The sequence below is a fragment of the Mirounga angustirostris genome, unplaced genomic scaffold, assembly GCF_029215605.1.
Source record: "Mirounga angustirostris isolate CCGP_5_RB_7025 unplaced genomic scaffold, mMirAng1.0.hap1 SCAF_10, whole genome shotgun sequence".
Taxonomy (NCBI): Eukaryota; Metazoa; Chordata; class Mammalia; order Carnivora; family Phocidae; genus Mirounga; species Mirounga angustirostris.
In genome coordinates, this window is record NW_026991718.1 from 127,268,120 (window position 1) to 127,552,469 (window position 284,350).

The 284,350-nt window shown below is 51.6% G+C and overlaps 3 protein-coding genes and 2 long non-coding RNA genes across 8 annotated transcripts in view; 3 read left to right on the forward strand and 2 right to left on the reverse strand.

The window, feature by feature from the left end:
- Window positions 1-534: 534 nt before the first annotated feature.
- Window positions 535-32,103, reverse strand: UBE2V1 (ubiquitin conjugating enzyme E2 V1). Of its 2 annotated transcripts, none has more exons than XM_045885954.3 (4): window positions 32,027-32,103; window positions 13,063-13,211; window positions 3,571-3,696; window positions 535-2,349 (listed from the first exon to the last, which is right to left on the reverse strand). In XM_045885954.3, exons 1-4 carry the CDS (start codon window positions 32,046-32,048, stop codon window positions 2,203-2,205), a joined length of 444 nt encoding a protein of 147 aa, XP_045741910.1. In that variant the 5' UTR covers window positions 32,049-32,103; the 3' UTR covers window positions 535-2,202. The 2 variants fall into 2 exon arrangements, with proteins under 2 accessions (XP_045741910.1, XP_045741912.1); XM_045885956.3 differs by lacking the exon at window positions 32,027-32,103 and adding an exon at window positions 12,876-12,927 and having other exon boundaries at window positions 13,063-13,150.
- A 9,107-nt stretch (window positions 32,104-41,210) lies between these two features.
- PEDS1 (plasmanylethanolamine desaturase 1) lies at window positions 41,211-63,602 on the reverse strand. 2 transcript variants are annotated; one of them, XM_045885952.3, is made up of 6 exons: window positions 63,380-63,601; window positions 55,420-55,539; window positions 46,984-47,075; window positions 45,807-45,951; window positions 44,270-44,482; window positions 41,211-42,304 (listed from the first exon to the last, which is right to left on the reverse strand). In XM_045885952.3, the coding sequence occupies exons 1-6, from the start codon at window positions 63,501-63,503 to the stop codon at window positions 42,183-42,185; spliced, it is 816 nt and encodes a 271-aa protein (XP_045741908.1). In that variant the 5' UTR covers window positions 63,504-63,601; the 3' UTR covers window positions 41,211-42,182. The 2 variants fall into 2 exon arrangements, with proteins under 2 accessions (XP_045741908.1, XP_064429408.1); XM_064573338.1 differs by lacking the exon at window positions 55,420-55,539 and having other exon boundaries at window positions 63,380-63,602.
- A 22,717-nt stretch (window positions 63,603-86,319) lies between these two features.
- On the forward strand, window positions 86,320-88,383 carry CEBPB (CCAAT enhancer binding protein beta). The gene has a single exon (XM_045885957.3). It carries the CDS (start codon window positions 86,710-86,712, stop codon window positions 87,748-87,750), a length of 1,041 nt encoding a protein of 346 aa, XP_045741913.1. The 5' UTR covers window positions 86,320-86,709; the 3' UTR covers window positions 87,751-88,383.
- Window positions 88,384-102,275: 13,892 nt separating this feature from the next.
- On the forward strand, window positions 102,276-231,723 carry LOC129046144 (uncharacterized). Its single transcript, XR_010405924.1, has 10 exons — window positions 102,276-102,416; window positions 126,030-126,198; window positions 126,406-126,565; window positions 129,438-129,552; window positions 154,338-154,436; window positions 154,814-158,509; window positions 164,251-164,366; window positions 221,544-222,075; window positions 229,444-229,674; window positions 229,899-231,723. It is a non-coding gene; the product is annotated as an uncharacterized LOC129046144 (long non-coding RNA).
- Window positions 231,724-269,584: 37,861 nt separating this feature from the next.
- Window positions 269,585-284,350, forward strand: part of LOC123851892 (uncharacterized) — a 15,585-nt gene continuing 819 nt past the window's right edge. Inside the window, exons 1-7 of one of the 2 annotated variants that reach the window (XR_008506946.2) lie at window positions 269,585-269,759; window positions 269,852-269,923; window positions 276,206-276,311; window positions 277,842-277,935; window positions 278,876-278,975; window positions 279,749-279,930; window positions 280,017-284,350. The exon at window positions 280,017-284,350 is cut by the window's right edge and continues 819 nt beyond it. This is a non-coding gene — a long non-coding RNA (uncharacterized LOC123851892). The remainder of the gene's footprint in view (window positions 269,760-269,851; window positions 269,924-276,205; window positions 276,312-277,841; window positions 277,936-278,875; window positions 278,976-279,748; window positions 279,931-280,016) is intronic. The other variant, XR_008506947.2, reaches the window with a different exon arrangement.

Here is a 284,350-nt window from a genome sequence, read left to right on the forward strand (position 1 = left end):
AGACTCCCCCGCCCCCGCCCTTTTCACCATAACCTTGTCAGACAGGGGTTGGCAAACTGTGGTCCATGGGCCAAATCTGGCCCACTGCCTGTTTGATGAAGCATGACTTCTACAGATGAACATTTACAACGGACTTGATGTATCACACAATGGATCTGATAAATCATACAACAGATTTGATAAATCAGGAATACTAACTTTAAATTCCAGTAAGCAAAATGTTATCCTCTGAAAAAAAGAATTCCATTTCTCTCATTAGTTGACCTGTAACATTAGAAAAGAACTATACTCAGTTACTAGATTTTGAATTGCATCAATAAACAATCTTCTCTCACTATATAAATATTTACATAGTACCTTTGATTTTGCCTCTTGGCTCACAAAGCCCGAGTATTCACTTACTTAGGCCCTTGGAGGAAAGAGGTTTGCCGACCCCTGATTTAGGACATCAGTTTGAATCCCAAGGCATCGAAAACATCCAAGTCTGTTCCTAAATTACATGCCAAGAGGAAGAAGGGCACAGCTTCTTCAATATTAGCGCACACTTTTTTTTTATTATGTTAAAATCAGGCCACGGTCTGACAATAAAAAGGCTGCTTATGGAACACTGTTACGTTCAACCTTACTTACAGGATGTTACATCCTCAGAACTAAGAGCTTAGAACCCAGGAAGAGACTAATGGGAACATCGACTGCTTTTCAGACTTGACAGCTGCTGCTTCAAAGGTGGTTTTACGCAAACACCAAATTAAAGAAAAAAAGCTCCAGAACACAATGAGTCGCTTTCGTCTCGGTATGCATCCGCACCCCAGCATTTAGTGGTCCTGAACAGAAGAGTGGACAGACGCAGCAACCTGCCAGGAGGTCAAGCCCGCCAGTTCCGGGGATCTGCTGTGCACACCGAGTTCGCTCCCGACCCTGCGGAGGACCGAGGGAAGCAGCAGCACCCAAGCCGAGGTATGCACCGAACCCAAGGTTCTTTCTCGTTCCAGTCGGCAGATTCCAAACCAGACCCAAATGGACTGTAAGGTGACCACGTGAGAACCCTGTTTAAAACTCCAATCTTTAAAAGCCAAAGCAATTACAGGAAAAGAAGACAATTCATTCAGAGGGATCGTGTGTGCTTACAGGTGTCTTCTGTGGCCTTTCTCCAAGTTTAACCACCAGGCACTCTGAGAGCCGGCAGGTCTGAGTACCCCTGGTGCCTGTTCTTTCCACTTTATCAAGACCTGAGCTAAAACACCGCATCAGCTGACGATGACAGCAGAAGGTGGCAGGGCTGAGGACCCACTATGCATTCCCAGGCTGGTGGAGAGTGAGTGAATGTGGTTCCAAAACCAAATGAGGGAAGTCAGAGGCTCTTTCCAACCTTACCTGATGGCTTCCGGCCAAAGCAAGGAAGTGTCGTGGACAGTGTTGGGTGGTAATGGTGCAAAAAGGGTCTTGAGGAGGAGGAAGGAAAAAGCAGCACCCCTCGATTAAGGTGGGAGAGAAGATATGGGAAAGCCCTGAATTCCTCACCAAAGGCCAATTTCAGAGGGGAGCGGAGGGGGTTACAATCTATGCTTCGGCCAAGGGTGGTCATGGGAAGTGGAGAAAGGAGGATGGCTTAGAGGGGGGAGGGCATCATTTAAGACTTAAAAAAAAGAAACCAGGGGTGCAGCTGGAGCACCCCCGCACACCCAGCAGTAGTCCCACAGGCTGCGACCTGAAACCTTCACACCTACTCTAGCAAGCCGCCCCAAGCTGGAGGGCTGTTGCAGGGATGGAGGGAGGGAGGGAGGGAAGGAGGGGAGGGGGCAGGGAGGCAGGGGGAGGAGAAGGGGAGAAGGCAGAGACCCCAGGCCATGTAATCAGCAGCAAGGTGATTGTGTGATGTGTCTTTTCACAGTTGAGTTAGATGTGCCCCACCGGTTATGATGGGAATCAATTTAAATATACTTTCCTGATCCCAGAAGTTCAACTATGTGGACAGTGGTTACACTTGACAGGATGATTTGTTATAGCACAACTTATATATTTCAAATGGACAAAAAAATTAGTATCGTTTACAGTATCTTAAGATAAATTGCCTTTGAATGGGAGCTTCCTTTCCAGTACTTTGAGGTCTACAAGACGTATCTAGAAAATGTACTACTGTGGAAAATGACTGCTTAAATCGAATGGGGGGGAGGGGGAAGGGCCTGTGGTTTCTCTTTTTGATTAATTGCTGTAACACTGTCCTTCAGGCGGCTGAGGGAGTTTCATGTTTTCTTTAGACATCATTAGGCGCCGGAGCTCTTGCAGGACAACTTTGATGCTATATGAATTCTGCCATTTTGCTAGCACTGATATGGCTCTTGGGTCCACCTACGAAAAGGCAAACAAAAAACTGTCAGGCTCTCAAACAAATGCACTGCTATGTGCTGGAGTAAAGCTGCAGATAGGAGTAAAATGCATTTTTCTGGTTGAACATGCCCATCACACAATGGTATCTGACATGCAGAAAGTACCTGCGTGATCCCTCCCTCCGGTCAGTCTGTGTTTCCTGGTTTGTGTCCCAAACCCTCACCATTTGGGAGAAGGAAACTATGGATAAGTAAAGCCACCCTTAGAGAAACGGCCCTGACACTTGGCAAGAGTCCAGCTGGCTCTAGAACAGTGACCTGCTCTCCTGGACAGGCTGCTATGGCTCAGGGTCCTTTCTCAACGCCACACCCAGGTGGTGGATGCTAATGGCGCACAGGGCAGTAAGGAGCAAAGGCGAGCGGTGGCCCAGATCCACGCTCTCGTGACAAGGACCTGCCTCCGAGTCACACTCTCAAGTTTGTGCAGCAATTCCCAAAAGAAATCTCCCAAAGTGTGGGTCGAGTTCTGGGTTCAGGACTTTTGGTGGAACTCAGATGCAACATGAAACACTGAACACACAGCAACGAGGCTCATCTCTTTTTTGCTTTTCTTTCAAGTCTTCTGAATATCTCAAAACAAAGGCTTAGCTCACATGATGCTTAACGTGTAAAACCCTTCAACGCTCGCTGATCTCCCCTTTGAACAAGAGAGCAGGTCTCAAAGGCTCAACGCCTTTGGCAAGAAACCTCTGGAGGAAGAATTTATTAGCATCTCTTCGATTCTGTAGTATTTACTAGTGCCACTACTGCCTTCTTACGTCAAGTGAGACTGGTTTTCCATTTATGGTAATAAAAATAAATTTAAAAAGCAAGGCCATTAAAGGAGGAAAAATAGCATGTATCGTAAGTAAGGCTCGGGAAGTAGGAGTATGACCCTGGACAGGACTTTGCACCCGCAGGCTCCTCATCTCTACCTCATGAGGGTGCATCATGAAGACAGAATGAGCTCCTCTCTCAAGAGAGCCGCACGGTGTTGGCCTGGAGTGAGTGTGGCACGAACGATGATTTAAATATAGCTAAGGAACGGGCCCTCACCCCGAGTCTGCGTATGTTCATACTGCAGTATATTTCAGCATCAAACCACCAAGAAATATATGGACTTAGGGCCACAGCGCCCCTGATGTTTAAGTACAAAGCATTTCTCAACCCAAAGGAACAAGTATGGGCAGGAAAAACAACTTACCACTCCATTAGAACTATTAACTCCATTCATATTAATTTTTGTTACAAATCTTACAAAGGGGGGTGCTTCTGGGTATTTAGGTCCACATTCTATTTTAAGGCTGTATATTCGGTTTTCATAAATTGTCTGGAAAAAAAAGGTACAGAGACGTGAGGCAATTACAAACTATGAATTCAAAAAGGCAGATCTTTTGAAACCCCATTTATTCCTGCCTGCAGAACTGGTGCACGTGCTTCCTCTACACAGAGGCTGTCTACCTGTTACCCGTGAAGTCAGTAGTAACTAGTCCCCACACTAGTGTCTACGAACTCTTACCTCGGAGAATACAAAGAAAATTTACAACAGTATCACTGAAATTTCAAGTTAGTGCTATTTAAGTCCAACCAGATGGACTTGTTTGTACACTAATTTCTCTACTTTGCAGACCCGTCCCGTGCTCTGGGCAATGCTGTGTAAGAGGCATTCTTTACTCTGGGAAGCCACACTAAACGTATACTCACACCAGGGTCACCAGCCAATGCATTCACTACCACCACGTGCAAAGCACAGAACAGGCGGCTCTTTAGAAGAACTTCAAAATGAAACACAAGTTAGGGGGTGTGGGTGCAGATACGAGAGCCGCTTTCCCACTACCTCCTTACTCTGGGGCTGTGTGCCGCACCATCTCTCCCTGCAGGCTTTACATCGACCTGAGAGATTACAGGCATGTAGTGGGTGAGGCGGGCAGCCACGGATACCAGGCCCGCAGAGGAAAAGACTGTCCTTCAAATGCCAACCGCGGCTCTGTAGAAAAAACTGGAAAGTCCAATCCCCCACGGCAATGAACTCTTCCCTGTAACTTCCACCCGATGAGCAGCAAAATGTGCTGCCGGTAGCAGGCTGTTCCATCTGCCTAGAGCGCCCTGCCGCCCCCCCGAACTACTGCACATCCATCAAGACCCAGCTCAAACATCACCTGCTCAAACTTCACCCAGTTCAGTCATCACACAGGTTAGTCCACAGCTTTCTGTCCTCCATGAAGTGGCAATGTTATCATTTACATGTCTAAAGACCACCCTGAAAGGTGACGTGTCCCCATTAGGTTGGCCCCCTCGAAGGCAGGGCAACCCACCCTCCAATGGGTCCCCGTCCAGGGCACCAGTGCTCCCGCCTTCCTCAGTGCCACCTGCACAAGAAACGGCTCCTGTGTAAACAGCGACATCTAGCTGTCTTTGGGGGGAATCAATTACAGAAGATGTGATTTCAATCCTTGAAAACATTCCGTCTGAACAGTGGTCTAGCCCTAAGAAAAACACTGGAACATATTTTAAGATTCAGAAGGCATTCATAATACACCCATAGAAACCTTTCACATCCACTTAACAGGTACTCCAAACTGTGACAAACCTAAACTCAGTTCTGGATTTCCACCCACCCTCAACCTGCTCTTCCTCTCTTCTTCCTTTATAAATGGCACCACCACCTAGCAGTTAGTTAAAGCAAAACCTAGCAGCCAGCCACAATTCCCTTTTCTCTTACCCCCTACCTTCTAATCAAAAGATTTTAGCTTCCACCTCCAAGAGAGATCCCACACCCACCCACTTCCCTCTACCATGCCCCTCGTCTCAATCACCCCACGTCTCTGCTCTTTCTTGCTCCCCCTACAATCTATTCTCCATACAGCAGCCTGGCTGATCTTTCAAAACCAAGAACTTAACCCCTCCAATGGCAGCTAGTGACCCGAGAAGGAAGTCCATGTTCTTGGATCGGACCCTGCGCACCCCCGCCTTCCTCTTGTTTCTTCTTCTTCCTCTCCATCTAGCCCCAACTTCTCTCTACCTTGGGGCCCCAACACCAGTTGCTGTTCTGTGTCCATCCTGCAGCTCTTTGGCTCAAGGGCACCTTCTTCTCAGAAGTCCTCCTGATCCCATCTGAAGTCTTCTGTCAGACCTCCCTTGATAAACTAAGAACAAGGAGGGTGGGGGTCTCAACAGAACTGGTACTCAAATGTTCCTTGACTCGAATATTGCTCTTTGCAAGTTTATAAAATGAATAGCTTGCTGCAACTAAGGTGCTCCCTCAGAAGACAAAAATTCACTGCGTCAACACGACAAGAAGGAAGCAAACAGGGATTTATGGAAAATATGATAAAAGGTCTATATTCAGCACCTAGCACAGTCTCCATCAGCAACTATGCACTCGGCAGTATCTGTTGACTGCATGGATCCCAAGTTCATCTCTGGATGTCTGTCCTACATTCATACTCAATGGTTTTGTCACACAATTCAGATAGAATTTCTTTTTTTTTTTTTTTAAGATTTTATTTATTTATTTGAGAGAGAGAGACTGAGAGAGAGAGCACATGAGAGGGGGGAGGGTCGGGAGGGTCAGAGGAAGAAGCAGACTCCCTGCCGAGCAGGGAGCCCGATGCGGGACTCGATCCAGGGACTCCAGGATCATGACCTGAGCCGAAGGCAGTCGCTTAACCAACTGAGCCACCCAGGCGCCCCCAGATAGAATTTCTTATATAAAATAGTCCCTGGGGACATGGGCTTGTGGTAAGTATCAAAATCAGTAAGTCTTTTAAAAAATATTCGGTATCACATTTTGGAGGTTCTGATGCACCAGTGTATTCACCTGCCAGTATGCTCTGTGGTTTATCAGTCTCGAAAAAATTTCACTAATCATTCTATTAACAACAGCATCAAAATGGCTAAGAAGGTGAGCAGCTTGGTAACAGGATTCTGATTACATATTTTAAATCTTATCACTTTCGACACTATCAAGTCTAATTTAAAAATGTGCATTCTATGACTAACTTCTTAGAAGGCAAAAAATACCAAATTTCTGACCATTGATGTTCAACTGGCAACTTCACTGGAACACAGTAAAAAATGCCTCAAGTCAAGTGAACATAAAGACACCTGAAGGATCATTAAAAAGTACAAAGCAAGACTTCTGTAGAAAACAGGGTTCTGGTTTTCTTCTTTTGTTTTGTTTACTAGTGTTCCAAGACCTGCTTTGTAAAAAGGTTTCACCGAAGAAAGGAATTATGCCTGAAGAAGAACTGCTAGAGCATTCTGTCTATGAGGAACACTTCTCAAGATTCATTATCCTGCCTTCCTACAGGCAGACTTGTACTTATGAAGCTTGAGCTTCATGGGGCAATTTGGCAGCACCTATCAAAATGTGAAACAGGCATGCTTAAACCAGCAAGACTATTTCTAGGAACTTCCTACAGGCAGACATGCACAAAAATGTGAAGCATTAAAAAAAAAGTGAAGCATCATCTGCAATAGCAAAAATAACTATAAACAATCTAAATGTCCACCTGCAAGGGACTGACTGAACAAATATGGCATATTCCTAAAATTGGATACTTTGTAGCCTTTTCAAAGGCTGAGGCCCAGACACATACATGGAAAGACTGCCAAGACATGGGTCTTGGTACAGCCAGCCAGTTGCAGAATATGTACAACCTATAAAAGCAGACAGACACCCCCCTCCAACTGAGGCTACATTAATGTGCACACACGTTGTTTCATCCACTAGACACTACAAGCCTGCAGCCTAAAGATGACAAACTTTTCCTGGGCCTAAAATATATATATGAGAATCCCAGCCGAATCATGATGAAAAACGTCAGATAAATTCCAATACAGACATTCTACAAAGTACCTAACCAGTATGCCTCAAAATTGTCAAGGGCAACAAAACCAAGAAAAACCTGAAATTGTCACAGCCATGAGAAGCCCAGGATATGACAATAAAAATATAATGTAGTATCTCGGATAGGATTCTGGAATCGAAAATACACACGAGGTAAAAGCTAAGAACACCTGAATAAGATACGGACTTTAGTTAATAGTAATGCATCAATATGGGGCCACTGGTGGTGACAAATGTACTATCCCAATATAAGATGCTAACAACAGGGGAAACTGGGGGAGGGGTACACATGGAACTTTCCATACTACCCTTCCACTTTTTCTATAAGTCTCAAAGTATTGTGAAATAAATGTATCTTTAAAATGTAGGAGATATGAGAACAGGAAAAGGTACTGGTTGCAAAAACGAGAAAATCACAACTGTCAGTATATAAAAAGGTGACTCAGGTCAACCAGATGACCGCTACTCAAGTGAAATCTTGCGCAGGCGTACTTAACTTATGTGCGCTGTCCAAGGTGGGCATGTGCTGTGTGAGAACAAGGTGTGGGCCCTTCAAAAAGTGAGAAAGTCTATATGGCTCTGGATGAAGACAGGGAGGAAAATGCACAGGAAGAGGTGTGGAAGGAGATGGACCGGATGCTGCTCACAGTTCATCTGGAGAGCAGGGATATGGCAGTTAGGGATAAGCCAGGAAACAAGACAGAACACTAGGCATTTTAACAGAGAATTTAACATAGGGAATTGGTTAAACAGGTGTCACTGGACTGAAAACACAAAAAGGGAACCTGAGCTAACACAGGGATAACCTGCAGAAAACAGGTGGCACCCCTTAAGGCTGGGGGAACCAAGGGAATAAGCCAGTTTTTCAGACCTAGAGGCTCAGGGCCAGAGGTCTCTAGAGTTGAACTCAGATCTCTGAGGAGGGGTGCCACAGGCCGGCTCTGGGAGTGCCCCCAAGAGCTGGAGGCTGGTGCCCACTGCTGATGCTGGGATGAAGGGCCATTACCAGAGTGGCACAGAAAGAACAGGCAAACAAGCAGAAGCAAGTCCCTTCTCCTTGCCTCTCAGGCGCTTTCCTGCGTCCCTGACTGGAGGAACCTAATAGGGCACCAGCTGGCAAAGGAAACCTGTAGTTTGCAGAGTCCCAGCCCCAGTATCCAAAAGCAGAGCTGAGGAAGTTGGGCTTGGAGCTTAAGTGGGCACCTGCACACCCCTCCAGACGGTGACAAGACACAATTTTCCTCTGTACAGAGCCTCTCCCTCTTGCCACCAGTCAGGGTATCCTGCTGAGTGAGCCACCAGACCAGTCTTCAGGCAACATTAACTATTCATTTCTCCAAGTCAATGCTAGTGCCACTTAGAATATTCTAGAACCGAAAGACTAAATTGTCCAGCTAACCACACAATCCTAATATAAAATACACAGGAGAAAGGAAGCACTTATTCCTTTCCATTCGCTTTCTGTTCCTGTCACGTCAGCCCGCGTGCGCCCCTCATCTAGGCCATGAGAGCTGCTCTGGTTTCCAGCGTCTTTCAGTGTCCCCAACATTGTCACTGCCTCCTGGGACCACTCCTCCCGGTGCTCGGTTCTGATGGCTGTGCCCCCCCCCATGTCCTCCCAGCCCCAGGGCTAAGCTGTTGTTTCCTGCAGTGTTATCTCTGTGGTCCCACAGTGTGCCTTCTCTGCTTTTTCAGGCCAACACTAATTTGATCAACTTCCTATATTAAATTCTCTCTGTTGAAATACATAGCATGGTTTCTCTTTTCCTGACTAACACAGAGTTAAGGGGAACAAAGTGAACTTCTTACTTTACATACTCTGTATTGTTCGAGAATTTTTATGAGGATATATTCATGTATCAGACATGCCACATAAAGCTGTTTAAAAAGAGATCAATATGCACTGATATGGAAAGACATCCACCATCTGTTAACCATCTGTTAAGTGAAAAAAATGAAGTTACAAAACATTATGCATAGCAAGGTCTCATTTTTATTAAAAAGGATATGTACTTATGTTTGTGCACCCAAAGCAAAAGCCGGTAGAAACACACTCATTCTGTGGGGAGTATAATGAAATAGGGGAAGGATCCCTTCCTTTTACCTCACACATTCCTGTAATTATGTTTTGTTCTTAAGCATGCATACAGTATTTTTAGATAAGTACGTGTATAAACACACACCCATGCTCTAACCCGCACCTAAAAACATTATCTTGGACAACCCCAGAGACACAGTGTTTCTCAACCACAGCAATTTCTGCCCACCCGCCTCAGGGTGGGGTGGGAATTAGGCAACATCTGGAGACCTTAATGGCTGTCACAACTGGGGGAGGGAGGTGCTACTGGTATCTGGTGAGCAGAGACCAGGGATGCTGCTAATCCCACAAGGCACAGCACAGCCCCACAACAAAGATTGATCCAGCTCAAGATGTCAATAGCACTGAAGCTGAGAAAATGCTCTGTAACCTGGCTATTCTTAGCGCCTCTGGGGTCAGAGTAGAAATAATCCACATCTAATGCTGTGGACAACTGGACATTTGCCAGAATTTTGCAAAGGGCACTTGGATGAGAAACTTACTTTTAGGTTTGGAGAACTTGCTTTCTTAAAAAAAAAAAAAAAAAATCAAATAGCTAACACATATAATTAAAGCAACTCAGAGTACAGAAAAGGTATATGGTAAAAAAATAAGTCTCCTTTCCACCCTGGTCCCAGCTAGCTAGATCCCTTTTGAAGAAGGCAACCACTGTCACCAACTTCTTTCATGTTCCCCCCAAAGTACTGTAAACACAAAGAAGCACAAGTATATGTATGACTTCTTCCTCTGCCCCCCCACTCCTCCCCACCCCAGTGGCAGCATATCCTATACTGCTTTGTACCTTTTTTCACTTAAATATCATGGAAATCATTCCATTTCAGCACATATTATATCTGTCTCTTTCTTTTCAACAGCTAAACAGTACATACTATGGTCTACTGGAAGACTCTGAGGTGGTTTCCAGTATTTTGCTACTACTGAAAACACTGCATTTAGTAACTGTACATACAGGCCTTTGGGTAGCACATTTAAAAAAGCTGAGTAAATTCCTAGAATTTCTGGATCACTTTTGATGGAGGATTTTGAGTTATACAGTCACAAAAATACAATAGGCAGATGAGTTACTCAAGTGCTCTATTTAGATACTTTAATAATTACGCTGATATTCCAGAGGCCCAGCATACACCTTGTATGTTAGTCATAAAGCAGACTGGTCACAGGAAGCACCTAGAAGCAGACAGTTTTCTTCTTTGCTTTTAACCTTGGGGAGCCAGGGCAAGCATAACTATAGGGGTAAAAAAAAAACAGTCAGTGACAAGCATTGGTGAGGGTGTGGAGAAGCAGAAACCCTCATGTACTGCTAGTGGAAACATAAACTGGTGTAGCCGCTTGGGAAAACAGTCTGACCGTTATTTAAAATGTTAAACATAAAGTTACCATATGATCCAGATGGTTCAACTCCTAGGTATATACCTAAGAGAAATGAAAACATATGTCCATACAAAAACCTGTACACAAATATTCATAGCAGCATTATTCATAATAGGCAAAAAAATGGAAAAAAATCCAAATATCTACCAGCTAGTTAATGGATAAAGGAAATATGGTCTACCTACACAACAGAATATTATTCAGCCATGAAAAGGAATGAACTACTGGTAAGTGCTAGAACATGTATGAACCTTGAAAACAGTAAAAGTTACCACAAAAGACCACATGTTGTGTGATTCCATTTATATGAAATGTCCAGAACAGACAAATTCATAGGGACAGAGTAAATGAGTGGTGGTCAAAGGTGAGGGAGGGGGGTGGGGGACAGATTGGGAGCGACTGCCAATGGGGAAGGAGGTTTCTCTCTGGGGTAATGAAAATGTTCTGAAATTAGTGACAGTTGCACAATTCTGAATATAACAAAAACCACCGAACGGTACACTTCACAAGTGTATTCTACAGTAAGTGGATTCTACAATATGTGAATTACATCTCAGTAGAGCTACCATATACATGTATGTATAAAGAACGTGTGGAAAGCAACTTGCATACTGTAGCTGCTCATTAAAAGGGAGCCCCCTGTGGAAAGAGTTAAGATGAAACCCAGGGTAATCCAAGGTGTTGTAGGTAGAACAAAATATTTCCAATGGAATCTGGTGGTTCATTTTGTTTGTTCATTTGTTGAAATGTACAATTCAGTGGTATTTAGTGTATTTGCAATGTTGTACACTGGTTCATTCTTAATTTGTTAGAACCTGAAAATCAGTCTGCTAATGAACAAATCTATTGAACAACTACCCCATGCGGAGTCATTTCCAGGTGCTCTGGTGAGTTAGGAAGAGGGAAGAATGGTTCTCATCCTCAAGAAACCTGAACCATTCTTAGGCAGAGAAGAAATGCAGTGAAGGAAGCCATCACCACACAGTGGACTTCCAGAGATGGCAAGAAATGATCTCCACGAAGAAACAAGCTTTCGAGATCAAGTTTTCCCCAGCATTTAGTAGATCCAGAAATCCTGGTTTTCAGAGATTTTTTTTAAAAAGATAAGGAAATGAATAAAAACAGCAAATTGAGTATTTTTCTTTAACCCAAAAAACAAAACCGTGGGATCAAAGATGACTCAAGAGGTAACGTTAAATGGCAAAGCCAGTCATTCACCAGAGTGTTTACGATGGTCCAAGATGAACAGTAGATTTTCCTAACACTTAATGAGCATGACCTTGTTTCAGCCGGGGCCACATCCCACATGTCTGTCTACTTCCCACAGAGCTGGTGTAGAGCCTGCACACGCAGTGAAAAGAATGCATGGCTACCATCATCTTCGAGCACAAGCACATACAGGAAAGGTCCTGCTACATTCAGGCAGAATCTCCCATTGTCTGAAAAAGTGTCACATCATGGGAATCTATTTCTGTACTCCTACCTCGTATTACTACTTAACACTCTGGCTAATTCTATAATGGGAACAAATGAAATCTCAAAATCCGAACAGAAAGGAGATAATGTAGCACAGGGTTAGGAGCACAGGTTCTAGAGTCAGAACCCCCTTGGGAATTATCAGCTATGTGACTTTGGGCAAGTAACTTTACTTCTCTGAGTCTGTTTCCTCACCTGTAAAATGGGATGTGATGACACAGTAGTAGCCCCTAACAACAGGTTCTTGTGAGAATTCAATGACATTTCTTGGGGGTTCTACTATGTACACTAAAAAGTTAGCTGGCATTATGAAGCCTGGGAACTCTCACAGATCACGAAGCTCTAAAAGAGAGGTCAATTTTCTCATCCCCCTTGTCTTCTGTCTTCTATGCAAAGGCCTCTGGGTCTCACAGTGCTGCATGCAAGAGACCAGTGCCAACCAGACAGGCAATCGCCTTTGCTGAACAGCCCGATTAATTAGGATATGGGTGCGTGGTAGACCCGGGAAACCGTGAATGAAAACCACAACCATGAAGGCTTTCCAAGTTCATTTGGACGCTGTCTTCAGAACATTGGCTGTATCTGGAGACTTATTATTTGATAAGCCCAAGAGTTTGTTCTAAAGTACACGTGAGGGTGCAAGGACCTCACACCTCCCTGTCTACATTGCCATGTAAATTCACACTATGAGTCTAAACAGGTTTTTGCTTACCATGTAGAGGGATTAAACAGCATCAGAGGAGGTTCAAATACATAAACTGAAACTGGTCAAAAAAGAATAGCCACATTTCAGAAAATATACCATTGGTGAGTTTTTTCCGTGATAAGGCTAATATTTCTTAAAAGGAGGCACAGTGAATTTAAGACATTGACATTTATAGCCGTAGCTCGACGCTTACTCTTGGAGGCCCAATTATCATCCCTGTCCATCTTGTAAGTGTCATGTCTTCGTCATCTTCTAGACCCCAGCTAACTGTGCCATCTCCTACTCCTTTCTGGCCTTCTTCCAGTTCTTCCAACAGTCGAAAATTGCGAGGGACTTTTACTCCTAAAATAAATGGAAAGAAATTCAAGATACTAGCAACTCCAGGGGAACCTGTAAGGCTAGATCTGGCTGCTCATTATTACTAAGTGGAAATAAAGATGCTAACATGCAAAAAATGGCTGAAAGTCGTCGTCCCTCAAACTTGCTTACAGAGCTTCCGGTACCGACCAGCGCGCCCACAAGGAAGGGCCACGTGGTTTTATTTCAGGTGAAGTGACCACTGAATCAAGTCTAGAAAGACTACCTCCCCCAACCCTAGCCCCACAGCTTTGATAAACTTCATCAAGAGTTTACGTGTCAAAATGTTGATCAATTTGGGTCCATAACAGATGAAAACCACCAATATCGGTATCATGAGTAGTAAGTGCCTTGGAAGAGAAGAGGCTACTGCTTTTGTTTCATTCTTATTACACACTTCTGAGGCTAAGGGTGTGTGCATTTGTTGGAATGACACTCAAACTACCTCAGGAGGAAGAGCCAGCCGCCACGGCCACATGAAATAAAAATGGTATCCTCTTGATCAGCTAAGACTCAAAACTGAAGGCGCCAAGGATAAAATTTTCAATTACTTAAGCCATAGTTTCTCTCTTATGAAAAAGCCGAAAGAGGGTGCTCATTCTCTGATTTACTTGTTTCCAAAAAATCCCAAAGCCTGGCAAGTAGCTCATGGAAGAAATCACACAAACACATCTCATAGGTTCAAGCTACTATACCTGAGTTCAGATTGAGGCTTGAGCCATTTCTGGGTGTTTTCCAGAACAGAACCGAAGCATTGGGGCCAGGTGGGGGACGAGGCTGTGGGAGGGCAGGGAGAGCAATTTTCTTCCTGTGCTTGGGCACCAAGCAACTCTCCCAGGGATGCGCTCCCAACCAATCCTACCTGCCTCTCCCCTCCTCCAACTCCCTCCCTGGCATTTGAACAATCACCTCTTGGAAAAAAAACTCAATTTCAGACAAATTATAAGCTCTCTTTTGCCTTGAATGCTGAGCCTCCAACTGGCCAGACTCCCTGAGGCGAGTAGCACTTACCACGTAGCCGTGGAGAAAAACCCACTGGAGGGACTCCAGACTGGGAGGTGTTCCCAGTATATCTCATTGTTTCCCAAGGTGGGACTCCTGCTACTGTATATTCAACTGGAGTAAATACCTGAGCATCTGCTATAGGTCGGGAACTTTTCTAGGCAATGGGGAATAAGCAGTGAACAAAACAAAAATGCCTGCCCTCGTGGAGCTTACATTCTAATGGGAAACATATAATCACAAAACAAAAATACGAATTATATAGGATGACAGCTGGTGGAGTTCTGGAGGAGTAGGGGGGAGTAGCTACAATTTTAAATGGGGTGATCAAGGAAAGCCTTACTGCGACCAGGTGTCATGAGTAAAGACCTGATGTGAAGGAGCATGACCTATGCATAGCTGAGGGGAGAGTCTTCCAACGAAGAAACAGCAAGTGCTAAGACCCTCAGGTAAGACTTTGCCTGGAATGTCAAAGAACAGCAAGATCCCAATTCAGCTAGAAGCGGGTCAGTGAGATGGAAGAGCAGTGGATGGTTAAGGAGTCCAACTATTACTGACCTGAGAAGACAGTGGAGTTGTGAACAGAGGAGTGACGGGATCTGACTTGCTTTTTTAAATAGGATCCCTCTGACTGCTGTGTACAGACTCCAGTGAAGGGAGCTACAGCCTATTGTAATAATCCTGGCAAAAGAAAATATGGCTTGGACCAGTGAAGGTGGTGAAAAATAGTACAATTTCAGATATTTGGGAGGTATACACTGGTAAGATTTGCAGCCAGACTGCCTGAGAAGCACGAAAGAAGAGGAGTCAACTACTCTGGCTTCCAGGCTTTTGTCTGAGCAAGTGGAAGGGTGGAGTTGCTAGTGGTACATTAGAGAATTTTAGGTGGCAATAAGTGAACACTTTATAGTTCTGTATTCATTTTTAAGAATAATTTAAGGCAAGTAATACTATACTAACTTCCCATGTACAATGATGGTAAAAAATTTCCTTTTACCATAAATGTAAGCAAAAGAGTCGGTTGATTGAAGATAAGAGTAAATGACACAGATAGTACTTTAAAGGAAACAGAATAAACTGGAAAGCATACTTGAATGGCTCATTTGTAAAACACTGGCATTTTTAAAAAAGATTTTATTTATCTATTTGAGAGAGAGAGAGAGCAAGAGCAGGGGGGAAAGGTAGAAGGAGAAGCAGACTCCCCATTGAGCAGGGAGCCCGACATGGGACTCGATCCCAGGGCCCTGGGGTCATGACCTGAGCGGAAGGCACACGCTTAACTGATTGAGCCCCCCAGGCACCCAAAGACTGGCATTTTTAATCTAAATAGTCAACTGGATTATTCAGCTATACTGGATTGTGTTCTCTAGCAAACACAAAACTAAAGGATGTTTGTGATGTTACAAGCAAAATGCCAGACAATACAATGTCTTTTGTCCAGAGAGAGTTAAATCTGAATCTTAGTAATCCTAACTAATTTGCCTGGGCAGCAGAGCAGGGAGGGGGTTCACCTCGTAGAACTACTGCTGCGACTACTGCTTACTGTGTAAGCCTGCACGAACAAAAATGAATACCAAAGGAACACAGAATCATATGGAGAAGAGACTGATACATATCACAGATGGTGTAATACGCTGAATTGTGTCCTTGCAAATTCGTATGTTGAAGCCCTAACTGCTAGCACCTCAGAACATGATAGTATTTGGAAATAGGGCCTTTAAAGGGGTGATTAAGTTAAAATAAGTCCATCGGGGCACCTGGCTGGCCCAGAAGGTAGGGCATGTGACTCTTGATCTTGGGGTTGTGATTTCAAGCTCCATGTTGGAGGTGGTTTACTTAAACACACACACACACACACAAATAAAATCTTTTAAAAAATACAAATAAAAGGGGCTCCTGAATGACTCAGTCAGTTGAGTGTTTGACTCTTTTGGCTGGGGTCATGATCTTGGAGTCATGAGATCGAGCTCTATGTGGGGCTCCTCGCTGGGCGGGGAGCTTGCTTGGGGATTCTCCCTCTACCCTCCCCCCTCCCCCCCCCCGTGCCCATGCTTTCTAAAACAAAACAAAACAAAACAATACACACACACACACACACATATATATAAATGAAAAATAAAATGAGTCCATTAGGATGAGCCCTAATCCAATTTGACTGGTGTCCTTGTAAGAGGAAATTCAGACACACAAAGAAACAACAGGGATGCACGAGTGCATGGAGAAAGACTGTGTAAGGACACAGGGGGAGGGCAGCCCTCTGCAAGCCAAGGAGAGAGGCTTCAGAAGAAATAAACCTGTTGACACCTTGAGCTTGGACTTCTAGCCTCCAGAGCTGTAAGCAAATAAATTCCTGTTGTGTAAGCCACCCAGCGTGTGGTACTGTTACAGCAGCCCTAGGAAACTAACACAGATGTTAGGTGACATTTTAAAAGAAGCTTAACAAAGTTGAAAAGGTTAGAGACCAAGACAGTAACAGCGGTTATCTCTAGGTGCAAGGATTATGGGTGATTCCAACCCCTTTCCTGCATTTTCTTTTTTTAATCATTTTATTTTTTTTCATCATGGTAAGTGTACTCTTTAATTCCCATCCCCTACCTTTTCTGAATTTTCTGATTTCTTTTACCATGATTTCATTATCTGCAAAACAGAACACTTAGGAACTATGCCAACTATACTCAAGACAAGGTCCTATGTCTGGGCTTTCACATTTGCTGTTCCCTTTGCCTGGGACACTCTTCCCCCAGATACCCATCAAGCTCCCTTACCTTCTCAGGGCCTCACTCATATGAGTAGGAATCTCACTTAATGGTTTTCCCTAAGTGACTAATTTTAAGTGATCCATGTTTTTTAATATTATTAAAACTTGTTTAAGACAAATGCACAATGGCAAAGCACAACGGCTGCCATAGCTAAGCCCTTCCTTATTGAATGGAAGCTCTGTGTGTGACCTCTATTTCAAGTTGCTCTTTTTGGAAAGATGAAAAATGTGCCTTCTTGTGTCAGGTATTTAAATCAGGCTGGATTAACTATTTCTGATATGACTATTTCTCTCGTAAACTTTAGCAAAACTTTGTGGCTGGAAATATTACCTCTTCATTAACAACCAGATCTGATTAGGGAATCCTAATCCAAAGATCACAAGCTCATTGTATTAGTTTCAAACAGTGAATTCAAGTTTTATATATATATATATATATATATATATATATATATTTTTTTTTTTTTTTTTAAGATTTTTTATTTATTTGACAGAGAGAGAGTGAGAGCAGGAACGCAAGCAGGGGGGGTGGGAGAGGGAGAAGCAGGTTTCCCACTGAGCAGGGAGCCCAACACGGGGCTCGATCCCAGGACCCTGGGATCATGACCTGAGCCGAAGGCAGATGCTTAACAACTGAGCCACCAAGGTGCCCCTCAAGTTATATTTTTCTGATGTTTGATTTCTACTTGTGAAATAGGGAAAAATATCCTATTATTTAATCCTATACTTCCAACAGACATTTCTATTGGATTAGACATTCAGTTAAAGCCCGTGTACACAACTGAACCAAAGAAATAAAGAATCAGTTCAACTTATTTTAGGTTAGCATTTGGAACAGTCAAAGAGCACCACACAGGACAAAGCCGCGTACAGTTCTTGCAGTACTGACATTATAGGATCATTCAATTTGATTCAAGCTATAAAACAGGATTCAGAAACAGTTTAAGGGGCGCCTGGGTGGCTCAGCTGGTTAGGCATCCAACACTTGATCTCAGCTCAGGTCTTGATCTCAGGGTCGTGAGTTCAAGCCCTGTGTTGGGCCCCACGCTGGGCGTGGAGCCTACTTAAAAAAAAAAAAAAGTTAAAAAAATCAAAAACTGGGCGCCTGGGTGGCTCAGTCGTTAAGCGTCTGCCTTCGGCTCAGGTCATGATCCCAGGGTCCTGGGATTGAGTCCCACATCGGGTTCCCTCCTCGGCGGGAAGCTTGCTCTCCCTCTCCCACTCCTGTTGCTTGTGTTCCTGCTCTCGCTATCTCTGTCTCTGTCAAATAAGTAAATAAAATCTTTAAAAAAAAAAAAATAAAAAAAATCAAAAATCAAAAATCAAAAACTTAGGATTGGCTAATATCTATTAGGTAGTCAAAAAATATTCCAAGCGGGAGTTGGAACATATATATAAATATCAGAATAACTATACCATATACTGATTAATTACAATAAGTATTCATTCCATTTGAACAGCAGTTCTCAAGTTTTTTGGTCTTAAGACCCCTTTACACTCTCTTAAAAATTATTGAAGACTTCAAAGAGTCTTTGTCTATGTGGGTTACTGCTATTGATATCTGCCAAATCAGAAATCAAAACTGAGAAATTTAAAAAATATTTAATTCATTTAAAACTAACTACAACAAATCATCACGTGTTGAGATAAATAACGTATCTTATGAGGTAACTAGTTTCCAAAGAACAAAAGAAAATTAGTGAGAAGAGTAGGATGGCTTTACAAATTTTCTTTAATGTCTGGCTTAAAATAGGGAGTGTTAAGAACTGAGGTGAGCTGGAGAATACATGTCCTTTTCAAAGGGGACAGTCACTCCTTTGGTCTAACCAAGTATCTGTGGGTCAAGTTCTGCTTATGGACCACCACTGTACATGTGGGGACACCTAACTGTTCTCAAGAATCTCTTTGATCCCTAACATCCTAGATTCAGCTCAGAAAGTATTTAAAACCCTTTGTTCTGTCGAAAGGGTAAGTAAAGATTGATAAACACTGTGCTAATCTGGCATTGGGTGGTTAAATACTCTGTTAACCTTTATTTAGCTAAACATTGGAGAGTTTAAGCCCACAAACTCAATAGCTTTAAAACGGAACTGTCACTTTGAATTCATTTTTACTAAGACATAGACTTTTATTTTTACTCGAAAACTGACTAAAAGTAGAGTTTGGAGAATAATAACAGCTAGCAGAAGTCAGGGAATTATAAAATTACGGAGTGATTCACTTAGTTTTTTTCTGATATTTACACAGGAGCGGCTAATTAGCACCTAGTTAACTGGTTTACTGAACTCTATTTGGTAAGGCACCATTCTGGGGTACACCATGTTTAATGTGTATAAAACTCAGCTCACTCCACACTTCCAAGCAAAAAATCCACACATTTCGTAAGGCACCATTCTGGGGTACACCATGTTTAATGTGTGTAAAACTCTCACTCCACACTTCCAAGCAAAAAGTCCACACATTTCAGGACTGCAATTTAAAAAGTTTGCTGGGGGGGTGGCTGGGTAGCGAGTCGGTTAAGCGTCTGCCTTTGGCTCAGGCTGTAATCCCAGGATCCTGGGATTGAGTCCCTGCTTCCGGCGCCCTGCTCAGCGGGGAGCCTGCTTCTCCCTCTCCTTCTGCTTGTTCTCTCTCTCAAATAAATAAGTAAAATCTTTAAAAGAAAAAAAAAAGTTTGCTAGGCTTTTTACCTGCTTGTCAAAATTTCCCTATACATAAATTTGTCAGTAACATATACGTACACAACTTCTTTCTGTGCAATAATACCCAACACTTATCCAATACCATGCTAGACCTTTGAGGGGCTATGAAAGAAATAAAAACAGGAGTCTCCCAACTGGAGTATAAAGTCTCACTATGAAAACAAGATACAGGGGCGCCTGGGTGGCTCAGTTGTTAAGCATCTGCCTTCGGCTCAGGTCATGATCCCAGGGTCCTGGGCTCGAGCCCCACATTGGGCTCCCTGCTCCGCGGGAAACCTGCTTCTCCCTCTCCCACTCCCCCTGCTTGTGTTCCCTCTCTCGCTGTATCTCTCTCTGTCAAATAAATAAACAAAATCTTAAAAAAAAAAAAAAAGAACAAGATACACACATACAACGCTCAGTAGAACAGAACAGTATCAAAACTGGATGAGAGAAATATAACCTATCACAGGACAATGTTTCTTAACCTTTGTGAGGGTCCTAGACCCCTATGAATCTGATGAAAGCTAAAGAGGTGGGGCCACGCTACCAAGAGGGACAGGACTTTATCCCCAGGGTCACTAGGCAGGAGCCGCAGAAGGCTCCAAGTAGGACGAGAGATAAGGTGAGTCTCCTGAGTAATGTTCAGGGTGGGCTGGGAAGGATGAGAGGCCAGGTTAGGGGTATGCAACCATCAGCGTCTCAGGATGCAAAGCCAGAAGCATTTGCTTAGAGCAAATATTGTGGCAGAACATCTTATCAAGGGGCCAAGAGATGGGAAACTGAAGGAATGTTAAGAGGGGCGCCTGGGTGGCTCAGTTAGTAAAGCGTCTGCCTTCAGCTCAGGTCATGATCCCAGGGCCCTAGGATCGAGCCCCACATAAGGCTCCCTGCTCTGCAGGGAGCCTGCTTCTCCCTCTCCCTCTGCCTGACCTCCCCCTGCTTGTGTGTGCTCGTGCTCTGTCAAATAAAAAAATAAAATCTCAAAAAAAAAAAAGGGAATGTTAAGAGATTTAAGGCAGCACATACTAATTTGCATGACTGCGGTAGTGGTTCCCATTCTTACAATGTGACATAAAAACAACTGGCCTGGGCGCCTGGGTGGCTCAGTCGTTAAGCGTCTGCCTTCGGCTCAGGTCATGATCCCAGGGTCCTGGGATCGAGTCCCACATCGGGCTCCCTGCTCGGCAGGAAGCCTGTTTCTCCCTCTCCCACTCCCCCTGCTTGTGTTCCTGCTCTCGCTATCTCTCTGTCAAATAAATAAATAAAATCTTAAAAAAAAACAACAAAAAAACCCCCCAAAAAACAACTGGCTTGTCACAGCAGGCTTTACATAAGTATTTGTTGAAAAATCCATAACTAGAGGTAGGGGGAGAGGATAAAACGGTATGCAAACCCCATTTTATAAAAAATAAGCACACAGGCGCCTGGGTGGCTCAATCAGTTAAGCGCCTGACTCTTGATTTCAGCTCAGGTCATGTCAGGGTCTTGAGATCCAGCCCTGTGTCCGGCTCTGCGTTGTGCACGTGGAGATTGCTTAAGATTCTCTCTCTCTCCTGTGTGCGCACTCTGTAACCGCCCCCCCCCCCAAGAAAAGCACAAGGTCACCCATGCTTCCTTGCATGGTATAATGATCTTTAGATGTCACAAACATACAATCATGAGGATACCTGGTCTACCATTCTAGTATTTATTTTTTTAAGATTCTATTTTTATTTATTTATTTATTTTAAACTTTATTTATTTGACAGAGAGAGACACAGCGAGAGAGGGAACACAAGCAGGGGGAGTGGGAGAGGGAGAAGCAGGCTTCCCGCGGAGCAGGGAGCCCGATGTGGGGCTTGATCCCAGGACCCCGGGACCATGCCCTGAGCCAAAGGCAGACGCTTAACGACTGAGCCACCCAGGCGCCCCAAGATTCTATTTTTAAATAATCTCTACACCCAACGTAGGGCTTGAACTTGCAACTGCAAGATCAAGAGTTGCATGCTGTACTGACTGAGCCAGCCAGGCGCCCCATACCATTCCATTTTTTAATGCTCATCAGAGCAATGGCTAAGTTATCTCCCACAAAAAAGAATCAGAGTGCGCTCTAGAGAAAATTCTATAATCTCTCCACAGAGGATTAAGAGCAAGATCTGGGACCAAGTCCTGGCTCCACAGTCTCCTAGCAATCTAGCTGTGTGGCTGTACCAGCTACCTTGAGCCTCGAAAGAGGGATACCATCACTCCCTGACGCTATGGGGGGCAAGGAAGAATCGATGAGATAAAACCTATAAAGCACTGCGTGTAATACCTGGCAGAGTAATTTTTCTATCAAATCACTTTCATTAACACATTGTATCACCCATCATAAAATAAAAACCCAAACCCCTCACCTGATCCCATACCCCTTCCAGCTACCGTCTCATTTCTTTGTTCCTTCTTAGCAAAAAAACCTCAAAGGGGTTGTCTAGACGCCTTGGCTGTCATTCTCCACCTTACCTGCACCTATCCTAATCAGCCTTTCTGTCTAGTCACGCATCAAAACAGCTCTGGCCAGGGGCACCAGGGGCACTCTCTAGGCCAAATCCTGGGGCAGATTTCAGCCCCCACTCCAGAACTCCAGTGGCAACTCCAGGGGCTTCCCTGAGCCTCAGGTTCTCTTCTTACCTCACTGGGTCCTTGGCCTCCCCTCCCTGACCTCCAAATATTGACTGCCTGGCCTCAGGGCACAGTCCGCACACCTTCCCTTTTCTGTCTATTCTACTCCCCCATCCCCAAGCGATTTTACCCAGACCTAGGAGGCTGGTAGTGACTTTACAATTTACATTTCCAATTAACTGCCTCCCTGACATCTCAGTTTAGAGGCCTATGAGGCCTCTCCAACTTAAAACACTTCCAAACAGAACTCCCTTGTATTCCTCAAAAAAAAAAAAAAAAAAAAAAAAACCTACCAAAACCACCCACTCCCCAGTCTCAGTATATGGCACAAACATTTACCAGATTCCTCTGGCCAAATATCTTGGAGTCAAGATGAGAAATCTTTCCCTTACACCCCATACTCAGTCCATTTCCAAATATATTCCAAATATGGTCATTTTTGCTATGTCCACTGTGATCCCTGTCGTCCGTGCTCCCTCAGCATCCCCACGGGTTGCTCAGCCTACTGTCCTACACCTACAGTCTAGTCTCCACGGTGAGCTTTTTAAAGTAAGTTCGCTCCTGTCACTCTCCCAGCCCTCTCCTGGCCCAGCACACACCTGACTCCTTAGGGTGCCTCCTGAGCACCACCTGTGTCTCCAGCATTCCCTGCCACCCACTCCTTTGCTCCCTGTCCTCCTTCAGCCATACCCACCTTCTTTCAGTTCCTGAAGGAACTGGCAACTTCACTTTCTGCCTCACCCTGGGATTCTCTGAATGGCTGGTAGGCTGGCTCTCTTATTCCTCACTAAGGTTGAACTTCCCATTCCCTTATCTTGCTTTGTTTTTCTTCACAGCATTGGTTACCACTTGACATTTTAAATATATTCATTTCTAATTCATTAGCTGTTTACTGTCTCTCCCATCTGAACATAAATAAGCTCTGTGAGAGTAAAACTTCATCTCTTGTTCACTGCTAAATCTTCAACCCCTCAAGGGTTGCTTTGCCAGAGTATGTGCTCAAATGCTTGTTGACTGAATGGGTGGCTGGGTGTTAGCGAGGGATCCTATTTCAGAACGAATAATGCTCCATGTCACAAAATTCTAACTCTGGTTTATTTCTGAAAATATAGCATGGAAACATTCATAGCACTATTAAAAGAAAGCCTTAATATTAGAAAGATTATCAAAGTATGGATTTTAAGTAGCTGAAGGAAAGTTATACACTGAATTCGGAATGATCTTGAGAAGAAGTAGAAGTCTTAATTTGGAAGCCACGCAGTCTACAGAGGTCTTCTCAGAGTGCTCCTCCCCCACATCCCTTTACCCTCACCCAATGTCTGTGCTGGACCTTTTCTTTTTCTTTGCATTTTATTTTCTTTCCTTTTTATCGTCTGACTCACTCTTGAAGCTTCTCGAGCTAGAGTTGTGACTCATTCAATCCTGCCTCCCCAGAATGTGGTGTGTTACCTGGCATACAGTGGTGCTCAATAAATGTTTCCTGACAGGAGACACAGCACTAGCTCTTCCTTTCCTACTATAAACTCTTAACATGGTCTACTGTGGCCAAAACACTGAACGCTGATACCATGTAACTGAGAAACCTAATGTCTTTTATTTTGAGATCATTAAAAATTGATAACCAGTCTTATTTTTTTAATCAAGTATGATAGGGACTTTTAGAGAAACCTACATTTTTTTTAAATGACGGAAAACTGGTTTTTTACTCAAATCACACAAGCCAAAGGATTCTTCACTACAAGATGACCTTTGTTTTACAAAATATATATGAAAGCATGTTACTGATATTCTACGCTGTTTAGGAACTGTATACAAAGTTAATACATCGGGCGCCTGGGTGGCTCAGTTGGTTAAGCGACTGCCTTTGGCTCAGGTCATGATCCTGGAGTCTCGGGATCGAGTCCCGCATCGGGCTCCCTGCTCAGCGGGGAGTCTGCTTCTCCCTCTGACCCTCCCCCCTCTCGTGCTCTCTCTTTCTCATTCTCTCTCTCAAATAAAAAAAAAAACCCAAAAAAACAAAGTTAATACATCAATATTTCCTACAAAGCAAGCGCATTTAACTCCAAATGGCCTGACTACATCCTAGTGCTAGAACTTCAGGGTCTATACAGGGACACAAATCCAAATATTGGTGGAGTTCAGGTGCCTGGCTGGCTCAGTAGGTGGAGTGTGTGAGACTCTTGATCTCGGGGTTGTAAATTTGAGCCCCACATTGGGTGTAGAGATTAAAAATAAAATCTTTAAAAAATATACATTAGTGGAGTTCAGAGATCCTATAGACCTTGTATCAGTCACAAGTTAGGACATCATCCCACCTGAACGGAAAGCATAAGCTTAAAATCATGATACATTAATATTAACAAAAGATTTCAGTGAATATATTTAAAAATTAAATCCACACATGCCAAAGAACAGAAACATAACAAGTCAGAAAAACTTACGAATACTCCAATGTAATCCCTATGGCACTTTAATCCACTGAATCAACCTCAATTTTAAGATTCCTAATATTTGTGTGTGAATCTGACACCAAAAGGCAGCTGGAGAAGCAGCTTCAAGGGACAATACAGAGGATGTAAAAATGAACTCCTGCTAATCTTAATAAACTATTAAAAAGTTAACTATGAAAATGTTAAGATAACTTCACCAAGGTGCTAAAATATCACAGTAGTCCAAGATTTTTTAAAAGAAAATATTTGTCCTGTTACTTCAGAATTCTTTCCAGAAAGATTTTTCCTGGATCGGTGTCAGTATCAAAAGTCAGCCAGTTTTTCTTCTGGCTAAATATAAACTGAAAAGTCAGCAGCTGCAGGATATTACCGAAAAAATATGACAACCAGGTTGAAAAGGCATGACTATCGGACAGGGTTTTATACCATGTCATAGTAAAACATTTAATGCAGTAATCCGAAACACAGCAACATATTAAAGTATTTGTGGTACAAAATGGATGGGACGCCCTTTAAAACACCTTTTGGGAAAGTCATGGCTACAAAGCAGCAGCTACTAGAGCGCACCAATCCTGGAAAACCCTGGCCTGGCTGAGCCTCAGAGGTTTTCTCCTGAGAAGAAAGTTGCCAGTTAAAACTGGTTTGGTTGCCCACTTAAGGAAGACAGTGAACTCAATAAACTAGGAGTCTGGTGCTACTCCCGTTTTTGGAAAATAAGGAGACCTGGATGGTGATGCACCAGCTTCAATGTTCCTGAAAAGCAGATATAAAGTCAGGGGCAGGTAACTTTTATTTCTGAGCAACTGGCAAGTGCAGTCTGGCTGTGCCTGCCCAGAGGAGCAGAACTGTTCTCTCCTCTACAGCAATCATCCTCCAAGGATGGTCCACAGATCTACAGCATACACATGGGAACTTACTAGAAATGTAAATTCACAGGCCCCATCCCAGAACACCAGAACACACTACAGAACTACTTACTCTGGAACTCTAAGGGTGGAGGCCAGCAATTGAACAAGCAATCCTGGAATCTGGACACTAGTTTAAGAGCTGCTGATCTAGGGGAAGAAACAGTGGCAATCTGTCTTTACAGTCCAGATGATGGGACAACAAGAGCTGATGACAAAATGTGAGACATTGGGTTTCTCTGACACTAGGGTGACCAAGGACAAGGATCAGATTTCCTCTGATGGGTGGAGACAAAGAGTAAGATGTGGGTATCAGGACAGTTAGGGAAGGAGAGGACAGAGTTAAGTCTAGCTAAAGTCCCTCTAGAAATACCAACCAATCAGGATAAGAGCTTTCCTTTTTGAAAAGCTGAAGAGTCACTTTTGCTTCTGCCTTATCAGACACATTGTTTCTCCAAATATGTCAAATTTATATATCTGGCTACATCAAGGTGAGACAGTCAACAAATATTTACCGAGCACCAACTATGTTAGGGACTGAGCAGGGTGCTACGACATAACAGTGGAGAACACGAAAGAATCCTGCCTTCGTGGAAAAGCACAGAAAATATGCAAGAAAGCAAATAAGAAAACTTCAGAGAAGGTGAGCGCTTTAGAAGAGAACAGAAAAGAGACGTAATAATGACTGAGAAGACTATACTGAATGGGGTGGTCAGGGATGTCCTCTCTGCAGAGCAGAGACCTGAAAAACGGGAGGCAGATCATTCCCGAAGGGGTTAGAGCAGGAGCAGAGGTGTGCGTGATACCATGTGAGGTTAGGGGGCGGGCAGGACCAAGACCACGGAGGGCCTTCTGGGCCCCAGAAAAGAGAATGATTTGATTCAAAGTGCAAGGAGATTTCATTCTAAGGGCTTTCTGCAGTGGAGTGGCAGTTTCTGTTCTCAGTCTGCAAAAGATCCTTGTGCTTCCTCTAGAGAACGAACTGGAAAAGGGTAAAACTGGAAGCTGGCTTCTGCAGTCTTTCAGACGAGAGATGGTTCTGGTCCGGCAGGAATGACAACAGTGGAGATGGAGAAGAGGATTTAGCACCTCTTGTTGGGTTATACCTATTGGACTTGTGATGGGTGGATATGAGGGTGAGGAAAGGACCCTACCCGAGGGCCCTGACTATCCACCGTGAAAGAACTAATTGGCCAAGTCAGAAATGTCAAAAGACCTGCCAGAGACTGAAGAAATGTGAGATGCCTAGCTGGAGAGATGCCTAGCATTGGGGGCTGGAAGAATGATAATGTGGCCAAGAGCACATGCCCTGGAGCAGAACTATTCTGCACCCTAGCTCCACAAGTCACTGGATCTGCACCTGTTTCTCACCTTCACGACAGATGCCTGTCTCGAAGGACTGCTGTGCGGAGTAAGATCATTTAATATGACTCAATTTAATACACTGACTAGTACATAGTAGGCCCTAGAAGTGCACTTTAAAAAGAAGTCTGGGGGTGCCTGGGTGGCTCAGTCAGCTGGGTATCTGACTCTTGATTTCAGCTCATGTCATGATCTCGAGGTTGTGAGATCAAGCCCACGTCAGGCTCTGTGCTGGGTGTGGAGTCTGCTTAGGATTCTTTCTCTCCCTCTGCCCTTCCCCACCCTCTTAAAAAAAAAAAAAAAAGTCTTAAGGACTTGCATGTAAATGAAGACAAGGCCCTACTTTGTAAATGACACGAGAAGCCCCAAGCCCAGCGAGTATTGAGCTTCCTTAAAAATGAACTTCACTGGGCGCCTGGGTGGCGCAGTCGTTAAGCATCTGCCTTTGGCTCAGGTCATGATCCCAGGATCCTGGATGGAGCCCTGCATCAGGCTCCCTGCTCCGCGGGAAGCCTGCTTCTTCCTCTCCCACTCCCCCTGCTTGTGTACCCTCTCTCGCTGTGTCTCTGTCAAATAAATAAATAAAATCTTAAAAAAAAAAAATGGACTTCACTGTCACTGGACAGCAGGTTACCCAGAATGAGACAAACAGTGGCCTGGACTGCTATAAAAAGGGTCCCTGCTACAGCTGGCAGATCCCTCTCATTAAAGCCCTTTCTCTCACGTGATTAAACACTCCAATACCTAGGAAGAGCATATGCCAAAAATCCATGCCTTTCCATTTCTTTCCTAAGATACTGGAGCAGGCTGGAGAGGGAGGCGGAGCCAAACCCCCTGGGCTCTAGTCTGAGTGCCACCACTCAGCCACCCTTCTCCCTCAGTAAAACTTCCTCTGGTTAGCTCACTGGGCTGTGGAGAGTTGGAGGAGATGACGTAACAGGTAAGTCAAATTACCTGGAAAACTCCAAAGTGTTTTAGAGTGTTAAATGTTTACTTCACCAAATATACTGCTCTGTACTTCACTGGGCCTTTCGGAATTTAACAGAGGATTCCTGACTTCACATGTTGTATTCCACTTTTATCAAAGTATTGTAGCTACAATTCAGGTGAGAGTGAAGGGGAGGGAGAAAGAGAATGTGGTGGAGTGAAAAGCATGGTTTGCAAGTTACCACAAAGGGGAAAATCATAATCATCAAAATTAACCTTGGGAATCCTTGAAGAGGGCAATAGGTGGTACTGGACCAACCTCCATCACTGGAGCAGACTGTTCCAGCTGAGCACTAAGTACATGAGGCAGTTCTCTGGAACGGAGGGCCCACGTTGTACAAAAGGCAGCTGGCTACAATCAGCACAACAAGACACTCACAGGGTGAGACACACAGGAACAAGACCAACTTCACAGACTACAGGTTCTCATCTCCCATCTCCAGCTCTCTGGGAACACCCTTGAATGGAATGGAAGACTACTTAACCTCCACTGCCCATATGGTTAAATTTGCATATGCCGAATGTGTACAGGAGGCCACTCCAGTGAACGCAAATTTAAAATCAGGCCCAGCCAGGGCTTATGCTTCTGGCACTCAGGTCTCTGGTTAACCGTCAGGAAAGCCTGTGGGATGCTGGGTGAGAGGAAGGACCTGGCAACCAAGGACTTGAGGTCCTGCAATCCTGGCCAAGACAGGAGGAAGTCACCTGTCACAGCACCGGCATCCTGAGGGATTCTCGTGGGCTTCTCAGAGGCCACCCTCTAGGATCTATGCAGAATTCACACACTGCAGAACCAAGGGAGGTGGCAAGGTGTTGCACCCAAGTGTTGAAAGCAGTGGTGACCATTAAAAAAACAAACAAACAAACAAAACAACAACGAAGGCCAGCCCTTTACAGGAACTCAAGGACTTCAGAGCTGTTTCCTGGCAACTAGAGGCACAGATTAATCAAGTGGCGTGTTCTAAACCTGACCAAGGAAGGCTTCAGGGCCCCTGACCAACCTGAAAGACTTCTCAGGGTTAGAAAGCAGAGGCTTGAACATTCATTTCGATTTAACCCACTTAAGGCCCTTCAGCTTCGACTCTCAGTAATCTGCACTCCTTCACTACATAGGGGCACAGGTCAAATCTTGTCATTCCCCTCTTTTTCTTTTCTTTTTTTTTTAAGTAGGCTCCATGCCGAACGTGGGGCTTGTACTTACAAACCTGAGTTTGAGAGTCGCATGCTCTACCAACTGAGCTAGCCAGGCACCCCGTCATTCCCGTCATTTTCAGACTCATTCATTCAATATTTACCAAATGCCTACTTCATACCAGCCACTTGGATGGCTTCCCTCCACACTGAATAAAATCCAAAGCCGTATCTCCCCAACTCATCTCCTTAACAAGCCTTTCATGCACAGTAAGGACTTTAATTTGTTCTTTCAACATACCACGCTTGGTCCCGCCACAAGGCCTTTGCACTCACTGTCCCTACCCACCCTGCCTATGATACACACTGCAGGCTTGGCTCCTTCCATCATTTATATCAGTTCAAATACCATCATCTTCTCAGAGAAGCCTTCCCTGATCACCACTGCACACACTCTAACTCACATCACACAATTTCCTTCGTAGCACTACTGCTGTCGGAAATTGGCTTAATTATTTACTCCTTTAATGGCTTTCCTCCTGACTAGACTGGAAGCTCTTCAAGGATAGGGGCTATGTCCATCTTGTCCACTATTCGCCATGGGACATAACAGGCCTTCAATAAATATCTATTGAATAAACAGACAAAGGACTTTTGGGAAGCCCACTATTTGGAGCAACTTAAAGCCCGTTCTATGTTACCTGAACCATGCCAAATGCTCTTGACACTAGACAGCAGCTGATGACGTTTTATCTGACTACATTAGCATTTATGAAGCACTCATCAATTGGCAGGGCTTCAAGAAGTTAGAATTAAGTAGCTGCTACAACAGATTGTAGGCAGCCAAACTCAAGTGACTGCAAACAGGGCTGATGTGCAATATGACCATAATGCTGGCTGTGACAGGCACACTGTACCCCCCACTTCAAAGCAACCTGACAGGGGTGCTGTTATCGGGAGAAGTTTCCCACAGCAGTCTGGCCTGACTCAGCCTCTCTCTTCTGTGGCAGTATCTTAAAAAATGAATTGACTCAGCACTATTCCAGCTAAGACCAAAACCTAGGAAAAGGATGTGTGGTCTCCTCTATCCCTCGTGGGGGACCCCACTGCTTTAAGTATAAAAGGCAGCTTGTGATAGGTCACTTTAGTCTGATCCCCTACAGCCAATTCTATTGCCACTGTAACAGATAAGGCTGGCTCCTTGGGATACTGCAGGAGCAACATCCTGCAAAGATAGACTCCCCTCACCCTGTTCCCTTTAGGTCACCAAGCCTCTCCTAACAGTGCTGATGCTATGGCCTTAACTAGCCAGAGGATTTCAGTACCCAGGCTGGTGGCCCTGTTTGCTTCCTTCATCAGAGGTCACCCATTGTCACCCTATCCATGAGGACTTCCTTGGCCAACATCACTGTGAGGTATCTCAGGGTACAGCCTCCTCACCATAAGGGGGACACTCAGTCTTCCCCCAAAACTTGCACTTCCAGAATCTCTCTTGCCTTATCAGCCCCTCTGGGGGACCTCTCCCAGCGAATCTTTACCCCACCCCCTCAAGAAGGCCATCTAAGTCCATCTCCTGATGCCCATTTGTGGAATGTTAACTCTGAAACAGACCCTTCAGGATTTGATCCTCTGGCCCATCTTAGGAGTGCAGAACAAGGAATCAAGTCTCAAAATAAATGCTGCTTCCCTTAACCTACAAGGGACTGAAGGAACTCCCCTCCCGCAAAGTATAGCTCCCTTATTCCGTCTTCTGAATCCTGGAGATGGGGGTTTGCTCAGCTTTCCTGCCCAAAGTCATCCAGAGTTCTCATTTCATTTATTCCTCTCCCCATGCCCATCCACTCAATGGGGAACTTCCGAGCTGAACCCACATATCTTTTACCAATATCCAAAGGAATGCTAGGAAGTGACAAGCTCCTTAAAAGACACTTCTAGGTTATGCTTTCCTCACCCAACAGAGGCTATTTTTCTTCTCTAAAAGAAACATCTCTGAAACAGGACTTTTTCCCACTCTCCCCCACTGCACGGCTTCCATCAGTTGACCCTCCCGCCCCAAACAGACACCTTCAGGGCTCCCAATTTACCTGTTCTTTACCTAATATCGAAAGCTTCCACCACCACCCCACTCAGATCTTGCCTCCTAAAACCTAACATGTCTCTTCAAATAAAGCCTGATAATGACGGGGTCATCTCCCTTTGGAATACAAGAGATCGTTTTTCCCTTCTCACTTATCCCCTTCCCCAAAAACTGCCACCCCAAGACGCCCCCTTTCCAATCAGCATAGAGATTTCTTCAGCTAACCCCATCCCCCAAACTAACGCTGGAGCCGTCCCCTTAACCAATGGAGGATCCTCGGTCACCCCTTGAGATCCCGTTTTCTTCTCCCATCCATCCTAAGGGGTTCTCTGAAGTCCCCGCCAAACGGACATCCCGAGGCTCCCCCCTGGCTCGGACTTCTAGCACTCAGTAAAGAACTCTCATCCGTTTTGGGGAGCCTTCTCATCCCCTAAGAGACCTCTTGAACTACCCCAAGCCCCCAGCCTCGGTCTCCTCAGGAGTGCCTCCAGGCTCGCCCCTCGCTAGCTCCGGCCCCTCCTCAGTGCCTTGAGGCCCAGTCCTTCCTCTCAGCGGGGCCCTCACACCGCCCAGGGGAGCCTGTGGGCCCCGCCGCGCCGCCCACAGGCCCCTCCGGCCCCCGCCCGTGCTTCCGGCCACCGCCTGCTCCTCCTCCCTACTCAGGCCGCCCGGGACGCCACCGCGGAGCCAAGCGAACAGATGCAGCGCAGAGGCCCTGGTCCCGCTGCAAGGACCTTTGCGGGTCCTCGGTCCCCGGCCCAAGCCCGCGCCCCCTTGGCCGGCCGGCCCGGCGCCCCAGCTCACCCGAGCCCGTGGTGGCTGCCATCTTGCGTCGCTGTCGCTGGAAGGCCGGCCCCTTCTTCACCCCCCCCACCCGTCCCCTGGCCCTTCTGCGCAGGCGCATACGCGTGCGCAGACGCCGCCGCTGACGCCCGCTCCGCCGACCGCGCGACCCGTTGCCGGGAAGATTTTTTTCCTGCCTTTTCGGAGGAAGGAGACATGATTTGCGTGCGGGAGGGCCCAGCAACCTGCGTGTCCCTCCCCAAGGTTGATCAGACTTGGGAGGACGCGATTGTGAAGGATACAGAAGAAAAGAAAGCTTAAAAAAAAATGTTTCGCTTCGGCCATTTTCCTATCTAGTTGGATCCTCACAATATCTCTAGCAAGTCGGGATTAATGCGAAAAATGAAACGGGGGGGGGGGCGGTTCAGCGATTTATCTAAACTTAGCTGTTAAGTGGCTGAGTCAGAATTTGAACCCACGCCAGATGCTCCTGAGCCCCAGAAGGTTTGTTTTGGGGCATTAAGGTGTCAGGGAAAGCATTCACTCATTCATTCATTCACTCATAATCCATTTATTCCTCCAAAGAAATACTAAGACCTACTATGTGTCACACGCTGTGCTAGTTCCTGGGAATGGATATACATCCCTGAAGTCTGCTCTTACGGGCTTACATTCCAGTTGGAGATAGAGAGCTAGTTAACAAAGAAATAGGAAAGAATATAACTATGATAGGATATAGAGTAAACCAGGGAAGGGGCAGCAGGGGGTGGTAAGGGAGGGCCTCCTAAAGTTGTCACATTTCAAGAGAGACTGCATGATTAGGACGTAGAGGGAACAGCATGTGCAAAGGTCCTACAGACACATATTTACAAATATATGTTAAATCCAAGAAGGGACTGCTCCTTTATCATAAATGGTCGAAGAAGCCCTGATAGGGATGTAGAAACAGGCTGAGAGATGTGAAGGGACTGCCTCAAGGTCACACAGCTAAACACCGGCAGGGGAAAGATGGGGACTTTCAGTACAGAGGAACAAGGAAATGGGAAGCCCTCATCCAGCACATCCAATGCATCACTTTGTTCTGATGGTAGTGCCTCCTAAGCATTTCTCAGCTCCATCTATTTTTCCCACTTAGGGTAGGCTGCCCTTGTCTCCCACTTGGGTGATCCCAGCAGCCTTTATTCTTGCCCCCATGGTCCATTCTCTGTATGGCAGCCAAAATTTGCTCAAAACACCCTTCAGTTAAATCTTTCAGTGGCTCCCCATTTCCTTTTGATAAAATACAGACTCTACAAGTTGCATGGCCATAGAATTATCATCCAACAAAAACAATCATCAGATTGAAAGGAGACCTAGTATAATCTTGCTGGAACAACGGGACTCTTCAGGGCAAACCACGGTGGATAGCCACCCTAACCAAAGGCCATGGACCTAGGGCCATGACCAGTGAGGCCACTTAAGTGTCTAGGGCTTTCACTTAAGCCTCATTTAAGGAGACTTTTATTCTTAGGTCTCAGCTCTGCACTTGCATGATCCTGCAAGTGAATACTTTCCTAAAATTCGCACCCTGGGTGCCTCTTTCCCCTGTCCTTGGCACAGCCTGTACCTCTGGGACTTGCCTGTACCTCTCTTGCTATATTGACCCTTTTCAAGGGTCTCCCTCCTCAGGGCTTTTGCCTGTGCTATTCCCACTCTTCAGTTCTCAGATCCAGCATCTCCCCCTCAGGGGAGCTTTCCCTGATTTCTCCAGATCCGATTCAGCTATATAATTGACTCTCCCAAGTGCCACATGTGTCTCCTTCCCAGTACTGGCAACAGGGAATCATCTTGATATCCTGTGTATCACGTGATTCAAGTTTATCTTGAAAAACACAGAAAATATTTGCCCTGGACTTTGGGTCCTTGTAAAGCGTAGGGTGGCAAGTGGGAAGCATTTGGGCTCCTAAAAGTGGACTCACCTCTGGAGTGAAATTTCCCGGATTCCAGTGTTCTTTCACCACTCCCTTTGTTGTGTGACTTCAGGCAAGAGATTTGAATCTCTCTTGGCATCAGTAACCCCCTCCTGAAAAGAGGAGTGAAGTATCAACCTCATGGGGTTGCTGGAGAGATAAAATGCTTTTTTAAATTCCTTTAGCACAGAGTGAGGAGGGGACACTAGAACAGCTGATATTTACCCAGCCGTCATACCCAGTTTTTAATCCTCACGACAACTGGATGCAGCAAATTCTAGGGATATCCCCATTGTAGAGATGAGAAAACAGACTCAGAGCTAACAGGAGGAGGGATGAGGATGAAAACACAAGCCACTTATCCACGATGCTCCTAAACGTTTACTCGCATAGATTCCTTGGTTCTCGTAGGGAATTTCTGGTAAGCAAAATTGACAGTAGAGCAAATTCCCGTGCAGAGGACCTCACAGGAGGAATAGGTTAAGCCCGACGGCCCGGGGCATGCTGGGTATTATAGTTCAGCGGCGTCGCGGAGCCTATCGGGAGTTGTGGTCCTCTGCGCCAAAGCTCCCTCGGAGAGGCTCCGCCCCCGCCCTCGGAAGTCTACGGCCAGTCCCCAGGGCCGGATTCTTCTGGTGCCTGCGCTTCATCTCCGCCTTGCGTTGGAGCTGGTAGCTTCAGCTGATGTGGCTAAGAGTCCTGTTTATCGGATTGTTGGGAAGATTAAGATGGTTAATGGAACTAAAGAATTTACAAAAGGCCTTGACACAGAGCAAGTGCTATATAAGCATTAGCTACTATTTTTCTTACTATTTTTTAACCCTCGGTGACCCCTGCAAAGTAGCTTTTATCATCTGTTTGTCAGATGAGGAAACTGAGGCTCGGTGGCGTTAGAATGCTTTCCCAGCGTCACACAACAAGGAAGGAGTAGGAAGGAGTAAAATCAGGTTTGGAATTCAGTTCTCTTAACCCTGGGGCACCTGCCGTTGCCTCTGTGGAACCTGGGAGGGTTTTTTTGGTTTGTTTTTTGTTTTTTGAAGATTTTATTTATTTGACAGAGAGAGGCACAGCGAGAGAGGGAACAGAGCAGGGGGAGTGGGAGAGGGAGAAGCAGGCTTCCCGCCGAGCAGGGAGCCCGATGCGGGGCGCGATCCCAGGACCCTGGGATCATGACCTCAGCGAAGGCAGACGCTTAACGACTGAGCCACCCAGGCTCCCCGAACCTGGGCGGTTTTTAAGCAAAGCGTGGAGCTGCTGAAGGAATCCTGGGGCTGTTTACCTACAGGTTTCTTTCTTTCTTTTCTTTCTGGATGTTAGTATTTTTAAGTACTATCAATGCCCAACATGGGGCTCGAGCGCACAACAGCGAGATCAAGAGTCGCATGCTCTTCTACCGGCCCAGCCAGACGCCCCTACTTACAGGTTTCTTAAGACATGAGATAATAAGTCTTTATTGCTTCAGCTGCTCTTAAAGGTGGGTTTTTGTTACCTACAGTCAAAAGCATACCTAATAGGTACAGAAGCTGGCACAGTGCCCCAGTGAAGAGACACAGATGTGGACTGTTCCACAGTGTTCATTCAGAGACTATTCTCAACAAGGTGGGAAAACATCTGGGCAGTTTGGGGATCTCTGTGATGTGAAAGGCATAAGTAGTATATTCAAAATGTAAAAAAAATGCAATATACTTTTTATAAAACTGACAGTATTATTTTTTAGAGCAACACTCCTCAAACTCGACTGTGCACACGAATCACTAGGAATCTTGTTAAAATGCAGATTCTGATTCTGTGTGTGTCCCGGGGGGCGGGGGTTGTGCTGAGATTCTACATTTCTAACAAGTGCCTAGGGGATGCACAGAGGACACTTTGAGTAGCAACCTTGTGGATAACATTGTATAATTTTATGTTTATATTTCCAATTTATAGTTAAGAAAAACCCCCAACCTTCTGCTATAACTTTTATAATACAAACTACAGAAAGCAAAACTGACAAATTGTTGACAGAGGAAGGGTCATGGGCACCCGGAAGACAGAGTCAAATGCCTGGGGAGGGGGTCTGTGGTTGATGGGGGGTGGGAGACACATTTGCTAATGGCATTTCATGGCACATACATGGAATTATATCCCTCTGGGGGGGGATATGCTACGTCTGAAGTGTAGCATTAAGATGTTTTATCTAACATTTGATGAATTTGCTGAAGTCTGCAACCCAAAAGGGATGGGAGTGCGTGGAGTAGGGGGTAATGGTACAACATATTTACTCATTCCCCTCTTGATGGACATCTGAATTGTTTCCGTTGGCTTCTTCCTATACAATTTATTTCTGTACTGTCTGAATTTTGTATCATCTGTTACTTTTATGGTCAGGGAAAAATAAATAAGAACCAGAAGTCTGGGGTGGCCAGGGAGGGGGAACCAAAGGATGAGTTTCCCTATATTACAAAGAATCCTTGCAACTCATCGTGAAAAAAAGATAAACACTCCAAAAGAAAGATGTTAATCATAGCAAACATTTGTGCAACATTTACTATGTTCCAGGAGCATAGGGTTTTGCATATATTAATTAATCTTCACAACTACACTATACAGTCTACCATTATTATCCCTTCTTACAGATGAAGAAACAAACACAGAGAGGTTTAGTAACTTGGCCAAAACATGATCTTGTAAGTGGCAGAGCCAGGATTTGAACCCCAAGCTCTTAACCACTACTACCCTGCTTCCCAAGAAAAATAAGAAAAGGGCATGTACAGAGTAAGGAAATGAGGTAAGATACCTGATCTCACTCAACATATTGCATTTTAGTGATTCTAAGATGCACATTTTTACATTCAAACATCTCTGGAATCAGGATGCATCTTACAATCAGTGATATCTTAGATTCAATGAAATAGAGTAAGAGAAATGTAAATTAAAACCAACTATCAGGTTGGCAAAGGACAAAACGCTTGATAACACGCTGTTGGCAAGGGTGTGGGGAACCTGGCACTCTCCAGAGTTGTGAGTTTAGATGGGCAATTGGAAGGCAATTTGGTGTGAGCTATCCGAATGGAACACAGACAGCCTGGGCCCAACAATTTGGTTCCTAGGACCTGACCCCTCAGGTCTACTGACCCTCGTGAGCGAAGACATAGGTTCTCCTGTGCACACAAACAGCAGTTCATATTACCCAAGATTGAAATGTCCAACAAAAGATGAGTTAAAGGGACGCCTGGGTGGCTCAGTCGGTTAAGCGGCTGCCTTCGGCCCAGGTCGTGATTCCAGGGTCCTGGGATCGAGTCCCACATTGGGATCCTTGCTCAACAGGGAGCCTGCTTCTCCCTCTCTCTCCCTCTGCTTGTGCTCTCTCTGTCAAATAAATAAAATCTTTAAAAAAAAAAAAAAAAGACGAGTTAAAACATGAAAGTCCATTCTGAAGTTGGAATGCTACACAGCTGTCAAAAAGAGGAAAGGAGGGCGCCTGGGTGGCTCCGTTGGTTGAGCGACTGCCTTCGGCTCAAGTCATGATCCTGGAGTCCCGGGATCGCGTCCCGCGTCGGGCTCCCTGATCGGCAGGGGGTCTGCTTCTCCCTCTGACCCTCCCCCCTCTCATGTGCTCTCTCTCTCTCTCTCAAATAAATAAATAAAATCTTAAAAAAAAAAAAAAGAGGAAAGGAAGGGGTTGATGGAACACTGTCTCCATAATACACTAAGGGAAAAAAGGCAAGTGCAGAACTGTGTATGTAATATTCTCCCTATCACGTGAAAGTGGGGGCGGGCATGCCTCTCTGCCTGTCCGAGGGACTTGCAAGGGTCTTGTTGCAATAATGGCGTCTGGGGAGGGAAACTGAGGGCTTGGGGGAACTCGAGTGGGAGCAATTTACTCTTCACTCTAGATCAGGAGTTGGTAGACTTTTAATTTTTATTCTATTTTTATTTATTTTAGTTTTTTAAAGATTTTATTTATTTGACAGAGAGAGACACGGCGAGAGAGGGAACACAAGCAGGGGGAGTGGGAGAGGGAGAAGCAGGCCTCCAGAGGAGCAGGGAGCCTGATGCAGGGCTCGATCCCAGGACCCTGGGATCATGACCTGAGCCGAAGGAAGACGCTTAATGACTGAGCCACCCAGGCGCCCCTAGGAGTTGGTAGACTTTTAAAAAATTTATTATTATTATTTTATTTTATTTTTTTTTGTAAAGGGCCAGATAGTATTTTAGGCTTTGAGGGCCGTTTGGCTCTCAACTTTGCCTCTGTATTGGACAAAATGCAAATGAATGGCTGTGGCTATGTACCAGTAAAACTTTACCAACACACTGAAATTTGAACTATGTGTTAGGGGATACTCTTTTTTTTAATACCCCCCCAACCACTTAAAAAAAATGCTCATGGGGCCATGATTTGGCTCCCTGGCGGTATCAGCTGACCCTGATCTAGATCCTTTTGTATTGATTCTTATTCTTTTTTTTTTTTTTTTAGATTATTTATTTATTTATTTTATTATTTGAGAGACAGAGAATGAGAGACAGAGAGCATGAGAGGGAGGAGGGTCAGAGGGAGAAGCAGACTCCCTGCCGAGCAGGGAGCCCGATGCGGGACTCGATCCCGGGACTCCAGGATCATGACCTGAGCCGAAGGCAGTCGCTTAACCAACTGAGCCACCCAGGTGCCCTTGATTCTTATTCTTTACCTTATGCATGCATTACCTATTAAAAAATGTTTGGGGCGTCTGGGTGGCTCAGTCGGTTAAGTGTCCAACTCTTGATTTTGGCTCAGGTCATGATCTCAGGGTTGTGACATCGAGCCCCGTGTTGGGCTCCAAGCTCAGTATGGTCTGTTTGAGGTTCTCTCTCTCCCTCTGCTCCTCCCCCTGCTCACGCTCTCTCTCTCCCTCTTTCAAATAAATAAAATAAATAAGTAAGTGTTTAAAGGGTAGCTTGAAATTTTTAGGTTTATCAAAGGGAGTGGCATTAAAGTTGGGGATAGGTGTCCCGCCCAGACCCCCTCTAAGAAGAAGCCAGCACAGTGGGGGATTGCATGACGTTCCCAGCCAAGCTGGGAAGGCGTTTGCCCTGCATTGCTTGCTACCTGCCCCACTCCACCACCAGATAGCAGCACAAATCCACCAAAAAGCGGGCCATCCCCGCACAGCTGGGAAGCTGAGGGCAGAAGTCAGCCCGTACACCTGTTTTATTTTGCCTACCATCTGTTTAAAAAATGGAGCCAGCATTTAAAAAAAAATCTGGATTTCTGGTTCCTCTTTAATCAGCTGATGTGAGCAGTGGCTGCCCTCTGGGCCTGAGGTCCCCAGCGCATCCCAGTCCTCAGTGTCAGCGGCTCTTTCCCATCCTGCTGTGTAGCTATTTTTTTGCAGGGGACACATTTCTCACTCGCCACCTGCCTCCTCACCTCCATCCCTCCACTGGGGCTACAGGCCGGTGTTAAAGCATAAGGGCTTTGGGGCAGATTAGGGCTCAGGTCCCAGGCCTGCCATCTATCAGCTGTGTGACCTTGGGCCTGTTCCATGACCCCAGTGCCTTAGGGTCCTTGTGTGCAAATGGGGCTGAATGTACTCACCTCTCAGATTCAATGCATGGAGCTCCGTGCAGTCTGGCGGGTGGTCAGCATGCGTGGATAGGAGCATTTTCCCCTGCCCGGCCCTCACAAGCCCTTGTTTGCAATCCCCTCGGCCCAATCTCACAAATGACCCCAACACAGACACAAGACATAACTGAAGGTTCTGAGGGTGTTTTTCCAGCCCCTGGGATTCAGGAGCAGTGAAGACAAGTCTGCATGTTAGGCCTGGCTCTGTCTTACTGGTTGTGATATCTTGGGCACGTCAGTTCATTGGTGGACTCAGGCTGGTTTTTTTGTTTTTGTTGTTGCTGTTGTTTGCTCTGGGCAATTAAGACAGGTTGGTAGGCCTGGAAAATCTCTCCACTGGGGCCTGTGAACTAGAAACCAACCTCTGCAGCCCCAAAGGTGCTTATCTGACCCTTCTGAAGTTTCACTCTCTGCCCCACCCACTGTAGACTTCCTTTGATAACACCTTACTTTTTCTTTTGGGAACAAATCACCTTTCCTCCTCTCATCCTGTGGCTTGTGAAGTGTTGTTTTCACCCCTGCAACCCCAGGTGGCATGTTTCAAACCTGGCCAACCAGAACCATTCACCACCACAAGACCCAGTCTGTCCCACTGAGAGCCTTCCCTGGGCTTTTGCTGCAACCACTGGAAGGGGAAACTTTTCCTGCTGAGATTGCTGAGCTGGTCTGATGTCAAGTCTCAACTCAGAGAAAAACAGGACCAGACTGACCAAGGTCTGGTGAATCATGTGAGCCCCTCAGTCCTGCCAAACCTTAAGTCACAACCACCCCTTCTCCACTTTTCAGTTACAGGAGTTAATCAAATTATTTTAGCTATTTTTACTTGAGCTATTATTTTCTGCCACTTATGAATTGAACTCTGATTCCCCCTCCTTTTGTGGTCCCCTTGGACAGTCACAAATCATCTAGTAGTGGGCAAACTTTAAGGAAAATTATGTTATGGGTCACATTTTTCAAAAAGCTTTATCTGTGACCACTCTAAAGAGTATTTTATCATCTCTGTCCCCCCTTTTTTGGGGGGCTAGTATTGCAGAAACTACCTAGCCCAGATTAGATATTGATTGTAATGTCTATGTTCACTACTGAATCTCAGTGCCTAGCACATGGGAGGTGCCTTATAATGTCTTGCGCAATGGATAAATGAACAAGATACTCATTTGTCTAAAATGTCCCTCCTCGGAGAGACCCTCCCTGACCCCCCTGCCAAAACTGCCCCACCCTGCTTTTCCAATGTGATACATTTTTGATTTTCTTTATAAATCACCATCTGAATGTACATGTGCATTTATTTATGTTTATTGTCTCTCTCCTGAGGAGGTCAACTCCACCAGGGTTTTGTTCACTGCTGTGTGCCCCGGTGTCCAGGTCAGAGCCCAGCACACACCAGGGGTCAGTAACATTTGCTGAGGGAATTCACTAACAGGGATCCACCGTCATCGCCATATCATCATGATCTCCTGCAGGAAGACCATTCCTCATCCAGCCGTGGGTCCCCTCCGAAAGTGTTTGGAGCAGATGGCAACATTAATTCACTGTGTCAGGTGGCGAAGCTCCCATTTTGAGCCCAAGGGAGGAGGAGGGGAGCTAGGAATGGGATAGGGGTGGGGCCTCACCCTCCAGGATCCTTAACCATCCCCCGCCCACCAGCCAACCCAGAAACACGAGGCAGCCGAGGTTAAGTAGACTCTTGCTGCTTTGTTATAAATATATTATGTACATCCAAAACATGACATTAAAATATTACTCCGTGTTACAGAAAAGATATTAAGGCTTTCTATTATTTACATTAAACAAGCAAGCACCTTTAAAAAAAAAAAAAAAACAAACCAAAACAGAAAAGCCCCATTCTTCCTTGTTGGACATCCCTCTAGCCAGAGGGGACTCTGTGTCCCCTTCCAGATGGCCAAGACCCGTTGCAGGGGCTGCACTCTGTGAAGACATCCTCTGATTAGAAATATCAGCTCTGGCTGGAATCCCATGGGCAGATGGGGAGGGGCGGGGGGGAAAGGGGGTCCAGGCTTGGGCAGGGGAATCCTGCCTCTTCTGGCCGGCTGCCCTCAGACCCTTGCTGCACCTGGCCATCCTTGGGTGAACAGGCTAGGCCAAAGGTGGTGCCTGGGGCTGTCCACCCACCCAGGCTTTCAGGGTCAGTTCGAAGGGCCATGGCAGGGCAATGCTCCAGGCACACATAGGTGCGCCTGGGGGGCTCGTAGACCACTGGGGGCAAACAAAGAGAGACAGAGAAGACGACTCAGTGGCCCCAACGCCAGCCACGCTGAAGTGCTGCCCAGTGAGGCGGTGGGGGGGGCGGGGCGCGGGCTGGGGGAGTGCAGGGAGTGAATGAGCTTTCCCTCTACCCAAGGAATGGCTAGCAGGGCGGGGCTCCTTTTTCTGCAGTCAGGCTTGGAGACAAGAGCAGCTCAGGTGGCTGGGGAGGGGCCAAGGAAAGAAAATGAAAAAAAGGAAATGAAAAATCAGTGGCTCAAGTATTCTGTGTCACGAGGGGTGGGCTGGGGGGTGCCCGGGCCCAGCCCAGGAGGCGTCCTCCCCACCTGGAGGGGCCAGCACGAGGAGGCTGGAATTTGGCAGATGGCTTCGGTTTGGGGGGCTGGGGAAGGTTGGCAATAAGGTGGCAGGCTCCGAGGAGTTATTTGATCTTCTGGGCCCATTTCATGTCGTCTGCCCGAGGCTTCTCGCCTGTCAGGCCCTGGATGAGGTCCTCTAGGCGTCGCCAGAAGCCTATCTTCTCTAGAGGGTAGTTGAGCCAGCCTGCAGTGGAAACAGAGCATGGGGGTTTGAATGGGAGAGCGGCAGTTGAGGAGACGGAAGAAACATGTTGGCTTTGCCTGGGGCAGGGGCACCGAGGAGTCAGTCTGGACAGGGCAGGGGACAAGGGCTGACCAAGGAATCTGGGGGTGGGCACCTCCCACCAATGGGCTTAGGGGCTGCTCACACATGCCTTCGTCCCCTCACTCATTCACTTTCTTACCCAGTGCTTATTATGTGCCAAGTACGGTGGCAGCATTTCTTATCACCGGGCTCCCCTGCCACCTCTTCCAGGGAGCCTTCCTTGACCACATCACCCTCCTTTGTTTTGTTACAGCTTTTATGATGACCTGTAACGGTTCTCATTAATTCACCCCCTTCCTGTTTTGTGTTGGTTTTTCTCTGCAACTCCCAACACAGCAGAAGCCCGTGTTTTTCCTCCACTGGTGATCCCCTGGCACATAGTAGATGCTCAATAAATACTGCTTACGATCTTACTTCCTCTCTTTTACAGCCTCCCACCCAAATCACGAGGTAGGTACTATCTGTGCCATTTTCCGGATGAGAAGACAGGCTTGGAGGGGAGTCTCCCAGTTAGTGGGTGGCCAAACCAGGATGGATCCTAGGCCTGGCTGAGCAGTTAACCTGATCTCAGCAGCCTAAATTCTAACCCGTCCACCTGTCCAAGAACATGACTTTCAGACATACAAAAACTATTTTTTGTGGTTCTCAGTTCTGCCTCCAGAAAGACAACACGCCCCGCCCCCTGTGAAAACCAGGAGCTGTAACTTATCCAGGAGCTATCACATGACAAGCCCTGGCCTCTGCCATAGTGCCATTCACAGCCTGGCCTGGGAAGGCCATATGTAAGGAGGGCGCTGCAGCCCCATTCCGGCGGGGGGTGGGGAAGGAGCTGATAGTTGAGCCGAAGCCGGCCTGACTTGCTGTCAGGATGCCGAGAGCACCTCAGTCCCACTGAAGTTTGATGCCAGGGGGCCCCAGCAAATCTGCTCCATTCACCTTTGGTACCGGCTCATGAACCCCCAATGGCATGTGGGTCTCCTTACTGTTCCTCAGCCACACCAGGCATGTTCCTGCCTCAGGGCCTTTGTACTTGCTATTCCCTTTGTCTGAACTGGTCTGTCCTGACTTGGCTGCAGGGGTCTCTCTCACGCTGGTTTCCGATTTCTCACCTCCTTCTCACCTCCTTCTATGAACAGCAACTCCTGCCTCCTCACTCCACGCGTCTCTGCCCTTTACCCTGCTCTGTCCCCCATAGCATTTCTCACATCTGGACTTGGTCATCTCCCCTCTACTCTGCCCCTAATGCCCTTTGCTCCAGCCATACTAACTACCTTGCAGTTCCTCAAACCAACCAGGCACGTGTGTCCTCCTTCAGGCACTTTGCACCTGCTGTTCCTGTGGCCTGGACTGCTCTTCCTCCAGATCTGCATCATTCTCTCCCTCAGTTCAAATGTCCCCTTCTCAGTGAGGCCTTCACCGACTGCCTTCTCTCAAGGGCAAAGTCCCGCAGTTCCTTCTCCTACCCTCTGCTTTGTTTTGCTCCACAGCAGTCAGCACGGTTAAATGTACTACTTCTGTACTGTCTGGCATGTCCCCTAGGAGAACAGGAATGCCACAAAGGCAGGGATCTGTGCCTGGTCCTTTGGTGCTCTGTCCTAAGCCCAGGAGAGTGCGTGGCACATGGTAGGTGCCCAACAAGTATGAGCTGGCTGGCTGGGTGGGATCACAGCTCCATGAGGTGGGAGGTGGGAGTGGGGAAGGTCGTCCTCCCCTCCCCGTACCTAGAATGCTTGGCACATAGTAGGTGGGTGTGTGTTGTAAGAGCATGCTCCTGTAGGGCGAGGATTCCAGGACCTCCTCCTGTGACCCCTGCCCTACCGATCCTAGGATGGAGCTACAGCTGGACGTGGGGACAGCCTATTCCATGCCACCCTGTAGCCGCACCTGTGGTGATACAGAAGTAGGTCTCGTGGGGAGAGACGTGGTGGATGCGGTGGTGTTTGCGTGGCAGGATGACATGCCAGTCCTGCAGGAGGGTGACCCAGCGTGGCAGCCCAAAGTACGTGTGTGACCACTTGTGGATTTGGTTGGTGAAGGTGCCGAAGATGATCAGGCAGAAGATGAAGCACTCCCAGGGGTACAGCTGCTCCAGGGCTTCTGCAAGGTGGGGACAGGGTGGTGCCCACAGGGCCACACAGTTGTCACCGGGCGGGGCCACCACCAGCCTGGCCCTCCCCACTTGCCCCTGGGCAGCTCCCAGGCCTCCTTCCACCCTCCCCCATGGTCTCAGGCAAGTTCACACTCCCCTCTGGGCCTCAGTCCTCTCTTCTGTTCAGTGGGCAAATAATGGAGTCAGCATAAGAAATTGTTACAGATCTGGGCTCTGGAGTCAGGCAGAGCTGGGTTCAGGTCCGTGCTCTGAGATTTCTTGGCTATATGAGTTTGGGTCAGTGCCTCTGCCTCTTTGAGTCTCAACTTCGTCATCAGTAAAATGGGAGTAAGTCTTTGTCCAGGTTCCCTAGAAGCAGAGCCTGAGACAAGGGTTCATGTGCTCATAATTTATATGAGGAGGAATGCAGCGGAGGGGGGGGGTGTCCTCTGTTCAGAAAAACACCTGAGGGGGTGAGGGAAGCAGGGGGAGAGCTAAGCAATGATGGGGTTGGGGGAGTCCTGTCGGCCTGATCCTGGGGGCAGCTCGGCTCCACAGAGTTGGTCCCACCCAGAGGTGAGAGGGCTGGTCTTCTGTAGGCTTTTCCTGTCACTTTAGGCTTAGGCTTTAGGCTTATCCCAAGGGGAGAGGTGGGACCTGCTCTGGCAGTTCTCCTAAGAGACAGTGGGGAGCTGTTAGCAGCCACCACTCACGGCAGCCGGGGGATGGGCGCAAGCCTCGGAAGAGGATACGGGCGGGCCCCGCAGCGCCCACCGCACCACAGCAACTCCTCACAGCTACCCACAGAGGGGGCGCTGCTCGAAGGATCCCTGAGGTGTCAAGTTGTTAGAACAAGACCCGGAACAGAGGAAGTACTTATCCCCCCGCCCGCCACTTCTGCCCACCTGACAGATAAGGTAACTGAGGCTCACAGAGGTGAGAATGACTTGCTTTTCTCCCCCAGACAGGCAGAGCAGAGATCAGAACTCAGAACTTCCTGAGTTCACAGCCTATATTCTTCTAACTGAGCCAGGGCAGCCAAGCCAGCAGCCCTCAGGGCCAGGCAGGTCATGTAGACGGGCAAGGTGGGCCAGGTGTAGGACAGCAATGGGTAGTGGGGACTGTCTAAAGATGGCGACCGCAGCTCAGCTCCCACCAGCGGGAACGAGGACCCAGGATGGCCAGAGCGGATCGTCCAAGAGAAGCTGGGAACACAGATTTTACGTCAAATATCCCAATTCTACAGGCCGGCACCCAAAAATCTTTTATAATGTTGTGAGGGAACTCTGTCCCCACAGGCCCCTGCAGCCCGCCGCCGGCCGGCACGCTCACCGGGGCTCTGGGTGTGGAACGTGTAGGCCATGTTCAGCAGAGGCAGCAATGTCAGCAGGCAGTTGTCCCCGTTGGTCTCGATGAAGTCGTGTCGGGTGATGGCTGTGGGGTCGATGTGATGCTCCCGGAAGGGTCGAATGAAAGCCTGGGGTGGGGGTGTGGGCGGGAGAAGGGATATACGGGACCAGTCAGCTTGTGGCGGCCAGCCTCTCTCCACCACCTCCTGTGCACACTGGACTCGGGCTTGCCTCCTGGCCTTTGGGATGCCAGAACATTCCACCATGCTACTGATAACGGAGCCCACCTGGCCTTCAGGGTCCTGGTCTAAACAGCTCTGGCAGAAGACAGTCGCAGTGACTTGGTGGGGACCTCGGGATGGTACTGCCCCACTTGGGGCCTCAGTCTCCCCATCAGCGGTGTGAGGGGAGTTGGAGACAATCTCCACCCCTCTTCCCCACTCTAATACAGCTGAGGACGCCCCTCACAGTGGCAGGCAGGCCCCTTCTATTTCTCCCCTGCGGCCATGCGCCTCCCAGTAACAGTCTCCCCCTCTTCCTCTTGTGTTGGTACGAGCTGTTCCGATGGGGCTGACCCCTCCATCCCTTAGGTGAAAGTGAGCACGTGACCCTGGCCCGGCCACTCAGAGCATCTCTCTGCCACAGTGTCTGACAGGGATGGAGTCATGAGAACACGGTATGACCGTCTGTCCTACTGGACCCGGCAACGCTTTACCTTGGTTCTACTCTTGAAATGTTCAGTTACGTGAATCAGTCCCTTTATTTGTTTAAGCCAGCTCGTACTGGACGCTGCGTCATAACCAAAGAAGTCTGATGGGAGGCAAAGTTCACTTAACACGAACAGTGAGACGCAGCAGGGCTGGCAAAGGAGAATAAGACGTGGCCCCCAAATTCATGGGATAGTCAGAAAGCGACGTGGCCCCCAAATTCAGGGGGTTCAAAGCTTTCTGACTATCCCATGCTTCATGCTTTTGCTTCCAGAAAATCCCAGGGGGGTTTCTAGTCTCTTCTGGTCCCGGAGGAGGGGCATGGGGTCAGGCTGGAATGATGGTTTCTGTCTTTCAAACAGGGAAACAGGAGGCTCAGAGAGGAAGGGGGCTCACTCAAGGTCAGACAGCCCAACCCCCGGCTGGATGGCAGGGCTGGGTCAATATACGCACCTTCCCCACGATGGGCAGCTCCACGGAGCCCCAGGTGTCAGCTCCCCAGTGCACCAGGCCAGACAAGAAGTCAGCAATGAGAGCACCTGCAACTGTGGACAAGAGGAGGGTGAGGTGGGGGTGGGGGACCCCCAGGGGGGCAGTCCTGCCCACCCTCCACCCCACAGTAGGGAGACCCTCGTTCATTCACTCGCCTGCTTGCTCACTCACTCATTATGGGGGGGTGGTGTCCCTTCTCTACTTGGGATGCTTTCCTCCCTGTGAATGGAGGCTTCGGGATAACACTCCTGTCCCTTTACTTGCTCTGTGCAGGGGATATGTGGGGACTCATCTGCCTGGTGAGTCTGGAGGAAATAAACTGGGCATGCGCAGGTCAACTCAACTTTCCCCTATTAGGAGCTGCCTGTGCCCTTCTCTGACCCTGATCCCTCCATGGAGGGAAGCCCGCTCTACTTCGGTGTTGCCAGTGACTAGATGGAAATGTCCTTCTGGGGTCTGGTGTCGGAAACACCTGAGGTGCGGACAGGAGCCTCCCCAACCTAGCTTTTGTCACAATAAATGCCACGATTTGGCCTCCGGAAGCCTTTTCCTTGACTTTGTTCTCCATGTGTTCGGAACTGGACCGGGGTTCCCTCAAAGACCCCAACACCATTCACTTACTTGAGGGTTCAGGATAATACAGAGGTTAAGAGCTGTTAGATCTGGACTTAAATCCTAGCTGTCTCTCACTAGCTGTGTGATGTTGGGCATGATACTAAGCTCTCTGTGCCCCAGTTTCCTCTAGATGGATGGACATGGTCATTATAAAAAACACAGCGGCTGCCATTTATTGAGCACTTTCAGGGCCTGACACAAGTGCTTTACATGCTTGATCTCAGTGGATTCTCAGTCTGGTCCAAGCTGGTACCATCCTCACGCTCCCCTTACAGAGGTGGATAACGGGAGGCCTGGAGAACAGAAGTGACTAGGCAGAGGCCACAAAGATGGCAAGTGGCACAGCTGGGCTCTTAACCTGCCTTGAGGTCCAAATTTATCACAGCAGGATGCACCACCACCCCTGCACAGGGGGGGAAACTGAGGCAGAGTGGCTCGCTACCTGTGCAAGGGAACACCCCAGTGCCGTCCCCCATCACTCTCCCTGCTCACTGACATCTCAGCCCTCCTGGCTCATTCCCTTTCCCCCTGCACACCCTCACACACCTCTGCATCTCTCTCTCTCTCTGCATTTGCTGCTCCCTCTGCCTGGAATATTCCTTCCCCAGGTGTAGCAGAGCATACTCCTTCACTTCCTCCAGGTCTTTGCTCAAACATCTGCTGGCGACACCTGATCTAAAATTATAACCACCCCCATCTTCCAGCATTTCCTGTCTCCTGTCTTTCTTTTTCTCCAAGCACCCTTCCTTGTGGACTTCACTCCTGTTTGCTCATGGTCTCAAGAACGTCAACTCCACAAAGGCAGGGGTTTTAGTCTTTTGTTTATGGCTTCATCCCAGTTCCTGGCACTTAGTAGGGGGTTCAGTAAATATTCCTGGAATTAATTAATGCAGACTACTAAAGTACAGTGCTTGGCACATAGCAAAAAGATCAGTTGTTGTTCTTCGGTCATTTTGTTTATCAAGCAACATTCGGTGAGGACCTACTGTGTGCCAGAGCCAGAGATGCAGCAGATACTAAGCTCACTGTCCCTGGGGCAGAGTGATGGGGGGGGGGCAAACTGTAAACCACGCAGGCCACGAATGCAGTTTCAAGTGGCGGTACGTGTAGTCTGTTGGATCACAGGACTTCAGGCAAACCCTTTCCCTCCTCCTCCCCACGCTGGTTCTCCCTGCGGAATCTTCTGAGGCCCAGCTGGGCCATTTAAGGGTCCTTTGAGTTTTGCTGGGGTCCTCAGCTCCTTGGTGATAGGGGACCAGGGCCTTGGGACACTGTGGAGGCTGCAGAAAAACCCCTAGATGCCATCCAGGCTGGGCAGTCCTGTTCCTCAGTGACACTGCTAGGAGGGTGGACCTGGGCTGGGGGGGTAGGCTGGAGAGCAAAAGCCAACAACGGCTGCTGCTGCTTCTTCTTCTTTTTTTTAAGATTTTATTTAGGGGCACCTGGTGGTCGCTTAACCACCCACTCAGGTGGTTAAGCGACTGCCTTCAACTCAGGTCCTAATCCCGGGATCTTGCTCCTTGCTCATCGAGGAGTCTGCTTCTCCCTCTCCATCTGCCCCCTATCCCCCATTTGTGCTCTCTCGTTCGCTCTCTCTCTCTCTCTCAAATAAATAAAATCTTTATTTATTTATTTTTTAAATTTCATCCATTTATTTGAAAGAGCAAGGTGTGGGAGTTATATTCCCCAATAATGCATTTTTTTTTAAAGATTTTATTTATTTATTTGACAGAGAGAGACACAGCGAGAGAGGGAACACAAGCAGGGGAGAGGGAGAGGGAGAAGCAGGCTTCCCGCGGAGCAGGGAGCCCGATGCGGGGCTCGATCCCAGGACCCTGGGATCATGACCTGAGCCGAAGGCAGACGCTTAACGACGGAGCCACCCAGGCGCCCACTAATAATGCATTTTTAACATCACTGACATAGGGCCTGGTACACAGGAAGCACTCCGTGATGTTAACCACTATTATAAATACTGTTTTTCTAATATTTTATTATTATTATTTATTATTATTCTTGTGATCTGTAAGGATTAAATGCTTAGGACGATTAAGGAGATAAGATGCGTAACTGGCTTAGGACTAGCCTTGGTACAGTTTAGGGATTAAGAGAGAGAAAACATTTAAGGTGCTGGTACAGGGCGTGGTACCTATAAGTGCTCAATAAATATTGAGTGAGAACAAATAAATAGCTGGCGACCTGGCCCAGAGTAGCAATGCAGGCGTATGTCCGCCTAGAGGCTTGTGCGTGAACGTTAAGCTCGACTCCTAGCAGCTGCACCTGGAAAGCACCCAGACATCCAGCGGCTAAATTGATAAATGCACCATGGTACATCCAGGCAATGGAATACTGCTCAGCAGTAAAAAGGATGTGCCATGAGAGAGATAAAGCAGGGAGATGTGACCAAGAGCACCTGCAGGTGGTTAAGCGTCTGACTCTTGATTTCGGCTCAGGTTGTCTCATGGGTCGTGAGACTGAGCCCTGTGTTGTCAGGCTCCACGCTCAGCGGGGAGTCTGCTTCTCTCCCTCTCCCCTCCCCACCTCCCCTTCTCAAGTAAATAAATAAATAAAAAGAAAAACTCCAGGGGCACCTGGGTGGCTCAGTGGGTGAAGCGTCTGCCTTCGGTTCAGGTCATGATCTCAGGGTCCTGGAATGGAGCCCGGTTTCCAGCTCCCTGCTCAGCGGGGAGTCTGCTTCTCCCTCTCCCTCTGCTCCTCCCCCTGCTTGTGCTCTCTCTCAAATAAATAAAAAAGTCTTAAAAAGAAAAGAAAAACACCAGACAAATTCCCATAGAGGGGCGTCCTATGATACCAGGGCTCCTCAAAACTATCAAGGGCACCAAAGAAGGAAAGTCTGAGAAACTGTCACAGCCAAGAGGAACGTAAAGGAACATGATAAATAAATGTGAGTGGGATCCTAGATGGGATCCTGGAACAGAAAAAGGACACGTTAGGTAGAAACTAAGGAAATCTGAATAAACTATGGACTTTAATTCATAATAACGCATCCACATTATATGGTATCTTGATTGTAACAAATATAGACACTAATGTAAAATATAAGATGTTAACAATAAGGGCGGCTGGGAGCAGACAGTGTATGGGAACTCTTCATACTACCTGCTCATTTTCTGTAAATCTAAAACTTTTAGTAAATAAAATCTATTTTCGAAAAACTGTATCGTCTTATTTCACGTCCATAGTGATGGGCCCCAACACATCCTGACTTTCCAGGGGAGAAAGGACCCTCGGAGGGTAAGGGCAGTCGGGGCTGCGGGTGAGTGGCCGGGGACCATCGCGAGGGCAGTTCACAATGATGCTGAGCCTTCATGTCCGGGTCTGAGAAATGGGGACTTTAATAGCACTACTTTCCTTAAGTACAGTAGGTTAATAAACTGGGCTAAGGCACGTGAAGTCAGTCCCTGGAACGTGGTAAGCGCTCCCAAGGTAGCTCCAGGGGTTACCCACCTCCCCAGGCCTCAGTCTTGTCATCTGTCAAATGACCAGCACCTGGCCTTTGCAGGCTGCCAAGCAGGGAGGGATGTGTGCTGTGGGCAGATGTCAGGAATTATTTTTGGAGAGGAGCACCCCTCTCCCTGGGCTCTGTGAGCCCCAGGCCTCTGCAAGCGGCTGTTTCTAGAACAGTGACTCCAGGAGTCATTGGCCTGCTGCCTGAGGAGGCTGTAATGGGGGGCAGGGGTGGCCAAGGCGAACACACAGGGCGTCTTCGTCCCAGTGCAGGTAGCGGCGGCTAGAGCTGGCTCATCCTGGGGGCAGCTTGGGCCTGGTCAGCACCCCAAGTGCAGGACATTGGAATAGGGTACAGGATGGTGAATAACTCACTCGGGGCCACCCTGGCCCACTGGGTGGGGCCTTCATCTGGCCACAGGTCACCCAGCTGTGCCTTCTTAGCCCCCTCCCATTTCAAGGCCTGGCGTGGAGACTGTGAGAGCAGCTAAGACTGATGAGATCATGCCTGGGGGGCTCAGCCGGCTGAGTGCCTGCCTCCGGCTCAGGTCATGATCCCAGGGTCCTGGGATGAAGCCCTGCATCGGGCTCCTTGCTCAGCAAGGAGCCTGCTTCTCCCTCCACCTGCCGCTCCCCTGCTTGTGCTCATATGCTCTCTCTCTCTGACAAATAAATAAAATCTTAAAAAAAAAAAAAAAAAAAAGAAGAGGGGCGCCCGGGTGGCTCAGTCGTTAAGCGTCTGCCTTCGGCTCAGGTCACGATCCCAGGGTCCTGGGATCGAGCCCCGCATCGGGCTCCCTGCTCGGCGGGAAGCCTGCTTCTCCCTCTCCCACTCCCCCTGCTTCTGTTCCCTCTCTCACGCTCCCTCTCTGTCAAATAAATAAATAAAATCTAAAAAAAAAAAGAAGAAGAAGCAATCAGCTGAAGGCAGGCTGCTCCGCAGGGGCTGGGCCAAATCCTGGCTTTTTTTTTTTTTTTACCATCTTTCAGATTGACTCCTCACCTGACCTGAGGCCAGGTGACCTCTGACTTCACCACCAGTCTTTGCATTCATTGTGCTCCCTTGCCTGGAACACCCCCTCCTCTACCAGGCCTCCAGAAACTTCTACTCACTCCTCAAGGGCCAACTCACAAGCGCCCAAGCTCTTCCTCCACTTTCCCCAGGCACAGCCAATAGCTCAAGGCTCCCAGGGACATTCATTTGTTCACACTTTCACTGATGACAACACTGTCCTTGTCAAGGTCACTGATGGCCTCCACGTGGCCAAATCCAGTGGTCCCCTTGCTGTCCCATCCCGCTGGTCTGCTCCGCGGCCACTCCTAGTTGACCCCCAAGTCTTCTGGAGACACATTCTCCTTCTGCCCTCTGCAACCCCTCCCGCCCCCTCAGCTGGCTCTTCCTCCTCCCCCCACAGTCTGGAGGCACGGGGGCCTTGGGCCTCTTCTCCGCCTGCACTCAGCCCCTGGGGGCACTCTGCCAGCATCTGAGCTTCAAATACCTCTTCTACTGAGAGGACTCCCAGATTTCTATCTCCGGCTGCCTTCCCGGACTCCACACTTGGATTTGCAATTTCCTGCTTGGCACCTCGCCCTGGCTCTCAGGCAGGCAGCTCAAGCATCTCCCCCCAGCCGCCTCTTCCCACCCCTGTTAATGGCCACCTTGTCCCTTCCATGAAAGCCTGAGAGTTGCCACCGACAGGCCCTCTCTCACCTCCACAGCCGAGCTGACAGGACACGCTGGCCGCTCGCCTCATACAGCTCACCACAAATCTGACCATTTTTCACCGCCTCTACTGCCCTACCCAGTCTGGGCCACCATGCTCGCCTCCTCTCCAGTCCTCCCTGCCCCCATCCACCCTCCTTGTAGCTCACCAATGGCCCCTCGTGGCCTGTAGAACAAAACCGCGAGTCCAGACCACGGCCCTCCAGTCTACACCCTCTCCTCCCACCTCTGAGCTGCCACCAACTACTTTTCCTCAGATCAACCTTCTCCAGCCACACTGGCTTCCCATCTGTTCCTTGGGCACACACCAGCCTCTGGGCCTTTGTACCTGCTGTTCCCTGCCGCCACTCCCCCAGATACCTGCCTGGCCTCTTCCCTCGCCTCCTTCAGGTCTCCCTGCAAATACTTTTCTAGAAGGGCCTTCCCTGCCCGTTCTCTTATCTTGGTTTTGCTTCCCAGCATTGCATCGTTGGTCCATGTTTATTAACTGGGCACCTTTTCATGCTTCCGCCTCCCCTGGTTTCCAGGGCCTGTCAGAGGTGCCGGGACCTCTGGGGAGACAGTGCTGGGCTAGAGGCAGACCCTGCACACTGGCACGATGCCTGGCCTCCTGCGTGTTAACACACAAATCAGGGTGGCCATTTAAATCGATTAGGGACTTTGCAAGCACCACTCTCAGGAGATTGTCTGCTCTTATCAGCCCAGAGGCAAAGGTGTGGGATGGGGGAGCTGGTGTCACACGCTGTGACTGGACAGCCCGAGCTCCTGAGCCAGGGATGGGAAGTTCTGACCCCAACCAGGGAAGGGAGGTGGCGACAGCACCTGCCCAAGGCCCCACAGCCACGAGGCAGGAGAGCTGGGCCGGGGCCTGCTCGTCACTACCCCAAGATGGGGCACCAGGGCTCACGCTGGCCACATCCCTGCCCTTGAATGTAGTGCCCGGAGGCCGAGAGGCTGCAGGTGAGGTCTCTCTCACCCCTGGGCAAAGGGGGCATGTGTGGCTCCTGAGGTGGGGCCCAGGCTCCCCAGCACCGGAGGGGTTAACTCCTTGTCCTCCAGCTGGCCCAGCCCCAGCACAGGCCCACCCCACCGCAGACCCAGATGGCTCAATTAGCCAGCCTGAGCACTATTGGCTTAGGTGACCAGAGTGCTTTTAATGAGATTGTGGGAGCTGAACACTTGGGGAGAGCCAGGAGGGCGGACCAAGGGCACAGATGCCCCCTCCGCCTGGGAGCCCGGGGCAGGGGAGGGGATGAGTGCCTGAGCCTGAGGGCAGAGGGGAGGCCGGTGCGCGGACAGGAGGGAAACGAGTCACCCCAGGACCTGGGAGTGGAGATGGTGAACGAAGAACTATGTTGTGCTTCTGGCTCGAGGTGTGACGCTGGCCTGCCCTTCTCTAAGCCTCGGTTTGCTCATCTGCAAAATGATGACAAGTGTAGTATCCGACTCCCCGGCTGTGGACGGGGGAGGCCTGACCAATGGGAAACACGAGTAGGTACTGTAAGCTGCAGTTTGCTCATTCATTCGTTCCCTGATTCGATAAATATTTATCAAGTACCTACTGTGTGCCAGGCCTCATGCTTGGGGCTGGGCCGCAGCAGTGAACACACAAGAATGTCTGCTCGCAGGGACCTGAGATTTGAGTGGAGGCAGACAGATACTGAGCAAATAAATATATTGTGTAACAGTATGCTGAAGTGATGGTGTATGGCAGGGCTGCTATTTTTGAGGGGTAATCAGGGAGAGCCTCCCTGAGGAGGTGACCTCTGTGTAGAGACCCAGATGAGGAAGTGAATCAGGTAGGTGTCTGTGGGAAGAGAGTTCCAGGCACAGGAACAGCATGTGCAAAGGCCCTGAGATATGAGTGTGTCCAACAGTGCATGGCGGAGACACAATGAGGAGGCCCGTGTGGAGGGAGCATGCTGTCCCAGAGAAGAGTGGAGGGAGATGGTGTCTGAGGAGGAACTGAGGAGTCGGTGTCTTATTCTACGTATACAGAGAATGGGGCTGTAGCATGACCTCACCGAGGATCTAACGTGATCCTTCTGGCTACCAGCGAAGAACGGACAGTGGGGGCAAAGGGGAAGGTTGGGAACCAGGGAAGAGGCTCCTACAAAAGTCTGGGCAGGAGAGGCCAGTGGCCAGACCAGAGTGAGAATGGTGGAGGTGGAGAGTAAGGTTTGGATTCTGGGGCTTCTCCCTCTCCCTGCCTCCCACTCGTGCTCTCTCTCACTCTCTCTCTCTCTCAAATAAACAAATAAAATCATTAAAAAAAAAAAAAAAAAAGTAGAGCCAAGGGCATTTGCTGAGGGCTGGATATGGAACGGAAGACAAAGAGAGGAACTGAGGATGATGCCCAGGGTTTTGGCCCAAGTAAGAGGAGGAACGGAGGTGTCACTGAGACAGAGGTGGGGTTCCCACAGCACGTCCTTGATTCGCATGTGCACACAGCCACACACACACGTGGGCACGCACAGCCACACACCGTGACCCACGTGTGCAAGTTGCCATCGGCGTGGCGCAGACACTGGGTAGGTCCCTGACGCCTGGGGAACCCGAGGGAGGCAGAGAGCGGGGCCCCAGGCACTCACCGACACCCAGCATGACGAGGGGAGTGTGCTCCCAGTGGGCCAGCAGCAGGAGGTGGACCAAGTTGTGGGTGATGAGGCTGAGGCACAGGACCACGCAGCACCACTCCTGGAAGCGCTTGCCTGCAGGGACAGGAGGCCAGAGGTGAGCGCGGGGCGGGTGGTGAAGGCCGCAGGGCTGGGACTAAAGCCAGGCAGGGCCGGACCTGTACAAGCTCCTCCATGTGTTCACAGAGTCTAACGTGCTCGGCACAGGTGGAACACAGGGGCTGCCATGAAGAAAAGGCCCCAGCCTACCCATTTCACAGATGACGTCACTGAAGCCCGGAGAAGGGGAAGAGTCGGCCCAAGGCACCGGCCCAGGAAGCTGGCCTTGCACAGGCCAATTCTTTGGCAGATAGGACCAGAACTTGTCTCCTGGGCCCTTGTGGGCTCTTTGGAGAAGCTCCAGGGAACTTTAATGAGCCTTTTTTTGTTTTTTTTAAAGATTTTATTTATTTATTTGAGAGAGAGAATGAGAGACAGAGAGCACATGAGAGGGGAGAGGGTCAGAGGGAGCAGCAGACCCCCCGCTGAGCAGGGAGCCCGATGTGGGACTCGATCCCGGGACTCCAGGATCATGACCTGAGCCGAAGGCAGTCGCTTAACCAACTGAGCCCCCCAGGCGCCCGTAATGAGCCTTTTTTTAACTGACCTCATGGCATCACTTGTCCCCTTGTGTACGTAATTATTTGGAGGTGAAGGCTACCAACACCTTTTAACCCTAGAGGATCAGATCCTGTCCAACATCCATCAAGCAAGGCTCCAGTGAGTCAGGGATTTAGGAGAAATGGGCCTTGGTTACCATTTCTAGGGCTCCTGCCAGGAGCAGGGGGTCTGGGAGCACGACACAGGAGATGAGGGACCAGGCAGGTGACGTGGAGTAAGGTGGGCTGTGTGGGGACTGTGGGATGTGGCACCCATGCCCCTTGTGAGGAGGGTCACTAACATGAGGACTCCTGCCAGGTGGGAGGGCGGGCCCAGGGTGCCCGAGCTTCTTAATTCCCAAGAGAAGCCAGAAATCAAGACACGGGTGTGAAATCTTTTTAAATCTCCTGCCACATATTTTTAAAAGCCATGTGAGCTCAGACAAGCTGATTCACTCACTGCAGCTCCGTCTGAGGTATCTTTTGGGGGGGGTCTCAACACTGGAAACAACGGAAGTGTCCAGCGCCTGGGGGATCAGCCAAATTAATTTGGTCCATGGCATCCTTGCAGCCAGAAAAAAAATGCCTGGGCGGCTGTTTACACGTAGACATGGAGGTGTCCAGGACATACCGGTGAGTGCAAAAAAGCAAAGGGCTAAGCAGCAGCCATTTATGTAAGAAAAGAAAAAGCTACCTGGTCAAGACTGGCTTTCACTTAACCCCCTTGGAATTTAGTATTTGTGAATGTACTCCTCTACCAAAAATCCTTTGTAATTTGTAAATTAAAATTTAAAAATATAAAAGGAAAGGAAAACATTGCGTGGGTGGTGCAGATTGCGCCACAGGAACCCAGGGGATACTGTTTTCCCAGGCAGCTGGTCCCAAGGGCATGGAAGACCCTTAATGGTAATAATTTTCTTATCATTAGTGTTTAACATCTACTGAGCTGTTGCTATGTGCCAGGTGCCTACTGAGGTGATGCCAATTTGCAGATCAGAGATCAGAGGGTCAGAGTGGTCCCAAGGAAGTAACCTAAGGCTGCACAGCTAGTAAGCTACAGACTAGGATCCTCTGGCCGGGCAGGTCCTTGTGAGTGATGAACACTTGAAGGGGACATGGCAGAGAGAGAGGAGTCCTCCTGTGTCTGTCCTCTCTTAGTGCTTGCTATTCCCTTCACTCGCCTCTGACCTGGAGTGACTCTGGCAATGCCCTTGCAGACCTCCACCTCCAGGAGGCCATCCATGATGCTCCCTCTGACTCTTGGACTCTCCCTGGCATAGGGCTGCCCCTATGACATCCATCTTCCCCGACCCAAATGTGAACTCAGGAAGCCCAGGACCATGGCCGGCTTGCTCACCAGGGCCCTGGCACACAGCTGGTACTCAATAAATGCCCGTGGAATGAATAAATTCGTAAAGAGGATCTTAGAGGACAACTGCCAGGCTTTGTCTGTGGGGGCACCTCACCAGAGCACCTTCGAAGGAAGTATCAGGCATTGCACTGCTCCTGCTAGGGAAATAGGCCCAGAGAGAGAGAGAGAGAGAGAGAGAGAGAGAGAGAGAGAGAAGGGTCTTGGCCAGGACCTACAACAGCACGCTGAGCCCTGGGCCAGAATCAGAACAGCTGCCCTCCCTTTGCCCGTAAAAAGACCAAGGGTCAGAGGGGGAAAGGGCCGCGCCCAGGGTTGCATCCCCTCGGCCCCCTCTTTTACAGATGAGGACACTGCGCCAGCAAGGGCGAGGACCCCGACAACAGCCCCACAGCTGCAGATGTGGGCCTAGAACCTCTCGCATCCCACTTCTTAGTGGCTGTTTCCCTTGGGCCATGGGACCCTGTTGCTCCAGCAGCCCCTGCCTGGGGTCACTGTAATCCAGCCCAGCATGGCCTTCCCCTTTCTGGTTCCTGTTTGTGGCCCAGGCCTGGACGTAGAAGCAGAAGTCGGCAGGGGGCAGGTGGAAGGGGTAAGGAAAAGGTAATGCTTCAACGCCAGCCTGCCGGCCTGGCACACTAACATGATGGAGTAACAGTAACAGCAGCCGACGCACACTGAGGCCTAGCACAGCTGGGGTGCCAGGTGCAGCCCACATTAGAGATGCCACAGACCAGCTCCCTCCAGCACATTTTGCTCTCGGCTTAAAAAAAAAAAAAAAGCTACATTAAAAAAAAAAAAATCACCTACAATTCCTAATTTCCTGCTTCCCTTGAGAACACAAGGCTCTGGGCGCCCCAGGCCTGAGCAGCAGTGGCTGCCTGTCCCCATCAGATGGGGCAAGAGCTCCTGGTTCAGCCCAGTCTCCTCCCTTTCCTGTGGCCTCCTATTGGGTGGCTTCCTTTGGGGGCAGCAATCACCAGCATTTTGAGCTGGTCCCTCATTCAAGTCTCAATGCTTCCAGGGATGAGCTACGTGATCTCACTTCCCAGGTGAGGAAACTGAGGCTCAGTGAGTAGAAATGAAGAGCTGGGTTTGGGTCCTGGGCTTGTCAATGGGACACGTTAGCCTGGATGCTGGGAGCTGTCCTGGTTCTAAAGAGCGCCCAGGTCTTTCGGCTTGCCTTGGAGAATGACCCTGAAATCGGAATAGTTTCCCATCTAAACGCCATCTATCTTTGGCCTCTGGAATCTGGATCCTTCCCAGACCAAGTGCTTCAACTTTGATCCATAAAGAATACATCTATAATACTAAGTGGCCCTCACTGAGCACCTACTATATTCCAGTTACGGTGCCAGGGATGAGCTCAGCCAGCCCTTGCCATACACTGTGGGCTGGGGACCATTTGCCCTTTCCTTCAGAGGGAGAAACGAGGCCTGAGAGATGAAATGACTGGTCCAAAGTCACAGCATGGACAGTCAGCCTGGCCGGGCCTGCGAGGTCAGGTGGTCTAAGTAGTGTCACTATACAGATGGGCAGACTGAGGTCCAGGGGGGAGAGAAGGGCTTTGCTTAGGACATGAGCGCTCAGGCCATCTCTGGCAGAGTGCTGGGCCTTGTTTTCCTGAGCCAGCCCCTGGCCTGGCCAAGGTCCATGGTCTGGCCTCTGAGTTATGGCAGCGAATGCCTGTTGGCCTGGGGAGGAGATTGGGCTTGTGTGTGGTGGTTACGGAGGGCTGGGAGGAGCAGGGGAGGCCAGGCGTCAGGCCTCAGTCATCTTTGCTTTCCTGAGGGCAGGCCACGGCAGCCAAGGGCTTGGCATCAGGCCCGACTCTTCTTGTTTCAGTCAGACAGGCCCTGAATAACCTGCACTTTTGATGGCCCTTGGCGTCGGGGAGGTGGGGGGACAGGAGGCCGAGAAAAGGCAGGAGCCAGAGAGAGACAGAGGAAGTGAGAGAGGCAAACAGATGAGAGAACAGGAAGTAGAGACACAGAGAAATGAGAAATGGAGAGACAGGAAGAGAGGAAAAACAGAGACATGGAGAGATGATAAGGAGACAGAGAAAAAAAGACAAAGGGCGTGGCAAGAGAGGAGAGACAAAGAAATGGAAAAAGAACAAGACTGAGGGAGACAGAGAGAAAACTCAGCCCAGAGTGGCAGGGACCAGGCCTGGCCTGGAAAGGGGCCCCAGGTCTCTGGGTTCAGTGAGACCCATTCTGGGGGACCGAATCCTTGCCCCGACCCCAAGCTAAGAGATCCTTGTATCCCCCAGGGCCAGAGGTACCTGTAGTTAGCCAGGGTGGTTTGAACAGCTGACTCCAATGACCCCTGAGGGTCCCCTCCCGGAGCCCGGGGCACCTGACATGTGGCACACAGCCAGGTTTCAGCGGATACCTGCTGGGAAGCCGTGGGAAGCCTTACCTCTGGGCTTGCCCACGAGGCCTGCCAAGCCCACCAGGTCCTCCACAAATCCTGGCACGGGGCAGGCTGCTGCTGTGAACCCTGAACCCAGAGGGCAGCGGGCTAGGGGACCCTCCATGACTCCCAGGATCCGCAGGACCAGGCCCCAACTTCCTGGCCAGACACTAGGGGCCCACAGGAAAGGGCCGAGGCTGCCCCACTCCTTGGCCCTTGCTGTTCCCACCACCCAGTGCTGCCCCGATCAGACTACTCACAGCTCCCTGCGGACACTAGGCCCACTCGCTCTGTCACCGGCCCTGCACGCATGCTGCCCCACTGACCTGGAACACTGGGCTCCTCCTGCACACCCACTCTGGGCTGGCTCCCTTCCACAGTGAAGATTAAGAACACGGAATCTAGAACATTCCCCTCCTTCCACCAGTGTTCTGGTTCTGGCCCTGCTGCTAACTGTGTGATTGTGGGCAAGTCCCTACTCTTTGCTAAGCCTCAGGAAATGTCTTCAAGATGGACAGGGGGACCATGAAGTGCCAGGCAAATCAAACACAAGCAGTCCCTGGCCTTGCTGACTCTGCCCTCTGGGAGGGGCGGATGCAGGCTTGATCCTAAACAGGACAAGCATTAGGAAGAACACATGTAGGGGCTGGGCTATGAAGAGGCTACAGGAGGTGGTGGTGGTGGGGGGGAAGCCTCAGTTTCCTGCCCTGAAAAATGCAGTTGGTACTGAGGGGACACCTCAGACAGTTGTAGTGAGGATGAAATGAGATCATGTGAAGAAAATGTCCAGCACAAGCAGTGCTAAATAAATGTCAACTATGTTAACTGCCTTATTATTGCTGCCAACTGTCAGGGTGCCAATCCACCTCTGGCCCCAACAATATCAAGAATTCAGTCCTGGAACCCAGAAGCTTCTCCTACTCTCTCCTTGCTCATTTTTCTCCAGTCCATGGGACTCCTTGGTGTTCCACAAACGTTCCGGGCATGCTCCCACCTCAGGGCCTTTGCATTTGCTGGGTCCTTGGTCTGGACCAATCCTTCCTCAATTATCTTCAGGCCTCCCTCCCTTCATGTCTCTGTTCAAATATTACTCACACAGTGAAGCCTTAACTGCCCCCTCCCTAAAATGTTACTACCCCTAACAACATTTCACTTCCCCCTTTTCTGCTATGTATTTGCTCCATAATGCTTGCCACCACTGGGCAAGGGAGCTACTTTCCTTATTTACTGAGCTTAGTAAAATACCAGCTCTATTTTTCCTGTCTTATTCACTGCTTTGCCCTCAGGGCCTAGAATGGAGACTGGGACAAAGATGCTCCACATGTATTGAGCCTGGTGCCTCATTTTATAAGTCAGGTCCAGAGAAGGTCGAAGTACTTCTACAAGGCCACACAGGAAAGGAACAGAGACAGAGGGAGGGAGACCTACGAAATTTGGAGAAACCAGTCTGTCCAGTCTCCTGCTTCTCCACTCCTCACTCCTCATCACCTTGCCTCCTCACAGCTCCAAGTCAAGAGGAGATAAAGCCTTTACTGAAGGTTTGGGGCATCTGGAGGCTGTCTGCAGCCTCAGATCCCTGCATGGCTGTTCTTCAGAGGGTGAAGGGCATTTGGGGAAATCAGAACCAGACAAAGATGCAATCATGGGGAAATGGAGAAATGGCAGTCTCTTGGGGGAGCTCAGAATGCCTGAGTATGATTTGGTTGAAAGTGGACAGGGTTTACCCAGGTGGGCAGAGCTGGACACCAAAGGAAGAGGCCTTTGAATCCTTACCCTCGAGTTTCCGGTGGTGAGTCTGAGGACAAGAGAGGTCAAACACCTTACTCCAAGACTCCCAGGAAACACCAGACTAATGGGGCAAGCTGTATGCCAAGCACTGCATCAAAGTGGATGATCTCATTTCCTCTTCCCCCAAACACTAAGGAACAGGTAAACTTTATGTCCATTTTAGAGGTGAGGAAACTGAGGCTCAGAGAGGGAAAGTGGCTTGGCCCAGGTCACACAGCAAGAAGCAGTGGGGATGCCAAGCCCAGCCTATCCCAGGAAGTGCAGGAGGTTTTAGGTCCATAGGCTAGGTGCTTTGGGAACAAGCTAAAGAAACCATGGCATCATGCAGAAGGTACCCAAGTCATTAAAAAAAAAAAAAAAAAAAAAATCACACCCAGAGCATGGAATTGCAAGTCCAGAAAGGGCCTCTGGTGACCTAGGACTCAACAAGAAAGCAAATGGCCCAAGGTCACACAGCCAGTGATGGCAGAGATGGTAATGCAAACCCGGGCCAGTCAGAGTAGAGAGCCAAAGGTGGTAGTGGACCCATGCCCACCCCAGGCAAGGGCTGTGCATGGCAGCTGTCCCCTGGCAAAAGGAAAGATGTCAGAATGTTTGACAAACAAAGCTTGGTGTGATGGTGACATCCAGGCGGAGAGGCCTCCTGCAGCTCCCAGTCACCTGACTCTGGAGTTCTCCATGGCACTTCCTTAACCCCTGGGGACAGAAGGCCCAGGCAATGAGATTCCTTGGGTTCTACTGGAAGTCAGAGAAGAGTGGGAGAGCCGGTGCTTGCTGGAGCATAAATAGTAGGCACAGCAGGAAGGAGCCAGAGACCACTATCTGAGGGCAGAACAGGGGGTAAGGGTCTCTAAACCGTGGTCTGGTTTGGAGAATGGAGGGGGCTGATATACATGCAATGGGAAAGGGGCAAGGGCTGGACTTGGGGTTTGCATACGGGAGAAGCTTAAACTGGAAGATTTACAGTGCCCTCACCACTCGGGATACTGGAATAGAGGGATAGAGTAAGAGCTGAGGCTCCTCTTTGCTGGGGGAGTGGGTGGTCTGTGGCCACTGAAGCTGTAACTAGAATGGGGCTTGGGGGTAGGGCGGCGCCTGGGGCACTAGGTAGCTGGGGGGTCCCTGAGTTGCGGTTCCTAGAGCAGGGAGGCTGACGTGCCCAGATTTTGGGGGTGGGGTCACTGTTTGCTGCCCAGGGCCCTGGCTGGGGCACAGATGGGGCCCTCGGCTGTGAATTCCGGATCTGGGGAACCTGGGATGGGATGGGACTTTTAAGAGGCCGGGGGGGGGGGGGGGGATGAGAGAAGGCGGGGGCGGGGGAGTGGCAGTGCATGCAGCTGACGGGTTGCCTGGGATAGGGGTCCCTAAGTCTAGGGGCGCTCTTTGCAGCGGCGCATGCTTTGAGGCTAGGATCCGGATCTGGGGGTGCGATGGGGGCTCTCTATGTGGCCCGGGGAGCTGATATGGCAGTTCCTTGATATAGGGATTGTCTGTGCATCTAGAAAGCCCCATGGCTGGAGCTCTGGCTTGAGCTTGGAAGGGGCCCTGGGGTGGGGTCCCCGGACTTGGGGGCGCTATTTGCAAGTTTAGAAGCCGAGGCTGGAGTTCTGCATCAGGGCCTGAGGCTGAGGTTCCGATCTGGGGAACCCAGGGTCGCTGTCCGCAGCCCGGCTGCAGGCCCAGAGGGGGGGCCCGGAGATCTTACCTGGAGAGTAGAGCGAGGCCAGTTCGCGGGCCCCGGCGTGCTGCGCGCCCCAGCGCCGGCAATACGCCGCCTCATCCTCGTCGAGTTCCGGCTGCTGACCCGGCCCATCCTCGGCGCCCGCCATGGCCACTCACCCGGCCCGCCCGGTGCGCTCCGCTGGCGGCGGCAGGGCCGCGGAATCGCGGCGAGATCACGCCGCCCAATGACTGCTCAGCGCCCGGCGCGGCGGAGGCGCGGACGGGGACCTCGCCCGGCCGCGCGTCACAGCCAATCGGGGACCGCGCCAGGGCCGCGATGGCCAATCAGCGGCCGTCGAGCCAGCCAACCGCGGCGCCGGGGGGCAGGAACGCCCCTGGTCGCAGCTGGGCACGGAAGGGTGGGGCGGCGGCGCGTCCCTCCCCGCAGCGATCCGCCCCCGACCCGGGCCCGGCGTCGACCCCACAGGAACGGCCGGCGCGGCGCCGCCCACGTCGCGCTCGGTTTACCGGCCTGTGCAATGGGCCGAGGTCGTGCGCCGCCGGACCCAGAAACAGGCGTTTCTTCAGCACGCACTGTCAAGCGCCTCCTGTGTGCACGGAGCGCGAGTGGAGGGCGCCGGGCCGGGGCCGGGGAGCCAGCGCTTGGTGGACACTTCGAACAGTGCTCCCAGGCTGGGGCTCCCTCTGCCTGGGCTAGCTTCTCGAGCCCTACCGCGTGCAGAGGTTACGAGGACCGTGCGTCCGCCTACTGTGTGCCAGCTGGTGTTGAGCGCCCGCGAGCCTGAGCCCCAGGACCTCCTGTTCCCCAGAGGGAGAGGACAGTAAACTGATGAGAATGACCTTAAGCGTCACTGTAAGATTTGGTGAGCGCTTAGTATCCGTTAGACGCCGGGCCAAGAGCGAGTCAACAGCCTTTCGTTCACTTCTAATAACCAGTGATGTTGCCTCCTCAGAGTCCCCTCCTGACTTCCCTGCTCAGAGTTGCTCCCTCCTCCAGTCACTGTGACATCATCATGTTTTGTCTTCACAGCGCTTGTCATGGGCAATGAACTTGCAGTTCATGTGTCACCCAGCAGAAAACCAGTTCCTGAGGACCGGGACTTGCTTTGTTCACAGCTGAATCCCCATGTCTGGATCAGCATAGGGCACCTGGTAGAAACTCAGTAAACGCTTGCTGAGTGAGTTAAGGCTCAGCCCAATGCTTTCATTCAAATCCTTTGCGCATTTAATAATTAGATTGTTTGTCTTTTATTGTTGAATTGTAAGAGTTCTTTATGTGTTCTGGACACTGGACTCTTATCAGATACATGATTTGCAAATATTGTTTCTCATTTTTTTGTGTTTTCACTTTTTGCATAATGTCCTTTGATGCACAAAAATGTTTTTACTTTTAAAAAAATGTTTTTACTTTTGATGAAGTCCAGTTTTTGTGTTTTTTACTTTCTTTGTGCCTGAGGTGTCATATTTCCTTATTCTTTCTTCTTCTTCTTCTTTTTTTTTTTTACAACTTCATGGTATTCCATTGTGTGTCACAGTGTTGGGGGATGGAGCCCCTGCCAGCTTGCCCAGAGTCAAGATCATGTTGATCTGGATTGCTCCATTCATTTATTCATCAGATCTTTACTGAGAATTGCTGTGGGCCAGATTCTGTGTGAAATGCTGATGGTACAACAGCAAAAAGATAATCTAATTTCAGGTAAGGACCGATGATGTGGAGAAGTGAAGCAGGCTGCAGAGATGGGTGGAGAATGACAGGGAGTGCTTCATCAGATGGGGAGCGGAGGTGTCAGGAAGGCCTCTCTGAGGCGATGGCAATTGAGCAGGGACCTGAAGGAAGTGAGGATACCCAGAGAAGATGTGCAGAGGCCCTGAGGCAGGAGCATACTTGGTGTGCTCAAGGGACAGCAAGGAGGCTTATGTAGCTGGAGCAGAGGGTGAGAGGGAAAAAGGGGGAAGGTGGGATCAGAGAGGTATGAAGGAGTCAGATCATTATGCACCATTTAGGCCAAATAAATGTTGAATTAATGCGTGAATGAAAGAGGCAAACAGAGCTATGGGAATGCATAGGTAATGGCTACCTACCTCAGGGTAAGAAATCAGGGACAGCTTCCTGGAGGAGGGGATACCTGAGCTGACATCTGAAGTAAAGTAAGAACTGGCTGGGAAAAGGGAGTCAGGTGAGGTATGAGGGTCTTCCAGACACAGGGAATAGCATGTACACAGACCCAGGCGTGAGAGATTGTTTTACTCACTGAAGTGAAGAAAAAAACAATCAGCCAGGCTGGAGTATAGCATGAGAGGAGAGTTGTAGAGAAGAGGAAGATCCATGGGGGCTTGGGCATGCTTGGTGCCCTACACAGGAATCTTGACCTTTCCAAGGGCAGCACCAGGGTGCCCCGCAGAGTTGAAGATCCAATTTGTGCTTTGAGAAGCTACCTCTAGCTGCTGAGAGGAGGTGGATTAGAATGGGGTGAACCTAGAGGGAAGGGAGATGAGTAAGAAGGGTCCACAGGGATGATGGGTGAGGGGGCTGGAGGTCAAGGGAGGCTGCGATGGGGGCTCGTGCCAGCGGACTTCTTTCTCCCACCTCTTTATGCATCCTCTTCATCCATCTGAGTGTGCTTACCCTGGGTGAACGTTTTCAGCGTCTGCCCCGAGCCGGCCCCGTGCTGTGGGCTGAGGGACCTGTGGGGAATAGTCTCATTCCTGAGAGATGTTCCTTAGTGACACACAGGGCCCTGTGTTGAGGAGAATGTTTGAGATCCTGCCTCAGGCATATTTACGTAGGCTCCGCACAACACAAATTGACTGCAAAAATGAGCTCCACTCTAATTTTAATTTTTACAATTCATTTATTCGCCCAGCAAATATTTATTGAGCATGTATTACAAGGCAGGACTTGCTCTAGGTACTGGAAACATAACAGGAAAGAAAGAAGACAAAAATCTCTGCCTCCTGGAGTTGACACCTGGGGGCTGGGAAGGGAGATGGACAATAATCACTAACAACTGAACTATGCTGACATGCTAGGGGGTGATGGCTGCTTTGGAAAAAACAACAACAACAACAACAACAAAACAAAAACAACAAAGCAGGGTAAGGAGGATTGGAAGCTGGGAGGTTGGAGGGCAGGTTGAGTAGTTAACGAGGGTAGCCAGGGAATGCCTCACTGAGAAGGTGATAGACTAAAGATAGAAGGTGAGCAGATTAAAGGAGGGGATGGAGGGAGCCATGTGAGACTGTAGGGGAAGAGTGTTCCGGACAGAGCCAAAAGCCAGTGCAGAAGCCCTGAGGTGGGAAGGAGCCTTACTAGCTTTAATGATTGACTGAATGTATGAGCTGTTAAAAAAAAGTGGACTTGGGGCCCACAGGGACCATAAAAGTTCCAGGTTGTAGCCTAGCGGAAGGACCAAGGGCGTCAGAGTTTCCTGGCTGAGAAGAGTGTCAGAGACAAGGGGGGGGGTGGGGTGCTGCTGTGCGGTCAGGATGCCAGCTATCCCGCTACCCCTAGAGGCTCTGTGTGCCCAGCCAGGCTGTTTGCTCCCTAAGTCAGTCTACGGGAACATCTCCTTCCCATTTCCCCTGTTCCCAGCAGGGCCTCCTACCCGGAAGGAAGTGCCCCATGCTGTGCTCTGGCCTGCTCCAGGCTGTTTGCCAACACCCTGAAGGTACCTGCCTCCTGACCCTGCCACCACCACAGGGCATGGCTATGGACAGGAAGGCCTCCTTCCCTGGAGGGTCATGGCCAGACTGCACTGGCCAGATGGTGCATAGCCATCCCCAAATGAAGCCTTCCTTTTTTTCTACATTTTAAAATGTTTTATTGTATGTGTGAGTCATGGGGATGGAGACATCTGCTTCTGGATGCCTATGCCCGTTCCCCCTCCTTCATGGAAACAATACTCTGAATTTTTGGAGGAAATCTCTCTTGCCTGTTTTCTCAGCCTGTGGTTTGCACGGGACAGACTCCACTTCTTTAATATAAGCCAAGCGACATTGTCCAGCCACCTGGGACGTGGTGATTGGTTCGGAGATGGGTGTGTGACTTCAGATGGCCCAATCAGAGTGAATTTCAGGATCCTGCCATGGAATTTCACGGATCCAGGAATCCAAGCATCTTGGGACATAGATGCTTTTTCCCCATTGATGTGAATGAGAAAGCAAGTCTCATCAGACTCTGCTGGCAGCATGAAGGGGTCATCTTTAGGGTGCATTCCCTGGAGCAGGCAGAGAGGAAAGACCAAGAGAAACCAGGTCCTTGGTGAGATCTTTGAGTGGCTGGATCAAGCCTTACCTGAAAGTGGTCCTCCCTTTCCAGTCAGACAGACTTAGATTTAAGTCTCAGCCCCACCACTTGTGTGTTGTGTGACCATGGGCAAATTATTTATTCTCCCAGGATGTCAGTTTCCTAATGTGGAAAATGGGGATAATAAGAGTATGCCTGCCTTGCGGGGTTGTTGTGAAGATAAGCTAATAAATACATTGTGGTTAGAAGAGTGCCTGGCAATAAATTTTAGCTATTGTTATTAGCATTAAATAAATACCCAGAGCAAACCTTACCTGAACTGTGTATGATCTTCTTCTGGACTTCAACATTTTCTGGAAACCAATACATCCTCTGTTTTTATTTTACATCTTTCTTACTTGCAGAGTGTAGGGATCAAGATCAGGGTGGGACTGGGGAGAAAGGGTGGGGGACTGGTGTTTGCAAGTGGCTGTTTCTGTGTGCTGGATATTTTAAGTACACTTGCTCTTTGACCTCATTTTACAGGAAAAAAAACTGAGGCTCAGAAAAGTTGACTTGCCCAAAGGCGAGTAAGATTTCATCAGGGAGAAAAGGTGAGGGACGGTATGCTTGGCAGCAGGCATGGCAAGATCAAGGGCCATGACGTGTGAATGTACTCGGTGTACTATTCAGGGAACAGGAGTAATTCGGAGTCCAGGGAATAAAAGATTAAAGCCATGTTTTAAAAACTAGAATAAAACATAGGTGAGTATGACAAGATCCTTTTAAAATTGTAATTTCTAAGATAATTTTAATTTTACAGAGAAGTTGCAAGAATAGTGCAGTAAGCTTCCATATCTCCTTTACTCAGATCTCCCAATCATTAACATTTTGCTACACTTGATTTGTCATTTTCTCTGTGTTGTGTATAATTTTTCTGAACCATTTTGAGAGTCAGTTATAGACGCGATGTCCTTTTACCCTTAAATACTTCAGTGTGTGTTTCCTAAGAACAAGGACATTCTCATACATGGCCACAGGTTTGAAACAGGTTTCAAAATGAGGAAATTTAACGTTCGCAGAAGGTGTCTATTGTCCATATCCAAATACCACTAATTGCACCCATAATGACCTGAAATCTTTAGTGACTACCAAGGTCATTGTACCCCTTCCAAAGAGAAAAAATGTGTGCCTGCCCAAAGAGAAGAAAATCATGAACATCCATAAATCTGCTTAAAGCATCTGTGCTTAGAATTCCTACTTGTAGGCTCTGTATATCTCAAGTAGTGGTTTTCAACTAGGGATGCTTTTGACCCCTATGGGACATTTGACAATGTCTTGAGACGTTTGTGGTTGTCACACCTTGGGGGTGGTAATATGCTATTGTCATCTCATGGGTAGAGAAGCTAGGGATGCTGCTAAATGTCCTACCATGCACAGGACAGAGAATTCTCTGACCCAAAATGTCAATAGTGCTGAGGTTGAGAAACTGATCTGCAAGTAACTGGGGAGAGACACCTCCCTTTGCTGCAATCGGAGCACCCTGTGGGCTTCCAGTTCACCCCAGCAATTCTATTTCTCTCCAGCTACCCTGGAAAACCCCCACTCCTATAGGCGTAGGGAGGCCCAGCCAAGGCTGTTTATGATAGCTCCAAGCTGGAACTAACCCACGTATCCTATTAGGAGGAGACTGATAAAATAAAACTGTGGAGTCACGCTGTGGTCACGGCTCTTTCCTCAGCTCTGTTTGCATTTCTGTAAAACAGGGTTGGGGGGGTGGGATTGGAAGGATGCCAGTTATCTTGGGTTCGGCTGCTACTTTATGACTTGTGGGCATAACTGCTTCTGACTCATGCACAATTGACGCATTGGGATTATGTGCTCACCAGTCTCTGGGCTTTTATTTACAGGAGGCTGCCCGGGAATGTCTCTCCATTGGAATCGAGGGCAGGGCCTCTGCTGAGTCACCTCTGGCCCCCAGGAACCCAACTCAGGGTCTAGTTCATTGGAAAAGCAGCGGCCGTTCCTTTGGTGCCAACTATATGCTGGGCCCAGTGCTAAGTCCACACGCTCTCACATGGCACGAGCATACTTACTCTCTTATCTCCATGTTATAAATGAGGACACTAAGGCTCAGAGAGGTCATGACACACAGCTGGGAAAGGCAGAATTGCGATTCCATGTAAGACGAATCAAACTCCAAAGTCTGGGCTATTTCTAGTCTGCTGCAACTTCTCTTACACATGGTAGGTGCTCAGAAAAACATGGGTGGCAGAGGGTGGACAATATATTCATTGGCTATAAACCCCGAGTTTTAGCAGATAACATAGCTGCCCAGCTGTTAGCGATGGACTGCTGTTCCAGCTTCCCTTGCAGCAGTATAGGACATGTGACTAATTCTGGCCAATCGAATAAGAGCAGAAGTGGCATGAAACATTCTGGTTTGTGCCCTTAAAGAGATTGACTTCTGCTTCCTTTTCTCCACTTCCCACTGCCAGGAATGTAGATGTGATGGCAATGTTAGAGTAGCCACGTTGGGCCATGAGATAGAAGCTGCCAGTCGAAGATGGATGAACTGTAAGATAGAAAGAGTCTGGGTCGCAGGGCGCCTGGGTGGTTCAGTTGGTTGAGCATCTGACTTGATTTCGGCTCAGGTCATGATCTCAGGGTCGTGAGATGGAGCCCCATGTTGGGCTCTGTGCTCAGTGTGGAGTCTGCTTGAGACCCTCCCTCTCCCTCTGTCCCTCCCCCCACTCGTGCTCTCTAAACAAACAAACAAATAACATCTTAAAAAAAAAAAAAGAAAAATGAAAGAAAGAGTCTGGGTCCCTGATACCATAAAGCCACCATCCAACCCTGGACTGCTTTCTTTCAGATTAATGTAACAGAGGAAGATAAATGATTTTCTTGTCTAGGAAACACTTGTTATTTGAGCCATTCTTGAACAGCATGGATCTGGTATCTCACCAGTGTAGTTGTTAAGTGAGTGAACGGATGACTGAATGACAGAAGGAACCGTCAGACACAGGTCCGTACACATATAAAAGTGCACAGACTGACCTTGTGCTGAGGTGGGAGCATTTGACCAAGTGCAGTGGAAGAATCTGTGGCCAGAAGAGCCAGTTTCAGACCTGGCCCTTGTATACTAACTTGCCGTAGGCTCCTGGGTAACCCATGTGCCCTCTGTGGGCCCCACCCTCCTCAGCTGTAAACGAGGCTGAGCAAGTTCATGGAATCTGTGCAATTTAAAGATGTTCACTGATCTTTGCAACTCCATTTCTAGAAATCCACTCCCAGAGAAGTTCTCACCTCAGAGCTCATGACCACAGGTGCTAGGATATAGATGCACCTTGGTTTGTGGAGGAGAAACTTGGAACTATCCTTAAAGGTAATGAGATAAACGATGGCACGTTCATGCTCTGGGGAGCCGACAGCGGACTGTGGCCACCAAGGATTCTCTGGTGACACCTCCTGGCACAAAATGAAACTGCAGCCCGGCTCAGCAAGGCCCTGGGAATTTCTAGAACCAGAGAGGTTCAGGGTGGCTGTGAGCGTAGTGTGGGAAGCCACAGAGCAAGGAGAGATTTGGAAGGAAGGCACCAAGGTGAGGAGGCGGCCTGGGTTCGAATTCCAGCTTCACTACTTACTAGCTAGGTGAGCGTGGGCCGAGTTGGGACTTTCTCTGAGCCTCAGTTTCTTCTTCTATAACATATGGACCCATGGGCCCACCTTATGGATGTCTAGTGAGGATCTGATGAGAGAATTCATTCATTAGATTAGTTTTTCTTAAAGATTTATTTATTTGAGACAGAGAGAGCATGTGAGCATGTGGGGGGAGGGGCAGAGGGAGAGAATCTCAAGCAGAAGCCCCGCTGAGTGTATAGGGCTCAAATGACTGAGCCACCCAGGCACCCCCAAATCTCATTCCTTTTTATGGCTGAGCAATTTTCCACCATGGGTCTATAACTTGACTAATTTCATGGTTTCTCCCTTTGTATTAAGACTTTAATCCATGTGAAGAGTCTGCCTTTGTTTGCAGTTTTGTTTGGGGCCAGTTTCCCAACAATATCTCCTGAACCGTCTCTCCTTTCCCGGGCAGGCTGTGGTTCCATGCACCGAGGTTCTCAGACAACCGCGGTCGGCTCCAGCCCCCCTGCGTTCCCTCGTTGGCCTGCGTTTCTGTGGGCCAGCACCCCAGTTTTTATTATACTGGCATGTTTGTTTTTCGACCGGTAGGGGAAGTCTCTTCTTTCCTATTCTTTCTTAAGGCTGTGGTTGTCCATGCCACACCCTATCAAATCCTCAGAACACCCTGTATTATCAACGAGTACAATCCTTTCTCCCACAGGACAGGTGAGAAAATAGGCTTCAGGGAGGCGACGTGACTTGATGAAGTTTGCAGAGCTGACAAAAGGCGGAGCTAGGACAAAAGCAGGCCTGGTCCCCAGCCCCCAGCTGCCTCTCCTATCTATAGCCCACCCGGGTTTTAGCTTCAAGAAGGGGGAAAGGGCGGGGCGCCTGGGTGGCTCAGTTGGTTAAGCGACTGCCTTCGGCTCAGGTCATGATCCTGGAGTCCTGGGATTAAGTCCCGCATCGGGCTCCCTGCTTGGCAGGGAGTCTGCTTCTCCCTCTGACCCTCCTCCCTCTCATGCTCTCTGTCTCTCATTCTCTCTGTCTCAAATAAATAAATAAAATCTTTAAAAAAAAAAAAAGAAAGAAAGGGGAAAGGGCTGCAAAAGCCTACCATGCTACTCACCTGCCAGTTTGCTCTCAGATCCTTTCCTCGTAGCAGGAAAGGAAACCACTGTGCATTTAAACAGAGAGACTTTCCAATGGGGAATTGGTGACAGGGATGGTGGAGGAGCCCAAAAGTCGAAAAAGAGGGTGTGAAAAAGCTCAGCAATTGGCAGCAGAAGTCATTGCCACCTCTAAGCTGGAGGGAGCAAGGGAGGAGGAAATGTTACAGTAGCCCAGGCCTGTGCTATTCAGCAAAACTGGAAACACACCTCTGGGATAGAACTGTGAGCCACCATTAATTGAGCATTTACTATGCGTCAGGATCTTCCACTGGTATTTTACATGCATTCTATATACACAGGATGCCGCTCCTTCTGGCCTCTGCTTAGACCTCCTCAGAGATGCCCTCTAATAATGCTGCCACCCATACAGACCCAGCTTCTGCTTTATTTTCCTTTATAGTATTATCAAGACCTGAAATCATCCCATATGCATGTTTGTCTGTTGTGTCCCCCCACCTGCCCTGCCACTAGAGTGTCAGCCCTGTGAGGGCAGGACTCAGGGCTTGGTGTATTTTGGTGCCTGGATGAGATTCTCAATCACCCACATCATAGGTACTCGATGTTCCTCCAGTAACTAATCTGGGGGCGCCTGGGTGGGTCCGTCAATTAGGCATCTGACTCTTGGTTTCGGCTCAGGTTGTGATCTCATGGGTCGCGGGATTGAGCCCCGCGTCAGGCTCTGTGCTTAGTGCAGAGTCTGCTTGAAATTCTCTCTCTCTCCCTCTCCCGCTCCCCCTGCATGCATGCGCACGTGCTCGCTTTCTCTCTCTCTCTAAATAAAATCTTTTTTTTAAATTTAAATTTATTCATTTGAGACAGAGAGATACACAGAGAGAGAGAGTAGGAGCAGTGGGGAGAGGCAGAGGGAGAGGGAGAAGCAGACTCCCCGCCGAGCGGGGAGCCCGATGCGGGGCTCGATCCCAGGACCTGGAGATCATGACCTGAGCCAAAGGCAGACGCCCAACGACTGAGCCACCCAGGCGCCCCCTAAATAAAATCTTAAAAAAAAAAAAAAAAAGGAAAGAGATTTTGACACATGCTACAAGGTGGAGAGATCCTGAAAGTGTATGCTAAGGGAAATAAGCCAAACACAGAAGAACAATGATAAGCAGATTCATGCGGACAGAAAGTAGGATGGTGACTGCTAGAAGCTGGAGAGGGGAAGGATGGGGAAGGATGGGGAGTTTATGTTGGGGACGATGACAAAGTTTTGGGTATTGACAGTGGTGATGGGTACGAGATATTGTGAATGTAATTAATACCACTGCATTGTACACTTACAAATGGTTAAAATGATAAATATTATATATATTTTACTCCAAAAAAGCACTCTCCCATTAGTAAAAGAATAGTCAGAAGGACACTCTATGCCTAGAGGTGAGAAAGGACTTTTTAAATTAAGCCAATTTCAAAAGCACAAGCATGAAGAACCTGATTCAGAAATGGTCAAGGAACCTGAATAGGCATCTTCCCCCCCCGCCAAAAAAACCCCCCTTCAGATGGCCAGTGTACATATGAAGTGATGCTCGGTGTCACTAGGGAGACTCAAGGGGATACCACTTCGCACCCCATAGGATGGCTCTCATAAAAAAACAATGGAAAAGAACCCGTTCCGATGAGCATGTGGGGACACTGGAAACTTGCTCAGTGCTGGTGGGAATGCAAAACAGGGCAGCTTGTGTGGAAAGCAGTTTGGCGCTTCCTGGGAAAGTGAAAACATAGAATTACCATATGATCCCCAAATCCACTTCTAGGTTTATCCCTAAAAGAATTGAAAATGAACTCAGATTCTCATACACCCGTTTCCAGCAGCATCATTCACCACAACCAGAAGGCGAAAACAATGCAGATATCCGTTGACAGGTGGATGGATGCACAAAATGTGGTTTATCTGAATGATGGGATATTACTTAGCATTAAAAAGAAGTGGAATTCTGACACAGACTACAATATGGATGAACCTTGAAGACATTATCCAGGGGAAGCAAGCCAGACACAAAAGGACAAATATTGTACGGTTCCACTTATTTGAGGTACCCAGAGCATCACATCCATAGAGACAGAAAGTGGAATAGAGGTTTCCAGAGGCTGGGGGAGGAGAAGGACAGAGTTTCCATTTGGGGAGATGAGAAAGTTCCAGAGATGGATGGTGGTGATGGTTGCACAACTCTGTGATTATAGTTAATGCCACTGATATCCTTAAAAACCACTAAAATGGTAAATTTTATGTTATCTGTATTTTACCACAACAAAAAACCCCCCACAAATGTATAAAAGGCAAAAAAAAAAATTTTTTTTTTGCATTACCCTGATAATATAAAAATTAAGGAATTCTGGCCAAAGGATACCACGGACAGAGTAAATAGGCAGGTGTCAGAGTGTGAAGACATTGCAGTGTCTAAAATTGCTGTGCTTAGAATATACAGGAAACTTGCAAATAGACAACAGCGGAAAAGACAGCAGCCCCCAAGGAAAAGGGACAACGGATGTGGAGAGCAATTGACACAAGAGGAAAACTACTAGCAAATGAAGCAGGCTCAAACTCATTAGTAATAGGATATGCGAATGAAAACAACCAGGAAATATCCCTTTACGCCTGTGAGGTTGGTAAAAATCAAGAAGTTGGACAGCACCCAGATTCTGGTTTCAAAATACCATTCTCCTGTAAAAGGAACCAGGGCTGGGTTAAGACAAGTAGAAATGGAGCCTGGAACATCTTGTCCCAGAAATGAGGGAATGCCCAGAGAATGATGGGGACATGGTGGAAAGACCTGGGAGCCAGTAAAAAGTGACTTAGACTGGCCAAATCTGGGTCACTTTGAGCATCGAAATAAGTAATGGTAGTGATGGATTTATTACCCCTGGGATAACATAAAATCCACGGGTCCCTCCTGATATAAATGAATAAACAAATAAAGTGGGAGTATGGCGATTTTAAGATATGCCCACCAATTCTTTGACTTACTGTCTTATCTCCATTCGTCTCAAGAGGTGGAATCTCATTCACTTTCCCTTGCGTGGGGGCTGGACTCAGTGATCCCATGCGGATGGGTAGAATACGGCAGAAGCAAGCTGTGCTGTGTCCGAGAACGAGGTCAGTAAAAGGCAGGTACTCCCTCCTTGCCGTACTCTGCCATAACTCTCTCTAGGGGAAGACAGCTTCCATGGGGGACACTCAGGCATCCGGACAAACAGGGCCACGTGGTGGGGGACCGAGGAATCCCTTAACAGCCCTGTGAGTGAGTCATCTTGGAAGCAGGTGCCTCCGCGCTGAGCTGTCCCACACGAGTCACTAACCACCATGGCTGTTTAGTGCCGGCTCTGGCCAGTCCAAGTCGGAACGTGCTGTGAGAAATATACACTGAAAAAGAGATGTCAGATACGTCAATAATTTTTCATATTGAGAACGTGTTGAAATGCGATTTGAGTTCTATTGAATTAAATACAGTATATTACAAAAAGGAATTTTGCCCTTATCTCTTTCTACTTTTTAAACTGTGCCTGCTGGAGAACTAAAAGGTAAGCATGTAGTTCTCACCTACGGCTCACGTTAGATTCCTCCTGGCTGCCGATGCCCCAGCCCCTTTGAGCTTTCAGATAATGGCAGCCCCAGCTGACATCTTTTTTTTTTTTTTTTAAGATTCTATTTATTTACTGTGAGAGACAGAGAGAGAGAGAGAGAGTGCATGAACAGGGGGAGAGGGGCCAAGGGAGAGGGAGAAGCAGGCTCCCTGCCGAACAGGGAGCCCAATGCGGGGCTCGATCCCAGGACCCTGAGATCATGACCTGAGCTGAAGGCAGACGCTTAACTGACTGAGCCACCCAGGTGCCCCCCCAGCTGACATCTTGATGACCTGAGACACCCCAAGCCAGAACCTTCCAGTCAAACTCCAGATGAAAAAATGAATGATTATTCCCTGAAGCTGCTATGTTTTGGGATAATTTATTACGTAGCAATAGACTGAGGCAGACATCATATGCGATGTTAAAATTGGTGAAAATCAGTGAAACTGTGAAAAATTAGTGAACTTTGGAGGATTAACAAAATAGTTAGATGGTTTAAAAATATCTCCCCACAAGCTACTTCTCATTATAAAGAGAAAATACAGTAACTTCACAGCGGTGAGACCTGGCCGACATCATCTTGACCACGTGATCAATATTGCCATGCCTAGTAAGGGGTCAGTGGCTCTTGGGTGTCTCCCGATGGCAAGCATTGAGGAGGACAAACACACCACCACTTGGGCGGTTCCTGACAAAGGTGCAGAGCCAGAGTCTAACCAGGAGTAACTTCAGACAGAGCCATAGGAGGGACATTCTGCAAAATAACCAGTCTGTCCTCTTCAAAAGTGTCAAGGTCATGAATAAGAAAGACTGAGGAATCGTTCCCAATTAAAAGAGCCAGGACAACTAAATACAGTGAGTTGCAGGCCCCAGCACACCTCACCCCTAAACACTTCAGCGTGCCTATCATCAGCTAGAGTTCAATATTTGTTTCTGTCTTGAAAACTTATATGCAGGGAAATGCACAAATCTTAGGTGTACTTTTGATTATTTTTGGTAAGTGCATCTACCTGTGTTGCCCAAGCTCTTTCCAAGATAGAGAACATGAAGTGGATTGAATCGAGTCCCTCAGAGAGAGATGTTCAAGTCCTGACTCTTGGTAATTGTGAATGTGACCTGATTTGGAAATAGGGTCTTGCAGATGTAACCGAGTTAATATAAGATCATCCAGGATTAGGGTGGACCCTAAATCTAATGACTGGCGACTTTATGAGAGAAAGGAGAAGGAGATTTGGACACGGACACATATAGGGGGAAGAAGGCCATGCAGAGACAGAGGCAGAGATTGAAGGGATGCAGCGACAAGCCCAGGAATGCCAAGGATTCCTGGTAACCACCATTAGTTGGAAGAGGCAAGCAAGGATTCTTCCCCAGAGCCTTCGGAAGGAGCGTGGCCCTGATTTCAGACTTCAGACTTGGAGCATGTTGTTTTAACCCGCATAGTTTGTGGTGGCATTTTATCATGGCAGCCCTAGGAAACTAATACAGAACATTACCATCACCCCAGAAAGTACCCAGAAAGTACCCTCATGTTTCCCCATTCGAGGCTGCCCATCCCCCAGTTTGAGGCAGTTCCCGTTCTGATGTTTCCTGCCATAGATGAATTTTGCCTATTTTTCTAAAGCTTCATATACAGGGAAGCATGCAGGGTGTATTCTTTTTGTCTGGTGTTTCACTCTGTGCAAGATTTCGTAGGTGGTTCCAGCTCGTTTGCATCTACCAGTTCTTGGTTTGCCTCTGATTAAAGTCAGTTTGCTTGAGGGGGAGGCAAATTTTGAAGTTGGGGAGGGGAGTGGGCAATAAGGATGGGCAATTTATCTTCAAAGCTGGGTTTGGGGCCCCCTGTCCTGGCCTCCGTGACCTCTCCGCTTTCCAACCTGTGGGGGCATTCCCAGCTCAGACAGGCGCTGGGGAGGTTGGAGGCTGGGCTCTCCTGCCACCTGGTGGTGATTCTGAGTAGTGCACCCACAGATGCCCACAAAGGCCTAGTGGGGTGGGGAGATTGTGGGTCAGGCAAGTGGTTGGGCCCCCAAATCACCGAGCACCTACTCGGCACTTGCATAATTTCACTGTGTGTGTGTGTGTGTGTGTGTGTATACGTGCGAACAGACATGACCTAGATTAGGCTGACCTTAAGGGGCTGCCGGGAGAGGCCGATTACCCAAAACTAACTCCAGTAGGGGCAGAATGAGATTCTAGAGGCACAAACTGTGGGGAGTGCAGAGGAAACGGAGTCATTTGACTTGGGCGCTCAGGGCAAGTTTCTCCGGGCATTGTCTCAGCTGCAGGTGGAAGGGAAGGGTGTTGAAGCAGAGGGAACAGCACAAGCAAAGGTGTGGAGACAGGACCAGGCAATGTATGACTTTCTAAACTCAAACAGATAATAAGGTAACACATATCTGTCGTGAACGTTTTAGAGTTAGAAAAAAAATGAAGGTCCTCCTCCCACCTCCCACGTCAGTCCCCAGCCCTCTTCCCGTGGAAGACTTACTTGAGTGGCTCCCGCCAATAGGATGAATGGTGGTGTCGGTTTTGGACTTAAGCCTAAAGAAGGCCTAGCATTTTTCATTTTTGCGCTCCGGGGGAAGCCAGCTGCTGTATGAGCAATGTGGCTACTGTGCTGGGAGGGCCACGTGGGGAGGGAGAGACTCCATAGTGGAGAACCGAGGGACCGAGGATGAAGCTGGCAGACATATGCCCCAGCTGGCCCATCAACCAATCGGGCCATCTAGCTGAGATGTCGCACATGGGGGTAAAGGAGTCACCTCGTACGTTCCAGCCAGCAGCCAGCACTGGGCAGAGACAAGCTGCCCAGATTTCTGATCCCACAGGATTGGGAGCAAACCAAATGGCGGGTTGTGTTAGGCCACTAAGTTCTGGGGTATGTTATCACACAACACATTCAGAGCACCCCGGGCCCTAGGCTGCCCCTGGTCACCAGTTTCTTGTGGCCCTTTCATTGGGAGAAACCTTCTCAAACACACACATGAGTGAAGTCCTGCATCTCCTCTCAGTTCTGTGGGGGTTTGCACACCACACATCCTGGCCTGCCCTTGGCTTTTTCCTCTTAATGATAGATCTTGGTTCCAGATGTGTATTGTTCAGGACGGTACCCACTAAGCACAGGAGGCTATTTAAATTTAATTAAAATGGAATAAAATACAAAATTCATTTCCTCCATCACACTAGCCTCAATTGTGGCTAGTAGGTTCCATACGACACAGCACAGATTGTAGAACGTTGCCATCGTCCCAGAAAGTTCTGTGGGATGGTGCGGGTCTAGCTCCTCTCCCTCATCCTCTTCTTCATCCCTCATTCTCAGCACGGCATAGTATTCCTGGTGATGGTAGGCACTGATGCTGTCCACAGTCTCCTGCTATTACCATGTCCGTTCTTCTTTGTGCAGCTGTGAGTATCTTTGTAGTATAAATGCCCAGCATTTCTGGGCTCAACGACATTTCTGGGCCAAATTACAACTAGAGGTTCTACCACTTTACACGGCCACTAGAAGTTTGTAAGAGTGTGTGTCTTCCCGCACCATCAACACTATGTGTAATTAAAAATATATGTATTTTAGCTAATGGCAAATTAGCCAACTCCACCAGGATCCTGCCCCGCCACATCTTTCTTTCACCTCACAGGGCCCTTGGGCACCTCTCCATGTTGACATATGAAGATCTGCCTTGTCCTTTTTTTTTTTTTTTAAGTTGTGGTAAAATTCAGATAACATGAAATTTACCATCTTAATTATTTTTTTCCATCTTAATTATTTTTTTAAAAAGATTTTATTTATTTATTTGAGACAGAGAGAATGAGAGAGAGAGAGCACATGAGAGGGGGGAGGGCCAGAGGGAGGAGCAGGCTCCCTGCCGAGCAGGGAGCCCGATTCGGGACTCAATCCCGGGACTCCAGGATCATGACCTGAGCCGAAGGCAGTCACTTAACCAACTGAGCCACCCAGGCGCCCTATCTTAATTATTTTTAAAGGTACAGTTCATTAAGTATATTCATACTGTAGTGCAGCCCTCACCACTATCTGTCTCCAGAAGCTTCTCATCATCCCAGATGGAAACTCTGTCCCCATTAAACAGCTCCCCACCCCTCTCTCCCCGGCCCCTGGCATCCACCACGCTACTTTCTGTCTATGAATTTGACTGCTCTCAGGACCTCATCTAAGTGGAATCATATGGTATTTGTCCTTTTGTGCCTGGTTTATTTCACTTAGCATCACGTCCTCAAGGCTCATCCATGTGTGGTATATCTGAATTTCCTTCCCTTTAAAGGCTGAATAATTGTCGCATGTATAGACCATATTTTGTTTATCCATTTATACATCGATGGACACTTGGGTTGCTTCCACCTTTTTGGCTATTGTGAATAATGCTTCTATGAGCATGGGTGTGCATGTATAACGTCAAAACCCTGCTTTCAGTTCTTTTGGGTATACAGCTAGAAGTGGAATTACCAGATCATATGGTAGTTCATATTTTTAATTTTTTTGAGGAACTGCCATACTGTTTCCCAACAGTGGCTGAGCAGTTTGCATTCCCACGAACATTTTCTCCGTATCTTCACCAACACTTGTTATATCCTATTTTTCTTGAGAGTAGCCATCCTAGTGGGTGTGGGGTAGTCTCTCACGGTGGTTTGGATTTGTATCTCCCTAACCATCAGTGACATTGAGCATCTTTTCACGTGCTTATTAGCCATTCACACACCTTCTTTGGAGAAATGTCTGTTCAAGTCCTTTCCCCATTTTTAATTGGGTGGTTTCTCTGTTGTTGAGTTGTGAGAGTCTTTACATGTTCTGGATATTAACGTATCAGATACATGATTTACAAGTATTTTCTCCCATTCCTTAGGGCTGACTTTCCACTCTATTGATTTTTCCCTTGGCTGCACAGACGTTTTTAATTTTGACATCGTCTGATTTATCTACTTCTTTCTTTTGGGGGCTGGTGCTTCTGGTAGTCATATACCTTATCCCTTTAAATGGCTATGGAGCAGTCCATATGGAGTGTGGCTGTCTTATAACTGGATCTATCAGCAAATCCTGAAAGTTCTACTTTCAAAACAGATTCAGAATCTGACCTCTTCTCTCACCGCCTCCACGGCCACCCCGCTGCTGGCGTCTCCCATCAGCTGCTTGCACGGACTGCGGTTACCTCCTCCCTGGGCTCCTTGCTTCCTCTGGCTGCTAGTAGTGTCCACCCTCCTCCACTTGCAGCCAGAGGGATTCCGTTAGAACCCAAATCAGATCCTGTTCCTCTTCTGCTCAGAACTCTCCATGGCTCCCAGCTAACCTGGGGTAAAAGCCAAAGTCTATTTAGTGCCCCACAAAGCCCTGAGGGATATGGCCCCCACTATTTCTTGGTTTCTTTTTTTAAAAAAAGATTATTGGGCACCTGGGTGGCTCAGATGGTTGGGCGTCTGCCTTCGGCTCAGGTCACGATCCCAGGGTCCTGGGATCGAGTCTCGCATCGGGCTTCCCGCTCCTTGGGAGCCTGCTTCTCCCTCTGTTTCTCTCTGTCTCTCATGAATAAATAAATAAAAATCTTAAAAAAAAAAAGATTATTTATTTGAGAGATAGAGAGACCACAAGTAGGGGGAGGGGCAGAGGGAGAGGGACAAGCAGACTCCCTGCTGAGCGGGGAGCCCGATGCAGGACTCCGACCCGGGACCCAAGATCATGACCTGAACCGAAGTCAGATGCTTAACCGACTGAGCCACCCAGGCACCCCTGGCCCTTATTATTTCTGAAATAATTTCCTCCTACTGTCCACCTACTCCACCCACAGCAACTACATGGGCCAGGCATGCTCCTACGTTAGGGCCTTTGCACTTACCGTTCCCCCTCCTCTGACCACTCTAAAGTCAAAAATCCACGCCAGGCCCCCACCCCCCCTCCTGCACTCCTCATTCCCCTCCTCTGCTGTATTTTTCTCCAGGGTGTTTACCAGGATCTAACACAATGTATACATTACTCATTTATCTTGTTTCTTGTTTGTCTTCTCCAAGGAGAATGTCAACACCGTGAAAACAGGAATCGCTCTGTCTTGTTCGTGAATATGTTTCTAGGGCATGAGCCACCGTAGATGCCAAAAACTATTTGATGAATGACTAAGTGAAAATGAGCACCTTTTGTCTGTAGACATTGGTTCGTTGGACATTTTTATTTCTTTCAGTAGCCTGCTCCTGTCCTGTGAATATCTATCATAGCCATAGTGCCTACCTCTGTATCCCAAAGCAAGAGGATGCACTTAAATCACTCCTGCATTCCCAGAGCCCGCCACATGGTGGCAGCATATGCACAGACAAGTTTCACGAGCCAGCCCTGAGCATCTCCCAGGACTCCAAAACCCTGGATCCCAGGATATTTGGCTCGGCAGCCCTCAGGGATCTAATTTCAGCCCCAGTTGGTAGATGGGGAAAGTGAAGCTTTAAAGAGGAGGCGTAGTGGGGAAAATCTTGGAATCAGGGATCTGGCTTTTCAGTCTGGCTCTTTTACTGGTTCACTGTGACCTAGGGGAAGGTCCTAACCCTCTCTGGACCTGTTTCCCATCAGCCTACTTTGTGAGGCTTCCATGACTTACCAGGGTCAGGCCCTCTCGGGGTACTAAGGAGATGCATTCCCATGTGTCACAGTGGGCCAGTGGGAGGGGAACTGCTGGCTCAGAATGCCCAAGACAGAGGGGTATTATTATCCCGTTCTGTAGACCAGGGACTGAGGTGTAGAGGACACACTGGAGTGTCCCAGTAAGGAGGGTACAGAACAGGAACCAAAGCCCACCCCTTGCAGGCCCCCCATTCCAGATCCACGAGAGACCGGCTCCATGGACCATCTCTGATGGTTCCTCTTTCAGCCTTATGTTTCTACCAGCAGGCTGATTTCTACCCCCTGCGAACACCTTTGACCATTCTCCATCAAAGGAGCGACATTGGGACTCCCTCTGGGCAAGTTGCCTTGGTTTTCTCCTCCTGAAAATGGGGCCAGGGAGAAGCTGCAGAGGCTGGGAGAAGGGATTTTTTGAAAGCAGTTTGGGGGCAGAGGAGGGTGTGTATCCGGGTAGGAAAGAGCCTGTTCCTCCACAGCCCCCGCCTGGTTCCTGCCCACACTTACAGCCACAGAGGCCCAGCCCACGGATTCTGGTTTTAAAAGAGAAGCTGAAAACTGGAATTTTGATGTGAAGTCTCCTGATTTTTAAATGTTGGCAATTAATTCATTAGGAAAAAAAACCACACACAACAAAGCAAAACGCAGGGGGTTACACTGAACACATCTGTGGGTTGGATTTGACTTCTGGCTGCCCGTTTGAGACCCTTCCCCACCCAGGCTCTGACAGACACCTGGGGGGGACAGTAACCGGTAGAGGGCATTGTGGGTGGTGTCAGGTGGAACCCGGCTTCTGGGCTGTCCCTGGTGCAGGACCACGGGGGCGTGCTGGTGGCCTCTGGGCCCTAGTAGTTGCTGGCCCATCAGACCCTCGTTGGAGGGGAGGCTGAGTGTTCATGGCGCGGCAGCAGGCAGGGCCTGTTGAGCAATGAGGCTTGTAAACACAAGGGCTTACGTCACCCAAGCACGCAGCCTCTGCAGGCACCTGGGGTGGCCGCAGATTTCTCCGTCAGGCCAGCGTGGAGAATCTTGAGCAGGGAAGCAAAAGGCTCAGTGTCTGGTGGGTGAAGTCCATCCTGGGGGCCAGCAGAACAAGACCCTGATGGGGTGAGTCTGGTCCTTGGGGGCTGGACACTAGGATCAGGTTGCCCCTCGACTCACTCCAGGGCCCTTCGACTCGACACCAGGGCACCCTCCTCTGGAACTCAGTTCTTCCATTCAGAAAATGGGGTTCACACCCCCAGACCCGTTATGATTTATTACAAGCCCGAAGGGGGAAGGTGAGCCTGGAAAGACTTTAGTCCTTCCCACCCCTTAAATGTGACCTTGGCCTCAGTTTCCTCATTTGTAAAGTGGAGATAATGGGATCTGTTTCCTATAAGTTATCAGGAGGATTAAATGAGTTAATACATGTGGAGAGCTTAAAATGTGGTTCAGAGAGGGTGGAAGATGTGCTTGAGGACACACAGCAAATCCTCTAATTAGCTTCAGACCCCCCAGGTCTCACTGCAATCTCCCCAGAACGCCTGTGCGCATGTGGGGGGGCGGGCTGCTGAGGCTCAGAGAAGGAAGCCATCTTGCCTGGGGTTACATAGCCCAGCACGCGGGTGACCTCACTTTCTCCGCCTCCTCCATACATTGAGCATCTTCCCCGTGTCAGGCACTGTTCTAGGGACTGGGGCACAGCAATGAACAAAACAAGAATCCCTGCCCTGGTGGGGGTGACGTGGGGAGGGGGCAGTGGGGACAGAAAGCCACATGCATAGGGGAGATACTTTTGATTGTAAAGAGAATACGGGAATGTGGAAGAAGCGACTGAGGGTCTGGGACTTCCAACGGGGAGGTTAAGGAGGGCTTCTTGGAGGTAACCTTTGAGCTGAGCCCTGAGGAGTTGCCTTGAGCAGAGCTAGGGGACCAGTGTTCTTGGTCCAGAGGGAACAGCAGATGCATTCACTACTTGTGACTTTTGATCATGCCCAGCCGAGGAGGCCCAGTATTTGCGGGCCAGCCGTCATAGAACGGGCAGTCTTTTGGGGAGGGTGGGGGGGAGACTGAGGTAGACTGCACAAGTAGGGTAACGGTAGCTGGTGACAGGCTGGTAAGGAAATTCACTTGCAGGTGGGGCCAGGAGGGCCTCTTGGAGGTGGTGTGAGTGTCCCACTTTGCTGAGCTCTGAGCGTCCTACTTTGCAGCCTGGAAGGCCTGGCTGAGTGGCCCTGGGGCCTCAGATCTCTCCCTAGCCCAGTGGCTGCTGGGAAGGCCCAGAAAGCCAGCAGGCCCGGTCAGTGTTTCATCCTGTTCTTCCCTGCTCCCCTCCACCCCCAAGGGCGCTTGGAGATGTCATTTCTCCAGCTCTCTGGGGCGGAGGTCACCCCAGCTCAGCAGATAACACTGAAGGTTGAGCAATGCCTGCCTGCCCGCCAGGGCCAGGGCTGGGGTCAGTGGGCCGGGGGTTATCCCCAGGCAGGCTGGGAGCTCCTGCCTGGGCGGCCTGGGCCGGGAGTGGCAGAGGGGTGGGCCCAAGGATCTGCCCAAATGGCCTGGGCATGGGGCTGGAGAGGCAAGGGGCCCCTTGAGCCTACACAGCCCACTGTTCCAATCCAGGATGGGCCATGGCCTGTTTTCCCATCTGTGTACCAGGAGTAGCAGAAGCATCCTCCTGCCGTGGTGGAGAAGGGAACCCTGGGTCCAGGCCCACCCTCAATACAAAGTGGGGACTTGGTAACAATGGGGGAAGTCCCTTCTCTCTCCTGCATAGCTCTCAGTGGGGTCTGGCTTGACATCCCCACCCCCAGCCTCAGAAATAGGGTTTTGGCCTCAGGTTGGCAAATAGGTCTTAGGGTGCCCTGACAAGAACTCTTCTTTTGAGACTAGTGGGGGACATGAGGCCATGTGACCTTGGGTGTCTTATGCCCGCCCCCCCTCCCAGGGTTCTTTGTACCCTGTGTAGGGGGTGGCTTCTTTCTGTTGTGCCTCCCGGAGTGGACTTAAAAATGAAGCCTTATGTTTGGGAGTCTGGTGGAGACAGTATTACAGTTAATGATAACTGTAACGGACCTTCATGGCTGGAGGTTGGAGAAGTAAAGTGACTCGCCCAAGGTCGCATAATGTGGTAGAGTCTAGCACCCCCGCCCCCTTCCACCTCCCTGGGCCCAGGTCAGGGTCGGGTGGGGCCAGAGAAGACCCAGGTGTGGTCTAAGGGGGCGGGCAGGTCCGGTGGGCGGGGCTAGGGGAGGGGCGCAGTCGCCGCCCCAGAGGCCCGGGTGGAGTGCTCCCTTGAACTGACCTCCATCCCTCCCCACTCCGACCCGGGTCCTTGTATTGGACGTGGCTTTACGAGGGGAGTCTCCACCAGCGTGGAATCCCCTCCTTCCGAGAGCTGGGGATGGGGGCAAGTTTGGGGGCGGGGCCGCGCCCGGGGGAGGGCCGTGGGGACGGGTCACCTCTCCAGGAGCCAGAGCCGGGGATTGGGGTCTCCGGGATCCGGCATGGGGAGCGCCTAGTCTGTGGGGCGTCCGGGCTGGGCGCCGCCGATCCTGAAGCCACCGCCTCCTCCAGCAGGGGGCGGGCGGCGGCCGTGTTTTGGGTGGGGGAAGGCGATCGCGTTGCCCCCTCCCCGGATTCCACCCCCTTCCAGTACAGCCTCCAGCCCAGAGAGGGCGGTCCGGGGGCGGGGTCGCGCCTCCCCTTCTCGCTCCCAATCCCGGGGCCGCCGGGTGGGGGTGGGCAGGGGGCGTAAGGCCGCCCCCCCCCCCGCGACCCGCGGACCCCCGAGGGCGCACTGCCGGTCTCGGGTCTGGCCGCCGTGCCCCGCCGACGCCCTCCCGGGGGTCTCGGGCCGCCACACCGCGTCCCGGCGGCGGCGGGAGGGGCCGGGGCGGCTGCCAGCGTGACGCAGCCGTTGCCATGGGCCGCCTTTATAAATAACCGGGCTCAGGAGAAACTTTAGCGAGTCAGAGCCGCGCACGGGACCGGGAAGAGGACCCACGCGAGGGTCCAGCCGTCAGCCCCCGCACTAGTAGCGGCCACCCCGGCGGCAGCGGCAGCAGCAGCAGCGACACAGCGGCGACAGTCCGGAGCCAGGAGGCCGCGCCACCTGCGGGCCGGCCGGAGCGGGCAGCTCCAGGCCCCCTCCCCGGGCACCCGCGTTCATGCAACGCCTGGTGGCCTGGGACCCAGCATGTCTGCCCCTGCCGCCGCCGCCTGCCTTTAAATCCATGGAAGTGGCCAACTTCTACTACGAGGCGGACTGCTTGGCTGCTGCGTACGCCGGCAAGGCGGCCCCCGCGGCGCCCCCCGCGGCCAGACCCGGGCCGCGCCCCCCCGCCGGCGAGCTGGGTAGCATCGGCGACCACGAGCGCGCCATCGACTTCAGCCCGTACCTGGAGCCGCTGGGCGCGCCGCAGGCCCCGGCGCCGGCCACCGCCACGGACACCTTTGAGGCGGCTCCGCCCGCGCCCGCCCCCGCGCCCGCCTCCTCCGGGCAGCACCACGACTTCCTCTCCGACCTCTTCTCCGACGACTACGGGGGCAAGAACTGCAAGAAGGCGTCCGAGTACGGCTACGTGAGCCTGGGGCGCCTGGGGGCCGCTAAGGGCGCGCTGCACCCCGGCTGCTTCGCGCCGCTGCACCCGCCGCCCCCGCCGCCGCCGCCGCAGCCCGCCGAGCTCAAGGCGGAGCCGGGCTTCGAGCCCGCGGACTGCAAGCGGAAGGAGGAGGCCGGAGCGCCGGGCGGCGGTGCCGCAGGCATGGCGGCTGGCTTCCCGTACGCGCTGCGCGCCTACCTCGGCTACCAGGCGGTGCCGAGCGGCAGCAGCGGGAGCCTGTCCACGTCCTCGTCATCCAGCCCGCCCGGCACGCCGAGCCCCGCCGACGCCAAGGCGCCCCCGGCCGCCTGCTATGCGGGGGCGGCGCCGGCGCCCTCGCAGGTCAAGAGCAAGGCCAAGAAGACGGTGGACAAGCACAGCGACGAGTACAAGATCCGGCGCGAGCGCAACAACATCGCGGTGCGCAAGAGCCGCGACAAGGCCAAGATGCGCAACCTGGAGACGCAGCACAAGGTCCTGGAGCTCACGGCCGAGAACGAGCGGCTGCAGAAGAAGGTGGAGCAGCTGTCGCGCGAGCTCAGCACCCTGCGGAACTTGTTCAAGCAGCTGCCCGAGCCCCTGCTCGCCTCCTCCGGCCACTGCTAGCGCGGCCCCCGCGCGCGTCCCCCTGCCGGCCGGCCTCCGCGCTGCTGGGCGCGCCGCGGCCGCGGAGACTCCGGGAAGCGCCCGCGCCCGCGCTCCCGCCCCCGCCCCTGGTGGCGCCGGCAAAACTTTGGCACCGGGGCACTCGGCAGCGCGGGGAGCTCGCGGGTAATTTTAATATTTTATTATCTATATCTATATCTATATTTTTGTCCAAACCAACCGCACATGCAGATGGGGCGCCCGCCCGTGGTGTTATTTAAAGAAGAAATGTCTATGTGTACAGATGAATGATAAACTCTCTGCGTCCCCCTCTGCCTCCTGTGCCGGCGCCGGCGGGCGGGCCGGTTTCGAAGTTGATGCAATCGGTTTAAACATGGCTGAACGCGTGTGTACACGGGACTGACGCAACCCACGTGTAACTGTCAGCCGGGCCCTGAGTAATCGCTTAAAGATGTTCCTACGGGGTTGTTGCTGTTGCTGTTGTGTTGTTGTTGTTTTTTGGTCTTTTTTTTTTTTTTTTGTATTATAAAAAATTATCTATTTCTATGAGAAAAGAGGCGTCTGTATATTTGGAAATCTTTTCCGTTTCAAGCATTAAGAACACTTTTAATAAACTTTTTTTTTTTTTGAGAATGGTTAAAAGCCTTTTGGGGGCAGTAGTTGGCTTTTGATTTTTTTTCTTTATTTTTGGTTTGTATGATTTTATGTTGCTTTCCTGGTGGGGGGTTGTTGTGTGTTGGGGGGGTTCTATTATTTTTGGCTTTTTTGGTGGTTGGGTGGGGTGCTAACAGCTGTTTCTTTTTTTTTTTTTTTCCCCCTCCTCTGCTACTCCCTCCAGGGCCTGTGCTTGGAGATGGGGGTGCCAGGCTTGGAGGGGGCAGACAGAGGAGTGCTGGGTCAGGCTCTCAGAGTGACTCAGCGCCCCTGGGTGCTGGGGAGGAGTGACTGGGAACCCTGCTTGGGAAGAGGTCTAGGGCGGCCGGCTGGTCCTGAGTGCCAGGCTTGGCTTTAGAGGGGCCTGCAGGTCTGGGACCTTTGTACAGTGTTTGGGGATCAGGCCAGCAGGCCAGGTTATGTAGGAGGAGGGGGTACGGGTCTTGGTCCTGCTGAGCCCAAGTTGGGGCAGATTCTTTTTCTTAAGTGTAGTTGGGCGGGCTGTTTAAAAAATGCTTTGTGTGTGTATATATTTATTTTAAGAGGAGCCTGGGTGTGTGGGCGAGCTTGTGTTTGTGTGTCCCTGGCCTGCCAGAGGGGAGAAGCTGGGCCAGGTGGAGGGAGGTGGGGGAAGGGTTCTTGCATTTCCATTCTCTTTTCTTGGGGGGGGGGTGGGAGGTTTACCACTTGTCTTCTTAGCCCAAGTGTGGACACCAAGGTCCAGCCTCACCTGCTTGTTCATGATGGCCGGGCCTGGTTTGAACTTGGGACCGCTGTCTCTGATTCCTTGGGACAGAAGGGACCCCTGGTGAGGCTTCTGCCTCCCTGCCTCCTGATACCCTCCCGTGCCCCTGCACTGCACCCCCACGGCCATTCCAGCCCTGGACGGCATTCCTGAGAGCTGAGGATGGACACGGAGGGGTTAGCGTGGACACACGTTCGGCGTCCCGCTGTTCCTGGCACACGGGAGGTATTATATAAGCGTTTGCTCTTGTTATTATTTTTTGCTGGGAGGTTCCTGGCATTTGGCAACCAGTCTTCAGTGCAGCGAGAGTGTGGCGGGTACCTGCCAGGGGTCGGGTGTCTAGTAAGTCCTGGACCTAACCCATCTCACGTAAGCCTCCTGACAACCTTTGCACAGGTGGGTACTATTATGAGGCCGGGTTTTAGAGCCGTGGAGCAGTCTTTTGTCACATCCCTAAGGGTACGAAGGTGGTTTGGAATTCAGGGGTGGGGTCAAATGGGAGCTTCATAGATTGGTTTGCCAAGGGCCTGGGGCAGCCTGGGGTCTTGGGAGCAGCTGCTGGTATGGTGATTTTAGAAGAGGAAAGGCTCCCCCCCCCCCCCTTTTCCTTCTGGAGGCCTGGATGTGCTTTCTCTGTGGGAGCCCCGGGTATCGGTGACAGAGACAAGCAGCTCCCACCATCATGGAGCTGAGTGTCAAGGCAAACTACCCCCCCCAGCACCCCCCCACCCCGAGCCCTAGCATCTTTTGTTTGTGGCACTGGGGCTGTCTTTCCAGGGGGGTGGGGAGGTCACGATTTAGGAATGCATCTTCCCAATCCCCGCTCTCCTCTTTGTCACTCAGAGTTGGCCGGTGGCTGCTGCTACACCCAGAGGAGGTGAGAGGGAAGCAGCCTAGCCACACAGTGACCCCCAAGCCTCCTTTTCCTGAGCACTGTCTTGCGAGCCAGCCTTGAGTACAGCCCTTTACACACTCACATCCGGATTTAACCTACGGAAGCACTCCAGGGAAGGTGTTGTACCCATTTTAGAAGAGTAAACTGCGGCCCCCAAAAGTGAGGTTAGTGCCCAAGGAATGGGGTGAAGCCGGTTCCAAAGTTAGGTCTGACCCCCAGGTCTGTGGGGAAAGCTTGGGGTCGAGAGCCTGTTTTGTGATCCTAGCTCCTGCCCTCAGTCCTGGGCCCTTCCTGGATGACTCCTTGCCCGGCCCCAAGTTCAGGTGCCCCAAATGCCAGAGTCAAGTGACTTACACACAGTTTCACAATTTGGAAGCAAAAGAAAGGGGATTTGACCCTGAGCCCCTCTGAAGAAGGTTGGGAAAAAGTTAACAGGTTGAGGGCTCTGCTGGTGGTCTGGGTGGCCTGGTGTGGGAGCACTGTGGACAGAGCTCTGCCCAAAGGACTCTGGGAGATGTCATAGGTGGGGGAACAGCCACCCCATGGATCACAAGGCTAGGAGGGCTAAAGGCTTGCAGGGAGGAGGGAGGAAGCCATTCACAAGTCAGGAAAAAAGAGTAGGCTGGGGGAAGGAGCACTGGGGTGGGGGTGGGGGGGCAGGAGGCCAGAGAAGAGCCTTGAGGAATAGTAACAACAGTGGGTGTGAGTTCATTGCTTACGATGGGCAAAGTGCCACTCCAAGGCCTTGGCTCAGATGGACTTGCTGGATCCTTCTGTCTGCCTAAGAAGGCTGGTCACATTAACCACAGACCCATTTAGTGGGGTTGACCACTGAGGCTAGCTGGGAACCCCAACCAGTGTTTGCGAGAGTTGACAAAACACATTCATACCTCCTAATCTTAGGCAGTTGTCCCACGGCCTGGTGATTTCTATCAAGGAGAAAAGTGGGCGTCCAGAGTGAAAGCTGGAAACACTGCTGGGTGCTTGCCAGTTGAATCAGCCCAGCCCCCTCTTGGAGGCTGTGGCTTTGGTTATGGGCATTTTCCTGCCAAGCAGACAGGCTCAGAGAGGGGAAGGGACCTGTCCAAGGTGGCACAACTGGGAATGGTGGGAGTTGGGGTAGGAAAGAGAAGGGAGACTCCCCCGTGGAAACACTTAAAGGTGTCTTCCTCCCCCAGAGTGCCTGGGATTGTTTTGTCCTTGTTTCTGAGACATTTATTTGTCCAGTTACTTTTCCCATTTATTTGGCAAGCATTTGCTGAGCACCTGCCAGGTGCCAGGCCCGATGCTCTGTGCTGAGGACGTGGTGACCAAGACAGAGGGGGCAATTTATGGAGAGAGGCAGACCCTAAGTGTCCGGTAACTAGAATGAGGTTAATGACAAGTGGGGACAAGGGCTCCGAAGGAAGGGAAGTGGGGCAGGGAGGGGCTGGGAGGTCCAGGAAGGCCTCCTAGGAGGTGGCATTCAAGCAGACACCTGAGCCAGGTGAGGTGTGAGGGAGACAGGCCTTGGTTTATTGGGCATGCGCATGCTGTGCTGGGTGTTACCGTGTTTTATGTGGCTTTTATTCTTACAGTAACCCAATGACTTGAGTGCTGTTTATCATTCCACTTCCTCAGTTGGGGAAACTGAGGCACAGAGAGACGAAGTCACTGGCCCAACAGCTGATGAGTGACTTGTGTGAGAGTTGAATTCATGTCTTACCTTTGAACCTGAGAAGCCTTCTCCTCCTGTCTCTGCCCATGGTCCCAAATTTCTCATTTGCTCTGTTTTCCTGCCCTCCTCTCCCTGCTCCTTTCCTGGCCTGGCTGACCTGCTGGGTGACCCCTGAGGGAGTCCCAGCAGCTCCAGCTGTCCATTTGGCTGCGCCTCCTTGGGGGTTTTCAGCCTTGTATTGGCTGTGGCCATGTGCAGGGGAGTGAGGGAGGCTGGGGGCTGCTGGGGAGACTAGAGCTTCTGGGGCCCCCACCTGTCAGAGTTCGAGCCCCTCCTGGGTGTCCTCTGAGACCAAGAGTTAGTTAGGAGTCTTGTTGTACACAGTGGGGACCTGAGGCTCTGAGAGGGGACATTACTTGCCCAGAAAACAGAATAGATATTAGAATCAATGCCTGTGTGAGCCCCAGGCTTAGCTATCTTGTCTGCTTATCACTGCACTCTGGGGGGACAGATGGGCAAATGTCGATTTTACAGCCTTTGAGGGGTAAGATGCTCGGGCCAAAAAAAAAAAAAAAAAAAAAAAAAGCTCTGTGCTTTGTCCCTTACTTGGTGGATGACTTTGGGCAAGATGCTTGACTTCTTTGGGCCTGGGTGTATATTCACATAGTCAGGATCAAGCAAGCACCTACTGTGGGCCCGGGACGGGCTCTGGGCTCCTGGAGTTGAAATTCTGGCATGGGAGAAAGAAGAAAATGAAGGGGGTGCTTAGAGAGCATTCCAGGCAGAAGGAGCAGCAAATGTAAAGGCCCTGAGACAGGACAGAGCTCAGTGTGTTAGGGAAAGAGCGAGGAGCTGGCGTGGCTAAGGTCGAGGCTGCCAGGGATGACATGGGGAGAGAACAGAGGGATGGCAGGGTCCTTCATGCAGAGCTGTGGAGGCCAGCGTGAGGCTGACGGAGGTTGTTTTGAGGAGGAATGAGTGGGTGTCCCTGGCAGGGCCTGGCACCTGGAAAGCCCTTGACAAGTTTGTTGATGGGACAGAACAGGCCCCTTGGCCTCAGGAGGAGGCAAAGTGCAGTGGGTGAAGGGCACAGGGAGGCTGCCTGCCTGGGCCCAGGAGAGCTCGTGGGTGAGCAGCCTCTGACCCAGGGCCTGGAGCCACAGTGAGCTGTTCACCAGGCAGGAATGAGGGGAAGGGCATGCCAGGAGGGGGTACCAGAGGAGCAAAGGCGGGGAGCCAAGGGGAGGAGAGTTCCTTGGGAAGCTGTGACTGCAGAGGAGAGGGCACCAGGGGGGAGGAAGGCCAGGCTGGCGAGGGAAGTAGGGCCCAGCCTCCCTGAGGCCTCGGAGGTGGGTGTGTTGGGGAGTAGGCAGGAGGCTGGCCCCCAGGAGAGGTGTTTTCTTTTTATCTGATTTCCCAAGCAATGCACGATCCTGGGTGGGAGGGTTGGAGAATGCGGAGCATCAATGAAAGAAGGAGACGGGAAACACCCACAATTCCGCTACCCGGAAATAAACCCCATTAACGCTTGCCATGTGGCCTTGGACAAGTCACTTTACCTCTCTGTGCCTCAGTTTCTGTGTTCATAAAATGGAATGCTAGTACCTGTCTCATAAGGTTGTTGGGAGGATGACATGCATGAATCCATGCAACATATCTAGAGCAGGGCCGGCACCAGCGAGTATTAGCTGCCATCATTATTATTAACAATCTCATTACCGTTTTGGTTAAGAGCTCCAGTGCTGGAATCTGGCTGCCTGCATTCTAGTTCTGAACCCCCCATTTCCTGGCTGTGTCATTTGGGGCAAGTGACTGCATCTTGGTGTCCCTCAGTTCCCAGCTCTGTGCTAAGAAGTTAATAAAGTTCCTCATGGTGTTTTGTACAGATTTGACAGGTAAATTCAGGCAGCGCAATGGTAGAGTTGTGTATGCAGTTCTTTCTTTGCAGAATTTTCACTTCATGTGTATTTTTTTCTTCATTGTAGCTAACATTGTCTATTTGATAGTCACTTCCTTCCTTCTTCCTTAGCAATGGGACCCTCTATTGTGGGGGGCAAGTGATAAGAGACTGCATTTCTCAGATTCTCTTGCAGCTAGGGATGATTAATGAATATAAAGAGAAGTTATAGGTGAGGTTTCCAGGAAGGCTCTTTAGGGGGTGCTGACTCAGCTATGAGGTACGTTTCCTTTTGCCTCCTACCTCTGCACCCTCTGCACCCGCTGCCCCCAACTTCTTCCTACTTTCTGCCTGGAACTCAGATAGGATGGCTGGAGCTTCAGGGGCCATCTTGAACCATGTGGCAAACACTGAAGCATGGAAGCCACCTGCTGAGGGTGATGAAACCGGAAGATAAAAGGCACTTGGGTTCTTGATGGTAGTGCAACAGCGACAGCAGCCTTTGCCTGCCTTGCTCTGGATTTATTTATATGATATGAAAAATAGAAATAAAAAAATCTTACAGAGGTCTCTGTCCTTTTGGCTCCTTGCTACTGGCAGCTGAAGCCACTTCTAACTGATACGTTTGGCCAAGTGGAATCAACCTATATGGAATGGACAGAATCTCCTCTGCTAACCCCAGCAAGGACAAATCGTGGCCCCGCACCCTCCGTATGCAAACCACCGAGGGGGTCCTCAGTTTGGAAATGGAGAGGGTCAGTCCCCGCTGCAGAGCTCACAGAGCATGTGGCAGCTGTGCTGGGAGCCAACACCCCACACCACCCTGAATAACCCCTCCGCCTCATGCTGCCACCACCACCTGCTCCCCTGAGCCCTCAGCCTGCCAGGCCTGGGAGGCATCTTTGCTAGGCTGTCTCTGTGGAGTGAGTCTGTAGGCCAGGGAGCCAGGCTGGGGGGAGCTTTTATTTTTATAGCTGTCACCAGATCCCTGCCTCACAGGCCCTAGCCCTGGAGCCCTGGTGAGGACGGAGGAGGTCAGGGAGGAGGAAAGCTCCTCAGGGAAACTGGTGGGTGGGGATCAGTAGGCCCTGGAAGAGAGAACCTTGGGGCAGGAGTTGGGACTGTCTGGACTGTCTGACTCAAGCCAGGCCTCAGTCCTCATGCTAAACGGGGCTGGTCATCGAGCACGCCTTGCTGATGCTCCTGGGGGGGCTGGCGAGGGACATACAGATGATGGGGACCCTTTCCTTCCTTTAGTCTTGAAACTCAGGTGCAGAGCATCAGCTTAATCCTGCCTTTCAGTTCTGAAGATGCGATTGCTACCAGTCCTTGCAAAGCCTGCATTGCATTTTTGTTTTATTTCCCCTCTGCATCTCAGCTCCCCACATCCACTTCTTGTAGCCCCCACCCCACTGTGGTTGATATCTGTCCTTATATACGTGCATCTTATTGTTTAATGTCTCCTCACTGAAATATGCACACACAGGAAAGTGCACACAATAAAGGCAGATGGCTTGGTGGGTTTTCCCTGCATAGACCCATGGGTGGAACCAGCACCCAGATCAAGAAATAGACCATTCCACCAGAATGGTGGTCCCCAGAAACCCCTTGTGCCCCTTCTAGTTACAGACACTCCCATCACCACCTAAGTGGAGAAAGGAGGAATCATCATCTTGATTTCTAACAGCAAACATTAGTTTTGCCTGTTTCTTTTTTATAGATGGAGAGAGAGAGGGGCAGAGAGAGAATCCTAAGCAGGCTCCACACCCAGCACAGAGCTAGACACGAGGCTTGATCCCACAACCATGAGATCATGACCTGAGCCGAAATCAAAAGTCAGACACTTAACTGACTGAGCCACCCAGGCATCCCTAGTGTTGCCTGTTTCTACACTTTATATAGATGGAATCACAGGATATGCATTCATTTGTGTCTGATTTCTTTTACTCAGTATTGTAACTGTAACACTCATCCAAATTGCATGTATCAAGATTTGTTCCTTTTTGTCGCTGACTAGAATCCTACTGCATGGATGTACCACAATATGTTTATCCATTTTATTACTGAGAGACACTTAGGTTGTTTCTAGCTTTTGGCTCTTTAGAATTGGGCTGTGATGAACATTCTAGAATACATGTCTTTTGGTGAACATAGGTGCACATTTCAGTTGTGCATATACCTAGGAATGCTTGCTGAGTCATAGGAAATGCTGTGAGGATGTATTTTAATTCCTGTTGGTGGTATTTAACCCTTGATTTTATTCTGTTTCTTACTTTTTTTTTAATTTAAAATTTTTTTCTTAGTCAGTTTGGGCCACTGTAACACAGAGCATAAGCTGGTGGCTTATAACCAACAGAATTTTATCTCTCACAGTTCTGAATGCTAAGCCCAAGATCAATTGGTAGCAGATTTGGTGTCTGGATCAATTGGTAACAGATTTGGTGTCTGGTGAGGACCTGCTTTCTGATTCATAGATGCTGTGCCCTCACATGGTGAAGGGGTGAGGGAGCTCTCTGGGGTCCCTTTTATAAGGGCACAAATCTATTCATGAACTAACCCTCACATTAGGTTATTTCAACATATGAATTTGGAGGACACAAACATTCAGTCTCTAGCATTTTTGTTTTGACAAAGATGTCACATGTATAGAAATGTTACAAAAACAGTGCAAAGAATACTTCCCCCCCCCGCCCTGAATTATTTAAGAATAGTGGTGCCTGGGTGGCTCAGTAGGTTAAGCATCCAACTCTCGATTTTGACTCAGGTCATGATCTCAGTGTTATGAGATCATGCCCTGCTTTGGGCTCTGTGCTTAGTGGGGAGTCTGCTTGGGATTCTCTGTCTCCCTCTGCCTCTGCCCCTCTCCCCATCTCTCCCTCTCTAAAATAAATAATATAATTAAAAAAATAAATTGCTGACCTGATGCCTTATTACTCCCTAATACTTTGATACATATTTCCTACAAACAGGGCCATTTTCTATATAACCACAATATAACCATCAAAATCAGGAAATTAACATGGCACATTACTGTCATCTCCTTGGACCCATTCAGCTTTCACCAGCTGCCCTAACCATGTTCGGTAAAAGGGCCCAGTTTAGAATCACACGTTACATTTAGTTGCCATGTCTCTTTAGTCTCCTTTGATCTAGAACAGCTCCTCAGTCTTTCCTTGACGTTCGTGACCTTGACATTTTTGAGAAAGACAGGCCAGCTATTTTGTGGCATGTCTCTCAATTTGGGTCTGTTGTTTCCTCGTGGTTAGGCTCAGGTTATGCATCCTTGGCAGGTAAATCACAGACTTGATGTTGTGTTATTCTCTTTGTCCCATCATCAGTGGTGTTCACCCCCCCCCAGTTTTATCGAAATATAATTGACATATAACATCATATAAGTGTAAGGAGTACATCATGACTTGATAGATGTATATATTGTGAAATGATCACCGCAGTAAGTTTAGTAAACATCCATCACCTCACGTGGTTATGGTTTTTCCCCTTGTGATGACAATGATGGTGTTCACTTTGATTACTTGATTGAAGAGAGATCTGCCAGACTTCACAACTGTAAAGTTACTCCCACCCTTTGCAATAGTAAGTGTTTGAGGGTAGGTTGGGAGCCCCTTCTAGCTGGCTTCTGTGCCCTTCTGACAGGTCCCCCTCATTCTCTGAGTACTTCCTTACTTTCTGGCACGAGGTGCTGCAGGTGCTCCGCCTCATCTGGTGCCTTCCCTGCCCAGCCCTGGAATCAGCATTTCTCCAAGGAGCCCTGGCTCCTTCCAGTGGGGAATGGTCTCAGCACAGAGTGTGCTCATCACTGGCGGAGTGTCACTGCTCCCAGACCCTCTCTAAGACCGTGTGTCTGTAGGTACATGGACATAAACTTCTATCTGTATCATTTCTGTATCTGGTTATCTGTCTTCTATCTTCTTTGTATCAACTATGTAGAAAACTATGAGTTGACGCGGATAATTCTGCTTCTAATCCAGCACCATGGAGTTTATTCTAATCTTCTCTCTTTCCATGTTTGGAACTATCTTTCCCAACAGTGAGAAGAATATTAGCTTTCATTATTCTTAATTTTTATTTATTTATTTTAGAGGGAAAGCGAGTGAGAGAGAGAGAGAGAGAGTGAGCACGAGCATATGCGGGGTGGGGGAAGGGGCAGAGGGAGAAGCAGACTCCCCGCTGAGCAGGGAGCCCGCTGCTGGACTCGATCCCAGGACCCTGAGATCATGACCTGAGCCGAAGGCAGACGCTTAACCAACTGAGCCACTCAGATGCCCCAGCTTTCATTATTCTTAATGTATGTACTTATCTCATCAATCCCCTTATGTAACCAATTTCCTGTTTCTGCACCTCACTCCCTGCCCCGCCCACTCCCTCCCACCCCAGTGGGATGCCCTCCTCACTCTGCTCTGGCCCCCAAACTGTGCCACGTTTCTTGCGTATGATCTCAGTTCAACTACCCCATGGAATTTACACATTTTAATTTTAATTTTTTTTTTAAAGATTTTATTTATTTATCTGAGAGAGAATGGGAGACAGAAAGCATGAGAGGGGGAGGATCAGAGGGAGAAGCAGACTCCCCGCCGAGCAGGGAGCCCGATGCGGGACTCGATCCCGGGACTCCAGGATCATGACCTGAGCCGAAGGCAGTTGCTTAACCAACTGAGCCACCCAGGCGCCCTTAATTTTAATTTTTTATTTAATTTGAATATATAATACCTACTCATTGTCTGAAATTAAAAAGGTATGAAAGGGTTTACAGTGAAAAGTCAGTCTTCCTCCCCCCTGGCCCTCCCATTCCCTTCCCTTCCCAAGGGCTTTTCTTTCTTTTTTTTTTTTTATTCTTATGTTAATCCCCATACGTTACATCATTAGTTCTAGATGAAGTGTTCCATGATTCATTGTTTGTGCATAACACCCAGTGCTCCATGCAGAATGTGCCCTCCTCAATACCCAGCACCAGGCTAACCCATCCTCCCACCCCCCTCCCCTCTAGAACCCTGTTTGTTTTTCAGAGTCCATCGTCTCTCATGGTTCGTCTACCCCTCCGATTTCCCCCGCTTCATTCTTCCCCTCCCGCTACCTTCTTCTTCTTTTTTTTTTCTTAACATATATTGCATTATTTGTTTCAGAGGTACAGATCTGAGATTCAACAGTCTTGCACAATTCACAGCGCTTACCAGAGCACATACCCTCCCCAGTGTCTATCACCCAGTCACCCCATCCCTCCCACCCCACCCCCCACTCCAACAACCCTCAGTTTGTTTCCTGCGATTAAGAATTCCTCATATCAGTGAGATCATATGATACATGTCTTTCTCTGTTTGACTTATTTCACTCAACATAATACCCTCCAGTTCCATCCACGTCGTTGCAAATGGCAAGATCTCATTCCTTTTGATGGCTGCATAATATTCCCAAGGGCTTTTCTTGTTGCAGGTGGTCCGTGCTAGCATGGAGGTGCAGGCCCACACATGATGGTCACACATCACACATTGTAGCACTGTCCATACTGGTCTCTCCTTGGCTTTTTTCATTCAACAATGTATCTTGGAGGTTGCTCATACTGGTACTCTTAAGCTGTCTCATTTTTTTTCGTTATTTTATTTTTAATTTTTTGCCTCACTTTTGTTCAAAGATTTATTTATTTGAGAGAGAGAGAGAGAGAGCAAGCGGGGGGGGGGATGGGGCACAGGAAGAGGGAGAGAGAAACTCAAGCAGACTCCCCACTGAGCGCAGAGCCTGACATGGGGCTCCATGACCTAAGCCAAAACCAAGAGTCAGACACTTAACTACTTGGTGTAAAGGAAGCCCTTGATAACAAAAGGGTCCCCTCACATTAGGGTCCCCAGGCTTTTGTGGCATAAATTTCTACCTCAGGCTTAGGTTTAGGGACATAGTCCTGCTAAGGGAGAGGGAAGGGGCTGGCCTGGAGAGGACCAGGGGGTCTGGGGGCTTGGGCTGGGGTTCTTAGGTCCCAAGAAGAGTTGTGACCAGGCTTTTGATTCAGTAATATTTGAAGGAAAAATGCTAATGTAGATGGGAACTGGTATTTGGTCCTTCATTACTCATTCATTCATTCATTCATTCATGTTCATCTTCACAGCTTGTGACTTTAAGCAAGTAACTCCACTTTTCTGTGCTCGTGTGCCCTCTTCTGCGACGTGGGGACGGTGACAACAGAACCTGTCTCCCGGGGTGCAGTGAGATTAAATGATGATGCATGCACAGTGCTCGAATACTGCCTGGCACATAGTACATGCATAATAATATCAATTATCCTCACAGTTCATTTTTTTGTTCAACAAATCATTTATTGAGAATCCGCTACATCCCAGGCTTTGTTGTCTCTACCTGGAATTGGAAGCATGTGGAACCTCAGATTCTGTAAAACCAGAGCCCAGAAAAGATGATGAGACCTCAGCGTGTAACCACCCTCACCCAGCAATCTGGCTGCAGGGGATGGTTTAAGATCCCCCATTCCCTGCATTTTCAGGCTAGGGATCCTGACACCCCTGTAAGCCCTGTCGCTCAGCTCCCCAGAGGTTGGGACAGCCTCAGACCTTCTCCAGCAGTGCTGATGGGAACCCTTGTGGACTCAGAACAAAAACAGACTTGTACTTTTTACAAGAAGGACTCTCCTTCTTAAGGTGCTGCTGAAGGTCCAAGCAACCTTTTCTTTGCTGCCAGTTGGGCTCTGGGAGAAAGCTGGCTTGGGGCGCCTGGGTGGCTCCGTCGTTAAGCGTCTGCCTTGGGCTCAGGTCATGATCCCAGGGTCCTGGGATCAAGCCCCGCATCGGGCTCCTGGCTCAGCGGGGAGCCTGCTTCTCCACCTGTCTCTGCCTCCTCACCCCTGCTCATGCTCTCTCTCTCTCTCTCTCTCTCTCTCTGATAAATAAATAAATAAAATCTACGAAAGTTGCCCAGGGGCTCACCACTGCCTGCTATCATTAGTTTAGTGTGAACCAGGACTTCTCAATCTCGACACCACTGGCATTTAGGACAGGATCATTCTTTGTTTTTTTTAGGATGTCTTTATACGGGGGTTGGCAGAGGAGGAAGGAGAGAGAGTCTCAAGGAGACTCCGCACTCAGTGGGGCTCAATCTCATGACCCCAGGATTATGACCTGAGCTGAAACCAAGAGTCGGATGCCTGACTGACTGTACCCCCCAGACGCCCCAGGACAGGATCAGTCTTTGTCTCGGGACACTGTTGTGCATTGCAGGTTCCCTGCCTTTACGCACCTGAAGTCAGTAGCACCCCCCAACCCCTAGATGTGACAACCAAATATGTCTCCAGACATTGTCAAGTGTCCCCTGGGGATGCAAAGTCACCCTCAGTTGAAAATCCCTGCTGTGGAGGATCCAACAGCTGGGCAGAGCTGAGGGGCTTGCCCTGTGACATTGGGGAAGCCCTCTGCACTCTCAGGGCCTCAGGTCCCCATCACTTAGGGGATCAGGCTGAGCTAGCATCAGGGGGCCTCCAGCCTGGTCTGCCTAGAGTTCTAGCTCCTATGCATTCCTGTCTCTCTTTGCATCCTGGTTGCAAGTTCTAGGAGGCAGGGTGGGGATTGAGGCCTGGGGGACAGGTCTGGATGGGGCCAGCCCCCTGTTTGTTCTTTACCCCATGCCTGGCCCTCCCTCCAAACGCAGGAGAGGTAGTAAGCGCAAATCCAGGCTGTGTGTCATTGAATCCTTGTAACAGCTCGGTGAGGTGGGAGCTTTTATTTTCCCCATTTTCCAGCAGCGGGACAAATCACAACGGTGTGCCACCTGACTCGGCACACCAGAATACAGTATCACTTCTATGAGGTCCATGCAAAGATGCATGACCTGGAGCTAGCGATGTGGAAGCATCAGGCAAATCCAGAGTGAAGGGCAAACTGCAAAGAGGCTGGCCTGTCATCCTCAAAAGTGCCAAGGACAAGAAAGTACACGAAAGACCAAGGAGCTGTTGAAAGAGCCTAATACAACCGAAGGAAGTGAGGTGTGGTCCTGGACCGGAAAGAAATTGTCAAGACCTTTTGGGGGACAATCATGGAATGTTGAACGTGTCATGTGGGTTTGATGGTGGTGTCGTATCGATGATAAGTGTCGTGAGTTTGTGTACTGTATGTGTGTGTAGTGGGGGAGGGGGGGTTGGGAGATCCATGCCGGAGGGTTCAGGGATCAAAGGACATCACGTCTATAACGGACTCTCCATCATTCAGGACAAGAGAGAAACATAAATAGAGGGAGAAATGATGAAGTGGGACAGAATGTAAATAATCTGGGCAAAGGATATCCCGGGGTTCCTTATAACTCCTGTAATTTCTCTGTAAGTTCAGAAGTTGTGTGACAGTCGAAAAGCGAATCAAAACATCTGACCTCCAATAAACCCGAGAGAAACGAAAATATATGTCCACAAAAAAGACCTGCAAGCATATTCACAGCAGTTTTATTTATAATAGCCCCAAGCTGGAAATAGCCCAAATGTCTTTCAGCACGTGAGAAGATCAACAAATTGTAGGACATCTATAAATGGAATACTACTCAGCGGGGCTGTGGAGCGAGCTATGGATTCCCGCACACGATGGGCGAATCGAGAGCATTACGCCGAGGGACAGAAGCCAGACACAAAAGACCACGTACGGTGTGATTGCTCTGATAGGAAGTTCCAGGCCAGCTCAGATGAATCTAGAAGTCACAACAGTGGTTCCTTCTGTGGGTGGAGGAGTTCCACTGCTCGGGAAGGGGCATGCGGAAGCCTTTGGTCTGCTGCAAAGGTTCTATCTTGTCCTGGGTGGTGGTGATACGGATTTATACACATGTAAGTAAATATTCACTGAGATAAAAACTGACCAAGACAGATTCCCTTTCTGTACTTGACATATGTTAAACTCAAAATCAGAGTAAAAAAAGAAGAAAAAAATTGAAGATGCACATCAAACACAGGGGAATGAGGTGGACAGGGAGGGGAAATGGGGTTGAAAGGAATAAATAAAACCAGGGAGGGGGCTTGCATGGCAACGAAGACAGCATGTTAGGAATTGAGGAGCTGGAGGGGCGCCTGGGTGGCTCAGTGTGTTAAGCGTTTTCTTTCATCTCAGGTCATGATCCCCTGGGTCCTGGGATGGAGCCCCGAGTGTGGCTCCCTGCTCAACGGGGAGTCTGCTTCTCCCTCTCCCTCTGCCCCTCACCCCCGACTCTCTCCAATAGATAAGTAAAATCTTAAAAAAAAAAAAAAAAGGAATTGAGGAGTTGGATAACTCGGCCCTTCATACCTGAGGTTCTAAAGGAAACACCACAAAGGACAAAAGGGCTCAGAGAGGGGGATTACCCTGCCTGAGGTCACACAGCTGGTGGGTCGCAGAGGCAGGATGTGAACTTGGGGCTGGGTGACCCTGGGGAGTGCTCCTTACCCAGTGCTCTGGCCTGGACTCACTGGGCTGGACAGCCCTGTTTGGCTCCCAGAGGCTTCCCCGGGGCCTGGTGGGGATGGCGAAACCACCACCTGACGAAGGTCCTTCCAGCCCAGAGCTCAAGATTCCAAGTGGGGCGAGCAGGCAGTGGGACAGAGGACAGCCTGGGCAGCAGATCGCATCCCCAGAGCCTTGCTCCCCGGTCCGGGGCTGCCTTGCCAACCTTGCCCGCCTCCTGTTGTCCTTTGCCTTCCTTCCTGGGCCAGTGTGTGGGCTCTGGGGCTCCACACCCTTGGGTGTGAATCTCGGCTCTTCCTCCTTCTGCCTTTGTGACCTGGGGTGAGTGGCTCCCCACTATGTGCTTCAGTTTCCACTTCTAGAGCCTGCCCACAAGACCATGTGCCTAATAGCATTGGTGGACAATGTGCTCGAAACTTGACATGATGCCTTCACGTCCTAAATACTCAAAAAGGGCACCTGCTCTTGTTTATTATTGCTACGTGTGGGAAGGGGGAGCCTCTGTTGCCCTCAGGCCTCGCAAACACCTACATGTTAAGACAGCTAGCATGGGATGGAAACTTCTGGAGAAAGGAGCTTTCAGACTTCCTGGAGGTTACTTAGAAAACACTCTTAATTTCCATTCTGGGTTTTGAAAAATTCTTGGTGAGCTAAGGCAGGGCTGGGGCGGGTTTCCTGGATGGTCACACACACGGCACTCATGCTCAGAAGGGGCCTGCACGTGGTTTAATGCTCTGCTGCTGAGCCTAGAAATTCTTCACGATTTCAGGACGAGGGTCTCGGCATTTCATGTGGCTGGTCCTGGGCAGGACTGTGGCATCTGGCGAGGTCACTCAGTACTTTCACCTTGGTTGTGTTTGGATGTTCAGGAACATTCTTTAACCTTGCGGGCCTCAGTTCTTCCATCTGGGAAGTGGGAAGAAGTGCTTTGTGCCAGGCCATAGGGAGATGAGAAGAACCCAGATCTCCTGGTACCCAGCTACCATTGGTGGCTGAGCAAAGCTGAAACTTGGGGAAATAGGGACTTGGCAGGCCTTAGCGTGTGCCCACAGTACACACAGTAGGTGCTTAGTATGTACAAGCTCCCCTTTGATCCCCAGGCTGGCCTGTCTTTTTGCCTTTTGCACGATTAAATTTTGATTTAAAACAATGCTAGTGGGGCACCTGGGTGGCTCAGTCGGTTAAGCGTCTGCCTTCAGCTCAGGTCATGATCCCAGGGTTCTGGGATCTCCCTGCTCAGTGGAGAGTCTGCTTCTCCCTCTCCCTCTGCATGTGCCTGCCCCCCCCCCCCCACTCATGCTCTCTCTCTATCTCAAATAAATAAATAAAATATAAAAAAAACACACCAAACAATGCTAGTAATACACACATCCATTTTCTTAAAACATGAAAACATTTCCAATCAGGCTGGAGTGTCTTGGACGACCCACCCTGGGGCCAGCCCCTTCTTCATGGTTTTACGATTTGAGGGTGCAAACTTGCAGTAGTCGTCTATGCCTTAATGCTGTCCTTCCTTTTTTTTTCTATTATACTTTTTATTTTTTTATTATTTTATGATTATTATTTTTAAAAGATTACATTTTAATTTTTAAGTAATCTCTAGGCCTGACATGGGGCTCGAACTCACAACCCTGAGATCAGGTGCCCCTCTGTTATACTTTTTAAAATGTAAACTTTCCATGGAAGCATAACCTGGGCCCGGAGGAGCTGCTGTATTTTCAGCCACCCAGCCCACCCCATGCCCCCTCATGGAGCACGTCTTCTTGTGGCCTTTCACTGCTGCCTGTTTTCCGGCCCATCTCTGGCTCCTCGTTTCTCAGTCTCTGCACATCAGTCCCGTCTGCAAGCGGGCGTCCACGATACCCCAGGATGGCCACACGCTTGGTGCCCAGGAAGGAAATGGTTGGTAAAAGAACTGATGGAAACGAGGAAAAAATGGCAGATGACGACAGCAGCCAGGTCTGCATAATCGAGGGGTCTGTCAAGGTGGGTTTGGGTCGATGGGAGTTTCTTGTGAAACTTGTAAAAGCACAGACTGTTTGGTATCAGCAGGGACTAAGCCCTGCGTTTTCCGGAAGAGAATAGTGACACTGTGGATGTCCCAGGGCCCTCGGGAGGGGCCGGTGGGATGGCACTGGGGGAGCGCCCGCTGAGAGAAGGTGATACTGAAGCAAAGACGTGAAAGAGGAAAGGGAGAGGGCCATGGGGGTATCTGGGGAAAGAGGGACTGGCAAGTGTGAGACCCTGAGGTGGGACCACGCTTCTCTGTTCAGGGAGCAGCAGGGAGGCCAGTGTGAGTGAGGGGCCTGGAGGGTGGTGTGTGGATGTGGGTAGTGTGCAGGGGGTTCTGAGCACAGGAGGGATATGATTTGACTGCTTCTGAGGGTTAGCAGGTGGTGACAGCCAGGGAGAGGAGGGAGCACAGGGACAGAACTGGTAAAGTGCTGAGCCCGGGGTCTGGTGCACAGTAGATACTCAATAAACATGGTGTTATGGGAGAGAGTACGCCGAGGCTGTGGATGGAGTGCCCCGCTAAGCTTTAATGGGTGATGTCTGAGGGGTCCTGTCTACCACCCCGCCTCCCACCGTGGAGGGCTTGGTGCCCCTGGATGAGCTGGGGGCGGGGAAGGAGGCCCCCCCCTCCTGCAGTGGGACAGGATCAGCAGGTGAGTGGGAGGAGGAGGCCGGGCCAGGGCTGGCAGGGAGCCAGGGAGACAGTGTTCAGCCTGGGAGGACAAGCTGGGGCTGGTCGTCCTGGGGAGAGAGGCAGGAAGCAGGACCTGGCCCTGAGTGGAGCTTCCTTGCTTCCCAGCCCGTCTCCAGTGTGGACTTCCCGGAAATCCAATTCCTGCCTTGATGGTTTCTGCTCCGGGGCTTCTATCCTGGCCCCTCTGATCCTCTCACTGCCTCCCTATCCCCCCACAGCTGGGGCTCCAGTCGGACATCCTCACCATGTCCAGTGTGCCCCTGCTCACACCTGCACCCCAGCCGCTTCTTGCTTCCCACCTGTACCTTTTCTCGGTCGCCCCCATCCCTCCAACTTGCCAGTGCACCTTCGACTCTTTCCTTTCCCTTCTTACCGGGTTCATGCCTATCCATTACTTAATTCTCAGAGGAGAGGGTTCCTCGGGGAGGCCTTCCCTGATCTCCCCCCTCTCTCCTCCATTCCTTTGCGCAGCCAGGAGCCCCGTTTGGAGTCTATATGTGTGTGATTATCTGTCTATGGTCAGTCTCTCCCAGGGGCGCTGAGCTCCTGGGTCAGGAACAGGTCTGTCGTGTAGCTGCTGTGTTCCTAGCACTTGGAACAGCACCTGGCACATAGTAGGATGGAGGATGGGTGGTTGGTGAAACAGAGAGAGATGGATGGACTTGGACTAGTAGGTGTGGGCTGGGTGATGGCGTGAGCAGGGAACAGGTGGAGGAGGGACGAGTGGGTGGGTGCATGGGTAAGCAATGGCTAGGTGACAGGAGACTGGACTAAAGTGGGTGGAATGCAACAGAAAACTCCTGACCTAAGAGTCAAGAGACCTGGGTTCAAGTTCAGCCTTGCTGCCTATTAACATCAAGGCCTGTGGAGTCGTAGGTGTGTCCTGTTGCCCCTCTTTGCATCTGTTTCCCTGTCTTTTGGTTTTTCTGCTTTGTTGTGGCTTTTATTTTATTTTATTTATTTTTTATTTTTTTAAAGATTTTATTTATTTATTTGACAGAGAGAGACACAGCGAGAGAGGGAACACAAGCAGGGGGAGTGGGAGGGGGAGAAGCAGGCTTCCGGCAGAGCAGGGAGCCCATGCAGGGCTCGATCCCAGGATCCCGGGATCAGGACCTGAGCCGAAGGCAGATGCTTAACGACTGAGCTACCCAGGCGCCCCTGTTGTGGCTTTTATTTCACTGCATAGAACGCTTTCCTACCCACCCCCCGAAGTTTTTCTGGAGCCATACCACATGAACAGAACACAAGGGAGCCCCTGAGAGGGGGGCAGGGCATCGCCCCAGGAGCCCAATGAGCCAGGAATGAGCATGAAAACCCAGCTGGACAGTCCACAGTCCCTGGCTATGTGAGTCCCTCTGCTCCAGGGGTGTTTGCTAAAAGTGCAGATTCCAGGGTCCCTGCACCTAAGCTTCCACTTAAGGTGCTTTGGAGCAGACCCAGAAATCTGCAGTTTTATCAAGCCCCTCTCCAGGATTTTGAGCTCATTTCTAGGTAAGCCTCACTGCCACCTTCCAGGATGACTAGAGCCTACAGGTCAGCAGCCCGGCGTACACATGTGCGTGCCTGTGTGTGTGCTGTGGGGGATGGGGGCTGCTGTGACATTTTCTTTCGGGGAAAAAAAACCCAAAAACCAGACTGGAAACAACCGGGATGTCCATTGGTGGAGCTGGTTAAGTACGTTGCTGCTGGTCCACTCCCTGGAGGACCCAGCAGGCATTAGAAATAAGGAAGAAGGTCCTGATAAGGCAAGATCTCCAAGATATGGTTCACTAAAAAAGCAGGTGCAGAATCGTGCTTGTTGTTTCAGCCCTTGTGTTAAAACATTCATAAAAGAAGAGAACTATGGATATGCATGGACAGTTCTGGAAGGACACACAAGAAATAGGCCAGGGGTGGCCTCTGGGAAAGGACTTGGGGGACCAGGAGCAGGAAGAATACCCTTGGTTATGTCTGAATCCCTTCCTGAGGCCGGGGTTGGAATTCGGACCCTAACTAGCTGTGTGACCCGAAGCCCCTCTCCGAGCCTCAGTTTCCCCTTGTGTAAATGGGCTGTAAAACTTCTAGCCTGGGCCTAGCCAGCACGGAGGGCCCAGGCAACTTGATCCTGCTTCGGCTTCCATTTCCTGGGACACTCCTGGTTGGGCCTCACCTTCTAGCAACCCCACTGGGCCCAGGGAGGGTGGGTCCCCGGGGAGGGGGCGGCCCAGTCCAGGGTGGGGCTGAGCTGGAAAAACCGGCAGGGTTGGAGCCGTGTGTGCAGGCACCATCTTCACTCCTCTGCCTGGAGGCTGCCCAGGGACACTCACCCCCACCTGGTGCCCCCGAGGGGCTGGGACCAGAAGAGCAGACCCCACCCCCTCCACCAAGCTTCAAGCTGGATACCAGGGGAAAGGGGAGAATGACTGGCATTGGGCCAGGGTTGGGGGACAAGGAGACAGAGAAACAGGGAGACACAGAGAGAGAGAGGGAGGGAGACAGAGAGACACAGAGAGAGAGAGGGAGGGAGACAGAGAGAGACAGCTAGGGAGTGAAAAAGACAGAGACAGGAAAGGGAGGAAGAGAGAAAAGAAGGAAAGACAGGGAGACAGGAAGAGAGAGAAAGAGGGCAGGAGAGAGTGAAAGAGAAAGACGCATACACATACGTGCACACGCACACACGCGTGGAGCCAGATTCAGGCTGAGAGAAGCAAAGGAATCAGTGAGGAGGCAGGAGACTGTGGAGCTCTCTGGGTCTGGATCTGGGTGGGAGTGGGGGCTGGGTGCACTGGCCACGTGCCTGGGGCTGGCCAGGGAGGGAGGGTGTGGGCCAGGGGCCCAGGAGGCTGAAGCCACATCCCCAGCAGGGCATTTTCCACACCTCTGGGTTGTAGCTCAGGCCTGACTAGTCCTAGGAAGCAGCTCAGGGCCCCTTACTTTTTGGCCCTCCAGTCCTCTCTTGGGACCTTGTACCTGGAGGCTGCCTCCCCAGGGGCCCTCTCAGAGCAGCCCTGGGAAGGCCTGAGGTGAAACCGGGCTAATTAGTGCTCAGAACTGAGATAATCACTGTCTGGAATGTTCCCTAGGAGGTCCAGGTGGGGGCAGACAGCCAGGGGCCACAGGGAGCCTGGGATTGGCCCAGCCGGGCCTCTGCCTGCTGGCTCTTAGAGCCCTGTATATTGGAAGCGAGGAGACCCAGGAGGCCTGGATCCTCAGGTTTTAGGACTTGTAGTTGCTCAGGTCCCTCCACGCTATCCTGTACAGCAGATCCACTGGACTCCAGTCTGATCACGTCTGCCACAGCTCCTGCCTAAAGCCTTTGTGGCTCTCATGGCGTAAGCTCTAATCTGAGCTCCTCACCTTGGCCTCATCTCCTCACCATCCACCTGCCCATCTGTTCATGCTCCTGCCTCATCACTGTGGCCCTCCCTTTCCGCTCTCTTACCCTCAACATTCCATACTTGGCCCACCTCAGGATCTTTGCATATGCTGTATCCCCTTCTAGCCTCCTCTTCCTTCACCTCGTCTCAGAGCTCTCCCTACACATCCTTCAGGCATTAGCTCAAACTCACCTCACTGGGGAGGCCTCCCTGGTACATTCCCGAGCAGTGCCCCACATCTCTCCTTCCAACGCTCAGCACTACCTATTCTCTTAATGGTATTCCTTACTTGATACCTGCTTCCTCCGTGCAAGTGAGGCTCCCTGAGGACAGGTGCCAGGTCTGCTTGGTCACCACTGTGTCCCATAGGACCTGACACACCGCAGGTATTCCACAAGCAAGCCACTGACCACCAAGAAGCAGCCTGGACACTTCTTTTTTTCTTTTTTTGCTGTGTGGATTCCTCCTGGAAAGGGACCCTGCTGACCCCTGGGTCTCCCTTCTCCATCCCCGTCCCTCTTCCAGCCCCAGCCCCAACCCCAGAAAATCCTGCCTCTGAGTCTTGAGACTCCACAGGGTGGCCCTGGCCATGGTGTTGTAATGAATCACTGGCCAGAATCTGGTCTTGATTATCTCTAGGCTGGGCATGGCCTGCCTGTCTCATGGGGGCTGGGACCACAGGCCACCGTATCAGGGGCCCCAGGTATCCCACTGGGCCTCTTGCCTCTGGCCACAGATAACAGCACGGGGCCTGGTGGCCTCACCTCCGCTGCAGGCACCTGCACCAGGGACATGCTGAGTAGCCTCAGGGAAGTCCCTGCCTCTCTCTGAGTTGCAGTGTCTTGCCCCATAGAAAAGAGTGAGGATCTCGGTAGAAATGGGGTCTGTGGCTCAGACAATTATTACATACGGATGTAATAATTACACCGACTTCTCAAGGAGGCTGAAATGAGAAAGTGATTGGTGACATATGGCTAGATTCCCATGTGTTCCCAACTGGGGGTTGTGGTGGGGGGCAGTCCTGCCCCAAGGTCCCCTGGATGCCTGAGATTTACAAGTGTCCTGGGCCCATCAAGGTGGGACAGAAAGTACTGGCACATGAGGGTGTGAGCCATTTTTAGGGCATTGATCCTACCATGTTTCAGTTTCCTCATTGTGAAGCAGGGGCAATAAGAGTTTCTACTTAAAAGCAATGTGCTTAAGGGAGATCCTCTCTGTGAAGTGCTTGGAATAGTGCCTTACTCGTAGGAAGTGATCAATAACTACCATTACTGTCACCTCCTAGAGTCTTGCCTCACCCTGTCCCCACCTCTCTGTGCTTTCTACCCCCACCACCATTCAAGCTTGGGTGATTCACCTGAGTGATTACAATAGCCTCCAAATGATGTCTGCTCCCAGTCTCAGCCCTAGGTCTATTCTTCGCGTGCTGCCAGATGGAGCCTTAAAAAACGTAAGCTGGATCACCATCCTCCCTTGCTCAACAGTCTCCCATGACTCCTGCTGCCCTCAGAATAAGGACTGCACTCCTCATCACCACCTGCTGTTGCTGCATAATGGCCGACCTGTGTTTCCTAATCTCCTGTTACTCTCACTCTCATTCATTTTGCTAGAGAGTAACCTTGGTTTCCTTTTAGTAAATCTGGCTCCTGCCTGCCTCAGGGCCTTTGCACATGCTGTGTCCCCTACTGAAATGCTTTCCTCACTGCTCCTCACCTAGACAGTGCCCAGATCTCAGATCAGGGACCTCCTGAAGTGGGCACTATGATGACCCACGCAGATACCCTTACACTGGACCCTGTACTCATCTCTCAGCTGCCATGCAATGTTGGCCGCTATGGGTGCCTAGCTAGAGCTGCTTTCTGGAGCTCTCACTGAACAGGAGCTGCCCCACCTATCTGGTCCTCTCACCCCCAGACAAAGAGGTGGACGGACACAACCAATGACTGATTAAACTAGAGAAACAAAGCTCAGCCCCCTTAGTTCAAGGTGGGATCCTCTCTGTAGCATTCTTCATGCTCCAGAGCTCCCCATGAGATTAGGCTAAAGCTAGACTTCAGTTGAGACCACATCCTAGCTTTGCTCTTACCACATGTCCTGTTTCACTCTCTCCTTTTCTCCCCAAAGCATTCCTTAGTGAATCACATGCATTCCAGTCTCTGTTTCGGGCTCTGCTTCTGGGCAACCTGACCTAAGACACCTCCTCAGGGAAGCTTTCCTTGATCCCCCTTTCTGGTCTCATCTTCATGGATCTCTCTTGGCGGCCCTCATTATGGCCATATTTCTACACTTTCTCAGATGTTTATTCGATTGAGGTCTGTCCCCTACCCCAGAATGCAAGGCAGAGATCATGTTGACTCTGTTCTCTGCTGCATCCCCAGTGCCTGTTACAGGGCTTGCCACACAGTAGGTGCTCAATAAATACTTGCTGAATGACTGAATGAGGAATGGCTGGGTGAGCTGGAGGTTAGGGGGGCTGGACATCATCGAGGCCCCAGGTGCTTCCCATCTCCTCCCAGCCCAGCTCCTCCCAGCTCCACGATGGTGCCAAAGCTCCTGCCATCTCTTTGTCACACAGCCACGGCCCAAGCAGGAAAAGGCCCTCACGTGTCCTCTTAAGAATGAAGCAACTATTCCCAGAAGTCCCTTGGCAAACTTCCCCATCTCACTGGCCACAAACGCATTCCAGATCTCGCCTCAGCCAATCACTGCAAGGGGAGAGAGAGGGCCATATTTGACTTGAGCCAATCAGCATTCAGCCCCAGGGTGGTGGGCGGAGTTTGCCCTTGCTTGGGAAGCGGGAATCCATCTGGGGCCACGTCTGGCCCTGAGCTGCAGACCCCTGAACTGCAGGCCTTTTTCATGTGGATCCCCTACCTGCCCTCCCTCCCGGGGGAGCCCTTGGGTGGTGGTGTGAGAAGGGAGGTGGGGTTGGGTGAGTGTTTCAAGCAAATTAGGTGGCCAGACACCTTCCCTCAGTAAATGTTTATGGCCAGTAATGGAGAGGAGGTGGGCGGGCCCAGAGGGTGAGTGTGTAGGGGAGAGACAAGAGAGACATGCTGGAGAGATGGAGAGACACTGAGGGAGAGACAGAGACACAGCAGAGAGACAAAGGGAGCCACACTTTGAGGGTTGGTCTGAGAGACACAGGGAAGAAGAGAGACAGGGAGGTAAAGAGGGGAGAAAGAGAGAGAGAGAGAGAGACTTGGCCAGGAAGGCTTTTGCCATTAGCACCTTGAGTGGTTGGAGGGCTTGTCGTGGTGGAAGCAACATCCTTGTCCCCTTCTCATTGGCTTGATGTCTGGGGCAATCTTGTGTCCAGCCTGAGCCTTGTGTCCTCCTCTGCTGGACAAGCTAAATGACCCTCCTTCACAGAACTGTCCTGGGGTGCCCAACACACTGGGATTATCATTGGCCAGTGGTCATCTTTGGCCTGTAAATGGCCTGGAGTATTGGGAATTGTCACCCCAGTGATGGGCCCAGAGTCACAGCAGGAAGGCAGGAGGGATCCGGGCCATGGGTGTGATTCTAAAGCCCCTGTCCTGTCTGTGCCCCACATAGCTGGGTTGGGCAGTGAGGGGAGGGGGGGGTTTCCTGGCTGCTGGACACCCCTAGGGGTAGTGCTGGCCAGTAACTACAATCTTGGGAATAATAATAATCATAATGGCCGCCATGTTCTAAGTGCTTCCCAGGTGCCGGACACCAACCCCATGAGGGAAGCACTGCTTAATTCCATTTAGTTTGTAATTCCCATTTTACAGATGAGGAAACAGCCTCGGGGAGCCCCAGTGACTTCCTAACGACAGAACTGGGTTTTGAAGTCAGGCAGGCCAGGGTCTGAGTCCCTGCTCCACACCTGACAGGCTGGGTGACCTGGGGCAGTCACTCCCTCTCTCTGAGCCTCACTTTTCACATTGTAAAATAGGAAAATAACAGTTTGAAGGTTGATATAAGGGTTTTTAAAAAAGATTTATTCATTTATTTGGGAGAGAGAGAGAGCACAATCAGGAGGAGGGGCAGAGGGAGAGGGAGAGAGGATCCTTCAGGCAGACTCCCTGCTGAGCAGAGAGCCCGACATGGGGCTCAATCTCACAACCCCAAGATCACGACCTGAGCCAAAACCAAGAGTCGGATGCTTAACCCACTGAGCCACCCAGGTGCCCCAGTTGATATGAGGATTAAATGGGATGATGTACAGAAAGTGCTCAGCACAGGGCCAGGTACAGAGTAAGTGCTCAGTACTTGTTAAAAGGTATGTTGGATAATAGTATTAAAGTGATTTAAAAATAATTCCTTTAATTGCGCTCCTTTATTCAGAGGAAGAGCTGAGGTTCAGAGGGGGAAGTGACTTGCCCAACGTCACCAGCTGAGTGGAGCAGCTAGATTTTAACCCAGTGGGTCTGAGGCCAGTGTTCACTCCCAGCCCTCTGTGCCACCATGATGGCTCAGCCCTGGGTGGCCTGTTTGGGACTCAATCCTGGTGGGTCAAGAAGAAGATGCCTGTGGCCTGGCCTGATATCCCTCTGGCCTGGCACCAGCCATGATCACCCACTGGGGCGATTGCAAAACCGTACTCCCTTCACTAGCCGATAAAGGGTGCCCATTGCAAAACTCAGCGGAGAAATTATTAAGTGTTGTGTCATCCTGCGGCCAGGCCCTGGGTGCCCCTTTCCTGCCCAGAGGCCTGGGTGGGGCCGACTCCTCACTCTCTCCCTTCACAACCCTGACCTCGGGAGAGGCTGGAGTGGGGGTCAGCATGGGGCTTTCGGGGGGTGGGCAGAGGACAGACCCAGCCACCAGTCCACGCATAGCCCCGCACTCTCAGGAAATGGCAGCTCTGTCCTTTCAGGTGCTCAGGCCCAAGCCTTGGGGTGACTTGTTCATGTTTTGCCCCACATCTAATGATTGGTCAGGAAATCTTGTCAGTTCTACTTTTAAAATACACCCAGAATCCAACCAGTTTCCCCCCTTCCACTTGCACACGGGATTCAAAGCATTTCCCCTCTGATCTCGCTGCTCCTACCTTAATTCAGTCCATTCTCCACATGTAGTCAAAGGATCCTGTTCGAGCCAAGTGGATCCTAAGTCAGATTTTGTCTCTGCTTAGAACCCTCCATGGCTCCCATCTCAGAGCACATGCTGAAGTCCTTACAAGGGCCACGTGACCGTGCCTCATCTGGCCCCATTGCCCTTCCGACCTCATCCCCACCATTTTTTCTCCCTTGCTCACTTTGCTCCAGCCACAGTTGGCCTCCTTGCTATTCCTCTAACACACCCCAGGGCCTTTGCACTTGCTGCTCCCTCTGCCTGGAATGCTCTTCCCCATTTCTTTCACGCAGCTGGATCTCTCACTTTATTCAGGTCTCATCTCAATGTCACCACCTAGGAGAGGCCTTCCATGGCTACCCTGTTAAAATGTCACCCTCCACTGTCACCTTCATCCCCTCGATCCTTCTTCCTGACTTGCCATTATTATACATTTGTTTATTTGTTTAATGTCTGTCTTCTTCCTTCGATTGTCCTCTTACTCAGGGCAGGGACAGTTGTCTGTTTTGTTCACCAGTCTCCCTTGGCACTGAGCCTGGGCCTGGCACCTAGTAGGTGCTCCACAGAGAGTGGCTGAATCTGTGAACGGTGGGCAGAAGGGGCCACAGCAGCCCAGATCATGCCTCAGCAAACCTCACCAGCCCCCTTCCTCTGGCCGGTGGCTTGAGGGTGGTGCCCAGAGCATGCTCCACCCTCCTGCAGGTTGCAGCTGGAGGGGGCTCCCTGCTGGCCCAACTCCCCCCCAAACCCTCTACCTAGCTCCACGATGGCACTCGCTGTGAGTGCTGTTTTGCTTCCATAATTATCCACCTTCCTCTGCCCAGACTCTGAGCTCTCTGAGGACAGGAACTTGTCTGCCTCAGGGGCACTGCTGTCCCCAGGGCCTAGCACCGGGCCTGGCACCCTGTGGGATGGGTCAGTGGCTGGCCGATCTGCGTTTGCCTCATATGCCCCATTTACAGGGCCAGTCACAGCCAGGAGGGGGTTAAGAGGAGCCTCAGTGCCTGGACCTGCAAAGTCAGGGAGAGAAGGGGGCCCACTCAGGCCTTAATTATAACACATCCCATAATGACATGGTGTTATAATAGGGCACACAAAATGCACTAATCTGATATTATATCTGGGCTTTTTACAATAGATACAATCAGCCGGCCTCAGTTTGCTAACTCATTCTCGACCTATCTCCACGCTCCACCTAAGATTATTATCAGCTTCCTTAATTAAGTGGAAGGCAAAGCTCTGCAGGCGAGGCTCACAGCCCCAGCACCCCCGAGTCCGGCCTGGCCCTCCCATAAGCTGGGATAATCGCTACTCCCACATGGGGTGAGGCTTGTGCTGCCTTCTCCATCCCAACCCCCTGTCCCAGGCTCGGGTGTGACGGGCCTGTTCAAGGCCTAGTGAGCCACAAACACGAATCACCAAGGACTCCAACTGGTGGTCCGTGGGCCAGGTCAGCCTTGAGGTGCATTGGGTTTGGCCTGTGCGGTGCTTTTGCTGAAAGTCAAATGAGTGGCCAACACTGAAAAATTGGGACATTGTATACAAACATCCAGATTTCTGGCTTCTCTTGAGAGATGGGAAGATCCGGGAACCCTGGGCTCAGGTGAACTGTGCGCTGGGGTGGAAAGGCTATCTCCACAGGCAGGAAATGGTCATCACAGTTGCCCCCCACCTGCTTCACTTTTGTGTCCCTGCCTGGCTCCTGTAGGCAGCTGAGTTTGCAACCCTTGCTCTAGGGTTAGAGGTCAGTTACCTGTTTGCAAGATGGGAAACTGAGACTTGGAAAAGGCAAGTGACTTAACCTATATCCTACAGTGAGGCTGGAACTCAGGTTACTTGTTAAGAGATCTTTAACAAGTCTTTACTGAGCACCCACTGTATACCAGGCAGTGGGGACATAGACCACGATTGGCAGAGTCCTGCCCTCAGGGGGTGACAGTCTCCCACATCACAGCCATATTGTCACCTTTATTGCTGGGAAACAGTGTCTGTTGGAGACGGGTCCTTTCTTATCCCCTTGGGGTAGCTGTTGGCCCCCATCCCAGGACAAGGACTGGAGGCAGCCATCTTGGAAGGAAGCCCTCGGCAAAGGCTCCCAAAACAGGCTGCCACCATTCCCCATCCGGGAGGGGTGGGCAGGGGTGGGGGGAGGGAGTGAGGAGGGTGGGAGTGGAGATGGGGGAGGGGAGTGAGCCGAGAAGGCACAGTGTCAGCCAGATAGAACATGAGAACTTTTCTGCCCTGCTTGAACCAAAGGTGAATCAACTGGGCTTCTCCCACTGCCCTCGTAAAGGCAAGAAGCGGAGAGACCAGTCGCTGGAGTACCCCAGTTCCCCACTTGCTAGTCCAGACAAAAGGCATTTGCTCAGCCAGCGGAGGACAAATTGCTCCCCACCCCCACAGCACCACCTCTGGTCAGGAGGAGAAACTGCAGCCTGGAACCCCTAGCCCTAGTCCCTCGGCATTGGACGCAGGTAGGGTCCCACTGACCCGAGGGCCACAAGGGCTGTCATAGACCTGCTGGCCTCGCAGGATCCACATCTGAAGAGCATTGAGCAGACCGCGCGCTCTGTGGCCGGCTCCCCACTGACGCAGTGGTGGTGGGGGGGGGCGGCGGGGGGGATGAATAACAGTCCCAGCCATCATGTGCATTTGCTAAAAATAAACTTGACATACTTTTGCATTGGGAAACAATGTAGATTCCAAACATTCTCAAAGGGCAGAGAGGGGAAAAAAAGGAAGAATGGAAATCAGGTTTTCGAGCTTAGTAATTAATTAGCCTGTAAACAAATGACTCACACTCCTTCTTGGCTATTTTTCTTTCCGTTTTGCGTGGATTTTCGCAGGGGCCAGGGGAAGGAGGCCAAGTGAGCCAGGCTGATAGGCAAGACAGGGCCCACATGTGTGTACCTGGGGTGGAGGGTGTTGAGGACTTGGCCAGTTGGAGAGTGAGAGGAAGAGCCTCAGGTGAAGGGAATGGCATGTGCGGCGGCCTTGAGAACCAAAAGAGCTTGTCATGTAGGAGGAACAGTGAGGAGACCCATGTGGCTCAAGTAGAGTGGACAGAGGGCTGAGGCCAGAGGGGGCTGGCCACATCACACAGAGCCGGGTAGGCTGTATTAGGGCATCTAGACTTGATCCCGAAGACAGTGGGAGCCATGGAGGGGTTTTGAGCTAAGAAGGAACATTATCTGATTTACACAATGATGTCATTTTCAAAATGGATGAACAGAAAAATAAACTCTAAATGTTCTCTGTTGTTTGGATGCTTCTGGTATTTAGATTTTCCAAGTAAATGATTATTTAGTGTTTATATTTCTTAGGGGTTTATATGTTTAATGTCTGTCTCCTCTCTGTAGAGCATCAGCCCCATGATATCAGATACTTTGTTGGTCTTATTTAGTTCTGTGTCCCCAGTGCTGAGACCACTGCTTGGGAACACAATAAATGTCAAGTGACTGTACCCTCTCTGCAAGGTCGGTGGCCTCATTCCATTTTATAGAGGAGGAGCAGAAGGCAGGGAGTTCTCCATGGCCACCTTGGGAAGGTCCCAGGAAAAGGCAGGTTTTATTTAGTTCAAAATAAGGAGAAGTTTTATGGCTGAAAAATCTATTTTGTGAGGGACTGAGCTCCCCAGGTATGGGGGCATTCAACTAGAGATCACACTGGCAGCCTTACAGTAGCCCTCTCTGATTTGAGACAAACTCTGTGCTGGCTCACAGATGCCACCTGACAATCCATGAGGTTGGCACCTTGTCATATCCATTGTGCAGATGGAGAAATGGATGCCCAGAGAGGGGTTGTCACATGCCCGAGGGCACATGGTTACAAGTGGGGAGGCCCAGGTTGGGATCCAGATCTGACTATAAAGACTGTACTTTTAACTCCTTTTCTGAGCCATAGACTTTGATTTAAAACCCTGCTCTACCACTTAGATGCTTTGTGACCTTGGGTGAGTCACTTTACTTTTCTGATCTTCAGTGTTTTGCTACACTAAATGGGGATGTGGATAGTGCAGGTATTCATATCCTACACTATCTGGGTCTGAGTGGATAATGGTTGGCACACGGGTGCTCAAAACATGTGCACCCCTCCTCTCTCTGCTGGGGTCCTTCTGCCTTTGGTCCTCCCGGGCCATTGACCTCCTTTAGGCCAGCAACTCCATGGAGCCTGCTCTCCAGCCTCCACCCACCCACTGGGTGTTGATTCACCCATGAGCTTCTTGCCCTCTGCCTGTGTTTTCTTCCTCCTTTTCTTGGTAAACCCACTGCCTTCTGTGATTGCCAAAGCTTCTCTCAGGGAGCAGGCAGGCGGTGGCGGGACCCCATCATCCCACAGAATGTCTCTGCTTCTTCCGCATCCCTCCTACCCTCACCACACCCAGCTGAGGTCACCAGGCACGAGGCCTGGACCAGGGACACAGGTCACAGTTGGGGGCTTAATTAATCATTGTGGAGCAGGTGGGGCTCTGGCTGGTCCAGGGTCCCCTGTGGGAGGGCCGTGCTGGTGGGGAGAGGGGGAGTGTCAAAGGAAAAAGTCTAGGAAAGATGGCACTCACAGCCCATGGTGGACAAATACGTGGAAGAAGCCACCTGAGTGCTAAGGGGGCATGCACTTATGGGGGCAGGGGTGGCAGAGGTGGGCGGGGGTCTTGGAGAAGGCTTCATGGGGGAGGTGTGTCTGGAACCAGGTATGCAGAGGGGAGATGGAGGGCATGGGCTCTGGGGCCATCTCACCTGGGCTTGAATCTCAGCTTTGCCCCTTTCCCGTTTTGTGAATTGGTCAATTTCACCTCTCTCTCTGTGTCTCGGTTTCCTCGTTTGGAAACGAGCTAATCATAGCACTCCCCCTGCCCCCCAGAATGTGCTTAGGACTAAGTGAGATGATGCAGATAAAATGTCCAGTGCAGGGCAGGGAAAACAGCTAATGCTCAGTACATGGCAGCTATTATTTTTATTATTCCTACCAGCATAGTGGAAATACTAGAATTTCAGCCTCAGGCCTGGGTGAAATTCTCCCTTTTCCACATCTCCATATTTTGGAGGAGGCCTCCTCACCACAACCTTGGTTTCCTCACACAGAGATGGAGATGCTTTGACTTCACAGGGTTTATCATGAGGCCGAAGCATATGAATCCATGCAAGTGCTTAGCACAGTGGCTGGCAGAGAGTAGGCGCTCGAAAAACAGTGATCAGCCTTCCCTGGCCTTATGGATTCGTGGTTAAAAGCAGGGTTGGAGGGCGCCTGGGTGGCTCAGTTGGTTAAGTGACTGCCTTCGGCTCATGTCTTGATCCTGGCGTCCTGGGATCGAGTCCCGCATCGGGCTCCCTGCTCAGTGGGGAGCTTGCTTCTCCCTCTGACCCTACCCCCTCTCGTGCACTCTCTCTCTCAAATAAATAAATACAATCTTTAAAAAAAAAAAAAAGGCAGGGTTGGAGTGTTGGCTGGGTCCGAGTCCTGGCTCTGCGGCCCCAGCTTGCTGTGGGGATTAGGACCACAGGTATAACGTACCCATTCTGGTGCCTGCACACAGGTGTGGTTCTGCCACTTTCACAATAAGGAAATTGAGGCTCAGGGAGGTCAAACCACTGGCCTGTGGTGGGACCGCCGGTCTGCTTGGCTCTAGAGACTGTCTTTTTTTAAGGGTGGGAGAGGGGTGGGGGAGGCCTTTGGGCGTGTACATTGCTGGGGAGATATCCCACCCAGGGCCCCTTAGGTCCACCATGGACGCTGAGGTAACAGCTCTTTAATGACTAAAGCAAGCAGCGAAGGCAGTGACTCTTGGCACGAGCTTCTGGGATCCAGCAGTGCGTTCCCAGGGCCCCTGTCCTAGGCTGGGGACTGGGGGGTGGCTTTGCTCTTGGGGCAGGGGGGCAGCCTCTACCGGGGCCACCCTGGGCCTTTCTCTTTCCACCCAATCAGCTCTGTAGCACTCTGCCTGTTTCTTTTTCTTTTCTTCTTCTTCTTCTTCTTTTTTTTTTTTGGTTAATATTGGGTACTTTGGACCATTCTTTTCTGTCCTGAATCTGAATCTCCTTCTCATGTTTGGAGAATTCCCTGCTCTACGAGCAGTTTCCATCTCCCACAAAGGATGCTGAGACGATGAGACTCGGTTTCCAGCCTCTCTTGACACGTGACTCGGCTCAGCCAATCAGAGGCGCTGTCCTGTGGGGCGTCCCCTCTGGCTCGGTCCAGAGGCGTCGGTTCCACGCAGGTCATGTGGCTTCCTGCTCAGAATCCTCCATGTCTCCTCATTGCCCTTAGGGTAAAACCCAAGCTCCCCCTCATGTCCCATGAGGACCTCACCTCCTCTGTCCGTCTCCTCCTCACTCCTGCAGCCACATGGGCCTCCCTCAGCTAAACTCAACGCACTGCCAGGTGAGGAAATGGGGCTGAAGGGACCTGTGCTGGGTGCAAGGGGAATTGGAACTCAGGGTGGCCTGGCCTCTGCCTCAGCCTCCCAGCTGCCTCCACCCAGGCAGAGGCCCCTTCCTCCAGGAAGACCCGCCAGCTCCCCTTGGAAGAGGCACACCTCTGCTCGCCTCAGCTCAGCCCAACTGATGCGTCTTCAGGGGCCGTGGAGCGGGCGTGGGGGGCCATATCGCCCCCAAGAGGGTGGAAATTGATGCTCGTGGAGGGGAGAACACTTGGTTATGTATAAAGCACACACACACAAGCCATACACACATACATAGTGTATCTGTGGCATTAAAATTTCTTAGGGGGGCTGGTTAGGAAACAGGTGTCTCAGAATGCTCCTGGGGGGGGGGGTGAACAGTGGCAACAACAGCCAGCTGAGAAACATTAGTTTAACTCAACTCAGCTTAAACCCACCTGAACTTGATTTGACTCAACTCCTCAAGTCAACTCAACTCAACCAAACTCAACTCGCTCAGTTCGGCAGACCTCAGCTCGGTGTCGCTCGCTCGGTTGACAACGGCTCTGTGCCCCTCAGTTCAGTATAGCGCAATCCAGTAAAGGACACAAACTGATTGAACTCAAGTCAACCTAACTCAACTCAACTCACCTTATCTCAACTAGTTGTTCACCTTGGTTCAGCTCAGCTTAATTCACCTCCACTCACCTCAGTCCCACCCACGTCAATTCAGCTCGAGTCAGTCCCACTCAGTTTCATGCTCAACCCAGCCTAGCTCACCTCCTGTCCTCAACCCACCCCATCTAAACTTGATTTAACTCCACTCAGCTCGACTTGACTCCACTTTGCCACCTCAACCCACCTTAAACATTCATTCTCTTTGTCACCTCCCCTCCCCATACCTCCCCCAGGTCTTGCAGGAGAGGGATGCCTCAGACATTGTTCCTGCCCCCAATGTGCTCCCATTCTAGCTGGGGACTCTGACACATCCATCTCTTCAACAGGTGCTGTCATGGGGGAAGCCCAGGGCGCTATATGAGCAGCCCTAGGGAGCCCTGGATGACTTCCCATAGGAGGAGGATCCAGCTCAGGCAGAAGAGTGGGAGGAAGGACATTCTGGGCAAAAGAACAGCATATGCAAAGGGTCTGAGGCAAGATGGACAGAACATTCAGAGGACTGGAAGTGGCTCCAGCTAGAGGGCAGAGTGGGAGGATGAGGGTGGCACAAGAGGCGGCTTGGGACAGGTGGGGATGCTGGCCTGGGGACAGTGGGCAGCCACCACAGTGTTGAGCTGAGGAGAAATGTGGTTGAAAGGATCCCTCTGGTTGCTGGGAAGAAACAGAGCCGAGAGGTGGGACTGGTGTATTGGGCAGTGCCCGAGCTGAGAAATCCAGCGTTGGGTGTTGGCGGGAATGCCCCACCCCCTTTCAAAGGAAGACTCTGTGATCTTTGTCATTTCACAGGAGAGGAAATTGAGGCCCAGGGTCACAGAGGCAGGAGGTGGTGAGGCCAGGATTTGAACCTCAAGTAGGAAAGTGTTCTACAAATAGGCATGGTGATCCTCATTAGGATCTTCAGCCGTTTGAATTTTAATTCAACCTTCATGTATGCACTGAGCGGGCCCTGCATACGGCACCGGGGAGAGGATCTTGCCCTTGTCCCTTCCCTGCTCAGAATACCCCCAAGGCTGCCCACGGTCCTGAGGATGCAATCCAGGCTCCTCGCTCCCCCCAAGGCCATGCCTGATCTGCTCCCCACCCTGCCCGCTTCTCTGACCTCCCCTCCCACATTCTACCTTTCTTCCTCTCTGCTCCGGTCTCCTCCAACACATGTTTCCCACCCCAGGGCCTTTGCACATGCAGCTCCCCTGCCTGGAACTCTCTTTCCACAGCGACTCCATCTTACCCCTTGGTTTTCAGCTCTAATGTCACCTCCTTAGAGAAGCGTTTCTTGATCATTTGAGCTCAATTCCCCCCCATCATGTTACCCATCACATCACCTTTTCTTTTCCTTTCTTTTTTTCTTTTCTTCTCTTTTTCTTTCTTTCTTCTTTTCTCTTCTCTTCTTTTTCTTTTCTTTCCTTTTCTTTTTCCGTATTTTGCCCCCTTGCTGGAGTTTTATTTTTTTATTATCTACCTCCTCTAGTGGGCTGTGCCCTTGTGGGCAGGGACCATGTTGGTTTTGTTCACTGCTGTACTGCCCGGCTATAGTAGGTGCTCCATAAACATGTGTGGGATGAATGAATGAGTGAGGGATGGATGGAAACGGTTGGAAAAATCTGGGTGCTGAGAGGAGGAGTAGAAGGCTCAGGGCCCAGGCTGGGGTCCGAGATCTCTTTTCCCTGGGTCTCCCTGCCCTGGAGAGGAGCCCCTGCCAGGGTGGGAGGGTGGACGTGGGGGCACCGGGCAGGGCCGGGCGAGGCCTCCTCGCTCCTTACTGTTTTCATCCTCTTGGTAATTATGGGCTCAGACACTCCTCGATGCCTTCTCGGAATAATAGCCGGGCCTGTTATCAGCAGCATCTCCCCGACCTTTTCACAAACAGTCATTAATCAAGTCTCGCTGCCACCCTGCCCTCCCTCCCGGTGGAAACCAAGGCACAGAGAGGTGAGGCCACTTTCCCAGCATCACACAGCCAATTTGAGGAGGATGGGCTGTTTTGCCCCCGACCCTCTGGTGTGGGATAGGGTCTCCTTCCCCTTTCCACTTGGGGGGAGCCTCTCAGCCTGCCCTGGATGGGGGGGCGTCCTGCCCCCAGTTCCCAGCCCCCAGCCTTCCTTGAAGCCCTGGGGGCCTTCCAAGGTGGCCTCTTAATCACTGCCGGTTAATTAAGGAGGTTAAACAACTCTGTGGGGCCCATGCAGGCCTGCCCAGGGAGAAGGTGGCAGGGCTGTCTTGCAGCGAGGCCCCCACTCCCCAGGCCTGGCAGGGCACTGTGCCACCTCTGCCCTCCCCAGGGCCTGGGGGTCTCTGGGGAAGGTTCCATAGGACGGCACTGTTGGCGTGCGCCCCCTCCCCTTCTTCGGGTGGTGTGTGGGAGGTGCTGGCCTCGCTTAATGAGGCCTCCACGGCTGCCAAGGAGAGCTGGAGGAGTTGAAACAGGTTCTGGGTGAGGTGAGTTTCATGGGCTTGGCAGAATCTGTGGCTCTTTGCCATGTGGGCGCTCCCTGGGGCAGTGGGGGGCAGGCGTGGGACCCCTTCCTCCTCCCTGCCCTCCCTCTGCCCCTATGGGAGCAGAGGAGGCTTGGGAGGGGACAGTGAAGATGACAGTGGACGGTGGTCAGGACTCCCCTGCTCCCCACCATAAGCCTGTGGGAACCACACCAAATAGGACCACAGGGTCCAGGGGTCCTGAGCTGTTGCTAATCTGCACTCTGATACAGACTTGGGCCCTGGTCTTCCTGTCTGAGAAATGGGGGTGGGGGGTGGGGGCCGAGGTTGGAGGTGACAGTCTCAGGCCCAAAGCTTTAGTTTAGGAATGGTCCATCCCAGACAGAGCTGTCTAACTTGCTGTGTGACTTTGGGCAAGTTGCTTTCGTCCTCTGGGTCCTTGTAGCTCTGGCTATACTGGTGGTGATGGGGTGGACAGAGTGATGACACATGGTCGTTCCTGCTGACTCTCTGTCTCTGGTGAGGCTGAGAACACCTCCTGAGGGGCACCCAGACCCACTTTCTCCAGATCACACAAAGAGGTTGGCCCTGGGGAACCTGAGACCCTGGACTCAGGCCAAGGAGGTTTGGGAGGAAGCTCCCATGTGGTGCCTGGACACTCCCCGGGGCTGGGCTGTGGGTCCCAGGACCTGGAGGGCCAGCCCCTCTGCATTGCTGACCATCCCCCCAACCCACCCAGGGTCTACCATGGGACAGGCTCAGGCAAGGCTGGCTCAAGGCAGGACCCACTGTGCTCCTGGAGACCATGGGGGAGTGGGGCCCTACTGGCTCCTTGTGTCCCACAGCTGTTACGGTTTTTTTTTTTAATCACCTTTTTGGAAGTATAATTTACATACAGTAAAATTCACCCTTTTTTGGTGTACAGTTCTGTGAAGTTTTACAAACTTATACAGTTACATAACCACTACCACGAACAAGATACAGAGTACTTCCTCACTCCAGAAAGTTCCCTGTGCCCATTTGTAGTAAATCCCTTTCCCCACCACCAGCTGCTGACGACCACTGATCTCCCCCAACTTTTTATTTTAGAGATTTTCAAACTTATAGAAAAGTGCAAAAACCTTACCATGAACCATGGTAGTCCTTCCACCCACATACTCCACCTGTCAGCCCTTGGCCCTGTGTGCATTCTCGGCCTCTATCTCTCTGTCTGCATGATTTCTGCGGAACTGTTTGTAACTTGCAGACGTCCTGACGCTTTACCCTAAACACTTCAGGGAGCATCTCTGAAGAACAGGGCATTCTCTGGCACAGCTCACAGCCCTAATGCCATTATCATACCTGAGAGATTTAGCTTTGACTCGTTCCTGTCACCCAATATCCAGGGCCCGTGTCCAAATTACTGAGATTGCTCCAAAGTGTCCCTAATGGTTGAGGCTTTTTTGCTCTTTGTTTTTTCCTGGTCCAGATTCCAATCAAGGATCAGGCTCTGCCTTTGGTGGCAAGTCTCTTTGGTCTCCTCTTATCTGGAACATTCTCTCTGCCCTTGCTTGATATGTAATGCTCTCTTTCTTAAAGCTGCTCTCATGATTCTCCATACCTGGAGCTCGAGGGCAGGTACCAGGCGGACAGAGTGCTAGGGAAGAGGGCTGCTGACTTGGGGACGTGAGGTATCCTAAGGGTCTTTTCTTAACAACTTTATTTAGAAGGAGGGGCTTGAAGGGAGGGAGAGAGAAGGAGAGAGAGACAGACAGACTTGGGTTCATTGTTTCAACTTCCAATGATGCTGAAGAATTCAAAGAAAAAGTATAAATTGCCCAGTTTGAATTGAGAGGGCTCTGTAGTCCGATGGTTGTGGCCCACATCCCAGCTCTCCTCCCTGGGCTGTGAGACCTTGGGCAGAAGACTTCCCCTCTTGGGCCTCAGTTTCCCTGTCTGTGAAATGAGGATAGTACCAGTCTGTCCACCTCCCTCCCACTGTCTTGAGAATTCAATGAAGGAACTCATGTAGCATATAAATAACAGCAACTCTGGTTGTTAACCATCTGGTGACGGTCTTCCCAGACATTTCTCTCCATACCTATCTACCTGCATGGAAATATTACAGCATATAAGTTGGGTCCCCTCCTTTTCCCCTTAATAGTTTATCAAAGCATTTTCCCACATTCAAAAATGTAGCACTCTTCCATCATTTAACAGATTTTAACTTTTATTAATGTTTGTCTACAGATAATACCTTCATAGAGCACCAAATGCACAGGTACCAGAAGCCTGCAGTTAAAAGTCTGTCTTCCTCCTGCCCCCCGTCCCCTCAGTTCCTCCTGGGACGTTTTGTTTGGCTTTCCAGAAAGGTTCTAAGCATATACAAACAAAAACATAGATTTTCTTTCTTTTTCTCTGCCTACAGATATTCGACAACAGTACCCATGTTTCTGGGCCTTGTTTTTTCACTTAACAGTAGATCTTGGAGATGGTCCACATCAGTGCATAAGGAATGCCCTTCCTTTTTTAAAAAAGTAGTCCCTTGTGGAAACGACCAGGATTTAATGACCCGGTTCTTACTGATGGCCATTGAGGTACTTACAGGCTTTCGCCACTAGAAATTGCAACAGAGAGCCTTGTGCAAACGTCTTTGTGTCCATGTGCAAGTCTGTAGCATATATTCCTAGAAGTCGAACTGCTGGGTCAGGGGTCATGTGTATTTTGAGCTTTGCTCGTCCATCATCGCTGATGGCTACATGGATCCCGGTGTGTGTAACTGTCCCCTCTTGGTGCGCATTCAGGGGTTCCAAGTTGTCTTTCCTATAAACAACACCACAGTGAACATCTTTGTGCAGCTGTCTTTGTGTGCGGGAGAGCCGGCTTGCGGGGAATTCCCAGGAATCTGAGGACGGATCAACAGGAAGTGCTGAGCAGAGAAAATCGAACCAAAGGGGCCTGTGGGTAAGGCTGGTGGTTTGAGTGGCTGCTGGTGGGACCCTCATAGTAACATAGTAACAGACTCCTGTAAACCCAGTTAGGACCCTCCGCTTGGGGCCAGCCTGGGAGGCGGTTAGAAATGCAGAGTCTTGGGCCCCACCCCAGCCCTGTTGAGTCAGAACCTCCATTTGGCTGGCACAGACAATTTGGAGAAATGCCCTAACACAAACCCAGAGACCCCAAGGCCTGTTCCTGGATGAAATGGTCTAGCCTTGGCTCTGGGGTGGATCTGAGGCCAAACCTGGCTTCTCCACCCACTGGCTGTATGACTGGGGCTGAGCTGGGTGACCTCTCTGCCTCAATTTCCTCAACTCTAAATAGGAACAAAAGTAGCCCTCACCTCCCCAGGGTGCTTGTGAGAATCATATGTGCTCACTCACAGAGAAGTGTTTCGCATAGTAAGTGCTCACTAAATGCTGTCATTGTTCGGGAGATGCACATTAGGTAAGATGTGGGAGTTGGATCTCGCTGTCTCCACCATCACCACTCCCTCTGTCTCTCTCGGTCCCCATCTGTCTCTCCTTCTGTTTTGGACTCTGTCTCCCTGTCTCTCGCTGTCTCTGACTCTCTGTTTTTCTCTCTCTCTCGTGCGGCCATATGAACTTTATAAGCATCTGTGAAAATGCTAAAAGCGTGGAAAAATGAAGCTAGAATACAAAGAGGAAAATGCAGGCTGAAAAGGAACAGTACCATGAGGGCAAAACCATATCATTACACAAGCTTAGAAATATTAATGGCAAAAAAATGCACTTTTCCAGCGGGATGTGGGGCCCTTTCCATCTGTGCGGTGGGCTGTGGTGGGGGCCTGCCAGGACCAACAGCCCGGCCCGTGGTTGCCTCTCTTTCCTATATCTTTGGACCCAGTGCAGCCTTTGGACTGGGGAGAGCAGAATGATGAAGAGCAAAGATTCTAGCCCCAGATGGCCACGGAGTGCCTTCTTCCCTGTCATATCCTTGCTGCGGGACCCTGGGTAGGCAGAGTTAGTTGGTGATTTGTGTTCTTCCAGCTCATTTACAGAGCACCTGCTACGTCAGGCCCTGGGATGCAACAGTGTATGAGATAGACAAAAGCCCTGCTTCATGCCACTGAGATCACAGGGGTATGCATATGGCAGATAACATAGACGTGAGTGAACAAATATGCAGGACAATTTTAGAGAGTGCTAAGTTATCTGACTAAAATAAAATATGGTTATGTAATAGAGAAAGATAGGGGTGGAGTTACTTTGCCCTGGGGTTAAGGGTCTGGGAAGGCTGCTCTGACCTTAATTCAGGGACCAGAATGATGAAAAGGATCTGGGCATAGAAAGTTCTGGGAGAAGGACATTCCAGAAGAGGGAATAGCAAGGGCAAAGGCCCTGAGGCAGGAACAAGCTTGGGGGCCAGTCATGATTGGAAGCTTTCAGAGGAGGAAAAGATCTCAAGAGCAGGACAGTCTTTGCTGAGTGTTTCAAACAAGTCACTTGCCCTCTCTGAGCCTCTCTTCCCCTGTGTAAAATGCTAAAATCCAGTAGTGGGCCAGAATCTCTCTATATCAGGGAATGATTGGAGCTTGGGAGGATTTGTCTTGAAACTGGGGACAGCAGGACCACTCTTTGTACTTGGATTATTTGGGGTGGCTTTTGGGGGGCGACAATGGAGGTTATTTGGGGCTGAAAGCCATGCCCCAGTCTCACCATGGCTCAGCCCCTGATTTCAGGAGTTAATAGCCGGAAGCACTCGGCATAATGCCGGGCACAGAACAAGTAGACAGGAATGGGGAGGGCATTCCAGGTGGGAGGAAAGGCGTGGAGACGGGAATGTTTAAGGCGTGTTAGGGAAGAGTGAGGAGACCAGCTTGGCTGGTGGGGAGGGGTGAGGGAGGAGGCTGGAAAGACAGGTTGAGGCCCAGGATGAGACCTTGAATGGCATGCAGAAGGAGGGTGGACCTTAGCTTGTAGGCAGTGGGGAGCCATTGTACGTTCTAGAGCAGGAGAAGCCACGGAAATGGTTGTTTTTGGTTTGGTTTTCAATGAAATATTTTAGACATTCAAAAAAGTAAGAAGGATAATAAAATAAGCTTCTGCGCAGCCATCATTCGGCTTAAGAAGAAAACACCCCAGTATCGTTGGCAACCTCAGAAACCCCTCCCCAGTCGTCTCTCTCCTAAAAGTTGCTGCAACCCCGGATTTGGTGTTCAGGATCCCATGCATGTCTCGGTTCTTCTGTTGTTTGTTCGCTGGAGGTATAAAGTACACACCGTCAAACGCAAAAAAATCTTATACAATCTGATAGCTCATGGGATCACCACCTGCATCCAGTTATAGACCGATTCTAGCATTTGGTCTTGCTGTTCTTGAACTTCAGATGCGTGGAATCATTCCGTATGTACTGTTTGGTATCTGGCACTTTCACTCACTGTTAGGCCCATGAGCTCTCTCTGTGTTTTGCGTCCGTGGTTCATTTCCTTTTCTCCACTGTGTTGTAGTCCACTGTTTAAACAGACCACAGTTACCTTAATCACCTGTCTATGGAGATGGACATTCCTTCCAGTTTCCAGTATTTTGAGTAGTGCTGCTGGGAATGTTCTTGTGCATATCTTTTGGTGGGCATAAGAACACCCTTCTTTTCGTCTCTGTTCAAGAAGGGAATTGCAAGATGATGGGGTATTTGCATATTTAGTTTTTCGAGCTGTGGCCAGTTTCCCAAAGTCACTGTGCCACATCTTTATACTTTTACGCACACACACACACATCCCTGAGGGTTCGGGGACCCTGATTCAGTTGTGGGTACAGACGGTGTCTCTTGTACATTTGCTTCTGCAACTTGCTTTTTTTTTTTTTTTTCCTACTCTGAGTCCTGTTCCAGAACTCTGTGCCCAGTGGTGTAGCAGCTCGGATGCATCTATTTGTTCCCAGTGTAGGATCTGTCGTGTCAACAGACTGCAGTGATCTTCCAGCTCCTGTGCATGCGTATGTAGCTTATTCCTCTGGGATTCTCTTTCTGGATTTTCAGGATCATCTCCTATGTGTTGGGTCAGGCCAGTGAGGATGGGCGTCAGGGAGCTATTGCATCCATCCTGGTGGGAGATGAGGTCGAGCGGCCGCTGGTACAGATGGATTTGAGGGACATTTAGGGAATCTGATTGTGGGGGGAGGAGGAAGGAAATAAGACCGAAGACCGGGACGCTGGGGGCCAGAAGCCCGTGGTTGAATCCCTCGTCCCACTTTCTGGCTGGGTGACCTTGGGCACTTGATTTTGTTGTCACAGCCTCGGTTTTCTGATCTGTACTTGGGATCATTCACCTGGCCTGGCAGGGTGGTTGTGAGGGTTGGGCGAGTAGGGACATTTGTGGACTAGGCAGGGTTTGAATCCGTTTATTAGCTGGCTGACTTTAGGCAGCCTCATCCTCTCCTCTTGTCATCTGTAAAATGGGGATAACTATACTACCTGCCTCCTGGTGGATTTGTGACAAGGCAATGAGATCCCATACGTAAAGCATTTATTACGCGCTCGATAACGGAGAGCTATGCGTTATCATTGCTGTTGTCATGCCTTCTCTTTCCTTCCCTCAGAAGGTGGGTGCCGGGAGGGCACGGCCTGGCCTTTAGCCCCCCTCTTCCTCCCAGGGTCATCAGAAATCTGTGGAGTCTCACTACACACGACGGCTGCGTCCCGGGTGGGTGGGCTGGGCGAGCCCAGCCCCTGCCAGAGCCTCGGTCTCCTCCTGTAATATGGGGCTCGGGGCAGGGCCTGCCTGACCAGGAGGTTCCCGCTGGGCCTATGATTTAGAAAAGGGAAAGAGCTCTAGAGTGGGTAGGCGGGGCCTTGTGAGGGGGCGACATTTTCTTAACAAAGCTGTGGATGCAATCTTGGGGGACCTCCTGGAGATGGGGTGGGTGGGGGCGCTTCTGACTGAGCCCCTTTGGAAAGGGGACACGGGGGTGGTGAGAAGAGAGAGGAAGGGCACTGTGACTCTGCTGACCCCCCAAGGGAAGGTTTTCGCAGCAGGGATGTCCAAGCCCCTTGCTGTGGGGTGGGGACCACAGGCCGCAGTGAGAGGGAAGCTGGCGTCCCAGTTCCCGACCCATCTCTGATGTCCATGTGCTGTGTGGCCCTGGGTGCCGGGTCTATCTTCTCTGTGCCTCGGTTTCCTTTGCCGTGAGTGTCTCAGGTAGGCCTCGCTCCCTCACCTGCTGGATCTCCCGGCCCCCGCAGACCCCCTGGCCCGGCCCCCTTGCCCGCGTGGAGGCTGAGGCCAGGGCTCAGGGCCAGGGCTGCGCACCTTGACAACCCGCCCACGTCAGGCACAAAGGCCCATTGTTTGGGCCCACGTTGGCGGGGAAGCGGGCGGGGAGCAGCCGCCTTTCTCCCAACCCGCTTGTGGTCGGCGGGGACTGAGGAGCGATTCACAGAGGCCCCCGCCCCCTGACCGGGCACCGGGCCAGGCCGCCTCCCGGGCAGGCACCCTTGCCAAGCGGGCAGCTCCTACGCTGAGCTGGGCCTCAGTTTCCCCAGCTGAGAAGAGGGCGGCCGAGTGGCCCTGGCGGGGCGGGCGGAGCTTGCTCTTGGGTCTCGCTGCCCTGAGATCCCTACCCGTGGGGCTGCGGCTTCGCTGGCACAGAGAGGCCTCCCCAGCTGCGCCTGAGGAGGCCAGAGGCATTGGGGCTTCAGGGCCTGACAGGCCTGGGTCCAAATTCTGGGTGATTTGGGGTGAGTCTGTTCACCTCCATGAACCTTAGTTTCTTCCTCTGTAAGAGGAGACTTGGAGGCCATGGCCCTCGGGGAAAACGAGAAGAGCTGCCACAGGTGACATTTATTTGGTCGTTCATTCAAAAATACATCCTGGGTGTCACGCAGGTACACGAGTGACTGTAGAATTTGGGTGCAAAATGAAATACAGTGCCCCTTGTTCACAATAAGAGCTTCAAGATGAAACCAAACATGGCAGCTTCTAAGCGTGGGACTCTGTGGGATGGCGCGGGTTGCTTGCCCATGAGCCCCCCTCCTACTGTGCTGGGCACTGTTCCGGGCTTGGGGACGCAGCTCATAAACAGAGGAAAGCTGTGGCGTCGTGGGGCTGACAATCTGTCAGGGGGACCCAGGGCTTCCTTGGGGGCTGCCTGGTTGATCTTTCTGAAGCCAGGTGCCCCTGGAGACTTGCTCCTCTGGGGCCTGCTGGCCAGGCCATGCTGGGTGAGCTGGGGCGCCCAAGCTTCCCACCAAGGCTTTGGTGTCAGTGACCCCCCCCGCATCAGGCTGGGCCCCCCCTGGAGTGATGGTTGACATTTACTGAGTGCAGACTCCATGCTGGGGCTGATCCAGACACTTTTCCCAGTTAACGCAGATCATCTTTGTGACAGCCATACTAGGAGGCAGGGCAGTGTGGTTCCCCTCTAAACAGATGGGGAAACTGAGGCTCAAGTCAGTGAATGGCAGAGGCAGGATTTAAACCCAGGCTGTCTGGTGCCAGAGCCTTAATCTCCTCGTCCTACTGTCTGCCAAGGGGGGCAGCGGTGAGCCAGGTGGTGTGTGCCTGGGACAGAGGCCCTGCTGGGATTCGAGGCTGGGAAGGGCGCGGGTGTGCTGGTGGCCCGCCAACTGCCACCTGGGTTGGCCCTGCTGTGGCCCTGAGTCACAGCCCTGTGTCCTGGGAAGCTGGCTGTGCCTCGGGCACCTGTGGGGCCTGAGTCACAGCAGAGCACACCCTGCCACCCTGCCCACCTCCCGCCTGGGCCTGGGGACAGGTAGGCCCTAGAAGCAGATCCCTAGGCAGGAACTCACATTTGTGCCCACTGTCAGGGGCGAGAGAGGGGCACCTGCTTGCAGCCCCAGAAGCACATTTCTGCCTTGTCTCATTGAGCCCAAGCCCACCCTTCCAAGTTATCCCAAGATGGATTAGCTGGATGGTGAGTTACTGAGCTCCCTGTCCCTGGGAGCATTCAAGGAAGCATCGCCTGTCAGGGTGCTGAGGAGGGTCGCTGTATCAAATTGGGCCTGGCATTGGAGTATGTGACTTCCAAAGCCCTATACTTTGTTCACGTACTTACTTTTGAGTAGCTACTGTGAGCAAATGGTCTAAAATCCAAAAAGTACAAAAGGATAGGGAGTGAAAAGTAAGTGTCCGCCCTCCCTGACTCCCAGCCTCCAACTTTTCCTCCCCAGAAGCAGCCACCATTAACTGATTTGTCCCCCCCAGAGCTAATTTATGTACATACAAACAAATATATACATTGTCCTTTCCTCCGTCCTTCCTTCACACACAAATGATAGCCTACTGGTTTATACTCCATTCTGCTCCTCATTTTATTTGTTTTACTTGACAACTTACCTTGAAGGCTGTTCCAGATGGCACACACGGTGCACTGCTGCCTCACACGTCTTACCCTGCCACTCGGCATTCCTACCCCCCCCAAATAATCTGTATAACACATTTAACGAAAGGGTTTTCAATCCTGAATTCTGCATTTTGGGGTTGGTGCGGTCCTCCACTCTGGTGATGGCCTGAGGAAATTTTCTAAGTTTGACTGGAAACTGCAGGGATGTTCCTGGGGTGGGGGGTGGGGGTGTCTGTTTTTGGTTGAAATCATACAAGAAGTAAAAGAGAGAGAGCAAGAGCGAGAGAGAACCTTTCACCCACACACCTCCATGCCAGGCACTGATGATCTAATGGTGAACCCCACAGGCACCAGCTCATCTGCCTGCAGTGTGGTCAGGTTGTGGGAGGAGGTGCCCATGTGCGGTGTCAGGGAGCCCAGAGGAGAGGACTTCCCGTGTGTGTGTGTATGCGCGCGTGCGCACACGTGTGTGAGGGGTCAGCGATGAGACCAGTTAGGTGGGGCTTTAAGGGATGCATAGGAGTTCATATGAAAAGCGTGGAGATGGGCCTACCAGGCAGAGGGGACAGCAGGAAGAGCGAAACACCTTGGTGGATGCAGAACCGACTATCAGCTTCAATTTATTGAGTACCTACTATGTGCCAAGTACTGTGTTCAGTGCTTTAAAGTCATTGCTGCATTTAAACTCCCCAGAATTCTAGGCTATTATCCCCCCCACTTTACAGATGCAAACCGAGGTGTAGAAAGGCATAGTCACGTGCTCATGGCCCCACAGCTGTAGGAATTAGAGACTGGATTTGAACCAGGCGGCTTGAGCTCTTGGACGTTCTAATATTTCACAAAGGCCAAGGGATAGCTGGCAAGGCTCTGAATGTTAGACTTCAACCTCTGACCTTCCCAGCTCAGGTCCTGCCCCTGCTCAGAGGCCTTCAGTGGTTCCCCATGGCCCCAGGACCCCCTGGTCTGAGCTACCCTCCGCCCCTGCAGCCAGCGTGGGTGCCTCGGGCAGCACGGGACCTTTCTGGTGAGCTGGGTACTGCAGGCACACTCCCTAACTGCCAGGGAGTACTCGGGGCATAGTGACCCTGGCCTGTTCCCCCCCCACACCCCCGCCGGGGGGTTTCAGACGCGGCTGGAGACTGGACTGGATTCCAAGGTCTTGGTGCTTCGAGGCCCCTCCGGGCTGTCGCACGTAGAGCTCTGGTTAGCACTATGGCCCAGCCCTTCTGGGCTCCGAGGACAGAGTGTGACCAGATCCTGGCCCCCTAGACCTGTTTCCCATGTGCTTTGGTGGGTATGGGTCTGAGGCTTTTGAAATCCCACTGACCCTGCAGTGTGGGAATTCATCACCCTGCTCTCCCGGTTAGACCATACACAGATGAGACAATGGAAGTTCAGAGAGGTGAGGTGACTTGTTTAAGGCCACACAGTGACGAAAGGGCAGAGCCAGGACATGAGTCCAGACCCCAAGTTTGACTCTTAACCATCCCACACTGCTGCCTCTGTTCAGGAGGGTTTTCCAGTCTGCCCCTGGGCAGGGGCTTCATCTCTCTCACCTGGTGTTCTGGAAAGGAGCAATGAACCTATTGTCCTGGGGAGCTTGACTGCTGTGCCCAGGAGCGCAGGATCAAGGGGGGACCTGGAGAGGGCCCATGCGGCTCCCCCCACCCCTCTGCCAGCATTAAGATGCAGACCTCCTTGCTTCTCTCAGCAGTGAGAGAATAATAGTCGGTTCAAATGTCAGGCCTGCTCTGTTGCCTGTGGGGAGACTGGTTGAGCAGGTCTGGGGGAGGGACGGAGGGAGGAAATTATTAATAATTGCAAAGCAGCTGACCTTGTTGCAGGCCCTTGAGATGAGGTACAGGATTGGGGGCGCTAATCCTAGGGACCCTGCCCTGGAGGGAGGGGCAGCCTGCAGCTTCCCGGGGGCCTGTGTGTGTGGAGAAGGCGATTGGCGGCACAGAGTCAGCCTGTCTGATTTGAGGCACGTCTTGGCCTCCCTGCCTCCCATCAACCCCTATCAGGAAGGCTCTGCCAATGGCAAGAGGAGGCAGGAAAGAGCCTGCAGTGTGCCCTCAGAAGGTGTCTCACTATAGCCAGGTAAGGCTGGCGTTGTTATTGTCTTCAGTTGGCAGGGAAACTGAGGCACAGAGGGGTTCAGTTGGGATTTAAACTCAGGATGTTTGATTGCAGCTAGACTGCCCTTGCTGGTGTCTCCACACTCTACTTAGGGTGAGGGAAAGCCCCCCCGCCCCCAGCATCAGCACGATCACCAGTGTTATGCCCCAGAGGATGGGAGTTGGTCCCGGGCTTCTCTGAACCTCAGTCTCTTCATCTGTAGAATGGGGAACCAGAGTTCCTTCGTCATGGGTCAGGGGTGGTTGACAAGGGGAGGAAGTACAGAGGTAAAGGGCAGGTTTACCACCTGCCTACCATCTCCTCCCCTCCAGCGCCAGTCCCTGGCGCCCATCGCTCTACCGACGTCCCTTCTTTCCCCCTTTCTCCAGCACCCACTGCAAGCTCTCCCGGTTAGACCATACACAGCTCTCCACTGGATCTTCCTTGGCCCCTGGGGGACCTACAGAGCGGGTTCCCTAGCAGGGTTTGATCAGTGCACACTCTAGCAGCAAAATGGCTTGAATGGTGCAAGCCGAGGCCATTCAGAGAAAGACTGGTGGGGGTTCTGGGAGCCGAAAGCCGACCTCTGGGCTTGTGGCTAGCTGCCGCCGATGGCAGAGGCATGCCCGGATCGCGTGCCACTGAGCTCCAGGACTGCCGCGTCTGTGGGGGACCTCCGGGCGTCCCCCTCCTTGGCCTGCCCTGATGGACCGATAAGGCCCGGCTCGGGGGAGGCGGCAGCCATAATTACAGGCCTCAGTGGTGGCGGGAGGCGAGTCATGAGGTGGGGGTGACTCAGAGGATTGCTCCACGAGTAGAGCGGGGGTGGGGCCGCCTGCCCGTCTGCCCCTCACCCCACTGGCCTGAGGAAGGCCTGGGCACCCAAAAGGCCCTTCGGGGCCACTGGATGCGGCCAGGCCAGGCGCTCACCCCTGGGCCTGTGACTAGGGCCCCGTGCCTCTTGGCATCCTTGGGGCTTGGCTTTGTGTCGGGATCTGGGCGGCTGGGTTTTCCCCTTGCTCCCTCTCGGGCATCACTTCTGGGAAGTGGGAATCAGGGCTCAGGGGCGCCAGACAGTGGGATCTAACTGAGAGCAGTAAGGCTTGTGGCCTTGCAGATTTACTGAACCACGGGGGCAGGGCACCGGGAATCCCAGATTAGTGACATGTGGGAACTCCAAGAGCCAGCAGGTGCTGGTTTTTAGAACCAACATTTCCAGGTTCAAGGATTCATGGATTAGCAGATTTATAGATTTATAGATTTATAAAATCAGGGAATCAGTTACAGTCAGTTCCAGAGAATTCATACATCCATCGAGGGAGAGATTTTTTTAAAAAATCACAGCAGCTGGGGGCGCCTGGGTAGCTTAGTCGGTTGGGCGGCTGCCTTCAGCTCAGGTCATGATCCCAGGATCCTGGAATCGAGCCCCGCATTGGGCTCCCTGCTCCGCAGGAAGCCTGCTCCTCCCTCTCCCACTCCCCCTGCTTGTGTTCCCTCTCTCGCTGTGTCTCTCTCTGTCAAATAAATAAAATCTTAAAAAAAAAAAAATCACAGCAGCTGAAGAATTTAGGAATAAATTGTCTTGGTGTCTTCAGCTTGCTCCCACATTGGTCAGAAAGAAGAAACAAGAAAAGGGAATGAAAGTATAAATATTCATCTTGTTCTATCTAGCGAGAGGGAAAGCTCATGAAGCTAAAAGTCAACAACTGGTGAATTGAGACATTCGTTGTGCTGGGTTTTTCTTTTGAACTTTCTCTGGTTTTGAAATTTGTCAAAAGGAAAAGTTGGGGAAAAGTAAAATAGGAAATGAAATGTAAACATGAGGTGTAGTGTAACAGATGATACACCTGGGTGATCTGTAATAGGGTGACTTCGTGATTTCTGCATCTGTGATTCTCTTGATTTGTTCATCGTGGTTTTTATCTATATGATGTTCAGGTTACCTACTGTAGGGCCGGAGCTATTCTAGAGGCTCTGCAAATATTAACTTGTTTAATTCTTAACAACCCTATGAGGTGGGTGTCATTGTGGTGCTCGTTTCACAGATGGGGAAACTGAGGCACGGGGGGGGAAGTAACTTATTCAAATCATGCTCAGTGCCTTGTTAGGAGCCTGCTACCTGCCAGGTACTGTGCTAGACTCTGGGACAGACACTGTCCCTGCCCTTGGGGAACTTGACAGCGGAGACAAATAATAAGCAAATGGGTGAGATTATTGTAAGTTTAAGGAGGAAAATGAGCCTGCTGCTTTGAGGGGGTGCAGGGTGCAGGGGCTCCCTCAGATCAAGCGAGCTGGAGGGCCCATCTGAGAAGGTGGTTTTGAGCGGGGGCCCAAGGGAGAGAAGGAGGCTCACTGGCAGAATGCCCTCCCTTTGCCCCGGCTGTGCCTTCTGCCGGGAGCGCCCTTCCCTCTGCATCTCTGTGCCAAACTCCCACGCACTGTTCCAGGCCCTGCTGGGCAGGTACTTCCTCTGGTGGTGGGAGGTGGACTGGGGGGCTTCCCCAGCCGGAGGGGGAACCTGTCCTCCCCTGTCTTCTTTCTCCTGTCTGTTCCTGAGGCAGGCCCTGAATGTGGGGGGCCTCCATCGAATCAGCAGCAACACCCACCTGCCAGCCACTATGCTGGGGTATCTCCCGGAGTTGGAGGCAGGATTACCTCCTAGGAAGGAAATGAAGGTCCAGAGAGGTGAAGAGACTTGCCCAAGGACGCACAACTAGCAAGTATTTAAAGAGGGGAGGGGTCTGCACTCAAGACTTACAGGCTGCCTTTTGGTTATTGTCTACCTGCGACCTCCCTGCCCACCCTGGCTGGGGGCCTCTTGAGGGTAGGTCCTGGGAGCCCGAGTTAGCTCGGTGCCCGGCATCCCCTAGCTCCGGGCCTGGGCTGCTTGGAGAAGGCGTGTGGAATGATTTGACCTTTTTCGGGCTGAGAGCATGAAACTGAGCAACAGCTAGCTAGGCCAGAGCCTTGGGGGGTGGCCCTACCCCCAGGGGAAGGCAGGTGGGGACCGGAGCCCCGGTGCCCGCTGGTACCCTCTATGCCCCAGTGAACACTGAGAATTTACTTGGGACAAGTGGGCCCACATCACCCCCACACTGGGCTGGTTCAGACCCTTTGCTCTCCAAGCCTCTTCTTGGAACCCCCTGGCACACAGGCAGACTACCTGCACACCCGGTTCCCAGCCTGACCCCAGGGGCTCCACCAGGCAGCGGGGACAGGGAGGTGTTCAGAAGGTTCTGCCTTAGAGGAGGGGTGCAGGCATGTGGGGGCGGGGCCCCCCTCCCTGCATCTCTGTCACTGAGGGAACTGGCAGGGTGGAAGGAGCCCAGACCTGGAGTTCTCAGACTGGGTTCAAAGCTGCTCTGTCCTTTGAGGCTCTGAAGTCTGAACACTTGGTCTTATCTGCAAAACGGAGACCATAAAACTACCCGCCCCAGGGATGAAAGAGTAGCGCCACGGCCAGCACATAGTAGGTGCTCAAGCACCCCGGCTGTTGTAGCTACAGATTAGGGCGGCTGCTGAGGATTTCCGAGTCTTTGCGCGCTCCTTCATCTCACCAGTATTTCCTGAGACCCTACTATATGTCAGGCCCTGGGTAGAGTGTTAGGGGCCCGTCACAGAACAAAACAGACAAAATCTCTGCCTTTGGACAGAGGGACAGTGAACAGGGGAACAAGGAAGCAAACAGCATCATTTCCGACCGTGGTAAAGGCTTAGAAGGAAATGAAGCAGGGAGGTGTGATAGAGAGTAACTGGGCACTTCTTTAAGGAGCGGGGCTGGAGAGGGCCTCCCTGAGAAGCAGCGGCGGCCTAAAAGAAGGGTGTTGAAGGTGCAGGGAACGGCAGAGGCAAAGGCCCCAAGGTAGGAACAAGTGAGGTGGGTTCACAGGGCCGCCGCCATGGGAGGCGCAGGGTGAGGGAGAGGGAGAGGATTGGAAAGAGAGGGAGGCAGGGGTGAGGACTTGGAATTTCATTCCAACGGTGATAATTATAAACAAAGACCAAAGTTGTGAATGACTACAATATACGAAGTGCAAACTCATGGTGATTCACTTCCAGCCCAGAGCTTGGGCACTTTGGATCGGGCTCCTGAAAGAAAAGCACCTGCATGCCCCTCCCCTGCCTACTTTCTTGTGTAAAGAAATACAAAGGGAACAGGTCACTGCCATCTGTGAGGTGCAAACACAGTGTGTAAGATGCAAATGTGTTTGTTAGTTGTGAACGTGGCCACAGCGTTTGGCCCTCGGTGCTTGTGAGGGGGGTGAGGGGGGCGGGGGGGGGGGGCGCGTAACATCACCAGCCCTGATTTCAACAGCACCGTGTCAACTGGGGAAGGCTTGGGAGATCAGCTGGTCCAACCCCCTGACTCCCAGATGAGGAACCTGAGGTCCAGACGAGGGGAAGTGAGTGGCCAAAGGTGACACTGACTCAGAGGCAGATGCAGGACTTGAACCCAGACCCCCGACTTCCAACCCAGACTTTCTGAGAAATGGGTGTCTTGCCATGTGCTTCCCCTTTGTTCTTTCCTCCCAGACAGAGTCAGCTGCCCTCAGGGCTAGGGAGGAGGCCTGGGACAGGGGTCTGGAGATGTGGGGCCCACCCCCTCACTCTCCTGAAGAATTTCTTGGTGTTACCCCTGGCATTTTGACCCAGATAATCTACCGTCTGCTTTGGAGGCCATCCTGGTGCAGCCTTCAGACCATCTCTCCCATGGAGCCCTGCCTAGAAGCGGGGGCAGAGGAAGGCAGACGGGGAAACTGAGGCACGGCGGGGGAAGTAACTTATTCAAATCATGCTCAGTGCCTTGTTAGGTGCCCGGAGATCATAAAGTTGCAGGGAAGGAGGAATTTCACTTAGAATTAGTAATGATCCCCGAGGGTTAACCCCCCAATGGCATTGCTGGCTATTGACGTAAACAACAGGCGTCTACAGGATGAATAACCCAGGAACTACTCCCATGTCAGGAGAATAGACCCTTTGGCTCAAGACACAATTTCCACACACAACGATTTTCACAGAGCGCCACTTCCCATCAGCCTGCAGATGAGCACGCTGTGACCTGGAAACCTGAGGTCAGGGACTCAGAATGGACGGCCGCACAATGAAGGTGCTGATGCTGAAGAGGTGGCAGCCAGGTGCGGAGAAAGCCATTCCACGGACTTGAAGAGTATGGGGCGGAAAAGGCACACTGGAAAAAGAAATGAGTTTCGAAGAGTAGACTTTATGTATTTATTTTTTAATTTTTATTTATTTATTTTTTAAAAGATTTTATTTATTCATTTATTTGAGAGAGTGAGAGAGAGAGGGAGAGAGAGAGAGCACATGAGGGGGGGAGGTCAGAGGGAGAAGCAGACCCCCTGCTGAGCAGGGAGCCCGACGCGGGACTCGATCCTGGGACTCCAGGATCGTGACCTGAGCCGAAGGCAGTCGCTCAACCAACTGAGCCACCCAGGCGCCCGAGTAGACTTTATTTTTTAGAACAGTTTTAGATTTGCAGAAAAATGGAGAAGATAGCACCCTACACCCAGTGTCTCCCATGGCTAACGCCTTCGCCTTAGTGCAGTGCGTTTGTTACAATTAATGCATCAGTGTCGAGGCGTTACAGTGAACAAAGTCCGCAGTTTATTCACATCTCCTCAGGTTTTACTGACATCCTTTGTCTGGTACAGGATCCCACTCAAGATTCCGCATTGCATTTAGTTATCATGTTCCTTTAGCCTCCTCTTGGCTGTGACAGTTTCTCAGACTTGCCTTGTTTTCCGTGACCTTGACAGTTTTGAGGAGCGCTGGTCAGGTTTTTGGTAAGCTGCTGCTCTATTGGAATACTTTGATGTTTTTTTTTTTTTAATTTTATTTATTTATTTATTTATTTATTAAGATTTTATTTATTTATTCATGAGAGACAGAGAGAGAGAGGCAGAGGGAGAAGCAGGCTCCCAAGGAGCAGGGAGCCCGATGCGGGGCTCGATCCCAGGACCCTGGGATCATGACCTGAGCCGAAGGCAGACGCTTAACCATCTGAGCCACCCAGGCGCCCACTTTGATGTTTTTCTTATGGTCAGGGGAGGAAGTTCTCAGGAGGAAAGTGCCATTTTTATCATATCGTATCAAGGGTACGTCCTATCAACATGATGTATCACTGTGGGTGTTGACCTTGGTCGCCTGGTTCAGGTAGTGTTTGTTAGTTTCCTCCACGGTAAAAGTTACTCTGTTTTCCCCTTTTCATAGTATCCTCTTTGGAAGGAAGTCACTCTGTGATTCAGTTTTGCTTGTATCAGTAGGGACTCAAGGATATTTATTTTATTTATACATTGGGTTATAATTCAACACTACTGTATTTTGTTGCTCGGCTTGTTCCAGCTTTGACCACTGGGAGCTCTTTCAGTTGCCCCTTGGAGTGCCCTCGTCAATGTTGGTGTTTTTGGTTAATATTTTGTTTGGCTTTTGTTTTGAGCACTTTCTTATCTCTGGCACCACAGGATGCTCCAGGCTCATCTTGTATGTTTCCTACGCCAGTCTTAGAATCAGCCATTTCTCCACGGGGAGCAGTGGCTCCTTCTATGGGAGAATGGTATTAGAAACCAAGCTCTGGTGTCGGGTGTGCCCATGGTTAGTGGGGTGGCATTTCTTTTAGGCCTTCTCAGCTGACAGAGCGAAGAAACTTACGTGTGCATATTAACCCACGTATATACACCGGTCTATAAATATTTTTATATGTATCCACCTGTATCTGTATTTAGCCAAACATGAGTTCATCCTGATGTCTCCAGGATCTGTTATGTTTTATAATGTGATTTGAAATAGTGGTGTGTCACCATATTGATAACCATAATTATAGCTACCACTTACTGAGTGCTCATGATGGTTGAGTTCTGTCTGTTTAATGGGCATCATCTTTACACTGCATGATGGCCCTGGGTCCTGGTTACTCCCCTCAACCCCATTTTACCGATTAGCACATAAAGGCACAGAGAAGGTAAGCATATTGCCCAAAGTCTCCCAGCCAGTAAGTGATGAAGTAAGTTTCAAAACCACCTTCAGTCATATCAAACATTAAACGCACCTACATCATTAATAAAACTTAGACACAATTGAAAAAATAAGAAAGAAAAAAACCCCAAATGTTACCTTGCAGCTGACTTGCTGACATAGTACTACATTTTGAAGATACCTCACTTAAATGTCATGATTTCCTTGGAAGCCAGTACATTTGTGTTTTGGATCTCAGACATCTTCTGCTTGAGGTTCTGTTGTCTCTAATGACCGACAGATGAAAGAGCTCGGGCATTTGCCCTTACCAGTTTCCCCGGCCACCGTGTTGGGCCATTCTCAGTACCTCCTTCCAGCTGGCCGCATGGGAAATTCGCAGGGACAGAGTCTTCTGGGAAACATGCCCTAGGCAGCTCAGATCCCAGAGGGGCAAAGGAGGGTGGAAAGGAAGCATGGGTGCAGAGAGCGGGCAGGCAGCCCCTGAGGTGTTCCTGGTGTCAGTCTGGTCTCACCTGCTGGGCCTCTTCAGGGAGTCCTGGACAGCAGCCTGCCCTGACCCCCAGTGTGGCCTGGGGCAGCGCAAGCCTGGCCCCTCCTCTCAGGCCCGCCTCAGCCTCCTCAGGCCCAAAGCAGCCTGGTTTCACCTCCTCCAGGAAGTCTTCTTTGCCTGCACCACCCTCAATGATGTCCATGTTCCTGAAATCCCAAGCCTAGACCAAGGGTCTCAAACTAGGAGCCCTCAGATATGCTTTCTTTAGCTTGCACAGTGTCTTCTAGACATCAAATTTTGATTTGGTTCTAGCATTGAAGAGCAAGAGGTTTCCTATGAACACGTGGACGCCCAGCCTATCTTACAAGGGTTGAAAACCTGGCAGCCCTGAGCTCACATTCCCACCGGCTGGTTCAGCCCCGTGCCTGGCCCACAGTAGGTGCTCAGCCGCTGTGGACGGCATGAAGGGGCCAGGCGCACTCAGCTTGGAGGCCTGCCTTTGGAGGCAGACAGGACTGATTTTCAATGCCAGCCCTGCCCCTTCCTGGCTGTGGGGCCTGGGAAAAAACATTTCTCTTCCCTCAGCCTCCGTGTCCTCCTTTGGAAAATGGGCTCAAATCCTACCTCACGGTGTTGTTATGAGGGTGAAGGGAGCTCATATATGGGGTGGGCTGAGGACAGGACAGGCACTCAGGACTCCTGCATACAGAGTTCCCCCTCTTTCTTCCTTTGCTTCCGTACCTCTTGGTTCCTATGCGCCCCCATCCACCCGTTCATTCTGCACATAGCTGCTGTATGCCAGACACGTGGAAGACCCCAGCTGCGGCCCCCTGGTCTAGCTGAGAAGACATTTTATTCATGCTGGCACTTATTCATTTATTCATTCACTACTGAATACCTACTGTGTGCCAGGAGTTGTTCAGAACACTGAGGATACAGTGGCGAACAAAGCAGATGAAAATGCCTGCCATCACAGAGCTGACAATCTAGTGGTGCCCGACAGACTGTAGACCAGTACGGTGTCAGGGAGCACGAAGTTCTGTGAAGAACAATCACGGGCATGATGGAGGGGCTGCTCCTTGGTCAGGGAAGGCGTCTCTGTGAGCAGGGAGGGAGCCGTGGGGCTGGCTCTCTGAGGTAAGAGCATTCCAGGCAGAAGGAACAGCAAGTGCAAAGGCCCTGAGGCAGCCGTGGGCCTGGAGTGTTCAAGGGGCAAAGAGAAGGCCAGCGTGACTGAAAAAGCCTGAGTTACATGTTTCTGCAATGTTAGAGTTCCTCTCCTTCCCTTTTCAACATCCCTCTCCCCTCCTCTCTCTCTCTCTTTTTTTTTACAATGAGTCTCTTAATTTTGTAATCCAAATACACAATGACAATTTATAAAAATAGAAATAATATCTGGGAAGCCTTTGGCATGTTGCTGGTACACAGGAGCAGTGACGGATATTATTATCATTTCTGGTCAGAATGAATCACTGACTCCCAAAGTTTCCTAAAGAGGCAATGGACCCTGGGGCCCTTGTCCACCGTGGAGTGGTTGGTTTTCTTTGTCTTTTCCAGCTCTCTTGAGATATAATCGGCATATAACATTGTGATATTTAAGGTGTATGACCTGTTGAGTTGATACACTTATCTATTGCAAAGTGACCACCACCCTAGTGTGCATGAACGCCTCCTGCGGAGTGCCTTTCTTTTACGCATCATGCTGTGGTTTTAGGAAGGTGAGTGTGGGGTGGGTGCCTGAGTCTGTGGCTAGGGGAAGGTGCCTCGTCCTCACCCCCTTCTTTTCCCTCCCCTCCCCTCCCCTTCCCTCCTCTGTTCCTTTCCCCCTGCAGACTTTTCAGCAGAAGGAAGCATCCAAATTTGGGAAGTCTCGTTTCAGGGCCATTGAGAATGTGTGAGGTCTCTGGAGTCTGGGCTACAGAGGGGCCGGGGGCACAGCTCATTGGGTCAGAAAGATGGGGGCGGGGTTCATGGAGTGCTTGAGAATGAAGGTCTTAAAAGTGGGCGCTGGTCCCACCTGAAGACCCCTCACTGTCTCCAGAGCAGAGCTTCTGGGCTCCTTCCCATCTCCCACCCCCCCTGGTCCAGCCCCATTGTCTCCTCCCCTGACCACTGGGTCACCTCCTCCCTGGGCTCCCTGGCTTCCACCCAGAGCCCCCCTGCCAGTTCTCCACACACAGCCAGAGGAGCCCTTAGAACGAAGTCAGACCATGCCCCCCACTGAGAGGCCTACAAGGCCCGGCATGACAGACCCCATCACCTCCTGAGCTCACCTGCCCCTAGCCTCGTCCCTGCCTCGGTTCCAAGGCACTGGCCTCCTTGCTGCCCCATGAAGGTCTCCTGCTCTTTGACTGCTGTACCCTCCCCAAGCAGGCAGTTTCTCCCCTCCTCTCGTGGGGTCGGCCCGACCCCCAGCAACCTGCCTGCCCACCTGCAGGAGTGGGCCTTCTGCCACACCTGCGTGCAAGCTCCCTGTCTTCAGCCGCCAAGCCCTCTATCACTATTTGAAGAAACACGTTCATGGGTCTGCTCACTGGGCAACTGCCCCTGTTCGCTCAGGGTGTCAGTCCCAGGAGGGCCAGCTGGGTCTGGGGGCTGTGCCCCAGGGCCTGGAACAGTGTTGGTGTGCAGTATACAGTAGGTGCTCAGTGAGTGCTTGGTGAATGAGTGAGCGCTAGTGCTTTAAAGTCAGACATTGGAGTCTTTGCACAGTTCTTAAAATTCCAGCAATGGAGAGCTCAAGAGTCAGGGGCTCTGGGAGCCGCCTGCCCCGGACCAGGCCCTGCTGTGTGTCCCTCCCGCTCTTGTCCCTCTCTTTGTCTCTCTCTCCTCCATCTCTGTCTCTTTCTCTTCTCTGTCCCTCTTGTTTCTCCATCCCTCTCTGTCTGTCTCTCCTCTGTCTGTCCGTCCTCCCCTCTCATCCCCTGCCCTCACCTCCATGGGCCCTGGGCTGGCTCCAGCTGCAGGACACTTTTCAGCCTCTGTAGCTGCCATCTACCCCATGAGGACCCCTCCAAGTGTGACAAAGTTGGTGCCGTGAGAGCGGGAAGTGAGCCGGGGAGGCTGGAAGCTCTCAGCAACCTTCTCGCGGCATGACTCCTCAAAGTTATAACCTCTCTGCTCTCTGTGCCCTGATTTCCTTGTCTCTACAAAGAGTGTTAACAATTTCTGGGACTTCCTTTATTTCTCTTCCAAATATGCTTATTATTTTATTGGCTTGCGGTGAAGCTCAGAGAAGTTTATGGGTGGGGGAACTTCACCGCTGCAACCTCCCTGGCAGCAGAAACAGTTCTTGCCAGAAGCTGACCATGTGTGGGCCTGGAATGGGTGTGTTCCTGGCTTAGGCCACTGTCTGCCCTGGGCTTGGCACACAGGGCCCTTTCTGCCTGGCCAGGCCTCCTCTTAGAGACTCGAACTCACTAGGCTGCCTCTAGTCTCAGGGCTTTGACAGGTGCTGTTCCTTCTGTTGGAGATGTTCTTCCTTCTGTCCTTGGCCTGATTGAATTCCTACTTCTGATTCTGATTCTGGCTCAAACACCACCTCTTTCAGGAAGCCTTCCCTGATGATACCCCCCAAGTCAGGTCACTTGTTAACCAATTTTTTATCATTTATCACCATTGTATTACTTTATTTATTTGCTCTCAGCCTCCATGAGGCTCCCTACCCCATTATCTGAGCTTAGGTTTCCCCTGGAGGGAAGTTGGGAAGCCCAGGCCTGTGAATCAGCAAAGTTCTCCTTCCCGTCTTGGTACTTTGTGGAGGTTGAGAGTTGGCTTCCTCCAAGAGGGACTAAATTCAGGGGTACATAGTGGAGGGGAGGTGGGCAGGGCCTCTCCCTGTCCCCCAGACCAGCCCTCCACCATCAGACAGCTTCTCTCCCTGCCTGGGCCCCCATCGACTGCTCTCCTCTTCCCCCACCCTTCCTGGAGAGCCAGAGGGAGCTTTTCAAAACCGAAATCTAGTCCCCAGTCTGATGCTCCAAACCCTTCCTTGGCCTCCTGTTACTCAGAGGTGGCTGGGCTACAAGCCCTCTGTGGTCTGACCTTGCCTCTTTCCCTTCCTGCCCTGGCAACACCCAGCTCCTTGTAGCTCCCTGCCTCTGGGTCTTTGCCCTTGCTGTTCCCTCTGCTCTTAACACTGTTCTCCCAAATGGATGATAGCTACAGGACTCCCTCCCTCACCTCTTTTGGATCTTTGCCCAAATGTCCCTTTCCCAGGAGGCCCTCCCTGACTGCTCTATTTAAAAAATCTAATCTCCCTGCCACCCCTTTTCTCCCTTCCTGCCTTTATTTCTCCCTGTAATCTTGACTCCCCGGAATAGGCCTCATAGGTTCCTGATTCATCTTATTTCCTGTCTGTGTCTCCCACTAAAATGTCAGCTCCCCCAGGGCAGGTGCCTTGGTCACTGTGCCTCCCTGCTGTGTTCCCAGCAAGGAGTGGGCCCAGGACTATGTGGCTCTGGGGTCAGATAGGCCTGGCTTTGGCGTTCTGGCTCAGTCACTTCCTGACCTTTTCCTCTCTGGGCCTTGGTTTTCCCATCTGAAAAATGGGAGAAAATATGGGGTTGAGTGAGGGCAAAATAAAACCCTGTTTGTAAATTGCCTAGTGCCTACATGTGAAAAGAGACTCCCCCCTCCTCACCCCCACCCAAAAAAAAGCCAAAATGAAAACTCACCATGCATCATTTTGGGGAAATGGGTGACACCATTCTGGTCTGTCCATAGCATGGACTATTATGCAGCTATTAAAAAGAATGGTTCACAGTTTTCCCAGGTGACTTGTGTGGCTCAGCTTCTTTGTATGTTTTTAAACAATCTTTATTACAGAGGCATCTTTTTCTCTAGGATTTATTTTTAGTTGAAAGAGTTCAAAGTAGAGTACAGTGTACATAGTCTTCTACCTTTGTTTTAAAAAGGACAATATATACATTTATATTTTTCATAGTTTTAAAAATTGAAGTGAAATTCACATAATGAAAAAGTAACCATTTTAATTAATCATTAAGTAGTTAACCATTTTAAAGTGGGCAATTTGGTGATATGAGTACATTTGCAGTGTAACCACCACCTCTATTTAGTTCCAAAACATTTTCATCAACCTCTAAACAGACCCTGGACCCACTAAACATGCCACTCCTCACCCGGCTGCCCCAGGGCCGCCCCCCCCCCCCACTAGTCTGCTTCCTGTGTCTATTGGGTTTATCTATTTTGCATATTTCCTATAAATGGGATCATACAATATAGGACCTTTCCGGTCTGGCTTCTTTTAATTAGCATGTATTAGTCAGTACTTCATTCCTTTTTATGGCCAAATAATGTTCTATTGTGTGGATAGGCCACATTATGTTTATCCATTCACCTGTTGATGGGCATTTAGGTTGTTTGCACCTTTTGGCAATTGTGAATACTGCTGCTGTGAACAATCAAGGAGAATTCCTGTTTGTGCGGAGATTCTTACAGAGAAAAGCAAGATGCTGGAAAGGGTGTACAATGTGGTCCTGATTTGTAAAAGAAATGACAGATAAAGAGATCCCTTGTCCAGGCATAGTCTGTATGGGATTTTCATGCTTACAGAAAAATATGTAAAAACCCATTCTCAACTGTCAACACAGGGAGAGAGAAGGCTTTTGCAGAAAGGAAAAGAGAAAAAAGAAGGCCAGATGCCAAATGAAAACAGTGCACACAAAATGATTCCATTTAGGCATGTGTGACAAGTTACAGATTGAGTAATCGTGTATGTAGATGTAAAAAAAACCACGAAACCCCCAAAACAACAACAGAAACCCCCCCAAACTCTTCTCTGCAAGAAGGGCTGGGCAGGAGCCTGATCAGATGGGGGAAATGAGGTTGGAATAGAAGGGAACCCGGGGGAGTGGATGTTCTCCAGGGTGTCCCCACCCCCCCAGCCCCCGCCTACTGTGAGGTCCCATTGGAGCCAAATTTCCTCAGTGTTGCCCGTTCTCTGGCTGGGACCTGAGTAGGAGCCAGAACCTTCCTTGTGGGGGTGCAGTGGTCCTGCCTGGGGGCCCCTCTGCAATGATCTCCTGCATGTGGTTCCCATTTCCTGCAGGGAGGTGCTGAGCCAAGGGGAAAGGTAGGAAGGGACCCAGGAGGGAGAAGTGGCCAGACTGGGGGATGGACCCCTTGACCTCCACCGGCCTCAGGGCCCTCACCCAGGATCCTGGTTGAGCCTCCTGGCGGGCTGCCGAACCTGCTTTGTCTCCTCTGCTCATTCTTCTTCTTCTTTTTTTTTTTTTTAAAGATTTTATTCATTTATCTGACAGAGAGAGACACAGCGAGAGAGGGAACACAAGGAGGGGGAGTGGGAGAGGGAGAAGCAGGCTTCCCGCTGAGCCGAGAGCCCGATGTGGGGCTTGATCCCAGGACCCTGGGATCATGACCTGAGCCGAAGGCAGACGCCTAATGACTGAGCCACCCAGGTTTCCCTGCTCATTCTTCTTTTAGGAAGGCCCACAACCACCTGGAACGTCACAGGAGATGGTTATAAGGAGCCTCAGGTCCCTATCAGCCGCTTAGTCAAATCCTAACATTTTACCTTATTGATTTCGGATCTGTAGTCGTCGGGGTGTGGCAGGAAACAGACCTCTCAAACCAGATACCTCAGGGAAAATTGAATAAAGTGACTTTTCGAAGGTGTGGGCAGGGTTAAGGGAACCAACAACGGAAAGGTGCAGAGTGGGGCCGGCATCAGTGGGGAGCAGATGTTTGCAGGGATGGGGTGCAGGGAGAGGCCCCCCTGGCAGGAGTTGAGAACTTCAGGAAGGACAGCTCCAGCCTGGGGGCTGGGGGCACAGCACGGAGGGGGCTGTCAGGCTCCCCCAGCCCTCCCATCTCCTCCATTCAGGGAACCCCACAGGAAGCCCAGCGTTGGTGGCATCCCTCCAGGTCAGCCTCCGAGGCACAGATTAGGCTGGGGAAGGTGGTGATCTAGAGGGAGCAAAGGAGAGCGTGTCACCAGTTTGCCCCACCTGGAGTGGTGGGTGGGCATCCATGGTAGCCCATGGTGCTGCTCAGTGTTCAGCTCTGGCCCCGGATGTGGGTGACACGGGGCAGGAGGGCTCTCCTGCTGTCTGGGTTCTCTTTTCCCAGCTGCTGCGTGCCTGCCAATAACTTTTGCCATTTTCAAGCTCTGGTTTGTAAGCTCCTATTAATGGAGCACTTAGTACCTGCTAAGTGTTTCACCCAGCTGATGGCCTGATTCCCCTCCCCACCGAGTTTTATAGCTTCAGAGAGGGGTTCAGAGAGGAGCAAGGCTTTGTGCAAGGCAGGGCCCAGAGCTGGACTTGAACCCGGAGCAGCTGCTATGGAAATCTGAGCCCTTAGCCGTGATGCCTTCTGCCTCATGATCCAGCTTTCTTCCATCTCTACCCTGTGAAGATCCCCAGAGGACCTCCCGCTGAGGGGACATAACTGCCCTAGAAATCCCCTGATGCGTGGTTCCAGCTACAGGTCCGGGGTACCCAGACCCGGTTCTGGGGGGGTATCCTGATTCAGCCTGGCCTGGGCTCTGCCAATTCTACCTACATCAACCAGGGTGGGCATCTGACTCCCCGGGCCTCAGTCTCTCCCTCTGGAAAATGGGCACACAGCGAGCCCCTCCCTGCAGCGAAGTGGTAAAGGTTTGATGAGGTGATAGGCAAGAAGCCTAGGACCCGGCACACGGAAGGCTGCCCCAGCTGGCCCTGCTGGGTTTCTGATTTCCCGAGACGCCTCCTGGGGGCTGGATCCCCAGCTGGGGGAAGGATGAGGCCTGGCCCTGGAGGCCCTGGGAGGGCCTGGTCCCAGGACAATGCCGAGCATTGAGTTCATGCCAGCCCTGGTTTGGGGTTGGAAAAATAGAGTAATCTGGGCAGGACCGAGACAAAGACCTAGGGGCCGGGTTGGCCGAGGGGCGTCAGGTTACCCCCCACAGGCTGCAGCCACGCCAGTGGCTTCTCCAGCAGCTCGAGGGGGTGTTCTCCTTTCCCCAAAGATTATAATTAATTAAGTGAGCTATCAGGGCCCCTCGCTGAGGTCTCGCGGGCAGGCGGGTTTCGTTACAGGAAGAACTGCAGGTACGTGGGTTCACAGGCCTGCTGGGGCGTGGCAGCACCATAGTAATAATAGTGGCGGTGAGAATGGCCAGCCAGGCCCCTGGGGAGCAGGTCCGCTTGCACCTTGCTCCTCCCCGAAGTCCCGAGAGGTGGGTCCTGGGTCATCCCCATTTCACGAAGGGTCAAACTGAGGCTCCGGGAGTCACTTTGGCGGCTGCCCCCTTCGTGTCTTCAGCAGGGTCTGGAATCACACGGGCCTCCGAGCCTCCTTGCCTCAAGCTTCCCCTCTGGAAATGAGGATTACCCAGTGCTGACCTCATTGGGAGTTATTATGAGAATCAAGTGAGCAGGAAAATGTCTGTCCCCTCCTTCTGTTTACTTGGATGACAAGGGCCAGGCTCTGTCTCTGAGGAGTTTGTGCTCGTGACACCTGTCGACTACTCCCATCCCTTCCTCCCTTTGTGAAGGGCTCTGGCCTTCAGGACCCCCGGAGGGTAGGAGGATGAGGCCTCAAATGATTTCTGCCAGGGGAGATGGGCAGGGGGGACAACAGGTCAGAAGCCTGTGGAGGTTGGAGAGCACTGTCTGGGGAGCAGTGCAGGGACTCAGACTATGGGGTTTGAATTTCGGCTCCATCATGTCTTTGCTGTGTGACCTCAGGCAGGCTACTTGACCTCTCTGGTCTCAGACTCTTACCCACAGAATGAGAGTGTGAGAAGAAAACCTCCTGCAAAGGGTTGTTGTGAAAAGAACAGTGCCTGGCACATAATAATACTCAATACATATTGTTATTCGTAACCGCTTCCTACAGGAAGCCCACCTTGACCTCCTCTGGCTCTTGAGGCTGCCTGGGGCACCCTCCATCACAGGCTGCTGCCTCTTCCACGTGCCAGTCTCCCACCCTCACCCAGATGAGGGCTGCGTCCCCAGAGCCCAGCAAGAATCCAGCGCGGAGCAGCCACGGGAGGCCAGGTTTTGGGTGGATGGTATTGCTGAGCACCTGTATTATGTGCAAGCCTTTCACATGCAAGTCCTGACTTTAACATCTTTCTTCTCCCAGAATGTTGGCTTCACCAAGACTCGCCCATAGTAGGTGCCCAGGAAATACATGATGGAATTGTTGAGATGAATGAGTACTCAGAAGAAAGAGGGCTTTCTTTCTTCTGGGGGGGCCTCAGCAGGTCCAGCTCATGTGACAATAAGAAGAAAAACAACAGTAATAACTGTTACTATTTGCCATGCTCCAGGCTCCATGTTGAGTCATTTCGGTTCATCTGCCCAGCAGGCTAGTATTGTTAATGTTTCTGTCTCCCAGCTGGGGAAACTGAGGCACAGAGAGGTTAAATTGGCTTACTCCAAGTCGCACAACAAGTGAGTGGCAGAGCCACTCTCAGACCCAAGACTGTCTGACAGAGGAGCCTGCCCTGAGACTAACAACATACCTGCTCCTACCTAGAGGGAAAGTACTGTTATTGTACCCATTTTCCAGTTGGGGAAACAGGGGCAAGACGGTCTACCCATGTCTGCACATAGAAACTGTGGCTGAGCAGGAGATGCCCGAGGGAGGGCCCTGGACACCCAGGCTAGCACCCTGATGGAGGGGTAGGAGATCCCCAACCAAGCTGCCCCCTGCCTGTCTCTGGCTGATACCCTGGCTTCTGTTTACCCAGCCCAACACCCAGAATGCTGCCCCTTCCGCTTGCCCAGGAATCTCAGGTGCCTTCACAATAGGATTCTCTGTCCCTGCAGCTGGTTTTCATTCAAGCCCTTTGTGCTAAAAAGAAAAAAATGAAAAGAAAACTTGGCTCCAAGCCCCCCACCCCTTCCCCCGCTTCCTATGGAGAGAGGAAGATCCCAGCCTCTTCTTTCCCTCATTCTGGGGCCCAGAGATGTCTGCGGCCTGCCAGAGGTCACACAGCAGGGTCGGAGCCTTAGACTCCTCATCCAGTGCTCTGCTCATGGCACCCCAGCTTCATGGCCAGTGGCCCCCTCCCCACCCCTGCATTTGCTCTTTCTGGCTCTGTCCTCTAGGCCTGGGGGAGCAGAGGAAGTGGGACTAATGTTCCCTGAGGCTTCCTACATGCCGGCCACTCTGCCATCCCCAAACTCATAGAATCTTCAGTACAGCTCTGTGAGGTCCTGTCACCCCATTTCACAAATGAGGAAACCGAGGCACAGGGAGGTGAAGTGCCTAAGGTCACACAGATGGGATGTGGCAGAGCAGGGATTCGAACTTGCGTTCCCATAGCTCAGTTGCTGCCCCACCTGGCACCCTCTTGTAGGGAGGCCTGAGCCCTGGGGATGGTGGGGGAACTAGAGAGAAGTGGGAGCCTGGGCAGGGCCAGGACCCTGGAGTGGAGCCAGAAAGGAACAATGGGTCCTCAGAGACGGTGGTGGCCCCGGGTGGGGTGTGAGTCGGAGCCAGGGGCCGCAGGGCTAGGCTGTGGGCCGGGAGACTCAGCACTCCTTTCCTCTCCTCTAGCTCCTGGGTCGGGACCTAGGGACACTCCTGACACCTTGACTCCCAAACCTGACAGACCCAGGGCTCTGGCGGGAGGTGGGTCAGCCACGGGGAGCAATAATGGCTAATCACCAGACTTCATGCTGCTCTGGGACAGTAGACCACACGCTGCAGCTAGGGCCTTCCTGGATCCTCACCACCAGCCTGGGAGGCGGGACTGTCGTAAATGCCCTTTTACACACATGGACAAGGAGGCCCGGAGAGGCCCTCGGCACTTGCCTAGGGCCACAGAGAGACAAAGAATTTTGTCAGGGGAAGCCCCTGGACTCTCTGAGGAATAGTGAGCTGCCTGTCCCAAGAGGCATGCAAGCAGAGGTGGAGGGAATGCAGTGAGGTCACAGTGGGGAGTTGGTGCTCCTTAACAGTGGCTCACTGAACATGGGGCCTGGGGAGCCAGGAGCTGGGGAGTGGATGAGGCCTCTTGGAGATGACAGGGGTCAGTGGTATGCCCAGGATTGGCAGTGTGCCTCCCATAGAGGAGGCGCACCCTTCATGGAGCATCCGCTGTTTGCAGACACAGGAACTCACCCCTGTGGAGCCTGCCATGCACCCAGGCCCTGTGCCTCGATGGTTCTGAGTGCTCACCACTTCTCAGCCAGTTTGCTGAGTGCCTCAGGGATCCTTGAGACTCACAACACCTTGGGACGGCCACCTGCTGTTCACATCCCTATTGGCAGATGAGCAGCCAAGGCTCAGAGAGGCCCAAGGACCTTCGTGGGAGGTAATCAGCACAGCTGGATGCATGAGCCAGTCTGCCTCTGCTGTGTGGCCTTGGACCACTACTGACTGCCTCTGGCCTCAGTTTCCCCACCTGTACATTAGGTGTAACTATCTACGGCATCTTAGACTTCTAGGTGAAGATTTGAGAGTCTGTAAGGTTACACTGTTTTTTCCCCCAGGAGTTTGCTGCCCCAAATGAAATCCTCTCTAAAAGACTCCTTTTTAGGGGTGCCTGGGTGGCTCAGTTGGTTAAGCATCTGCCTTCGGCTCAGGTCATGATTCCAGGGTCCCCGGATCGAGCTCCGCATTGGGCTCCCTGCCCGGCGGGGAGTCTGCTTCTCCCTCTGCCTCTGCCTGCAGCTCCCCCTGCTTGTGCTCTCTCTCTGTCCCCCCCCCGTCAAATGAATAAATAAAAACTTAAAAATGAATAAATAAAAGACTCTTTTTCAGCCTCCTCATTCCCACCCCCTCTCTACTTTCTCCCCTGTCTCAGGGTTCATTCCCAGTTTCCTTTTGTCCCAATTAGGCCATCTTCCATGCCTGGAACAGTGAAGACATTGAATTAAATCTTAGAACAAGAAGTCGGGATATGGGGCTGTTCTGGGATCCACTATCTGGGTTCTAGGTTGGTATCTCTTCACTTTTCTTTTCTTCATGGGCCCCGGGGGCTGCTGTGGCACCAGATGTCACATCCCACGTAACCACATTTTAATTAGGAAGGGAAGGGGGTGGGCAGAAAAAAGATTTTTCTCATCCAGGATCTCACTCTTTTATCAAGCAGGACAATATTTCCTAAATGTCCCAGTAGACTTCCCTGTAACAATGTGACAATGGAGTCACATGTCCACCTTTAAGCCAGAAAAGAGTTCCCATGGCTGACTTAGATCAATCAGGACTCAGCCTCTCTGGTTGCCCCCAAAGAAATATGGCTCTGAGGGTGACGGGGCCACAGCCAGGCCGGCCACCAGTTCCAGTCCTTGCTGACATTCATTTTCCCTCTAGACTGCGCCTGGATGTGCCTGGATGTGCCGAACCTTCTCTGGCTTGTTCTCTTGGTGGTGAGCACTGTCTTCCCAGGCCTCCAGATGCCAGCTCTCTGGTTCTCCTCTTCCTCCCTGCCTGGTCCTCCTTGGGCCTCACAAATGGCCCTTGAGGTGAGGTGGAGCCCTCTCCTGCCTTCACCTGCCCATGCCTGGTGAGCCAGCCGCATGGGGTCCCTTGTTCCTGGACTGCCTGAGCCCGGCTTCTTCCTCCTCCAGAGACATGGGTGTCAGTTAACCAGCCATGCCCCACTTCGCTCCCCGGCTCAGAGAATGGCGCTGCCACCCACCCAGCAGGTCTCGGACCCTGGAGCTGTTTTCCACTCTACCCTCTCCAACGCCATCAGCCTTACCTTCCAACCGTGTCAGAATCTGACCTGCCTCCCCTCCTCTGCCGCCATCCTTATCCCTCCCTGCGTCCGCCCTCACCACCTCCTGAGGGGTCGTGCTGGAGCCTCAGTCATTTAACACTGCTGCCCTGCTCAGAGCCCTCCTGTGGCTCCCACCTGCCTCCAGGAAAGCCAAGTCCTCCCCATCTCAGGGGACCCTGCAGGATGGGCCCCTCTCCTCCTCGCCCCTCTACCCTCCCTTCTGGCCGTGCTGCCATTCACTCCTTAAACAACACCCCACGATTTCCCCCCACACTTTCCCCACCTTTGCTCTTGTTGTTCCCTCTGCTTGGAACACTGTTCTTCTGGATCTTTCCATGACCTGCCCCCTCTCCTCACTTGGGCCTGTGCTCTGCAGAGAGGCCTCCCAGACCAGCCCCTACTGCAGCCCTCCCCTCATTCTCCATCCTGGCCCTCATTCATTTTTCTGCTGCGCACTTGTCATCCTCTATTTATGTGTTCATTTGCTCAGTGTCGTGTGCCCACCCTGAAGGTGAGCTCTAGCAAGGAGCTAGAGTCTTATTCAGCACAGGGCCTGGCACACAGGTGGTGCACAAAACACTGTGCTTGGCGACAGTCTTGGCAAGACAACCTCCCAGAGATGGCCGTGGAGACTATGTCTGGGTCTGGAGGTAAGTCCTGGCTGGGGGTCCAAGGTGCTGTCCGGACCTCAGGGCAGGGGAGGGTCCCAGGCAGTGGGGAGAGGATCTCTGAACCTCCACCTTGTCCAGAACAGAGGGCAACAGGGCCTTCAGGAGCCCGGAGGTGATACTGGGCAGGAATGGACTGTAGGAATTTTTAGGCCACCTTCAGTGCTTCCTGTGGGGACATCTTGTCTGATGGTTTAATTTTTTTCTTTTTTTCTGAGCGGTGGTACCCATTGTTCAACAGAAGATCCCAGTGCAGCGGCCCACGTCTCCCAAGTGCAGGCTCTAAAGCTGGCTTGTAAGGTGGAAATCGACCACGGCCAAGTTCCCCTTGGGGATTCCACAGGAAGGACACAGCCCTCCCCAACCGAGGCGGATGTACGGTTTCCATAAATTCAGCCCACCAATCCCTCCTGCGTTGGGTCCCGCCCAGGGAAGGCCTGGCTTGTGTTCTGGGGGCCACGGTGTGGAAACAGGATTGCATCTGAGCAGACTCAGACTGTGGGGGAACCGCTAACCCATACCTCCCCCTCCTGGCATATCCACCATCAATCGGCTCTTTTCTCTCTGAGGCTGTCTTTTTATTTTTTCCTGAGCATGTATAACTGAATTCCTGTCAAAGTACCTAAGTTGTGACTGCCCTGAGTATAACATAATTAAGGGGGGGCTGCTATTCTAGTTGATATCGGGGATGGGGCTTCCTGGCCTTGACCTCTTCTCCAGGGTGACCCCAAGACCCATCCTTAGAATACCAGGCTCAGGGGAACTCAGCCCATGATCGAGGTCCATGTCTCTGGTTTCCATCCAGGAAAATAAGGCTGTGAGAGGAGAGGGAGGTCGTGCTTTGGGGACAAGGAGCAGGGTGGCTGAAGCAGCCATCCTGGGGGAGGGGGTCTGGGCAGCTGGGGGTGGCACAGGGCCCAAGGCCAGAGCAGGATGTGAGAGGGGGCGTCTGGGGGCATGATGTGTCCATTGCGCTATTCATTCTGTGTTTATCATTCATTCATTCAGCAAATGTGAATGAAGCACCTACTCTGTGCCATGTGCTGGGGAGGTGATGATCCCTGCCGACAAGCTGCTCATAGTCCACTATGGGGAATGGATTTTAGCCAATTCACTCTCAGAAATGGCAATTTGTGACTGAGAAGTACAAAATGACAAGGGCCTACAATGGGCAGGAGGGCTGATGTGATTGGGGAGGTCAGAAAGACTTCCTAGAAGCTGCCGAGCTGAGAACTGAAGGGTGATAGAGGCCAAGTAGATGAGAAAGGAAGGAACAAATGTTCCAGCAACTGGGCACAGCAAGTGCAAAGGCCCTATGATGGGACAGAACAGAGGAGTAGGTGAATCTAAAAGACCCTGGAGCTGGAGCTGTGAGGTGAGGGGTGAGTGGGGAGTAGGGAAGGCTGAGGGCTGGGCTGGACAGGCTCCACAGAGGGAGAGCAGCCTGGTCTTATGCTGAGAGCAATGGAGAGCCTTGGGAAAGTCTGAGCAGGGAGATGGGGTCACAAGGCACCTCTGCCTGCCTCTGCCTTCTCACCTGACTACCTGGCATGCCCTGGCTCAGCATCTTTCATGAATGGTCTCTTTGAATCTCCACCACTTCTGAAGACCAGCTTTTGAAGGTGCCAGGAGTTGAGCCCACTTGTCAGATGAGGAAACTGAGTCTCTGAATCTTCTCACGGCCCCACCCACTTCCTCCTGCCCAGAGAAAAGAGGAACGGGGGACCAACGCCCCATAATCAGCTGGGAAGAGGCTGGGTTGGGAATGGGGAGGGTGAGGCCCTCAGAGGCCGGTGCCTGGGATGGGCAGGGGCCCTGCTTCCGTTGAACCACAGCCCTGTGGCATGCCCCAAAAGGGAAGTAGAGGCTGCCTGTCCTCATCCCCTGAACCCCAGGGAGGGGGCTAGGGATGCCCTGGGGAGGCATGACAGACTGGGATCTTGAAGAACTTTCTGGTCAGCTGAACCCAGCTGGGTGACCTTGTGATCGAGCCTCATTAGCTGGGCTTCCTCCTCCTCTTCCTTCCAACTAGAGGATCAGAACCTCTCTCTTGCCTGTTCTCAGGATTAGCACATGGTGGGCCTCACTGAATGGCTGGCCGAAGGTTGTTGGTTGAATGCGCTAAAGGTGTTTTTCTTCCTGAAGGGAGTAGCCAATTAGATAAAGAACCCATGTATTTGACCTTCAACAAATATTTATTGAGCACCCACTGTGTGCCAGGCCTTGTCCCGGTGTTGTGGAGACAGCAATGAACAAACCAGACATACATGCCTGCAGACGCCCCACCATCCTGCCTGCCCTGCGGCAGACATCACGAATCGATCATCTTTCCCACTGATATCAGAATTCTCGCCAGCAGCGTGCGCAGGCTGGGACCTGGCACCCGAGGGGGACCGACCTGTCATTCCCGGGGAAGGACTGCAAATATGGCCTCGGAAGATTCCAGTGAGAACCCCCTACATGACTGAAGCCGTTTCCTCTCAGTCTCTTTCAACAAACATCTATTGAGCACCTACTGTGTGCCAGGTGCTAGGGACATAGCGGTGACCAGGGTGGACATGATGCTTGCCCTTGTGGGGCTGGCATTCCGGTGAGAGAGAGAGAGAGACAAACGTACAAGTAAGGAGGTCCTTCCGGACACAGATACATGTTATAGAGACATAAGCAGAGGGGTCCAGTGGGGGGTGAGTAACAGGGGAACCCCCCTGGCAGGGGCTGGGGGGTGGTCTGAGAGGAGGTGGCATTTATGGAGACCTGACTAATTGAGACGCGGCCACCAAGGGAAAAGAGGGGGGAACTTTACAGGTGGAGGGAACAGCAAGCAAAGGTCCAGAGGTGGGAATCCGGGTGGACTCATTTTAGGAACAGGAAGATGTTTATATTTCTGGGGAGGTGAGTGATGGGAAAAGAAGGAGGTGGTGTTGGCGGGGGCAGGAGCCAGATGTCCAGGGCTGGGCCAGGCACGGTCATGTGGATTTTATCCTAAATGTGATGGGAGGTCACCGGGGGGGTTGAATCAGGGGAGTGACTTGGTCAGGGTTACACTTTTGATCCCTCCGGCTGCCACATGGGGAGGTTGTGGTGGGGACAAGGGTGAAGCAGGGAGAGCGGCTTGGAAACAACTGCGGGTTTCCAGGTGAGCGGCGATGGTGTCTTGGACCAGGATGGGGGCAGTGAAGCAGAGCTGGATGGTCAGGGGCTGGCGGGAGGTCCAGCCCTCTGCATTCGGTTTCATTTTTCCTTTCACCCGATCCCCCCCCCCCCCCCCCGTGGGGCTCTGTGTCACTGGATTTTCCCTGGAGCTGCTGGTGGAGCCCCCAGCGTGCCGGGAACCTGGCCTGTCCCCCTCCTGGCTCCCTCCCCGCCCCAGCCTGGACCCAGCCTCTTCTCAGTTACTTAGTTACTCTGCCACTGTGGTCCCCCCAGTATGCTGCTTCTGCCTTATGGGCTGTTCATATACCACTTGGCAACCCTGCTGGGGAGATGCCTTCTTCAGATCAGGTTTGTCCCCAAGGCGGGGGCCTTGAGAGTCTGGGCAGGCAGGAGTAGATTTGTTTCCTGATTCTAGAGACCTATCTGAAGGTAGCTTGCCAGAAGGCAGCCTCTTTCTTGGGAGTGTTTCTCTGATCCAGCCTGGTGCTGGGCTGGAGCAGGCAGACATACTCTCCTTCCTTACTCGGGTCGCAGGTGCTTGATTGGACAGTGGCTGGAGAGCTATCTTGAGCAGGGTTCTGGACTCCTTGGAGGGAGAATCATAATTGATTAGTAATGCCTGCTGTGGGCCCAGGACTGTGGATAGGAGATCACATTGGCTTCATCGTTGTGTCTCCAGCATGCACTGGGTCCTCAGAGCTGTCCTCCCCCATCGTGCCCCTAAATCTTCAAGTATAATAGATGCTGCTTGAAAACAGCCTATGGCTTTGGGTTCTTCATCAGTCAAATGGGCATGGTGATGACATACCCCCAAGGGGCTGGGAGGCTTGGAGGAACGGCTTCCCTGTTCTCCAGCAGGGCCTGGACTCAGAGGCCCTGAGCTGCGTTGTCCACAGTCACGCAGCTGGGAGATGGCAGAGGTGGGATTTGAACTCTGGGCCCCTACATCAGGGACAGCGGGTGGAACAGTTGGGCCAGGGAGCAGAAGGCACTGCCCGGATCTCCCTGTGACCCCGGACACCACTTCTCCTTTCTACCCAGTGCACTCAGCACACAGGAAGCCTGGCTGGGGCCTCCCTTGCCCATCCTGTCTGCAGCGGGTGGACATGGGGTCCTGGCGTCACCCGCCACCACCCCGGGCCTCCCTCTTCCTGTCTTGTGCAAGACTAGGCGTCCCCTGCGTGGAATGGGCAGGCGGCTCCAGCGGATGGGTGGACGGGTGGATAGGGGCCTCTCAGGCAGGGTCACTGCCCGCAGTTACCGCTAGCAGGCCTGGCCCAGGCCCCGGCCCCTTCCTCCTCCTCCTCTGTTTCTCCCAAGTTCAGCAGCCTTAAGCAAGAGGCTGGGGGACCCAGGAAATTGGGGAGGTCACTCAGCCAGCATCGTGTCCCTGTTGGGGGACGGCCTGGGCTCGGGCCCTAAGCAACGATCACAACTCTAATGACAAGGCTCCCATTTACCGCACGCCTTCTGGGCGCCAGGCATGACCTCCTCTAAACACCGACATTTATGTAAGCACCTGCTAGTTGCCCTGTGCTGTTCTAAGCCCTTTAGATCTAGTGTCCCAGCAAATCCCCACAAAAATCTTGGGAGGTAGTTTTTTGTTGTTGTATTGTTTTAATGATCCCTTTCTTCAGCGGAGGACACTGAGGCTCTGAGAGGCGGAGGGGCCGGCCCATAGTCACGCAGCTCAGCCGCGTCCTGCGGGTCATCGTCTGTGACCCAGGGCCAGTACTGTTCCAGAAGTCAGGCGGCCCAGAAGGGAGATCCATTCAGCCACTCTCCCACCGCGCAGCCCGTGGCATGGGGTGGACCCTCTGGTCCTCAGTTTTCCCATCTGTACCAGCTCTGGTTTCTCAGGCTTCTGTTTTTGGGTCAGAAGCAGCGTGGGAAGAGAGAGGGACGGAAGATGCCTCTGGGATGGTCACAGTACCGGGTCCTCTCCGCGTCCACCTGGGAGGGCACACTTGGGGCTGCGATCCTGAGTCACTCAGGCTGCAGAGTGTGGGGCGGACGTGAGAGACACTAGCCAGGGGAGGTGGGAACGGGCGCGTAGATGCGCTGGGACAATGCAGACGCATGTTCTACTCCTTCTCCCAGAGGTTCCAGGATGCCGAGCCCACAGAGGCGACCTATTCACCTCCCTTCCTGTCTCACTTCCTCATTCCCCACTGGTGTTTCTGGGATCACCTCCCAAATAGAACGCTCGTGCCCCAAGCCTTGTCTTTGCCCACCTAAGCCAGCATCTGTACCGCGTGGGGGTTAAGAGCTTTGGAATTAGACAGACCTGAGTTTAAATCCTGCCACTGCCTTGGCTGTGACCTTGGGAACCTGCCCCCTCTCTTAGAACCTCAGTTCCTCCCTCTGTGAAACAGGAACTTAGAATCGGAGAACCAAGTGATGATGAGATGGACGGGGAGTTTGGCGTCACGGGGGCTGGAGCCGAGTTCCCAGCTGTGAGTCCCGTGAGGGATGCTGGGTGCCAGCTCTGAAGGCTTCGGGGGCAGGCGGGGGGCGAGCAGCCGGAGTCCAGTGGTAGGGTAGGCAAGGGAAGAGGGCAAAAGGGAACAGGCTGGACGCAGATGTGGAGGGAAGAGCTGGCCATGAGTCCTCCTCAGCCCTGTTTGGCTGGCAGGGGAGGCACATACAACCTTGTTCCGGTCCCAACCTCCTACCCTCTAGGATTCTAGGGAGTCTGGCGGATGCTCAGAGCAGAGCAAAGAACAGTGAGTTTGCTCACTCTGGGCTGAGGTTGGGCTGGTCATGGGAGCTCTGTCCGCAGGGCTCTCACAGGTCGACAGCACCTCATTTCTGGGGTCCTAGATTCTGGGGCCATCTGACCATGGGACCCCCTTCACTGATACTGTGCTTGAGGCAGGGGTGCGGGGGACTAGGTGCCCCTCTTTTACCCCAAGTGGGACCTCATGCCCAGAAGAGCCCCCTGCCCCCACCACAAACCTGGGATCTTCCCCACTATGGTGATGGCAGCCACTTGGCTGCCCAGGCTCCAGACCTGGGTATCCCTCTGCTGCCCCATGGCCGGGCCATCAGCAAGCTCATCCAAGTGTCCAAGGGTCCACCTCCACTGTCCCACCCTGGGCCAGCACTGCCTTCTCCCATTGGGACCTTTGCAGTCTTCTCTTCATCTCCCTGCCTCCGCTCTTGCCCTTCTAAACCAGAGGGATTCCCTTAGAACCCAAGACAGATCCTGTCCCTCCCCTGCTCAGAACCTTCATGGTTCCCAGTGCACTCAAGAGTGGAAGCCAGAGTCCTCACAGCAGCCCACAAAGCTCTGGGGGATCACCTCCCCTGTCCTGAAGCCCTTTCTAACTTCACTCCCTCCTCCTACCACAGTCCACCCATTCTCTCCCCTTTTCTGCTCAGCTGCAGCCTCACTGGCCCCCGGCCTATGGCTGAACATAACTGTATGCTGCTGCCTCAGGGCCTTTGCACTTGCTGTCCCCTCTGGACTGGAGAACACTCTCCCCTCAGCTCTCCCCATGAAGTGAGTCGGGCCTTGGTTCCAAAGTCACCCCTCAGAGAGGCCCTCCCTGGCTAGCCCTCCCTTCCATCGGCTCATGCTGTTTCATCTTCTTCCTAGGACTTACAGCCTACTCTAAAAATTGCTCTGCTTATTTATCTGACTTCTTGACTGGTTTCTTCCACTGGAATGTCACCATCGCTCGGGTGGGGAGTTTTGTCTGTGCTGTTCATTGCTCTACATCCCGCTCCCAGTGCGGTGTCTGTACAGAGCAGGTCCCAGTAAACACTTGGGAATGAATGAATGAAGGACAGATGAGGGAGCTGAGACCCAGAGAAAGCCCCAGGGCACTCACATTCTAGAACTTTCTCCTGACTCTCCCCGGTCTCTGGAGCAGTTCGTTGGCAGCCCGGTTTGGGGTCCTGGGTACTAATCTCGACGCCTGCATGCCTTGGCTTCTGCTGTGGGGCTGTCAGCAGGTCTGCTTCCTCATCTGCAGGGTGGGTCACGTGGACATCCCAGCAGCACAGGTTTGGGCTGCCAAGGGGATGGGATGGTGTGTGGTGAGGGCTCAGCATGAAATAGGTGCTCAGTAAATGGGAGTGGCTGTGGGGGAGGCTCTGGCTTGGGGTCCCCTCCCCCTCTGCTCCAGGGCCTGTAATTACCACTTACCCTGGTCAGTGGGCCCAAGAGATTCCATGTGTGGGCAGGGCTGTGGCCGGGTGCTCGCCCGGCCACTGGCGGGTCCCATGGGCACTGTCCGACCCCTGGGCCTCATGGCTGACATTCCAGGCACGTTTCCCAGCCCTGGGGCTGCCACAGGCCCATACAGGGTGGGGGTGGGGGGTCGTAGGCTTCAGGCTGGACAAACCAGTCAGCCTCCTGGGCTGGGCTGCGTGACCACCAACTTCCTGCTGGGCCTCCTGAGGCCCACAGCGGCCTCCAAGTCTTTCCGTCTGCATCCACTGCCACCATTGCCTCCTGTCCACCGTGGCACAGAAGCTTCCATCGAGGCCCCCCCGCCAGAAATTCCCTCCTCACATTCAGCCAGAGGGGTCCTTTAAAACTGTGGCTCAGCCGTGTTATTCTCCTGCTGAATTGTACCCCGAGTGCTTCAGGTTCTTCCCCCATCATCTGACCTCCTCTTCCTCCTCCTCCTCACTCACCCTTCCAGCTATACTGACTTCCTCGGGGTCTCTGAAACAGTCCAAGCTCATGCTGCCTCATGGCCTTTGCATGGGCTGTTCCCTCTGTCTGGAGCACTCTTCACCCAAGTGTCCACAGGGCCCCCTCTGTCCCTTTCTTCAGGTTTCTGCTCAAGTGTCATCTTCATATGGAGCCTCCTCTGACCCCCCACTTCTATCCCCCACCCAGTATTGCACCCCCCCTTTTCTGCTTTATGTTCCCCTGGGATGCTCATCACCATCTGACAACTGCGGATTTTACTGATCCACAAGGACATGAGATTTTTGTCTGCTTTGGGGCGCCCGGGTGGCTCAGATGGTGAAGCGTCCGACTCTTGATTTCGGCTCAGGTCATGATCTTGTGGTCGTTGAGATCGAGCCCTGGTCAGGCACCGGGCTCAGCGGGGAGTCCGCTGGAGATTCGCTCTCTCCCTCTGCCCCTCCCCCCGCTTGCGCCTCTCTCTCTTTCTCTCTCAAATAAATAAATAAATCTTAAAAGTAAAAAAAAAAACGAGTTTCGTCTCCTTTGTTCTCTGTTGTAGCTCCAGCGCCCAGCACGGTGCCCAGAATGTAATCCATGCTCAACAAACATTTGCTGAATGACCGAACAAACAACTCTACGAGTTCTTGGCAGATAAGGACACAGCGGTCCCTCGGGGTAGGTGACCAGCCCAAGGCCACACAGCTAGTCTGAGATTGAGCCAGGAGAGGAGATGAGCTTGGGTTTGTGAGATCCTGGAGCTGGTACCTCGGAAACTTTCAGGAGCGGAGCAGATGGGACCGAGGCCCTAGCAGTGAATCCTGATGATTCTGTCGCCCTGCCAGCCCCAGGGCCAGGCAGTACACGGGCTGATCCAGGAGTCCCGGCCTGCCTGCCCAGGCATTCCAGGCTCTGACCCAGGTTCCGAGCTTTCTATTTTGAGCCTCCGAGTCCTGAGGACTGTGTGTTCCCAGCAGGCGGCGCGGGCCAGAGGCTGAGCCGGGGTGTGGCTGTCACCCTAACTAGGGCCTTGCCGGTGGGTGCTGGAGCTGGGGCCCTGCCAGGGAGCCCAAGGACCTAGATCCCTCGGTCCTTAGCCTGTTGTCTGCTGAGGCCTCTGGCACAAGCCTCGTTCTCTGCCTGATGGTCCCGCACTCAAGCCCTTGCCCTGGTATCTCGCTGGAGTGCTATTGACTCATCCCACCTTGGATTACATGCTTCTGGTTGTGCCCAGGACTTCGGGGCCCATTCAAATTCTGGCTCCGCCCCTTTCAAGAAGTGACCTTGGGCAAGTCACTTCACCTCTCTGAGTCTACTTCCTCACCTGGGAAATGGGGACAAGAAGAGGACCTGTGTCCTGGATTGCTGGGGACATTCTGTTGCGATAAATCCGGTGAAAGTGCCCCGTACTCAGCAAGTATGTGATAAGGAGCCCCCTTCCGGGGGACGTTTCCTCCCCATGTGCCCTGATTTCTTTCCGCCACTGCCCCTCTCTCTACCTGGTGCATGTGCATTAATTGTCAGTTGCTTGTCTGTCTCTCCCTCTAGAATGTCAGCTCCACCAGGGGAGGGGCTTTTGTTTGCCTTTTTCACTTATCTGTGTCCCCTGGGCCCATCACAGCACCTGGCACACAGTAGGGGCTCAATAAATCTTTGGTGGAAGAACGAAGACATGAATAATGACCCCTTGGGGAACACAGGCCCTGACCTCAGAAAGTGTGTCCTCACTCCCCCCTCAGCCCCAGGGGGGGCACCTAGCATTCTAGGGTGCTTGTTGGTTCCAGACACCAGCCCCCCCACACCCCCCGCTGTGCGAGTGCCATCAACCTTGCCTCACAGATGGGGAGGGGGAGTCACCTGTCTAATGTCACCCGGTGGGCAGCCCCTGAGCCAGGATTCCAGCCCGGTACCGTCTGCGGGAAGGCTCAGTCTTTCCCTGGAGGGAGTTGGTAGTGATGGAGAGGATGATGGGGTCAGTGATGAGGTCCTGGGGGAAGGAGGGCTGGGAAAGGAGTCAGCCCCTCCTGAGTTCCGTCTCTCTTTGTGTCTCCCTGGATCCCTTTGTCCCTGTCTTTGTCCCGTCTCTCTCTGACTCTGTGGCTCTCTCCCTGTCTTGTGTATTTGACCCACTGCAGCATACCCCTGGCTTGGAGGTTGAGATGTTGGTGACTCAGCTACCTCTGGCCTCCCCCAGCCCCAGCATCATGGTCCGTGGCTGCTAAGCATGGAGGGGGCGCTCCCCTGACAGCCCCACCCGTTGCCTCCTCTACCTCTTTGAGGGCAACCTTCCCAAATTAATTAACTCAATAGTTTATTTCCCCAATGCTGGGGACACCTTGGGCAAATTCCTTCACTCTCTGCTCTGTAAACAGGGCTCCGGTGGGATCTACCCCTTTAGGATGTTGCGAGAAAGAAATGGGTCTGTGAAAGGAAGAGCTTGGCTTGGCCCCAAGCACGGCAGGTACTCAAGACACGTGCTCATGGATTCATTCGAGGGTCCCCGAGATGCTCCCTGAGGCCTCCCCCAGGCCAGCCTGGTGCTGGGGGGAGGGAAGGTGAGGGGGCGCACGGGTGCCCAAAACACAGTCCTTGTCCTCATCTAAATGCCGGAGACTTTCAAAGGCATCTCTCCAACCTGGACATCTCCCCTGACTCCAGACCCGAGTCTCCCCCACAAAAACCCCTGATCCTCTCCCAAAACTATTCCCGTCTCAGTTACTGGCTCCCCCATCCTCCAGGTGTGCCCCCAAACCTGGGAGTCATCCTTGACCCTTTGTTCTCACTTGCCCCCAGATCTGATTGCTCACCACATGCTATTACACCCCCCTCCCCCCCAACCCTGTCTCCGCTGCCCTGCGCTGGCCCAGGCCACCAGCCTGGGGGCCTCATGCCTACAGTTTGTTCTCCACACACAGCCAGAGGGGATGATCCCCTTAGACCTAAGTCAGATCCTGTCCCTCCCCTGCTCAGAGACCTCCCAGGGCTCCCGCCTTGCTCAGAATAAAAGCCAAAGTCACCCCCATGGTCCTCAAGGCCCTGTGTAATCCCCTCCCCCAGCAAACCCTATACCTCTCTGATGACTTCATCTCCTCCCACCCTCCCCTTGCTATTCCTTTCCAACCCAATGGCCTCCTTGCTGTTCCTCTAATAAGCCTCAGACCTTTCTACCCCAGGGCCTTTGCACATGCTATTCCCTGTGCTTGGAAACCTCACCTACCATGTATTCACATGACTCACTCCGTCACCCCCTTCAGGTCTCAGCGTGGATGCCACCCCTCAGAGCAGCCTTCTCTGAGCCCCCTTCCCTTGTCAGCATCAATATCTTCCACCTCCTTTATACTGTCTCTCTCTGCACCCTGATCCTGCTCTGTTTGTCCTTTATGAGCGGAGGAGATTGCCCAGGGGAAAGGTACTCCCAAGAAGGGGATAGCATGTGCAAAAGCCTGGGACTGTGAGCAGTGAGGGGGTCCAGGGTGGTGGCAGAGGAGAGGTTGGTGAAGACAGGACAGCAGGCTGAGCTCCAGGATAAAGCACTGTCCTGCAGTCAGTAGGCTGGGGTCATCCTGGTTCTGTTACTCCCTGGCTGTGTGACTTCAGGAAGCCCTGTCCCTCTGTGCACCCAAGAATCTTCAACTCCTAGTGGAGACCACCTAAGGGGGCCCATTATTTGACAGATGGGGAAACCAAGGCTGCAAAACTTCTATGACCTAGTTAAAGGTCAACCCAGGCATAGGGATAAACCAGGGATTGTTAGCAGTCACTCACAATTTAGCATGAATGAGTTCCCTGGGTTCTTGGCTACCCAGTGCCCTCTAGACCTCAGAGGGCCTGGGAGGCAGGATGAGTGCAGGGCTGAGGCTCCCAGGGTTGGGCAGAGAAAGCAGGAGTGCCAGGCTGGTGAGGATAGGATGTAAGTTTGTTGGGATACACAATCACCACATCTGTGGTTATGACACGGGCAGGTGACACAGGCTGCCTGGGAGTCACCCCTGGGCCACGCAGCCTTGTCACATAAACTTCCCCCTCCACGCATAGCCTGACTTGTACTCTGCTCCCTGAGCTGCCATTTCCTGACAGTGTGACTCTGGGCAAGTCACTTCCCCCTCTCTGAGCCTCAATTTCCTCTTCTGTAAGGGGAGATAGTGGAAGTACCCGCCCTGCTGGCTGTTGGGAGGGTTCACCCCATCCCTGCCACACTGACCCACTTGCTATCCCTCAAATGTGCCAGGCATGCTCCTACCCCAGGGCCTTTGCACTTCCCATCCTCAGTGCCTGCTACACCTTCCCAAAGGTGGCTTGCTCTCACTCCTCCTTTAGGTCTCTGCGCAAATGTCACAGCTCAGTGAGGCTTCCTCTGACCCCAGACACCCCCTTCCTCTCTTAGTTTGTCTCTGTAGCTTTTTTTAAAAGATTTTATTTATTTATTTGAGAGAGAGAGAATAAGAGAGAGCACATGAGAGGGGGAAGGGTCAGAGGGAGAAGCAGACTCCCTGCCGAGCAGGGAGCCCGATGCGGGACTTGATCCAGGGCCTCCAGGATCATGACCTGAGCCGAAGGCAGTCGCTTAACCAACTGAGCCACCCAGGCGCCCGTCTCTGTAGCTTTTACCACTACCTGAGACATCATGGTTTTGCTTCTTTGTCTACCTCCCCAAGGACGGCAGCTCCATTTTTGTCCCTCATGATCATTGTTACGTTCCTATCCCCCAGCATGGCACCTGGCGCAAGAAGGTGCTCACTAAAGACTTGCAGGGTGGCTGAATGAATGAATGAACAACTGTCAAGCGCTCAGCACCATGCAGGGCCATGCTAAGCACTCCCTCCCCAATGTGGTGAACAGTGTTATTCTTGGCAGTGGCTTCCCAATGCCCCTTCACTCCCAGCTGCCTTAAATCCTGCTCTCACCAACCCTGCGCTCCCGCTTTGTCCCCCCAGCCCAGCTCCCCGCTGCCGGCACCGTCTTGTCCCTCCCTGGGTCAGGGCAACCTCTGGGGAGCCACAGGGCTGTGGGGCGGGCTCCCCCAGGCTCTACCTCTGGCTCTTCTTACATCCCCCCACCCGGGGTGGGGGGGCAGGGGCTTATGGGAAATGGGCAGAGCCACGCTTTGAGGCTCCCCTGGGTCAGACCCACCGAGCTCCTGGGCCTTCCTTCGATGTGGCCTGATGTGACCCTGCTATTGCACAAATGGGACAGTGAGACTAGAGAGGGGCAGCCGCCGTGCTTGGCGGCTCGCCTTCGGGGCTCCCGAGGCGTCCAGGGCAGCTCCCAGAACAGGCCTGGGACTCAGGCGCCTGTTTTCCAGATGGCAAGACTGACTCTCGTAGAGGCTTTGAGACCAGGTTTGAATCTCATCCTCCCACTTCCTGGCTGTGTGATCTGAGGCTTGTCCCTCGGTCCCTCTGAGTGACAGTTTCCTTGTCTGTAGAATGGTGCGCTCATGGTTTCCAGCTCACGGGGGTGTTTGGGAGGACAAGACCAGCCATCTGGCCGGCATCTCGGGTCTGCGGCCCCTTCCCTGGGCCTCAGGTGTCCCGGCTCCGGAGCCCCCTGGGCCCGGGCCACTCTGGGCCTGGCGCTGGGCCTCATGGTTGGGGTAATCCACAGCCCCAGGAGGCCACCACCGCTGCTGCTGGTTTAGTTTTTCCCTCCCCGACTTCTCCCCTCCTCATCCTGGCCTCCCTTCTCCAGAGCCAGCTTGTTTTTGTTTTCTGTTTTTACGGCTCCATAAATGAGTCACGAGCCTGATTTGATTTAATTTCGTTGTAACTGTTATCTTTTCAAGCTTGTTTTTTTCCACTCAGTTACTCACGAGACCACAAAACCTAAACAGGACGGGGCCTTCCCCAGCTTGCTGCCCAGCACCCACAGCACGGCCTCCTGGGCCTCGGGGGCTCGGGGCCAGGGTCAGCAGCTCCTGGAGGACTGAGGTGGGGTCCGGGGGGCTTCTGGGGGGTAGACGCTCAGTGTGCTGGGCAGGGCTGGGGGTCTTGAGTCCCGGGGCGGTAGCCCTGATCCGTGTGCTGTGTGACCCTGGAAGTGTTGTTTAAGCTCTCTGGGCCCGATTCCTCCCTGGCTAGCTTTAGAACAGAAACTCAGACATCTCCGGGTCGGGAGGTGACATGTTGAGTGAGGTGGGCTGGGTGGCGACTGCCATGAACTGGAGAGAATAGGCCCTTCTCAGGAGACAGCTGCCTCTTGGCCGGCACTCGGCCCAGATCTTTCAATTTATCAAGAGAAGCCAGAAATCTGAGGTCGCATGTGAAAAGTCCTGATTTTTAAATGTTGGCCAACGAATCAAATTAAAAACAACAAACAACCCAACTCTGTGGACACGTCTGGTTTAGAAGGTTCTAGAAGAGTCAGCCCTGCCCACACTCCAGCTGTGGCTGGAGTTCCTACTCCCTCCACACCTTTGCCAAGCAGCTCCCTCTGCCTGGAACACTCTCCCCTCTTCCTCACCTCATCGTTCTGGATGGTGAGTGTGTCCCTGCTCTCCCACAGCCCCCCGGGTGCCCCTGGTCACCGTGGGGCTGGGGATCACGCTTTCAGTCATCTCTCCCACCGACAAGCAGCTCAGGAGGACCACATTAGGAGCCAGTGAGGGGCTAAGGAATGGGGGCTCAGGGGGAAGGCAGGACCCTGGCCAGAGGGAAGGAGGGGTTGAGGGCTGCTCCTCCAAGCATGAGTAAGGCCATGTGACCGGTGTGCACCAATCAGGCGCATCCATGCCACTTTATGAATCAGAAGTTGGAAATGTTGGGGGTGGGGCGCAGGAGTCCATTCTGGGGTGGGTGGGGCCACAGCGTCCTCTACTTTCCAGGCGCTGCAGTGGGCGGGCCGGTTCTAGGGACAGTGACCAGGGCCCAGTGGTAGTCGCAGGGCAGACTGAATCATTTTGCAGAGATGCCTCTCTCTGTGATTCTTTAGGGTTGGTCAAATGCAATGAAAAGGACATTGCACTCTGCTGTCATGCAATTTTGTTTAAATATATTTAAACACAGCAACACTCGATTGACTTTGTTCATCCTAAGAATTTGCATAGTTATATGTGAGGAGAAGAGAAAATCCATATATCTTTCACCTATTTTTTTAGACATTGCAAAATAGGGTCCTCGTCAAATTTCTTTCAGGTGGATCTTTATTTTGAAGTTTTGGCCCCAATTCTGGATGAATTCACTTTATGTGGCTTTTTTACTGGGCCAAATTGTCTACCTTTGTTTTCTGAGCTTCTGTGTGAGTCCTCCAGAATTTCCCGCCCCTACACCGCCAGGCACAGCTCATGTTCTTTGAGGGGTACTAGGATCTCCAATGCTGGGAAGCCCTGGGATGTCTCCCAAGCTGGGGCCCATCATCCATCACCCCCACCGGTGGCCTCAGCCTTCCAACCTTCTGGCCTAGCCCCTGCCTCCCCTTTTGTCTTGCCCTCTGGCCTTTCTCTCTCCAAGCCAGGACCTGGGTGACCCTCAGCAGTGCACCAGCCTGGAATAGAACCTCGGTGGATGCTCAAGGTCATGGAGTCCTGGAAACAGAGAATTCTTCCCTCCAGGACAAAAGAATCCTGGCTTTCAGTCAACCAAGCCCCTGCAATTCTAACATTCGAATGCATGGGAGGCCTGGTAGACCCAGACCCCTTGGTAGATATTTATTGAGCATCTATTATGTGCCAAGCACATCAGGGAACAAAACAAGCAAACTCCCTGCCTTTGTGGCGCTTACATTTTAGTAGGGGAGACAATCAAGAAACAAATGAGTAAAAGAGCGTATCGGATGGTGAAATCAGCGAAGGGGGTGAAGGGGGGCGAGGAGTATAGGGGCTGCAGTGTCACATGGCCCGTCACAGAAGGAACAGGAGGCTGGAGGAAAGTGAGGGGACCGGTCCTGCAGACATCTGGGGCAGAGTGTTCCAGATGGTGGGAAGAGCAGATGCAAACGCCCTGAGGTGGGAAAAATTTTGCATTGTTGGGGAAAGATAAGAAGAGCAATCTGGCCCAGTGAGCAGCGGGGAGGCCAGCGGGGCCCAGATCACTCAGGGCTGTTGGGCCCCGGGAGAAGGAGTTTGGATTTTATTGCAAGTGAAGTGGGAGCCCCTGGAGGGTTGTGACCTAGGAGGGGCAGGGTCTGACTTAGGTTCCGACACAGGCTTTCCCACCCCGGGCGCTCTGGACAGTCAGCCAGCTGGTTCTGGGTTGTGGGGGCTGTCCTGGGCATTGCAGGAGGCCGAGCAGCATCTCTGGCCTCTCCCCACTGGAAGCCAGCGGCGCTTCTCCCTCCACCCAGTTGTGACAACTAAAAATACCTCCAGACATTGTCAAATGTGCCCTGGGGTGCAAAATCGCCCCCAGTTGGGAACTATTGGTCTAACAGGATCCCTCTAGCTTAGAATGAGGAGAGCAGGCTGTAGACATTCCAGGGAGGGTGAGGGAGTGGAGGGACGGAAGAGAGGAGAAGCCTTTGGATTCTGAGCCTGTTTTGAAGGTGAGGTGAGCAGGATTTGTTGGACTGCACCTGGAAGAGCGAGAGGGAGAGAGAGTCCATCCACCTAGGGTGTTTCAGGAAGGGATTCTGAGACTGAAGGAAGCCTTGGGACCCCCGCTCCAGTGCAAGGATTGCAAACTCCAGGGCCAGGCAAGCAGTGCAGATGGTGACGTGGCTGGCAAGAGGGGCAGGCCTGTCTCAAGGGTGGGCACCGCTCAGTTTCAGCCCAACGGCGCCATGTGGAAAGGCCAGGATTTCCAGTTTTCCACTAGAAGCTATAAATCTGGGTTGACTTTTCTGGGGTTTTCAATGTTGGGGAAATCTACGAATAGACAGATTTGTCCCGAGGGCCATGCGTTTGACATCCCTGTCCCCCTTCCATCTCTCTCATCTTGCAGATGAGGGGCGCCCCAGAGGAGAATCGGAGGGGTAGCTGCTGCCGAGGAGGGCGGCCTCCCCTGGGTCAGGCGGGGCTGGGAGCCATCAGGGACGGAGGTGGGGCTTGGACTCCACTCTGAAGAAGCGTCAGCTGCCGACTCAAAAAGAGGAGAGGGCATTCCAGGAGGTGGGGGAGTGTGAGCAAGGGTGTGGAGGTGGGACTATGGAAGACTGTTTTCGAGGAGGAGGGAGATAAGAAGAGATGGAACCAGGAGGGAAGAGAAGGAGATAATGAGGGGGTGGGTTACCAGGAAATACACAAAGAGGCCAGACCAAAAGCAGGACTGGAAAAATCACAAAAGGACTTTAATAATATTAATAATTTCACTTCCGAAGTTGTTTGGCAACAAGCAGCTCATTTATTTTACCACTGACTTTGGGTTCTTGGCAATCCCCACGTACACCAGGGAGTGTTTGCCCAACAAGGAACATTCTCGTTTGCAGATTGTTTTCAAACGGCACGAAAATTTTTGCAAATACTGTATTAGGAATTTATTACTGAATTGTGAAGTTTGAGTGGATTAATGAAAGATTTATTCATTTCGATTTAGCAGGTTTCTTTAAGTATTTTAGAGGCAAAAACATTTCTTTTCCAAATCTCCCTTGCAAATTTTCCACCTCACAGAGGCCAAAATTTGAGGTGACGTTTGCAAAAATAGCTGATGTGTAATGATAGAAAGGGGTAAGTGAGGTTTAGAGAGAATCCGAGAGAGTGTGCTTGCAGCGGGGAGGATCAGGGCAGGCTCCCTGGAGGAGGCGGTTTTGAACCCAAGTGGCAAAGGATGGGTGAAATATAGACCAGGCAGATGGGTTAGAGTAAGTGAGGGCATGCCAGGTGGAGGGCCCTGTGTGTGCAGGTGTGAAGGTGGGAATCATGGGGTGGGGGCCTGGACCAAGGGAGCCGGGGCTGGGGCTAGCGATGGCAAGAGGCACTACAAGAACCAATGGGCAAAGCTGAGACCTGTCAGGAGCACAGCCAGGCCCAAGAGCGGAGAGGGTGAAGAAGAATGAGGAGCTGACCTCCTCTGTTTAAATTGCTTGTGGGTCCAGAAGGGTGGCAGAGAGTGTGGATGCCTTGTCCTTCTATCCGTGGCCTAGGGCTGCTTCCCCTCACCCCAGCGGAGTCATCTTAGGTGAAATATCAGAACAAGTTACCTGTATTGAGTGCCTGCGGAATGCCCAGCTCTTCCTCCCATCGGCAGCATGGGGGAGGTGTTATGATGCCCATTTTACCGAGGACATGGAAGCCCAGAGAGGTTATGCTCCCTACCTGAGGTCACACAGTAGGATTGGAACCCAGACCTGCCTGAGCCCCAAGTCCATGTTCTGACCTCTGCTCTGTAACGACCCTCATGTGCTCCCGCCAGGTCTAGCTCCCTGTGACCTGAGTACCAGAGTCATCCCTATTAGAGGGGTAAACCGAGGCTCTGAGCGGTGGAGTCACTTCCGTGACATCACACAAATAGAATGGGTGGAGCCAGGGTCTGCATCCCCAGGGCCACTTGACTCTGGAGCCCACTCTCTTGCCACCAGATGACACAGCTGCCTGCCTTCCCAGGTCTCTGTTTCCTCGTCTGATAAATGGGGGTGAGGACAGCGTGTGCCTGGATGGGGTCCATGCGAAGATCAGCGGTGGTGCATTTCAATCACCCAGTTCAGTGTGTGGCACTTAGTAGGTGCTTTAAAAATGATGGCTGGAATTATTTGTGTGAAGGTGGCTGCCTATTAAATGAGTGACTTAGGGGCACCTGGGTGGCTCAGTCGTTAAGCGCCTGCCTTCGGCTCGGGTCATGATCCCAGGGTCCTGGGATCGAGCCCCGCATCGGGCTCCCTGCTCCGCGGGAAGCCTGCTTCTCCCTCTCTCACTATTGTGTTCCCTCTCTCGCTGTGTCTCTCTCTGTCAAATAAATAAATAAAATCTTTAAATAAATAAATAAATAAGTGAGTGAGTGAGTGACTTAATGTCAGACATTTAGAGTAGTACCCTCCGTGGTACTGATGTGCCTGAGGATAGAGTAGGTGCTCAAGAAATGCTAAGTGTTATTTATTTATTTATTTTTAAGATTTTATTTATTTATTTGAGAGAGAGAGAATGAGAGAGAGAGAGCATGAGAAGGAGGAAGGTCAGAGGGAGAAGCAGACTCCCTGCTGAGCAGGGAGCCTGATGCGGGACTCGATCCCGGGACTCCAGGATCATGACCTGAGCCGAAGGCAGTCGCTTAACCCACTGAGCCACCCAGGCGCCCGAAATGCTAAGTGTTATTATTCTAGGACCTACCCCAGGCGACAGCCTGATACCCTTCCAAACTTGCTTCCTTCCCAAATGGCCTTCCCTGTGTTTCTGACTTCATCCAATCAACTGGCCTCAGGGTCTAGGTTAGGATTTGGGGGTAAGGAGGATGCAAAGCCTCCTGCCCTTCAGTCAGACAGATGCCAAGAGCACTGGTTGATGAGTCCAGAAATCTGGGTTTGAACTCTGGACTCACTGTGTGGCCTCTGGCAAGTGCCTTGCCCTCTCTGAGCCTCAGTTTCCCCTTTCATTTGCAGAGCCTGGGCCAGGCTGCCCTGGGAGGTGCCTGCCCTGCACAGGGATGGGGGCAGTTCCCCTGTCCTCTGTGGCCACCAGTCCCCACCTCCTGCCTCTTGAGCTGCAGGCCCGCCCGGCTCAGCTCTGACGACCAACCAGCCAGTCTGTTTACTGAACTGACTGACCCCTTCCGGGAACTCGGCCCAAGCTTCCCAGAACTCGGGTATTAATGACCGGGAGCCACATGACAGAGCATGACACAGCACTTTTGGGCACGGGGCCGGGCCCAGAGGGGCGCGTGGGGGGCCGCGGCCCAGCCCCCAAGCCCGGCTGGCCGGTGAGTCAACCCGGCCTCCTGCAGCTTCCTGATCCCAGCCACCCTGCCGCCCTCCCCCACCCCCAGGACCTCCTCTCCCTGGTAGGGCCACCCCAGGACCCCCGGGCTTCTGCCCCAGTGACCTAGAAGAGGTCGTGGGTGATCAGGGCTGCCCTCTGGGGTTACAGATGGGGAAAGCAAGGCCCAGAGAACTGGAGTAAGTAGCTGTATGCACTTATTAAGCGCTTACGGTGTTCGAGGCGCTGGGCAAATATCCTAGTCTTATGACAACCCTAATGAAACAATGAATGCCACATGGGGAAACTGAGGCTCGGAGGGGAGCAACGGCATGCAACCGTGCGGGGCCGCACTGAATCCCAGCAGCTCTTTTTGGCCTCAGGCGATCTCCTTTCAATTCCTCAACAACTCGACTGGGTGGGGCCACGTGGTCTATTCCACAGCTGGGGAAACTGAGGCCCACAGGGGCTGAGTACCGTGCCTGCGGTCTCAGTACTAGTTGGCTTCAAGGATCAGTGCTCGGAACCAGTGCCTGGCACACAGCGCTCCCACGATATCCGTGGGCTGACAAGGGTGGGTGAGCGCACACACGGACTTTGGTGCCCGGCAGAGCTGGGTTCGAATCCTGACTGTGCCTTTCCCTGGCTGCTCGGCTGGGAGCTTGCAGCTGCACCCCGCTACGCCTCGGTTTCTTCCCTGGCAAAGGGTCATTGTGGTGATCCTGACTTTGCAGCGTGGCCGTGAGCACTGTCTGTAGTGTTCCAACAGCTCCTGGGCCCGCAAAAAGTGCCCCGTGAACACTGATGGTCATGGTCCGCATCTTCTCCGGGCCCGGGTCTCAGAAGCCATGTTGGGGTCAGTCCCTGGGCCCCGAGCCTGCCTCCTTCACTCTTCGCTGCCCAAGGGCGAAGTGGTGAGAGTGGTGGTTCTTATGGGGCTGGGAACCAGACAGGCTCTGGGGCTCAGAGGGAGCCACCTGGTTCGCAGTCCCTGAACTTTGGGCTGGGGGTGGGGGTAGGCAGGGGAAGGGCAGCACTTTGATGATCTTCCCTTCATGTTACAACCATTGCTTGAGCACCTACTGTATACCAGACTCCAGGGAACAGAGTGGCGAACAAGGTCTCTGCCTGCATTCCGGTGGAGGACATAGGAGCAAACCCATGAACAGATAAGACAGTTTCAGGCAGGGAGAAGGCCATAGCAGAGATAAGTAGGGGTGTTTTGGAGCTGTGTGGATCAGAGAGGGCTTCTCTGAGGAGGTAGTGTGGAGAGACATCTAAAGGAGGAGAAGGAATGGACCCCAGGGGAAGGGATTTTCAGCAGGGGGAACAGCAAGGGCAAAGGCCCTGGGGTGGGTTTGGGCTTGGAATGTTCCAGGAAATGTAGGAGGCCAGGTGGTTGAACGGAACCGGGGGTGGGGGAGGTGGCGGCGAGTGACAGGAGATGATGCTGGAGAGGTCAACAGGGCTGAGATCATGCAGGGATTTGTGGGCCGAGTGCCACTGGCAGGATCTGAGTCGGGAGGGCACTGATGTGACCCAATTTGACGGACAGCAAGCCTTCACATACTCTGACATTCAAATTTTCTACCCATCTGATAGATGAGCTAACTATGGCCCAGGCCACGTTCACCCAGAAGGTCAGCGGCAGGGTGGGGATGAAACCCAGGGTGGCTGGACGGCCAGTGCAGGACAAACGCCCCGAAGGAGAGGGAAGTAAGACCACGGGCTGAGGACTAGAGGGCCCATGGGTCAGCAGAATGGGGCCCTGCAGCCCAAAGTGCTGCAAGCTTCCGGGCAGAGGAGTGCCCTCTAAGCCAAGGTGGGGGGGCGAGGTGCTGGAAGAGTGGTCTGGGAAGAGGGAACAGCATATAGAAGGGAGAGGTGATGGGGGATGTGCTAAGGATCCTGATCCTGGGAGGCCTCGGAACCAAGGGGGAGGAGCTGGGGTTTCATTCCGAAGGCCTTCTGTGTTCCGGGCCTGGGCTGGACCCTATGGACACCAAGATGGGCACCTGTCCCCCTCCTCACCCTCCTGGGCCTTGGTTTCCTCCTCTGCAAATACCACCTGGAAAGATACTGTCAGAGCCCTGTGAGATCATTCTTTCATTCACTCATTCATTCATTCAGTCACTATTTTTTGAGCACCTACTATGTGCCAGGCACTAGGCTTGGTGCTGGGGACACAGCAGTGACAAAAACCTTGCTCTGAGGGGAGAGGTGGTATTTAAGTTAAGAACATGACTCTGGAGCCAGATGGCCTGCGGTAGCTCCTGGCCCACCACTCATCAACTGTGTGACCTTGGGCGAGTCACTTTACCTCTCTGAGCCTTACCTGTAACATGGACTCGTTATAGTACCCACCTCATAGGGCTGCTGTAAGGACATATGAGTTGATACCTGTGATGTGTTTAGCACGGAGTCGGGGGCACAGTAGGTGCCCAGGAAGTGTTCTCCATGCTTGGGCTCAAATAGGGGAGAGAGACAATAGACAGGCAGATGACAGGTGAGTGGACAAGATGGTGTCTGATGTGGGAAGTGACAATTCCAGCTCTTAGCACCAAGTAGGTGTATAGTAGGTACTGAAGTCTTTCTCGTCCCTTGTCCCCTTCTGAGCCCAGCGTGGACTATGATAGGGACCCGAAGCTTGGGAGTCTGTATGGAAGCTGGGAAGCTCTGTGCTGATCCAGAAACCCAGGGCTGAGCTTGGGGGCCAGGGATGGCAGAGACATCCCCACCACCCCTTTGCCCCCCACACTCCCTGCACCCCATCCCCAGCAATGATGGCAGCCTGGGTGGTGGGGGGCGAGCCAGGGCCTGCCTGGCAGGTCCCCAGAAATGACACTCATTACACAGGTGTCTGGAAACACAGGGGGAGGCGAGGGCCCCAGGGGCTGCGTTCACATGGCACCCAGCCAGCCCACCCCAGGCCCTTCCTCATCCTTTATGAGTCTGGTGCCCGGGGCGGGCAGGCAGGTCGGGGGAGAGGAGTTGGCATTGGGCCAGCTGGCGCCTGGTTAAAGGAGGGAAAGTTGAGAAGTTTGGGTGCCAAGGGCTGATGTGGAGGACAGGGTAGAGGGTGCTGGTGGCGGTGTGCGTGCGTGTGTGTGTGTGCGTGCGTGCGTGCGTGCGTGTCCACACTCACATGTGCGGGTGTGTACCGGGGCCCAGAGAACCAGTCTAGGCATCCCTCCAGCCCGTCCATGAGGAGGTGAGAGGGTCCATGTAGATGGAGCACTGATGGCCCCCAGACTGGGTCAAAATCTCCAACACCCGTTTCACTTGTTCGTTTAACTGACACTAATTGGTGGGCGCCAGGCCGTGCTGGTGACGTTAGACCCAGTGCTGGGCCGGCCCTGGGCTCTGCCATCTAAGGCTCCAAATCCACGGAGAGACAGATGCCAAACCAGGTGGACAAGAAATCCCCATGAAGCCTTTTGGGGAGGAGAATAAGGCAGGATGAGGACGGAGAGAGCAACAGGATGGGGGCAGCGAGGGCCCCTCTGAGGAGGTAACCTTAGAGCTGAGGCCTAAGGGATGAGCAGCCATGGCAAGATCTGGAGGAAGAGAGTTCTGAGCGGGAGGAACAGCAAGTGCAAAGGCCCTGAGGCAGCATCAGCCTGGCATGTTTGCAGAGCATTAGGGGGGCCCTAGGTAGAAGAGTGACTGAAGAGAGGGGGTAGGAGGCAGGGTCATGTATGGGTAGAGCCAGAACTCATGGGCCAGGGTCAGGAGTGTGGATCTTATTCTGAGTACGAGAAGTTTGGCACCTGGCAGAATACAGATGGGGCACCCCCGGGGTGAATGGGTTTGAAGAGAGTAGGGGCCAGGCCCGCTGGGTGTGGGAACGATCAGCTTTTAGACCCACAGACGGGAACGTGGGCTGTTCAATTTGCGTTTGAACCTCTTCTCCCGGGTTCAAACCCCCTGGCTCCTGCAGCCTGTTATTAAGCTGGCTGCACCCTGGGGCGCCTGCCTTTATCCCCAGACAGAGCCTGGCCCGCCTGCCCTGAAGTCAACCCTGACCCCCAGATGGGAGTGGATGGGCGGGACTGGTGAACCCCTGTGCCCGCCCCGGCCCCCACCAGGCACCTTGGCAGGGCCAGATCTACTTCTGAGAGCTGGAAGGAGACTGTGGAGCAGGAAAGTCTCCAGGTTGCACATAGGGAAAGCGAAGAACAGAGGAGGAGAGGGTATGTCCCTGAGCCTTGCGGTGGGGAGCTGGTGGTAGCACCCGGGACGCCTCTGTCATCGCTCATATCTCTTTCCACTTCCTCCCCCGTCCACTGGACTCCTCTCAGTGTGACTCTGGCCAAGGGAGCAGTTGGTGCCTGGGCAGGGCCAGGGGGAGGAGCTGGGGCCAATTTGAGAGGCCTCTTAATTAAGCCCTACAGATAGAACTGCCCGACAGTTGAGATAGTGAGTTTCCCATCACTGGAGGCATGCAAGCAGACCCAGATAGCAGTCCTTCATTTGCTCACAGGGTCGCAGAGAGGTTTAGATGAATGGAGAGACCCCTCCCCTTCAAGCTCTGTGATTTCACAGGATCTCAGCCTAATCCTCTGTTGGAGCCTCAGTTTCCCCACTGTAAATTCAATCAATCGATCCATCCATCAATTAATTAATGTGACCTTGATAGAAGAACCGCCTTGATAATGAAACTCCCCTGTTTTCAGTTCTTTCTTGACATCCCAGGCCTCTGGAGACAGCTCCAGCCCTCACCATGGCCCAGGCATCCTACAGCCCTGGCCCCTGAAGCCTCTCCCTCCCTCTCTGATGAAGCCATTCTGACTCCCTCACTGTTGTTCACATCGCTGCCCCTTCTTGCAGTGTTGATGCTGTGGCCGTTGGATACCAGGCTAAGTGCTTTCCATAATTTAAATCCCCCATCAGCCCTTTGGGATAAATACTATTGTGGGGTCCATTTTACAGATGAGGGAGCTGAGTCTCAGAGAGGTACAGTCTCTTGCCCAGAGTTGCACAGCCTGAAAGCAGAGGAGTCAGGATTTGAGCTCAGGCCGTCTGGAACTTAACACCACTCTCTTCTTTCCTTATGTAACTCATTTTCATCTTCAGAATTATGCTCAGTAGTCTCCTTCTCCAGGAAGCCTTCCCTGATTGCCTTCCCAGTCCTTCTCCCATGCCCTTCCTGAGGTTTCCCGTTGCTGCACTGATCACACCACCTCACAGTTATCTTTGTAGAACAGAGACAGACCTACAATAACTGGCACATATCCTAGTGTGCACTTTGATGCGTTCTGACACACGTATGCACTCATGAAACCACCAGCACAGCCAAGGCGGCGAACAGATCTATCCCCTCCACAGGTTTCCTTGTGTCCTTTTATCATTCATTCTCCTGCCTCCCACCTCCCCACTCCCATCGCCAGGCAACCACAGTAGGCTTTCGGTTGTTGCAGGTCAGTCTGTGTTCTCTAGAATTTTCTGTAAGTGGAATCATACAGCATATTTAACCTTTGTTGTGCTTCTTTCCCTCGGCATAATGATTATGAGGTTCACCCATGTTGCTGCAACCATTTTTGGGGGGGTATCTGCCCCGCTCGCCCTGAGATCCACAGGGTGAGAGACTTGCTTCTCTCTATGTCGCCGGCACCCAGCACAGGGCTGGGCACAGAGGAGATGCCTAATAATTGTTGACTGGCTTGCTGGCAGGAGGATAGGGATGCGTCCAAGTGGGGAAAGGGCAGGCACATTTGCATGGCAGCAAGGAGCCCAAGGACTGACTATCGAAACAGTCCCTGGAATGATCTGGAAGCTTCATGGCCCCATCAGATAAGCACATCCGCTCATCCCTGTGGCTGTCTTTGTGGAACAAAGATGTGGATTGCACAAGGGTTGGGCTTGGGCTGAGGAGGCACTTACTGGCCCCTTTATCTGGCGTGGGCATCCGGCGCAGTGTTCTAGAACTGCACAGCCCACACCTCCCAGCAGGCCACACGTCCTGGGCCCTGGCAGCAGCAGTGGGCGGGCAGGTAGGTGGCAGGAAGGGGAGGTGGCCAGCCGGTCCTCCCCAAACCAGTCGGACTCCTTTGCAGAGGTTTCTGGAGGTGCTCTGGGAGCTGAGTAAGGGAGAGCAGGAGGCCGCGTTTAAAGGAAGAGGAGGAGGGGGGAGGAATCATTTAATTAGCGAATATTATAGGGAATTTCCAGTTCATGCCCCATCAGGCTGGGCAGGGACGCTGTGGGATTACTCAGGCGGTTTCCAGGTACCAGCCTCCGTTACAAAGACTCAGCGAGGCCCAGAGGCCTCTAGGTCTCATCTCCATCGTTGGCTGGAAACTCAGCCAGCAGGGGTGAGAACGTAGCGGGCTGGACAGAGCCACCCCGTGGGACAGAGCCTGCAGCAGATGCCAAGTGTGCGCATGAGCTTCCTTCGTCGGTCCTGCCCAAGAAGATGTCATTGCTCATTCCTAGACTGAAAAACTGAGGCTGGGGTCTGTGGAGTTGGCTGAGGTCACACAGGGGTCACTGGGGAACAGGGAGAGCTTAAGAACCAGGGGTCGTTTTGGAATGACTCCTTCAACAACATTCTTTTGACAAATGCTTATTGAACACCTACTGTGTGCCGGGCACTGTGCTCAGCTCTGGGGATTAAAAAAGAGTCCTGGGCACAAATATTGCATCTTACCTCCAGATGGAACAATTTTTGAGGGCAGAGACTTGTTTTGTGGAATTTTGTTTTCTTGTTTATGAAAACAAGGAGTTTTGACCAGGATAGCATTTCTCAGCTAGGGTTCTAAAGGACACAGATTCTCTGAGATATTAATAGGAGTGATGTGGGGACAGAGTTCCACAGTCCAATGAGTCTGGGAATTACTGAGTTTAACAATGTTAATGTTTGCTGCAGGACTTATCAGAGTCTTTAATGTTTTAAGCTCAGTGAACATCTTGGTAGATAGGTATTCTGAGTCACCCTTTGAGATATCTTTTTTTTTTTTAAAGATTTTATTTATTTATTTATTTGAGAGGAGAGAATGAGAGAGAGAGAACACATGAGAGGGGATAGGGTCAGAGGGCAAAGCAGACTCCCTGCCGAGCAGGGAGCCCGATGCGGGACTCGATCCAGGGACTCCAGGATCATGACCTGAGCTGAAGGCAGTCGCTTAACCAACTGAGCCACCCAGGCGCCCACCCTTTGAGATATCTAAGAGAACTTGTTCTCTGTGTTTCTGTCTTTCCTGTCTACTGTTTTCCCGTCTCTATGAATCCTGGTTTGGATGCCACCTCCCCCAAGGAGACTTCTGAATCCCAAAGGGACCTGAGTTGCTTCCTGTGTGGGCACTTGCCTAGAGCTCCCTTTGACCTCTTAAGATTTTCCACCTTGAGTTATAACTATCTGTTCCGATCGCTAGACTGTGAGCTTCTCTTGGGAGGGACCAGCTGTGATCCATCTCTTGGTTCTGGTATAGGAAACAGAATGAGTGGATGGAGAATTTAATGGGTGGAAGGATGGGTGATGATTTGATGGGTGGGTAGATGGTCGAATGGATGATTTGATGGCTGAATACATGGGTGGACAAAATGGATGAAGAGACAGATAAATGGAAGGTAGATGAATTGGTGAATGAAATGATAAACAATTGAAGTAATGGATGGGTAGATGGATGGAGGGATGGAGGGAAGGATGGATGAATAAAGAAATCAGTGGATAAATGGATAGATGGATGATGGATGGATGGTTGAATAAATAAATGGATGATGGATGGTAAGTTATGACATGGCTGGTGTGGATGATTTCATGGTTGAATCTGTGAATTATTGATGGTGAGTGAATAGATAAACATATAATTAAATGAGTAAATAAATTAATAAATGAAAGGATGGATAAGTTAATAGATGGCTAGGTGAGTAAACACATAAAGGGATAAATGAATAGATGGATTGGTGATTCCATGAGTGAATGGATGGGCGGGTCGATGGATGGATGGATGGATGGATGGATGGATGGATGGATGGATGGATGGATGGATGAGTGCGTGGGTGGATGAGTGAGCGAACGGATGGATGGATGGGTTAGTGGATGGATGGATGGATTGTATGGATGGATGGGTAGATGACTGAGTGGATGTATGGGTGGATGACGTGTGGATGGATGAGTGAGTGGACAGAAGAAGGGATGAATGGGTGGATGGGAGAGTGGATGCATGCAATGTCATAAGGTCTGAACTGAGGTCAGAATGGCAGAAAGATCCCTGTATCTCTCCCCGATGCAGCAGTTTATCAAGGTTTTGGAGTTTGAAAGTTTTGAAAACAACAAACCCTAGCTCTAGAAAATTGTACCTAGACCCAAAATGTTGTTGGAAATTTGAAGAAGACAGCGATCATCAAGCCTAGTAGCCACCTTTAGACCCTAGGTGAGGCGTCTCAGTGCAGTGCAGTTTGTTTCTTTATACTCCATGAGCCCTGACCTTGGAGAGGAACTTGGACCCAGAGGGATGAAGCCAGCTGGGATGGGGACAGCAGGTGTCCCAGTGGAGGGACCACTTGGGCCTTCATTTGTTCATTGCACAGCATTTCTGTGACTTCTCTGGGTGCCTGCGAGAAGACAAATCTGCCTTCCATAGTGGCAAGTGTTTGGAGCTTGAAGTCAGATCTAGTTTTTCATTTCATCTCCAATAATTACTGAGTAATCTTAGGAAAATCACTTCACATCTCTGGGCCTCCTCTTCATGTATAAAATAGGGACAGCAATAATCCCCACCCTATTGGGTTGTAAAAAGTGAATCAGTATAAAAAGCACATAGCTCAGTGTTCAGCACATAGTAACTGCTCAAAAAAAGTCCTGGCGAACCAGGGGTATGTGAGGCACCATCCTGTCCCTTAAAGTGCTCACCGTCTGGTAGGAAAGACAGACAAGTGAACAGGGGATACACTCAACACAGTGCCCAGGCTGCGGTGGAGAGTCCTGACACATCACGTTGAGGGTCCACTGGCTCTCAGTGTCCATTTACATGGGCTTGGCCTTCTGGCTGGAGGCTGCAGAGACTGGAAAGCTGCAGGCCTCATTTTGCAGCCTCCTTTACAGGCCGATTCTGCGTGCTCCTTGGCTCCCACCCGCCAGATGCTCTCCCGTGAAATTCAGGAATCTGGTGAAATTCAGGCCATCTTGGTTTCACCTTGGCTCTCTCTCTGTGGGCGAACATGGTCATGGGTGGAGTTTTCTTGCAGCAACATACCCTGCCTGGTTACCAGTTTGGGGGGAGTCTAGAGGCGGTGTTAGTGACCTCCTGATCTTCGGATCACTGTTCAGTGGTATATTCTCAAAACCAGCCATTCCTGTGGTTGCCTCCCGACTCCCCGCCATCCTGACTGGCTGAGTTGGTGGCCCCCTATAGGGCCAGCTCTGCCATGTCGTTCTGGAGCCCCTCCAGCCCTTCTGGTGGCTTTGTCAGCACCCAACTCCCTGGAGTCCATCCTCTTTTTTTTTTTTTTTTTAAAGATTTATTTATCTATTTTAGAGAGAGAGAAAGAGAGCAAGTGCAAGTGGGGGGAAGGGCAAAGGGAGAGAGAGAATCTTAAGCTGACTCCCCCATTGAGCGCAGAGCCCGATGCGGGACTAGATCTCACAATCCTGAGATCGTGACCTGAGCCAAAGCCAAGAGTTGGACACTTAACCGACTGAGCCACCCAGGCACCCCCTGGATTCCATACCTAGAGGGGTTTCTGGTTCCTGCAGCTGGAGTCTGGCTCACACACGGGGTAGGGGGGCGCAGGGAGGGAAGGGCTGTCAGACCCCAAGGGAAACCTAAACCAGACTTAGGGGATCAGGGAAGGTTTATGAAGCCCATGACACTTAAGCCGAATTCTGAAGGGCATTTTTGGAATAAGCAGACAAGAGATGGGGGTGGGGAGGGAAAAACACTCCAGGCAGAGGAACAGCCCGTGCAAAGTCTCGATGAGAAAGTACACAGCATATTGGAGACATGGTTCAGGCTGGTTGGAATGGCTAGGGCACAGGGGAGAGGTTGCTAGACCAAGCTGGGGTTTTCAGGCTGACCACGGTGTTTGGATCTCCTCCTGAAGGTGATGGGAGCTACATCTGGTAGCTGGGTTGGGGGGTGAGAGAGTGCCAACCTAGAGTGACCAGCGAGGAGGCAGGTGTTGTTACCCGGGAGGTGAGTGGCAGACAGATCTGAAGGACATTGAGGCTGATACTCCCTGGTCTTGGGGACCATTTGGGTTGAGAGTCTGGTGGGCGAGGCATTTTGGATGATGCTTGAGCTTCTGGCTTTGGCCATTGGGCAGATGGTGGGGCCTCCTATGAGAAGGTGGGGGCAGGAGAGCAGTTGGGGGATGCTGCTGAGTTCACTTTGGGTGCATTGATTGGGAAGTGTCCTGGGGGCCTTCCAGGAGCAGGCATCTGGGAAGCATGCAGACCTGTGGTCAGAGAAATGAGATGCCGGGGCTGAGACAAACAGATTGGCCATGGACAGGGGCCCACGACTTTGGGGAAAATGAGATTCCCAGGGAATGAATGAAATATTCATTCAACCAACACCGTGAGGGATCTTGAGACAAACTCTACTTGTTCATTTCTGAATATCCAGCACCTGGCCTGGGGCCTGAATGCTGGTCAGATAAACCAGGAGGAAGCACAGGGGCTGAGCTGAGCACGGGCTGAGTTCTAGCAGGAAGAGATGGGGTGAGGCTCCGACGGTCAAGTGTGCGAGGCCTGAGTTTGAATGTAGCTCCTCTGCATGCTTGTTGCAGGCCCCGGACCAGACATTTCCCCTCCCTGAGCCTCAGTTTCCTCATCTGGAAATGGGTCGTTGAGGGACGTGGTAAAGATTCGGGGATGCCTGTGGAAGCATGCAGCTTGGAACACAAAGGTGGAGCAGGGCCATGAGCAGGCTGCTGAAGGCAGGGCTTTGGGGGCTGATCCAGAGCACAGAAGGAATCACCTCCTTCCTGGTGTTGCAGGGACATGGGGGACGGGAGAGAGAAATTAGGATCCGCCTGGCAAACACATCCACAGCTGTGTCCCATGTGGGAAAAGAGACCTCAGTCCCGCCGGGGCCCCCTTCCCCCCACAGCCAGCTGGAGCGGGCGGGGCGGGAGAGGGAGGCTCATCCCCCTGGCGTGGAGGAAGGGGCCAGACGACAGGAACCTTCTCCGAAGTCCCTCCAAGAAGCTGGAGCCAGGTCCTGGCCGCAGTCTGACCCTCAGATCCTGACTCAGGATTGCGCTGTGATCGGGTGCTTTTCTGGCTACTCTATGAGGCCGGCCGGGCCCAGGGGACTGACCCTGGCCCCCGGGTGGGCTTCATTTGGCCCACACAGAATTTTTTAATGAATGGTGCCAACATTAAAAAATCTGTAGATGTTTTGTAAGGACCTGTTTCTAGCTCCCCTTGGAAAATCAGAGGATCTGAAGATCTGATTGTGCGGGGTCCTCATTTCTGGGGGGCCAAACTCCGCTGAGACAGGGCATGTGCCCCAGTCCCCACCACTCCCTCTTGTCTCTCTAAAACTGAGGTCAGGGAATAGTAATTATTTATTGTCGGACCCTGACCTGCTTTATTTATTTAAAATCCATGTCTGGCCCCTGGTGGCCTTGTGTTTTCACCCCGGAGCCAGTCTCTTGTTCCTCCACACCACCAGGGCCTTGGCCCTGGCTCCAGCCCCAAGCCCCCTCATCTGTGCCTCACATGATGCCTCGGGGCCACTGTTCTCTTTTCCCCCTTGCCCCGCAAGGCCCAGCACCACGCCCTGGGGGTGGCGGATGGGCTGAGGCTTGGCTGGGTCCAGCTGGACCCGTGGGAGGCAGACCTACATCTGCTCTGAGATGTGTCAGCTGGGCCTGGTCACACTCTCTGTAGCTCATCCCTGAGGCATGTGGGACCAGGCGCTGTGCTTTCGACCCAGCCAGGGTGGTGGTGGGGCCAAGCCCGGGGATGTGGTGTATGTTAAGACTGCACACAGAAAGCCTCATATTTCCAGAGGGAAGGAGGAGGGGAGAGAGACTGGAAAGCAGAAGGTAGCCAAAACACAGAGGTGGAAAGACCTGAATCCACACCTTTAGCTGCTGTGCCACCTTGGGCAAGTCACTTTACCTCTCTGGGTCTCCAGATTAAGTGGGAGCCAAGGAGAGGCCCAGTAGTGGTAATGTGGCTGATGGGGGGGCCTAAATGCCAGAGGGGCAGCCTAGAATGGATGGAAAAAAATCATAGACTTTGGGGCCCTATTGACCTGTCTCTTGTGAATTGGATGACCTTGGGCAAGTCACTTCTCTATCTGGATCCTGAAGCGAAGGTCGTAAGCTCTGGTCCAGCTAAACCCTCACTAAATTATTCTGAGGGAAAAAAGAGTTCATTCATTCAACAAGTACTTATTGAGCACTTCCTAATGTCAGGCACTGGGACATAGCAAGACACAGGACAGTCAAAGGTCTCTGTCCCCATGGAGTTCTCACTTCTTTGGGGTCAGCCAACAATAAAGAAGAGAAATAAGTTGTATATTATATTTGAAATAATCAGTGCTACAGAAAGAAAGAAAGCTGGAAAAGGAGATGGGGCATGCTGGGGATTTAAATAAGTGGGTCAGGGACAGCCTCACTGAGGAGGTGGCATCTGGGCAACACTCTGTAGGAGGTGAGGGAGGGTGCCACCAGGGGAAGAGATTTCCAGGCAGTAGGAACAGCCAGTGCAAAGGCCCTGAGGTGGGGAGGAGGCTGGTATGATTGGAGCACAGGGAGGGAGGGAGAGTGGGAGGAGGTAAGGGCAGGGACCCTCACTTGACCCTGGCCTCATCGCTCCCCACCCTCAGTCCCTCAGTCTTTCCACCCCCGCCCAACTAGATATTCTGCCTCCACTGCTCCATGAGCTGTCTCTCCTTTCCCATGCTGTGCGTGCTGCCAGGAATGCCCTTCTTGCTCCTCTTTGTGACCTAGCTCATGTGCAGCTCAGTCTCATTAGGAAAACGGGAGGGGGAGAGGAGGTCCTACTTCCAAGGAGGGACAGGGGAAGGCCAGTCTCACCTCCTTCCTCCTCAAACACACTCCAGGACCTCCGCCAGCTAAGGGCAGGTGCAGGAGGTAAAAACAGGGCTGTAGCCTGCACATCTGCTGTGTGACTTTGAGCAAGTCTCCGGGCCTTGGTTTTTCTGCCCTGTAAAGTGGAGAGGATCATGAATCCTCTCACACGTGGTTCAAACGATGGTATCTATGAATTCGGGGGCTGTGGCAGCGGGAGTCATGGTATCCCGGAGAAAATGTGACCTCACATCTTTAACCAGCCATGCAGGCCCACACAGGATGGTCCTGAGCTGATGCCAGGGATATCTTGGGGGAGGGATGCCCTTGGCAGCCCCGGGCATCTCCAACCCGGTTGCTCGAGAGTTACCTAAGCACTCACTGTGTATCCAGCTCTGTGCCTAGGTGGGGACAGAGGCGGAAGGCTTGGGTTCAAATCCCCACTCTACTGCTTAGTAGCTGTGCTATCTGGGCAAATCGACCCCTCGGTTTCCTCTTCTGTGAAAGGGGAGAATAGAGTATTTACCTCCTAGGGTGATAAGAGAAACCAGGGAGGTGAGATAAACAAACAGCACACGGGACTTAGCTCCTCATCAGTGTTGGCTGCTGCTATTCCTATTATTATTACTGCCGTTTACCAGCGGCGTGGCCTCGGGCCTGTCACTTACCTCCCTGTGCCTCAGTTTCCCCCTCTGTGAGGCGGAGTGATAACGCCGCTGCCCTCGTGGCATTTTCTCGAGGACTGAGTGAGTCTCATTTGTGTCAACAGTGCCTGGGGCAGGGCAGGCGCTCAGTGACTTGTTAAAAGTTTCAAATATAGACTTTATTTAATTCACTATCGTAAGTCACCGCGGTGGCTCTAGGAAGGGTCCCTCTGAAATCTTCCTGTTGTCCCTCTAGTCAAGCAGATGCCCATTCGGTTTAATCAAACTTAACAAAATAAACGAGATGAGCAAGAACATTCCAGCCTCCGGACACTCGCTGCAACCCGGCAGGTGACGAGAGGTGCACGTGCTTTCAGTGAAAAGCCGAGGAGGACTGCCACGGTCGCTTGAGCTTTGCAAGTGACTGTGACCCTGCGACTGGGTGAACATGGGCAAGCCCCCCGGCCCTCGCGAGCCCTCCACCTCTTCTCTGCAGTGGATATGACGCCTTCCTGCCCGCTCAGTCTGGCTCACAGGCTCAGGGTTGGGCTCAAACCCCCCCCCATCACTTAAGTGCCTCCCTATGCCGAGTAATGTTTGATGCCTCCCTCTCCCTGTCCGGCCCTCCCTCCCAGGAGGGAAGGTTGGGTGCTGTCCGTTTTTATCCAGAGAGGACAGTGAGGCTGGGGGCGGGGGGCGAGGCTAGGGATGCGGGCTGAGGGAGGGAAGGAAGTGGGGGGGGCTGGGGCAGGCTGTGCTGACGCACCTGTGATGTCAGGGACTGGCCGCAGGAGGTGGCCAGCCCCGTGCTAATGGTATGCTCTCTGCCGGCCTGGCCCTGTGCCTCCCCGGGGAAGGGCCCGCGGCCCCCCTTAACCCCTTCCCGGCCTCTTGTTCCCAGACAGCCGTCCCCCGGGCCTGGCCTTGCCCACAAGATTCCCAGATTTCACAACTGGGGCTGGCGCTGAATCATGTACAGTAAGTCTGCAGAGAGAAACTCCTGGCTACCCGGCGTCCCTGGGACAGGACAGCGGCCAAGCCTGCCCTCCCTCCCTGCGGGCAGGGCGAGCGGCTGTCAGGGAGCCGGGGGTTCTCTCTCCAGGCTGCTGCCCAGCTGGGGGGCATCGGACAGGACGCACAACCTCTCTGGGCTATGCCAGGATTCGTGGGGTGGGGAGGGCGAGGGTGTGGTGTTCGTGGTGGCCCGGAGGGAGTCCCTTTCCCTGTCTAAGCTACATTCTGGAGAATGGGGGTTGATCATAGGACTGGCCTCGCGGGGTCGCCGCGAGGGCTGGGTGAGGTCTGTGTACGGGGATTGGCACAGTTAGTGCCTGATCAGTATCAGGACCATTGTTGTGATGATGCGCCTGGTGACACTCTGAGACCCTGGAGGGATTAGTCAGTCTTTCGGGGGCCATCTCCCCTGGAGCTTCCACCCCTCCTCTCACGATACGAAGTATTCTTAGCTTTTATTTTATTTTTTATTTTTTAAAGATTTTATTTATTTATTTGAGAGAGACAGAGATAGCGTGAGAGAGCAGGAGTGGGGAGAAGAGGGAGAAGTAGGCTCCGCACTGAGCAGGGAGCCTGACGTGGGGCTCGATCCCGGGACTCCAGGATCATGACCCGAGCTGAAGGCAGACGCTTAACCAACTGAGCCACCCAGGCGCTCCTACTCTTATCTTTTAAAAACTTCTTCATGACCTCAGCAAACATCTATCTATCTATCTATCTATCTATCTATCTATCTATCTATCTATCTATCTATTTATTTATTTAAAGATTTTATTTATTTATTTGAGAGAGAGAGAATGAGAGACAGAGAGCATGAGAGGGAGGAGGGTCAGAGGGAGAAGCAGACTCCCCGCCGAGCAGGGAGCCCGATGCGGGACTCGATCCCGGGACTCCAGGATCATGACCTGAGCCGAAGGCAGTCGCTCAACCAACCGAGCCACCCAGGCGCCCCTCAGCCTGTGTTCCAGGCACTCTACCAGCTGCTGGAGATCCAACAGAGCCAAAACAGAGAAGAACCCTTCTGTTCTCCTGGAGTCTGTATTGCAGTTGAGCAAATCAGGAGAGTCTGTCAGAATGGTCAGGGATCTGAAGGAAGTAAAGCCGAGAGTGTGAAGGACAGAGGCTGGGAAGGCCCCTCTGAGGAGGTGACGTTTGACCAGAGACCTGAACAAAGAGAAGAAGCCAGTGTGTGAAGGTCTAAAGGGCCAGTATTCCAGGTGCAAAGGCTAGACGACCGGCATCGGGGCGTGTATGGGGATGGGCTAGGCCAGTGTGGCTGGAGGATGGGGAGTGGGGGGTAGGGTACAAGGGGAGCTTGGTAGGGTGGGTGCAGGCCCTTAGCCCTGGACTAGCTCTCTGAACCTGAGGCTCTTTGTAAATGTGATGCTCCCGGGGGCCCAATTTGTACCTGCAGGGGCAGCTGCCGTCCCAGCTTCTAGCAAGGACCTGGCCTCTTCCCTTCTGGGGGCCTCAGGCCCAGGATCACCACAGAGGGGTAGGCCCCTGTGCTGAGGCCACAGCTAGGACTCTGATTCCCTCCCTTGAGGGGGGGCGAAGCCCAGAGGGTCTGGGGTCAGGTGGCCACAGGGAAGCCAAGGACCTGGGTCAGTCCTGAGTGTGAACCTCCCTTGCCTCTTGCTGGCTCAGGGCTTTGGCGTTTGCATCTCAGGGCCTCAGGGTCCCCACCTGTGACATGGGCATGATGCTGTCTCTTGGAGGGATTAAAAGAAGGGAGAGGGGGCTCCAGCTTCTGTATCTGTCCTCACTCCCCCTCCCCAGCCCAGGGCTGACCCCCTGTAAGACAAGAAACCTGCAGGGGTCACCGAGGAATAGGCTCTGTGTTTACAGAAGGACCAAGAGGTAGGCTGCACATGCATGCTGTGTGCGTGCGTGTGTGCGTGCGTGCGTGTGTGTGTGGTGGGGGGGATAGATCAAGACCCAGGAGGCACCAAAGAGGGAAGAGAGAAGGGGTGAGCTTCAGGGGCTGGGGGCACTTAGAACCTGATTTGGGGGCCCAAGTGTGGGGAGGGCACTTAGAACCTGATTTGGGGGCCCAAGTGAGACCTAATCAGTATCTCCAAGGGTGTTTTAAAAAATCATCTATTTATTTCTAGAGAAGTTCCTCACCCTTTCCCATCAGGTCATGGGGGCCAGGATGGCTGACAGCATGGGTGACTGTGGTCGGACATGTCACTTTTTCTCTCCAACTGAGGCAGCCGGGGGAGGTGAAAGGGGCAGGTGGCACATCTGTGCATGCGTGAGGGAGAACACAGTCCCCGTGGGATAGGCCAGGTTCTTACCCCCATTGTACAGATGAAGAAGCCGAGGCCCCAAGAGGGGAGTAGCATTGAGCGCGTCTCCCTGCCAGGGGATCGGGAATGGGCAGAGATGTGATTGAACGCCAGCCTGTGTGGCTCATGACCGCTCACAGCTCCCCACTCACCGCCCCCCCCCCGCCGCTGCCGGCACAGGAGGGGGTCAGAGGCAGATGCCTGAGGCATGCCGGGCCCCTGCACATCCGGAAAGGAGCCTGGGGTTGAATCAGAACCAGGTGCGACCCCTCTTGTCCTCCCCCAGGCTGTAAGTAATTATGGGCCCAGGTTAATAGCGCCCACTTCCCCTCACCTTTCATCAAGGCTCCAGAATTGCCAGGCAGTAATTAACCCTCAGAGCACCTCTCTGAAGTTGGCACTGGAGGCAGACATGTTATTAAACCCATTTTTCTTTTACAGGTGGGTAAACTGAGGCAGAGCTCATTGAGGCCTGGGAGCCTGTGGTACCCTCCTTACTCAGCAGCCCAAATCAGTCTCCACTTTCTTCCCACAGTCAAGCCGAAGGGCCTGCCCCCAGGTGCCCCTCCTCCCAAGGGCTGAGCTGCAGCTGAGAAGCCTGTAGGTCCTGGGCCCTCCTTAGCCCTGCCCTCTCGCCCCTCCGAAGCACAGGAGCATGGGCATGGGGCCCGATGCAAGGAGCTGACATCTGGCTCTGTTGTGTGGCCCTGAGCAAGTCGCTGCCTTTCTCTGGGCCCATTTCCTCCTCAGTAAAAAGGGAGTGATCCTACCCCCTCTGCGGGTTTGTCCGAAGCAAAAAGCCTGGAGCCTACCTCTGATCCATCTCCTCTCCCTCCCCTTGCTCTGGCCACACTGGCCTCACTGTTCCTTGAACCCTCAAGCCACTTCCAACCTCAGGGCCTTTGCATGTGCAATGCCATCTGCCTGGAATGTCCTTCCCTCAGTCTCCCCACGGCTGGCTCCTGCTCATCTTCCTCAGCTCAAATGTCACCTCCTCAACCTAGAGTGCCCTCCCCCCAACCCAACCCCTCACCCTGTTGGGTTTTTTTAATACTGAATGGTACTTTATTTGTTTATTTTTGGATTTTTTTTAATTTTTAATTTTTTTAAAAGATTTTTATTTATTTATTTGTCAGAGAGAGAGCGAGCACAAGCGGGGGAAGCAGCAGAGGGAGAGAGAGAAGCAGGCTCCTCACTGAGCAAGGAACCCAGTGCGGGACTCGATCCCAGGACCCTGAGATCATGACCTGAGCCGAAGGCAGATGCTTAACGACTGAGCCACCCAGGCATCCCAATTTTTAATTTTTTTAAGCCCTGTTTTATTTTCTTAAAGCATCTGTGAAGGTCGGGGTGCCTGGGTGGCTCAGTTGGTTAAGCGACTACCTTCGGCTCAGGTCATGATCCTGGAGTCCCGGGATCGAGTCCCGCATCGGGCTCCCTGCTTGGAGGGGAGTCTGCTTCTCCCTCTGACCCTCCTCCCTCTCATGCTCTCTGTCTCTCATTCTCTCTCTCTCAAATAAATAAATAAAATCTTTAAAATAAAAAAAAAAAAAAGCATCTGTGAAGGCAACTCCTTATTTACGCCGTTTCTTTCCTTTTCAGCCTCACCAGGCCAGGGGCTTTTGTCTGCTTCATTCACCGCGTATTCCCAGGGCTCAGCTCACTGTCAGGCACACAGCAGGTGCTTAAGAAAGGAACGCTTTCTCCACTCCTCCCCTTACTGACTCCAAGGTCAGCTACTAATGGCTGTGTGACCCTGTGAGCTTCGTTCCCCTCCCCCTTGTTTTGTTTTTTGTTTTAGTTTTTTTTTAATTAAAAAAATTTTTTTAAAGATTTTAAGTAATCTACATCCAGCGTGGGTCTCGAACTCATAACCCTGAGATCAAGAGTCGCCTGCTCTACTGACTGAGCCCCAGCCAGCGCCCCCCCCCACCCACCGGTAACTAAGGATGAACTGGGCATCATTCTGTAGAAGGGCTCAGGTAGTTTTGACATTCCCAGGACCTCAGCTTCGTATCTCCCCAGGTCACGGGGCTTGAGAGCAAGAGGGAGGGCGAGGGAGAGCAAGAGGGAGAGCGAGGGAGAGCAAGGCCTCTCTGCTGTTGCTCTGGCCCCTCCCCTGCTGCCTCGGGTTGCTGGGCTCTCTCCGGGCAGATCCCCACAACCAGCTGGCACGTCTGTCAGCACCCTTGGGGGAAAGAATTTGGAAAGGGGAGGAAGAGAGAGGAAAGAAACCAGGGGACAGGGGACGGCTCCCACACCTGTGTAAATAATTTGTCATCTTAAAACGCATCAAATATGCTCACCTTTAATGCCTGGTTCTTGGGCTTGTTTTCCTTGGCACGGCCGCTACAGGAGTGGAATTTGGGCCGAAGGGAGCCCAACTGTCATCTTCTAAGCATGTTCCCAGGCCAGGGGGCCCGGGACAGCTCAGGCTGACACTCCACTTCCGTCCCCAGAAGTACCGGAAGGTTCCCGGGAGTTTGGGAGCAGCCGCCAGTTCTGGAAGCCGTCCCAGAATTCTGGAATGTTGGAATTTATACGGCCTCCTGCCCATTTTCCAGAGGAGGAACATGAGGCCCAGAGAGGGGAAGGGGTTGGCCTGAGGTCACACAGCATGCCAGGATGAGCTAAGGTTTGCCGGGAGAAGGTGGGAAGTTTATGAACAGGTCATTTTCAGGTAATAGCATCCCAGTCTCCTACTGGAGAACCTCCTTTTCCCTCATCTCAGTCCCTGAGGTTTGGGTGGGGTACCCCAGGACCCCATTTCCAGGAGTGGGCCCGTGACCAGGTCTGGCTCCAGTGATTAGCCCAGAGGTGGAGTTGTACCTGAGCTTGTTCTGTGAAACTGGATCCTGGGATTTGGGTTGCTGGGAACTCTTTGTGAAGGAGATGCAATTTTCCCATTGGATTGAGAGTGAGGGAGTGACAGCCCGGGGCATCAGAGGATGTTACAGGGGGAAAGAGGCTGCCGGAGAGAGATCAACACAGAGTCGGCTAGGGTTTGAACCCCTGGAGCCAGCCATACCTGAAACTGGACATCCTTGGGCTTTTTAGTTTTATCAGCCACTATTGGCTGAAAACAGTTGGGCTGGTTTTCTGTCACTTGCACATAAGAGGTTCTAACTGACCCAGAGGACGGGGGTGGGGGGATGGGGGGGAAGGGAAGAGATTCCAGGCAGAAAATATATAGCATGCATGGTGACGGCAGAGCAGGGGTCCCTCAAGAACAGGGAGGAGACGGAGGAGGCACCCGAGGTGAGTGGAGGAGTTAGTCGGTGGTCAAAGTAGGAGAAGGGGGGTATCCCCTGCAGAGGGAACAGAAGCCCGGTGCAGGAGCCCACAGGGGTGACTCGTTAGTGAGGGCTAGCCATGGGCCAGCTCTGAGCTGGGTGCCAGGGGACACAGAGACAAAGAAGACAAAATTGAATCCAGCTACTCCCTCGCTGCCCCAGCTAAATGTGGGCCCCCGTGTTTTTGGAGCTGAGCCTTCGCACATCCATGCTTTCGTGTCTGCTGGGCCCTGTGGGCACGCTGCCTCCGACACTCGAGTGTTCTCCTCACTGGCCAGGGACACGTCAGTCCCCATGTCATTGTTGTCCAGGGCTCCTGGACAGAGCGACAGACTGCATTCCCACTGGCAATGTAGGAAAGGTTCGGTCACGTCCCATCTTCACCAGAACTTGGTATTGTCAGGGTTTTTGGGTTTTTTGTTGGTTTGGTTTTAATTTTAGCCATTCTAGTAAGTGTATACTGGTATGTCATTGTATTATTAACTTGAATTTCCCTAATCATGAATGATGTTGAGCATCTTTTTTTTTTTTTTTTTAAGATTTTGTTTATTTGACACAGAGCGCACAGCAGAGGGGAGGGCAGAGGGAGAAGCAGGGAGCCCGATGCGGGACTCGATCCCAGGACCCCGGGATCATGACCTGAGCCGAAGGCAGACGCTTCACCGACTGAGCCACCCAGGCGCCCCGATGCTGGGCATCTTTTATGTGCTTATTTGTTATCTGTTTATTTTCTTTGGTGTTAGGTCTGTTCACACTTTTTGTCCATTTAAAAAATCAGATGTTTTTTCTTAATAAATGGATTTGGAGAGTTCTTTATACATTTTAGATGTAAGTCAGGCCTCTGTCACATATGTGATTTGCAGATATTTCCTCTCTGTCTATGGGCTTGTCTTTTTGTTCTCTTAACAGATGGGGGAATAACATTGTCTTGTTTTCATTGTGATGATTTTTCTGGTTATCTTTGATTTGTGGCAAGTGTTCTTTTTTTTTCAAATCTAGGGATAATAGAAAGTGTTTCCTTTTAAAATAAATGTATTTAAATAAAAAAGTAAGTCAACGTGAAGAAAAATATGAAGTAATGGCAGAATTGGAAGGCAGACTGCACAAAAATCATGAGGGCAGGGGCGCCTGGGTGGCACAGTTGGTTAAGTGTTCGACTCTTGGTTTTGGCTCAGGTGTGATCTCAGGGTCATGAGATTGAGCCCTGTGTCAGGCTCCGCGCTCAGCGTGGAGTTTTTTTTTTTTTTTTTTTAAGATTTTATTTATTTATTTGAGACAGAGAGAATGAGAGACAGAGAGCATGAGAGGGAGGAGGGTCAGAGGGAGAAGCAGACTCCCTGCCGAGCAGGGAGCCCGATGCGGGACTCGATCCCGGAACTCCAGGATCATGACCTGAGCCGAAGGCAGTCGCTTAACCAACTGAGCCACCCAGGTGCCCTCAGCGTGGAGTTTGCTTGAGATTCTCTCTCTCCCTCTCCCTCTGCCCCTCCCACTCGTGCTCTCTCTCTCTCTCCCTAAAATAAATAAATGAGGGGCTCCTGGGGGGCTCAGTCATTAAGTGTCTGCCTTTGGCTCAGGTCATGATCCCAGGGTCCTGGGTTCGAGCCCCACATTGGGCTCCCTGCTCCTCGGGAAGCCTGCTTCTCCCTCTCCCACTCCCCCTGCTTGTGTTCCAGCTCTTGCTGTCTCTCTCTGTCAAATAAATAAATAAAATCTTAAAAAAATAAAAAAAAAAGAATGAATCTTTAAAAAAAAATCATGAAGGCAGTTACTTGAATAACTGAAGTGTGGGCAGCTCCGATTCATTTCACCAGCAAATATTGAGTAAGCACGCACCACGTGCCAGGCTGTGTCTTACTCAGGTGCTGGGATACAGTGATGAGCAAGAGGAATCCCTTTGGTGATGATTTCTGTCCAGCGGGTTCCTCTTTAGCCTTCAAAAGCCAACTTGAATAACCCTTCCTCTGTCTGGCCCTTGCCGTACCACGTTGCATTGAAATTTTCTATATTTTTTTGAAATTTTCTATTTTTGTGGGCGTCTTCCTGGGAAGGAATATATCTGGTAGCTTCTGATGGGGTTGCACAGACCCTGGTGCATAGATTCCCGATAAATAGTGCCTCGTCAAGTAGACACTGTTATGAGGTGCCAAAGATGAGTTTGCTGATTTGATTGGTTGACATCAGCCAGATCCACCCCGGTGAAGTAGCCCCTCGCTACTGCATTCTGGGCTGGCCCCATGCAAACCAAGGTCATCCTCCTTGGCCTTCTCTCCCACCGACAAAGACAGCAAGAGAAAAAAACGTCCCAAACCCAACACCTCATCTCCCCTCTCAGCTCCCCATCCAGTGCCCATGGATGCCATCTCTGAGTGACTCATTGGCCCCACAAATACTTGCCAGGCAAATCTTTGCTCTGACCCGGCCCCAATGACCACGTCACCTGACCTCCCACTACTCTTCCTCCTCTCCCTTCACTCCAGCACATCAGCCTGCCTCTGTTCCTCCAACACACCAAACTCATTCCTACCCCCGGGCCTTTGCATTTGCTGTTCCCTCTCTCGAACCCCCTTTCTCTATCTCTTTGCATGAGTGGCTGCTTCTCCACATTCAGTTCTGAGCTTAAATGACCCAGAGACCCTCCCAGGCCATACCATCAAAAGCTTTCTCCCCATCTACTTTTTATTGTATTATTCTGTTTTTTCTTTGTAGCACCAAAGACTCTCATTTCAGAATTTTTTTCTGTGTTCACTTGATTTTTTGTCTGTATCCCCGACTAGAGGGTCAGTCCCATAAAGGGTTTGGGCCTGGCCATCTATCTCTGCAGTGCCTGGCACAGTGCCCACACATAGTAGGTCCTCAATAAATATTTGGTGAATGAATGAGTGCATGAACGAATGAGTGCATGAGCTGTCCCTTCCCAAGACGCTCTCCAAGCAGAGTTGAGCCCATCAGCTCTTGTGTCAGGCTAATAGCCCGCTGGGCTCTTTCAGAAGGACCACAGGTCCTTCTCCTGGCCCCCATCTGGCCCCTGTGCCCAGTCCAGTGCTGGGTGCTGTCCACTGGGTCCCCCAGGCTTGTGTCCTGCCAGCTGCCCAGCTTGGGCGGGTGTTCCACCATCCTCAGAGCTGGCCTGTTGTTCCCAGGACCTCCCGAGCCGTGGACCATGGAAGGGCCTGGAGGTAGCCGTGCGGGGTGCAGGGACCCTGCGTGGAAACTCATCATCTCATCATGAGACTCATCTCAGCTCCCTTTCTGTCCTCCTGGTTCTGCCGCGGGAAGGAAAGGCTCCACGTGTGGCCTGTGTGTCTTTCCCACCTTTCTACCCCCTGTTCTTTCTTTTTAAGAAACAGAGAGCAGAGCCAGCGCCAAGCCATCAGCAGGAGTGGTGTCCGGCTTTGTCTCACTTCTTTGTATAATCTGCTCAATATCTTTGATTTCCAGCAAGTGCCTTGGGTTGGGTTCCCCTAGAAGCAGATCCCGAAGAGAATTCGTTGAAGGCAGATACTTTATTTGGGAGGTGACCCCTGGAAACACCGATGGGGAAGGAGGGACGTGAGGGAGGAGGGCGGTTAATGTCAATGCCGAGTGTCATCGAGCAAGCGACCACCGTGGGCACCCGGGGCTCACTCTGCTGTGGAGACCATGCACCTCTGAGCTCTCCCACCTGGGGGTGGGGGAAAGGGTGGAGACGGAGCCCAGGAACGTAGACATCCTCTCCTGCCAGTCCAGGGTTGAGGGCGCCTCCCGGGAGTGTTCATTCCCAGCACCTCCAGCCTGCCAGAGGCGGGCAGAGCCCGCAGGTGAAGGGCAGGTACTTCATGGCTGGAATTTGGTCTGTGGGAGGGGAGATGGGCGGAGCCCCGGCAGCAAATACCTCACCCTTAAGACCAGACCGGCTGCTCATTTAAAGCAGAGGCAAAAATGTTTCCTTTAAAACTAGGTTTAAAGAAAAATTGTAAAAGCAAATTGAATTTGGCAAACGCTGTTTTTGAGGGCATTTAAAAAGCAGACATGTCTCGTCGCCTTCGGGACCCACCAACATGGGTGTGTTCGGGGTGGTGAAGAGACCCCCTCAACTCCTCCCAGCTTGCCTGCCTCGCACCAACCCTGACGTTGCCCTGTGCCCCTGGGAGTCCTGGAAATGGGCCAGGAAGCATGAAGCCCTTTGTAACTCAGGGTCTGTCATCTCTAGGCCTCTCTGTTCAAAGGGTATGTTCTAAAGTCCTAGGAAGGAGTAAATTTGCCAAAATGGGCAAGACAGTTCTGAAAAAGAAAACCCAAGAGGAGGACTTGTTGGTGCAGACATTAGACTATACGACAAAGGCATAGTATGGCATTGGCATAACCGTGAGTAAATACATCGAGAGTCCAAAAACTGACCCAGCTGTTCCCTATGCCGCCTAATGGATGCGAAAGGCTTTGGAAAGAGGACGACATTCATTAGCTTGGATCTTCGGAATACGTCTGGGCTGGGGCACTGGCTTCCCATTAGGGTCCCCATTGTTGGCCCTCCCCTCTGATCCACCTGCAGGGGCACTGGGGAGACTCACCCTCGGGGACCCCACACAGCCCATGTCTACCCTGGAAATGTCAGAAGCCCCAGTTCAAGATGAGTTGGGTAACAGGTGGCCCCAAGGATGTCCTTCCCTTTGCAGTTCTCTTTGAGTCTTCTGAGTAGCCTGCAGAGAGAGCCTTGTGTGGGTGCTAGTCGGCCTTGCCGCCTCCGCAGAGCTCGCTCACCTGCCCTTACAAGGCAGAGCAGACGTCAACCCAGAGCCCTCGGCCCGCCACAGGGTCCAGCTGGAATTTAATCATGCTGTTTTGTGATCATTGTTTTTAAGCTTACTTTCCATCTGTAGAAATGAATACTTGTTTTCCCTTTCTGGTTGTAATACAAATCATTTAAAAATCATTTTACCGGGGCGCCTGGGTGGCTCAGTCTGTGAAGCGTCCACCTTTGGCTCAGGTCATGATCCTGGAATCCCAGGATCGGGCCCCGCTTTGGGCTCCCTTCTCAGTGGGGAGCCTGCTTCTCCCTCTGCCCCTCACCTGCTCTCTCTCTCAAATAAATAAATAAAATCCATAAAAAAATAAATAAATAAAAATAAAAATCATTTTACTGACACACGCTGTAAGAAGGATGAAGCATCCAGAGTAGATGAATCCATGGAGACAGAAAGCAGACCGGGAGCAGTTGCATGATGGGTGCGGGGTCTCCTTTTGGGGTGACGAAAATGTTTTGCAACTAGTTAGAGATGGTGGTTGCACCACATTGTGAACGTACCAAATGCCTCTGAATTGTTCACTTTGAAATGGTTGATTTGACGTTACGTGGATTTTACCTCAGTAAATTGTTTTTAAAAAACCAACCAAGCCAAAAAAAAAAAAAAATCAAGTTTACTTAATAAAAAGTACTCATATCTTTAAAGATGCCTTTTAAGTGAGGTGTGGGAGTCCCGGGCTAAGAGGATTGGTCTCACCTCCTGGCCTGGGTTCATGCCGTGCCCAGGCCTGGAATGGCCTCTCTGCTCACTGACAGAATCCTGCCCATCCCTGGGAACTCAGGCCAAGCCTCACCTCTGCAGGAAGCCCTCCTGATTCCAGAGGCCCCGCGGGTGACCAGAGCAATCAGGTGGGTCCAGCCCTGCAGCCCTTCGGACCCAGGTGCGACACCCAGACCAGCTGCTTCTCAGCAGAGCAGAGTCTCCTAACTTTCGGCATGTTGGGTAACCTCTCCACGAGGGTCTCGGCTTCCTCGTCTTTAAAATGGGTGTTCATGATTGTTCTTATTTCACGAAATTGAGTAACTACATAGAAAGTCTGTGGACCGGGCCTGGGGCCGAGTCGGTCAAGCGCTGAACACACCATAATTGCCTCTATTTGTCTCCTGTTTCCTGAACCATAAGCAAGGGCTCAGCCTTCAGGGTCTCCGTATCCATAGTTCACACACGGGGCTCACAAACAGTAGGTTCCCCAGAACGGCCTGTTGACTGATGCCCGAAGGAATTCCTAGAATCCTGCCTGTTTCTCTCAACCTCCACTGCCCTTACCCTGGTCCAGCCCCCCTTCATTGCTCAGCTGGACTATTGCAGTCACCTCCTCCCTGGTTTCCTGGCTTCTGTCCTGTACCCTCCACCCCCAGTCCATTCTCCATACACAGCCAGACGGATCTCATTAGAACCTAAGTCAGATCCTGTCCTTCCCTGACTCAGAATGTTGCCAGGGCCCCCACCTTGTCCAGAGCAAAAACCCAAGTTCTCCCCGTGGCCCAGAAGGCCCTGCTTTGTCTGCCCATTCCCTGTAACTCCCCCAGCCCTCACCAACCCTTAGTCTCCCTCGTCTTGGCTCCAGTCACGATAGTCTCCTTGCTGTTGTTCTAAAACTTCAGGCCTCCACCTCCAGGCCTTTGTACCTGCAATTCCCTTTGCTGAGGACACTCTTCCCCAGATGTCACCCACTGCTCACTTCCTCACCTCCTTCAGGCCTTGGTTCAAATGCCCCCTGTTCAGGGAGGCTTTCCCTGGCTGCCCAGACCTTGTTGGACTCCAAACCTTGCTTCCCCCTTGAGGAAAGGACCATGGCTGGGTTTCTGGGCCCCACCCCAGTCTCAGGCAGAGGAGAGGCTTCCAGGCCTCTTTCTGGACCTGGGGCCTGGGGCCAACTGTGGAGGCAGGCAGCACTGGGGCTCTGTCTCCTGCCAGGGCCTCTGCTTACTTGCCGTGGGAGGTGGCCCAGACCTGCTTACACGGACTTCCAGGGTGCCCATGGGAAAGCCCCACGTCCTCTTCCACTTACCTGACTTGGGCTGACTCAGACCCTCACCCCAGGCCAGAGAGAGCCGCAGCCACCCCACCCCGCCCCTTGATGGGAAACAGCGCTGCTAGGGCCTGGCTGGGCCAAACACTGACTCACCTCACCCCGCCCAGCCTCTGCCACTGGAACTCACACCTCCCTCTGGCCAGAGACGCTCCAGCCCTCCGCTCCCAGGGAGCTTTCCCGCTCTGCACCTTTGCCCAAACTGCGCCTTGGCTGGCAGTGGCCTTCTGCCGGGAGCCCTTCTGTTCCTTTCCAGCCCAGCCTGAGGGCTGTCTCCTGCTGGGAAATGTTAGAGATTGCTCTGGGCCAGAAGGGTAAAGGGGGTAGTGGGAGAACTAATACTAATATACTAATAATACGATTAGCCTACTAATAATAGCTATTATGCACCAATAATAGGGGGGTCACCATGTGTACTATGGATCAGGCACTGTCCTACACACTTTATTGTATTAACTCATTCAACCATCACAGTCACTTCTGAGGCAGAGACTTTCATTTCCCCGAGGCACGGAGTGGTTAGCAACCTAGCCCAAGGTTTCCAGCTGGTTAGCAGAAGAACGATTTGAGTCCAGACAGTCTGGATGGCAAACTCACCCGCCAGATCGGGAGAACGGAGTGGGGGCCCTGAGGCTGGAATCCGGGGAACAGGGGAGGGATGCCAGCCCTGGGTTCTGTGTCAGTGGCCCTTCCTGCCACCAGCGCAGGCTGGTTCTCAGTTCCTCCGTCCAGGTGAAGCCTCAGAACACAGGGTCTGGGCCATCCACAAACAGCCTCAGAGCAGCCCCGGGGCGCAGCAGTTACCAACATCCATTTTACAGAGGAGGAGAGTGTGGCCCAGAGAGTAGCAGGATTTGCTCAAGTTCGCAGAGCTAGGATGTGGCAGTGGCTGAATTCAAACCCAGGATTATTCTGATGCCATAGGCCAGAGTCCCTTCTACTGGGTGGTGACCTAGCATCTCAGTGAAGAACAGGGCAGGACCCAGAGGCCAGAAAGAGCCTAGAACTTCAGTTCTCATCACCCCCTCTCTCCAGCATCCCACTAACTGCCACCCACCCACCCACCCATCCATTCATTTATTCATCCATCTGCTCATAGACCCATCCACCCACTCATCCACCATCCAGAAATCTATCCACCCATCTGCCCATTTTTCCATCTAGCTCTTCCGTTCACCCTTCTATTTGTCCATCCACACCTCCAGCCACCTATCCTTCTATTCATCTGCTTACCCATTTTTCTATCCCTCCCACATTCTATCCTTTTATCTATTCATCCATCCATCCACCCATCCATCCATCCATCCACCTACCTACTCACCCATCCACCCATACATTCATCCACACGTCCATCTATCCCTCCACACACATCGTTCATCCACACATCCCACGAATGTTTATTTAACTGATGGCCGCTATGCCTAAGCCTTCAGATCACTGTCTGTTGAGCCAGGAGAAACACGCCTAATTAGGTTTCTGTTTATTTGTTATTCCAGGAAGGCTAATTGTGGGGTTTGTAAACAGCCCTTTGATGGCTGGGGAGTTACTTAAGAGGACAGTTAAATGAACAGCCTCTGGGTGGAACAGTCAGTATTGGTACACAGCGGGTCCAGAGTCAGGACCTGCCTTTGACAGTGGGAGGGGAACTGAGTTCCAGACAGCGCAGAGGCTTTGGGGTCAGACAGGAAGTCGGAATAACGGGAACGGTGGCAATAATGGGTACCATGCACTGAATGCCTACCGTGTGCCCAATGCTGTGCTGAGCGCAGCCCTCACAGCAATTCCAGGTGATGGGAACCATTACGATCCCATTTATGGACGGGGAGCTGAGTCCCGGGGAAAGGAAGCCATGGGCTCTTGGTCACACAGCTGGGAGGTCCCAGTGTCACAATACCGATCTAGACTCGCCTGTGTGCAGCAATGAGGACACTCATAGCAAGTAATTATTGAGCACTCACTATGTGCCAGGCGCTGTTGTGAGAATCTTCTTGACTCACGTAATACTCATACAACCCTGTGAGGGCTGAACTGTCATTGCGCCCATTTTGCAGATGAGAAAATTGAGGTTGATAGGCATAGAGTGACTTGCTAAGATTACTGAGCTAGGCAGTAGCGTTGAAGTCAGGAAGACTCAGCTATACGTGGTTGGCCAAATATTATTTGAATCGTTTTTTTAATCTCTCTATCTAAAAATACTATACAATTTTAACTTGGCTATGGCTCTTTTGTTACTTAATTCAGGGGTTGGTAGACTTTTTCTGTAAAGGAGCAGATAACACATGTCTTAGCCTTTTGTGGGCCATGTGGTCTCTGTTGCAATGGCTCAGCTTGGCTGTGGTAGCTGGAAAACAGCCACAGATAATATGAAACTAACGGGGTGGCGGGATGCCAATAAAACTTTATGTTCAAAAACAGGTGGAGGGTGAGATTTGGCCCAAGGGCTGTAGTTTGCCAACCGTTGACTTTGTGCATCGCCCATGTATTTCTATTCACCAAACCATGTTCTCTTGCCCGTTTATGAGCAACATAAAAGATTTTCAAGGATAATTTCAATCATTGCCCAGCTTCACCTCCAGGCCATTTGCTCACCACATGCCCCAGGTGCCATTTACCCATTTGCCCACTATTGGCAGCTTCTGAAGCAGTTTGCAAATGCCTGAGATTAATCTAATTCTTTTATTCATAAGGTCAATAAATTAATGACACCTGTGAGTGGTGCTCAGGCTCGCTGCTTCCCCACCAGGGCCACTGAGAATGCTAAGGGCCCTGGCAATGATTCTTCTCTACACCAAGTTCTATAAACTTCTTGTTAGGAAAAAAGAAATCATAAAGTGAAAGTTAGGAAGTCCTATGGCTAGGGCCCTAATGCTATTTCCTATTGGTGACAAGAACAAGGAAATGAAAGGATGACTGGTGGAGATATTACAAAATGTACTCAGGGCTAGTGGGAACAAAATGGGGTAAGGGCAGAAAGATCCCCTTTCCTCTTTATCCCCACCTCCTTCCCCTCAACATCTATTTCCCAGACTCAGAAAAGTTGTCAGCCTAGGGGAACAGCATGTGGTCACTCCAAAGTTAAAAGACAAATGACAACCTGGGTAAAAATATTTGCAACATAAATGTAGACAAATGATTTATTTCCATAATATATAAAGAGTCTGCAGAACAGTAAAAAAAAAAACAAAACCCAATCCACTAGAATAATGGGGTGGTGGAGGGGAACAGGCAATTTACAGAAAACAAACTATACATGGCAAATAAACATGTAAGATGTTCAACCTTGATGGTAATCAGGCAAATGCAAATTTAAAAAATTATTGGATAACATTTTCCACTCCTCAGGCTGACAAAAATAAAAGAGTAGGTAATGTAAAGTGTTCAGGGGACTGTGGGGGAGATGACCACAGTCACATACTGCTGCTGGGAGGAGTACAAAGTGCCTCTCAAGAAGACAATTCTACAACGTCCAATAAAACCGTAAGGTCATACTTTCTAGAACTCAGCAATTCCATCATTTGGCATCTCCCTTAGAGAAACATCAGGCACAACGAGTATGTGCCAAAATGGTTGTTGGAAACAACTTAAATATCCACTGATTAGGGAAGGGTGAAGCACCTTGCGGTGGCCTGAGGACTCCCTGTCTTTTGAGGCAGAGCCTGCCCTCCTCCACCACTGATGGTAAACCTGCTAGATGCTCACTCTTCCCAACCTCCCTTGTATCTAGGGGTTGATCATGTGACCCAGGTTCCATCAATCAGGCATGCCCACCCAGACTTGGAAGCAGGGACAGTCCACTGGGAGTAGAGATGTCTTACCTGACCCAGAATTTATGATCTGGGGCACTGTCCCTGCTGACCTTGAAACCTGGTTCTCCAACCCTCCTGGCCTCCCCCAATCTCCTATTTTAATTTGAACTTTCCCTCAAGTATAGCATACATACATACAGAAAAATGCACAGGTCATAAGTGATAACTTGGTGGATCTTCCTAAGTGAGCACAACTGTGTGACCGACCGCACATCAAGAAACAGGACATTCTAGTCCCCTTGTGCCTTCTTCCAGCCATGACTTCCCCAAGGGTAACCAAGGGTGGTGGGTCTACTTCTAGTACTTAACATAAGTGGAATCAAGCAGTATGTGTTTGTGTCTGGCCCCTATCTCTTCGTGTTAATGTCTTTGTGATCCATTCATGTTGTTCCATACAGTTGCAGATCATTCGTTCTCATTGCTGGGCAATATTCCATTGTCTGGATGTGACTCGGTTCATCCATGCACTCTCCTACTGAGGGGTATGTGATTATTTTCTAGTTAGGGGCTATTCATGAGTAGGGCTGCTATGAACATTCTTGGCGTGTCTTTTTGTGAACATCTGCCTGCATTACTATTGGGTATAGACCTGTTGCTGGGTTACATGGTAAATGCATGTCTCACATTATTGGAAACTGCCTGTTTCTGAAGACCTCTACCATTTTGCATTTCTCCCGGTCATGCAGAGGAGTTCCTTCTGGATGCTCCACGTCATCATCAGCTCTTGGCATTTTTTCCATCTTTTTCACTTTAACCATCCTAGTGAGTGTATAGTGGTATCCCACTGTGGCTGTAATTGGCATTTCTTTGATGATTAATGATGTTAATTAAGCACCTTCGCCTGTTTATTGGTCATTTGTTAAGTCTTTTTGTGAAATGTTCAAGTCTTTGCCCTTTTGGTCTATTTTATTGATTGTCCTTTTCCCCCAAAACTCCTTTTAATAGATTATTTCTCTGTGTAAATGACCATATCAGCCAGGGTTCTCCAGGGAAACAAAATCAAAGAAGGAATTAAGGAACTGGCTCATGCAGTTGTGGAAGCTGGCAAGTCTGAAATTTGTAGGGCGGGCCAGCAGGCTGCAAACTCAGGCAGGATTTCTAGGTTAGATTCTAGAGGCAGAATTCCTTCTCCAGGAAACCTCAGTTTTTGCTCTCAAGGCTGTCAAATGTTTGGATGAGGCTCACCCACATAACTGTTGGTAATTTCCTTTATTTAAAGTCAGTTAAGTATAAATGTTAATTACATCTACAGAACACCTTCCCAGCAACATTTAGACTAGTGTTTTGACTGAACACTAGTCTAAACTATGACCAAGCAACCACAGCCTAGCTAGGTGGACACATAAAATTGAACCATCCCAATTACTCAGAGTTGTTTATTTTGATTCCTGCTCTGAGCCCTGTCTGATCCACCATTTATCCACACACGCACATGCACACACACACACGAGTACCTACACACAGACACCCCCAATGTCAATAACAGTGTTATGTACTTCTGGGTGTGTAAATGCACAGAAATAAGTCTGGAAGGATGCAAACCAAACCTGCTATATGGCCGCCCTGGGGAGTATCCAGGATGGAGGTCAAAGGGTATTTTAACCATAAGTTATAATAGTAAAGAAAAATTTGGAGAGTGTAATTAAAGTGTTAATCATGTAATTGAAATTAATTTTAAGTGGGAAAACTTTTAGAGAAAAACGAAGGAATCATTAAATCCCCATTATTCACTCACCAAATATTTCCTGAGTACCTGCTGTGTGCGAGTTCCTGGAGATACAGTGGATAAGATGGGCAATCTCTGCAATCTCTATCCTTGTGGAGCTGACACTATTGTGGGAGGAGTCCGGAAAAAAGAAGTAAACAAAGAAATGAGCAGATAATTTCAGAGAGTCTTAAGCAGTACTCTGAAGCTAGGTAAACCAGGTACAGAGACAAAGAATGAATGTGGACATGGGGTTATATTGGATTGGGTGGTCAGAGAAACCCTCTCTGAGGTGACATTTGAGCTGAGTCCTAAAGGAGGAGAAGGAGCTGGCTTTGGAAAGAGGTGGCCAACTCAGCAAGTGCAAAGGCCTTGAGGTTGGAACAGATCAAATGGGATAGCAGTGCTTCTGACTTGGAAATTGAGGCCTAGAGAGGGAAAAGGACAGCCCAAGGCCACAGCATAGACATGACGGAGCCAGAGGGGAACCTCTGCTGCCTGCCCCAGGCAGAGCTTTGTGCTGGTGCTGAGCTGCCTGTCCAGGATGGAGGCCTCTGAGCTGCCTGAAGGGCTTTATCCATATTCCTCTCCAGCAATCTCCCTATGATTTGAACTGAGCAGTAGAGACCCAGCCCCTAGGCTTGGGCCAGCCTCGCCCTGTAAGCCAAGGCCAGCGGCACTGCAGAGGGCCATCTGAGGGCCTCACACTCTTTGTCTCTGAGTTGGAGGGTCAGCAAAATTTACCACCACTGTCTTACCAAATTATAAGAGCATCTAGGGAAGGTGCCCAGAATAGACACTTTCCCTGTACCATCCCATCAACTCCTGGTAAGAGCCTGTGAGAGGCTATTATTATTCCCATTTTATGACTGGGAGCACTGAGGCTCAAAGAGATTCAATACCTGACTCCAGAGCCCGTGTTCTTTACCCTTGGTGAAGAGTCCAGATCCTGTTCCTCTAGCTTTCAAGGCAAGAGGAAGGACATCTTTTTTAAATGACAGAGCCCCAGATGGGAAAAGATGATCCTACCTAGGCCTTCATTATATAGATGGGAACTCCAAGGTCTGGAGAGGGAAAGGAGCCATTCCCTGACTACACAGAGCCAGAGCTCAAGCTAGGTCTCCCTGCTCCCAGTACCCGTCCAGATTTATCCCCCTATTCCCCTCCACCCGCTTCCCTCTCTTCATGAAGGCTTGACTGGCCTCTAGGCTATTGCTCCAACATGCCAATCCCAGTTCCTGTTCAGGGCCTTTGCACTTGCTGTTTCCCCTCAAGATCTGGTCCATCACTTCTTTCTTGCCTTCCTTGACCACTCCATTGACAGTAGCCCTGCATTAACTCTTCCTATCTTGATTTATTTCTTTGCCTAGCACTTCTCACCTTCTCTGTCATTATAGTACATGTATAATGTTTATTGTCCATCTCCTTGCCTGGAATATCAGCCCCTTGAGAGCAGGGACTTTATTTGCAGCTCTTTTCCCAGTGCCCAACCCAGGGCCTTGCCCTTCATAATGCTCAATATGTGCTTGTGGAATGGATGGATGGATGAATAGATGGGTGATGGGTGGATGGATAGGTGATGGATGGATAGATGGATAATGGGTGGATGGGTGATGGATGGATGAATGGATGGATAGATGGATAATGGGTGGATGGGTGATGGATGGAGGAATGGATAGATAGATGGATAATGGGTGGATGGGTGATGGATGGGTGATGGGTGGATGGATAGGTGATGGATGGATAGATGGATAATGGATGGATAGGTGAAGGATGGATGAATGGATGGATAGATGGATAATGGGTGGATGGGTGATGGATGGATGAATGGATGGGTTGATGGGTGGACATTTCTTGGGCTCTGTGGGAGGAGTCCGGCACTGGGTCTCCCACTTGGCTGTTCTGACTTGCTACCTCTGGCTCTAATCCTGAGCAGGCAGCTCTGGGGGCTTCCACAGGATTGGGCAGGAGTCACTGTTTCTTGCCTTCCTCTGAGGCTGGGTAAACAAAAGCCTTTGTTCTCCCTCCCCTGCCTAGTTCCTCTACAGCCCAGGGCAGGAAGTTGCTGGCAAGTCAGCTGGCAAGTGAGTTGTTGCGACTTAACTTTGAGGCTTAACCTGTCAGGTTGGGCCCTGGGGCTCTTGGGGTCCACCATGGAGCTGGGCATGATGGGGGTGTGGTGGGGGCACTGTGGCCAAGGCACAGAGATGATTCTTACCTGGGCAAACCCCAGAGTCTTCTGGAAAGACTGGTTTTGGAGGTGGTGGGCAGCTACGAGGTGAAATTGGCTCTGGGTTCTCTGCAGACAACTTGGGTCAGTGTTTCTTCTTGACCCCCAGATTGTCCCCACAGGGCAGGGGACGGGAGAAGGGGCCCTCGCTGGGTGCTGCAGCGGTCCTGTGAGGGTGCTGCCATCGCAATCCCCCTTGCACAGAGGAGGAAACTAAGACTAGTTAGCACTCCCAGTTGGAAACCAAACTGGATGGGCAGCTCTTACCCAGCTGGCTTGTCTCTGCCAATCAAAGACAGTGGCCTTTTGTCAGTTTCCCTGTTGCCTTTGTCCAGGGCAGAATTGGATCTTAGTCAAATAAATTCAAAGGCTAGTGGGTCAGTGCAGCAATGATTGGAGAATTTGGTACCCTCAAGCCTGCCAACCTCACCAGGACATCCTTGAGGAACCTCCGCCATGAACGTGTTGTCCTGCGTGCTCTGGAGCCCAGTTCCTGCAGCCCGAGCAGAGAACATGGAAGAAGTCTGGGACCTGGGTGTGGCAGCTGAGGCCCACGCGGCTGCTTCCTGCCTATGTCTCTGGCTTCTTCAGCCTCTCCGCCTAATTTCACCCCATGCCCTGAGCTATTAGTGATTTTTTGCCCATATCATGTGGTTTCCTGCCCCTGTCTGCCTTTGCACAGGCTGTCTTTTCTACCAAGGATGATATCTTGGTCTGAGTTCTCCCCCAGACAGACCCTGAGACAGGATTCAAGAGCAAGGAGTATATTTGGCAGGTAATCCCAGGAAGCATCCATAATAGCAAGGTGGGTAAGGGAAACAGGGAAGAAGCAAATAAAACATGTGTTTTCTAACCAGTCGCCACTGTGGGCAACTGGACCTCAAACCCACTGGGGGGCTCTAGGAGCCAGTGTAGAACATACACCCCAGAGTTATTCCAAACAAAGGGTGAGGAAACTGGCTATGTGTCCTCCAGCTCCCCATGAATCATCAACTGAAGGCCAATTCCAGGGGCATCAACTTTCTGGAACTTCTGGCCAGACACATGGCCATAGCCAGACCAAATCTCTCAAGCAGAGTCATAGCTATTTGTAGCAAGTAGGACTAAGCATCTAGGGAATGTGGGTGGGCACCAACAGCATCTGCTACAGATGTTTACTAGTCCCTGATCTTTTTCTAGCAGACTCCTATTGATCCTTCAAAACCCATCTTTTACCCCGCCCCTCCCCCCAAATCAGCAAACCACTTCACTCCATTGCTCCCGTGCACTTTAATATTTGCCTTTATCATAGTGGATTGTAATTACCCTCTCATACTCTTGCCTGCCCCACTGAGGAGGGAACAACTTGAAGGCAGGGGGTACATCTTGGAGGTTAAGCACATACAGGTTGGTGTCACAAAGTCCTGAGTTCTACACTCTTGGCCTCAACTCTGGTCGTCACATCTCTGTCTCCAAGGGCCAGGCTGTTATCAGAAATGTACAGGCAGAGGGATTCAAGTTACATTTTCAGCTCCCTGGCATTTCTTTTTTCCCTTGAAGCTTCTTGCTATCTCCGCCATGGAGATTTTGGTTAAGCCAGTGGGTCTCAATCCTTGTAACTCCTCCTCAAAATCGCTTGGAGAGCATTTGAAAGCCTTCGGCGGCTGGGGCCCCACCCCTGAGATTCAGATTCAGTTGTTAGAGCCCAGTTAAACCTTACTGATAGTATGAAGGCTCAGGGAAATTCCCTCGGGTCAGGGGCATTCAAGGAGAGAGTTTGTCATGAGGTCCTACGTGGAAGGTGGTGGGGCAGGGGGCAAGTGAGGGTCCGCGCTGGGGGAGGGGCTGAGGGAACCACGGAGGATGCAAAAATTAGCAACGGGAAGCAATGAAGATCTCACAGCCCCCTGGTTAGAGCTTAAAAAACAAACCACACTGAGTGAAAAATGGAAAAAAGCAGACCAATGTTTTATCACCTTATGATGTAAATGGACTGAACCCCACCGCAAGACGATGCTGTGACTGAGGTGGGAGTTCTCACACTTCTCACGCCAGCCAGTGTCACCCGGTGAGCCGGTGCCCACCCCTACCCCCAGGCCACTGCAGCGAGATTGCTGAGGTGGGTCCTAGGAACCAGTAGGTTTAAAAATATGAAGCCGGGGCTGCGGACCACAGAACACAGGGGTATGATTGTCTCAATTCTTCATCCCCAAAGGGTAATTTCTCCAGTATGATGTTACAAGGGCAAGCCTATGTTGAGGGCCTACTGTGTGCCGGGCCCTGTGCGAAGACCGTTACTTGCATTATCTCACTTTAGTTTCAAATAGCCCCTAGGTGGTAGGGACTTTTATAACCCCCATTTCATAGATGGGGAAGCTGAGGCACAGAGCGGCAAAGTCGATGGCTGAGGACTCACAGCTGTTCAATAGCAGAACAGGCTTGTACTGGGGTCTGCGAGTCCGACACCAGAGCCCTTGGCTGCCCCTGTCCTGCCTCCTCCGCAGTTACTCTCTCAATGCCTTTTGACCCACTCAGTTCAACAACTGCAAAGAATTGACCCACTCAGTTCCACAAGGAATTCTTGTTGCTGATGTTGTTTCTCCCCATAAATCCCTTGTGGTCTTTTTTTTCCTATAACCTCAGCACACAGACAAACCACACATCATAAAGGCTGAGCAGCTTTTGGATGTGAGAGCTTCACTCCAGGGAGCATAGCTGCATAAGCCATGTTTATTAGGCTTATTTTAAATTGTTCCCCCACCCCCTCTGAAAGGCGGGAAGTCTTAAAACTACTTCTGCCCAAAAACAGCGCTTCGAGGCGCCACCCTGCCCCGGAAGCTCTCTGACCTGCCTCACAAGGAATTATTAATTATGATTTGTTTTTATAACCGTCCACTTGGAGTCTGGGTTGACACGCTCAGACTTGTCTGTCCTTTAAAAGAAGGAATCAAAGTTTCATGAAAATCAGTTATACTTAATTAGTGGAATTACTTGGGCTCCATCCTGGATTTGCTGTGTGACCTTGGGTACATCCCTTCCCTGTCCGGGCCTCTGTTTTTCTAGTTGTACAAGGACTGTGAACTAACATCTAACACAGGGTTTAGAATATATATTTCCCTTGGGGCGCCTGGGTGGCTCAGTTGGTTGAGTGTCCGACTCTTGATTTTGGCTCAGGTCATGATCTCAGGGTCATGAGATCGAGCCCAGCGTGGGCCTCTGCACTCAGCCGGCAGTCTGCTTGAGATTCTCTCTCTCCCCCTCCCTCTGCCCTCCCCCCGCTCCACCCCCACCGTGCTTGTGTGCACGTTCTCTCTCTAAGAATAAATAAATAAACCTTTAAAATTATATATATATTTCCCAAACGTGAATGTACCAGGGGTATATGAAATGGTTTTAAGTTGTACATGGATGGACATTTTATAAGTTGTATTGTTTACTTTAACTTGAAAATTTAGGAGTGTTATAACATTTCATTCATAATTGCAGACATTTTTGGTCATTGGGATGGCCACAGGGAGGAAGAGCTCTGTTTCACATAGTTACTCAGGTGTCTTGACTGATGGGGGCTGATCTGGTAGCTCCTAAGTTTACCCTGGGGATCAGCATCCAGCCAGAGAGAGGAGAGAGGATGGAGAAGGCACCCATCATCAGCCCAGAGTGACACACATACATAACATGTCCCCTCACATTCCATTGGCCAGAACTAGTCACATGGTTCCACCCAGGTGCAAAGCCAACTGGGAAACGTAGTCCCCTGGCTGGGCAGCTACTTTCCTACACCTCTGCACTTTAGAGGTGGAACGTGAGTCCTGGGTGGACCTTTGGCCATCTCTGCTTCAGTATTCTCTTTTTAAATGAATAAGTTGCGGAACAGAGCTTTGCCACACCACTTATTGATAAATTAAAATAGGATTTACACTTTTCTACTAAGTGGGAGGACTCATTCGAGCCAACGTTAAGACTTACTGCACAGCCATGGCAAGCAAGGCAGTGTGGTATTGGCAGAGGGATAGATACACAGTCAATGGAATAGAATAGAGGGCACAGAAATAGACCCATACAAATACGTGCAAAAGCAACTCACTGGAAAAAGGATAACCTTTTCCATAAACAGTGCTGGAGCCCATTGAACATCGTTGGCAAAGAGAAAAGAATCTTGGCCCAACGAAGGCCCCTCGTGACTTATACAAAAATTAACTCAAAGTGGATCATGGACTTAAGTGTAAAACATAAAACTATTTAAAAAACCCATAAAACTATAAAACATTTATTTAAAAAAAAAGGAGGAGAAAATCAATCTTGGGATCTAAGTCTAGGTGAGGAATTATTAGACTTGAATGCCAAAAGCACGCTTCATAAAAGGAAAAATTGATAAATGGTACCTCATCAAAATCAAAACCTTTCCTCCGTGAAAGACCCTGTTAAGGATGAAAAGACAGGCTTACAGGCTGGGGGAAAATATTTTCGAACCACCTGACTGAGGACTGGTATCTAGGAGGTATCCAGAACTCTCAAAGCTCAGTAAGTAAAAAAATCTAGTTAGAACACGAGCAAAAGGCAGGAGAAGACATTTCGTGGCAGGGGATACACAGGTGCCCAGGAGCACAGGCAAAGGCATTCAGCGTCAGTAGCCATCAGGAAAATGCAGCTGAAGACCTCAGTGAGATACCACTACACATCTATTCCGACGACAACACCAAAAAATGATGAGAATGCAAAGTGTTGGTGAGGGTTGGAGAAACTGGGTCACTCCCGCATTCTTGGTGGGAGTGTAAAATGGTACCGTGTTCTAGAAAACAGGCAATTTCTTAAAATCTACCGTATGACTCAGCAATTGCACCCTGGACGTAGAAATGAAAACTTATGTACACAAGCGTTCATGGCAGTTTGATCCCTAATAAGCAAAAACTAGAAGCCACCCCCATAACCCTTCATAGTGAATAGCTACGGAAATGGTGGTACATCCGTACAGTGGAATGCTACTCAGGAACAAAAAGGAGCAAAAGGTTGATCAGGCAACAATGTGGATAAATCTCTAGGGAATTATACTGAGCACAGTCAATTCCAAAGGGTTCCATCCCACATGATGCCATTCACGTGTCATTCTTGAACTCACACCACTCTAGAGATGGAGAATAGGTAAGTGGTTGCCAGCGGTCGGGGAAGAGGTGGGAATAGGACCTGGGTTTGGCTATGAAAGCACAGCATGAGGGATCCTTGTGTGATGGAAATGTTCTGCATCTTGGCTATATCAACGTCCACATCCTGGTGCTACAGTTCTATAATTTGGGAAGAGTGTTATCATTGGCGGAAACCAGGAGAGGGTACATGGGATCCCTGTTTATTTCTTACGGCTGCCTGTGAATCTACAATAATCTCGAAATAAGAAATTCAATAAAGAACACAAATACAATTTCTTATACCCATACACTTCTTTTTTTTTTTAAAGATTTTATTTATTTTTTTTTTAGAGAGCGAGCGAGCGAGAAACAGCATGAGAGGGGAGAGGGTCAGAGGGAGAAGCAGGCTCCCCGCCGAGCCGGGAGCCCGATGCGGGACTCGATCCCAGGACCCTGGGATCATGACCTGAGTCGAAGGCAGACGCCTAACCATCTGAGCCACCCAGGCGCCCCACTTCTTCTTTTTTAAAAAAGATTTATTTATTTATTTTAGGTGGGGAGGGGCAGAGGGAGAGGAAAAGGGAAAGAATCTCAAGCAGACTCCCCACCGAGTGCGGAACCCGATGCGGGGCTCGATCTCAAGACCCTGAGATCATGACCCCGAGATCCTGACCTGAGCTAAAAATCCAGAGTCAGATGCTTAACCGACTGAGCCTCCCAGGCGCCCCTACATCCCTGCACTTCTGGGTATACTTGTGTCTGTGGTGGCATGGGGGTTGCTGCCAGAAACTCAAACATCAGACGTGGTGTGGTGGTTAAGCGTGTGGCTTCTCAGTGGGACAGCCTGGCGTCAAATCTCAGCCTATCAGACCTCTCAGCTACCTGAGCCTCGGGTTCCACACGTGCAAGAGGCTGAGCACTGGGAGGCCCTCCTCCGAGGGGTGGCTGCTGAGGCTCGGGGACGGGAAGCACTCGGAGTACAGTGCTCACCCACAGGTGCTGCTCAGCCGATGTGATTGCTACCTTTCAGGGCTGTGACAGGTGGAGGAACAGATCACAAGGCATCTTCCGATAGCTCTAGGGTTGGGATGGTGACCCACCATCCTGCGGAATAGCTACTGGACAGGCCGCACTGAGGTTGGCCTGGTTGGTTCTCATCTGCCCCCTGGACTTGAGTGCATACTGTCACGGTCACGGACATTTCTCAGCGAAGGAAGAAGGCAGCTGGTTCCTGTGGACCAGGCTGCTCAGGTGGAGCAGCCGCCCAGGGGCTAGCCTCCCTCAGGCAATCAAGAGAAGGCATGGGGCTGATGCTACATCCCTGCAGTGTGCCCGATGATTTACAGTCTTGCTCAGGAGGCGTTACTCTTATCCGTACTTTGTATGGGAGGAAACTGAGACTCAGAGGGGCGAATGGACTTGTCCAAGATCCTGCACGTCGTCGAGGGTGGAGCTGAGATCTGAAGTCCTGGTCTGTATGATCTGAATCCAGAGTCATTTACACTATTAATAATAACCTTACCGGGCGCCTGGGTGGCTCAGTTGGTTAAGCGACTGCCTTCGGCTCAGGTCATGATCCTGGAGTCCCGGGATCGAGTCCCGCATCGGGCGGGCTCCCTGCTCGGCGGGGAGCCTGCTTCTCCCTCTGACCCTCCCCCCTCTCATGTGCTCTCTGTCTCTCTCATTCTCTCTGTCTCAAATAAATAAATAAAAATCTTTAAAAAAATAAAAAAAAATAATAACCTTACCGTGGTCAATTACTATGTTTGACTCTGTACATTGGGGTATCATCACCGCCCCTCCCATTTTAGGGAAGAGGAAACAGATATTAAGAGACGTGAGTTGCCAAGATGGACAATGGATCTCAAAAAACCCACAAAGAAAACAAAGCAAAAAAAACCAAAACCCAGTCAACTGACTGCTCAGGCTTGGGCCCCTGACCCCACCCTCCGTTTGGGCTTAGCCCCACGGAGACCACGTGAGCCTGGAAACTGAAATGCTGAGTCAGAAAACAGGGGGCGCCTTGCGATACGACGCCGAGGCAGGCTCTGGGCATTTGTGCTCCAGTGGCGGCCGGCTGGGGAGTCAGCGGGCGACAGCCGGAGCTCCCCTGGGAGCCCCCGAGAGACCCCTCACGCTGGCAGACAGTGTGGCCGTTGGAAGAGGCTTGAGGTGGCGGTGGCGGTGACAACTTCCTTTTGAGTAATAACATTTACTGAAAAGCAATTCTGCTTTTAGCACCAGAAGTTCATCACCCTCACAGGCAGGCGCCTAAGAATACCTTCCTTCAACCACAGTTCGGAGATTCACACAGATTCCCTTCTGCCTTACCTCCAGCACAGTTTCGCATTTGGTGTTGAAGGGAAACCAAATACCGCAATTATTGGAGGAGGCGGGAGGGGTGCAGAGAGCAGGGTGAAGCCGGGGGGCCAGGTGGCATCGACCACAGCCCCCAAGGCCTCCGCAGGCAGCCTCCAGGCAGGGGCCCAGCCCCTTGCTCTTCAGTTACTGGAAAGACATCGGCAAGCTCAGAGTGAAACCCAAGAGCTGACAATTTCTCTTCCTTTTACAAGAAAAAGAAAGTGATTGTCCTTCAAGCAAGAGTGACTTTGGGGGCCGGGGACTTGCCCTGGCCCCTCTGCAAATTAGAGGCAGGGCCGCAGCTACTCCACAGGCCCTGGGCCCTTGCCTGCCACCCCTCCATTCATGCTGGGATCCTTTGAATGGCTCTTTTGTCCATCACCGAAAATCCAATGTGCGCCTGGGTAGGGATGGTCTTAAATGTCAGGCACTCCCCCAGGCCCCGGACAGCTATGGGACGGCTGAGGGCGAGGGAGAAGGCACAAGCGGGGAAGAGAGGCAGGAGGCTGTGAAGAGTGGCTCTATGAGGGCCCTCCCTCCTCACCTGATTGGCCCCCAGACTCGCACCAGAACCAGAGCCAGTCAAGGAAATGGAAAGACTCTGGGTGTCACACAGAGAAGGGTTGAAGTTCCACCTTTGCCATTCCCTGGCTTTGTGACCTGGGGCAAGTAACTTCACCTCTCTGAGCCTCAGTTTCCTCATCTCTAAGATGGGGATAATAGTAGCAAGTCAGGTCATGGCCCTCCACTACTCAGGATCCTCACGTTGGCTCTCACCTCACTTGGCAGAAAAAGAAAAACCGATCTTCCCTGTGGCCTACTCAGGCCCCACATGATCTGCTCTCCCCTCCCCCTTACAAGCTCATCTCCCTCTATTCGCTCTCGTTCCCTCCCCTCTGGCTAAACTGCACGCCTTGTTATTCCACCAAACATGCTAAATACACCCCTGCCTCAGGGCCTTTGCACTTGCTGTTCCTTCTTTCTGTAACACCCTTGCCCCAGATACCTCTTCTTTACCCTATTCAGGTCTCGGTTTAAATGCCCCCGGGAGGCCTGCTCTGACCTCCTCTTTTAAACCGCTCCCCGTTACTCTTTATCCTTTTACCCTGCGTTGATTTCCCCTGACAACTTAACATTATAATTTTGGAAGTTTGTCACTCTCCACCCTCCAGACCCTGAGCTCCAAGGACACAGAGTTCAGTTCTATGTTATTCTCCACGTACTCTTTGGAGCCTGACACATGGTAGAAGCTCCCCAAATGTTTGTTGACTGAACAAGTGCAGGGTTATATGGGGAGGATGAAAAGATATGTACATAGATGGTTCAGCACCAGCACAGAGTACTTGCTCACTAAACAGTACTTCCTTTTCTCCCTTCCTGGCACCAACCTGGCCCACGTGCTCATTGACTTCCTGCCATAGAAGGATGCCTTTTACAGATACAGAACCAAGGCCAGACAGCCCAATGATCTGCCTCAGCTCACATAGCAGGGTGAGGTTTTGAAGTCTTATCTGTGGGGCTCTTGGACTCCTGAATGATGGATACTAACTGGGCCTGGCCGGTTAGTATCAGGCTGAGGGAAATGGCTGATGGGGCGCTTCAGACCCTTGAGAGGGCTGAGGGCAGTGGGGAGTTGGCTCCGGCATTGAGGGTCTCCAGGCAACATTGATCCTTGGGACCAGGTTCATGTCCCTGCCCAGCAGTCTCACAGTTCCCATCAAGGGGGCTCAGGGTTCCCAGAGAGGGGCTTTTTCAATTTTCTGTTTCTGGAACATTCTGTCCCAGGAAGGGCAGACACTCAAGGAGCTGCTGGAGCCTCAGAGACCAGGGGACTCGGGTGTCCTCTCTCCCCGGCACCCAGCCAGTTCCTGGACAAGAGGGACTTTCCAGAGAAGTCTGTCTCCTGGCTCCCTCAGAGCCTGCCCAACAGACTATCAGCCAAGGTCCCCACGAAGCCCCGCCCTGCCTTGGTTTCCCTGCCTTTACTTCTGAGAGAGGCTAAGTAGTCTGGGGAGGAACAGGCCTGACATGAGTGTGGTCTTCCCTAGGCCTGGCATTTAGGAGTTTGGGAGCCACAAAGTCTAGTCTAGGGTGGGCTGGGCCTTTGCCTCTGGGTCTCATCTGGAGCTGAAGGTTTTGCCTCTTTTCCCATCAGAGTTGCCTTGGCTGTCTGAGGGCCCCTCCCACAACTGCTACAGCAAGGGGGATGCAAGTGAGACTCTCGGGAGGACAGTCTGCTAACCCTTTATCGTACTCGAAGGTGACCGTACCCATTATGCCGTCTAGAGCAGACCTTGCTGACAGGCTGCCCACGGGCCCAATCCAGTCCGGGGATATGTTTGGTTTGGCCTTTGAAATATATATATATATTTTTAAAGATTTTATTTATTTATTTGACAGAGACAGCGAGAGCAGGAACATAAGCAGGGGGAGTGGGAGAGGGAGAAGCAGGCTTCCCGCAGAGCAGGGAGCCTGATGTGGGACTCGATCCCAGGACTCCGGGATCATGACCTGAGCCGAAGGCAGCCGCTTAACGACTGAGCCACCCAGGCGCCTTGGCCTTTGAAATATTTTTAAAAATGTGAATCAGTTGCCAACATTTGAAAGACAAGGAGATTTCACATGAAATCCATTTTCTCCAGCTTCACTTGAAAAATGAGAAGATCTAGCTAGACTGGGGCCACATCCCTGCAGGGCAGAGAAAGGCGGGAATGGGCGGGGTGTGCCTGCTTTCAGAGCGGCACATAGTAGGTCCTCTCCTCTTCACCCCAGTCCCCGCTCAGCCCACTTTCCTCATATATGCTGCCTACTAGGATCTTGATGCACGAATAGGAGTTCACCAGACAAAGGAGTGGAAAAGCATTCCAGGAAAGGGGAACAGCACATGTCTATGGAATTCATCTGTTCAAGATTCACTTGACAAGTATGTGTTGAATGCTTACTATATGCGCCGGAGAATACAGCAGGAAACCAAAGAGCTCAAAGTCCCTGCCCTCCTGGAGCTCGTTATCGCAGCCAGCCCCTCTCAGCTGGGCACTCTTTCCTTCCCCAGGGACATCGGCACTGCTGGGAGGCATCTGTGGTGTCACGGTGACATGGGGGAGGGCATCTCGTTGGTCGAGGCCAGGGGAGCTGCTAGATGATTCCTGAAGGGCACAGGACGGCGTTTCATGACAAGGAATGATCTGGCCCCAACGTCCAAGATCGAGAAACCCTGGTTTAAAGATTTTATTTATTTATTTGAGACAGAGAGAATGAGAGACAGAGAGCATGAGAGGGAGGAGGGTCAGAGGGAGAAGCAGACTCCCCGCTGACCAGGGAGCCCGATGCGGGACTCGATCCCGGGACTCCAGGATCGTGACCTGAGCCAAAGGCAGTCGCTCAACCGACTGAGCCACCCAGGCGCCCTGAGAAGCCCTGGTTTAGGGGGAGATAATAAACCGGACACAGCAATACATGTACAATCTGAAGTCAGTGCTGAGAGTGTCCCAATTGATGAAACGGATCCGAGGGTGGCAACAGGGATTAGCAGGTGGGACAGCGGCCTGGGGGCGGCTCCACGGGAACAGAGACCTAGGGTGAGAGGGAACGGGGCCCTGGCGTCATCGTGGCTCATGGAGTAGCACTTCCCCTCTTTCTGCCTGGCTTTGACCTCAGCACAGCCTTGCATGTGGAGCAGGGCTCGGCGGTCCTGTGCCTGTTTTTACAGACAAAGAGATCTCGTCCGAGGTCACAAGCCCCTGTGAGGCCGACCCAGGCCACCTGACCTGACCTAGGACATTCGGGGGTCCCTGGCGGTGCTGATGGTAACTGAATTGCCTTCTCTCCTTCAGTCGTCAACAAACACCTGTGGGGGCCCACTGTGGCTGAGACGAACGGAGCAACTTCTGGGTGACTTAGCTCTGGTCACAGCACCTAGGAGTTACGCAAAAGATATTGGTCATGTGAACGAAAAGAAGGGATAAATGAATAAACAAGCAAGTCCATGTAAGAGAATGATCATGGCCAGCGCTGTTTGAGTGCTTACCGTGTGCAGCCCCGTCGTGGGTCTCCTGTGTGAGGGTTTCACGGAACAGGCGTCCTCGGAGGGAGGGACGGTGGTCATCCCGCCTCCCACAATGAGGAGACCACAGTGCAGAGAGGGGCTGTCGGCGCTCAAGGCCTCGTGGCAAGGAAGCGACAGGGCTGGCCCTGGAGCCCAGGCCTCCCAGGTCTCGGGCTGCCCCCGCTGCCTCGGCATTTTGTGCGCTCTGCCACGTATCATCCCACCCACCCCATGAAGTCGCGGGGAGCATGATCTCCTTTTACAGTCGCGAAAACCGAGGCCCGGAGAGGCGAAGTCACGTGCCCAACGTCACACGACAGGTGGGTTTGGATCTACGTTCCACACTTTGGACCACCAAGCCCTGCTCCTTGTAATCCTGTGCCTGGAAGAGCGTTCATCCACCCCAAGGGGAAGGAAGGTGGGCCAGCGGGCTAAGCCCCTCGAGGTCTGCAGGACCAGGCAGGAGGCTCTGGAGGAGGCAGGGTCCCCAGGTGGGCAGGTGGGAGCGGGTGGGCCTGGGGAGCCTCCTGCCTTCCGCCCCCACACGCAGGGACAGCTGCCAGGACGACCAGGCTGACAATGGCTCCTTGTGTCAGCGCGGCGGGTGGGGGAGGGGGCCATTGTTCTCCAGGCCACCTTACCGCCTTGGCTGGCTGCGGGCGGTCCCCGTCCCAGGGCACTTGGCGTGGGGCTGTTCCGGGCGCCCGAGGGAGGTGTGTGTGTGTGCGCGCGCACGGAGGGGTGTGTGTTTCTCACACTGTCTCTGAATGGGCCCACACACGTCTTGCACACTGTGGTGGTGTGTCTGAGCAGGCTTGTGGCTTTTGGTGTCTGTTGCGTCTGCCAGGGTATGTCTCCCCGGGTGTAGCCGGCTGCTTGCGTATCTGCCTCTGTGTTAGCCCCGTCTCCGCAGAGTTTTGCTTGCGTGCTCCAGTGTGTTGAGTGGGCCTGTCTGGGTCTGTCTCTGGAGGGTCTTGACACCAACGGGACCACGGAGTGTTGGCTTCAGGTGAGGCCCAGCGAGGAAAGGGCTTTCGGATGGAGGAGCCGGCCTGCACAAAAGCCAGGAGACAGGAGAAGGCGGGGGGCTGAGCAGGAGCTGCTGGGGAGCAGGGCCGCTGCAGTGGAGTGAGCGATGGGGGGACGCCACGGGGCCGTCCTTCGGAGTAAGATGGAGTTGGAGGGAGGGCTTGCATCGGGAGCCACTAGGTCTGGTGGGGTTTTATGGAGCTGCCTCTGGCTATGGCTAGAGAGTGGACTGGGGGGCAAGCGTAAACGCTGTTGGCGGGCCTACCACGACGCGTTTCACGAAGCAGTCCCACGGCCGTGACCTCAGGGTACCCAGCTCCCCATTTTGCAGAGGTGAAAACTGAGACCCGGGAACGAGAAATGCCTTCCAAGGCTGGAAGTTTGGGAGCTGGCCCAATGCCAGAGCCAGCTCTCATTCTTCTCGCCTTGCCTGCCCGCCCCTCCCCAAGTCCCTTCCTGTCCCGAAGCTCTGGGGGTGTCTGCGCTAAAGACAGAGGACCTGGCATCCCCCTCTTCTCAGGAACCGGGACTCTGGAGCCAGAGGGCTTGGCTCCAAATCCTGTCTCTGCCACTTAAAAGCTGTGTGACCTTGAGCAAGTCACAGAGTCTCTGTGTGTTCCACTTTCCTCATCTGCAAAATGGGGCTGGCGTTCATACTGACCTCTAAAGTGTACCACTGATAACCTATCCACATCTGCTTTCTCTTTCTCCAACACCCTTGCCGCCCGCGAACACACCCCATGTTATATTTATTGGCTGTGGAACTAGAGTATCAGTTCCATGAAAGCAGGAAGTCTGGGTCTGCTCAGTACTAAGGTCTAGACTAGTGTCCTGCACGTGGTCGGTGCTCAGTGAATTTTTACTGAATGAATGAAACCAGGTAATACATGTAAAATGCTGGAACAGGGCCTGACACATAATAAGTGAAACCTGAGTCTCATTAGTGTTCCCTGGGGAGTGGTCCAGGGGTGGGGAATGTGGAAGCATGAAAGCCCGGTCAGCCCGCTTTGGGAATTGGGGTCGCCATTCCATTTTCTGCACGTTGTTCTTCCCTTCTGGATCTGCTTAGCCCTCCCTGGGCCGGATGTCTCCTGTCTTTGGTCTCCAGGGTTTGAAGACAGGTTGGCTCTGGCAGGTGCTATGAGCTGGTGGTTTCATGCCCCTGTGAGGGATCCGTGACTCAGTTTCCCCAACTGGCCGTGGCTTATCCAGAGGCTTCAACGGTCTCTGCTCTCTCAGGACATCCCTCAGTATTGGAGCCTGACCACCCCCATTGCACCACCCCCAGGATTCCCACCCCTCTGTCAACAATAGCAACTAGACCTCTCAGGGCAGGGGGCAAAGCCGGCTGAACCACGTGGGTAGATGTTTGTCAAGTCCAACATGTTTGTCGAGGAGGCGGCTTTCTGACCGTCCCATCTTTCTAAGAAAGAATGAAAGTAGAGGCTTGGAGACTGACTAGGTGGTGTGGTGGTCCCCCAAGCTCCTGCGTCCAGCTTCCTGCCACCTGGTCATTGGCTCTGTGTCCCTGACTTCCTGGGGAGAGCCAGGAGCTGGAGAAGAGGATCGGGGCCCAGGCAAAGAAGAAGCTTTCTCTGTCCTCTCACTTCCTTCCTCCTTTGCTCCTGACACCCTGGCCTGGCTGGGGGCGTGCAGCAGGCTCCGGGGCTGCTCTGTAAATGCGGGCAGTGGGGCGGGGGGGCGGGGGTAGCTGTGTTCCCTTCCTCGGGGCCCAGCGGGGCTCCGGGGGCTTGTTCAGCATAACTGGGTAACGTGACATCTGCCCACAGACCCCCATTCTGTCCTCAAGCAACTGCCAGGGTTCAGGCCTCTGTCTTCCGGTCCTCCATTCTCCCCAAATTTATTGAGCACCTACTGTGTTCCCTGCCCCCCCCCCCCTCAGGGGGACAATGAAAAGGCCTCCAGGCCAGGGACTCTTGGAGTTCCTTTTAAATGTGATGAAGACCCACTGGAGGGCTCTGAGCAGAACAGTGCAGAACTGCCTTTTTAATTCATGTCACAAAGGAAGCATTGTCCTTTCAGAGGATCCCTGTGGCTGTGCTGGGGAGAATACACTGGTTGGGGGGGTTGGGCAGTGAGGATGGGGATGGGGATCAGGGACGAGTGACCCGGCCGAGAGCGCTGGCACGGAAATAGCAAGAAATGGCATCCAGGGCATATTTTGAAAGTTGGAGTCACAGCGTTGCCTGCTGGGGGCCCTGTCGGGGGAAAGAGAGGAGTCTGGGATGACTCCGGGGTTTCTGGTCGCATAACCGGGAGGCTGGTGGGACCATTTTCTGTAATGGGGACGAGGGGGAAGGTGCAGTCCTGGGGAGCAGGGGCTGTGCTCAGTGCAGGGGCTGCTGAGTTGGGGTGTTTTGGAGGTGGAAAAGGAAAGCCGCTGCCTGGGCCTGCACGTCGCCACCACCTTTGTCCTGGTCCAGATGCCCAGCACCCACCCCAGGAAAATGGCAACAGCTGCTCAATTGCCCTCCCAGCCTGTCCCTGTTTCCTCTTCCACATCGGTCAAGTTCATTTTCAGAAGGCACAACTCTAGCCCCTGTCTCTCTTCTGCTCTAGAACTGTTGATGGCTCCCTGGCACCTGGATAAAGTCCAAACACCTGGGCTGGGTTAGCCTGGCCCTGAGCCATCTCCCCTGACCTCTGCAGCCTCATCGCCCTCCTGGCCAGTGAAGCAGACCACCCTTGGCTCCTCCAGCACGTCCTGTCCCTGCCCACCTCCTCAGTCTTGCTCGAGCCATTCCTGTCACCTGGTGCCCTTTCTCATCCCACCTCAGGGATGACTTTAGAGGCCGTGCCTCCAATGTCGATAGCCTTTTGTTTGTTTCTTTCTCCCAGGACATATCACACAGCGCTTTGAGTTACACTTATTTATATCTTGCCCTCCTCCCAGAGGGCAGAAAGGTGCCGGATTCATTTCTGGGCTCGATGCCAGGCCCCGAGCAGATCCTGGTTAGATCCGGTGAGCAAACTGTTAGATGCTGCATTTGCAGTGGTCTGGACCCACCCAGCACCCATTGCCCTCTCTGCTGGAGAAGAGGCTGTGATTTTCCTTGGGGTATCACTACCTTCTTTGTCTGTGTGTATCAGGTGAGCTGACCCCATCCCCAGGGGTAGACTCATGACCCAGGCCTGGCCAATCAGAACTTCCCAGGCCCCTGGCCACAGTGATTGGTTCACGGATGGACACTGATCCAATCAAAGCCAACAGAACCCAATTCTCCGGAATAGAAGAGAAGACGTTGTTGCCTGGAGGTGGCTGAGCAAATGTGATATCAGCCTGGAGCAGCAGTGGCTTCTGTGCCATCATGATAGCAAAGAGTGTCTGAAAATACAGCCAATATAAGGCAAAGTGGAGCTGAGAAATGGACACAGCTCAAGTACCAAAAACATCATTGCTGCTCCTGGATCCAGCTGTACCTGAAGCAGACATAACCTTGAACTTCTTAGTTATATAAGCCAAGATATTTTTCTTTCTCATTCTCTCTTTTAAAACCCTCTTTGAGTTAGGTTTCCATTGCTTGAATTGCAAGAATTCCTGACAAAGACATGAGCTTTCTCCACAATCTATCTCTTGCCATCTCAGTGCCTATCCCTCTCTGCATGGCCCTGTGTGAAATTCCCTCTCGAGGAACTGCTCTGAATCTCTATCCACGGAGCTGATGTGCTTGTTTCTTTCCTCACTCTTGGATGATGCAAGTAGTGATCGCTGGTTCTAGCTGCCTTGAGCAACTTCTGAAACAAGGCAGGGGGCAAATTGAATAACCTAAAGAAGTAAAATGGGCTCATTTGAAGGCCAGACCTTCAGCCCCATGGCTGCTCAGCATGGGCCTTGGCACGCAGAGGATGCTTCTCGACCGTTCTTTGCTTGATAATGTCAGGCAAGTTTTTCAAACCTGGACATAAAGGGCATTCTGGAGCAGAACTTCTCTGTGAAGTACCCTAACCAGAATTTCTTCCTCCAGAATTGGTTAGGAGAGGGTTTCTCAATGGGCACACTATTGGCATTTGGGGGGCGGATCATTCTTTGTCCTGGGGCCATCCTGTGCCTTGCAGGATAGTTGAGCAGAACCCTCGTTTCTTTACCCACTAGATGCAAGTAGTACCCATGCCTGGAGCTGTGACAACTACAGATGTCTTCAGACATTGCCACATGTCTCCTGGGGGGTAAACTCACCGCTGGTTTAAGGAAAGCACTTTGCACCAGGCCTGGCACGTGGCAAGCACTGGATATATACCAGCAATCATAAGGTGGTGATAACGGGCTGAGGATGATGCGGGGAGGGGTCAGATCTGGCCAGCTTAACTGAGAGGGGAATTTATTGGAGGAACAGGGGAGCTTGCAGAATTTATGAGGGGCAGGGAGAATCAGGTAACAAAAGCACAGAAACAAAGACAGATAGCACGAGCGAGGGTCCAGATAGCACGAGGTAGATGTGCTGAGGCTATAATGAGCTACTCCTTGTTTCGGTCGTTCCTCCCAAATTCTCCTTCCTGCAGGATGCATTTTGCTCAGGCCCTCCCCGCCCACCATCCCATAGACTCGGGGAAGGTGGGCTTCCGCCAAGTTGGGGGCGGGGAGTGGCCGGTCACAGCTGTTTTAAGCCAATCACAGTGACCCCTTTGCCCTTGCCGGGGATTGGCTTAGGCTGCGCGTGGAACGAAATTCTGGCCAGTGATACCCTTTGGGAAATCTGCTGGGGGCTTCTGGGAAAGGGTTCCTTGCTCTTCAAAAGAGACAGCGGCTTGTTTCATTAAGCATAATGAGGGATTTCCTTCCTTTTTAAGATGGAAAAATACTCCATTGTATGTGAAGACCACATTTTCTTTATCCATTCATGTGCCGATGGACACAGGTTGTTTCTACATCTTGGCCACAGTGGACAGGGGAGTGCAGATATCTCTTGAAGAGATCCTGATTGCAATTCTTTTGGATAAATACCCAGAAGTGGGATTGCTGGATCATTATGCTAAGTGAAGTAAGCCAGTCACAGAAGGACAATTACTGTACGATTCCACTTATGTGAAGTATCTAAAATAGTGGAACTCACAGAAGCAGAGAGTAGAATGGTGGTTCACAGGGGCTGGGGGACTGGGAAACGGGAGTTGCTATTCAACAGGTATAAAGTTTTGGTTATGCAAGATGAATTAAGTTCTAGAGATCTGTGAAAAAGATCTCATGTTAAATGCTGTCACTACAATAAAAAAAGAGTATTTATAAAACAACATTTGTGGAGTTTCCAGTGATACCAACATTAAAAAAAATTTTAGGGGTGCCTGGGTGGCTCAGTCGGCTAAGTGTCCGACTTGATTTTGGCTCAGGTCATGATCTTGGGGTCGTGAGATCGAGCCCGGTGTGGGGCTGGCACTCATCACAGAGTCTGCTTGTCCCTCTCCCTCTGCTCCTCCCCCTGCTCATGTGCACTCTCTCTGTCTCTCTCCCTCTAAAAAAAAAAAAAAGAAATTATATATGAAAGTTCTTAGCTAAAGAGGAATAAAAGAAACAGGCTCTTTTCTCTCTAGTGTTGGAGTGGGGAGAGGTCATGATGTTTGGAGCACTGGCAGCCATCTTGAGTGAATGAAGAAAACCAGTTGGAGGGCAAAGCTTAAGTCCCGAGACCTGGGTCTTTGCTGATGTCACTAAGCTGCTGAATTAACCAGTCCCTGATTCCTGATCACTTCCAAGGGTCCATGTAGATAAGCTGTTGCTTCCAAATTGGTCTCAACGTTTCCCACCTGCCTCCTGAGTAGAGGTCACTTTCACTGCCAGGGAGGTTGGATACACAGATCCTCATCTGGCTGTCAGACATATTCTGTGGCCTGGCAGTGTCCGCAGGGCTCAGGCAGGAGGACTCCCAGGAGACCACCTACCAGCTTCTCCATGACACTCAAACTTGGCCTCTCTGGGCCTCGGTTTCCCCATCTGTGAACTGGGGATGGTCATGGGACCACCTATTTCACAGGGTGTTATGAAGATTAAATGAATTATTTCCATTACAGTAACAGGTGCATGGTCAGTGCTCAACAAACGTGAGCTATTACTATTACTGCTGTTGTTGTTATTCCTTGGGGAAAGGGACAGAGGAACTCTGCTGACTCGGTGTGGGGGGCAGGTGCAGAACGAGACTGGCAGCCTCCAGAGGGGAGAGTGAGGTGGAAAGAAAGGATTCAACCAAAGCAGGTAATGAAGCTGTAAGAAGCATGAGCCACCTCTGCTCCTGAGGTGGGGAGACTCCAGGGTCCCCAACTTGAGAGGAAAGGAAAGGTGAAAGGAGAGGGGTTCCAGGAAGGCGGGAGGCTGAGGAACACCCTGGTCTGAAGCCATGAACAACAGAGGCAGCATTCACTCCTTCAAAGACCCCGCAGTGTCACCGCGGCTTGAGGACCTTCCCCTCGAGGCCTTGGGGGTCTTACTACACGCTCCAGAGCCTCCAGTGTTCAGGCTTGGGCCTCCTTCCTCACCCAGCCAGATTCCCCAGCACCTCCACACTGCACCCTGAGCCCCTTCTGGCCCCAGGTCCCGCACCTGACTCCCCCAGGGTGACACGGGGCCTTGCTGTCACCAGATGGATTGAGCAACTCAGGTGAGTGTGCGTTTTCCAGCTCATGCTAACCGCCATTCATTCACTTCCTCTCAGCCCATGGAACATTCGGTTCCTGGTCATTTCACCATGATCCTTCCTGTGAGCCTTCCATGATGCAGCCCGGAACCTGAGTCATCCCAACATTGAACCTCCCTTGACCTTGGTCTTGTAAGCCCCTGGCCTGGTTCACAGATGAAAACAGAAATACTGACGATGGTGTTGGTGATGGTGGCTACCGAACCTAATGGCGTCCTGAGCGCTTAGGTGTACTAACAGTCAAGATGGGTACGGTGCTTCTCCCCATTTTCTGGATGAGGAAAATGAGACCCAGAGAGGCTAGCTAGTTCATAAGCGAAGGAGTCATGATTTGAACCCAAGCTGTCTGGTATAGAAATTCAACCATGTTTAGTTAGATAATTTAACAAAACACCTTTGTAGAAAAATAAGAAGCAAAAAAATGGGGAATTCCTTTAGAAGGTATCATCATTTCACTCATTCCTATCAAACAGATATTTCCGTAGCAGAGTCTGTGTCAGCCAGCGCTTTGTACCGGACCCGTGGAAGTCAGTGTGCAGGGAAGGGCCCTGCCGCCCAGAGCCCACGGACCCCTGAGGACAGTCAGTCAGTTGAAGGCCTGACACGTGAAACCGAGACCGCTCATACCTGTGAGATCAGAACTGGTGAGACTCTGAGCTGGGAACACTGTGGCGTTTCTAGGCTTTTTAATGTAATTCTTTCAAGAAAGAGACCTTCCCCCAAGGCCTCCCCTGCAAAGGTAACGGTAGGTGTTGGGTGTGGGGAGAAGGGCCAGAAGACTTCGAGGGAGCTTGCGATGTCGCAGGAGACACAGGGCTGTGGGGTCACACCTCTGACCCCAGATCCCAGCCTTGGTCCCCACCAGCATGTGACCTAGGGCAGTCATGTCCCCTGTCCTCTGGGAGCCTATCTCCGCATCCGGAAATAGGGACAATGAATCCTTCCAGGGCCATCACGAGGATACAACCCGTCTGGGTGGAATACCATGACCTGCACTCACAGCTAATCTCCTGGTTGGCGTGAGGGAAGATGACTCCAGAAAGGCTGAACGATGACAGTTCATCATCTTTGCAAACCTCAGCTGGGCTCAAAGAGTGTTCCAGACCTCACTGGCAGAGACGCCCAAGGCCCTCTCAATAAGGCAGGCAGCTGGAGGAGGACTACAGTGGCCTGGGGGTGGCGGTGACCCAGCTCCCTCTGCGAATGGGCCCCCCTTGCACCAGGAGCTATTGCCCTCAAGAGAAGCCAGAAATCCAGATCTTTACATCAGCTTTACCAATTTTTCTTAAAGACTTATTTATTTATTTATTTATTTGAGAGAGAGAGAGAGAGAGAGCAAGGCAGGGGGAAGGGCAGAGTGAGAGGGAGAGAAGCAGACTCCCTGCTAAGTGTGGAGCCCCATGTGGGGCTCGAACTCATGACCCTGAGATCATGACCTGAGCTGAACCAAGAGTTGGTCCCTTAACCGACTGCGCCCCCCCAAGCGCCCCTCAGCTCTCCCAGTTTTTAAATGTTTCTGGCTAATTGAGAAAAAGCACCGGCCTATCACCCCACACCTTCTAGAATGGCTATAATCAAAAAGATGAACAGCAGCAAGTGTTGGCAAGCCTGTGGACTGACTGGAAGGCACACACACTGCTGGTGGCAACCGCTTTGGAAAAAACAGTCCAGCCCTTTTCCGGAAGGTTCCACACAGTTACCACATGACCCAGAATGCCACTTGCAGGCGTGTACCCAGATTTGAACGCCTACGTCTGAACAAACATGTGCACATGGATGTTCTTGGCAGCACTAGTCAAAACAGCCCAACGGCAAAAACAACCCAAGTGCCCATCAACCGATGGAGGCTGAAACGTGCGTCTCGCTGTGTGACGGAATACTACGTAGCAACAAAAAGGAGTAAAGCACTGATTCAGGCCACAGTGTGGCTGAGCCTTGAAAGCATTCTGTTAAGTGAAAGCAGGCAGACAAAAATGGCCGGATAACATATGCTTCCATGTATATGAAATGTTCAGAAGAGGCAAATCTATAGAAACAGAAAGTGGATCAGTAGTCACCAGGGGTAGGAGTGAGGGGAAATGGGAAGTGACTGTAAATGGACCCGGGGTATTTTGGGGAGGGAAATGGATTGTGGTAATGGTTGCACCACTCTGTGAAGATATTAAAAAAAACCATTGACTTGTACACTTTAAAGGGGTGAATTGTGTGGTATGTGAATTATATCCCCATAAAGCTGTTAAAATAAGAATGTGTTGGGGCGCCTGGCGGGCTCGGTCAGTAGAGCATGTGACTCTTGATCTTGGGGTCATGAGTTTGAGCCCCACGTGGGGTACAGAGATTACTTAAAAAAAAAAATTTTTTTTTTAAAAGCTTGAAAAACAGAAAAAGAAAGTGTTGGCTCACAGAGCTCCTCAGCGGGTCAGAGTCAACCACAGACTGCACTTCTCAGCTCCCTGGTTAAGGAGGTCATCCTCCGTTATCCAGACATTCAGCTATCCAGAACACTGGTTCCTGAAGAGCATGAATTTCCCACCTGGGCTCAGCATCAATAAATGCACTAGAATGGGGGAGTTGCTCCTGCCACTTCCCTTTTTGCTCCTTTTAAACATAAACCATTAAATGCAAACAGAGAAAGCTTCTGTTTGTTAAATGGCCAGGAAATGGAGTAGGGTAAGCCTGTGGTTCAGGTCAGCTCCAAAGACCAGGCCCAGCATCTTCCATTGTGTCCCTCCGTGAGGGTTCTGGACTCTGGTACACGGGCCTGGCAGGGCAGGGGGTGCTGCTTTCCTGCCCCTTGCCTTCTCCCTGTCTCACCTGTGTGGGCAGAGTGGAGACCGTTGTGAGCATTAGGAAGGCGGCGGGGACCCCAAAAGGAGAGGTCAGGTGGGGAGGCCTGTTGAGCCGTCGCTCTCTGACCCCATGGACCTGAAGGAATAAAACGCTCCATAGTCAGGCCAGGACTGTAGGGTTAGGAGAGACCTGAGAGGCCCTGTGTGGGAATCTGAGCCTTTTCGGGCAGCCAGACAGGAGGCCTCCGGCTCAGGGAGGGGCTGAGGAGAGAAGACGGTGGTGGGGAGAGGCCTATGTGTGTGGTCAGCAAGGAGATTTGACAAGGCAAAGGCTGACCTGAATCCTGGCTGGGTTTGTGGCCCATCGGCTACTGGCTGAGGACATCCTGTGCGCCAGGCACCAGGACTTCCTGCGCTAAGTGGTCGTGGGGCAGGACAAGGTCTCTGCACTGGTGGAGATGAGCTCCTAGTGGAGGGCCCGGCAATGGGCTGACAAGCAATACCCCCAGCACAGAATGCTGCATGGGAACGATCTTGAGCCCATCAAAGCATGATGAGAAGCTGGAACAAATGGGTGTTCAGGGAAGGCCTCTCTGGGGTGGTGACACTTAGCTGACCCTTGAGTGAAGTCATATCTGAGGCAGAGGAACTGCAAGTGCAAAGGTCCTGAGGCTAGGCTCAAAGAGGGAGATTGATACCAGCAGGGAGATCACAGGGGCCAGACCCGGCAGGGCTTTATGTACCCCTGTGAGGACTTTGGCTTTACTCCGACTGACCTGGGAGCCGTGAGAGTTTCTGAGCACAGGAGGCCCTGATCCGATCTAGGTTCTAATAGGATCCCTCTGGCCCAAGACAGAGAATGGACTCTGGGGTCAGGGAAGGGGCAGAAGCAGGGAAGCCAGGGAGGAGGCAACTGCGGTAGTCCAGAGGGGAGGGGACAGTGGCTGGCCCGGGGCATAACCATAGAGGTGGGAAGACGCGGTCGCTATTTTCTCTGATCACCCAACTTCCTCCTGCTGTACGGGTGGAACCAAGGAGATGCTACACGCGTGTGAGACACACACACACGTGCTCACACTCACACTCAACACACACATAGATGCTACACATACAGACGTGGACATGCACTTGGTTTTACATATATACTATACACACACATGGAGTCGACACATGTATTACACAAATCCACACACATCGAGACTCCACACCTCTATAATACCTGCATGTGTGTGTTCTCCATTCGTGTAGATTCAACATTTGTGTTATACACCCAGCTGAGCTGGAGCTCTAACAGTGGAGTAAGCAGACCTCATGTCCGGGAGGTGGCCCAGCTCTGGTGTTTGAGAATGCAGACTGCTGCTCGGGACCTGTGTGACTCAGGCCTGGCTTCTCGGATCCTCACCTTCCTCATCTTTAAAATGGGGATGATGGGCGCCTGGGTGGCTCAGTTGGTTAAGCGACTGCCTTCGGCTCAGGTCATGATCCTGGAGTCCCGGGATCGAGTCCCGCATCGGGCTCCCCGCTCGGTGGGGAGTCTGTTTCTCCCTCTGACCCTTTCCCCTCTCATGCTCTCTCTCACTCTCTCTCTCCAATAAATAAATAAAATCTTAAAAAAAAAATGGGGATGATAAGGCCTGCCTCGGAGGGTTGTCGGGAGGACTGGGTGAGATCACCATGTATGCAAAGCAGCTGGCCTGGCTCGGAAACCGGGACTCTTTATTAATAGTCATCACACTAATAATGAGGTCTGTTCTGGGGCCAAGCAAACACCATAGAGCACCTTCCTGGAACGAGGGTGTGCATACACACCTGCACACCCACCCTCTGGCTTGGGGTGCGTGGGAAAGGGGGCAGACCTGCAAGCCTCTGTATGGGCAGGATGGACCAAGTACTAGAGCGGAAACCTGTGAGTCAGCTATGGGCATAAAACAGTTAATGGGCGTGCCACCCTGGCTTCAGTAATGATGGAGAGACAGAAGCTTAGATAATGTCCAGAAGGCAGGTGGATTAGTCAGGGCTCTCTTGGTTCTAAGGGACAGAAACCTAACTCAAACCGGTTTAAGCAAAAGAGAATTTATTGGGTCATGTAAAAAAAAAAAAAAAAAATCCAGGGGTGTACTTGCTTCAGGCATAGCTGGATCCAGGTGTTTGAGTGATATCATCAGTTTTCTCTGTCTCTCTGGAAGGTTGAGTTAATTAATATATGTGAAGTTCTAAACAATACCTAACACACCTAACGCTCTATAATATTAGCTATTATTTTATTACTACTATTATTATTACTGCTACTACCCAGAAAAAGTGAGTGCTCTTTCTCAATTATTCCTATGAAAGTCCCAGGACTGGATCTTGTTGGCTTGGGTTGGGTTAGGTAGCCATTTCTGAACCAAACCCTGTGACCCACGGACAGGTTCTGTGACCATCGGGTTCGGTGACAAAGTTCATGTGACTATGCTTGAGGCTGGAAGTGGGGTCAGCCCCACTCAAACCCCATGGACTGGGAATGGTGGAGAGGGGCTCCTTACAGGAAATGGGGGCTGGCAGGCAGCACTGGTCTTCCATCACCCAGGAGGCCTGAGGCCAACTTCTGGCTGTAGAGCTACCTTCTTTGCACAAGGGCGGCCTTTAGAGTTGGACAAATATGGACTTGATACCCAGTTCCATTGCCTCATTAGCTTCACCTCCCCGTGTCTCAGTTTCCCTGCCTATGAAATGGGACAATTATCACACCTCCTTAATTCAACAAATATTTTATGGGACACTGTATCTGACATTTATTGGATACCACTAGCCTCAACACTTTTTATGTATTAACTCATTTGACCCTTGCAACAGTAACCCTGGGAGTTAAGTATAACCATCCCATTTTTTTTTTAATTTATTTATTCTTATGTTAATCCCCATACATTACATCATTAGTTTTAGATGTAGTGTTCCATGATTCATTGTTTGTGCATAACACCCAATGCTCCATGCAGAATGTGCCCTCCTCAATACCCACCACCAGGCTAACCCATCCTCCCACCCCCTCCCCTCTAGAACCCTGTTTGTTTTTCAGAGTCCTAACCATCCCATTTTTTACAGATGAGGAAACTGAGGTCCAGAGAGGAACAGTCACTGGTCTAAAGTCACCCAGCCGGGGAGTGGCAGAGCTGAGATCTGACCCAGTCGGCCTGGCTTTAGAGTCCCCGAACCGTGGATTATGAGATGAGGCTGTCATGTAGTACTTTCTATGTGGAGGCTGTCCCTGGCGAGGTGTGTCCCTTTTCACCCACCTGTTTTTCTCATCTATAAAATGGCCCCACAGTTGTGGACTAGAAAGTGAAACAGAAGGAGACAAAGTGACATGGGGGCCTTTGTTTATTTAACAAATACTTAGCACCTATTATGTGCCGGGCACTGAACTAGGTATTGTGGACACAGCAGTGAATGCAACAAGCTCCCTGTCCTCTTGGAGCTGACATTCCAGCACTGGGACAGGCGACAGATGAGGTGACACAGAGGTGAACAAGATGATCTTGGATGGTGAGTGCTCTGGAGAAAACAGAACTGGGTGACAGGACAGTGACAGGGCAGGTGAGAGGCCTCTAGGAAGAGAGGCACCTGAACTGTGTCCGGAAGGAGGAGAAGGGGTCTCCCTGGGAAGATCCAGGTGTGGAAAGCACCTTTCCAACAGGGGGAACGGCAAGTGCAAAGGTCCTGAGGTGGGAACTGGGGAGACAGAACTGGGGTAGACCCTACTTTTGCTGCTGGCTGGGAAGGCAACGCTCAGAGAGAGGAAGGGTCAGACCCAAGGCCACGCAGCTCAGAGGTGGTGCTGGGGATGTGTGGGGAAGCCACGCGGAGGGTGGGATGGGGGCGGGGGGGGGGGGATGCTGGGACCTCTGTAGACACAGCCCAGGCAGAATCTTCCAGGCTGCTAGAGGGGCAGCCTCCCCTTCCTGAGCCATCCCAGCTGTTGCAGGGGCTGACGATGTCCTGGTTCCCTTGTTTAATGACAAACGTTTTTCACCCTCACTTAATTATGCAACAGACGCCCGTGAATCTGCCACCATCTGGCCCCACTCCCTGGGTGGGATGACAGGTCCCGGTGACTGTCCTTGAGGCCTGAGAGGGGTACCTTGACGGGGAGGGTGCCACGCTTGGTATGGCCTCGGTCCTGGGGCTCCACGTCCTCGTCTGCAGCGAGAAGGAGGATGGAGGGACAGTGTGCCCATCAAGACACTAGTAGCAAGCGCCGGACACGACGTAGCCCTCGGTTCTCAAAGGGGCCGGGATGCTGTCCCCGCAGGCTTGTCACTGCCCGCGTCTGGAGAGCAGAGCAGAGAGGGTACAGTTCCGCCTCCCGGCAACCTCGGCAGGGGCTTAGAGTTCCCACTTGGCCGATGGAGAGACTGAGGCTCTGAGAAGCTCGGGAACGTGCCCAGGGTCCCAGGGCATCTGCGTGAGGGAGGGGTTCGGCGCTGGGCTCCCGTAGGTCCAAAGCCCTCCCCTTTCCACACCAGCACCTCGAAAACCACAGTTTTTCGCCAGCTGTCGATCGTGACAGTAACATCCCCACGGTTTGTCCTCCCGGGAGCTTTGCACTGGCCTCTCTTTGTGGGCCCGCGTCAGTTCTAATGTCTCTGGTGATTTGAAGCTCAAACCAGACCTTCCAGCTGGGGAGGAGAGCTTTGAAAGTGAGTGCTTTTCTGTGCCCGGATAATAATGTTGTGCTAATAATGTTCGCTGACAGTTCTTGAACACTCCAGCTATGTGCCAGGGACCTTTGCCAAGTTATCTTATTCTGGAACTCACCAACCTTCGGAGGGAGGACCTGTTGTGCCCTCTGGACAGATGAGGAGCCTGAGGCTCTGAGCCATGAAGGACCTGACCAAGGCCACACAGCTGGGTGATGGTAGAGGCAGGATTCGAACCCGGGCCTGTCAGACAGCAGAAAGCCGTGCTTCTGAGAGCTGGATTTGGAACATGGGACTTAGCCTCTTCGGACTTTTATTTAAGAAGCCAGTGTGAGGGACCGGATAGGGCTGGAGCGTTGAGAAAATCCCGCAGGCACATGCCCTGGGCCGGCTCTGGCAGGTGCTTGAGTTATGGGCACCCATGGAAAGGGTGGAACAGCTCAGGAAGGGGTGGAAGGTGCGGACCTCAGGGCATCAAGAAACACCCATGGGGATCCATATCCAGGCCCTTTAACAAGCTAGAAGCTTCTGAGCCACTCCCGATACTCTGCTTCTCATCCGACATCGAACCTGACACCACACCTCCTGAATAACTCGTTCTGTCTCCCTGCCTCCACTGGGCACAGCCCCCATCACTGCTCGTGGTCCCCCCTTGGTCTCCCTGCTTCTACCATCACCCCTATGATCCATTCTCCATGCAGTCAGAGGGATCCTGTTAGAACCCAAGGTAGAGTATGTCCCGCCTCTGGTGAAAAAGCCCCCAAGTGTTCCCGTTAGCTCTTAGAATAACCCCCAAGTCCTTGTCACAGTCCCCAAGGTCCCACATAGCATTTCCCATTAATCTCTCCACTTCAGCCACCCTGTTTCCAGAACCCACCCAGCTGGTCCCCACCTCAGGGCCTTTGCACTTGCTATGCATGTTTGCCTAGGTTTCTCAGCCCCTAGACTGCACAACTACCTCATTCTTGGCTCAAACATCACCCTCTCAGGGAGGCCCTCCCTGACTCCGCAGCACTAAAGAAAACCTATTTTTCTCACATTCCACTATGGCACCCCTAAAGTCCAGTCCACACTGTGGCCAGAGGGAGCTTTCTGAACCCTGAATCTCAGCAAGGTCCTCCCCTGCTTAAATCCCCTCTGCCTGGAATCTCAACACCCCAGCACCCCCCCACAAACACTCACACCCCTGCAAGCCTCCAGTCCCCTTATGCAAAGCCCCGGATGAGGCCACTGCTGCCTGACCCTCCTGCCTCCCTCTCTTTGAGCTCTCCTTGTACCCTCACTCCTGCCAGACTCAGCTAGTTCCCCCGAGGGCCAGCAGGTAGGCCAGGGTTGCTCGACCTGGGATGGGAATATTCTCTGTGGTGGGGTCTGCCCTGTGCTCTGGGGGGTGTTGAGCAGCACCCCTGACCTCCACCTCCATCTTCAGATCACCAGTGATATCTCCAGACTTTGCCGAACTCCCCAGGAGGAGCAAAATCAACCTTGGGAACTACTGGGCTCAGCTTCTGTCCGTGTTGTTGTCTCTTTCGGGAATATTCCCTCCCGGCCCTCCCCCCTCATCCTTTTCACTCCTCTCTGTACCTCAGGTCCTTTTAGACGCCACCCACAGGGAGGCTTCCCAGCCCCAGGCTGGGTCAGGAGTCCTGTAGGTGCTCCCTGATTTGCCATCAGAGAGCTGGTGATGCTATCTTGAAGTTGTCAGGTCTCAACTTGTGTTCCCCTGGCGGGGTGGGGGGAGGGGGTGCGGGGGGAAATGTCCGCTCCACAGGGATGGGCACAGTGTCTGTTCTGTCCGTCACCAAGTCCCTGGCCCCACCCCTTCTCTGTCCCCTTTCATCGTGGCAGCTGGTTAGTCCAAGGCCACACAATGTGTAGGTGCCAGAGACACTGAAAAGAATCAGACATGGTCCTGGCATCCAGCCAGCTCACATTCTGGAGGGAGACACAGATACATGGAGGCAAATACAACCCTTTCAGGTCAAAGCTGCAGTGGGGAAACACAAGGAGGCATCGAAGCCAAAATATGGGAAGGTGGAGTCCCGATGGGCTTCCTGGGGGAGGGAACGTTCTGGAAGGTAACATCTAGGCAACTAAAAAGTGATGTCAGAGTGATGATTGGACAGTTTTGTGAAGGTGCTGTCACTGACCCATGAAAATGCTTCATTTCATATTATGTGAATTTCACTTCGATTTAAAAAAAGAATAAAAAACAGTGCAAACAGGGTTCCAGTTTGAGGAAACAGAATGTGCCAAAGTCTGGAGGCTGGACAGAGCGAAGGGCGTTGAGAATTGCCCATTGTTTCATGTGGCTGCAGCCACGGGCCAGAGGGGGCTGGTGGTGGTCGTGGTGGGCCATGGCTCTGAGACGGGAGGCTGGGCAGGGGCCTGTGGCCGCCGTGAAGAGCTCGTATTTTTCCCTGAGTGAGTTGAGAGCCATGGAAGGTTGTAGGGGGAGGAAGCACTGGATACGACTTGGGTGAGATCAGGATCTTTCTGGCTGCATGAGGAGAAGGGACTGTCACTGGGTGAGGGTCAGAGCAGGGAAGAGATGATTGCCGTAGTTCCGTGGGAGAGGACAGTGGCCTGGCCTGGCGGGCTGGGGGGGGGGGGGGGACCTGGAGGTGAGGAGATGGGGTCCAGTCTGAGAGATATTTAAAGCATAAAACTGACAATTACGATGGCTTGGATATGGGTGGCGAGAGGGGGAGCATCAAGGACAATGGCCAAGTAGCCTAGGTCAGAAACCCACCTGGAACCTGGCCCCTGCATCCTCCTGGGGACCCATCTCTGCCCCCCAGTGTCTCTGCTTCCCCTCAAGACTCCCTCAGGCACGGCCTTGGCTCTCCCCACAACATTCTGTGTGACGCCTGGCCAATTCTTGACCTCTCAGGGCCCATTTCTGGGGCATCTTTGTGTCTTTCACTCCAGGAAGAACATGAGGGTGCAGGAAACCACCAGCTCAGGCAGAGAACCTTGAAGAACCTGTCCTGCTGGCCTCACCCGCCCCTCCCGGGTGCTCAGGAGGCAGAGGGGGCACCCCGGGGCAAGGTCTGGGCAAGAGGGCCTTGCCTCGCCCCTGCACGCCCGACGCTGACAACCAGCCTTCTGCCCCACCTGAGGGCCCCGTGGGGTCCAAACCTGCAATCCCAGGGGTCACAACCCCAGGCCGGCCTCAGGCTCTGAACCCCACACTCTGGCAGAGGCTGCCCAGGCCTGGGGGATAACAACCTCCCTCAGTAGTAGAGCTTGGTGGTCAAGGGCATGGGGGCGAGAGACAGGCCTGAGGGCAAATTCCAGCTCTGCCCTTTCTGGCTGTGCAGTGTGAGCAAGTGACACAACCTCTCTGATGCCCAAAGAGAAAGAGGGCTGGCCCAGCTGTCACACTTCACACAAATGGGGTTTTTCCAGTTCACAAACTGCAGCTGTATGGATTTTGTAGTTTTTTTGCAAGTTGAACTTAATTTCCACTTTGTGCCATCCTTCTGTCCGGCTGGTGGAAACTTCATTGGGGGGTCGATTCTTTCCTTTTCCTTCCCGTCACCCCTTCCCTACTTCTCCTGGGTTCCTGTCCTTTCGTGAGGCAGAGGTGTTGGGGACGGGGGTAGGGTGGGGACATGGGTCTGGGATGGGCTAGTTCTCACCTATGAGGCCCCATGCGGTGCTGTGGCTGTCCCTTCCCCACAGCCTGTGTCCCAGGGTCCTTTGGCTGTTTCCTGGCCACTGCTAGGGGCTGGCTGGAGCCTGTCTTTCCAGAATCCCAGAGAAGTCGTTCCTACTGAGGTGCTGGCCTCCTTGAACTCAATCCCAGGCCTTGGTCCACCTGCCCCTCTCCTCTCTGCCCCAGCCCCGGAATCTGCTTCTGGTCCTGGATGGAGGAGGCTTGCTCTCTGAAAGATGCTGTTTTTCACAAATACGTGTTCTTCCTGCTCCCCTTGGCCTTTGAAACTCCAAAGTCAGGAAGCCTCCTGGGATTCCTGCTCTTAGTGTCCCATCTCTTCCCAGGAGGCACTGAGCCCAAACTGGCTGGGCTGCCTTATGTGGGGGAGGGGCCCGCGCTGGGCCAGGTGCAGGGGGTGGGGAGTGGGCATGGGGAGGAAATATCAATTAATGCAGCATTCCCTAACACTTTGGTCTCAGGATCCCTTTTGAGCGAAGACCCAAGGAATTTTGTTTGAGTGGATTATATCAATCGATATCCACATTGGAAATTAAAACTAAGAAATTTATAAAATATTTTATTCACTTCAAAAAGTAATAAATCCAGTTCATGTTAATATAATTAACATATTTTTATAGTAAATAGCTATATATTTCAAAATAAAAAAACGTAGCAAGAAAAGTGGCATTTTAGTGGCCCCGTTCACATTTTGCAACTTTCTCGAATGGTTGGCCTAAGAGGAGACACCTGGATCGTCATAGCTGCGTCTGCCGGAAACGGGGAACGCTGTAATATCGTGATATTCTTCTCTGATGCTACACCAATACCTACCAGTGGCAGTTTCTGAAAGTTCACTTAAATATGGAATCTAAATACAATTATCAGTCCTTCATCCTCACATACTCCGTCCTGCCACAGGGACTTTGCACTAGCCGTTCCTTCTGCCTAAAACCCCGTCTTCCCTGGCTTTGCCAAGAGAACCCCCTCATCCTTCAGCTCTCAGCTCAAGTGTTACATCTTCCAGAAAGCCTTCCCTGACCTTCCTGGAATGTCAAACACCCCTATCAGACACCCCAGAGCACGGTTGAAGTTTACATTTTTTAGAGTCATTAGGTGATTATCTGTCTCCTACCAGGCCATGAGTCAGGTTAATTTTTGCCTTCCACCTTAGTAGTGCTTGTGTGCACTGAATGCTGTTGAAAGAATATTAGGCATGAAGTGTCATCTTTAGTGATTTGTTGGTCTTTCCATCCTTGGAATATGGAAAAGCTGGGTTTTGTGAAGTGCTGCCTCCCCAAGCCCCCACCTTCTCCAATAAGAGCTGGTTTGCACCAGGGATAGGGGAGGCAGGGGTCCACGCTCCAAAGCTGCAGGGTTCTTCTACCTGGGCCCTCTTCGTACCGGGTCCCCTACAGTCTTTGGGGGTCACGTCCCCGCCCCCAGCAGCTCTTTTCTTCCTTCAAGTAGTTCCCTGCCCTGAGCCCCAACAGTCTCTCAAATGTCCAGGCTGGCAAACCCACTGCTCCTTCTGTCCAAACATCCTGCTCCCTCTCCCCACTCTCCCTTTAAGATAGGCTCAGCCAGGGTTTTCTCTCCCCACCCCATGTCTGGACCGTGTCCCTGTGTCCCTGTCATCAGAGCACAAGCTGCCTTGCCCATTTGTTCTCTTCTCTCTATCCCTGCCCCCCAGCCAGGCAGCATGTTCGGCAGGGATGGGACTGTGTTGTCTTTGCTCCTCCAGGATCAGGGCATTGGGCCTGGCCTCCTGTAAGTGTCCAAAGCATTTGCTGAAATGACATGAGAGAAGTTGGGGGGGGCATCAAAGGGGGCTGTAACAGATTGTTTGGGGCTGCAAGTAATAGAAACTCAGCTCAGACCAACTGAACTATAAAGGAGATGTATTGGCTCCCATAAACAAAAGCCTAGCAAAAAATGAGCCTCAGGCGTGGTTCGATCAGGGCTCTAGCTCTTTTCCTCTGTGTTTCACCCAGCTGTGTGATCCTGTGTGTTGATTTTTTCCTCTAGCTGGTTTTCTTCATGGTGTTAAAATAGGTACAGCAATTCCAGGCCTCATTCTGTTAAGATGAAGAAGATCTCTTCGAGTGGCTTTTAAGAGTACTTGGAATGCATCTTTTCCAGAAGCCCACAACACTGAGTGTCCTCTAGGCTCAATAGACCAAACTGGTTCCATGTCCATCCCTGAGACTGTAGCCACAGTTGGAGGGTGAGATTTAGAAAATTAGCTTACGTTTCGAGCCAGAGAGAGTCAGTTCCCCTCAAAAGGAGGGCTGCATGCGAGGTGTGGCTACTCTCTCAAATTAGAGTAGTCACCAAGAGAAGGGGGCAAGAGAGTCAAAACAGCCACTCCCAGAGCTTAATTATATTAAAATCTGGAGAATTTGTTCTTTGAGCGAAGACCAGTCCAGGGAAAACGTTGCCAAATGTCTAGATATTTCACCAGAACCTTGTATCAAAGGCAAGAAGATAACAGATTTTTCTGCTCTCTGATTGAATTCCATCGACTGAACCCACAGCCAATTCACAAAGCCACAAATGACTTTACTGAATATTTTTTAAAATGTTTGTTTTTCTGATTATGGTAACAATACGTGCTTGCTGCTAAAATATTTAAATAATGTAGAAAAGTATTTAAAACAGTGGTTTTCAACGGAGAGTGGTTTTGCTCCTTAGGAGACCCATGGTAATGTCTGGATGCAGTTTGGGTTGTTATTTGGGGGTGGGGGTGCTGCTGGCATCTGGTGGGGAGAGGCCAGAGATGGTGCTAAGCGTCCCAGGACAGTCCCTTGAAACAAAAAATTATCTGTGCCAAGGCTGAGAAAGTCTGACTTAAAGGACAAATTACTGAAAATCCTACCACCCAGAAATAAACACTGCTGACATTTCAGTAAACCTCCTGTAGAACACTCTCTTTGATAACTTGTGCCGAAGCATGCACAACTTAGTACAAATTAGAACGTGCGTGTGAACACTTTTTTCTCTACGATACATGTGGCATTTTTCTAGACTGCCATTTTTATTAGTACTTTATGACAATGTAATGCAATTTTCATATTTATTTAATTCAATTTAATTTTTAATATAGTAGTTAATTAAGTTTTCTTAGTGAGTCCTCCGTAGTGTAGCCTTTTGGGTTTCTTCCCCCAGTTCTTCACTATTATAAACATTGCTATAAGGAACACCCTTGTCCATGGAAGATGTTTGGCCCATCATATCCTTAGGGTGAATGCCCCAAAGCTACATTTCTGGGTTGCTTTAAAATTTCTGCCCATTGAATGTCATGGTGCACACTGCCATTCTATGCCAATTTGATAGGTGGAAAATGACATATCATTGCAGCTTTTATTTCCCTTTCCTTGATTACTGACAGGGTGGATCTGGCCTTCATAGGATCGCCTGCCTTTTGTATTTCTTTATTTGTGAATAGTTCATTTTATAATAAGGTGCGGACCTTTTCTTATTGTTTTGCAAGAACTCTTTGTATATTAAAGATATTAACCCTTTCTAAGAGTTTCATAATTGTTGACATTAGAAGCCTCCTTTTCTTCCGTCCTTCCTTTCTTTCTTTCTTTCTTTCTTTTTTTTTTTTTTTTTTTTGTTCCCTTGTGCTTTCGAAGGATGTGCCTAATGTTCTGGCAAGTGTTTGATGAATTACATTAGGAAATAACTTTTGTAACAAACCCATTTAACAACCATTCTTTGTTCCCGCCTCCTGATAATGCTCAGAGCCACAGAGCAGCCTTTGCCCAACTCCATGTCATTAACCCTTGATCTTTTCCTGCTGAATAGCAGATTGCTTTCCGGAGCTGGGAGCACAGTTTCATTTTCACCTTCCCGCCGATGGAACTGCCGCTGACTCTGTGCCAGACGGCTGTTTACATAAGAAATGATTTGATTATATTGTACAACCAATGGTTGCCTTTCTCAGAATGAAGAAGCCAGAGACATATAATCAAAGCCATTAACTATGTACAGAGAAACGCAGCCCACTCTAAATTTCCCACCAACCATAATCACAGTTTTCCAGGGAAAAATAAGAACAGAGCTATGGCTTCCTACTAAAACGTGTTAAGGGAAGACTTTTAAAAGGAGGTTGTAGCATTAGCCCAGTTGCACTCTCCAATCAGACCAGCCTGGACTCAAATCCCAGCTCTGTAACTTGTGATCTTGGGAACCTCACTCACCTGCCCTGAGCCTCTGTTTCTTCTTTTTGTAAAATGGGCTACAATAATAGTGTCCATCTCAGAGGGTCATTGAGAGGGTTACATGAGAGAATGCAGAATGAAGCACTTTATCAATCAGAATGAGTTCAGCCACAAGGAATAGAACGCTTGCCTAAAGGTGGTGAAAAAGAAATGTTAAGAAAAGATATTTCTAAGGTGCTAAACAAACCTTTGGAGGTAAATTAGCAGCATAACTAAGTCAGTCACTGCTGTAGTCACCTTCGGACAAGCAAAAAGAAAAAGAAGAAAAAGGGGAAGGGAAATTCATAATTTTATCTAATAAGGTTGTTTAATTGGAAGGTGTCAACAAAAACTCACACTCTTTCCGTTTCCTACCTAGCACTTTATGGATGTGTGTCCTTATGGTTTCAAGGGGGCTGCTACAGCTCCAGGCATCACACACAGACCTAACAGCATCAAGTAAAGAAGAGGAGGGGCATCTCCTCCTCCTGCCATGGGTCTCCTTTTATGAGGAAGAAGATCATTCCCAGAAGCCCCCTTGCAGACTTCTCATTGGCCAAGATTACATCACGTGCCCAATTCCAAACCAATCACTGGGGGATTGTGTGAGGGAAATGAGAATTCCCACAACTGGCTCAGACCCATTCTAACTCACTCTGAGGCTGGGGAGGGGGATGGCCACTGCCCCCGAGCCCCTGGATAGATACACATCCAGCAAAACTGGATCCTGCCAGCAAAGAGGATATGAGTGGGCAGTCACTGTGTCTACCAGAAGAATAGTTCCTGGCATATATTAGGTGCCCCAAAGGCCAGCATTTGGCAAGCTCTGGCCTGGGAGTCCACGCCTGGGAGGGCAGCACAATTGACCAGGGAGCCCCTCTGTGCGCCAGACCCCTGTATCCAACCACTGGCTCACCATCTCTACTTTGGATGGCCCATAAGGATGTCAAGTCCAACACGCCATATTTGAACTCAGGGTCTTCTCTTCAAATCACTTCCCCGTCCTCAGCCTCTGTTGTCGGCCACCTTGCTCAAGCTGGAAGCTGGCTGGCCCTCGAGACTTCCATGCTTTCTCTCACCATCTGCACTTGACTGTCTCCACCTCTGCCATCATCTCCCGCCTGCCCCTCCTGTTCCCCGTGCTGCCCTCCGCGCTCTTCCCTCTGCCTGGAATTCTTCCCGCCGCTGGTCCCCATCACCTTTCTCAGGGAAGCTCCTCTGACTCCCCCAGGTCCCCCCCACATCGCTTTCCCTCACAGCCTCGCACACCTCCCTGCCTTGACCATACCACACTTCATATTTATGTGCGCGATTATGTGACTCATGCCTCACCCCACCAGGCTGCAAACTCCACGCAGTAGGAACCAAATCTGTTTTGTTCACTGATAATCCTCAGTGCCTGGCACATCGCAGAGCTTCAGCTTTTTCAAATAAACGAAAAAAAAAAATTCATTCCTCACCCCATCGCCAGAGAGAGCTTTCAAATCACCTCCCCCTCCTGCCTCGAGCCTCCCATGGCTCCCCTGTACCTTCAGGGCTAAATCCAAATGCTTTAATGTGGCTTTTCCAAGCCCTTGGGAGTGGATCCTGCACCGCCCCCGCCCCATCTTCTTTTGCCCCCGTGCCTCCTCTCTACACTCCAGCCACCCTCAGCTTCTTTAGGTGCCTTGAAAGCCCCGTGTTCTCCCTCACCCCTCTAGATTTGCCCAGATGCTAGTCTCTGCCTGGAAATTTTGTCTAGAAAAATCCTCCTCCTCATTGTCAAGACTCCATTTAAAAGTTGCCTCCTCTAGGAAGCCCTCCACACCTATCCGCACAAGACCAGGTTAAACACCTCTGAGGTCCTCCCAACAACATGTGTTTGCTCCTCCGTATCGGGCAGGCTACCATCTGAGCCGCTATAATGGAGACCTGCAGTGGCTCAATGGGACAGAATGTAATTTCCAGCATGGCGGTGGAAGGTTTAAGGTTGATGAGTTGCTTTAGCTCTGCAAGTTCATTCTAGAAACCCTGGTTCCTTCTATCTAGTTCTCTGCCCTCCACAGCCTCCAAGTGAGGTCCAGAATGGCTCCCAAGCCCCTCCATCACACATCCACATTCCGCTCAGCAGGAAGAGAGAAAGGGTCATTACTTTTAAGGGCAGGACACAGAAGTGGGTTCACATCACTTCTACTTACATTCCCTTGGCCAGAACTTAGTCGTAGGACTCCACCTAACTGCAAAGGAGGCTGAGAAGTATAATCACTCCCTGGGCAGCACGTGCCCTGCTAACCCTCCAGAATTCTCTCCGTATGAGGAAAAAGATGATGGAGGACAGTGGATGCTGGTGGGCTCTGCCCCACTCACCCTCAGCACTGAGCACAGTGTTCCCTGCTTGGTGCAAGACGGTCAGGTCCCTGAGGGAAGGGACCGTGCATGGCGATCCCTGTTTCATCCCCATCCCTAGCACACAGCAAATGAGAAGAAACGGCAGAGGCTTGAAGTGCAAACTGGAGAAACTGAGGCACGCCCCAGTTCAGTTCCACACACACATATTCTGGGCTCCTGTTGCACCTAAGATCCTGGGACTCCCAGCCTGGTCCAGGTGACAGGGGGCCCATGAGGCTAGCTTGGCCCAGCAGGATCCCAGCAGATGCTGGGTCTGGGGCTGCAAAACCCCGCCTGGTGGGGTAGCCAAGGAATCCCAGGCACTGGCACAGAAACAGTGCAGAGTCCATAGCCAGAAGGAGGAAGCCCCATGGGCGCCCCACAGGTGGACCAGGTCCCAAATCCTAATCCCACCTGGCTCTGGGCCCACTGCACTTCCTGCCCTGCCCCAGCTTTATCTGGCTTTGGGCCCAGCCCCGAGCTTGCCCTTCCCTGCTTTCCTGAGGGGGTGGGTAGGGCTCTCCTCCCCTGTGGGCAGCTCAGGAGCCTTGCCTGATATGGGCACTGCGGACGCAAGCCCCAGCTCCATGGGGGCATCTAAAGAAGGGGGAGAACATCCTCCCCTCCCCCTCCACCCTAAGGGCTTCGAGGGATTAAGGAGAAGGGATTAAGGAGAAGGAGAAGCAGGTTTAGCAGCAAGATCTTTGGGTTCAAGGCCCATCTTGGTGCTTGCCCTCTGTGTAGCTTCACCTCAGCTTTCCTATCTGTCAAATGGGCACCCGCAGCCCCGAGTGGCTTCTCAGGGTTGGTGTAAGACATGGATGGGAAATGGGGCTTTGAGGCCTTGGGTCCCTCTAGAGAAAAGCTTTGTGTCCTTAATAGGGTACTATTGAGGAGATCCAGGCAGAGGCCTGGAGAACTGGCACACCATGATCCCATGTGTCTCCTCCAGGGTAAGGAGGCAGAGCGAGAGCTCAACGTTTGGTGAATGAGGGACTCGCGTCTCTCCCCAGCTAACAGCTGTGCAGTGGCTTCTCAACACGTGTTAGAATAAACTAGAACTCCTATCCACAGTAGCCAAGGCCCTGCATGTTCTGCCCCCACCTCTTTACCTCTCTGACCTCGAGTTTCACCTCTGTTCCTCCCCCCGATGGCTCTGTCCCGGCCACCCCTGCTCTTCTCAGATGTGTCCGGCTGGTTCCAGCTTCACTACCTTCATGCTGCTGTTCCCTCTGCCCGGATCGCCCTTCCTTGCTGCTCCAGCTCCTCCTTCTCGCTCTCCCCAAAAGCCACGGCTCACCCAGGTGGCTGCATCACTGCATCATCTGACTGATGGCTCAGCACCGATCAGCAGCATCGTAAGACCATTTTACAAACATCGCTCTCCTTTGTTTGCATCCTTTGTTTACATCCACGCATCCTTTGTTGGCTCATTTTCTGTCTCTCTCCCCCAGCTGAGCACAGAGACCCTGGCTGTCTTGGTCTCCACTGTGTCCAGAGTCTAGCAAAGGGCCTGGCTCATAGCAGGTGCTCAGTGAGTATGCACTGACTAAATGAATACATACTTAGTGCAGAAGGACCGGGAAATAAGCATTTTTGAGCAGCTCCTACATGTCAGCCACAGCATTGTGCCTTTCAACTATCACAAATCACTGCCTGGTCAGAATTATAATTCCCATTTCACAGCTGGGGAAACTGAGGTTTCAGAGTCACGTGGCAACTCTACGGGGTCACTCCAATAGGAAGGGGCAGGTCTTGGATTTGAAGCCAAGCCTCGGGCTGGGGGACATATTTGCTACTTAAATATGAAGTTCCTGAAGGTAGTAGTAGGTTCTTGGGGGCACACGTCTCTCAGAGCTCAACAGCTGGGCACTTGAAATGAGAGCGTCCAACCAGGGATGACTTTGCCCCCCCAGGAGGGATGCGCCAATGTCCTGAAACGTTTGTGGTTGTCATGACGGGCAGGGGACGTGCTAATGGCATCTAGGGGTAGAAGCCAAGGATGCTGACAGTATCCCATGATGCACAGTAGGCCCCCCAAATAGTATCAAACGCAAAATGTCCATTGTACCAAGACTGAGAAACCCTGCCTTAAACGGATGCAGTTTGGGGCGCCTGGGTGGCTCAGTCATTAAGCGTCTGCCTTCGGCTCAGGTCATGATCTCGGGGTCCTGGGATCGAGCCCCACATCGGGCTCCCTGCTCAGCCAGGAGCCTGCTTCTACCTCTCCCGCTCCCCCTGCTTGTGTTCCCTCTCTCGCTGTGTCTCTCTCTCTGTGTCAAATAAATAAATAAATAAATAAATCTTTAAACGGATGCAGTTTATTGTACATAAACTATACCTGAATAAAGTTGATTTTTTAAAAAAAGGATTTATATAGTTAGAATAAAAAAGGTCTCATGCCCATCGGGAAGGAAAACAACAGCTGAATAGAAAACAATGACCAGGGGCGCCTGGGTGGCTCAGTCGTTAAGCGTCTGCCTTCGGCTCGGGTCATGATCTCGGGGTCCTGGGATCGAGCCCCGCATCGGGCTCCCTGCTTGGCAGGGAGCCTGCTTCTCCCTCTCCCACTCCCCCTGCTTGTGTTCCCTCTCTCGTTGTGTCTCTCTGTCAAATAAATAAATCTTAAAAAAAAAAAAAAAAGAAAAGAAAACAATGACCAGATGATTTAAAAAGGCAAATTAACAGAAAGAGCATCTGGGTGGCTCAGTTGGTTAAGCATCCGACTCTTGATTTCAGCTCAGGTCAGGATCTCAGGGTCGTGGAATCAAGCCCCATGTAGGACTCCGCGCTCAGTGTGGAGTCTGCTTAAGGTTCTCTCTCTCCCTCCCCCTCTGGTCCTCCCCCTGCTCCCTCTCCCTCTCTCTCTAAAAAAAAAGGCAAATTAATACATCAGAAAATACAGATAGCCAATACGTAAATGATAATATGATAAGTACATAATATGATAATCGGATAGTAACCTCCATACTAATCATGGAAATGCAAATTGTGACAAGAATGATTTTTCCCTCCCATCTCAATGGGAAAAAAAGAATTTTAGTGACAATATCCTGGCTGGTGAGTGTGCACGAAGCAGGTCCTCTCAGTACACAGTCAAAGGGAGTGTAAACTGGCAAAACCCTGGTGTTGATTTGGGAACACTTCCAGGATTTTAAATGGACACGCTTCTCTACCTGAGTGTTCTAGTTTTATAGCAACGCATTTGGGCATCAAGAGTGCTGCATGAGGCCAACATCCACTGAGGCATTGCTTAGAATGGTGAAAATTTGGGGGGAAAAGCTAAATTTCCATGAACATGGGATTAGGTAAATCAACTGTGGTACATCCATCCCATGGAATACTACACAGCAGATCGAAGTTAGGATAAGGTAAATCTCTAAACGCCTATTGTTAGGTGAAAAAAAAAAAAGCAAGGTACAAAACCACATTTTAGCCTGTCCCCATGCGGTTAACACAGAACAAATCTGAGGCAGATCCAATGGCACTTGCCCATCATCCATCACCCCGTTTTCTCACTAATAGGACCCTGGTTCTGAAGGGGATGGCAATGGGTCCAAGCACACGAATCACCTCCCCAACCCCTCGTGCAGGCACGCGAGTACAATGGGGTAGCCACGTGACCTGATTCTGGTCAATGAGAAGTGACTGGAAATTTACCACGTGAAACTTTGGAAAAGCTACCATGTCTTGATCAAAGCGGGGACTCGGTTGGCACACCCCTTGCCCCTTCCCTGCCCTCTTGCCTGGGCTGAGTGGACAATGCCAGACAGGGAAGCAGCCCACTTGAGCTATGGGCTTGAAAGTCATGTATCAAAGTGGGAGACTGGGAAGCTGCCCACTGATGATGTCCCTGAATGAATCCACCTCTGGAATTCCTTTCAGACAAGAAACATGGAATCTCCTGCTGGCAAAACCACTGTTACTTGTTACTTGAGGCCAAAGGCAATCCTAGGGAGGCTGGAAACCTACAGTAGGAAGTGTGTTGCTTGTGTTTTTTTGCAACGGAACTGTATCCAAGTATTATTTGTATGGTTGGGATTTTTAAAAACTAAGATATATATCAAATATAGCCTATCTGGCTAGAGCCTGGGGCCCCTTGAAATTCCTTTTCAAAATGTGTGTGCCGACTGGCTCAAGTCCTTCTGACCCATGCAAAAATGCCGGGGGTAAATGGAAGGCCACCAAGATGCTTTCCCCCTGGGTGCCTGACGTAGAGGTTGGGGTGCTGACATCACAGGGGAAATTTCGCTCCATTATCCTGGTAAGAGGACTCCACATCTCTGACCTTGGAAGGGAGGCTCAGGGATCCATCTGGCCAATCTGACCTGGGCTGTCCCCGCTTCATAACTGGACCCTGTGGCCCCCCGGCTGAGACAACCCCCCAAGCAGCAGCCCGGCCACCTCTCCCACCTGTTTGTCCTCCTCTTCCCAGAAGCAGGGCTCCCTTTATCTCAGGCCAAAGTCCCCGGGGGAAGAGGATGGAATGTCACCTGTCATCATGGGGTTGATGAGTCACCTCCTACTGGCTGGAGGCCACAGTCAGCCTGACCTCTCCCTTTTGCACCCTAGTCTTCCCTTGTGGGTGGGGAAGGATGGGCACATTGCCCTAAAAATCATGGCACTGACAGCCACCCAGCATTTCTGGGGTGCTGACTTGGAACCAGGCCTTGGGAGATTAAGGACACAGCTTGGGACATGGAGCCCTGGGTTCAATCTTGGCTCTAACATGTCCTAACCTGATGGCCTGGGAGGTCAGTTAACCCCTCCTGATCCCCCTTCATGCATTTGACAAATATTTATTGAGCAGGCGCTCCGAACCGGACATGGAGGTGCTGAGGGTGTTGCCGGGGACATTCCAGAGCAATCCCACCTTGTGCAGCACAGCGGGCAGAGACATTCAAAACTGGTCATGATAATGATATTAACAAAACTTAAAATTCCACATGTCAGTTGGTGATGGATGCCCTGGAGAGAAAGGGGGGCAAGGAGTGCTGGTGAAGGGGGCTTATTCATTGCAATGGGGTTGTCAAGGAAGCTCCTGGATACATTCACATCTAAGCGAAGACCCAAAGGAGGTGAGAGAGGAGCCATGTAGTTATCTCTGGGAGGAGAGTCTCAGGCAAAAGGAACAGCAAGTACAAAAGCCCTGGGGCTGCAGCCTGCCTCGTAAGTTCCAGGGGCAGGGAGCTGGCCAATGTGGCTGGAGGGGAGTGGTCAGAGAGTCAAGGTGGGGGCCGACCATGCAGGACCTATGGACCACTGTCAGGACCTTGTCTTTTACTCTGGGTAACACTCTGGGAGCCCCAGGAGGGTGTTGAACGGAGAAGAGACATGATCTGACTTCCTTTGGTTAGGGAGAAATGGCAGAATGGGGGAGATAGTTTGGAAGGCACTGCCATAATCCACGTAAGCACTGGGTGACTCACGCCCGGGTGGGGCTGCCTTCTGAAGACTGATGGATGGGATGAAGGGGGGTTGGGGGTTAGAGACACAGAGAAGTTGGTGAGGACACTCAGGTGTTTGGCCCGAGCCGCCAGAAAGATAGGGGTGGCATTTTCCAGAGCCAAGAAGGCTGCAGGAAGGGCGGGGTCATGTGGGAAGGTAAGAAGTTCTATTTCTTACCTGGATGTCTGAGTTGTTGATTAGGCATGTTGAGTGGCAGCTGGATATTCAAGCCTGAGTTCAGGTGAGACATCCTGGCGGAAGATGTATGTGTGGAGATCTCTGGCATGGGGACGATATTTAGAGACTCAGTGTCTTCATCTGTAAAATGGGGATTAAACAGCATGTGCTCTGCAAGGCTACTGTGAGGCTTGTTAAACATTGACAAGCCCCATGCAGGGAGGAAAATGCAGGTAAATGTCAGCTCTAATAATTCCATACTCTACTCACTGCATCCTCCTGAGGTCATTATCATCGCTATCATCTTTGATTTTACAGATAAGGAAATGGAAGCTCAGAGAGGTTAAGTGACTGATCAAAGGTCACACAGCCAGCGAATGGCACAGCCCCATTCAGAGGCTGTATTTAGAGTCTTGCTCTTGGGGCACCTGGCTGGCTCAGCCGGAACATGTGACTCTTGATCTCAGGGTCGTAGGTTCAAGCCCCACGTTAGGTGTAGAGATTACTAGAAAAAAATAAATAAATAAACTTTAGAGTCCTGCTCTTGACCTTCAACCCTTCTGCTTGCATTCCCAGCACGAGGCCCTTGGATCCTGGACTGCCTAGTCTGGGGGAGCTCCCTGACAGGAGGGGAGGTAATTGTGAGTGGAAATGCCTCCGGGGCAGCCCAGGACCTGAGCCAGCCCCACCAGGGGCACTCACCAAATAGGAGGACTACTGTGGCCGCGTAGCCTTCTGGTTAAAGGACTTGATCGCCTGAGTGATTGAGCTCCGCTCCTCAGTAGCTATGTGACTCTAGAGCTAAGACTCATCCCCCTTGTGCCTTAGTTTCTCCAGTGGAGATACGGGATAACAGAGGCTGTTGGGAGGACTGAATGGGTGGGTCTATGCCCAGGAACATAGTGGGTGCTTAATAAAGGCAGTCTGCTGGTAACTCTGTAGTGGCTCCAGCTCACTTTCCACTAAACGTGCATTCCCAGGGGCTGCCTGCCTGTCACCTTCTGCCCCTTGCCTGGTGTTCCTATCCCGCCCTGGCCGCAGTGAGCTGTGTGTCTTTGGGTTTCTTGCCCTGAGCCCACGTTTCCTCCTGCCCACAAGTGTGGACAGTGGCATCTACCTGGCATGGAGATTACCAGACACGGTACCTGCAAAGGACATTGGGTCGGTACCGTGACTGGCCCAAAGTAGGTGCTCAGTGTGCAAGGACGTTCACAACAGTCAGAAACCCAGACGCCCTCTCCTGCAGGCTGGATAAGCAAGCCAGGGAAGGCTCTCCTGGGGGGACGCCACTCAGCCATAAAGGGCACCAACTGTGGATCCTTGCAGCAGAGGGGGGAACCTTGCAGGCGTCATGTTGCATGGAAGATGCCAGATAAAAAGAGCACACACCACATGGTTCACTCTGTTTGAAACTCTGGATGAGACAGAATCCCCCCCACACACACCCCGGGGTTGGTGGCGCACGGATCGGTGGTGACCTGGGGCTACGGGTGACGAGTGTCACCTGGGAAGGAGCCTGGGGAAGCCTGGTTGTAGCAGTGTTTGTATCTTGTTTTAGGGGGTTGAGACTCGAGTGCATCTGTCAGAACTCATTGACTGGAACCCGTAAATGTCTATGGACTTTAGGGTAGCTTCGTTATTCCCACTATTTTAAAAAGTAACAAAAGTGGGGTCGTCATAATGTATTATTATCATTTCTCTGACGTTTTATGGCCACCGAGGCCCCCGTCGGCCCCCATTTCCCTCCCCCGTCCTGGTAGAGGGACAACCTGACATCACAGAGAGAGCCCTCAGACCCAGGGACAAACCCGGCTCTGCCCCTTCCTTGCTGTCCACCCCAGGAGGGTCACTCAAGCCTCAGTTTCCTCTTCCCTTTTTTTTTTTTAAAAGATTTATTTATTTATTTGAGAGAGTGAGAATGAGAGAGAGAGAGTACATGAGAGGGGGGAGGGTTAGAGGGAGAAGCAGGCTCCTCGCCGAGGAGGGAGCCTGATGCGGGATTCGATCCCGGGACTCCAGGATCATGACCTGAGCCGAAGGCCGTCGCTTAACCAACTGAGCCACCCAGGCGCCCCAGTTTCCTCTTCTCTTAAATGGGGCTAATACTGGTGCCCGGCCCGTGAGATCGTTGCCGAGATTCAGACAGATGCGCCGTGCAAGGCCATGGGTATTGGAGGATCACAAAAACAAGCAAGCAAACCAAAGAAATAACACACGCAAGCCGGGGCGGGGGATGCGGGGGATGCGGGGGATGCGGGGGATGGAGGGTCGGGGATCAGATCCTGCTCGGTGGCCAGTCCCCACTCCTCTCTGTGCCTCATTTCTATGTAAGCTGGGGTGCTGCGAGCACCAGAGGGCTGTGGTGGGCATTTAATGAGATGGGCCACGGCGAGTCGGAGCAGCGGTTGACACACGGGAAGAGCTCCGTGAGTATCAGTCACTGTTGTCGCTGTTCTCGTGGACGCCAGGGGAGGTGCTCGCAACCTCCGGGGGCTAATTCAGAGAGCCCCGTCCTCCAAACCGACGGGCGGGCAGCCCCAGCCTCCTCCAGTTGGCCCCCCGGCTGGGGAAGATTGCTTCCTTCCTCTGTTTTGGGTGCCAGGCAGGCCCAGAAACCGCCTGATGTCAGCAGGGCCATCCTGCCCTCTGATGGGGAGGAAGTGGGCGGGTGCCCGGGGCACACAGATGAGCCAGGCAGATGTGCCCCCAGGCGGCACAGTCAGGGCTGATGTGGGCATCACACACCGGCTGCTTACGGAGCTGGCCCCGACCCCGTTTGCCCACGCTGGGCGGCTTCCTGGCAGTGCGGGGTCAGCGTGGGGCGATCCAAGGTGGACCGGGGTCAGGGCGGGCGGTCTGTCCCACTTCTCAAAATACAGCTGAGGATTGGCTCCCCAGGGCTCCACCTTCAGGAAGCGCCGGGGACACGGCTGGGGATGCTGGGGGGGGCGGGGGGGGGGCGCCAGAGGGTGTGCATGCGGATGGGGGTGGCTGCGAGTCTAAGCACGTGTGAGAGTGTGAATGTACAGCTTTAAGAGGGCGAGCGAGCATGTGTATGTGTGTCCACGTGGGTGGGGGTGTGAGTAGGTATCTGTGTGCTGTGTGTACAAACACGTTTGAGCATGTGAGTGTGTGTTTGCGTGTGTGAATAACAAAATGAGTGTGCATAATTGCATGTATATGTGAGCGTGTGCCGCAGGGTCTGGACCTCCAGGTCAGGTGTGTCCGAGTGTGTGGGGGAGCATTGAGTGTGCGGGTTTGTGTACCATTGCGACGCGCTCTGCATGGAACCCCTTCTGCGAACAGAGCCTTGCACCATCGCTTGAGACTGTTCATAGATGGGCAGGTTCAGCGGATCGATGCATTTAGAATCTTATCTGAAGTGGTCGAAGAGCTCCCGGGGAGGAGGGAGGAGATAAAATCTTCACATGGCCCTCTGACCGCTCAGACCGAATGTCAGCTGCAAATACCTGGGCCAGCAGACCCAGCCCTGATTGCTTCAACTTCTCATCCCACCAGGAGCGTCCAGGAAAGGCTTGACCTGGGGGCCATTTTAAGGCAGCTTCCCAACCAAACCAGAACATTGTCAGCCTTTTTAATCAGCCAGTAATCTTAGCAAACATTCCTTCCTTCATTCATTCACCAGTATTTCCTGAGCACCCACGGTGTTCCAGGCATGGTTCCTGGCACTGGGGATGCAGCGGAGAACAAGACAGATAAAATCCCTTTGCTCATGGTGCTAATATACTAGGGACCGAATAGACCATAAAATAAGTGAACAGCAGATGGAGAGGGTTGATTTGTAGTATGTGCTATAGATAAAAATAAAACAGGAGAGGTAGAGAACACCAGATGGGTTTGCTGTTTTTAAAAGGTTGGTCAGCTAAGACGTCAATGGGAATATGACATTTGAGCAAAGATTTGAAGGAGCTGAGAGGTGAGCCCTGTGGATGTTTTGGGGGAAAAGCATTCTAAGCAGAGGGCACAGCAAGTGCGAAGGCCCTGGGGTGGGCACATACCTGATTTGTTCAAGGAAGAAAACCGTGCCTGGGTGGATATCCTGGTGTGTGTGTGTGTGTGTGTGTGTGTAACTGGTTATAAAAGCAAAGAGTGCTCATGGAAAGATAAAAAAATAGAGAATGTATAAAGGAGAAATGAAAATCCATAGTAACTGGAGTGGGGAGGAGGGAGATGGAATAAGGATCAGGGGTGTCTGTTGTACAGTTTATTCAATAATCAAAGCGATTCTCCATTTTGACAAGGTAACATCAAAATGGTGCAGCTGTGTCCGAACTTCTCAGCCACAGCAAGATTCCAGCTTGGTGGCTCTCACTCCAGCCCTGAGCCCATCTGCTCACATAGTATGTGCTTGTTGTGTCCTCCCAGTTCCCTGAGGCCTGAAGGGGAAAGGGTAGATGGGCGCAAACCCCCCGATGCAGAGGCTGAGCCCCCAGTGGCCCCAGAATATGACAGCGTTGCCTCTTCCTCCTCCTGCTTTTATGAGCTGTGAAGGAGGCTTGTCCCGCATTGCACAATTGCTCCTTAATTGTCATTTCCTCTCAGTTATGAATTATGTCATGGATACGGCCACTCACGTTATTAAACTTCCACCGAGGCCTTATCGTCTGGACCCCGGCCAGCAACCCGGCCTGACCTACTTTCCCACCGGATTTCAAAACCGCCTCCCTCATCCTCTTGTTGGACTTTTCCTAAGGAGAGTTCTCCGTGCCCAAAAACTTGCCGCTAAAAATAAAAACTAGAACGGGACAGGGCAGGGCGGGGGGGGGGGGGGCGGGCACAGCTGGCCCCGTGAAGGAAGGCCTGAGGCTGAGAGCAGCCCCCTCCACTTGGCCAAGCTCCTCCCTGCCCGAAGTTTCCTTAGGCAGCCTGTCCTTGGGACACACAGGACAGGCTATGACACAGGCCATAGTCAAGGGTCCCCTGGCCGATTGGATCTAAACTCCTTGTTTCTCAGTCACGGACGGGAGGACTGACTTTAGAGTCAGGCCAACCTGGGTAGGAATCGTGCCTCAGCTGCTGGCCAGCTCATTCATTCATTCATCCCACGCATATATTGAGTATCTCCTGAATGCTGGCACTGTGCCGGGCACTGGGGAGATATCCGAGAAGGAGGCAAACACAGTTCCTACCCTCAATAGAGCTTCTAACCCAGTGGACAGAGATGGGCACGAAACAGTCACTTTTGTGATAAGAGCCATGAAGGAAACAAGACAATGCAGTAGGCCGGATGGTGATGGGGACAGCATTCACTAAGATGGTCAAGGAGGTCTCTCTGAGCAGGGGAGGTCACTTAAGCCAAGACCCCATGAATGAGAAGAACCATGTCTGGGAAGCAGTGCTGGTTGAGAGTGAGGCCAGGGAGCGACCCAGTGAGCAGAATGTAAGGGGACACTTGCTCTTGGTCTCGTTCAAGGGCAGGTTGGCACTTAAGAGTGAGTGCTTCCTTAAACTTTTTACCCTGGGCATCTCACTTGTCTCAACCTGGGCCTAGACCTGCAGCTAAGGAGAAGAACCCAAAGAGGGGAGCACAACAAGTGCAAAGGCACTGTGGTTGAGAATGCGGCTGGTGTGATGGGGCAGAGGAGCCAGGGATGAGAATGGCATTGTAAAGCTGGTGGGGGCAGATCAAGGAGGTTCTTGAAGGCCATGGTGAGGATCTGGTGAGAGACAGGGCTATATTTTGAGGATAGAGCTGCTGGTGCTTGAGGACGAATTGATATTTTCAGGGGAGGTGGGGAGGAATCAGGACCGGCCCTTGGGCTGGATGGGTGGTGATTCCCTGACTGACCTAGAGGAAACTGGCAAGTGCTTCATCCCCCCCCTGAGTCTTTTTTTCTTCATCTGAGAAGTAGGGATAACACCAATGTCCCCAGACACCATATCAACCTTAGCTCGGAGCCTCGCATGCAGTAAACGCCCTTCTGACTGCCCGGCCAGCCTTAATGATTTGCCTGGAGTCACCTGGCAAGTTGATGACACAGTTGGGTCTCGAACCCAGACCCTGTTCTGCAGGGCGCGCCGCAGCAGGCAGGGCTGGGCCTTGGCACATGACTCTCTAGAAGTGCAACCTCCCAGCCAAACAAGCCTCGGTGGCAGAGGCCCATTTTTGTTCTTTCTGAATTGTGCTTATGCGTGGGGCTGTTTATCTAACTTGGCTGAAGTTGGAGGCCTGGGCCTGTAAACATATCTTTTTAATTATACAAATGGAACATATTCATGGAATAAAAATTTGAAAATGCTAATAAGCAAAAAAAAAAAAAAGAGAGCGAGCGAGAGAGAAACCAAGTGTCTAAAATAACACAGATGCACCAAGACGCACGTATACGGACCTAGGGAGCTTCATTGTGGGGTCTTTGACGTGGTAAAAGCCTGGAAACAACCTGAATACCCGAGAATAGGGGACTTTTAGCCAAGTAAATGAAATAGTATGCTAATATCATGCGACCAATGAAGTGAATGAAGCAGATCTCTGAGCACGGATTTGGAAAAACCACCAAGATGTAATGTTAACGGAGAAACACAAGATGCAAATAATGATTATAGAACACTACAGTGTTGTGTGTGCACATGTGTTTTAAGGAGCGAGGGGGCAATACACGTCCATATTTGCTGCAGGAGCACAGACCATCTCTGGGGGAGGCAGGAGGCCCTGGTAGCTGAGACTGTGCAGGGAGGACCGGTGAGTCAGAGATGGGAGGGAGGTGACTCCACTCCTTGTCCTTTTGCACCATTGGAAACCTTTTGGTTTTCTGTTGCCTAGTGTGTGCCTGTCTTCTGCAAGACGTTTGAGGGATGTTTGCAAGATCAGAGACTCCCCTCTTTGATTCAGGGTTTTCCAAAGGCCTTGGGATAACCTCAGCTGGTGCTTCCTAAAAGCCTCAGGGCGAGCCCGGGATTGCAGCGAGGTGCCTGTGGGCCCTGGGGCCTGGGGAGGAGGCTGCAGCCTTCCTGACCTGCCTCACTCCGAGCAATTTCTCTTTTATCTTTTTTTATGGGTTAGACAACAAGTCAAGGTTCGGCTATAAAAGGGTTTTACCTACTTTGAAATGAAATATTTGCAAAGCTTTGATCTTGAGTAATCCCATTCCACTGATGAGAAGACAGGAGCCCAGAAAGGAGAAAGAGAAGACAGTCCCACAGTCAGGCAGACCCATTTCTGGCTGAGAGCCTCAGCTGGTAAATCTGCCTCCTGGAACCTTAGCCTCCCTCTTCAAACCCCAAAATCCAACCACCTTCATTAGTCGGAACTCTCCACAGATATCTAACGTGGAAGAAGACCCTGAGTCCTTAGTCCTTTTGGTCCTAGCAGAAAGATCCCAGGAAATCATACTGCTTCTCTCTCACCATCTGATTTCCCAGGGAGAACAAGAGTGACCCCCCTGCCCCCCATTTCACCCAAGTCCAAGATCAGGCATATCTCAGTTTATCAGAAGTCAACTCACTGCAAAACTCAGGTATTCATTAACATGCATTCAAATGCAATACAGGAAAACCCAAAGCAAATTGGCTTAACCATTAAGAAAATACATCTCATATGGTCAGAAACCAGAAATAGCATGGTGGGTCCATCAGGCATGCATTCAGCTGCAAGTAATACAAAACCTGACCATTAGTCGGTCTCCTGTACTAGAAACCCAGGGGTAGGCACCCAGGGCTGAGGCGGTGACTCAGTGATACCACTGGAGGCCCAGGTTCTTTCCCACTTTCTGCCCGGCCCTCTTGTCCTCATGGTTGGTCAAGGCTGCAAGATGGCCACTCCATCTCCAGCTGATATCTGCAGTACAGGCAGGAAGAAGGGGCAAGAGGTGAGCAGCATGCCCACCATGTTGGTCTCTCTTTTAAAAGCTTTCCCAGGAACCCCTCTTGGCAAATTTGGGTCATACCAGGATCACATGGCCACTCCCAGCTGCGAGGGAGTCTAGAAGAGTGGGTGCTTTCAGCTACCCCTGCCACCCCAAATACAACCAGAGTTCCGTAAACAAAGACACAAGGGAAAGTGGATATTGAGCAGGCACAAGTCCTGCAAGGCTTGTTAGCTCAAAGATTCAAAGATGTTATCAGGGACGTGTGTTTTTTTTCTTTTTCTACACTACCATCAGCAGTGTGTGGGCTTCTGTCCTGAGACTTGATTTATCTCATCGGGCTGGGGAGGGGGACCTTGAAGATGAATATTCTCCAGGAAGAGAAGGGAGAACAAAGAGAAACCCATTCTTGGCCCTTCCCTGTGTCCATGCCTCTTGACAGGAGATCTGTGGCCCCTCCCACAGAGGGGCGGAGCATACCCCCCTGGAGTTCAGCCACGTGACTTGCTTTCGCCAATCCAGTGAGATGAAAGTGACCGTGCATCCGTTGGTGACCAGGCTTTAATAGAACTTGCGTGCTCACACCTGATTCCTGCTCTTCTGCCACCGTCACCTACACACCCGGGATGGCCCACGGGTCCCAGAAAAAGATGAGAGACGTGAAGCAGAGCAGAGCCACACCAGCCAGGCCAGCCCGGGTCTGCTGACCTCCCGCTGAACAGCGCTCTGTGAACGGGTCCGGCCGAGATGAGCAGAGCCGCCTGGTCAAGCCCACCCCGGGTCGGCTGACCGGAACCCTTTCCATATTCAAGAGAATAAATGGTTCGGAGTGGTTTGTTACGCAGCATGATTGTAGCTGTGGGTGACGGATACTTGTAGTGGGACTGGAGATGAGATCGCCGGGCATTGAGGAGAGGACGGGACAGAAGAGTTCTGGTTAACAGAGGTGTGGCTGATGTTGCGGAGTCCTCAAGCCCTGTCAGCTCTTCTCCTGGCCGAGAGGACCCTCTTTAATTTGAGGGACTGTCAGCCGGTGTGCTCGAGGAGGGGGCTCCCTCTCCAGCCTGAGGAGATCAGTGCAGTCTCAGGATGGAAGCTCTGAGCAGAGGAGGGACGTTGGGAGTCCCTCGGGATTCCCTCGCTACCTCGGCTCCTTCTCCGCACCCTGTCTCTGACTCAGGGCCATTCTGGAGCCTTCAGTCCCCACCTTTGCACCAAGAATCTCCAAATTGGTACCTCCACACCAGGCCTCTCTGCCGAGTCCCCCTGCCAACTGGACGCCTTCCCTTAGACCCCTCACAGAACCCCCAACCCCTTCTCCTGCTCTGACCCTGGTACCCCCAGACTTCCTCCTTTGTTTCCAATTTCATGCATTCTCCTCCTGGCCATTGCTCAGTCCAGGAACCTGGATGTCAGCTAATCCTCTTGTCTCTATGCTCCCCAGCTCACTATGGCTGGTACTTCTAGTGACCATTTGCTTGTGCTTAACCACATGCCAAGCATGAGGCTAAGCCTCACACACAAAGCATCTGGTTTAATCCCTGAGACATCCCCACCAGGGAGGCACTGACATGAAGTCTGTATTCCACACAATCTATCTGGTGGCCCACGCACGGGGCACGCCTCACACTCAGGGCATGTGGCCTTTCTCAGAAGCTGTAGTGATCGTTCCTACACCAAGTGATCATGTAAGTCCCCGGTTTAAAAGTCCTTTATGATTCTCATTGTCCTGTGATCTGCGCTAACCCCTTTGGTGTGAAGTGGTTGGCCCCAAGATGCTTGCATTTATTCACACAAAAAAAGAAATTATGGAGCTTACTCAATGTGCCAGGCAGTTTCCAGGCACCAAAGAAACACAAAAGTCCTCGGGAACTTAGGTCCAATGATAATAATCAAAAGAATAAATATCTAAGATGTTGGGCAGTAACAAAGAGCTATGAAGAAAAATTAGGTGGGATAAGAAAACGGTTATTTTGAGAAAGACACTTGTGGTGGGGGTTAGGGATGGCCTCCCTGATAAGAGGTACTGCAGTGAAGGAAGCACGAAGACAGCAAGTGCAAAGGCCCGGAGGCAAAGGGGCTTGGTGGAGGCCAGTGCAATGTGCAGGAGAGATGAAGGAGGAGGAGGCAGAGGAAGGGAGGGAAGACCAGGCAGTCAGAGGCCTGGTAGGCCACAGGAAGAACTTGGCTTTGACCCTGAGTGAGAAGGGAACCATGGGAGGGTTTTGAGCCGAGGAGGGACATGACCTGACTTAGGTTTTCACCGGATCCCTCTGGCTGCATGTGGATAACAGTCTGCCCGGGGGCCCGGGCAGAAGCAGGAAGCAGGGTTTTGCAGGCCCGGTGACGCTTAGGTCAGAGAGGGGATTCAGGTGTGTGAGTGTGGTTCTCAAAAAGCACAGGAAAAAAAAAAAAAAAGCACAGGAAAACCAAACAGGATTTTCAGGTTAACTCAGAATCTCCCAAAAGATGGACACCAGCAGCATGCCTGAGCCCCAGGTACGCCGGGCCACCAGCCTTTTCTGCAGCATCCTCAGGAGATGCTGATGCTGGGTGTTGGTGCTGCCACTGGGCTTCCCCTGTGCCCGCCGCCTGGCTGTTCTGGCCAGTGCTGGGCAAGGCATGCATTCTCAGCACACGCAGTGTGGCCCGGGTGACCGGTGACGGAGCTCCCCCCAAAGATGCTGACGACTGAACCGGAGAGCAAACCCTGCCGCTCCCAATTCTGCAGAAACAAACCCTGCGTGGTATCCCCCAGCACCAAGCTCCCTTATCTTGCTGCACAATCCTTCAAAGAATAACACGGAGTATTTGTGTCTGCGGTTTGGGTTCCCAAAACCTGCGACATCAGATAAATGTGATGCTCATAAAAATGAACAACATCACGGAGAGGAAAAAAAAAAAAAACCACCACCAAAAATGACGCCCGTGGTTTCAGTCTCGACTTCCTTTCTGGGGAGGAAGGGGCAATGTCTGGTTGAGGTTTTGCTCTGAGGGCTGGGGGGGGGCGTTGGGGGGGGGCCGGGGAATGACGTGCTGCCCGCTCCTGAGCGGGGTCACATCTCAGCCTTCCACGTTTGGGGCCTCCGAGGCTTAAACACTCCCCTGCAAAACAGAAGTGATAATCTCTACTTCTCAGAGCTGCCACTGAAAAGTGATTTTTAAAATACCGACAATGGCTAATCTTGGGATCAGTCACATGCGCCGTGGAGGCCACTTACTCAGGGTGATCTTCACCCTTACGAGGGGTATAGTTAGGAAGACCTTCTCTGGTTTCCAGGCAGGGAAACTGAGGCTCTAAGTGGGAAAAGAAGGTGGTTATAGAACACGATGTGTGGCCATTTTCGTTTTTCTGGAAAATGCAAACACGTAAAATAGAAATTAAGTACGTTTTTATGTACATATTATATAAAAATATAGTTAGGTGAAAAAGTTGGCAGTTGTAGACGCCCAAATGTCACAGTGGTTTTCCTGGGTGTCACAGCTGCCTCTTTTCCATCATTCAGGTCTTAGCAGAATGTCACCTCTGCTAAGAGGCATCTGCAAGCCCCTGTCTACAGTGGTCCTCTGGTCTCTCTTGATCCCGTAGACTTTCTTCATCTCCTCATGCATCAGTCATCACTGCGATGTGCCTTGGCTTTTCATGGTTCTGGGTTTCTCATCTGTGTTCCCCGCTAGACCGTAAGACCCACAAAGCAGGAGCCGGTCCCATGTGCCCCATCCACAGCTCCTTGGGCAGTGCCTGGCCCCAGTTGGCCTTGAGAGACATTCCCCAATCAATTGACTGTATTTTCTAATATTTTTTTAAAAAGATTTTTTATTTATTTATTTGAGACAGAGAGAATGAGAGAGAGAGAGAGCACATGAGAGGGGGGAGGGGCAGAGGGAGAAGCAGGCTCCCTGCCGAGCAGGGAGCCCGATGCGGGACTCGATTCAGGGACTCCAGGATCATGACCTGAGCCGAAGGCAGTCGCTTAACCAACTGAGCCACCCAGGCGCCCCTATTTTCTAATATTTTTAAAAATTCGCTTTTTAGGGGCACCTGGGTGGCTCAGTTGTTTAAGTGTCTGCCCGTGGCTCAGGTCATGATCCCAGAGTCCTGGGATGGGGCCCCACGTAGGGCTCCCTGCTTGGCGGGGTGTCTGCTTCGCCCTCTCTGCCCCCCATCCCCCGCTCATGCTCACACGCACACTCTCTCTCAAATAAAGAAAATCTTTTAAAAAATAAATAAATCTGATTTTTAAAAAGCAAACCATCTGGGTTAGGTTCCATTTATTATTTCAAGTGTTGGTCAAAAATGAGCTGGCGGGAGACTCCACAGGCTTATCTGGCCGTGAGTGAAGGAAGTGGGTGCCCTGCCTTCCCACAGGGTGGGTCAAGCGGTGAACATCCCAGACTTTCTCAGCCCAGACTGCCCAGAGTTGCCTGGCCCTGGAGATCTCTCCGCCTGGGACAGGGTTATCTCTGAATGACAGCATGCTGAGTCTCCCGCATGGGGTGAGGCCGCCCTGAATCTCAGGGGGGCAACAGGGAGCCCCCCAGGCCAAACGCAGCCCACAGGAGGCGTTCCTTGGCCCGTGCAGTTCCAACAGCTTGGAATTTCACCATCATTTGAAAATCAACTTTGGAAGAAAACTAAAGCATCTTCCTAAGGGGCACAAAATAAGATGAGACTAAGTAAGACGGGAAGACTCCACATCCTTAATGACGACAATGTGCCAACACATATAAACAATGCAATTTCAAGTAGTGGCCCACGGAGTCTTTTCATTGGATAAACTAATGTCGGGACTTACAAAGAAAAGTATGAAATAGAAGAAGGGTGGGAAGGACTATGGCAAAGGTGGTATTTCAACTCGCTGGGAAAAATAGAATATTTAGTCTAGGGTGCCAGCTTAGTACAGTATCAGTTTATTTATTACTAAAATAAAATAGAATCTTGGGGCGCCTGGGTGGCTCAGTCATTAAGTGTCTGCCTTCGGCTCAAGTCATGATCCCAGGATCCTGGGATCGAGCCCTGCATCGGACTCCCTGCTCGACGGGAAGCCTGCTTCTCCCTCTCCCACTCCCTCTGCTTGTGTTCCTTCTCTCACTGTGCCTCTCTCTGTCAAATAAATAAAATCTTAAAAAATAAAAAATAAAATAAAATAGAACCCTGTCTTACACCATATTTAAAAAATCCAGAGATTTCACATGAAACCTCTGGAGTTCTGACTTGCCTGAAAACCCTGGCAACAATGGGCCCTCGTTTTCCCAAGACAGCCATGGGCTGGTGCTCAGTCGAAACTCGGGGGCTTTCTGATTCACCGGAGTCCCCACCACTCCCTACTGTCTCCCACCTGGTGTCTTGCCCGGGCCCTGAGGTCACTGGAGTTTGTAGCCCCTGAACTCAGGTCTGGGCACAGCAGAGAGGTCCAGGGAACATTCCCGGGAAGCTGGATTTCTGCTGTTAGGTACCTTTGCGCTTACTTTTCGAGGCGGAAATACAAATCTGGAGGAGGAATGTGGCTCGAGGATCTGTTAAGAATGTGGAGCTGGAAAAAAAAAAAAAAAAGAGTGTGGAGCTGGGAGTCAGAGAGGCTTGAGCCACCTGTGAAGAGTGGCTCCAGGGCCTCTGTTTCGTCCTCTGCCAGTGGGGATAGTAAGAGCTATCACTCATCGTCTGCAGGATCTGTGCTGTTGTTCCCGTGAAATGCTCGGCCCAGGGCTCAGGGCAAAGCTGCGCTGGGGAAACCTTCTCAGCTTTGGGGTTCTTGGTTCTCAGGCTTGTGAGAGAGAGAAGGAAAAGAGGAGGAAAAAGGAGGGAGGAGGTGGGCAGAGCAGAGGATTTGCTTTGATCTCCTTGTTCCAAAAAGGAGGGGGAAAAAATAAACAGCCCTGGGCTCCTTTGATTCTACCGCCTGCTAGAACTCTGGAGCTGTTAAGAACTGGCCAAATTTGAATTGGGCAACTCCCCACCCACCCCCCCTGCCAGCTTTTCCCTGGGCGTTTACATTCAGGGACCCCAAAACCTGCCCGAGGCGTCCCCATCAATTCCCTTGTCTCCTTCCCCCACAAAGGAGACTCCATGGTCGGGGGGAATGGACAGGATCTCCCCACCACGGAACCCCACATACGAGACGAGAGAAGGGGCTTGGAAAGGGACCCCCTGAACACGTTAGCAACCCAGCCCCCCAGTCCAGGAAGCAGCCCTCAAACAGAGGATTAGTGAAAACTGCAGCTCTCAGGCATTTGCCCTGCCGGTGAAGTGGGTACGAGGAGGGTGAGGTTCTTGGTGAAGAGCAGAAACCTCTCCCCACCCAGTGGCTGGTGGAGCCACATGGCACAAGGGTTCCCAGTGTGGCTTTGAACCTGTCCTACTTATGCTTGTGTGGCTTTGGGCAAGTGACTTCATCCCACCCAGCCTCTCAGTTCCCTCAGCCGTCCTAGCCCCCCTGCCCCACAGGATTGTTAAGGGTTAAGTGAGCCCGTGTCTGTCAAGTGCCTGGCGCACAATGGGTCCTGTCCTTGAGCACTATTATTTTAAAATGGTTTAGGGAGGAGCGCCTGGGTGGCTCAGTCGGTTAAGCGTCTGCCTTTGGCTCAGGTCATGATCTCCAGGTCCCTGGATCGAGCCCTGCGGAGGGAATCCCTGCTCAGCAGGGAGTCTGCTTCTCCCTCTCCCTCGAACATTCCCTCTGCTTGTCCTCTCTCTCTCTCAAATGAATAAATAAAATCTTTTTTAAAAAAAATGGCTTTTAGGGAGTCCCAGAACAGCCTCGGGTGCAGAGGCTGAAAACTGCCCATGTCTCAAGTCCAGAAGGCTGAAAGATGACCAGTTGTTTGAAATCTCTAAAGGCACCAAGGGCCTTTGGTCAACAAGGTCGGGACTTGGCGCCTGTTTGAAGTTGGAAAGAGGCAAATTCAGAACAAAGTTTAGCGGACAGAGGACACTTCCTTCATGTTACCCGCAAGGTTGCCCCGGCCAGTGACCCTAAGAGCTTCCCCAGGACTGATAAATAGCTGAGGCCTAAGGCACAGGGGCCAAGAGAATAGTTTCTGGGGCAGAGGCTCCTTCCCAAGTCTGGCGAATGTAGCCTGCGTGTCCTGGCCACAGCGTCTCCACCTGTAACATGGGGCCAGTAACACCAGCCTCAGAGGTTTTGAGGATATAATATAGGACATTGAGTTGGTGCTCTATGAATGAGTGAAAGTCTTCCGTTAACCTCACACTTAGGGTAAGGCAGGGAAAGCAGGGGTCAGTGGAGGAACTGGATGGTTTTCAGTTCCTCCTTAGTAAGCCCCAGCCTCATTCCACATCAGTGGCCCATCCACGGCCATGGGAGGCAGGTGCTTGCTCTGCTTTGTGCGGTGCTGAGTCCCCGGGGCCAGAATGGCACCTGGCATAGGCCAGAATGTGTGAATCTGGGGAGTGCACCGAGAGGCCAGGTAACCTGTCCCAGGCCACACAGCCCACCTGACTGCCTGGAGTCACGGCCGGAAGTGGAGCTCAAGTCCTCTGGCTTCAGTCTGCCCCTGCTCTTTGCTGAAGCCTGCTGTCCCTTTCTTGACTACCCTCTGTCCAGGCTTCCCCCACCTGGCAGAGCTGGCTGGGGAGCTCTGTCTGGCCCCTGCACAGATATCCCAGCCTCTACTCCCCTCAGCGAGGACATGCCTTCCTTCCCTGGCAGGGCCTGAGGTCAGGAATCCACAGCCTATGGGCCCCGTCTGGCCTCAGATGTGTTCCGTGTGACCTCACGCATAGCGTGTGTATATATACATGTGAGTAGGGGCTTTCCGCCTCATAATTTTGTATCATTTGCTGACTCTTAAAAATTGGAGATGTCGCCTAAACCCAGGATTTCCAGATTCTTTTGGAAAGTCAACAGCTCTGGCCACCTGGGCCTACTTCTCCTTTGGCACCGGTCGGCGGGAGTAGTGTTCTGGGTCCCCCCCACCCCGGGTCCCCATGTCCAAGGCTGGCCCACTTCATCATCTCTGGGCCTGCCCTCTCTTGCCCAGTAACCTTCCCCCATAAGGGCCCCAGGCTTACTTCAGAGAGACCCAGGCTACCCACTCTTCCAACCACCATGCTACATCTCCTCAGCCCACTCTTGGCCCTGCAGCCTGGAGTGCTCTCAGGCAAAGCCCAAAAGGGCGGGTTCGGGGTTCATGGTAGGTGGAATGAGGGCTCCGCAAAGATGTCCACGTCCTGATCCCCAGGACCTGAGAACATGTGATCTTACACGGCAAAGGGGACCTTGCAGATGGGATAAAGTTAAGGGTCTTAGGATGGGAGATTAACCTGGGTGACCCGTAGGGCCAACGTCATCACAGGGTCCTTTTAAGAGGGAGGCAGGAAGGTCCCAATCAGAGAAGTTGATGTGTCAACAGAACAGAGGTCAGAGCCAAGGACTGTGGCCTCTAGAAGTTGGAGAAGGCAAGGAGCAGAGCCTCCAGAAGGAACACACCCCTGTTGACACCTGGATTTTAGCCACGTGAGACCCGTTTGGGACTTCCAACCATTTGTGTTGTTTTAGGCCACTGAGTTTCCCAGAGTATGTTGTAGTTGCAACGGGACACATAACCGGGTTTAAATCCTGGGGCGGCCGCGTAACTGGCTGTGTGCACCTGGGTGGGTGAGCCAGGGTTTCCCCGTCTGAAAAGGAGGGACTTGGGAGCCCCCTCCCGGGCGGGTGTGCGCACTAAGTCGGTGATGCGGGTGAAGCCCAGAGCACACCCTGACAGCTCGTGAGTCTGGCGACCGCACTCTGAACGTCCTGGGAAGCTGCCTACTAAGAGGAGAGGCCCAGTCCAACCACCCCCCCAGCCCCCAAAGCCATCTCCCTCACCAGCGGTGCCTTCCAGAAGCCCCGCGGTGCCCAGGTCGGGAGGTTTGGTGCCCAGCTTATTCCCATGAGTCCTCAGGCAGGATGAGCTCTGCCCTCCCTTCCAATAGCCTCCAATGGGGAAGGCCAAGTACACGGTCACTCTCCGGCCAGAGCCAGTGGGAACGGGACGTCCTGGTCCTCTTGTCCTGGCCGGGCCCAGCAAGCTATTTTTGGGCCCGTTTATTGATGGGACGCCGGTGCCCGGCTGGACTCCTGATTCAAGAGGAAGGCCTCAGGCTGGCCTAGGGCTCTGCTTCTCCAGGCCCTTTCCTGCCCTGGGACAGCCATCATTCGTGTCCTGTCTACAGCCTAGGACATGTGTGTGGTCTGAGCTGGCTGGCTCTGGGAAAGGCAGGGGGCCCACTGGTGTGGATGGATGCCGAGGGTCACACGAACTACTCTTTCCCCAGATTCTGGAGCCTGGTTTGATTCACAGGAGACAGAACCCAGAATGAACACAGGAACACATTTTGAGGGCAGATGTAAGTTCAAATCCCAGCTGTGTCCCCCACTAGCAGTTTTAACTTGGGCAAGCCTGGTCCACTGTCCGAGGCTCTGTTTCCCTGTGTGTAAAATGCAATTGATAATAATCCTCACTCCCAGGGAGGGAATGAGGCTTGAATGAGGTAGTGTGTGCATCTCAAAGCTTGGCATAAGTAAGCGCTCGTAATTAATAATAGCATTACTAATAATGATTGACAGCTGACAGTTATTGGGAGCGTATCATGAGCTAGGCCCTGGGCTCAATTATTGACCTATGTTATCTCAGCTTCATCCCTAGTAATTGCTGGGCGCAGGTGAGTGACATGGTTATAGATGCCATTATTAGCCCTTTGTATGGATAAGAAAATTGAGGCTCAGAAAGACCAATGACTTGCCCAAGATCACACAGCAAGTATGTGGCAGAAAAGCCTGCCTTGAACTCAGACCCGAACTGGGGACAGGGTGGGCCCCAAGTCCCAGGGACAGACCCCTTGTCCCCAGTGCCTCTTCCCAGAGGATGGTCACAAAGATCCTGTAAACACCCGAGCTCCCTGCCATGCCTTGGTCACCTCGGTCATCCCTCAGTCCCGGGAAGTGAACGTCTGGTCCTTCTGCATGATGGGAATCCAGAAACCAAAGGTTCCAGAATATTTTTTTAACCCTCCTCCCTCCCCTCAGGGTTGTTTTATTTTCCTGGCTCGTTGGCATAAATTCTCCAAGACACTGGCTGGGTTGGCCAAGGCTCCGGCTGACTTGGAGGGGGTTTTGCTGTGTATGCTGGGAGCAGGGCGCAGGAGGCTCTGAATCCCATGCAACATACGTAAGGGCAGAAGGGGATGAAGCGTTTCCTTCCTAAGGTGCTCTCTGTGGCCTACACCTGCTCACAATTCACCCCAGCACCCTGAGGGCACCCTCCAGCCTCCTTTGGTAAAACAAACAGCCCTTTCCCAGATCTGCTCTTCTGCCTCTCTAGCCTCCTCTCCCACCCTGGCCTTCCCTCCCACACCATTCTACAAAAAGGTTATACTTGGCCTTTCCCCTTGCTGTTCCCTCCTGCAGAATGCTGTTCCTCCATTCTCCACCTGCCAGATGCCTCTCCTTAAACTTTACAACTTCTTCAGTGTAAGGCCTTCCCAGAACCCTCCTCAACCCCCAGCAGCATTTCCCCTGGCTTGGGGGTGCTGTAGCAAAAGAAAGACACTGCTTCTAGAACTACCTTGTGCTCCGGACTCCAGTGCCCAACTGGCCAGTTGACACCTCCACCTGGGTACCACCCCCTCCAAACATCACAAAACAGAGCCCTCCGATTACCCTCCTAGGTCCTGGTCCCGCCTTCTAGTCTCATCTCAGGAGATGGTGTCCCCCCACCCCCCACAGGCGCTCAGACCAAAACCTGGGGAGCATATTTGACTCCCTGTTCCCTCACCCCACACATCCCATTCATCAGAAGTCCTCTTGACTTGACTGCCAAACACATTCTGAATCCGTATTCTTGTCACCTTTATAACCACCATCCTCACCTGCCTGGAATGTGATCCTGGCCTCCTCCCTACTCTCCCAGTTTCCAGCTTTATTCCACTCCACTCACCACAGTCAGAGGAAACTGTTTAAAAGATAAATTAAGTCTGCCATTCCCCTGCTCAAAACCCTCTAGGACTCCTATCTCCCTTAAAGTAAAAATCCTCCTCCTCACCGTGGCCTATAAGACCTTGTATGATCTGACCTTTGCCTTCCTCCCAGCTTCATCCCTACCCTCCCTCCCTCACTCTGTTCCTGCCACACTTGCCTCCTCCCTGTCCCAAACTAGCAAGCTTGTACCTGCCCCCAGGCAGAAACTTGCTGTTCTTTTTGTCTGAACCTCCTTCTGCCAGATATCTGTCTGACTCATTCTCTCACTTTATTCAGGTCTCTGCTCGAGTATCATCTCCTCCTGGCCTGCCCATCTAAAATACTCCCCTCCATCACCACCAAACCCTCTACCTACTTAATTTTCCTTCATTGTAGGCATTATTATCTGACATATTACATATTATCAGTATATTTGTCTTAATCTGGTCTGCTGCTAAATGTTCAACAACTGGCTCTCAGCAAGGGGGAGCTCTGATTTTACCTTTGCCAATTTTTGTGGTGTAAATACTCCCACCATGACCAATTTCAACATGAATTCATTGAACTTGGAGTTGAGGAGAGATGCGTAGCGCCCTGCCATTATATACTATTTCCATCATATTAACAATGTGATATTGTATGATATAATAGATGCAATAGATGTGAGTAAGCTTGAGAATATAGACAATAATGAAACAATTAGAGTGGTAAGTTTGAGTCGTTGTTACCTCTGTTTTGGATGATAATTTATTTAATTGTAAGTTCATATAATTTAATTCCTAATGATGTCTGTGTCTTAACAACCAGCTTGCAGGATTCACAAGTCAGGACAAGCCGGCCTGGGCACAGCCCTGGAAATACAGCAGCGAGGACAGGGATGTTGTCCATCCTGTTCCCCGCTGTTTCCCTGGGGCCTGGAATAGTAGAAGGAGCTCAGAGCAGGTGCTCAGCCTGAGTTTGTTGAGCTTTTACTAATGCATCTGTTTGTATCAGAAGGCACAAACTGTTTGCTTCTATCTACTTGACTCTGTAGGCTGAGTCCAGCCCACAAACGGGTTTCATTTGGCTCTCAGAATGTTTTTAACATTAAAAAAAAATTTGTTGCCAACATTTAAAAGTCAAGAAATGTTTGCAGGAAATTCCACATAAACCTAGGTTCGCAGCTTCTTTGGGGAAGTCGGAGGTCTGGGCATACTGGTCTTGATGCTCTTGGGCTGACAGAGGCCGGAACTGAGGGGGAGCCTCCCCCTTCCGATGGGTGCACGGCAGCTCCCACCCCTCCCTGTCACCTCCCGCAGGGCCCCCTTCACTCATTTACGTAACCCGCTGGGCTCTGTAGACATCTGAGTTGTCATTGCTGTCTTAGCCTCCACTTAGCCTCAGTCACAGTGTCCTCGACAGACTAGGACCACCTTGAGAACCGTGAGGTCACCTGGGGCCTCTCCATTCCTGCTACAAGGCCCAGCACACAGTAGGACTACAGGTCCTGGAATTTTGTTAAATGTTTGTTGTCAACGAATCCTGCCCCCCCACCACCACCCCCGGACTACCCTAAACTGGGACATGCACTAAATCCAAGCCCCGACTGGAATGTGACAAAGAGGTTGGCCGAGGCCAATGTTTAAAAATACCCCAGGGCTGGTCAGCTGCAAAATGCTCAGAGGTGTTGAAACAAGTAGGCAAAGTCTGGCCAGAGGCCAGCCGCCCCAAGTTTGCTCTGTGAATGAGGGCTGATGGGAGGGGTCCCCAGCAGCTCGGGCTGGGGGTGAGGGGCGGGGAGACTGGACTGCAGCCCCCTCCCCCAGTCCCCTGCTTGGGAAAGGTCAGTGCTGTTTATAAACAGCACCGGGTGACATGACATAATTCCGTATAAAGGGTTACCAAAGCCTGGGCCCAGGGTGGCCTCCCCTGATGTTTCCACGCCACGGCCTCCTGGCATCGAGGGAGCTGGGATGTTGCTCACCCTGTGGTCTTCCCGCGGCCTTCAGGGCCACTGCCCAGCTTGCTGGAGCCACAGTTAAAAATAATGCTTACAGCACAATCCCCTGGGGGGCAGCCGGCCTGGGGGCTGGACAGGGGACAAATGAGCTCTGGTCAAGCGCCCACCGGGTGCCAGGCGCTTCAGAGGCATGAGATCACTGGGGCTCACCAGAGCCTTGGGAGGAGGGATTGTCATCCCATTGACAGATGGGAAAAGTGAGGCCGGGGAGAGATGGCACGCGCTGGTTCAAGGCTTCCTGGTGAGTCTGTGGCAGCTCGGGCATTCAAGTTCTCGAGAAAGTGCCAAGAAGTCGGGGGCTCCGTGTCTCACTCTGCTGGCTCCCGAGCCCCGGGGACAGTGGCCAGGCCTCAGCAAAGCCCTGAGAGCCAGCTCTCAGCTGACGTGTCCCCGATCAAAACCTGCCCCTCCCCCCGGCTCCCCCTCCCACTCAGGGGCAGCTCCATCCTTCCAGACCCTCAGGCCAGGTAGCAGGGCTCCGTCCTCCTCCCCACGCTCGTCCCCATCCCCTCATCTCTGCTCCATCTGGGAGGGACCATTCCTCCTCCCCCCCACCAACTCCTGGTGGGCCCCCAGCCTCTCCAGCCCAGCCGGCTGCCAGAGCCTGTTGTGGTCCCGGCCTCTCCTGGCCTCTGGCTGTCATTCTCCAGCAGTGGTGAAGGTGACACATTCACCCCTGTTTATTGGTTGCCTGTGTGTGTTGACACGCGACAATGAACAAGGCACGGAGACCAGCCCCTGTCCTTGTGGAGCTGATATTTGGGAGGTGGAGAGCAGGATCCACGTTAATGGGTAATGCGGGATGGAGCAGGGGGGCTATCTGGGGGAAGAGCGTCCCCTGCAGAGGAAGGAGCAGGTGCAAAGGCCCTGAGATTGTGCCTGGCTTGTGTGAGGATGAGGAGAGGGCCAGTGTGGCTGGGGCGGCCCGAGTGAGGGGTTTCGTGGGAAGCAGTGAAGGCAGAGGGTCGCGGGGCCGAGGCTTGCACGTCATTGGAGGGCCTTGGGCTTTTCTCTAGGGCAGATGGGAACTGTGCAGGGTCCTGCGCAGAGGAGAGCGTGGCCTAGGTTCTAGCTTCTGAAAGACCCGCCCTGGCTGCGTGTGGAGCATTGGACTGCAGGGGCGAGGAGGGAAGGGCTACAGTCACGGAGGAGGTATCTGTGACGGTCCAGGCCGTAGGAGATAATGACCGGGCCCAGGGTGTGGCCGTGGCCGTGGCCGTGGGGAGAGGAGAAGTCCAGAGCCTCACGTTCTGGATTTGTTCAGAAAGTAGAGCTGACGGGCCACGCTGCTCCACCAGGTGTGACAGAAATCCAGAAATCGGGGATGAGTTCAGGGTTCCAGGCTGAGTAACTAGAAGGATGATCCTTCCACCTTATGGAGAAGGCCAAACGCTGCGCTGGGCTCCCACGGAAGCACGGATGTGGGGCAGCCCTTCCCTGGGGCCCCGAGGGACCTGCACAGAGCCCTTTGCCAATATGACGGATCTTGCTTTGCAGAATCCCTCCTGGGTCAGATGGCATTCTTCCCCCGGCCCCCCCACTCCTTCCCCGGCCCTGAGGCCTTTGTAAATTGTGTGGAAGACCAGGTCCCTTCTGCCTTCGGGGTCTGAAGAGCAGCAAACTCTTCCCTAGCTCTCACTGTGTGCCTGGCAGGATCCCAGCCTTTACATCTGTGAACCTGTTTGATCGTCACAACAGCTCAGAGAGACGGGGACTGTTATTTCATCTCTTCAGGAATGGGGAAACTAAGGCCCATAGAAGTTAAGTCACTTAGCGGGGGTCACACAGCTCACAGGTGGCAGAGGCAGGATTTGACTCCAGGCAGTCAAGACCGGGGCTCGTGCTCTTACCCACTCTGCTTCCTCACGAGGAGCTCACCACTGACCATAAGAAGCCAAACTGGGCTTGAGGGATTGGGGTTGGGGGAAAGGCTTTCAGCCACCCCTCCCACATAGTAAGGACAATTGTCATTTTCTGAGCACCTGCCCCATGCCCGTGCTTTCTCTATTCGGCACATCAACTGAAAGGGGTGGAGATTATGATGATTGTGCCCATTCTACAGACAAGGAAAGTGAGGCTCAGAGAGAGGAAGTGCCATGGCCAGAGTCACACAGCCAGGCATGAGAACCTGGGACTCTGGGGTTCCAGACCCCAAGACCCCATTCTGTCCCTTCCTGCACCTGGCACCTGCTTTACCTGGTAGCGAGGGCGGTGCTGCGGGGCTTCATGGCCCTCTTGTTTTCCTCCAGCTGGCTGGCATAGGATAAGGAAGCAGGCCAGGGATGGGAGCGTTAATTCAGGAACAGCATAGCCCTTTGTGCTTGCAGATTCTGTCTGGTACAACAACATTTCTGAGGCCCACCCTGGGCCATCCGGGGATGCCAAGGCAGGAGGACAAAGCCGAGAGTATGAGAGAGGTAGAGGTCCCAGCTGCCTCTGAGGACAGAGGAAGTGGTGGGTGGGGTTGTCACAGAAGTTCAGGTCGAGAGCAGCTCCGAGGAGCGGTGCTCACGAACCTTTGGCCTTGGCGGCCTACTTACCTCTCCAGACCTCAGTTTCCACCTCTGTGAAATGGGTTGATAATGCCTGCACGGGAAGGCTGTTGTCAGGTCTCATTTGGGCCCCCAGGGGGCTCGCTCCCTCTCCAGCTGCCCACTGCTGCCTTCCCAAACAGGAAGAGTCGAGGACCCAGTACATCGTGGGTGCTCTGAAGCCCAGGAGCCTGCTGGACATATGGAGGAAAAGAATGAACTTCTTCGAGACTAAGCTTCACCTGGGAAGTAAGTGCTTTCTATCTACTTGACACACACATAGAACCTCTCAACCACCACTGAGGCGAGGCCTACAACCATCCGCACTTACCAGGTAAGAAGAGAGACAGCCAGAGAGGTTATGAGCCCTAACCAAGGTCACAGAGCTAGGAAGCGGTGGAGCAGGGATTTGAACGTGACTCCCTCTGCCTCCTTAGCATGAGCTCTTCAATCACAAGGCTGACATAAAAATACTTGAATTTTGTTGAGCACTTACTTTGTTCCATGTATTAGCTAATATTAAACTTGACCTCCCATGTATGAGACAGGTGCTATTTTCTTTCCCGTTTCACACATGAAGAAAGAGGCTCAGGACCTTATGCCGGGTCACAGAACTAGGCATTTGCAAAACCAGCCTTCAGACTCAGGTGGTCTGGCTCCAGAGTCCATGGTCTCAAACCCAAATGCTCTGTTTGGGAGGGTTAGCGAGGACGTGGTGCCTGGCGCGCACGTAAGCACTTCCGAAGTTGTTAAACCTTTGAAAAGCATGTAGAGACAAGCAGGCCACGCCGAGGTCTCACCGGGGCATTCGCTCTTCCCTTATTTCCATCCCTTCCTGTTGGTCCCACTTGCAGAGGAAAAGCTGCCCGTGGGCCATTTTCCCCCTTCATCCCCTCCCTCTGGGAAAATTCTGTGCAGCATCCACAGGTCACGGGCTGCTGGCCAGAGGGCTGGCTGGAGCAGGGTTAGGCCAGGTTATCGGATTTCCACCTTCGCCCCCGACCAGAGCTGTCTTTCCAAAACAGAACATTCAGTCACCGCCTGTCCCTGTGCTCAGCTGTCCTTGTGCCCCTGACCTCGCTTCCTGCCCACCCGCCCCAGGTTTTTCCCAGTGTCCTTGTCTCTTACTGACATCTCGCAAAGATGACCAGAGTGTGGAAAAAAAGAGAAAGAGAAACAGGAGCCAAGAGACACCGAGAGGATCCGAGGACCTGTTAGTATCTGACAGTGAAAGCCAGAGACGGAGATAATGAGAGAAACAGAGGAGACAGAGATGGAGAGACAGAGGGCACCCCAGACATACGCTCTGCCTCCCTGGGTCCACAGCCTTGGCCCTCGTTCCACAGAGTCTTGACCTTCCCCCAAAGCTATGGCATCTTCTCCCACCTTTCCCTGCCCCCGGAGTCCAGCGGGTCACAGGAGAGACACCCCACCTGCCCCTCCCTCACCTCCATACACAGTCCCTCACCTCACTAAGTCCTGTTCATCCCCCTTCCTCTAGGAAGCCCTCCCTGCTTCCACAGCCCCTCTCCAGGACCCCAACGGCATTTACCTCACTGTGCTATTGTTTGTTTTGGGGTGTGTCTCCCCCACTAGAACATCATCTCCTGAGGGCAGGGACTAGGTCTGCCTTGCTCACCTGCATCCCTGCCTTTCTCACCCAGCACAATGCCTGACACATTGGCTGAATGATTAAACCAGCTGCTTACGTGTCCCCTGGGAGAAGCCTTCCCTGACAGCACTTGTCATTGTATTTCACTGTGTGATTATTTGACTTAGGGTCTGTGTCCCCCGCTGGTACCAAGAACGCAAGGTCTGTGGCTGTTACGTTCACCCTTGATTCCCCAGTGCCTGGAACAGTGCTTGGAACCGAGTAGGTACTCAAATATTGGTTGAATGAATGAATGAGCAGATGAACTAATCACGAGCCATCTGGATGTTTTGAATTTTATGTTTAACCCAGTGGAGTCCAGCTCAAATCCTCTCCATTACCATTCACAGCAAACCCTGAGCCCTTCCTAAGGCCTGTGAGGTCCTGCGTGACCTGGCCCCTGTTGCCACCTGCAGCCTGACCTCTGCCCCTCGCCTCTCCCTGGCACCAATGGCTCTGTTCCCCAGGGCGCCCTGCATGGTAGACACTCTCGGCCACCCCCTTCACACCCCACCAGAAGTCATGTTAGCAGAGTTGGGGTTTTTTTCTGTAAACAAGACTGCATAGGAAAATGGAGCATACTTGCACAAACAATCTCAATGTCACTGATGGACCTTGGTCACTGTGGGACAGTCTCCAAGTTTTGGCCAGCTAGCTCTCCAGGGCCTTGCCCTGAGACAGGGTTTGAGTCCTAGCCTCAAAAGAGCTGCTTGAGTGGGAAGGAGGGGGTGTCCGGGGGCCCCTGAGTCTGACCTTCACCTTCTGCAGAAGGGAGGAAAGAAGGCTGCGGGGAGCCCAGGGAGCGGGGCTAGCCAGCAGAACCCAGCGGGTCCTTGAGGCTCAGACCAGGCCCAACCTCCCCCAGGAAGCTCCCCAGACCGCCTTCCCTGCTTCGGAGCACCCCTGCTCACACCCTGATGGTAGCTTATACCATATTCTGCGCGAACTCTCTGCTGGACAGTGCTCCTAGTGGATAAGAGTGAATCTTTCATATCTTGGTGTCCCCAGAGCCCGGGTCCGGCATGGGGGGGGGCATCAGCAAACATGTGCGGACGAACAAAATTATTATTGAACATGCACTTCCTGCCTGGGTTCATATTTACTGTTGCTCTCACTAGGATGGGAGCCCAAGGACCTTGTCTCCTTTATCTTTGTTCCCCAGGGTCTAACACTGCTTGACCCATGGGAGGCAGCATGGAACATAGGGAGAAGAAATGAATGAACCAGCCCTTCCTACCATCTCCCACTGTACTGGGAGCTCTGTGAGTTCGAGGACCAAGTCTTATTTGTTTCTAGGGCTTCTGAGTCCAGCATAGGGCTTGGTGCAAAGGAGATGCTTGGTAGGTGTTTGTGGATGGAGGGAGGGAGAGATGGATGGATAGATGGGGGATGAAAGGATGGATGGATGAAGGGATGGATGGATGGATGGATGGATGGGTTGGTGGATGAAGGGATGGACAGATAGATGATGATTGAATTTATCAATCAATGGAAGAATGAATGGAAGGTTCCAGAGAATGAGTGAATAGAATGGGTGCTTGGAAGTGTGTAGGTAGATTGATGGCAGGTAGATAAATGGAGAAATAGAAGGCTGGGTAGATACATATTATAGTCCTGGCTGAGAATGTAGGAAATATTGCTTTTTACACCCTGCCCCCCCCCCAACACACACACACACACACAAGGCCACCATTTTAGAAGAACTAAAATGAATCCAAAGAATGACTCAGAGAGTTTTCAAGTGAAAGATATTTAGGAGAAAAAAATGTAAGAAGGAAGAGCCTCTGAGCTTCTAAAATTTTTCAAGCAAAACCCTGTAAATTGGTCATGCTTTCTTGCAGTGTTTATGTTTTTATTGCGGGCCTAGCGTATGGAGTGCCCTGGGTTTGGTCTGGAAATGGAAAAAAGTTTCAGATGTGGACCCTGACCCCAGGTTGCTCAGGGTGTGCTCAGAGAGTCGGATATATGCCCACACATCTTCAGTTGGTCTTCTTTTTTTTTTTTTTTTTTAAGATTTTAATTATTTATTTGACAGAGAGACAGCAAGAGAGGGAACACAAGCAGGGAGAGTGGGAGAGGGAGAAGCAGGCCTCCTGACGAGCGGGGAGCCTGATGCGGGGCTCGATCCCAGGACCCTGGGACCATGACCTGAGCCAAAGGCAGACGCTTAATGACGGAGCCACCCAGGCGCCCCTTCAGTTGGTCTTCTTGTTGGAGGTGGGGTATACTGACTCCTTTTCTGTGTGACTTCAAGCAATTTGCCTAACTTTTCTGAATACTGATTTGCTCATCCTGTCTTGTAGGGTTGTGGTGAGCCCACACTTATGAAGGGCAGAGCCACGTCTGGATTACAGCAGGTGCCCGGTAAACGCTAAGCTGGGCCTCAGCGTGTGACACCGGCTGACCTTCTCAACTTTTCCTTCTCTTCCTGTCAACTCGTTGCAACTGCCCACAGTGAGGGCCGTGAACCGGTGAGGGGCTCAAATTGAGAGATCCAGTACACCTGGGCTCAAAGCCGGCCTCCTCCCCTCCCCAGCTACCTGGTTTCATAGGAACCCCTTGCCCTGTCAGAACCTCAGTTCCCACGTCTACCTCTCAGGCTCCTTTCTGTTTCCCCAAAATAGCTGTCATGGCTGTACCTAGGCTGCAAGAGAGGCTAAGAAAGTGAGTTTTCTGGCATCTACCTTGGGGAGGCATGGGGTCCTAAGGTTGGTGCTATCTACCCAGATTTGCTCTGAGACACAGAATGGGGTGAAGGGGGGTCTGGAAGGGCAAACAGAGGATATCTGCTTCTCACCCCATCTGGAAGAGAAGCTCATCCCATGCTATTCCACTATCCTACCTGTTTATGTGTCCAGCAGTTTATACCACATGACTTTACTTATTTATTCACTTATTTTCTAGTCTATTCTCCCAACACTGATATTGTCAACATCATGAGGGGCGGGCCTTTATCTTGATCACTTTATGTCATCAGGGCCTAAAGCCCAGCCAGGCACATAGTTTGTGTTAAATAAATGGCTGAATAAATAAATGGAGAGACGATTGGATGGATGGATGGATGGATGGATGGATGGATGGATGGATGGATGGATAGATGGATGGATAGATGGGTGGATGATGAATGGATGGATGGATGGATGGATGGATGGATAGATGGATGGATAGATGGGTGGATGATGAATGGATGGATAGATGATGGGATGGATGGATGGTGGATGGATAGGTGGATGATTCAGTGCATGGATGGGTGGATGGGTGGATGATGGATGGATGGATAGATGGATGATTCAGTGGATGGATGGATGGATGATGGATGGATGGATGGGTGGATGGATGGATGGATGGGTGGTTGATGGATGGTTGGATGGATGGATAGATAACTAGTTGGGCACATCAGAATCAATTAAAGAGCTTAGATAGTACACACACACACACACACACACAGGGGTCCAAGCCCTGCTCCAAAAATAAAAATAAAAGCCAACATTTAATGAGTACTTACTGTATACCAGGCCCCATGTGCAGCCTATGAGGTAGGGCATTTCACTGAACCTCACGGCCACCCTCTGAGCTAGTAACTAATACTAATCTTTTTTTTTTTAAAGATTTTATTTATTTATTTGAGAGAGAGAGAGAGAGAGCACGAGCAGGGGCCGGGTTTGGAGAGCGGCAGAGAGAGAGGGAGAAACAGACTCCCCACTGAGCAGGGGGTCCCTGGACCCCGAGATCATGACCTGAGCTGAAGGCAGACGCTTACCTGACTGAGCCACCCAGGTGCCCACTAATCTTTTTTTTTTTTAGAGGACAAACCTGAGGCTCAGAGAGCTAGTCACTGACCCCAGGTCACACAGCTCCAGGAGGTGGAGGAGCCAAGATTCAAGTCAAGATCTGTTTGATTCCAGAACCAAGCTTGGCCTCACTGGGCGGGCGGGGATGCCCGGGAGTCTGGGGGGTCCTCAGGGCTCCACAGGTGATTCTGATATGCAGCCAGGTGGCGAACCCTTGAGCAGGGCAGTGAGTTCTGGGAAGAGTGCTGGCTCTGGGGCCGGCTGACTCCTGCACCGTCCTGCAGCCTACCTCCTCTTCTCTGACACGGAGTGGGGTTTCAGGAGGCCGGAAGGAGCAGAGCAGCATGCCTGCTGGATGGTAAGCACGGGGGACTCACCCTGCAGGTCCTGTTGGTGCAGCAACAGCCGCATTTTTAGTCCCTGGACTGGGGGCCAGTCGCCCCCCTGCTCCTTCTCCCAGCTCCCCGGTACACATTCCCAGCTTCCCGGTGGGGAGCTTGAGACACGCGGCAGAAGACCCCACGGGGGCACTCAGGAGGCTTCAGCATGTGGGTGCAGAGCAGGGATGCTGTCGAGACTCCTGCCCAGAAACACATCCCGCACCGATCCTCCCACACGCAGGTGTGCGACCCAGCCGGCCAACACCGTGCGTGCAGGTCTGACAGCAAAAGCCAGGAAACCGGCCTGATAGTGGTCGCAGCTGATGTGTGTGTACAGGGCAGGCTTTCTCCACTCAGGTGGCCGTGTAGACTGTTAGCAGCGTCCCTGGTATCAGTAGCATTCCCTCCATCCCGGTTGTGACAACCAGGAATGTCTTCAGACATGGCCAATGTCTCCTGGCAGAGAACCCGTGGTCTAGAGTTTGCTCCATGCGGGGCACAGGTGCGCATACTCTGCAGAAGGCACCTCCTCCTCGAGACCCTTACGCCTGGAGACGGATGCTTTTCGTCCTTCTACTGTACAGAGGCAGAGACGGCCAGGTTAGTGGTTTGCCCAAGGTCACGGGGCTGACATTTCAGCAATGCTGTGATTTGAACCTGTGTTAAGTCCCAGGTCCCTCTTTTTCAAGTCGATTTTTGTGGGTCCCTTGGACTTCTCCCCATTCACAACCATGTTGTCCGTGACTAGATGTAATCTCATTTCTGCTTTTCCCATGTGGCTACCTTGGCGCATTCCAGAACAGACTTGCAGGGCATGAATTATAGCCCAAGCAGATTCTGTAATCTGCACAGGATTCTTTCTTTCCGGAAGTTAGATTTGCTCAATTATCGACAATTTGGAAAATACAGAATAAAAAGAAAAAATAAAATTTCGTATTGGACTTCCCACAAAAGGCTCACTTTCTAGCAGCCTTGTCCTCTGAGAAGCTCTCTCTGCTTTGAAATTTTATCATCCAGTTGCAATCACACTATATAATACAAATTCCCCAAACTACAAAACCAGGTTTTTTTTTCATGTTATTACAAAATCCTCTTGGACACTATTTGTAATTGTTGCCTGTTGTGGCCGAGACCCCAGTTTCTCCTCCATTCTCTGACCTCTCCCTCTTCTTTCATAATAGAAATCTCAAGTTTTAGCTGGGCATGTGGCCACCCAGAAAAAAACTACATTTCCCAGATGTGTCCATGTGACTAAGTTCTGGCCAATGATACATAAGTAACTTCCAAGTAGTGTCCTCAGAGAGAGGGCGCCTGCTCTTCTTTGTATCCTCCTTGCTGGCTGGAATGCAGGCGTGATGGCCAGAATCAGAGTGGCAATTTTGGGCCATGGTGGAGCAATAAGAGAAAAGGTACCTGAGTCCTGGATGAATTTATAAAAACACCCTACCAGCCCTGGATAGCCACCTCCACACTTCTTTTCGATAAGAGAGAAACAAACTTCTGTTTCATTTATGCCCCTGGCATTTGGGGTTTTTAGCCACTCAAAGATGAACCTAATCCTGAGTATTGCACTAACATTGTGCTGGAGGAATTGTCTCTAACATTCTTTTAGGAATTACCACCTAAGTAGCTCAACTGTTCCCTGGCGATTGGGCAATTAGGTAGTTTCAGACTCCCCGCTACTCTAAAATAATTCTGTGGTGAACATCTCTGTGCATTTTCACTATTTGTGGTTATTTCCTCAGTACACAATTCCAGAATAGGGACTTGGTTGGGGGGGTCAAAAAACATGAACCTTCTTAATGCCTGTTAATAACCATCCGCCCAAGTGGGCCAGAGTCAGGATGGGAGGCTACATCGCCAGGAGAGAGGCTTGGGTTTCATGGAATAGCTGCCCCAGGGAAGCTGCTTTGTCGCTGAGGACCCCTCCCCCTGCATCTGCTAGAGCTGGTGCCTTCTCCTCCGCACCCCCTCCTGTCCTTCTCTTCTAATCACACGTCTCTGGGAGGCATGTCTCCCTGATGAAGCCCAGACCCCATGCCTGCACCAAGCTGCAAGGGAGGCTGGGAAAGTGAGTTTTTGGCATCTTCCTCCGGGAGAATGGCCACTGGGGAAGGAGTTTCCTTGAAGCGGATATACAAGGTGTGGGGCAGCCAGAAAGTAGGGCGAAGCTTAGCTCCCTAAGCAAAGACCTACTGGGCTGGGGAGGAATGCAGAAAGGCTTCCTGCCTCACTTTTTAATTCGTCCTCCACTTATCCTGAAGACCAGCAGGCAGAAGTAAAGAGGACAAGGATATCATTCCCACTGGTGTCACCCTGGCAGTTTACCCAGCTCTGCAAGGGCTGCCTTAGAGCTGGGGACCCACACCTGGCAGAGCACAAGCCCCGTTCTCACCCCGTCGCCTGCAACCAGCAAGTCAACCTGGGTGTCATGATGTGATGTAGGTGTGTCTCCCAGACGGCATC

Excerpts from the sequence above, each read along its gene's own strand:
- UBE2V1 (XM_045885954.3), bottom strand. The coding sequence starts at position 32,048 with ATGGCAGCCACCACGGGCTCGG. Across the intron at positions 13,212-32,026 it reads GGCAGCCACCACGGGCTCGG|GAGTAAAAGTCCCTCGCAAT; the intron begins GTGAGCTGGGGC and ends CATTTATTTTAG. Across the intron at positions 3,697-13,062 it reads TGATAATTGGGCCTCCAAGA|ACAATTTATGAAAACCGAAT; the intron begins GTAAGCGTCGAG and ends TTTTTTTTCCAG.
- PEDS1 (XM_045885952.3), bottom strand. The coding sequence starts at position 63,503 with ATGGCGGGCGCCGAGGATGGGCCGGGTCAGCAGCCGGAACTCGACGAG. Across the intron at positions 55,540-63,379 it reads GGCCTCGCTCTACTCTCCAG|GCAAGCGCTTCCAGGAGTGG; the intron begins GTAAGATCTCCG and ends CTGTCCCTGCAG. Across the intron at positions 45,952-46,983 it reads AGCTGCCCATCGTGGGGAAG|GCTTTCATTCGACCCTTCCG; the intron begins GTGCGTATATTG and ends CCCCCACCCCAG.
- CEBPB (XM_045885957.3), top strand. The coding sequence starts at position 86,710 with ATGCAACGCCTGGTGGCCTGGGACCCAGCATGTCTGCCCCTGCCGCCG.